Source organism: Miniopterus schreibersii (assembly GCF_964146895.1).
Source record: "Miniopterus schreibersii genome assembly, chromosome: 4".
NCBI classification, from domain to species: domain Eukaryota; kingdom Metazoa; phylum Chordata; class Mammalia; order Chiroptera; family Miniopteridae; genus Miniopterus; species Miniopterus schreibersii.
Genome location: NC_138105.1, coordinates 48,082,255 through 48,370,612, shown reverse-complemented (window position 1 = coordinate 48,370,612; position 288,358 = coordinate 48,082,255). Strand labels below are relative to the sequence as shown.

The 288,358-nt window shown below is 36.6% G+C and overlaps 1 protein-coding gene and 1 pseudogene across 2 annotated transcripts; both read left to right on the top strand.

The window, feature by feature from the left end:
- The first annotated feature begins 117,616 nt into the window (after positions 1–117,616).
- On the top strand, positions 117,617–272,236 carry TLL1 (tolloid like 1). The gene is made up of 21 exons (XM_081135385.1): positions 117,617–118,161; positions 182,969–183,079; positions 187,152–187,232; positions 188,720–188,872; positions 189,376–189,493; positions 194,882–195,060; positions 198,093–198,198; positions 205,502–205,626; positions 210,936–211,051; positions 216,959–217,061; positions 219,313–219,429; positions 220,630–220,775; positions 229,818–230,013; positions 231,757–231,882; positions 234,513–234,673; positions 238,095–238,275; positions 249,938–250,063; positions 252,705–252,832; positions 262,643–262,856; positions 267,815–268,065; positions 269,209–272,236. Exons 1-21 carry the CDS (start codon positions 117,993–117,995, stop codon positions 269,338–269,340), a joined length of 3,039 nt encoding a protein of 1,012 aa, XP_080991511.1. The 5' UTR covers positions 117,617–117,992; the 3' UTR covers positions 269,341–272,236.
- LOC308555593 (10 kDa heat shock protein, mitochondrial pseudogene) lies at positions 203,751–204,418 on the top strand (annotated as a pseudogene). Its single transcript has 2 exons — positions 203,751–203,837; positions 204,126–204,418. The product of its transcript is annotated as a 10 kDa heat shock protein, mitochondrial pseudogene (transcript).
- Positions 272,237–288,358: the final 16,122 nt, after the last annotated feature.

Here is a 288,358-nt window from a genome sequence, read left to right as displayed (position 1 = left end):
TACCTTCCATTTTATGTTTGGGATGGGGAAATATGGGAAAATTATGAACAAGACTAATAAGCCAAGAAAAGAAGACATTTAAAGAATTCTCATAACTCGATTATGTGTTCTTTCACTGTCTCTGAAGTTTTGATATAACTGAATGAATAATTGTTTCAAAATATCATTTTATAGTATTGGTGAGAACATATTTTATTGCTGAGTATTTCTTTAAAGGATGAAGCTTCAATACATGACAGAACTGAATTTATTAGGCAACTAAAAAACATAAAGATAACAGGAGGCTATTTTTAGAGAACTGGGTGACGGAGGTCTTGTGAAGGTTTTATTGGCGACTATCAGCTAGACAGGGCAAGTAATTTTGGTTAAGCATGAGAGGATCTGGTCTCTTTTAACACAGTTAAAATGCTTTCAATAAAAGTTAGTGTTAGGGTACAAACAAATACTATATACATACAACTGCTTTGCCTTGGGATAGGTCCAACTTTAGTACCACTAGTCTCATAAATTTCAATCCTTCAAAATAAGCTATATGAAGACAAAAGGTAAATAAAGAAATAGGGTTCCCAGTAAAACCTGGGATCCTGTGAAGTCCTTACCCTGAGGATTAAAGAAGCAGGTGTTAGGAAAATCAGACTTATTTTCTGTGGACCTGGTTTTCTCAGATTCAGTCTGTGCTTTATTAAATGTTTCTCCATTTCCTACACTTTTTCCAGATCTTGCTCTTTCCCTTTCACTTCAAAACCTTTCTTAGTTTCTCCCTTAAAATTAAAAAAATAATAATAAATAGTGTTAACGATGCAATAGATTCTTAGAGATATAACATAAAAGTTGTTGGGTATGCTAAATAAATTCCATTATTAAGATAGTATAATTATATTTTTCTTTTATTTTTACTCCTTGTTTTTCACCATATGAAGAGAGCATCATCTGAGAAAGCTATTCGGGAAATAATTGCAGATCAAACTTCCACGTGAAGGATGAGCATATATGCCAGCTAATCTATTCTCTTTATTTCAAAGGCAGTGCGTAATGGGCTATAAAATAAAATAAAACTTACTTTTAAGAACCATAACGGAATGAGGGACCTTAATTATTGGAATTGGAAATGATTTTAGAAATCATCTAACCTGTGCTCTTCATTTTATACATGAGGAAACTGAGGCCCAGAGAGGATTGATGACTTTTACAAGATTATATAGCAAGTTAATGGCAAAACTAAAATTGCTGCTGGGGACTCTGGTTCCCCATTCCCACCCTGTGTACATGACATCATGCTACCTCTTCTATAAAAATATAAATATCACTATGGAACAACATGTGGTTTTAAAAACCACTACCCAGTGCACATATACACCCTTAAATCAGAATCTATCTTAGAACACAACAATTAAATAATGTGTAGTTTTTTTCAGTTAACTCAGTTTTTTCTCTAGGTACTCTCCAGCTCCTCAGAAAAACATAACTGTTTTGATGAAAACCTTAAACTTTAAGGAAAAATGACTGGGTGGCTAATGTTAGATAAATTTTAAAAGGACAGCAAACTTTAGTCAGTAGGTAAGGCACAATATTATAGTAAGCTCTCAGAAGCCTAGACGGCTCAGTTCCCACCGCTCTCAGGGCCGGTCAGAGTGTGTAGAGGCTGCTCTTCACCCACAGGGGCATTAGAAGGTTGATTCTTTTTCTTGAGGTGAAACACATCAATAGAATGGTGTTCGGTGTTGGTTTGGATGTGAGAGACCATCTCAAAGCATGATCGTGTGCGACCTTGTTGCTCCCGTAGTCGGATGAACTCATCTCTCCTCTCTTCCAGCCTCCAGACCATTCTGAAAATCCCAGATGTTATCGCTTTGCAAAACTCAAATCCTGTATACTCGTCCTTGACTATGACAGTAATATATACCTTATTTTCCAGATGGAGAAAGTCTTTGTCATAAAAATAAATAACTTTAAAGCATATATTAGTTAACAGCAACTTGGAAATGATTCAAAGGAAAAATAAGCTATTTTCACCCATAGTAAATCCAAGTGAATCGTAAAACTTTCAGTGGTGTTTGGATCAAAATTTAGACTGCTCTCTCTTCAGTTAATTGAAGTCACATAGGAATGTAAGATAATCTTAATATATAAAAGTGCTTAAAATTGTTTATATTTTTGTTATGTATTGCCTTTAGTTTAAATTTTATATAGAACTAAAATGTCAAGGTATATTTTTTAATCTGACTACACAGAAAAACATTTCTTACCAAAATATCAAGAGCAAAATGTGTTCATTTCAGATATCCCAACTTCAAAATAATTTAAGGCATTTAGTTTTTCTATTTAACTTTCATGTGAAAGTTATTTATACTTAAAAGTGTTCTTATATTTTAGGTAACAATTTTGGCTTGTTAAAATATAAAAAGAAAAGCATTTTTAAAACCTAATAAAATGATTTCTGTGAAATAATTTCACTGGAAGTTAAAATATACTAAAATATACATTCAGGTATACAGAAAAAAAAATTCACTGGCTGGGTTAAATTGAGAATTGCCTTAAAAAATAAATATTTTAGTACATAAAATATATTTCAGAAGGTTATTAAGTTTGAGTACATGTTATAATAACATTGCTGTAAAAGTGAAACCAATTAATTTTATCATTATTCAAACTGAGCAAAATACTAAAGCAGTAAAAAAAAAAGTAATGAAATAAAATATGTAGGTGGTGGCTGATTTATGTCTTCTTCAGTCTTTTAGCTATTTCAGATGACTTGCAGTTTAATAATTTAGTTTAAAAGCAACAATTAAACTCTTTCTCTATGTATCCAATTTCTTTTTGACCATGCCACTTGCATGCGTTCTCTTAGTTATGGGTTAAAAGACAAATGAGGAACTATGAGTTTCCACCCCACAAAAGGGAAAATGCTCCTAGAAAACATCTGCTTTGGGTAAAGCAAATCAAGTGAAAAGCTATGGTAGTACCGTCAGGATGTATTTCAAGGGAAGAGCAAGAAGCAAAGAGGCAAAGAGGGCAGTAGGAACCCCTGACACCCTCCTTCTAGAGATTTCTTCTGTTCTTTCCTTTGTGACAGGTTTCTTTGCCTCCACATTTTAGCTGCTTCCTGGTGTTTGTTTCTATGTATTAGGTAGAGCTGCTATGTCTGCTGGAATTTGTAGAGTGGCTTTGTGTAGTAGGTGTCCTATAGGGTCCAGTGGCTCAGCCTCCCCAGTCACCTGAGCTGGGCCTTCTAGGTGCTCCCCTGTGTGGGCTGTGTGCACTGTCCTGTTGTAGTTGAGCCTTGGCTGCTGTTGGCATCACTGGGAGGAATTGACCCCCAGGCCAATCAGCTGTGAGGACCAGCTGCAGCTACAGCCAAAGAGCTGCTGTGCTGGAGACACCCCTGTGGAGCAGGATTTACTTCAGTGGAGCTTTGGTGTTCACCAAGTGCGCCCCTTGAGTGTGTCACTATGGGTGTGGTAGGGTTGTAATCCAGCATGGTCAAGTCTAACCACCAGGTGCACTGTCTCTGGGGCCTCCCTGGAGGTGCAAAGTCAGCCTGTGCCAGTGCCTTGCCCAGGGCCACCCAGCATGAGCTACACAGCAAACCATAGTTGGCTGCTGCTTGTGCTGGGCTTGGAGGTGTCCAGGAGAGGCCAAGCTATGAGCCAGTGCAGGCTGCCGCTAGTGCCAGGCCTGGGGCCACTTGTCAGGCCATATGTGGCTGCTGCTTGTTTCAGAGATTTTAGGAAAGTCCTAGGCATAGGGCTCGAGAGGCCACTTGCACAGAAAGGCCCCTGGAAATGGCCTGGCTGAGCTGCAGGTGGGGAGGGGCGGGGCCTCCGGGAATCACGGGGCGGGGCCAAAGGTGTGAGTCAGGTGCTGGCGATTCAAACATGGCGCTTTCCTGCCGGCTGTGTGCGAGCAAGGAGGACTCGCCAAAGGAGCCATGGCCTCTGCCAGCCCTTCTGCCTGGGAGGAAGCGGCCCCTCCAGCTCTCGCCCGGATTTCAGGCAGGTTAGTTCTTCCCCGAGTGTCCCAGGTCCTTTCAGGCTGCTGCCCAGTGCTGGGCTCAGAGGGAGCGCGTCCGAGTGAGTCCATGTGCGGGCCCTCTAAGAGGAAAGCCTGGGGCTCCCGAAGCCTCTGCCACCCTCAGAGACGGTCCCCGCTGGTTTCACAGTCCAAAGTTACAGGGACTTTTCTTTCTGGCCCTGGAGCCCTGGGCTGGGGGCCTGACGTGGGGCTGGGACCCCTCACTCCTCTGGGAAACCTCTGCCTCCGAGATTCCCTCCCGGGTTTCAACCATGGCACCGGGTGTGGGCCTGTGGCCGTGTCTCCTGAATTCAGCCCTGATCCGCCCGTGTCTCTGCCCCTCCTACCATCTTGATGCTTCTCCAGTTCCCTGGTTGTGGGGCTTCTGTGCAGCCAGATCTCAGGAGGCTCTGAGTGAGGGTGGTTCTGTATTGTAGTTGTAATTTTTATGTGGTTGCGGGAGGTGGCGGGTACAGCTGTTACCTATGCTGCCATCTTGTTTCTCTTCTCCTAGCTTATATTTTTAAAAAATTACAGAAGAAATCAGCTGTTATACCATCTATTTAGATACTCACTATCATTAAAACTATAAGGGAATGCTGTTTATTGTGTGGCTCATCAACATATTTCTTTGGCGATAGTGTTTGAAATAGTAAATCTTCACCCACTAGAACAGGCAGGCAGGAGCACACAGTAGTGCTGCAGCCTTCAGGAGTTTCATGAGAGTGCCCATGTGAGTTCTTCCCTTTCTCTTTGACTATCCCCATTGCCTCTCAGGTCCAGACATGAACCACATCATTTCTGGCCAGAGATAAAGAGAAAAAAGCCATTTTTAATAAAATGAAAAAATGTGGGCTGTATGACAAATCAAGCACATTCAAAACATGTAAAGTCAGATGTGGATGGGGGTGTCTCTCAACATGCACTTCAAGGTCCCCAGTGGGCTGTGGAAGCTCATCAGAAAGGGTTAAAATGTATTCAGACATTAAAGTTGTTTCTTTTGTTCTTAAAGGTAAGTGGTATGAAAGTCCTTGGACTTCTATTTACTTTTTTAATTTTTTGTATAATGGAAGATTATTTACTAAAACCAAAGTGCATTTTTGATAGTTACTAACATTTAGCATGTATAAACTACAGTTAGCAGGACACTAAAGTTTGCTGAAGACTTTAATTCCATAATCTTAATACAGTTGGTGATTTAACAATGTTAAAAAGCTCCTCCTGCATAATAGAGCTAATGAGTGGTAAACTTTTCTTCAACACTACCAGAGCACTCTTTATAGTTCGTTCAGTGAAGTAGGTGGATTACAGAGCCAGGGTTTTAAATACTTTCATGGTCTGAAATAGGATGTCAAATCAAAAAAGAAGAAATTTAATTAGAAGTGTTAGATGTCATTTTGAAATACCAGCTGCAAAATACAGAATTTGGTAGTCTTTGCTTTATATATACTCGTGATAAACAACATCAAACTATAGGAGAGACATCGATGAACTTGAGCTTGTGCAGGGAAGGGTGAATGGTCTGGGAAACATGTATAATAATAATAAAAACACACCTGGAAATATGCAACTTAGTGGAGACAGGATTTAGAGTAAATGAAACTGTCAGATGAAAGTGGGATTCTTGATTCTGTAGAGTCCTGTGGCTCCATTTGTGGAAACATAGAAATGTTAGACAGTAACATAAAAGCAGACATATTCTTCTGCATCTCAGTTTCCTATTCTGAAAGAGGATAACAATATTGATCCTTGTGCCAGGGACAATGAGGAAACATTTAATTAGCATCTGAAATCTTTGGAGCATGTAGTGAATGATGTGATATACTTCCCAGCTCCCCATTTTGAATGAAGGACTTTTCCAAGCTGCTGGGAATGCTGCTGATGGCAACTTTCAGCTGTTATAAGGTTGTAGAAGTGGTACATCTGAGATCAGGCACATGCAGGGCTGGGGGGCACAAGGAAGCTGCACAAGCAGAGTCCAGACCCTGGGAGCCCCATGTGATCTACTATTGATGCCCCAGTGTCTCTTCCTCCACTCACTCCTATGGCCATATTGCCGGACCCACTTACCAGCATAGCAAGTGAGGCAGTGGGCACATGGCCATGGAATCTAGTGATTGTATTCCATCTCATACATCCTAGAAGCTGTCACACTGAGTGATCAGACAACTTGATGAAGGCACAGCTGAGGCCAGCTCCAGGTTGGTGCTCCACTAACCTAATCATTTAGGATGCAGTACTTGCTCTAAATCAATGATTGTTATGTGGTGCCTGAGGTGGGTGTGTCCTCAGTGGATAGAATTCGGGAGTTGGGGAGCCAACACTTTTTGTTCTCTTCTTGGAGAACATTTGCTTCTATTTCCTGAATTTCTTGGGCTCTGTGGGTTTAGAGGCTTTGGTTCCCAGCAGAGGAATATTTCCATCAGGGGACATGGTGTGCATCCCACCCACTAAACTTAAAGCTACACCACTACCCTGGCACTTCAGGATCCTCAGGGCATGGGACCAGCAGGCAAGAAGAGGCATTAGCATCACACCAGAGATAACTGACTAGGGTCATCAGGGAGAAGAACAACTGTTCATACACAATGGGAGCAGGGAGAAATGTGGCACTCAGGTGATTGACTTGGGCATCCCTTGCCTAATTTTGATGGTTCACATGGCTGGTGGCTTCACTTCCTTCAGATCCCTAGACAAATAGTAAATGGGTATGTGCTGCAAGGCCAAGGAGCATGACAACTCAGGGCTCAGATAACTCAGGGATGTGGGCTGAGGTCATGCTAACAGGTCAGCTACCCAGGCCAGCAAAAGCGATAGCCAAGTGTGAGCTGTTTCTGGAAAGAACAGAAGAGGAAGGAGACAATGAGTGTCAGTGTGGCCTGAGCCCAGCTAAGGGGGCTATAGTTGGTTCTATTAACTGTCTGTGTTTAAGTATTTTCTGGGAAAGAGTTCCATCAGAATCATGGAGGAGCTGCTCTTGGAACTTCAGTCCCTCCTCACACTCCACTACTACCTCCTAGTCCAAGTCACATGTCTTTCTTCTAAAACAGTCTCTACCTTGTCTCTGCATCTATTCTTGGGTCCTACATAATCCACCACAGAGCAACTGATGTGAATTTTTGACAACAGAAATCAATCATATTATTTCTCTGCTGAGAGGCTCCAAATGTTTCTCTTTGTCCTAATAAGCTTCAAGTCCATGGCCCCAGGCTACACAGACCTCAGCTCCTCCTACTGCTCTCCCTCTTGCTTTCTCTGGCCAGCCACATTGGAGTCACTCTTTCTTGAGCATGTCAAACTCCTTCCCACATCAGGACCTTGCTTTACCTTCTTGTCTGCTTTACTTGGAGCATACTTTCTCCTGGTGTTCATATGGCGGGTAGCTTCATTTCCTTCAGATCCCTGGCCAGATGTCACTTCCTCAAAGAGGCCTTTCCAGCCTCTCTAAAAGACTCCTGCCTCACCTATCAAAAACTAGTTGCTTAGGTTGCTTTATTTTTTTTTCAATGCACACAAAACATTGTACATGTAACAATAACTCATGAGACAGTGATTTAAGTATTAACTTGTTATTTAGATATTAATTGCTATTTAGGTATTATTGTCAGAATCACCCCTCAGTGTAAGCTCCATGAGGGTGAGTCTTTTTCTTTTCTTGTTTATTTTTATATCTCTAGTACCTAGAATATGGCTTGGGATGTGTTAAGTACTTAGCAATTATTTGTTGAATTAATGAGTGATGCAGACATTTATTAAATGTTGACAAACTGATGGCTTCAGTGAATCTGTTGTCCTTTTTTGCAATGGATTTGGTTTCTTTTTCTACCTAAGAATAAATAAAAAATAGGACCATTCTTAAAGATATTGTGAATGAAAGATCATTATATTCATTATATTTTAAGGAAAAGGTGCTTTTGACAGACTAGGATATACAGTCTATTGCTCTAAAGAAAACTTCTGCTGTTGAGCTCACTTTGGTAAGAGTGTTTGATATGCCTGGCCCAGATTTTAATTATAAACTTCCAGATGAGTCATTCTTTGGGAACATTTATTCTACCTGTTTTCACAAGTTCCTCAGGGGAGGTCAGTCTAAATCCTGATAATACCAAGAAGGGCAGAACTTGAGTTTTGTTCTTCTTATTAACAAATTTCAATGAATTCTTTTGAAGATTTTCTTCTATTTGAAACACATTAATTGTGACTTTTTACACTGAAGTAAGATTTTAATACATAATTCAGAGCACTGACATTACTGTTCTCTTTCTCAATAGTACAGACAAAACATTTTGTAAAGTAAACCCTTGCCTATTGTTACAGCAAAGTTTGTGAGCATTCAAGCCTAATATTTCAAGATAACCTTTTACCTAACTGTAGACACCATCTTGACATTTGTATGCAGAAGAAATTGATTGACATTTTATTTAAACAAAAGGATTTGATGAAATGTCCAGTTAATAATCCTGAGGTTTCTTTTATTTTTGTTCTGTAAGAAGTCAGGACTGCTTTGTATTCAATTTAGATAATAAATGACATTTCTCAGGAACATTCAGAGTTAGAGAAAATTGCAAAAATAAAATTGGAAATTAGCCTGCAGATCTCTTGGTAAGATTTGGGCGTGATAGGTGAGATGAAGTAGTACTATCTTTAGGGGATTAAAGTGACCTGGGCCAAATCACCACATAAATTCTCTGCTTCCTTCCTCCCTCAAAAGCAAGATCCTCTCTCAGACACAGGAGGTGAGTCTTCACCTCAAGATAGCCTACAAAGGATAATATACCTGCACCTACTTTGGTAGGCAGCGTAGTAGCCCACAAAGATATCTATGTCTAATACCCTGGATCTGTGAACATGTTAACGTACATTGTAAAAGGTACTTTGCAGATGTGATTAAGAACTTTAAGATGGGGAAGTTGTCCTTAATTATCCAAGTAGGCTCAATGTAATCATAAGGGTCTTGATAAAAGGCTGCAGGAGTCAGTCAGAAGACAGGGCAATGTGACAACATGAGCAGAGGTTGGAGTGATGTGGTAATGAGCCAAGGGATGCCAGTGGCCTCTAGAAGCTGGAAAAGGAACACATAGTCATCTGAAGCCCCCCAAAGTAACCAGCCATGCAGACATTTTCACTTTAGCCCCATAAGACTCACTTGGGACTTTGGACCTCCAGAACTGTAAGAGAACACATTTGTATTGTTTAAAAACCACTAAGTTTGTGGTAATTTGTTATAGCAGCAATAGGAAACTACTATACCTACATTATCTTGAACAAAGCTAGGGTGAAATGTGTTTAATAGTCACCTAAAAACTGCTCTGCCTGTGCGGGTTGCCAGGAAAAGCTTCCCTGTTATAGTTAAATGTCAGGTTTACAAATAGAGATAATGTTAATTTATCTGTTCAATAGCAGATAGTTATTGAGTACCTAGCTTGCTTTAGGAAGCTTGGTAGGTATGGGGTTACTGCAGCAGAAAAACATTATAATGGCAGGGAGCCCTACTTGTTAAATATTTGCCTATAACCCATCCTCTGGGTTTTGGCATTAAAAAAAGTCCTTTGGACTGTGGTTTTGAGGCAAAGAGATGCAGGTGAATAGAGATCCACTTCTGCATGTACGTTTAGCTTAAGCCTAAGCATAGTCTATATCTTATTTCTTTTCTTTATCTATTAAAATCTACTCTGAATCTGCTGCAGTGGTTCTTGAGAAAAAAGCATAATCTTAAGGAAGGCATACCAAAATCTCAAGAAGTTGCCTATAATTTGAGTAAGGCAAGTTTAAAATTGCCTTTAATTTTTGTTATTTCATACTTCTGGAATTTTCAAAGTGAAATTAAATGAGAACATAAGATTTAGAGTTGAGAAACACTGACTTAGAGTCACTGAGATTTGTCAATTTTTCCTGGGAAATTCCTCTCATATCTTTTTCTTCCTCTTTGCTATTACCATGACAGCTTCCTATTATGCTATATTTAGTTCTTCAACTATGTCATTAATTCCTCCATGATTAGGATCATGCCACAGTTACTGATGTACTCCACAACTAGTACAATACTTACTTTAACTTGTAATGCTTTAGCATATGTTCGCAATATATACTAAATGAATTTGAATTACTTTTCTGAGATTTTTAAGATTGTTTCCCTAATATTTTATGTTTCCCAAAGTAGTTTTCACAATGCTGATGTTAGCAAAGACATTCAGAACTTCTGACCAACTAGTTAATTACTTGGCTAGATTATTGTTACACCCTTGTATCCCATGTCAGTCTTATCTTTAGATTATTTGATTAATTCTCATTGATTATTTTTATTAAATTTTTTCTGCAATGCTAATTCAGAGGTCTTTATAAATAATTAAATGACACATTTATAAAATCAATTAATATCTTACTGGCAGGCTAGTTAGGGCTCTTTGGCATTTTGTGCTTTATAAACCATTAAATTAACATGCAAGTATTTATTTCCTTGACTTTTGACTTCTTTGTTCTTTACTTTTTTCTTTCACTTCATCCAAGTGGTAATTATCCTTTTTTAGATGTTTTTGTTTTATAAATGACTTCTTGCCATAGTATATTTATATTTTATTTTTAAGTTATTATGTTATTTTGAAACCTAGACTCTTCCAGGAGACATCACTTACAATCTTATTAATATCTCTGTTATAAAATATTATACTGATGAGAAAATTTTAATATAATTCATCCTGGAACAGTAATTTTCTTTACATTGCTAACTGATCAACTACCCACACCCTCAATGCTCTAGGAAGCAAGGAAGAGCTCTTTATCTCTTCCTTATGTATCCAAATATGTGGAAATTAAACAGCACACTCCTAAACAACCAATGAGTCCAAGAAGAAATGAAGAGGAAAATATTTAAAAATCTTGAAATAATGAAAACACAGTAAACCAAAATTATGGGATGTATCAAAGGCAATACTAAGAGGGAAATTTATAGCAATAAATTCCTTAAAAAAGAAGAAAAATCTCAAATAAACAACCTCAAGGAACTAAAGAAAGAAGAACAGACTAAGCTTAAAGTTAGTGTACAGAAGAAAATAATAAAGATAAGAGTAGAAGTGAAACAGAGATTAGGAAAACAATAGAAAAATCAACAAAACTAAGACTTGGTTTTTGAAAGATAAAAAAAATTGACAAACCTTCAGCTAGACTAAGAAAAAAGAGAGAAGACTTAAATTAATAAAATCAGAAATGAAACAGGAGACATTGTAACTAATGCCACAGAAATAAAAAGGATCATAAAAGACTACAATTATAGGCCAAAAAATTGGATAATTTAGAAGATAGAGAAAAATTTCTAGATACATACAACTTATCAAGACTGAATCATGAAGAAATAGGAAATCTGAACAGACCAATCATGAGTAAGGAAATTGAGTCAGTAATCAAACAGCTCCCAACAAAGAAAAGCCCAGGACCAAATGGCTTTATAAATGAATTCTACCAATCATTTAAGGAAGAATTAATGCCAATTCTTCTCAAACTCTTAAAAATTGAAGAGGAGGGGAACATTTCCGAACTCATTCTTTGAATCTAGCATTACCAATCCAGACAGACACTACAAGAAAATTGTAAGTGAGTATCCCTGATAAATATAGATGAAAAAGTCCTTAACAAAATACTAGCAAACCAAATTCCACAGCACATACACTATGAGCAAGTGGGATATATTCCTGGGATGCAAAAATGGATCCACATATACAAATCAATATATATGACATATCACAAAAGAGAATGGTAGGGAAAAAAATCATAGAATCATCTCAGTAGATGTGGAAAAATGCATTTGACAAAATTTAATATTCTTGCATGATTAAACCTCATAACAAATTATGTCTAGAAGAAGTGTACCTCAATATAATAAAACGCCTATATTACAAGTTCACAGCTAACATCATACTCAACAGTGAAAAGTTGAAAGAAAACTTTTTCTCTAAGATCAGGGACAAGGTAAGAAGGCCCACCCATACCACTTTTTTTCACTATAGTACTAGAAGTCATAGCCAGAACAATTAGGCAAGAAAAAGCAATAAAAGGCATTCAAATCAGTAAGGCAGAAGTAATAATCTGTTTGCAGATGGCATGATTTCTATATAGAAAACTTAAAGATTACGTACACACAGGCAAAAAGTCCCAACAGCTGTTAGAATTAGTAAGAAATTTCAATAAAGTTGCAGGATACAAATAATCAACATGCAAAAATCAGTTGCATGTTCATACACTAACAATGCACTATCCAAAAAATAAATTAAGAAAGCAATCCTATTTACAATGACATCAAAAAAAAGATACTTAGGAAAAAACAACCAAGGAAATGAAAGACTTTGACACTGAAAACTATAAAACATCGATGACAGAAATTAATGGAAAGATATCCTGTATTTATAGATTGGGAGACATAATATTGTTATAATGTCTATAACCCAAAGCAATCTACAGATTCAATTCTATCTCCATCGAACTCCAAATTACAATTTTTTTTTTTTACAGAAATAGAAAAAAATATTTCTAAAATTCATATGGAACCACAAAACCTCAGAATCGCCAAAACAACCTTGAGAAAAAGAAAGCTGGAGTCCTCCTACTTCTTGATTTTGAAATATATTACAAAGCTACAGTTATTAAAACACTATGGTACTGGCATAAAGACATATATATATTGACGAATGGAACAGAATAGAAAGCCCAGAAATCAATCCATGCACGTAGAGTCCGCTGATCTTTGACAAGGGTGCCAAGAATACACAATGGGGAAAGGACAGTCTCTTCCACAAATAGTGTTTGGAAAACTAGATATCTTCTTGCAAAAGAATAAAATTTGATCATTTTCTTATACTATGTACAAAATCAACTCAAAATGGATTAAAGACTTAAATGTAAAATCTGAAACTATAAAGCTCCTAGAAGAAAACATAGGGGGAAAGCTTCTCGACATTAGTCTTGACAATGATTTCTTGACTATGACACCGAAAGCACAGGCAACAACAGCAGAAATAGACACATGGGACTACATCGAACGAAAAAGCTCATGTTGTAGCAAAGGAAACAGTCAACAGGGTGAAAGGGCAATCTGCAGAATGGGAAAAATGTTTTCAAACCATATATCTGATAAGGGGTTAATTTCCTAAATATATAAAAAATCTCCTACAGTTTAATAGCAAAAAGAAAATAGCCTTATTACAAAATAGGCAATGCACTTGAAGAGACATTTCTCCAAAGGAGATATATACAAGGTCAAAAGGTATAGGAATAGATGCTCAACATTACTCATGATTAGGGAAATGCAAATAAAAACTACAGAGTTACCTCTTTGCACCTGTTAAAATGGTTAGTATCATAAAAACAGAAGATAACAAGAGTTGGCAAGGATGTGGAGAAATCGGAACCCTTATACACTGTTCATGGGAATGGAAATAGTGAAGCAACGCTGGAAAACAGTATCTAGGCTCCTCAAAAAATTAAAATTAGAACTACCTAACGTAGTGGCAACCCCACTTAAATGAAATCAGGATCTTGAAAAGATATCTTTACTTCCATGTTTATTGCAGCATTATTTATAATAGCAAAGATATGGAAACCACCCAGGTGCCCATTGAAAGATGAATGGAGAAAGAAAATATGGCATATACATATGATGGAATATTATTCATCCTTAAAAAAGGAGGAAATTCTGCTCTTTGTGACAACATGGATGAACTTGGAGGACATTATGCGAAGTGAAATAAGCTGGCTATAGAAAGACATGATTCCACTTCATGATTCCACTTATACGAGGTGTTTAAAGTAGTCAAACTCATAGAAGTGGAAAATACAATAGTGGTTGGAAAGAGCTGTGGGTGGAAAATATGAGTAGTTGGTTCAATGGGCATAAAGTTTTAGTTATGGTAGATGAATAAATTCTCGAGACCTGCTGTACAGCGGCCTGGGGTTAACAATACAGTATCGTGCCCTCAAAATATGTTGAGGATAGAACTGAAGTGAAGTGTCCTTACCACTCAAAATAACACGAAACAAAAGCAAAGCAAAGGGGCACAAAGAAACTTTGAGGGGGTGTTCACTTCTATTCCCTTTATTGTTGCATATGTCCAAACTCATCAAATTGTACACAGTAACTATGTGTAGTTTTTTTGTATATCAATTATACCCCAGTAAAAATGTAAAAAGAAAAAAAAGAAATTTCATCTATAATAATGAAATACCTAACTGTGAAAATGTATTCAAAAGTAGCAGTAATGTCCCTTTAAATTTAATGCTGACCACGATGCTTTGTAATTTTCCTTTCAAAAACTGGATTTTCCCAGCATGACACCCAGTGCTGGCATCAGTAACAGACACTTAAAAACATTCATGCCAAGGAGTTAACAGGAAATATCTTGGCAAATTCAGAGTCAAAAGGAAAGCACAGAATTGTCAGAACACATATCGTGTTTCTCAGAATTATCTGTATCATGTTGGAAGTTTTTATACGGAAGTGTGTGTTGACACAAATGATTAAGGCCAGGATTCCTACAATTGACAGGAAAATGACCTATAAATAATGACCTGTGATGGACTTGTCATACAGTCATTAAGTGAAATATTCTAGTACCAGTTTCCTCCCTTTGGTATCCCAGTTTCCGGCTTCTGTGAAGTACTTTTCCTTTGTAAAGATCACTCATTTTATCTGAGACCATCAGTTTTCTTTGGGCTTTATCAAATGATAATTTCATTCTCTCTCTCAGTAGATAACAATATCAAATAGAGTTTCACAAGCCTTTTTGGAACACATTTTGCTTGCACAGAAATTTTCTCTGCAGAGCTTCTTATTTCCCTTTTTACATAAAAACAAAATAAAATGCTTGAAATGTTGAAAGTTTAGAATTTAAGTTTAAGATAAAAGTTAATTTTTAAATAATGTTATGCAACCAGTAGCCAATTATTTTATGCAAAACAGATTATATTTTTCTATAAAATTAATAAAGTTTGATATAACTCCTTAGGAAATGCTATTCAGAAACATGCAAATAAGTTAAATATTAAAATTCATTTTTAACTAGGTATGTAGAGAAAAATGTATATTTATAGATACATTATTTTATTAACTAAACAGTTGATCAAAGTTTCTCCAAACGAGGAATATAACTCTCAAAGTTTGTAGAAAAGTAATAGTGGGGACAGGGAATATAATTGTAGTTCTTTTTTAGTTCTTAGGGGCTCCATCAAGTTTCTCTCCTTTGTCATTTCTCCTTCTCAACCCAAAAAGCACTCTGGGGACTGGTGGTCTCCTTTTCCCCCTTCCTTTCTTTTCTTCCTTCCTTTACTTCATGTTGATGGTTAGGGGATTACCTTGGAAAAGCAGTGTATGCTAAACACTATCTTCTAAACCCACAAGCAAGATACACATATTTAGATACTTACAGGAAAAGAAAAATGGATAATTTGAAGCCATTTTACAATGACCATATTATATTAAATCAATTTTGATGTGATAAAAACTAATATGTAATGAAGGCTGAGAAATACTTACAGAGATCATTCCATCACCGGCAGAAGTGAGGGCTCTATCAGAAGCAAACTATTTTATGTAACACAGTCTCTACAAATAAAGTTTGGTATAACTCCTTGGGAAATGATTTTCGAGCAGAGAATCAATACCCTGTAAATTCTATATTCAGTAATTCACTATGTTGTTCACTATGTTGCTAATATTGGGATAACATTTTTTAGTATGCAAAGTGGCCACTTTTAAGACTCCTATATAAATCATCTCACATTAACTGATATCTAAGAAAGAAAAATATGTTGCTTTTGTACTGATGTTTAAAGGTTGAGAGAGAAATATCACCTTAGAATCATTTCATTTAAACCTCTCATTTTATAGATAATGAAAGTGAATTTGGGAGAGTTTAGGGCAAATGTGACTTTCCCATATTCACAAGGCCAAAAACAATACTGGTCTCTAAACGAGTGAGATTCTGATACAGCATGATGTATGTATGTCCTGTAAAGCAATTCTGATTAAGAGACTAGGATTAATACTTTCCTGGGTTGGTTAATGTGATTCTGTCTCTGCCCTTGTCTTATGCTTTCTTTGGGCTGTGTGTGTATCAATCAGCATTGTACACGGTTTACTCAGGGGCTGAAGAACACGAACCGAGGAAGGCACAGCCCGCCCTGCAACACCTCGGTCATGCTGCAGAGACAGGGTGAAAATGCATGAAAAAAGTAAAGGGGAAATGTACTGGGCAGTGAAGTCCAGGCTCTTCCAGCTGAGTCCTAATTGGCGTCTCTCTCCAAAATGTACCCCTTGAACCACTGTCATTAGGGCCGCATGAGAACCTTTCTAGAGCACCTCTTTGAGTTCTGCTCTCTCTGCTTGCAGTCATCAACGGGTGTCCCTTGAGAAAGAATCTAGAACTACTTAGTCAGGCAAGTAGCACTAAACACCTTATGTACCCACCCTCCAAATTTGTTTTCCAAAAATGAGCTTGGGCTCATTTTTCGCCTAAAATGGAGCTAATCTCCCACTAAACTGCATGGCCCACGATTGCCTGAATGAACACATCTACTTTTAAAAACTTGCCCCCATGCTCCTGTTTATGCTGTGCTATGTCAGATGCGCTCTCCTCACCCTGTCTATCAAAATTCTGCCTCCATCCACAACCCAAGTTGAGTGCTGCCTCTTTTATAAAGCTCTTCTCACTCAGTCAGGAGAGATCATCCAGTGCCTAGAACATCCTTGGAAATATGGTCATATTGTTCTTGAGGCATTTAACACATTTGCTTTTGAACTACACTTCTTTTCTTTCTCTTCATATAGTTTATGTTCACTGAGAACTAGAAATACCAACCTCTGATTCCCCCTGTATTATTTAGAAATATGCCCAGTACAGCTTTTGTACTAGACACTCTCAGGAACTAATTTAAAAAACACTAGTTAGGAAAGAATTTAACATTTATCTGGCCCAACTTCTCACTCAATAAAAGAGAAGCAAAAGGAGAGTTGGTCTGATTTTTGAGCAGTCATAATAAAAAAAAATCATTACAGCTTTAGGGTGAGCAAAGATTTCTGAGGACAAAAGCATGAACCATAGAGAAATTTTTTAAAATTGGGATTAATTAACAGTAAAAACATCTGCTCTGGAAAAGGCACTACTAAGAAAATGAAAAGTCAAACCACAGGCTTGAAGAAATATTCACAACACATATATCTGATGTAGGACTTCAATATAGAACACAGTAAGAACTCTCACAATTCAAAAATAAGATGGCCACAAAAAGCGGGGGTGGAGGGGGAGGTACTTGAACAAACTGAACAAACACCTCACAAAAAAGACATACAAATGGCTAATAAGCTCAAAACCAGATGCTGAACTTCATTAGTCATCAGGAAGATGCAAATTGAAACCACCATAAGACACGACTACATACCCATTAGACTAGCTAGAACTGTTTAAAATAAAACCAAACCCTGGCAAAGCCATCTGTATTGAGTAAATGTAGCAATCGAAACTCTCATATGCTGTTAGAGGGGGTGTAAAGTGGTGAACCACTTTGGAAAAGTGTTTGGCAATTTTTTATAGTTAAATGTACACTTTTAATATGGATTCATTTGCTTTACTGCTAGAAAATTCATTTAACTGAGAAAAAAACCAAAAATATATGCTCACCAAAAAACTTGTACATGAATGTTTATAACAAATTTACTCATAACAGCCCCAGTACAAAAACAACTCAAATGCCCATAAATAGGTAAAGAGATTAACAAATCATGAAATATTTGTACAATGAAATACTGCTTAACAGTAAGAAGAAACACACTATCGACAAAAAGAGAAGCTGGATAAATCCCCAAATCATCAATTTGATTGAAGGAAGCCAGGCAGAAAAGAATTCACTTCATATATTCCATATTCTAGTGGCAGAAGTGGTTGCCATGCTGAAGGTAAAAAAAGGAATTAGCTGCGAAAGAAACTTCTTGGAGATGGGAATGCCCTGTATCCTGATTGTTGAACTCCTAAGACTTTGCAGTGTAAAAGAAAAAGACCACATTTGCCTCCTCAAAGGGTGGATGCCCTCCCTTGGGAGTCTTTCTTATTATACATTAATAATTTAATTATGAAACATGTCTCATTCTTTCAGGTTAATTTTAAATATATTGAATTAGTGAGACTTTACTATATAAACTTAGGGTAGCTTTGGCGTTATTGTGGCAATGCTCAATTTAAAGGAGAAACATACAATTTTAGAGTTCATTTTCCAAAACTCTTAGGTCAGATGTGTTGGTATTCAGAATTGTTTGGATTTTAGAATAGCAATGTGGGCACACAATATATATTACACAGCAGCTGCAGCTTCCCTTAATGAAAATATTAATATATCCGTAGTGAAACACATGAAAATGTATACAAAGTAAGATAAAGACTATATATAGCCTCATGTCATCTCAGGGCATGTTTTTAAGCCAAATGAAATCTAGTATGACACTTAGCCCAGACTTTCAGTTTCTAAATGTTTTTGGATTTCAGAATTGTAGGTTAGGTATTATAGACCTGTAGTTCAATTTACCAATAATTATTAAAATGCCTCAACAAAGAACATGCCTGCTGTGTTTCAAGGTTATATAAGTAGTTGTGATGAACTGGTACTTCTGTCAAGTATGGGAATCTTAGCCAACATTAAATTCATGACACTGTTCTTTCAGTGAGGAAATATAGTCCCAGCCAAAGATAACTTTGGGGATGAAGTTCACTATTTCATTTTACTTGATTGAAAGAAACACTCTTCTACCTATTTATTTTCATTTAAAAATGTGTACCCACATCACAAAACTACAAGAAATGAAGAATCTTTCTCTAGGAAATAGTTTCCCCACTAAAATGAACAAAAACTCAACATGGAATTGAAGACATGAAATATATATGTTTATTACAGTCATTGCTTAGTTCTAATTTGGTTGGCCCTGATTTCTTCGATGACCTGGTCAGTGCTTGTGAGTGTGTGTGTATGTGTGTGTGTCCATACTTGCCTCCATTACGAAGGAAACACTGGTAAATATTGTATGGCATGGGGGTAATGTGATATAGTGCAAAGAGCATGGACCTGGGAGTTAGTAAACCTGGTCTTACTTCAATTCTCAGTCCTCTCTTAAAAACCTTGTGACTGCAGACATTTTAGCTTTTCTGAACCTAAGTTTTATCATCTTTAATTTAGAGTTGTAAATAAAACTTTTCCAGATTGTTTTTAGGCTAACACGAGATACTGTCAATCATCCAACACACAGGGAGGCACTTGATAAGTGGTAATTATACTGAGTTTATTGCAGTATTGTTCAAGCCTTAACAGAGAAATCTATGATTTATTGAAAAGGGAAGTTTGTGTTGAGATCAGCTTAAAACCTCACCTCGTGAAAATGTTGTTCTGCTTCTCCCTGTAAGACTATTAACCTTTTCACCACTGGAATTTAGCAAGAACTATATTTGATAAAATGTTTGATGAAACCACACATCATCTACTCTTTTACAACTTCCCCTACAAAGCCCGTGGTCAGAAATGATAATGCAGCTAGTGTAAAAAAAGTTTCAGAGTTCTAGGAGAACAGGAGCAAAACTTTACACTCAATAGGAAAGATGTAAATTGTAACCAGGGATCATTAAAAAATTAAGGTTCTGATTGAATTTTGACATAGTGAATGAAATTTAATTCCTTTTAAGAAAGTGTGGCCTTATTATCTGCTGATGCAAATGAGGAGGGTGTTGTAGGGTACAACATCAGCTACAAACAATCAGCTTGAGTCCATTAGCCACTTATTCTTGAAATAATCCTTTCAGATTGATTACTTAAGTAACAAATGCAGTTAAGCAACTGACTTATTCCTCTTTGATTTGTTTTTTACTACTTAGTTCTTATGGGAAATCCTATCCAGGTCATCATAATACAATTGAAAACAACTGATAATGAAAAGAATGCTAATCTGTTTCCTCTCTCTTATCACTGATCCCTACACAAACTAATGCATCCACATTCTTCCTCCTGTTCGTACCCAACCTCTCTATCTATCTATCTAGACTTGAAAATGTTTGCAAGTAATCATGAACTAACAAAGCTACGCACAGCTTTGATCAAGTATATTGAATAGTAGTACAGTGAACTTGGACTAGAAATAGTGTGCTTAAAGTCCTTGGATCCAATATTTACTGAACAAGCACTAAGCCCCGTGTTAAGGATAAAGAGACAAGACTCAAGTTTTTGCCCTTTGGGAACCCAGAGTTTAGTAGGGGAGATTTGTAGACAAAGGCGACATAGAGCAATGCATGCAATAACAGATTGTAGCCAAAGTAATAAACATTTAGACAAATAATAAACATGCTGGGCCAGCACAGATGGGGCCATTACACCACTCAACGCCTTGGGTTCTGCTCTGAGACTTACGTGGCCAAACCAATATCACCTCAAGTTGGGTGAGCCAAGAACTATCTATCATTCCCTCAATTCCACCTCCTTCAAGGAGACTGTCAGGACTAAATTCATGAATTCCCTAGGCTTTTAGTTCCTGTTTAATTCAGCCAATATCCAAAGTCCCGGTGACCCCTTTCAAAAATAGTATAAACTATTTCAAAGAAAATCTGTTTTCTACTGCATTATGCCGTTTACCCTCCTAGACAACTTTTCCAGCCCCTCCTCCTTCTCCTTCCTCCCACTTCATACAACAATGCTCCCTAAAAGATCTATTCCACAGTGTAAAAATTCCTCTATACCGTCAACATCTATTCAGAACATTCCTTCCTCTGCCTCTGCCTCTGGCTCTGCTGACCCCTGACTCTATCTTGAGAGCCCAGTTTCACTTGTAAGTCTCAAGAAGTAGCTTTTATTTTTCTGTCACTTCAATATATTAAGCTTCAAACAGTAAGGTTAGCAGATTTCAGACGATTTGCTTCCCTACTGTCCAGTGTGCACTCCCACTGCCATGAGGCTTGGCCCTCAGCCATAACACTCCTCCCGTCCCTTACAGGTGGCACCTACCAAGCACTCAATAGCTCCACCGTATTCATCGAAAACCTTGACACCTAAGTCACAGGCTTCCTCTTCATCCTAGATTCCTGCTATCATCCTGTAAGATTTCCAGGTCCATGGCCAACCTATTCAGAACTCTAACCACTTTTTTCCAATGTTCTCCTTTACTTCATTCTTATACCTCTTCTTAAGGCCATAATCTGGACCTGACCATAAACTGAAGCTAATAAAGTTCAAATTGTCATCTGCCCATAATAAATGTATTTTTTTCAGCTAATTCTATGATGATTCTTCTTTGACCTTCTCACGATTTTTAGTCCTTTGACACATCCAGGTTCTACCCTACCCTTACTCTAACTTTAACCGAACTCTAACCATAACCACGACCATAATCCTTCTTATCTTGATTTCCATCCTGATCAGCTTAGATTCTATGGTCCATTGTAAACTCAGTCCCTTCTGTTTTCTCCATTGCATCCATTTAACAAAAACTAAATTCTAAAGGAATCCATTTTCTGTCTTGGGCAGTGAATGATAAGGGAGGAAATAACAAAATTAACAAAGTAACACTATTTATCTTCGCCGATCTCTTCTATGTCATTAACAAATCTCTCATCTCCCTGGCCTTGAGTATTCACACATTCCATACTTTTGTCAACCTCTACACCATACCAGACTCATCATTTCTTAGGTCCAGGTGAATTTGCTTCCTAAAAGAAAAACAGAAGCTATCAGATAGATACAGCCTTAATTCCCAATCACTCAGCCTATAAACCTAATTGAATTTGCACCTATCCTGTTCTCTTTCCTTGTTTAAAAGGAAGCAGCATTGTCACTGGCCCAATTTAAGGTCAGTCCTTCCACCAGAACCCTAGATTCAATCCCCTCTCATCTTCCTAGGAAGCAGGCACTGTCTATTATTCCATTGCTCTTCTAAGTAATCAGCCTCCTTCTTTCTCAAATGGATCCTCTCCATAAGCATTTAAAGGGTTCTTTTAAATGAAACAACACAAAACACATAACAATAAAATTTTCCTTGACCCCAGCATTACTTTTGTCATCTTATCTCTCTTCCTCTCCTGACCTTGACAGTCAAATTTCCTGACAAAGTTGAGAATCCTCACTGCATCTTCTTATCTCTCCATTCTCTCAACATACTCTGAGAAGTCTCATGTAATATTGCTCCACTAAAACAGCTCTTACTACCATCAGCAATGGTACTAAACCCATAAACCAATTTTGTTCCAGGGTTGACTTTTCTCTGAGTAGTGCTGACCACTTTTGTTTAAAAATTAATGTAAAGAAGTTGTTAAAACTGTGGGCTCTGGAGTCAGACAGCCTGGGATAGATTCCTGGATCTGCCAATTACTAATTGGGACTTATAGCAATTAGTTTATGTTTTTTAAAAATATTTATGCCTCAGTTTCCTTCTCTGTAAAATAGAGATAAAAATAGTAATTGCTACATAGAAATTTTATAAGAATAAAGTAAATGAATATTTGTAAAGTTCTTAGAATGAGCCTGGCACCTAGTAAGTTCTCAATAAATGTTGTTATTAAACCAATTGACCCCTGTTTCCTTGTTGAATAACTCTATATATCTAAAAACAAACTCATAATTTATCTCCTAAAGATAGTTATACTACAGTGTTGCTCCTCTGTAAGTGGTTAGATTATTCACCCATTGAAACCTGGGATTGACTCTTGACACTTCCTTCACCTCTATTGCCAATCACCAAGTATTGTGTTTTTACCTGCTACATAGCTTTCTAAATCATTCACTATTCTTATCTTTATATTTTTCCATTCCTTGAAGATTTCAGCACCTTGTTCACTATTATGCTCTTCAACATTTCAATATCTGTGTAGATCATCTGTCAATATCATGGACTCTATATTTCTTGACAGTCTCTCTTCCAATGATCTTTTTTTTGCCCCCTATTTTAGATGCTAGCTTGTCTTTGTAAATAGCAACACTGTAATTCTTCCAAATTTTCCATTTCAAACATTGCATTCTCCAACTAATATTCTCCATTTTCTCTTTTCCTCAATTTCCAACTGGATGTCAATGTCTAGGATAACCTTGGAAAACACGCATTGAGCTTCTATCAGCCAGGATCACTGAGTGATGTAGTTGCACAACCTTGGATTTCACCTCCACTACCATGTCCCACAACCTATTATACTTTAGGTTATACTTGAGGTATAAATTTATATTGTGTTAGGCTATTAAAATTTTAAGGTTGATATGTCACAGCAGACAGCATTATCTTAACAAATAGAACCACTGTGGAAACATATCTGTAAAAAACTTACAACTGTGCCAGTTGGTCTCAGTTTTAAATTCATGATCTTTAATCTTAATTGTTGCCTAACATTAACACTAAATTTCTCTACTCTATTCAGTCTCCTATTCTCCTAGGTAATAACTCATACTATTCCTCTTTCCTCAAAATTCAGACCTGGTCTATCTACAAATCCCATTATCAATACTTTTGAAATTTACACAGAATTTAACCACCCCATTCACATCAGGTCCAAGTTCTTTTCATCTATTTCAACTAAAATAGTCTCCTAACTAGTCTCTGCTTTCAGTCTTTTCCAACAAAGCAGCCAGGATGATCCTATTAAAATGCAAGACAAATTATTCCAGATCTCTTCTTGGCTCTGTACCAGAGTATAGCAAAGAAAACAGAAAAGGACACTGGATATTTCAAACTGAGGGGCCTCTTACATAGATTTTGGATGACTTAAAGATCCAAAGGGCCATACAGAGATTAATAACTGTGGGCAACAATTGTTGTCACTGGACCCAGGCACAAAAGAGAAAAGGTAAGTTACCAGAATCTAAGAGCTTAAAAGAAAGGTTCTGCAGGGCTGGTCCTCATACTTCTAAGGGAGGAGTCACAGCCAGGGTGCTATTGATTCCTCTGAGAGTGTGCCCCAGGGCTGTGCTGGAAATGTCATAAAATGCTGGAGGCTGAATCCCACTGCTGCTTCTGGGCAATGATGGCAAAGGCAGAGAAACCAAGAAGGAAGTCCCTTCCTCTGTCTTATCTCTATGAATCCTGGAGTTAGACTCTAAAAGGAAGCCAGCTGGCAAATGTAAGTGGGAAATGTAATTTGCGAAGTCCCAGCCCCATAAAGCCACCCACTTTGACTACTCAGCACTCATAAAAACTCCTCTACACATATTGTAACTTCCATGCAACAACAACAACCCATGCTTCCACCAACAGGGTCCAACTCTCTTTTATCCAAATGAAGTCACTCTCACACTTCTCCCCATAAAGAAGAGACTCAGAGTCCCAACATTTATGATGTCTCAGCTCTGAAGAATGTTAAATCTTCTTGTTCAGTCACAATCTCACTAAAAATCCTTACACAAAGTAATAGGAGTAAAATGAAGAATTAAAAAAATGTGTTGATTTCTCTGGGCTCAGATGGACTCACTCATCTGTCTGTGGTCAGCTGCTGGATGACTGTGTTGGTCTTTGGGCTCCCTTGTGTGTCTAGAGTCTTGGCTGTCATGGTTTGTTTCTGATCCATGTGGTTTTTTATATTCCAGATGGCAAGGACAGACAGTTGCAGGTTTCCAACAGAGAGCAGAAGGATACAAAGTCTCTTAAGACCCAGGCTTAGAATTCACATAATCACTTCTGCCATATTCTATTGGCGAGAACAAGTCACAAGGGCAGACCATTTCAAGATGTGGAAAAAAGGATTCTAACTCTTGAAGGGAGGAGCTGTAAAAATTGCTAATTTGCAATATACTATGTGAGTAAGAAAGAAACCATACACAGCCCTTTGCCCCCCTCTATTTCCCCCCTCAATTGGCCCACTGTGAGATGGAATCTTTTACCCACTGCATGGGCACCCACTTTGACCAGTGGTCCAAAATAATTTTTGAATTTCTAGGGTTGGCATCAACTTAAGTCCAGTACCCAGATACCTATTAAATATGTGCAAGCAATTTTCAAGAAGGCTTAGAAAAGTTTTACAGTATATAATTGCGGCAATATTGCAGGGTCCTTTCTCAGAGGTATCCAGCTCCTTTCCTGTCCAAAAACTCCAGGTCACTGAATTGGCTTAGGTTTGGGGATTGTGTGAGAGACTGTAAATACTCAAGCCAGATTTCTGCCCATCAGACCCAGAGTTTTCCTATTACATATATTGACTAAGTAACACTAGAAATTTGCCCATATATTTTACTCCTAGGATATTTCAATCCTAGGAGAGAAGTAGCCATTGTCAAAAATCTTTGCAAAGCAAGATATTCTGATTACCAACCCTCCCTTGCTGCCCATTACAGTAATAGTATAAATCTTGGTTCTTGAAGTTAGTGTTGCTACTTAACTTCTGCTACTCTGTGATCCCATAATATCCATTGAAATTAGGAATCCATTTTCATTGATAGCATCTCCCATTGTCATCTTTAGCCTTCAGAGGATAGCTACTATCGAGCTTTACAAAAATACTGGTGCATGCTTTAATAAAAGGAACATCTCTGGGCCCTTCAAAGAGATGTAGTGAGTTGGTCTGTGTGCAAGTTTCACAGTTTAAGTCCAGTCTTGCATTCCTACAACCCTAAGGCTTTTCTTTATACAGTACTAGCTTAGGAAATTCTCATCCACCCTTATTGAAAGAGGGTCACCATTAAATCCCATAAAACAAAAAAACTGTTAGAACAACTTTCATCTGCTCAACCTACCATATTAAATATGGAATAAGAACACCTATGTTGATTACTTTGTCCTATCCAATGTCACATTTCATTTTTTTTTTTTTGTTCTAACACCTTTATAATGTATTCTCACATATATCCCCTAGGTTCATGCCAATATAATTTAGGAAACTATTTTAATTCTTTTGGAGTATAACCTGTTTCTTTCTGGGTTGAATTTTTCACTTCTCTCTATTAGAATGTACTCAAATTTCTCTACCTATAGGACTAGACACAATAAGAGTGGTAGGTCTAGAGGAAGATAAGGATCTCATTGAAAAGAAGGCTCATACTATGGAAAACAGTACGGAGGTTCCTCAGAAAATTAAAAATGGGACTGCCTTATGGCCTAGTGATTCCAATTTTGGGTATATATCTGAAGAAACCCAAAACACTAATTCAAAATAACTTATGCACCCCTATGGTCATTGCAGCGATACAATAACCAAGATACGGGAGCAACCCAAGTGCCCATCAGTGGATGAATGGATAAGAAGCACATATACAATGGTATATTACTTGGCCATAAAAAAGAATGAAATATTACCATTTGTGATAGCATGGATGAACCTACACCGTATTATGCTAAGTGAAATAAGTCAGATAGAAAAATACAAATACCATATAATTTCACTTATATGTGGAATCTAAAAAGCAAAATAAATGAACAAACAAAACAGGAATAGACTCACAGAGAACACACTGATGGTTGCCAGAGGAGAGGGAGAGGGGGGGATTGGGTGAAAAAGGAGAAGGTATTAAGAACTACAAATTGGTAGTCACAAAATAGTCCCTGGGGATGTAAAGTACAGCACAGATAATATGGTCAATAATATTGTAATAACTATGGACAGTGCCTGGTGGGTACTTGAAATATTGAGTACACCTGAGACTAATACAAAATAATACTGAATGTAAACTGTAACTGAAAGATGAAATTTAAAAAAGAAAGGAAGGCTCAGAACAGATTCAAGATTTTCAGTTTTATTTATGTCCACTCCTCAAACAATATCCTAATTTTCACTTAGGACATTTGGAAGGTCTGCAAAAGCACCTTCCATCGCAATTCTATATCTAACCCAAATACTTAAATGTTGAGTTTAATTTTCAGCCATATCTGCCCTGAAATATAAAAATTAAATATATTCATACAAAAAATAAGAGGTTCTTTTAGGACCACAAGAGAATCTTTGGGATTGTTAAACTCTGGAGCACGTCATTTCCTTTTGTATGCTCCCCAGTGCCATTAGAAATGTCCACTCTGTCCCACATTGTAGTTATCATTACCACCATATCAGTCAACTGCAGCAGCTACTTGGTCCCATAAGATATTTATTCCAATAAGCACTTTGTCTTAAGCAACTGCACATGGTAATTTAATTAATAGTACTTGCCATTGCTATATCAGCATCCCATTTCCTACTCACAAGGTACTTAGCATTAATTAGGTTCAAGCTCAAGGATATATTGGAAACAATTCCATAATTCCACCTTTGAGGGTTTCCTTGGATTATTCTTGGTACCTGACGCTGTAACCATCAAGAGAACAGAAACCACAGTAAGCATTTTGAACATGGCATTTAAACAGACAATTGGTAACATAGGTGTCTGAAGGTGAAGGACAAAAGGGAGCATTACAGTGACCCAGGATTAACAACTTAGAAGGGGGCTCCCACTCGGGTCTGAGGGACTGGGAGTAGGGGAGAAAATTGCCAGGACCTAGAAGGTTAAAGTAGGACCTCCACTGCACTGGCCCTCAGACCTCAGAGAAGGGGGTTCCAGGGGCTGCTGCTGGTCCTGGGAGTGCTCAAAGAAGGTGAAGGCTGAAGCTATCAGCTGTCGCCTTCTATTGGCAAAACTTAACAGGAAGCCAACTGACTCAATGGAATACGTAATTTACAGAGTCTCAGCCCCAGCATCATAGGTAAGAGTGTTGAAGGATGCATTTAGCATCAAGAGAAAATAGGTAAATAGCTGACCCAGGCTTCCCATCTCAGCCAGAGTAAATACTAAAGACCTACAGTGATCTATGGGTTCTGCATAAGCTAGTATCTTATTACCTCGTGATTTCATCTTACTCCTCTCCCCCTACTCCTTCTGCTTTTACCTTACATACTCCCTGTTCATCCTCGATCACACTGGGCCTGTTCCCATCCAACAGCCTTCACACTTACTGGTCATGCTTCATCAAATGCTTTCCCTGAGATCTTCATGTCTAGGTCCCTCATTTCCATCTACCCAAATGCTACTTTCTCAGGAGGTCTTCCCTAGGTATTCCATCTAAAATTTTAATCCACAATGGCATTTCAAATTTCTTGTACTTTATTTTTTTCCCTATGTAGTTACTATTCTATAAAGCTCTATTTTAATTTTATTAAATATTTTCCATATCTACCTTGAATATTTTCTCCAGTAGAATTTTAGTGCCATGGGGCAGAGACTTTTGTTTGTTTTGCTCATGGCTGAATCTTCAGTGAAAGGACAGTATCTGGCACATTCAACAAATTTTTTGAATTAATGGATATCCACTAACAGAACCCTAGTCCTAGTCAACTCTAACTTAGTAACATCCAATAATCTCATTGCTATCTTTTCACCCATTCTTACCTCTGTCAATCCATTTTCAACACTGCTGCTATAGTGATGTTTAAAATTAATTATGTATTAGACTATACTATAAGCAGCTGGAGGGTAAGAGTCCTGTATTATTTATAATTATATCCCTGCTTCATTGCTCCAATTATGGCCCTATATCTAAAATGGACTTAGGTAACCTTTACTCATTTAGAGTTCCTTTAATGACTTAGATCATGAAGATTCTACATATGGCAGCTTTATCAATTTTTTTTTCCACTTGACTTGTGGTTATAATTATCTTATTTGTAAATCTTTTCACACCATAGAAACCACATGGACCATTCTTAATCTAGTCTTTGTTATACAGACACAAGAAAGGGGATATGTACATGTTATGTAACACAAAATTTATGGTCTTGAAATTTTGCCTATGGACCAGCATCTATGTCAAATTCTAGGTTTTTATTTCAAAGACATTTATGATATATTGAATATTCATTCCTTTGGCAAATTTCTTGGGAGTGAGACATCATAAAATCTCACTTAGGATAACAGCACTCATGTAAAAGTAAAAAGTTCTCTAAGTCACAAAATATGAATGTGTGTTTTATATTTGGCATAGTTGTTTAAAGGCCAAAAGGGAATAATTGTTTAACAAAATTTCTATCAACTCTTCTCTTGTTTCTAAAATACAATAACACGTCCCCTTTTGCACTGTCCAAACTCCGTTTCTGTGCTCTCTGTAAAAGCTGCAAACTTTCAGAAATGAGCAGGCTGATACAGCCTTAGGGGAGGCTAAGATACAACGAGAGCCTGGGCAGCGACTCAGCATGCCTGCCTGGTCTGTTTCTCTTTTTTCTGCACTGCCAACCCTTTTAGCTTTGCTTATGCCAGGCTGTGTGCCTTATCTTAGTGGACCACAGTGACCTGCAGGTTAGGTTCTAGTCACTTCACGACCCACAAAGCTTTTTGCAGGGTGAGTACTGAAATTGGTTGATATCATTAATTTAAAAATTGGACACATAGAAAAGTAAATGAACCAAGTATACTAACATCAGTGGAACTTATGAAACATAACATGAGTCTTTAGATTCAATGTAAAGAATGAATGCTCAGATTGATCAGTTATGTAAAACTTGGTGTTCTACGCAATGAACTAGTCTCATATCACAATTTTTGTGAGTGTGTGTGTGTATGAGTGTGTGTTTAATGGTTCAAGCTAAACTGAAAAGAGAGGTTTTGATAATTCTCAAAACAATGCTAGGTTATTATTATTTTTTACAAAATATAAATTGCTGTCCAGCTTCACACATATAAATGCATGCACGATCACTTCCTACCTTTAGCTTCTCCCCTGCAGATCTTGGGTCTATGACTTTGCAGGGCTGTCTTTTCCTCTGGCTCACGCTTCCCTCCCTTACATCCTTCGGAGCATATGTTATGCAATGGATTGAAAAGCAAACTGCCTATTTTAAAAAAGGGTGATTTCTTTATTAGACCATCTTAATCTCCAAGGAAAATGCAGAGTCACAGAGAAATATGCACAAACAGCTGGAGTACAGGTTGACGTTAATGAAACCAAACCTTTTCTTTTTTTTATATTGGAAAATGTGAGTGAAGTTACTTTTTATAAAACTTCCCTGCTGTTTTCACAGCACAGCATGCAGCCCTATGAGACTGCATAAGCTGTAGTTTCACACAACTTTTCTTAATATGAGCCAGAGCTGATTGTCTAATCTTTACAAAATACACCTCTGATGAAAAAAAAAAAAAGAAATCCTGCACATGTAGGGCTGTAAAAATATATCATAAGGGAACTTGTTTGAAATACTGTGCTGCCAAAACATATGAGTATAAGAATATACTGACTTTTGATCTCAGAATTACTTTCACTAGTTTATCGTTAATGTAATTACTTTTTGCTATCATGATTTCACCTTGGCTTCACAGAATCTATCTGGCTGGAAACTAATAATATTTATCTGCTCCTTCCATATTTATTGAGTGCTTACATATATATTACCTTACAAAGTAGGTAGTCCTCTTATCCCCATTTCACAAATGTTTGGTGATTGCTTTTGCAGACATCCAGAGATGTTAAGGTGAAATCTAAAAATGCTAAAACCTTAGAATATCTGAATTATTTTTAATAAACTATCAGACACTTTCATAATAAAATAAATGTATTCAAATTTATTTTTATAAACCAATTACAGTAGGAGGAGAAAGAATAGTAAATCTAATTTATGTGTTCGCATGCAATGCCACTCTTTTCTCATTGAAGGTATGTTGTACATAATTATATTTGGCTACTGGTGACAATAGTGTAAATAAGAGACCTGGAGCTCTGTCTCAGTTAAAGGAATCTGAAGCTAGGAAGCTCAACATGGTTAAGGGAAATATGCTATATATATATATCATATAGTACATATGCTATATATCTGGAAGCCATGCTCTTTCTTTTTGCTCTGCTGTACTCAGCACATGGTTTCCATATCCAAGGGCAAAGGGTGGTGTCTGCAGTTCCAGCCATCAAATCTCCCTTTCTGTTGGGATACAGGAGAAAAAGAAAGAAAGGCCAAACAGTTTTTCCAGAAGTCCCACCCAATATATTCCACCTTTATTTCACAGGTTATCCTATTTGCCAGAGGGCCTGGGAAAGGTAGGCTCTTGGCCAGCTCATTGCTGCAGGGAGAAAGCTAGAGATTTGTTACTAAAGAAGAAAGAGAGAATGGATTGGGGCAGAAAATTTGCTATTTTTGTCACTCACCCAAAAAAGAACATAGGATTTTCCTACTTTTAAAGATCGAATCTGTTTAGTCCTCCGAACTATCAGCCCACGTGTAAAAAATGCCCAACTAACAGATTAAAAAAGGATTCTCGATTTATTGAATCCTCTAATTAAAAAGTAATCAGAGAAAGCAAATTGAGTTTAGTAAGTAAAGGTGACAGTTGAAAATGGAAAATCATCTACCCTGGTTCAAAAGACTATATGATGGCAGTAAAAAAAATGAACTAGAACTAGATCTGAAATTATTAATAGTCATTGAGTACATGGTGGTTTACTATGATGTCTGTGAAGAGCAGAGATTTTTGGTTAAATGCAATTTTCTCTCTTAAAAAGTTCACAGCACTATTTGTTATTCAATAAAAAGCTTACATTAATTATTTTTAGGATAAAATAAATAGCTATAATTTCTATCTCATTCAATAAATTATTTATTTAAAAAAATCTATGTTATACCTCTATGGGGATCACTTTCTGAAAGTATCTTGGGACCATTAAAGAGCTATGTTTAAATTATGACTATTCTTTGCTGGAATTCTGAGAGTGAGAAGGAATTAAATAATTTTCCAGAATTTTACTTATTCCTATCATGAGCATGATTTAAACTTTAAAATCCATTAGGTTATTGACATCAAACATTTAGAAAAGCAGTGAATTATTGAAAATAACATTAACTCACAATCTCAAAATTTATGTAAAATTTATGTAATACACATGAAAATGTGCTAGACCACACTAATAATACAGTGCAAATAAATTAATTAAAAACGAGGTAGAATTTAATATAGAATTTTATGGAGAATGGGTTAGGAAAAATGATATAAATATTCCCTTTCATTACTTGGAAAAGCATAATCAGCAGTGTCTTCTGGAAAATATCTATACACACATATATGCATAATTCACCATATGTGAGTATGTATAAATATATAGAGTATTAAAACACCATATTTTTTAACATGATAATTCCACTTCTGGAAATCTATCTTAAAGAAATAATGCTAGGTGCTGAAGAAAAAAAGGTTTAGGCACCATCTTCATGGCAGCAGTGTTTAAAAGTAAAAATTGGAACTATGGGATAATAACTGGGTAACTAATATGTTCAGTGAACTAGGTAACTGAAAAGGTAAGGAAAGGTAAAAAGAGAACGCCACTGTGTCGCACAGGGCCCAGCGGCTGGGGCTGGGGGAGCAGAGGGGAAGGTTGGGTTGCCTGAACTGAGTGCCTCCCGCCTCCCGACCTGAGGCCCAGGCCTCTGACAAGGCAGCCCAGCCAGTCGCTGCTCACATTTTGGAGGCAGAACTCAGGGAAGCTGCTTCTCTATTTGTTGAAACAGCTGAAAACTCCATTTCCCTGCTGCTGTGGGAAGGAGCTGCTACTTGCAGGGTGAAGAAGCGTCCTCCGAGCCAGGTTCCCAGCACCAGCCGCAGGTGGGGCGCCCGCAGGAAGAACGCTTCTTTCTCCTCCAGCTGCCGCTCTCCCTCTAGCGCCCCCTCTTGGCAGAGCTGAACGAGGAGCCAGCGCCCCCGGGCTCCTCCCCATCTCTGTGCTCACCCTCTTCCTCATCAGCTCCTGGGGCTTCTGGAAAGTGGAGAGTGAACAAGTGCCACCTCAGCTGATGTACTAGAAACAGGTCCCCGGGGGCTGGCTAGCCGGGGTGAGTGTGAGGCCCACCATGGCAAAGCTGAGTGGTGAGGGGCAATAGCTCTGTAACTGGCACCTCTTTACTTATTGCATGTTTCTCCGTCTAGACAATAAACTCTTAAAGGGCAGGGCAGCTCCAGTTTGTACAACAGTGCCTGGCTCATAGCAGTTGCTCCATAAATATTGTTGAATTGATGAAGAGGAGCTCTGTTATTGAAGGAAGGGAGAGCAATATGAACAAATTATGGCATCTTTAATTCTGCTTTTTAGGTTTTCTTGGCCCAGAAATTACTCCAACAAAGGAAAGGTATAAACCAAGGAACACCTCCCTTTCTGTCATCCCTGCCCCACCTCTTTTTAACTCTACGTGATTTCCGAAAGTTAGTTAATTTTAGGAACCTCAGTTTCATAGTCCTAAAAATAGGAACAATGCTTATTTTAAAGTGTTATCATAACTAAGAAGATGATATATGCAGAACATCTTTTATGATAACATTTGTTCAATAGATTGTGCTGTTGAAATCACAATATACATGTCCACACCCTTCAACCATTGTGTGTCTGACATCATTTCCAAGTAGATATAGTTTCTGTATAACAATATAAACGAACACTGATTGGGCATTTATATTTGTCCTTTCACAAGGGTTTCTGGATAAAGCTTCAATTTGTTCAACCTAATTATAAGTGTTTTGCCTATATTAACTTATTTTGTGCTTCCAACAAATGATGAGGTAGATGTTTTTATTTTTCCAGTTTTACTGAAGAGGAAATTAAGGCACAGAAAGTTAAGCGACTAATCTTAGGTTGCGTAACTGGAAAGTGGCAGAGCTAGGATTTGAATCCAGGTCATTGGCTCCAGAGTCTGTCCTCTTAGCCACTGTTACCTTGTTTCTTTAATAAGAATACTAATAATCTTATTCTTAATCTAATTCTTGGTATTTGCAGGACTGTCTTGTGTGGTTATTAATAAGCACTCTACCGAGTTCAGCCAAAATTCCTAGGGAGAATCATTGGCTTAGAAAAACCACATCGGACTGAGTTGAATACACCAAGAATGAGCAGAGGTGGTGTCTCCTTTCACAAGGGTGTCTGGATGAAGCTTAAATTCAGTTAACCTAATTATAAACTGTTATCCTCTATTACGGAAAAACTGTGTAATTGGATACAAGAAAATCTTCTGTGAAAGCTTGTCCCTCAGGAAAGGCTTAGCACTGGGCTCAGAAACCCAATTAAATATGATCAAAACTGCTTTTTTTTTTTTTAACCAGTTATACTTAAAAAAGATTGAAAGTATAACCAGTTATACTTAAAAAAAGATTGAAGGGAAATACTTTGCAACATAAATGCTGTTGTCTTTGGATGGCAACATACTGGGTAATTATTTTTGTTTTCCTTTTTTAAAACTTTTTTTCCTTAAATTTTTCTAAATGTGGAAGTATTATTTTAAAAAGAATGCTTATTCCTTAAGTATGAGAGAAAATTGCTCTTAAGCAGTTGTAAAAGGAATTATACATCATTATACTGTTGTGTATTAAAACTTTGCTACATTTCCCAGACTTTTTCCAATCTAAGGACACTCGTATATTGCATGTGTGTATGTGTGTGCAGAGGTTTTTACAAAAAAACAGGATTACTTTGTTCATACTGCTTCATACTGGTTTTTTTCCACTGATCAGAACACTGAATATTTTCCTCTATGAATAAATACACTTATATATCATACTTTACCATATATGGGATGGACAAAAGTAGGTTTGCCGTTGTGTGTACACGAAACACAAAGTTTATTCTTATATTATTTCTTATTAATTGTTATATTATTTTCCATACAAACAACTATAAACCTACTTTTGCCTACCCCTGTATTTATTTGTATTAACATATTATAATTTTTAACCATTCCTCTATTGTAAATATTTAGGTGGGTTCCATTTTATAACTATTAAGAGTCCAAACTTTATACATTTGTTTTAATCACTTGTTTAATTAGTTCCTCAGTATAAATTCCAAGAGTGGACATACTGGGTCAATGAGTATATACTCTCAGGCTTCCAGTACATATTGACTCGTTGTGCTCCAGAACAGTGGCTCTAAATGACTCTCTACCCAGTAGCTTCTAGCATACCTGTTTCCTTAGAGACACACCACGTCCTTTATCATCTTCCTCTGTAACAAACTAAACAAAATCCACATGCATTATTTTTTATTTCTTTGATAACTGCTGAGCTTCATGTACTTTTGTCCTCTGTGTTCCTTCTGTGAATTTCCTGTTTTTGTCCTTTTATTTGACTTTCTTTTTTTACTGATTTGTAAGAGTCTTTATCTTATATTATTTTTCATACGTTTTTACTAGTTGGTGAGTTAATTATACAGAAATTCCTGTTTACGTGTGTTTCAAATATTGCACTTTAAAGAAAAGGTAAAGTGCATATGCAAAGGCATCCTGGAGCACACAAAATGCCTGAGCAGAAACAAGAGCACGACCGTCTCTGAGGCAGAAGGGACTCTGCCAGCTTGGCACCTGAGTTGCAGGAAAAGCCAGTAGGAAGCTCACAAGAGCCTCTCAGGAAGAAAAGCCAAGGACTCAACCTGGGTGAGAGCTGTTCTCTTGGCCGCAGGGAAAAAGGTTTCTTCAGGAGACAAAACTAGAGCTTGATATCACCGCGGCAGTGCATCCTTCCCAGTTCCTCCCTGCCGCTCAGGGTTACTCATCCTTTAGATCTCAGCTCACGCACCGCTTCCTCCAGGAAGTTTTCCCTGACCTTGCCCTCTAGGTCAGAGCTCCTTTTTATGTTCATTAGAGAGTGTCCTCCTTTGCTGCATTTCTCACCATTGTGATTTTACATTTATTTACCTGATTATTTGATTCATATCTCTTTCTCACTAAAATGGATACCCCCCAAGGGCAGAAACTGTCTAATCGTTTTTTGCAACTCTTCCATCTCTCTGCACTTAGCCTGTCACATAGGAGATGTGACGAAGATTTGCTAGGAAAACAGATTGTAGAATAACATGCATTGTGATTTATAATTAACGTCCGCAGAGAGTGAGTTCAGCGATTCTCCATGAATACTTTTGACATCTTCATAAAAATGACGATTTTTAAGAGCCACTTCAGGTATTATTAAATAGAAACGTCTAAACTTGTGAGATCAGGATTTACCAGCAAAATGTACATTCTAGTGCCTCACATGAGCAAAACACATTCCTCCTCTCCCCCCAGAGTTCTAGGTAAGCAAGGACTGTTTAAATAGAATGATTTCCTATTAAATCCCTCATAACATTTTTTTTGTCATTTTTAATGCTATTTTAAAAAAATTTTAATCTTTAAATATTTTAAATTACAGTTTACGTTCAATATTATTTTGTATTAGTTTCAGGTGTACAGCATAGTGGCTAAACAATCATATATTTTACAAAGTGTTCCCCCTGATGTTTCCAGCACCCACCTGGCACCACACATAGTTATCACAATATTATTGACTATATATTCCCTATGCTTTATTTCACATCCCCATGACTATTTTGTAACTGCCAATCTGTACTCTAATAACTTTTTAAAAAGCTATTGATTAGACCCACAGAGACCTAAGGATTAGAGGGAAACACTCTTCTTTACCTCTGTAGCTCAATGTGATAGCCACCAGGCACATGTATGGAACAGTTGAAAGATGGTTAGTCAAAGCTGAGATATGCTGCATGTGTAAACTATGCATGGAATTTCAAAAACTCAATATGAAAAAAAGAAGAGTGAAAAAAATCTGAATAATTTTTATATGTTGAAATGATATATATTTTTTATTTATTTTATTTATTTTTTAAAATATGTCTTTATTGACTTCAGAGGGAGGAAGGGAGAGATAGAAACATCAATGATGAGAGAATCATTGATTGGCTGCCGCCTGCACACCCCTTACTGGGGATCTAGCCCACAACCCAGGCATGTGCCCTGACCTGGAATCGAACCTCAATCTCCTGAATCATAGGCCAATGCTCAACCTCTGAGCCATGCCGGCTTGGCAGATAAATGTATTTTCAGGTGATACTTTGGATATATTGGGTTAAATGAAATATATTATTAAAATGTATTTCACCTTTTCTTTATACTTTTTATTAGGTCTAGTAGAAAATTTACAATTAAATATGTGGCTCACAATATATTTCCATTGGATGGTGGAAATCCTTATTATAACTCACAGATACAAATCCTTCACCTAGCTAAAAATCAGCTTTATGCCTATTCACTACCTATTTAAAAGAACTGCAAACTCGGAATTCTGCAAAAGAGATGTTTGAGTAATAAAAATGTGTTATAAACATCTAAGTACTAAAGCTTATCCAACGGAAGTCTTTAAGTTGCCACTGAAAATGTATTATTTCTTATTTTACCCACAATTTAACACATTTACATATTGACTTTCTAACGTCTAAGAAATAAAAAGGTAACCATTAGTAAGCACACATTATCTGAGGATTCAAACTCATATTCCTTCACATCTTGTTTGGCTGACAACCTGGTAAAAGGAAGTAATAATAATAATAATGATAAAAATACTATGAAGGGAAGATAGAACAACAAATATAGTGTGCTTTGTGTAGGAACAAGAGTATTATAGCCTCTGTAGTCTCGGAGGACTTTCTCACATAGTTCAGTCCAGCCATTGATGTTAGAAAAAGCTAATTCATTGACCAGAGGGCGTTCTCCACTTATGGAAACATAGGATGAGTTCCATCTAAAACTATAAAAATGAAACACTGAATTTTGATGAGTTTTGTCTATTTAGGACAACTATTCTCCTGAGATCAATGGGAAAACAGTGACAGGTGGGGAGAGGGGTAGGAGATGAGAAAAATAGAGATGTGTTCTGGTTCATCAACATTTTATTATAAAGGAGCTTACTTTAAAAATTAGTTATTTTTATTGTATAAGATAAGAAATTTTAGGACAAATATAGATTAGATAAACAGAATGTTGTGAAATCTTACCTTAATATTGATACCAGTTATTACAACCCACTTATTTGTAGGACAATGTTCCGACCTGCCTCCCGTGTCAAATACCATCCTTTGTGTGATTTTATGACAAGATTTTAATGGAGCCTTTGGATTATTATACACTTTGGCCTAAGGGAGTGAATGACTGTCAGGGCCGTTCACTGACTTCAAATCACATGTTATCAGTGAAACCTTCACTGCTGAGTTTCCTTTCATTGTATCTCCAGGCTGACCATTTCCTGTCAATGTCCTTAGAACGGAGAATATACTGAAAACTGGGGTCAGCCACTATGCCGCTAACTCTACACTTCTGGTTTTGGAAGATAAAGCAGTTTTTATTTTGTTTTGTTTCAAAATATTATTATTTTTTTTAAAACCAATATTAAGTTTTTCTGTGACTTGTTTCTTGTTAAAACTCAGCAAGGTACATTTGAAACAGTATATGGTATTGTTCAAAGATTCACCCACTGCAAAATGAATTAATTTCTTATTGTACATGTTATGCTTTCTTCATTCAATAATTTGCAGGCTCTGTCCAGCACATGGTCTTTAGACAGCGCAGAGTTGGGGAGCAACTAAAATATGAATATGATCCTTATAATATGGGGACTCATGAAAACCTAGGAAGCAATGTATAATGCTTAGCTCATGAAAAATAACTAATCTTTTAAAAAGCCCACAGTGTATTAATTAGAACTATAAGGCAATATCTTCCAGATGTCCATCTACAAAATTGTGTTCACAAACTTGTGTTCTTTTAGAATAAATTTCACAGGTCGCTTTTCTTATTTCTTCATCAATTTATTTTAGAAAATATAACCGAGTCATGATTTTGACCATGTTGGGAAAAATAAGCATATCAATATATAAAACAAGGTAAACAAAACCCCAGATATAAATGTCAAAATAGGAAGACTGTGCCAGGTGACCAGAGGACAGTTAGCACAGCTGCTTGGGAGTGTGACAGTCATCCTTGCCCTTTGGATGTCTCACATTGTTATTAGACTGGCTAGTGACCAAGGTGTGAAGGATTAGGATTCTGAGCTCCCAGTAATTAGCAGGGTACAACCTGTTTTTATTGGAATGACAGAAGGAGATGGGAGCCGCTTTTATGTGTGTGGGGGTGGCGGAGATGGGATGGAGGAGTCTTTCTGAAAGGGTTTGTTGTATTGTCATTCCTACCACTTATGTGAGTTCCTTCCCCTTTGGCTTCAGATCCATTTCCTGCTCTGTGAGGAGCTATCTTTATGAGCAATGAAACCAACTGATAATGCATAAAGTGAAGCCCAAAAAATCACTTGAACCAAGAGGTAAATAACCCAATCATTCTGTACAGTCGCGTAGTGAAGAGTCCTTAATCAGTACTCCGATGTAATTATTTGGCAATAAGCAGAATCAGGACTGGATTCCCACGCAGATAGATTAACATAATTTTGACAGATACAAACAAGGGCTCTCCCCTGGAAAGAGAGTCTGGACAGAGGTCTCTGAGCAAGTCCAACTCGAGGAAACCGCGTACTGTAAGAAGAGAGAAGACAGTAAATAAGTGGAGGCCTGAAGAAAAAATGCCCTACGTTTTGTTTTAGTTCCAATTAAGCCCCTGAACAGAGCTGAGATAGGGGAGAAAATTTATCAATTGCATGGTTGTCTTCAAATTGGTTTTTATATTATTGTTGTCTTTTTGTTCACTGATGTTGATCGGCTGATGTATAAAACTCAGTCATTCACTGTTTCCTCACTGGTCAATGCCAGTGGATTCACTTTTGGCTTCTAAGTGGAAATTTCTGGTTCTCTTGAATGATCCACACTACTGTGATTTTTCTTTCATTTTGCAAGTTCCAGGGCCTCTGCTCTCCAGGGACAGATGGTGAAGGAAGACACCACCTGTCTAACAAAAGACACTACCTGGTTGGTGCTCTGAATGTCATGCTGAGAAGCAGTAGCTATCACCAAGGAAGCAGCAATTGTTATATAATTGTACATTTGAGCACTTGCTTGTATTCAGTTTTGCTGTTAATTATGCACTGCCTTATATTTTTAAATCTGATGTATACGTATCTACAAATTGTTAACTCCTAGAGGACAGAGACAGTGTAATGCTGCTTTTATAGCCTCCAAATAAAAAGGAACACAAGAGAATTAAACAATATTTGATAAATTATATTCGACACTGGGCTATGACTTCATGAGGGCAGGGCTGTGAACATTTCGTTCACCATTGCATCTCTAATGCTTAACACAGTTCCTGACATAGGTAAATGCATCATAAATATTTGTTTAATGGATGAATAAATGAATTTTTTAAAATCACAAATTAGATTGTCAGCTGAAGTTGAGGTGTCAGTGAAGGGCAAGAAGAATGGAGTGGAAAAACTTTATGCTCTTGAATAATATGTACTGCTAAAGGTCACCTGAAGACCATTCGTTTTTTCAATTTTTATTGAATTTATTGCGGTGACAAAGGTTAATAAAATTATATAGGTTTCAGGTGTATAATTCTATAATACATGATACATATATTGAATTGTGTGTTCACCACCCAAAGTCAAGTCTCCTTCCATCATCATATATCCCCCCTTTACCCTCTTCTACCTTCCCCAACCCTCCTTTCCCTCTTGTAATCACCATACTGTTGTCTATGAGGGTCTTAATTTATTTTATTTTATTGATTTTAGAGAGAGGAAGGGAGAGGGATAGAGAGATAGAAAAATCATTTCAACTGCCTCCCGCACGTCCCCTACTGGGGACCGAGCCCACAACCTGGTCATGTGCCCTGGACGGGAATCGAACCGGGACCTCCTGGTTCGTGGGTCGATGTTCAACCACTGAGCCACAGCGGCCAGGCGGGGCTCTTTTTTTGTGTTTTGTTTTTTTGCTTAGTTCCTTCACCTTTTTTTACCCAGCCCTCAGAAGACCATCTTTTTACAGTTGGTTTCCTCTACCTTACTGGCCTGTGGTAAAAAATAAGGGCAGAGTCAGGGAAACTTGGATGAGATCTAGTTGTGCTTCTAAATCTCTAGAGCCAGGATATATGCCACCACTCACTACCCCGCTCCCAACTCCCAATTCCCTCATCAAAGGCCGGACTTGGGCTGAACGCCTGACTTTGTTTTGGTTAAAAGGACCAGCTTATATTTTCTGGTCAAGTAATATTATCCTTTGTGAAATCCAAAGCATATGGTTTCGATCATTTTACACTTTATACTCAGAGGGGGGAAAAAATCTCTTGCCTCTAACATTTTTTGCCAGGCCAGTTAGAGCTCATGGTTACATGAGCACCTAGATTTATACAGAATGCTCACAGGTGTCACCCATGATTTGTTTCTTCTACTATTTCAATACATAGTCAATTCTATTCTTTTTTTACACACACTAGATTAGAAATTAGGAATTTTTGTATCTCCTGCTTGGCACATGACATGTGTTCATTAGTATTTGTTAAGTGAGTGGATGAATGAGTGACCATCCTATTTTCTCTTACTACTAACACCCTTTCTTTTTCTCTTTGAGAGGAATTGCTATTTTTTCAGAATATATTTATTTCTCCTCTGATTCATGTTCATGTCCTGTATTTTAAGACCTTGTGCTGGGAAATCCTAATTTCCTATGTCGTAAGGTTGATTTGACTAGTCAGAATCTCCTTAACCTTGGTTTGTTACAGCAAGTTCCCAGCATTCTGATTCACGATCGCCTCATTAAAATGAGAACAAAATATACAGAGGGAATATTTTCCATTCACTCCTCAGGATATTTTTTTTCCAGCTTTTCCTCTGTCCACTAAGTTGAAACTATAGCTAGAAACTTAAAAAAAAAAAAAAAAAAAAAAGCAGTTGAATGGGTATCTCAAATTACAAATTTGACTTACCTGGAGTTAAATATAAAAAGGAAATAAAAACAAATCTAACTATGATCATGTAATATAACCAGGAATATATTTAGGGATTTATTTAGGAAATGCAAATAAAAATAATATTGATGCATTTTAAAAAATAAATGCCCTTAGGATGTAACGAACAACATGATGACTGTAGCTAAACTGCTGTACAATATACATAGGAAAGTTATTAAGACAGTGGAGCCTAAGAGCTCTCATTATAAGGAGAAATTAGTACTTTTCTTTTTTTAAATCTATATGAGAGGATGAAAGTTAACTAAACCTATTGTGGCAATCATTTCACAGTATATGTAAATCAAACCCTCATGCCGTATACCTTAAACATACATATTGATGTATGTCGATAATTTCTTAATAAAATTGGACAAAAAATAAAGACCCTTAACATTTGAGTTTACAATTTAAGATTCCTATCGTAATTATTTTCCATTACAGGAAGCAGAATATTTAAAATGAATGTGCCCTTAAAAGTTTGTACTGTCTTCTCCATAGGCCATCAGATAAGGGAGCCTAGGGTTTTTCTCCTTAGGTTTAGAAGCAATTAGAACCAGTTAATTGATCTGATGAGCTCTCAAAAGGGTACTATTATGAAAATTTCTGATTCTGATACTATTCCCTCTAAGATTTCCAAGACCATTTTATGAAATACTTAGCATATTTTTCTTTTAGAAACACACTTTTCGTTCTAATCTACAAATTTGGTGTCCTGAAATAATTTTTTAATACACTCCCTCTTGTTTCCTGGTTATAATAAAAGATGGGATAATTTATCTTGAAATAACTTTGAGAACATTTACAAAATTATAATATAGGTAAAACTTGATCTTGGTCCCATCACTCTGTCTATCCCATCTGTTTGGCCCCAGCCCGCTAGGCCTATCTTGAGCCAAAGGATGTCACCCTGAGCTGGTTATTAAAGAAGCCTGGAAAAGGTGTTGGCTGGTAACTTAAATTGTATCATCCTTAGCAGTATATTTTATACAGGATTTTATAAACAGAATATCCTTGAAAACCGAGAAGAAATGATTGCAGGTTATAATATTTCTTGGGGCAAATATTTTAAAGTGTCCTATGATGGCAACCCGCTCCACTCAGACCCTGTAAACAGATACCTTAGGAAGCACTGAGCTGATGGAAGGGTTGGATAGATCTTGTAAAACAAAAACAAAAACAAAAACAATTTTTTACAACAGGAACAATGTGTGGCGATTAGAGAAGAGATATGTTCTCTGTTATTTCCCCAAAATAAAAACAAAAACACCCCCTATGATTGCCCACATATATGCTTCAAGGTCTTCAGTGGGTGGCTGCTTATATAGATAGGGTGGGTGGTTTATAAAAGAAGCAAGTATGATTAAGGGATTTGTTGTTTTATGTTCATCTATAGAGAGAACAAGAGAAAACCAGACTCTAGAAACCTGTTTTTTTCTATCACATTATCTGTCTTTGGTTGATTTATAGGAATTCCGTATATATTCCGCATACTAAATGTTTATTGGTTATGTGTTGCAAATACATTTTCTAGAGTGTGGCTTGTTTTTTCACTGTATTTATGGTGTCTTCTGATAAATATAAATTCTTAATTTTTAATCTAGTGTAAGTGACCAGTCTTTTTTTGTAGTGCTTTTCCCATCTTCTTTAAGAAAGTCTTCACTACTTTGAGGCGATTGGATTTTCCCATGATGATGCTTTCCTATTTTTTGCCCCAAAAGTGTTAAGTTTGTCTTTCATGGTTAAACCCTTAATCTATGTGATAATTATTTTCATACCTGGTGTGAGATTAGGATTCAATTTCATTTTTTTACAACTTTTATAAGAATTGTTCTTAGGTACACAATGTATTTTGTTCCTGCAGAAAATGCTAACAGTTTTAAGTACTGATTTTCTTAGTATTTGGTGATGATACACAGAACTACAATGGGTGTTTTACTTTCGATCGTATTACTAGCCAGCTTGCTATATTTGAGTTCTAACAGTCTGTAAACTTGTGGGCAAGTTTTGTTTTGTACAGTTATATCATTTGAGAGTAATGACAATTTTGTTTCTTTTCAGTTTGTATGACTTATTTTTTCTTCTTGTATTACTGTACTGGCTAAAACTTCCAGTACTATGTTTAATGGTGTGGTGGGATTTTATGTCCTTAACTTGTTCATGATTTTAAAAGGATTTCTCTTTGTGTTTTACTGTTAGCAACAGTACCTCCTTTAGCTTTTTAGTGGAAAACTCTTCTTAGGTTAAAAAGTTCCCTTCTATTTCTAATTCTCTAGAATTGTCTATCATTTGCCATGCTTCTACCAAATTTTTGTTTTGAATGTATTTAATCTTAATGAAGTGAATGAAAATTTTAGATTTTTAAATGTTAAACTACTCTTGGATTCCTGGGAAGAATACCACTTGCCCATTTGTGAATTATTTTTTATCTACTGCTGTATTTATTCATTTTGGGCCTATTGCATTTTTATTCGCACCTGAAACAGGCCTATGATTTTCCTCTCATATAATCCTTGAATGATTTTGGTCTCAACTTTGCATTGACTTCAAAGGAGGAGTTGGGGAGTATTTCTTCCTCTTCAACTATCTTTAGAAATGTACACAAGACCAAAACAACTGGTACCTTGAAAGGTTTATCAAATTTGTAAAACTGTTTGGGCCAGTGCTTATTATATGCATATTTTAACTACTGATTTAATTACTAGTATATAGTGAGGGTATTTCTTTTCTTTCTTTAAATCAGTATTATAAGTGCTATTTTTCTCAGAATGTTCTCATTCTATATATATTTTCAGTAATATAAAGTATTTCTTGGCATTTTCTTGCTCTCTTTTAATCTCCACTATAGATGTACTCTTGTTGTCTTTTTGATTTCTACGATTGGTTGGTTGGTTGTGTTTTTCCACCTTTTTCTGGAACAGTCTCCAGAGGTTTGTCTTTTGGCTCAGTTGATTCTCTTTAGGTCAATTATTTCTGCCTTTAAAAAAAAATACCTTGGTTTATTTTGTTGTTCCTTTGTTTTTACATATTGGATGATTAACCCATTAATTTTTGTTTTTCTTTGAATATATTTACAGCTATAAACAGCTATACTCAAAGTACTGCTTTCAAAGCAATTCACAGGGTTTGTTTGACATGTAATATTTGTAGAATTGTTCAGTTCTGAGTACCTTATAATTCCCATTATGGTCTCTTTTTAACCTGTAAAGTATTAAGAAATGTGTCTTTAGATTATAAATATATATAGTTTTTGTTGTTTTTTTATATTGCATCTTAATTGCACAGTCTCCAGAAAACATGGTCTAATAAACTGATTTTTAAAATTACCTCAGACCTGATTTTGGGCTTAAATTATGGTTAATGTTCATAAATGCTTTATGTTTGTATACATTAGATAATGTATATTTTTAATTGTTGCATATAGAAATCAAATTTGCTCATCTTGTTGTTCAGATCTTCTCTGTCTTTACTAATTCTTTTCCGCTTTAACTGTCAGTAATTGAGTGAAATGTGTTGCAGTTTCTCCCCTTGATGGTATATTAACAACTCTTCCCTTTGTTCAGTATACTCTTAACTCCTATATTTTAAGACTAATTTTTTCCACAGGGATCTGAATTTAGATTTACTAAATCTTCTTGACAAATTTAAACCTTTATCATTATTTAATGATATTTTCTAATCACTAACAATAATTTGATTTTTAAAGTCAATTTTGTCCTATACAAACCTAGCTACCCCATCTCTTTCTTTCATAGTATTATTTTGGTATATCTTTGTTGTAGCCAGTATTCAATATGGTTCACTGTAATCCCCCAGTTCTGGTAACATTTCCTTGAATAGTCCCTTCTCACAATGAATAGGGTTGACTTATATAATTACTAGGATGTTGCATAAACAGTAGTGTTGTATCTTCAGGCCCAAGTTACAAAAAATACCATGGCTTCTTGGATAATCTACTCTGAGAGACGCCATCCTGTGAAGATACCGGGCCTATAAGGCCCTTCACCCCCAGTCAGGCCTTGAGATAACTTTAGACTCAGCCTACATCTTGACTGCAATCTCTTGGTAGACCTAGAATTTGAATCATGCAATTAAACCACTTCTGAATTCCTGATCTATAAAAAATGTAAAATAAAGCATGTTTGTTTCAAGCCATTAAGTTTTGAGGTAATTTGTGACAATAAATATGTATTGATAAACAAATAGATAGAAGATACAATCTAATTGCATCCTTTTACTTTAGTCTTTCCATGTAGTTATATTAGGGGTAAATAACACATAGCTATATATATGTACATGTGTGCGTATGTCTGTGTATCTGTGTGTTTCTCTGTGTGTGTGTGTTTATTGATTCTTAGAGAGAGAGAGGAAGAGAGAGGGAGAGAGAGATAGAAACACTGATGAAATAGAACATCGATCAGTGCCTCCTGCACGCCCCCTACTGGGGATGGAGCCGAAAACCCAGGCATATTCCCTGACTGGGAAATTAAATAGGGCAACCTCTTGGTGCCGATGCTCAACCAACTGAGCCACACCAGCTGGGCACACATAGCTATATTTTAAAATCCAATTCAATAATCTTTTTTTACTGGAGACTTTTGGTTTACTATGTTTATTGATATAGTTTGACTTATTTCTACCATTCTATTTTTTAAAGTGTCCCACTTTTTTATGCTCCTTTTCTTTCTTCTTTTCCTTTCTAATTAATTGGTTGAGTTCTTATTTCATTTTTTCCCTCTATTATGTTAGCATTTATATTATATTACTTTTCACTTGGCGAGTATTATGGAAATTTTTGCCATGGATATTTAATTTATAGTGCCCAAAGATACCTCTACTACTGACAAAATATTGTCAAGCTGTAAGAATACAGCAACACTGATTGCTCTCCCTTCTGATTTACACTGTTGCCCAGTTTTTTAGAGTTGTCCTTTTAAATAAAACTACAAATACTTAAGCATTATTTTTATTATATTATGCAGACACTATTGTTTAGATTAAGATACAAATCACTTTTTTAAAAAAATATGTCTTTATTGATTTCAGCGAGAGGAAGGGAGAGGGAGAGAGAGAGAAACATCAATGATGAGAGGGTCATTGATCGGCTGCCTCCTGCACACCCCTTACTGGGGATCGATCCCGCAACCCAGGCATGTGCCCTGACTGGGAATCAAACCCCGATCGCCTGGATCCTAGGTTGATGCCCAACTGCTGAGCCACGCCCAGCTGGGCATCACTATTTTTATCACTACTTTTTTTCTTGCATCTGAAATTATCCCTCTGTGACAATTTTCTATTTTGTGGAACTACATCTTTTAGAAGTTTCTTGAGTAAAAAATTGTTAGTGGTAAACACTTTTTTGTATATCTGAAAAAGATTGTATTTCACTCTTATTTTTTAAAACAATTTTTCAGGATAAAAACATTATTGATTATAGTTATGATAGTTTAGCAATTACTAAAAAAAATACAGAAAATTCTTCTGTATGTTTAATTTTTTGTCTTTATTAGGTAATAGGTTTTTAGTCTCTTGGTGCTTTTAAGAGTATCTCTTTGATTTAGGTGTTCTGTAATTTTGCCAGAATACATCTATACGTGGATTTCTTTTATTTATACTCTTCGAGATTTCATTTATTTTTCAACTTTTCAGCCACTATATATTCACATATTTCCTCCCCATTGTTTCTATTCTCTCTTTTTTGGCTTCCAGCTACACATATCTTTGAACTTCTCATTCTGTCTTCTATATATTTTAACTTCTTTTTTATATTTCCTATTTCTTTTTTCCCCTCTCTTACTGCATGCTAAGTAATTTCATCAGATATATATTCAGTTCACTAATTATTTCTTTAGCTGTGTCTAGAAAGCTATTTAACTGATTTATGGGTTTTTTTATTTCAGAATTTTTTTATTTCAAGAAATTCCATCTTGTTTTTTTAAAAGTCTTTCTGACTATTATTGATAGTCTTGTATTGCTTACTCGTATTTGTGGTTCCATATTTTAGTTTTAAGCGTTTATGATATAGCATGTAGTAGGAGAATAGTGACCCACAAAGGTATCCCTGTGTTAATCACCAGAACCTGTGAATGTTAAGCAAATGGAATTAAGATGGACAATTAGCAGATAGGGAGATTATTCTGGATTATCTATGTGGTCCCAATATGATTATGTGGATCATTAAAATTAGGAAAGGGAAGCAGAAGAAGTGGGTTAGAGAAAAAGAAAAGATGTGACAATGAAAGCAGGATCAGAGAAATACATTACAAAGAGGGTCATGATCCAAGGAATGTAGGTTGTCTCTAGAAGCAGGAGAGGCAAAGAAATAGATTCACCTCTAGAAGTACTAGAAATGAACACAGCACTCTCAACACCCTAATTTTAGGACACCTGACCCCAGAACTACAATATAATAAATGTCGGTTGTTTCAAACTACTAATTTTGTAGTAATTTGTTAGAGAAGCAGTAGAAAACTAATACATAGCTAATATACATTCTGCTTCTGACTACAATAGCCCTTAAGACTGTTCAAGAGGGAGAGGAAGGGAAAGAGAGAGAGAGAAAGGGACACAGAAAGAGGAAGAGACACAGAAAGAGAGAGAAACATCAATTGATTGATTGCATCTGGTATGTGTATTGAAGTTCTTAAGAGTCAAAGACAATTGTTTTCCATATCTGCTGGCTATCAGTCTTATGGTTTACTTCTTTCTATTCTTGGTGATACTTCTATTTTCAACTTATATTTTATTGATCTTAATTTGTAGGAATTCTGTAGGCCTTATTGAGAATGTTCTTCTCTGACTCTACCAGAGGTCTAGGGGCAATAAAAACCTGGAAATTAATTTAATTCTCTGGATAATTAATTTTTAAAATGCAGATACAGTTATCAATTTTTCTTAATTTAAAGGTAAAATAATATGCATATATATCTTTTTTTAATCCTCACCAAAGGATATGTTTTTATTGATTTTAGAGGGAGAGGAAGGGAAGGAGAGAGAAAGAGACACAGAAAGAGGGAGAGACACAGAAAGAGAGAAACATCGATTGGTTGCCTCCGGTATGTGTCCCAAGTGAGGATAGAACCCAAAACCTAGGCATGTGCTCTGATCGGGAGTCGAACTGGAAACCTTTTGTTGTATGGGACAGTGTTCCAACCAACTGAGCTACCCTGCCAGGACAATACATATATCATTTAAAAAAATTATTCTTTAACTCCTTGCTCCTGTTTTCACATTATAATGGTCAGAATAAAAACAAAAACAAAAACAAAAAAATCCTTTTTCTCTGCAATTGAAATGTTACATTCACACAAGGTTATGGATTACAGTCTTTGTCTATTGCATGTTTACATATGCCAAAAGGAAGGCTTGGATGAATTGGAAAATCAGAAAAATTTGACCCTGTATAGAATTTATTGAGGGATCTTGTGTATGCTTGTGAATCTTTCTAGCTGAAATTTAATTCTGTAGGACTCAGTTGCCTAAATTTAGATACCTATTTATTCAACTTTAACCAGTTGTTTTTATTTATGTTTCCATGACATTTAGAGAAAGGAAAGCAAAAATGTGAAAGGCAATACAAGTCAATGAATTTTACAAATTTGGATGAGAGACTTGGAAGGATGGACTTTAAAGCCAATGATAGAAATCAGATTTTTATTACCAGTGACTTTCACCAATCCAAGTTCTTCATATATCTTTTATCCCAAATAAGGTAGAATTGCTTGTATTTCATATCAATTGACTGTATTACTAATTCTTAAGTGTAACTCTCTAGCTCTATTTAATTGGCCTGTGGGAAACACATTAAAGGAGTCAGCATCATCTTTTTTACTTAGGCTATGCTCTTTTGTGAATGCAAATTGTGGATATCTCTGAGACATAATTTACAAAGGTGAGAAATTGAATGTATATTATTTAAAGTATATGTATTATATTTTAAGAATGAAATAATTCTTTCCACTCCTCTTCATTTCAAAATTTAAATATTAAATGTAAGTTGCCCCCTATTTTATTAATCACAGCACATGTGAGCATGACATACAGCAACTGGGTCAAAGTCAGAGGCTGAACATATATATAGATTTGTGTTGTGTGCATATGTGTAAATATCAGACAGAATTATGTTTTAAAAATCCAATGATGAATTTGGCCTCTTTGTTTGACATGTTTGAACATACTCTTGCATCTCTGCCTGCCTTACTGGAATTCTTTCTCCTATAAGTATCCTGAAGTTCCACTTACATTAGCTAAACAATAAGAAAATGTACTAGCTTTTATATAACAGGACTTCAAAAGGTCAGGCAAATTTCCAGAATGGTTGATTCAGTGCTCACCAAGGTCATTAGAGACCCAAGTTCTTTCACTTCGTATGCATGACACCTTCACTTTTAGCTTTCTCCAAAAGAGCTGGGAAGCTGTCTACAGCTGTTCTAGGTATCTCTTTGGAACATAAAAATATTAGCAGAATTAAAAGGAATGACTTTTCATCTGGCATTCTCCTAGAAGAGAGAGAGGGAACATTTCTTAAAAGCAGATATCCTTCTTGTCTTACTGGCAGGATGGAGCAAACCGCCCATTTCTGAGTCAGTAAGTCATTGGCAAAGAGATCAAGGTTAACCTTAGATCAGTCAGGTTCACACTTAAAACAGAGGGTGGAGTTGGTCTCCACTGAAGCACTGTGGGAAGGTTCTGTAGGAAAAGAAAAAGGGAGAAATAAATTGTGAGTAGGCAAACAAGTTTCAACTACATCACTAAAATATTTTATTTATTTAGATTTGAGATTTTTATAAGAAACTAAACTCTAAATGAAAACTTCTAATTTATATATATTTTTAAAAATATGTCTTTATTGATTTTAGAGAGAGAAGAAGGACGAGGGTAGAGATAGAAGCATTGATGAGAAAGAGACATCGACCAACTGCCTCCTGTGAGCCCCCTACTGGGATGGAGCCTGCAACACAGGCATGTGCCCCGAACCAGTGACCTCTTGGTTCACAGGTCGATGTTCAACCACTGAGCCACACTGGCTGGGACTAATTTATATTCTTAATAAAGATTTTGAAATGGACAGTACCTGAACTGCTAACTCTCTCACTATATAATTGAAAAGGAACGGTTATGGCTAACAAAGAGGGTTAATGGGTCACCCAGACAAATTACACAATGAGTCAATCACGAGAGTAAAACAGGAAAAATTTTTCAGCACTCCTGAGCATTGCTTTCCTTTTTCAGGCAAGTGTTCAGACACAACTGAAACTAAGAACAACCTTATGCTCTAAATAGAGTATTAATTATTCTGAGGAGAGAATACAGTAGCCATTTTTAAAGGTGTAGTGGGATTTGTTTCAGGTCATTAACATGCCTCACAGCATGCACTAGAAAATAACTTTGAAAATGCCTTAAACTGCCTGGCTGGCCATGGCTCAACAGTTGAGCATCAACCTATGATCCAGGAGATCTCAGTTCAATTCCTGGTCAGGGCACACGCCCAGGTTGCAGGCTTGATCCCCAGCAAGGGGCATGGAGAGGCAGCCGATCAATGACTCTCTCATCATTGATGTTTCTATCTCTCTCTCTCCCTCTCCTTTCCTCTCTCTGAAATCAATAAAGACATATTTCAGGGGAGAAGAAAAAGTTACATTTTCAAGAATACCAGATTATGTAGAAGAAAATGTGTAATGTAATGTTAATTAAAAATTAGGATACAAAGTACATATATATTATGATTCTATCAGCAAACTAATTGGAAAGGTATATAAAATTTTATTTTTTTCTATGCATTTTATGCTTTGCAAAATTTAAGATGGTATTGTTACCAAGTGTTCTCTGCCCTCTCTGTCAAAGAATTATGATTTTGCACTCATCTCTTAGCCAGATGACTTGTTTTGAGCAATTAAATGTAAGTGGAGTGCTATCTGCCAGGTCCCAGCAGAAGCTTCAGAACCACTGTGAGCCTTTGTCACTGCTCCCCTCCTCCTACTATGAGCACAACATGTCCAGGTAGGGCCATTTGTCATTTTGCATTCATGAATTAAGAACACATGTGGAGTTTACATGTAATGTAGACAAGACATAAACCTCTGTTGTTAGAAACCATTGATATCTAGGGATGTTTATTGCCTCAGCACAACCTAGCAAAAGCTACCTAATGTAGAAGTTATGTGCTTTGTGTTTCAATTCAGAAAAATAATAAATAATCTAAAATTACACTATAAAGTATGAATATTATTTAAGATCACCCCATAAACACTTTCAGGGGAGGAACATGAATACACCACTGCACTCTGGAGATCTGGGAGAGGAAAAGAAAGAGGACTTGTTCTAGAATTTGCACACCCCTATTGGGCAGTGTTGGAGATTTCCCTTCTGCTTGGCCTGAGCATCCTTTAGTCTTCTGGTTCTACTCTTCTTTGTGAATACTTCTGGTGCCCACCATAAACTGTAAATGATCCAGCAAAATATCCAGATTACTGCTCTCTTTACTTTCTCACTTGGCGTCTCTCCCTCCTACCCATCAGTCTGATCAGGAAGGTCTCCGAGTATGTCTTCACTGTCCAGTCGAATGGCCTCATTAGCCCTCATTCTCTGGGTTTCTTTTTAGCCCTCGACTCAGATCTGAACCCCTGTCCTTACTGAAACTTTCCCTCACTTGGTTCACGGGGCACCATGATGTTGTTTCTCTCCTCACACTGCTGGAACCACTTTTGTTCAGTTAGCATTTCCTTGTTTTCCCTTCTCTTACACACATGTGTGCCTTAAACTCTGTCTTCATGCTTCTTTTCTCTATTTTTTGCAACAATATCTTCTTTGTCACACATATCCATATTTTTTTCAGAGATGTACAGAGGAATGAGCAGTGGATCTATGAGTTACTTTGATTTATTTAGTTGGGAAGCAGTGGCATGCATGGTTATTGGTACATAAATCCTTCAGATGACATTAGTGCATCCCTATGCATTAGTATAAAATTACACTATGGGAGTTAAATCTGTCTTCATTCATTAGAGAAAACTCTTCTCATTGGTGAAATTATTCTAAAAATTGTCCCATGATATTTTACTATCTAACCTCATTTTTCTGGGGCCTGTTCTGGTGTGATATATGATCACTATTTTTCATAAAGAAACCACACTCGACAACAAGAAATAGTATTGATCTTGGCAAGATTTAGTAAGTTATATAATTGCTTGGGCTTCCAAATATGAGTTCATGGACTGTTATGTTCATGAAGAGCCAAAATCTAAGCTAACAGTTTTATAGAGCCCACTGCAACAGCACATACACTGAGATGTTTATTTTCTGTGAAGCAATGAAAGCTTCTGTAAAATTTAGCTTGTTTTCCCAGTTACTCTATTGAAACCTAATTAATGGTTTTTCCCAACGTAAGTATTTCTGAAAAAAATAAAATCTGTAGTCAGAAAAATTTATATTCTCCCTGAAATTGTGTGTTATAATTACCCACCTTCACACACAAGGCTATCTTGAAGAGATAAAATGTGTCATGTTTTAAAGATCCTTAGAGAAAAAGATTTTAGAGTTTACTTTTGGTGACTTATTCCAGTGACTAAATCCCCTCAGGAAATTATTTCTCATCTAACTGGAATATTTCACAATATGCTTAAGTGTTTCCTTTTACAATGTCTACACTAAAAATGTCTGTAAAGAAATGTTTCTAAAGTGGAAAACCATTTTTTAAGTTACTCCTTGCCAACTTTCTTTAATATAACTCAAGTCTTAAAAACAAACAAACAAAAAACAAATTCTGAATCATTTCTGAGATAGCTGAATGCTTTCCAAATAAGGCTCCTATTTAATCTCCAATATTTAAAATTATGTAAATTCATTTTTCTTAACTTACAGTTCTATAATTAAGAATATCCTATATATGTCCATTTAAATATGTGTGATTATAAAACATATGGGTTTAGTTAGACTTACAAAAAATGGCTTTTAAATAACCCTTCCATAAGGTTTAGACCAATAACTGTCAAAACAAAAGGATGGGTCTATGAAAATCATTTTTGTTCATTCTTTTTAACTTCCTGACTTTTGTGGCCACTGTTACTCTTAGGCAGGATTATCACAGTGTAACATAAATAAGAGATTAACTTTACAGTCACTCTCCATTCACCATAAAACTCCTTGACCCACGCCAGTCCAGTAGGGTCAGCGTTTTCTTTGGCCAGCTTGAATCTTTGGCTGGGGCACTGTGGGACTCACGCCATGGAATACTGTCAGCACAAGGGATATCCTTTGGAAAACAACACAAACTCGCTCTCTTTTTTTTTTTGCATACAACGGTAGAGAAACTCTCATTCCTCAATTCATTAATGTCAAAGAGTCTAAAGAAGTTTGTAAGGACAAAGAAAAGCCCTGTTAATTAACCATTGTGTTATAATCATCATCAAGACTTACAAAGTACTTTTTGTGCCAGGTAGCACACAGATTGCACAAAAGACAGTTTCTGCTGACAAATTTTCTGCCAGCCTCGTGTCTCAGGTCTCAACAGTTGGACTTTTTGTTCCAAAGACTTCTGGTTAATTAGGAAAATTCAACAAGCAATTAAGAAAATAACTCCCCAAGTCATTTAAGCACAAGGTAGTGTTTTCCTGTTATATTTCAAGTAAACAAAAGGATATTAGTTGATTGTTGGAGGGGAGTTGATTGTAACCTTTGGCTCTAAATAATGAGCCTGTGTGCAATTCCATTTAATGGTTTGGAATTCCAAAGCTATGGAGTTCATTAGGGAAGCAGAGGAAGTAAACACATGAAAAACAGGGAAAGAGACCCATTGAATCCCAACTGGCTTCCTTTCCCCAACATTAATTTGCAGGTGGACTGAGTCCACAGCCACTTCTCATCACACACAAACAAACTAAATAACTTTTAGTTGTCCCCATGCTGTCTTTCAGCCCAGAAGTCGGCTGTACATGTGCTCAAATGAATCGATGAGAGGAGCCGGGCTGAGGGGGACTTTGAACTAGATATGAGGACAGTTACTGAGAAGTTGATAAAGATGGATGTTTTCAGCTACAATTTTAACTGGACATAATGGCTTCCCCGCAGGAAAGCTCATGGACCCATAAACCAGTCCCCCCGCCCTTACAGGAAAGGAGCTGTTTATGACTGCAGCTCATGCCACCTGCGTGCTCATCAAGTGTGCACTGGCTCTCTTGGCAACAACAGGGTGGGGTCGTTACTAGAAACAAGGCTGGGAGCCAGCAGTATTCCACTTCCAAATTCTGGCTGACTTCTCCAGTGACCTCTGTCTAGTCCCCTCAATAAAACTAACCACTGCTTATTTAAAACTGGAGCCAGATATGTAGTGCCTTGGGAAATATCCACACTTCACTGGGATTTCTCTGGCACAGAAAGCATTCAAAATTATCCTTGTCACCAACAAATATTTATTGAGAATTTTCTATGAACGCATGATAAGCGAGTCAAAAGGCATGTAGTATGCCTAGATTTTCAAGATTTGCTTCTAAATAGCAAGTTGTACATTGTGTTGTAAAGCATGAGATTTAAAAAACATTCTGTAATTTATATATTTTTCTGATATTTCTGTAAATCAAATTAATTCTGTAGTAGCTGATTGTTAGCTGTTGTCTATGCTACACAAAATTAAATTTAAATCGAAACATTAGTAACAGCCCAGCCGACATGGCTCAGCATTTGGGCATCGACCTATGATCCAGGAGATCGCAGCTCCATTCCCGGGTTGCGGGCTCCATCCTCTGTGGGCGGCGTGCAGGAGGCAGCCGATCAATGACTCTCTCATCATTGATGTTTCTCTCTCTCTCTTTCCCTCTCCCTTCTTCTCTCTGAAATCAATAAAGACATATTTAAAAAAATATATAAACTTCAGTAACAAAACAGAGCACAAAATTCCCCTCACAATGAATCAGAATGCTAACATATGAAATACATTTCTTTTCTATTGTTATTAGAACAGAGTAAGAAAACTGTCACTGACCTTGGAATCCTGTGTTTGCACAATTATAATCATGAGGGTGCATAATGACAAAATATTCTGTGCCCTCTGAAGTGGGTGACAGCTCCGGGGCACAGTGATCCTCCGTAAACAGCCCAGTGGCAGAACAACCCAAGCAGCAGAATTCACTGGCAGCTGACCAACTCTACTTTTTTTTGTACTATCCTTGACTTCTACAGTTGGCAGAGAGAGAAAAAAATGTTCCAGAAATTAGTGATGTTGAAAAGATAGATATCCAGAAATGGAAGGTGGGGGAAGCTAAATGCTTCTCACACACGTTATCAAGCATTGGAAGCAGTTAAGTGATCACTCCAGAGGTCCCACGTGTTTTAGAAATTCAAAAGCTAACAAAATCTCCTGGCATTGTAAAACTCAAATCACCCAGCTTAGTCTCATTTTAAGAATTTTAGTGTTACTGTACGGTATAAGAAAACAGATAGAGTAATAGAGTGAAACACATTTAGAGTTCCATTAGAGTTTGCACTCGTGAAAACTGTTCCTGTAGGAGGCTGAGGCCTGCTAAGGTGGCTTTGGACAGTAGCGCTCAGCCACCGCACTCCTCTAGGCCCACCTACTGCTGCAGGAGTCATGGTTTTTCCAAATTCTTAATGAGGTAATTAGCTGGAGTTGAACATGGGAGAGAAGCAAAAAACATGAAAGTATACCATTTCTCCGCCTTAGCAGCTAGTTTCTCTTTTTCTTTTTAAAATACTTTTTTTATTTTTCAATTACAGTTGATGTACAGTATTATATCAGGTGTACAACCTAAGTGTGATCACCCTGATAAATCTAGTACCCATCTGACATCATACTTAGCTATTACGATATTATTGACTATATTTCCTATGCTGTACTTTACATCCCCATGACTATTCTGATACCCATGCTTGATCTTAGCAAAAGGCTGAAAAACAATTCCATGACTATTCCGTAACTACCAAGTTGTACTTCTTATTTCCTTCACCTTTTTCACCCATCCCTGCAACCCCCATCCCATCTGGCAACTGTCAAAATGTTCTCTGTGTCTATGAGTCCGTTTCTGTTCTTTTTGTTCATTTATTTTGGTTTTTTAGGTCCCAGATATAAATGGAATCATACGGCATTTGTCTTTCTCTGTCTGACTTATTTCAGTCAGCACAATACCATCTATATCCATCCATGTTGCTGCAGATGGTAAGATTTCATTCTTTTTTATGGCTGAGTCATATTTCTTGTATATGTGCACCACTCCTTTACCCATTTATCTATTGGTGGACACTTAGGTTACTTGTGTGTCTAGGCTATTGTAAATAATGCTGCAATAAACACATGGATGCATATATCTTTTCAATTTAGTGTTTTGGGCTTTTTTGGATAAATACCCAGAAGTGGAATTGCTTGGTCCTTCTTTGCCTCTTGTTATAACCTTTGTTTTAAAGTCTGTTTTGTCTGGCATAAGTATTAGTAACCCTAGCTTTTCTTTGTTTCCATTTTTCTGAAATATCTTTTTCGATTCCTTTACTTTTAGTCTGTGTGTGTGTCTTTCAGTCCAAAGTGAGTCTTTTGTAGATAGCATATATAAGGGTCTTATTTTTTCTATTTAGCCACACTGTAATTGTTGATAGATATGTATTTGTTGCCATTTTATTATTCATATTTGTGATCTCTTTTCTTCTTCTTAAAGAAGACCCTTGACATTTCTTATAATACTGGGTTGGTGGTCATAAACTCCTTTAGCTTTTTCTTGTCTTCAAAGCTCTTTATCTGTCCTTCAATTTTAAATCATAGCTTTCCTGGGTAGAGTAATTTTGGTTGTAGGTCCATGCTTTTCATCACTTTGAATATTTCATGCCAATACCTTCTAGCCTGTAATGTTTCTGTTGAGAAATCAGCTGACAGTATCATGGGAGCTCCCTTGTAGGTAACTAACTGCTTTTCTTTCCTGTTCTTTCATTTGGGACATGTCTCCTCATTTTGACTGCCTCCCTGTGTTTGTTTCTGTGTATTATGTAGAGATGCTATGTCTCCCAGTCTTGGTAGGGTGGCCTTGTGTAGTAGATGTCCTGTAGGGCCCATAGCACAGCCTGTCTGGTCACCTGAGTCTAGTGCTTCAAGTGCACCCCTGCGTGGGCTGTGTGCACCCTCCTGTTGTAGTTGAGCCTTGATTGTTGTTGGCACAAGAATGGGATGGACTGATCCCCAGGTTGATCAGCTGGGAGGACAGGCCACAGCTGCAGTAGAGGAGCTTCTCTGCGGGATTTGACCCCACAGAGCAGGACTTGATTCAGCAGGTCTCTGGTGTCTGATGAGTCCAACCCTTGAGTGTGTCTCTCATGAAAGTGGCTGGATGGTGCTCCGGTGTGGTCTAAAGCTGTCCACTGGGTGTGCTGGCTCTGCAGTCTCCCAGGAGGTGCAGGTCAAGGTCAAACTTATGTGCCCTGCCCAAGGCTACCTGGCATGAGCACAGAGTGATCTGCAGGTGGCTGCTACTTGGGCTGGACTTGGAGGTGACCAGAAGATGCCAAGCAGCAAACTAAGGCTGGCTGCTGGTAATGCCAGACCTGGGGCCATTTAGCAAGAGATCCTTTGCCAAAGTCTGATTCTACTTATCTGTGGTTTGTGAACCTTTGAGAGATTTTAGGCAAGTCCACAGCATGAGCCAAGACAGTTGTTTGTATGGAAAAGCCACTGGAAACAGCTTGAGTGGGCCCGAAAGTTATGTGGGGCAGGGTTTCAGGGAATCACCAGGGCAGTATTTGTTTGTTGGAGACTCAGATATGGTGCCTGCCTGTGCCTGCAAGGGAAGGGTTCAGCAAAAGAACAATGGCTTCTGCCAGCACTTCAGCCTGGGTGAAAGCTGTTCCTCCAGCCCTTGACCCAAAGCCAGATAATTCAGTTCCCCTCTGTATGTCCCTGGTGCCTTTCAAGCTGCCACCCCAGTGCTGGAGCTCAAAGCAAATGACTCCGAGTAAGTCTGCGCAGGGCCCCTTTAGGAGAAATGCCTGGGACTCCAGTCGCCCTCTGGTCCCCACAGCCAGATGTTATGGGCACTTCTTTTCCCATCACTGGAACCCTGGGCTGGGGGTTCTGGTGTGAGGCTGGAACTCTTCGATCCTCACGGGGGACCTCTACAGCCAAGATATCCCTCCTGATTTTTAACCACCACATGTGGATCTGGGGCCTGTCCTTAGTCTCTGCCCCTCCTACCAGTCTCCACGTGTTTTTTCTGTATATCTTTGGTTAAAGGACTTCTGTTCAGCTGGACTTCAGGTGGTTCTCCATGATGGTTGTTCAGTAGTTAGTTGTAATTTTGATGTGGTCATGGGAGGCTCCGAATATCCCACTTACCTGCTTTGCCATCTTGACTGGAAACTGCCCCCCACAACTAATTTTCTGTGATTCAGTTCCCCCATTAAAAATGAGGCCACCAAAAATACTTTTTAAAAAAATTACAAATATCTTGGTTATTGACAGCCTCAAGACAAAGTAGCTAAGAGATGAGCCATAAAGAAGTATGGAAGTATGTCTAAATTGGTCAAAAAGGCATATCAGTCTTCTCCCATCATTTTTCAGGCATACAAATAATAGGTGTAGGTTATCTACACTTTTAGAAGAGAACTCTAAGTTCTGCCCTATAGATGCAAAGCTTTCTTTTCCCAATTTTGCACATGCGATATCATTGCCTTTGGATGTCATCAAATCCCCATCAAGAATGAGGTATTAGCTTGAACTGCTATAACAAAATGCCACAGACTGGATGTACAAGACCAAGGTGCCAGCAGGTTGGTGCCTGGTTCTCCTCTGGCTTGCAGATGGCCCCCTTCTCACTGTATCTTCACATGGCATTTCTCCATGCCCACTCTTGGAGAGAGAGGAGAGGAAGAGGGAGAGAGACCTGTGTCTTTTCCCCTTCTTATAAGGACATCAGCCTTATCAGATTGGGGACCCACCCTTATGACCTCATTTAACCTTAACTATCTTCTTAAAGGTCTTGTCTACAAATATAGTCCCATTGGGGGTTACAACATCAACATATGAACGTTGGGGTACACAATTCAGTCCATAACAAATGTTAAATATTGATTAGCAATTATTAATCAGGCATATGCACAGGGCACTGGTATTATGCATACTAGGTAATAATTGTGTGGACTAATTAATAACAAGCCAATTCAGGCCATTAGGCTAAGTGAAATAAGTCAGACAGAGAAAGACATACTGTATGATATCACTTATACGTGGAATGTAAAAAAACTGAAGTCACAGATGCAGAGAAGAGATTGGTGGTTGCTAGAGGAAGGGGGTGGAAAAATAGGTGAAGGTGGTCGATCGGTACAAACTTGCAGTTATAAAATAAATAAGTGCTGGTGATGTAATGTACAGTGTGGTGACTGTAGGAAATAATACTGCAGTGTAAAGTTCTCATCATGAAAGTTTGTAACTATGTGAGGTGATGGATGTTAACTAAACTATTGTTGCAATCATTCTGCAGTATATACATATATCAAATCATTATGTTGCATACCTTAAATTAATACAACATTGTATGTAAATTATATCTCAATAAAACTTGGTGGTGGGGGGGGAAGAAACTTAGCAGGTAAGATCTCACTTTATGCTATAGACAAATGTAGCAGAAGACCCTCCCAGTATTTACGGGAACCAGACTGATTTGGAATCACAATTTTATCACTCATGACTTATGGGAACTTGGGCAAGTAGTGCAACCTCTCTGAACCCCAGATCTTTAGTATGAAAGAGGATTATAAGGATTGAAATGAGGTACTTTATATTAAGTATTCAGCCCAATGCCTGGCATATAATATATACTCAGTAAATGGTAGTTAATATTATAAGCTATTATTTCTATTATGGTAATATAAATATCACAATTTAATTAATTTCATTAGCAAATGGACTTTTGCCAAAATTCTGTGGTAAGTTAAACCTTTTGTATTCTTCACACTTCCAAGTAGGGATTTTCCTGGTCTGTTTTAGGGTTGGAATTCAGAGCAATATTGTTCTCTCTGGTGATAACTAAAGTCCCCAAAGGGCTAAATAACTTGTTTTAGGCTGAAAAATGGGCACTAGGCACAACCCCCACAAGATGAAAAATACTCAGGTGCCCCCTTGAGGCTGTGCTGTGAGAGAAAAGTGCCAGTCCATGGGCAGCATAAAGCCAGTGACTGGTGGAGGGTTGACTGTGACATCTGACATCGCAGGACCAGGCTTAGCTTGAAACTCCAGCTCAGAACATAGACCATTATTTGCTTAAAAATATGAGTGAAGATGGATGTTTTGATTTTCAGCTATATACCTATTTCTTGGTCACATTGACTTCAGAGTATTTTAGATCTTTATGAGAAAAGCAGTAGATTTCTTGTGATTATTTTTTAATTACTGTTCCTCACACAGCTTTTGACATTTATAAGCAATTCAGTCCTCTCTCCTAAACATGATTTTATAGATTTTTCTAGGTTTGCATTGCCCTTGCTTCTTGGCACAGCATTATGTTACTATTTTTAAAAATAAGCGTGACGGTGTAGATACTGAAATGGAAACAGAGCCAAAACAGTTTGGAATTAATTAAAAGAACCAAGAACCTGACATTCAAATGTCAATGGATTCCCCTACTCCCTTTTTAAAAAATCACTGTAAGATTTACTTACAAGATTTACTTTAAACAATATCAATTTATTTCCCTCAGAGTGAATAATCATAAGTGCTTTAAATTTAGTTGCTTCCTAAGGACTTTATTTTTGAACATATTCTTTCAAATTATGCTATTTAAATAACTATCTCTACTCATCCTTTCTCTTCATAAAAATTTTAAGAGTGGGAGCGATTATAATACCGTGGGTTGGGTAAGGGTATAGTGGCTATCATTACATCAAATTATGATTTCTAAGTTGCCCTTATGACCTAGCTATATCCACGTTTGATTTTTCTCAAGCTAAACTTTCCAGGTGGCCTAATTATTTTACCATGTAACTGGGTAATATTCACACACCTATTTTTTTCCTCTCCTAAAACCTGATAAAGTCAAAGGTTATATCTGAGTTTGTTGGTTTTGTACTCAGGAGATTTACTTTCCAAAAAGAGGGAAATAAGTTATCAGGTCCTTTGGAAATGAGTGCAGTGAAATTTTGGCTGGTCATTTTTTGAACGACCAAGAAAAATGCTGTCAGCCATAACGCTAAATTTGGAAGTGCAATGTCGTGCCAACGGGTATTTTAGCAAGGCTGATGCTATACTTGGGAATTTGTCAAGTACATAAATAATATTTCATAGCACATTTGGCTGTGAGCAGAGTAGATACAGAATTTATTCTTCATCCTAACAAGGAGAAATGCCACACATTTTTAAATGTATCAGGGTGAGTTCCTCCATTCTCTTTTGTTTATTTGTATGGTGCTTATTAAGAAAGCACCTAAGCTGCTCTTAAAATGCCCTACTCTAGCTGACATCATGGGATTTAGCCACCAAATGAACTTCAGTTGTGTTTAGACAGCTCACGGAAAAATAAATAATTTAATCTGGACACTTGGGCAGCAAATCTTGCTGGTGAAACCAGCTACAGACTGGTGAAATGAAGACGTTTTCCAAATGGTTGTCCTTAAAAACGCAGTTGACTCTCCTGTCACCTGCTGTTGCTCTTCCAGAACCTTTGGTGAAGATAGTGAATAGCTGACACATGATTATGTCTATCATAAAAACACACCCTCTAAGAAATGACATTCTATTATTCCTAAAGACTCAAAATTTTGGAGCTCAGAAGTACCTTGGAAAAACAATTCTGACCAGACTTGCAGGAAAAGACAGGGACTCTTAGACAAGTTAAGTCAGATCCCAATTGCCTAGGGCCCCTTTTTTGACGTTTATATCTTTATTACAATTTCTTTCTTTTTTTTTTTGCAAAGAACTTTACATTTTATTTTTCAATTACACTTTACATTCAATATTATTTTGTATTAATTTCAGGTGTAGAGCATAGTGGTTAGACCATCATGTACTTTACAAAGTGATCCCCCTGATATTTCCAGTACCCACCTGGCACCATACATAGTTGTTACACTATTATTGACTATATTTCCTGTGCTGTACTTGATGTCCCATGACTATTTTGTAACTACCAATTTGTGCTTCTTAATTAGGGCCCTTCCAATTGCACCATAATACCACTTGCCCCAAAGCAGGTTATTTTAATTCCCATTTTGATAAAGATCTATGATAATTTATGAATATTTGTATTTGTTTGTTCATACCTAACCTTTTGTGTTTGGCATTAATGATTGAAAAGAGAGGAGGGCCATGTTGCCTCCCAGATATCCAGAAATTTCCATTTTTAAGAAAGGGTTACTTTTTCAGGGTAGGACATTCTATTCCCCTGAACACCTAGAAAGAGCTCTAGAATGGAAGTCTCAGGTGTCCCCCCCATGAAGGAACTGCAGCCCTTCACACTCACTGTGGGCACCAGGAAAGCGCAGCGGGGTCCCATTTGCCCCTAAGCATGGCAGGGGGGCCTGAGAGCAGCAGCTGCCGGCAGAGCCCAGGGGCCTCCCAAGGAACTTCTCAAAGACTGATGATTAACGTTTATTTATGCTTTACTTAAACAACGCAGCAACCCTATAACTATTACCCTTATTTCACAGAGAAACTGAGTAAATTGCCCAAAATCATACAGCAAGCAGACAGAGTCCGACATTGGCCCAGGAAGCCCAGTTCCTGAGCCCAGGCTTGTAAAGTAAAAGGGTAACTTTTAAACTCTAACCCTTGTCTCCTCCCTCCAGAATTGGTGGCGTCAGAGGCCATATTCTAAGCAACTTTGATTAATATCTTTTATGTTTCAACATCTCTTATGATGAGGAAAGGAGTTTTCCATATGTTTACTTCATAATTATGACAACAAAATTTTAACTAAAGAAACGGCCCCTTTTATAATTTTACAGAATTTAGGCAAATAAATTTTTAAAATTATTTTTGTTTAGTTCTTCAATTAGTTGACATATATTATATTAGCTTCAGGTGTACAACATAGTGATTAGACATTTATAAAACTTATAAAGTGATCACCCCTGTAAGTCTAGTACCCACCTGACACGATATGACAATATCATTGACTATATTTTCTATGATATATTTTACATCCCCCTGACTGTTTTTATAGCTGCCAATTTGTACTTCTTAATCCTATCACCTTTTTCATAAAGCCCCTCAACCCCCCTCCCACCTGGCGACCATCAGTTTGTTCTCTGTATCTATGAATTTGTTTCTGTTTAAGGTACACAAATGTATTCATTTTTAATATTATGTGCATTATTATGCACAGGGAAAGCAAACACTCAAAAAAGTGTTGAGATTTGACAGCTTATTACCATCCTAATAGAGGCAAGGGAAGAGGGGGAATGTAGGCAACTTAGGAGAGAGCCAATGATTTTTAGGAAAGAGGAACGATTCGGCTCTTAGAAGAAGAGATGGAAGGCGTGATAGTCTCCTCCCCAGTGATAAGATTTAATCTCTCTTGGTGGATGAAACTTGTGTAATCCTCAGTGATACATTACAATCATTGCTCTTTGTAGGGATCTAGTTTTTGCTTAATTAATTTAAAGTTTTATAATGATTACCTGGGGAATCACTGAACTTAGGAACCAGGATGCTAGCAGTAATTTATACCTACCTGGGCATTCTCCTTAGTGAGCCCTTCACCTCCCCTACTACCAGTCCTACTCCTGGAGTTACCTCTATCCTGAATTTCATATTTTTATGTCCCTTTATAAAAAGAGTTTTTCATACATATGAAAAAATATTTTTAAAAATATTTGCTTGTTTTTGAACTTTAGTATCATATTGTATATCATCTTCCAGTAATGGAAGTATGGATCTACCTATAGTTCATTAATTTTCACTTCTGTAAAATGTTTAATTCTAAATATACTAAGATTTATTTATCCACTCTTTTATTAATAGATATTTTAATTATTTCCATTTTTTAACTGAAATTATGGTACAAGTATTCTCACATGTCTTCTGGTACACATATGTTTTGTTAGTTATAAACCTAGGAGAGGAAATGCTGTGTTCTAGGATATGCAAATATCAACATTTATAAGACAATGCCCAATTGTTTTGCAAAGTGGTTGTACCAATTTACACTCCCATTAGTAATGTATAAGCAATATCATTGAATTATTTTTTCTCTAAAATTTTTTATTGTCATCCTTCTTAATTTATGAAAATCAAATGGTAACTCATTGTGGTCTTGATTTGAATTTTGCTAATTACGAAGAAGCTGAAAACTTTACATTTAAATTGGCTCTATTGTTTACTTTTAGGATAAATGTGCCTATCTTTCAACCTTCAACTAAGCTGTTTGCCTTTTTTATTCATTTGTTAGAATTCAGTATGTAGTCTATAATAATTATCCTATATTGGTTATTTGTGTTGAAAAATTATAGTTATTATATTTTTTCCTTTTAAATATTTCTTTTGATGAACAATTGTTAGTTTTTATGTAGTCTAATTTGTCATTACTTTTATGTTTAGCAATTTTTATAGCTTACATAAGGTTGGATACATAGTCTTCAAATTTTTTCAGATTTTGCTTTTGATATTTAAGTCTTTAATTTATCTGCAGTTAACATCTGTTAAGCTATGAGATAAGGACACCATGTATTTTTCACCCTCACTACTCACTATGTTTTCCAGCTCAGTTTTTCCAATAGTTTTGATGCCGTTGTAATAACCTGGTTATTATTTAACATGAAAGGAGTGAAAGGGAAGACCAGATAATATAGGCCTGCCATTGATACAGCTTTTTGAAAAAGCTGCATTTAGCACTTTCCAAGTCTGTTCCCCTCTGATTGATGGGGGAAGGGATTGGACAAAGGCAGTTTCTTAAAGCAGATGTCTTGGGGGCAAGTTCTTACAGTTTTTATTTAACTGCAAATGTCTTTATTTTGCCACCTAAGGGCTCTGTTGAGGATAGATTACACAGTATAAACCTGACAGCAGGAAATTAGTTAGAGGCAAGGGAGCGTGGTGGATTGGGTAAACTAGTAGCAATGGAGGTGGCAAGAAATGCATCCATTTTAGACAAGTTTTCAAGGTGTAGCCAACACTTCTTGATTGTATATAAAGTTTGATAGGAAGAGAGGGGTCCCATTTAAGAAGTCAAGGAGAACCTGAGAAACTGGAAAAACGGATCTATTGACTAAGATGTTGGGAACTGTGGGTGAATAACATTTTGCTGTGATCAGGATTTCAATCTGGGGCACGTTCATATCATGCCTATTAGATACTCAAGTGAAATTTTGGATACGTGAGGCTGGAGTTCAGGAGAGAGCTTTATAGTTGCCAATCATCTACATATAGATGATTTTTAAACAACAAAACTGGATGAGATCACCAATGAGTTAGTTATATAGAGATAAAAGGATAAAAACTGAGTCTTGGGAGGAAAGAAAAGAAAAGGAAAGAAGAAAGTAGAGGAATCAGCAAAGGAGCCAGAAAGGATGCATTCAGAGGCAGGACAGAAGCAAGGTGGCAGTGTCCTTAAATTCAAGTGAAGGCGGTGAGTAAGTGAGAAAGAGTTAATTGTGTTTCATGCTGCTGAGAAGATGGATATGTGTAGGACAGAAATGACCAGTGAATTAACAATATGGACCAAACTATCGGTGACTTTGACCCAGGCATCTTTGGTCGAACAATAAAAGACTAATTGGTTTAAGCGGTGGAGAGCAATTGAAGACAGCAACTTGCAAGAAAATTTTTGCAAATTGGAAACAAATTTGAGAGAAATTTTCTGTTTAAGGAATTTTTCTGCTAATGGTGAGAGAAATGTATCAGTGCCCGACAGTTAAGTGGGACAGAGACTTGAATCTTGCTCGGAGCTGACCAGTGCAGCACTCACTAGCCACTGAGTACTTGCAATGTGACTAGTCCAAGTTGAGATGTGCTTTTAGTACAAAATATACACCCAATTTCAAACAACCTCTCTATGCCTAAGGTGTGGCAGATACAAAAATAAGGGAACTCCGATCTTCCAGGAATGTAGACAATGATAAACAAACAGTTCTATCTAAAATCTTCTTTTCTGGGACTCTATAATATTAATTTATGGATAATTAAGGACACTAAAATGAAAACCAGAACAGAGAAGCTATTTGAGGCAAAGCTAATATCCCAAGAATATTAACAACAAATAGGTCTCATTCTATGCCCTTGAAATGTTTGCTTGGAAGTTATCAGCAGGATTGTGTGGACAGGAGGTTAAAGTGACTTTATTTTCTCAACTCTCTCACTGTTAGTTAGTAGAATTTAACAAAAGTGTTAATTGCTATAACATTTTATAAATGAGTCCATTTAAATATATGATTGCATAAATATGAAATACTTTAGCTAATAAGTTTCCTGAATATTTTGTGTCATTGATATGTTGAAATTAATTTGATTTCATGGTACTCCAAGCATGAAAATGACACAATTTTTTCTAAAAACCACTTAATCTAGTTATTATCTGACTATTTGTATTCTCACTGGATAGTTGATGAATGTTTGCCTAAAGATATGTCTTCATCTCATGCCCAGTAATTATATAATTTTAAGCATGGAGGAACCCAGCTGTGTTTTGGCTTCTTTGAACATCTTGAACTATTACTCAAACATTTTGAGTAAAATAAAATCTAAAATGCATTTTACAAAGGAATTTTTTCATTTAATTTTAAATTCTCATACATTTCAGAAGAAATTTAATCTATATGTTTTTGATTCACTTATAATGAACTCATCAAAGATTTTGCTAAGAAGTGTATTATGTTTAAGAAGCTGGATAAGTCATTTAATGAGGCTTATTTGTCCATTTGTTTTTTTCCCATTTCTAACAAAATGTCACCTTTGTGAAACAAACAAACATTTTAAATCATTTGTCATAAAACTCTAAATTTACAATGTTTTAGTTGTTTCTCATTGTGTCTAACATGAAGTCTTTGCTTATTGTAAAAACATTTTGGAAGGCTGAGTTATCATTAGTTTAGAAAAATTAAGAAGCCTAGCTATAAAACTTTCTAATTTTGTGTAACATTCCTTTTAATTGACAACATTAAACAGGTTAAATATTTGCCAAGGGACTATTTTGTATACTGCTTTCAAATTATCTAAACAGGCGACATCTATCACAAATAGAGTAAGTACTTAATAAATAATTTTCAAATGAATGAACAAATAATGAATGAGTGATTGGGTATATTGAACTCAACTAGAAAATACCCTGGACCTTTGCTGTATTGATTTTATTTTATTAATTTTATATTTGCTTAAAATATTACAGACGTCCCTTTTTCTCCCCAATGACCCATTCCACCCTGTCCCATCCCCCTCCCCAGTCCCTCTCCCCACCATTGTCCATGTTCTTGGGTTGTGCATATATGCATATGCTATATTGATTTTAGATTCTACTTAATAGGACTGCTATATAGAAAAGGCAATGCAATAATTCCTTGTTGATGATGTATTTAAAATAGCTCGTGTCTAAAACAAAATATATTTACATAAAATAAAAATATTAATTTATTTGCTCAATTATTAGCTTGAATGAGGCACACATTATATAATATGTATGATATACAGAGACATTATATATAATATTCATGTTACATATATTACATATATGCACATGACTATATATAACATGTGCATATATATGCACATATAGCATACAATATATACAGTATAAATATATATACTATATTTTATTGTATATTACATACTGTTATATAACTATATGTATACATATATTCTTATACCATCTCATTTTACCTTTACAGTGATATCATGAGGTATTAACCTGATTTTCTACAGAAAGGTACAGGAGAAAGAATGTTACCTTGTACTTGTAAATTCAGCTGACCCTTGAACAATGTGGGAAGGTTAGGAATGTGACACCCTCTCGCCCCATGTAGTCAAAATCTGCACGTAACTTTCGAACCCCCAAATTTACTAATAGTCTATTATTGACCATAAGCATAACATAAACAGTTGATCAACACATATTTTGTATTATATACTGTATCCTTACAATAAAGTAAACTAGGGAAGAGAAAATGTTAGTAAGAAAATAGTAAGGAAGAGAAAGTACATTTACAGCACTACACATATTTTTTTTTTTTCCAGTCCACATATATGTGGCCCTGTGCAGGTCAAACCTGTGTTGTTGGAGGGTCAATTGTAATTGAAATATACCTAAAAAATCTGGATTTCTTTTAAGCACTTTCAAAATGAGATATTAATGCACTGATTTTCTTGCTTTCCTTGACTGTATTAAAAATTTTCCTTTCTCTCGGTCTCTTCTAGATTTTACAACAGTATTATACAAAGTACTCCACATAAGGGATAGGATAATAGAGGTCATGTTAGACTCTTAAAATCTTACCAGGCCACATTCTGGAAACCACTAATCTAGGTTATTTTCCCCACCACTGAGCTATCTTAGATTTTCTTCATCCTTTCACATCTCTCCTTAATTTTTCTTCAATCACAAGAGACATAGTTGTATAACTGTTGGAATAGGTATATTTTCCTTCAGTTACTTTGCACTTAGAGTGAATAGTGTGATAGGAAGAAACTGTAAGTTTAGAGGTAAGCAAATCCCAGAACAAATGCATCTCATTTTACTTTGTCTGTGTCCAGATACAAGAAATAAGCAATTGTTAGTACTCCTTGCATCTTTGTACTCAGAGCCTAGCTGTCTTATGACTATCAATGAACTCTCCTAATAGTGAACATTTAGCAGAAATTTGTGTTTCCTGGTCTGTTTTATAAATGGAAGCACATGAAGGTTGTATATTCTTAGAAAAAGGTTTCCACGTTTTCCTTTATAATCTGTGAATTATGCACTTAAGGTGCATTGAAAGGCCCATTTACCTTAATCAAGTTTTCACATCAATACATCAAAAGCTCAGATCCTTCCTTAATTCATTATAATGCATTATTCTTTGTTGAAAATGCGCCCGGAGACATATGCATTGTATGCCTTTTCTTAAACTAAAAGATAAACAAATAAAGAATGAATTTTGTTAAGTGGACAGGTGCCATCCTTTCATATTCTGTATCTCTCACCAGGCTGTGAAATCCTCCTCTCTTTCCAAGTGCTTTTAGAGCTCCACCTCTGGCTTTACATGATGTTTTCACGGCAGGCTAGCCCATGCCATATGAATTTTATGCACACATGTGAAGCATGGCCTGTGGTTCTCCTGTCAAAAATAAACTGTTCAAGAATATGATCAATTTCTGATGCTGTCAGCATCCAGACCGGTTTTCTGCGAGCCCAGTAGAATGTGCAATGCTGTTCCACGTGACATCTCTCTTCAAGACTGAGATCCTGTAATTTACTCCAGACTCTATGCTCAACACAAATGGGCTGGCTCTTCCCAGTTACTTCAGTGGGTTCCAGCTGAAATGAACTTCCAAAGCAGGGGAAATGGCTCTTGGCTATTTTGTATTAAAAACTGTTCATAATTCCTTTGTCAACATTTGCTACAGGATAAGCCATGAATTGTTCCTTGCTGTGGGTCCCTCAATAGCCCCAATAGCCTCAATAGTCCCACTTTTCTCCCAGCCACAGAGCCCATCCATATGAAAAAATCCAGCACATGTTGGCCACACACACTAATTGTGCAGTTGTATTTTTTTCTCAATAAACATTTCATTGTGCTTTTTTAGTTGCCGGTTGGGAACTGCCTAACCACAAACAGAGCTAAGCTGAAACTAACCTTTCCACTCAACTCAACAGAAAGGGCACCTTTGCCTGGGCAGATGGTGATGTGCACTGCTGTGTGCAATCCATTTCCATGTCAGCGGGCATTCTGCACTTTTCAGAAGCAATTTAAAGCATATTTTAAAGTAAAATGCGATGTGATGCGTTGTGCTCTAAGTGCTTGCACTAGGCAGACAAGCCCTCTTTTATCCTGCTTTAAGACTAGTTAAAATTAGTTAAGAGAAATTAAGAAATAAAGTAGTATTTGTACTTTTTTGGGGGGGGAGAGTAGCTTAAATAACATGAGAGTTTTAATAAGCTTCCAGCTACACCATCAACAATAATATGTGAGATAGGAAAATGTGGTACTAAAACTGTCTCATAAGTAAAGATTAGTTTGCCATCATACTACATAAATTGTCAGAAAAGAAATTTAAAAAACCACTGGACAAAAACAAGATCTACAATTTCTAATTCTGTCTCTGCCATTACTCAGACACTTAATTCCTCTGGACTTTAGTTTTATCACATGAAATAAAGGGTTGCATTTATACTGGCACTTCTAACACAAAGTTCTTGGAACCTAGCTCTTCAAGATCCAGAGTAAAAAGAACTTCAAGATCAAAATAAGTTTAAGAAATTTAGATACTGTATTCTCTCCTTGTCACATTAAGAAATTCATTACAAAAATCTGCCTTTGAAAGACTTTAAGAAGTCCAACAGTAAAGAAACCATGTAACTTTGTTTGACTGTTTCTGAATTTTATTTGACTATAAAACAAACTATTATTAATATGCTAGGAGACATACTTTGGGAATCATTGCTTTACATAATTTATAAAATTCTGTTATGCTAAGTTTTATGCATATTTACATTTCATGGTTGAGTTGATTAATAGCATTATAAATTTAATATTTTAAATTAATATAGCACTTTTTTATATTTTACCATATTAACTTCTGTATTGAATACCTCATATCTCAGAAATATATGTAAATGGCACTGAGGTAATGAACCAACTCTGGTCTTCAAATTCCATGATCATATTCTTATCCTCGTAAAACTTGTTCTTAATCTCTTTGATTTTTCAAATAATTGATCATTTTCAACTCACATACCTCATAACCACTTTGTATGTTGTTTATTTTATCATTGTATCCTTGAGTGTCAAAAGAACTTGAAGTCCAATAAATATCTGTCAAAGTTAGAATTCAAAGTGTAAATTCTTTGCCCGGTGGCTTAACTTACTGGGCTCTGTACTATCTGAATGACTGTCGTGATCCAAACACTTTTTTTAAAAAGTAATAGATTGCTTCTATTTAGCATTCTAGATAAATCACTATGATGACTGGGTCATGGACAACGTTTGCAGTCAAAGTGATAAAGTTTTGGGGATATAAGGAATTGATGAGATATTAAGGGCTATAATTAGTTGCAGTTTAAGAACAGTAATCTCCATAATTACATGACAAGAGAAAGAAAAACATTTGGGAACACCCAAATTACACCAGATGCCATATAGCTGTGTCACCTTGAAATGATTCAGGCAATAATTTGGCATCTGCCACACTATGAGTGCCATATGTCTGGTGATCTCACAGAGCTGAGATGCTACCTTCTGAATCAGTTTCATAACTGTGGTTCATACCCTGCTGGCTAATCTCCCCCCCATTCTCTTACCTCTCATGCTATTTTAGCCTTATCCCCAGAATTAATCATCTAATTATTCCAGAATGAATAATGAATGGACAGAGAACACCTACAGTACTCTTCATACGTTTCAGAAAATGCCTATTGTTCATTTAAGAGACAAAGTTTGACTAATCTATCAGTGTTCTTCAAGCAATACTAATTCTAAACTGCCCCAGCATCCCAATAACACAACGTGCTAACTTTTGTTGGAAAGCACAGGCTTACTCTACCTGTGTATAAAGGCTAACTTAAATATATGCCAATGGTCAGGGGAAACAGAAATGAAAGAATTTTAGTTTAGGCTGTATAAGAAGCAACTTGAGCTTGATCCTGAAGAATAAATTGGTTCTCAGAGTCAAGGGAGGAAGGAAATGCTATTCCAGGAAATGGAAAAAAATAGCATGGCAAACTTCTTATATGGACAAATGGTAAATATTTTAGGCTTACAGGCTGTGCTGAGGCTGTTCCAACTACTCAACTGTGTCCTTCTAGCTCAAACACAGCCTAGACAATACATATATGAATGGGTGTTGTTCTGTTCCAATAAAGCTTAATTTATAAAAACAGCTGGTCAGTTTACTGGCTGTAGTTTGTTGAGCTCTGCTTGAAGTATTTAGCACCATAAATAATCAACGTTTGATCTATTGTTAGTAACCATATAGAATGGAAATTGACCTTAATAAAGGAATTAACCTAAGAAAATGAGGTCTAAGCTTTCCTGTAAGTTAAGTTCTCTGCGCCTTCTACCTCTCCCTAGATAGAGCCTAGGACCTGGCTGATTCAGGACGCCAGGTGGTTACTACTTAATGATAGGACACTTCCGTGTAATGGGCACTTTATACGTATCATTTCATTATGTCCTCACCTCACAGTGAGGAACTGAGTCGTAGTGACCTTGGGTTAGTAACATGCCCCAGATTGCAGCAGAGCTGGGATAACAACCCAAGTCGCCTGGTCCTGAAAGCCTAATTGTAACGGCCTTTCCTCCAGGTCTCTGCTGAGCTGGCCTTAAAGCTATCATTTATAAGTATTGAATTTAGACGCCACCAGAAAGCCTTCTAGACCAATATGTGACCAAATGAGAAATGCTCAGTCCTTAACGCCAAGCATTAAGATAGTTCACCGCCCAACCCTGTCTAGGACACTGATTTCAGGGTTACTAATTCCTGAATCAGAGTCTCCAGAAACCGCGCCATCCTCGGTGAGTGCAGGGCCCTGGTTAATCCTTGTCTGTGCTCTTCAGCAAGACTTGTTATGGCAACAGAAAATAATCGTAAAACTAAAACTGTCCAAATTCGATGTGGTTCCAAATGCAGCTTTCATTCTGTTTTGCCATTACTACCTATCAAACATTTTAAATCAGCCTTCTTCTACCCAACCATGGATTTTCTGCACAGTCCTGAAAGTCCAGGAATTTTCATATTGGAGCTATCTCATCTAGGACTTAAGTTGATAACACAAAAGAATATTTTTCCCACTTTTTTTTTGAAGAGTGTAAATACAAAATTCTAGCTATTTTATTTCTTTCCAGCTTAATATTCTTTTTCACTCTCCCTTAACTAGAAAGTGCCAAGGCAAGGTAGAGAAGCAAGAAAATCCCAAACCTCCTTGGTTTTCATGTGTCAAGTCTAGGGATAGGAAAATGCCTCTAAAAAATGATAAACCCTAGTGTTCCCATAAGACAGCGAAAGGGAAGGAGAACAGAGGATTCAGCAGGATCAAAGCACCCAAAGTAAAGGATTATGAACCCAGAGAAAAAGTCAGGCAGGCTGGATTCTAGTTCAGCCCTGCCATTCACAGTGAATCTGATCTCCATTTTAAAAAAATTTATCTTTATTGTTGAAAGTATCACAGATGTCCCCCCATCCCCAATGACCCACCCCAAAACCCCCAGGCCTTCACCACACTGTTCGTGTCCAATGTGTGTGCATATAGGCCTATAAGATCTCCATTGTCTTTTAAGTTAAAACGTTTTGGCTTTTAAAGTGTTACTTCAGAAGATCTACTTTCTTTCTATCTTGAGTGATTAAACCGGGATCCATGTCCAGCTTTCCTGTATCTCTTATTAGAGTTTTGTGAAGAGAAAACATACACAAAGGACAATGGTGTTGGCTATTGCAACAGTGGGCAATGTTTACAAGGTATGCAGACGCCTCCTTAAAACTGTGCTATCGAAGAGCGGGAGCTGTTTTGTTTTCATTTTGCTCAGATGTTCTGCTTTTCTTATTCCCTAATGTGATTTTTGTCAATTTTTATGGTGTTGTCTTTTTTTTTAAAATTGGGGGTTCTTTTTACAATCTGAATATCAATGCATCACCAATTATGTGTTGAAACTATCCCCTCCCAATTTGTGGGTTGCCTTTTCTTTAATTTTGTGTTAGTAGTTTTGTGTGTGTGTCTGTGTGTGTTAAAAAATCCTTCTCTATTCCAATGTTATAATGATATTCACCTGTATGACTTTGAAAATTTTCATAAATTTATCTTTTTGATTTAGGGCTTGAATGTGCTTGAGGTTGATTTTTGTGTATGATAAAAGCCAGTCAGCTGTTTTTTCTCCATTAGTATAACCAATCGTCCCACACCGATTATTAAAAAGTGAAAAAAACTGCAATGACAGCTTTTCTTATGTTAAATTTATTAGAGTTAACCTGGGTCAATACCACAAAATATTAATTAACTTAGCTTTATGATACATATATTATGTTTTGATACCTGTTAGGGTGAATTTCCTCACCTCGTTATTTGTATTTAAGAGTTTCTCCATTGAGCTTTTATTCTTCCATGAAATTTTACAATCAATTTTCAGAAATAACTTACTAGAAATCTGGTTATAATTACATTGAATCTATAGATCAATTTGGAGTTGAGACATTTGTGATATTGAATAAACTTATTCCCATTTATGATAAATATTTCTATTTATTTAGGTCTTTTCTTAAAGACTTTCAAGAAGTTTCATAATTCACTGCATAGTATCTTGTATTAAAATTATTAAATATTATGTGTTTTATACTATATATGTGTTTTTATAAATTATATTTGGAATATTTATTTATTGAAATGCAATTGACTTTTCTTGTTTTCTTTTTAAAATATATTTTTATTGATTTCAGAGAGAGGAAGGGAGAGAGAGAGATAGAAACATCAATGATGAGAGTCCTTGATCAGCTGCTTCCTGCATGCCTCCTGCTGGGGATCGAGACCACAAACCAGGCATGTCATCATTGATGTTTCTATCTCTCTCTCTCCCTTCCTCTCTCTGAAATCAATAAAAATATATTTTAAAAAGAAAACAAGAAAAGTCAATTGCATTTCAATAAATAAATATTCCAAATATAATTTACAAAAACACATAATATTTAATAATTTTAATACAAGATACTATGCAGTGAATTATGAAACTTCTTGAAAGTCTTTAAGAAAAGACCTAAATAAATAGAAATATTTATCATAAATGGGAATAAGTTTATTCAATATCACAATGCCTTTTATTGTAAATTCTCTAAAAGTGTTTTTTAAAATCATTAATAGATTTGGTTTTAATGAACACATTTTTTGAACTTTTGAAGTAATTATGAGGTCATAATCTTCCAATGTATTAGGTAGGTAATTAACTTATTATTTCTTAATTTCCTAACACTAAAACCAGCTTCATCCCTAGGAATGTCTTTAAATTGTCTACCTAGATTTTAATGCACTTGTCTGGGAGCCGTGACAAAGCCTGTGTCCCTGCTGGTCCCCACTTTTTTCTTCTGTCAGCCCTGTAGTGTTGGATCTGCCAAGATAGAGAAAGGATGGTGGGGAAAGGAGAGGAGGTACAGGTGCTAGTAGAGAGGAGAAAACAAGTCCTATGGAAGTTTTAAGATTTTGTACTATTTATTATTTAACCTTAATATTAGTCCCCAACTCCACTCACCCTGCCATCCCATATTCTCTCAGACTCTAGCTCCAGAAATTACTCTCTTGCCTAGTTTCAGTTTAAATCCATTTCAGCCGGAGAAACACATGCTACTTTAAAAAATGAACACAGTTTTTTTTCTATTTCCCATGATGTCCTATAACTTTTGTAGCTGCAATTATCTATGCTGAAATGGGAAAGGCATATAGAGGTATTTGTACCATTTAATTCCATTCCCACTTTCTTCCAATTTTCAGTTTTATCTATAGAGGATGTGTAATGTTTAGTAAAGAAGTGAACCATATTTATTAATAATTTTTTAAAAGCTCTAACTAGAAATTTTAAGTTTTTAGGTGACAAGGTTTTCAGGAACAAGTTCTCCCTATGACTAGTTTTGGAAGTCCCCAGTAAGTTGGTTTTTTAAAAAATGATCAAAACAGCAGTACTGGTCTCCCCAAATAATTGACTCCCCAAAATGTGGTTGTGATAAACATGTTGGCTTATATTTATAAGGAACCTAACAATGGGCAAATAATAGAGATACTGTTTCTGAAGACGCTGACTCAGAGAATTTAAACTGGGAGTTTTCCCAATTACTTGGCAATTCATCAAGACTTAGAAAGGCCCTTGATACATCCGGTCCAGTGGGAGCCTCAGTATATTGCTGAGGTTCCCATGAGAAAGAAGAATGCTCTGAAACCAATCAGGAGCTCCAAGGATGTAGGACTGTTTAGTGGGAAACACAGGGACTGGGAAGCAGAGATCTGACCCCAGTTGGGCCCTTTTGGAATGATCTCAGGAAAGATGAAATCAGTTTACCTTGATCTCTTCATTTGTAACTGAGCTGTTACAGGGAGCAAACAAAAGAATGGATTAAAATTATTTTGGAAAGGGAAAATGTGCCACAAACAAATAACACAAGGCTTGTCACAAGTGTAAATGGAGTCCCCTGAGACTATTTTTTTTTCTACTTATTGCCCTTGAGACTATTTAAACCAGTGCAGGTGCCTGTGAATTCAGCCTGGGCACCAGCCCCTCATCGGTAACCTGAAGAGCTTCCAAACGCCCTTGCTTTTTTGTTGCCCTTCCCAGTGAACTGGAGTGTTCAGCTAAATAAGTGTACAGGATATTTGAAAAGTGGTAAGAACAAAGTATGACTACCCTTTTTTCTCTCACACAGTGTAGTTTCACTCCAATGGCCTTTGTTCTCAAGCCTTTCCCATGATCATCCAAGATGGTCCTTGAACAAGCAGATGTATTTCCAGGGCACTTCCAGGGCACTTCCCAGAAGGTGCTCTTGTGTGACAATCGCCGCTCAAAGATTCTAGATTTTGGTTAAAAAAGAGTTCTGGCAAAAACGGTGGTTTGTGCAGCAGAAACATTCAACTTGCCAATAGCCTTGTTTTTTAGTTGCTGTGTATACAGATAGAGAGGGAGAAAGAACATGGTGCTGAGGAAGGGGATGCCTTCCCAATAGTGAGGAAATTGCCAATAATTCACAAAGGTGGAGCCTTAAAAAGTTGAAAAGGTCACTCTCCCAGCTGTGACAACAGCAGGCATTTGTTTTATACAGGAGTCACGCTCAGCGTTATCTGTTATATGCTCTCCGTATAAATCATTTTGACCTGTGTTACTTCTTAAACAAAATTATCTGCTTTACAGTCGCTTCCTATCCTGATGTCATCAATATTTATAGCTTTTTTCTTAAGTTAAAATTCCAGTACAATTTTAATATACTATTTTTGAAACTAGAATTTTTACTCGCAACATTCTCATGTGATATGTGAATTAATTGTAAGGCAAAGTTGAGAGTTTTGTGAAGCCAGATTTTAAGAGTAGGAGAATAAAATAGGAGTAGAAGTTTCCAAAGCTGCTGTAGTTATTAAGTTATTAAACTATTCATTCAATTGTGTTAATTTAAAATTCATAAAATTTATGAATTTAAAATTTAACACTTCAAAAGCCTTAAAAATAATTATTTCTGGTAAAAGTCATAGTAGTTTTCCATATGATGGCATCCATAAAGAGGTCTTCATTAATTTAGAAAAGTCTCTGTCTTGTTTGGTACAGGAGCTATTTGAACAAAAGTGTCTAATATGCACATTTGATTACCTTTTTTTTTTTAATCCTCGCTCGAGGACATTTTTTCCCATTGCTTTTCAGAGAGAGTGGAAGGGAGAGAGAGAGAGAGAGAGAGAGAGAGAGAGAGAGAGAGAGAGAGAGGGAGAGAAACATCCATGCGAGAGACACATCAATCGGTTGCCTCCCACACTCGCCCGGACCAGTGCCTGGAATCGAGCCTGCAACCGAGGTACATGCCCGTGGCTGGAATCGAACCCAGGACCCTTCAGTCCGCGGGGCAATGCCCTAACCACTGAACCAACCGGCCGGGGCCACATTTGATTCCCTTAACTACCCGAGCGGCACTGAACGGGCAGGAATCGCTCCCCCGCCGGGCGTTGCTGCTCACAGGCCGGGGCGCCACGGCGCGCGGTGCAGGCTGATGCCAAGGGCGTTTTTCTCTCTTGGAGTAGCCAGGTGTTGCCCACATTGCTTGCTGCTCTTAGGCACAGCTGGTGGAAACTGGGTACCCCCTTGAACGTGAAGAGGAGACACCAGAAGCCGCATTCCGTGACCGGCCCACCTGTGTGCTGCCCCCTGCGCCCCCCCTTTGCTTGTGTGTCACCCCGCTCTCCCCGGGCTCCCACCTGTGAATGTCCCTCCAGCACAGGGTTCTAGCCTGGGCCACAGTCTTGAGCAGGCTCCGACGCCTTTGAGAACACTTTCTGACCTATCAAGGATTACTGTTGAAATACTCACTTTTTATGTTTGTTTCCTATCTTTGGAGCAGCCGCAACATGGTACGCGTTACTCTATGAATGGACATAATGTGATTTCTGTTATGATTTATTTCTCACATACTATGTTCAATGTCCTTTCAAGAATATAAATCAAGTGGTATGCCCAAAGACTTCCTTTTATTTTTCTTTCTCATCTTTTTATATCTTAAGGCTTCCTCCCAAACATACTATAAATAGACTGAAAATTGAGCCAAATATTAATAATATCCAGCGATAAGGTAATATAATCATTGTTGTTATAGTTCTTGGTTTCCATTGTGTTCTCAGATCCCCTGCCTTTTGTAAGTAGTTTCTGTCACAAAGTTTAAAATTTGTACATGTGTATATGAATACAGATGTATGTGTTTGAGAAAGAAAGAAATGTTAGTACCATTTACATACCCATTCTTTAGCCTAAATCAGCATGAGACATCCTTATGTGTGTGAAAAAAGAAATGGGAAGAGAAAGTCCATTATAACATCTTATTAAGGTCATTATTTACCTGCTGGAAAGGAGAAATTATTTAGATCAAAGCTCCTTCTTGTCCTTCTCCATCTTCCTTCCTCAAAGGATTTATTCCATTTATTTTGACCCCAGCAAAACATATAAATGCAACTTGAAATAAGTCTGCGTGATAGAAACTGCAGAAGGAAGATACATGAATTACTGGCTACATAGTACCGGCCAGGCATACATCTAACAGAGGAGGTTATTTCTGTTGGTTTTGTTTGCTTCAGGTCAGTTTGTGAAGGCAGGCCAAATAGAAATAAAATATTTATTGTTGATAAAAAGAAAGTATTTATCTTAAAAACAGAGGCAAATGGAAACCTAAGAGCAGCATTATATTTCAAGTGACTGCATCATCAGACCAAGTTGCAGTGCCCCATACTGTGATCAGCAAGAAGATAAGGTCTTCACCATCTGTTCTCTGGAGGTCCTGAGTTTAAATCTCAATGGGAAACTGCTGCAGGATGCCAGGGGACAGGGAAAGGTAATTTGTAACTTGTGTTTTCTTTATGCTAAAGCAATAATGACTTTTGCATACATTTGTTTATAAGAAGGGATAGCACCCCAAACATACACTAATATTAAACAGACTAACATTTAATGGAAAATTGAGATCTATTTTAATTTACTTGATATGTTTCAATTTCAGCTGACAATGTTTGGGACATGCTACACACATAAAGGTGTCAACAATTATACCTACTCTGTTGTAGTTCGTCTAATCATTAATGCTGTTGGATTCTGACAACATTGTTTAAATTGGAGTTGGCTGATGATATTTAAAAGTTTTCAAATGTAATCCTATTTTTCCCTAATATCTGGCAATGGAGTAAATTAAGGGTTCACAATCAGGTTGAAGTTGCTTTAGTATTAAACCAAAACAAAATAAATATAATTCTAGATATATGTTTGAAATAACCAGGCAGATGTTGGCATCTGTTGCTATCTAGACTAGTCTATGACACAGCTGAAGGTGGGCAGAGGCAGTGGCTATTATAGGTACTCAAGGGAAGAGGGGTCACCATATATACATCAGGTTCTTTGCATCACATCTATTTTAATTTACTATAATTTCCTTTGGTCTCCCAGAGAGATTGAATTTATATATATAAAAAAAATCTCCAATACTAAAAGCATTTATAGAAAGTATAACAATTTTTCTCAAAACTGTAAATGTCCTCAAAATATAAAAGCTACTTCTCCATTTCTTCCCTTTCTCTGCTCACATCCACCCACACATCTCTCTCCTATCTCCAAGCTATAACTAGTCATTTTATAATGAATAAAATAATTATGCCCAGACAACACCTTTGGATTTCTTAAAGGAAACATTTCTTGTCTGCACAATCCAACATATAATTCCTATTCTTACACAGGATCCTAAAGGAAAAGTCTGATCTTTCCTTTCTTCTGGGAACTGCAAGACAAAACAGCCTTGATAGCTCTGTAGGATGTTATGCCCTTGGTCAGAGCCTTCCTTCCCATTGCCTACTGGATCAAGGGCAGACATTCAAAGCCCTTCACATCTGGCTGCTCGCTCTCTCTTCCAGGCTAATTTCTAAGTACTTCCATATTCTACACTCCTGCCAACCACCAAGTATTGCCATAACAGTGATGCCTTTTCCTGCTTTTGTGCTTTTGTCCAAATTTGTCATCCCTAGAACATTCTTGGGACCTTTCTAACAGTTCCGTTAATTGATTTTCTAACAATATTTCAAGGCCAAATACCACTTCATTTACGAAGACTTTCCAAATACCACCAGTGAAAAATATCTTCTTTCTTCTCAGTTCTTTGTAACTATCTTTTAGCAATTGCCTTATTGCAGTAATATTAGAGTAAACTATACCTAACCAATTACATTAAGGCAGGGGTTATGCCATTTATTTTAACAATTTGTTTTCTCCATAATATCTTACATCTCTTACAGGCAGACTTCTCAATAATTATTGAACTAAATTTGCTAAGGATCAAATAGATATTGTTTATGAAATTCTAAGTGCTAAAGGGATCTAGAGAGGTTCTGGCTTTCTTGTCTTGGTTTTATCTTGGTTTTCCCTCATGCATCCATCTAATAAAGATGTATCGAGTGCCTGACTGCCACTTTGTAAAGCACTGGGAATGTAAGAATTAACAAAACAGACTTGGAATTTCAATTTCCTTATCTGTGAAATGAAAGGTTTAGATTATATAATTTCATTGACTCTGACTTTAAAACTATAAAGTTTCATAAATGGAACATATTATGTAAGACTATATATGTACATTAGAGACATGAACTGATTTATACATTATATAATTTATAAATGTACATATATATGTTTATTTCATAAGTACTAATATAAAAAATCATGACAGTCATTATAAAAAGTTAAATTTTAGGGGGAAGAAATGAACTGTGACTTGTTAATTAGATATGATAGTCAAAAATGTTATTAGACATTTCCTCCATCTTTTTGAAAATTTGGACAAAAATAATGTCCTTCTTCCTTTTAAGAATCAAAGAGTAGGATGATGTTAGTACATATGGAAATTTGTATATCATATATATTTTTGTCATATGCTTGTAATCTTTCTAAGCATCCACATTACCATGATATTAAAGTTCCTTTTTTTCTAATATATAGTTTACAAATAGCACAGGGAATGTTTCCAATAGAAAATATGGTAGGGTCTGGTTGGATTAATTCTTTTATTTTTAATTTATTTTTTAAATTGCTTTTAGAGAAAAAGAGAGAAAGAGAGAGAGATTTGTTGTTCCACTTATTTATGCATCCATTGGTTGCTTCTTGTATGTGTCCTGACCAGAGATCGAACCTGCAACCTAGCTTATGGGGACGACACTCTAACCAACTGAACTACTGGGCCAGGGCTGGATTAGTTCTTAAATCACTTAATACTGGGAGGTTGGCAGTAAAATTGCATATGTCAGCAAGTCTTCAATCTGAGGCAACTTTGTAAATTTTCTTCAAACTCCCCTTTGTAGAAGATAGTGTCTACCATGAACCCATGAAAATGATTAGAAATAGCCCTGTAGCTATGAAATTTTCTTTTGACAATCTGGTTGTATAATATAATGGCAGTTAATCCTTTAAAATCTTTTAAAGCACTTTAAAATGAAAAGGCACAGTATGTTTCTAGCTATGTACTAATGCTGATTACCCCCGTTGCTCTAAAACCTTTAGATGACTCCCCTATATTAAAAATGAATAAAAATATTATTTTGCGAGCTCTGAATTCTTTGAGCTAGGCAATACAAACCAAGGTCCAGAAATGTGATATCCTGATTATTTGATCCCATATTGGAAGATGTCTTTGGGGAGAGCTGTGTTTGCTTTTGACTGGATAATCTGGACACAACATATTCTCTGTGGAAGTGAGCTCAAGTGGGTAGAGTAGAAAAGTGGAAAGGGTGAAGTGGAAGAGTTACTTAAAATCAAAATAAGATCAAGATAACTACATTGCTATTGTTTACATATAACTTATTCTATTATGAGAAATTATCAGATTGAGCATAGGAGGTGAATATATGTTTATACAGATGTGAAACTGCTGTCCAAACCACTATCCCATCATGATTCCATTAAATCATGCTCTCTAAGGAGAGTGTTTTGTTCTATTTGTGAACAGGTGGCAGCTTCATCTACTCAGAGGCCAATTATGTACAACAGCATGAAAATAGCCAGGGTGCCAATGTTAGGGGGGAGGGAGGGGGGAGAGCAGACAGTAAATCTGTCACATACTGCAAAAGCAATAGTGATTTGATTTTTGAACAAGGAAGATTTTTTTAAAAGTATCCAGTGAAATAAGTCCCTGCATAAGTGTCTATCGTGTGAAATTCATTTGAGTACCTGGTAGTGATTCTGTTAGTACAGGGAGTAGGAATAAAACTTAGCTCCATTATATTTCAATGGTATTTTGCCTTAGGACATGCTGCTGGAACTCATTTTAAAGAGTGGTGACCCTTACTTAATAGACAGACTAAATGTTCAAATTTGGAAAAAACTGACAGATCAGCTTGCAACCTCGAGTCCAGGCTGCACATACCATCCTTCTTTTGGGTTAAAACATTGCCAATTACTATTTACATGCAAATGTGTCTGTTTAGTACAGATTCACTGATTGAATTAACTAGTTATCTCCTGGAAATGGAGAGGGTCCCTAGAGAAATGAGGAGGCAGTTTGGTTTATTTTGAAGAGGGTGAACTGATCAGAAACTTGCTGGGAGATGGAAAGTTTCTAGGAACCAGGAGCTGCATGAATGAATGGGATGCTGAGCGAGCGAGGCCGCCCAGGGGAGAAATAGAAAGCCAGCTGCTTCTCCGAGTTACTGATAACTGCATATGCTGACAATTTAAAAAATGCCTTTCTTCAGTCTTTTTTGGTAAAGCCCTTTTATTCTAAAGTTTGTAAGTTTGGGTGGAGGGTCAATTTTTTTATAGCCTAATAAAAATTCCCACAAGTCCAAAGATAAGTTGAAGAAAAGCTATTATTCCTTAAGCCTGGAAATGACTTAGATGATGGTAAACAAGTTAGAAATGGAAAGGTGTTTATATCATTGAGCTTTGACACTACTTTTTGGTTTTTTACATAGCAAAGCTTGCTTTCAGGAAGTGAAAACATTGACAGTACTCAAAAACTCTGTATGTGTTGTTAGCATTGGGGGAAATAATGAAGTCTCTTTGTTTCAAAAGAAGTATTTTTTTCAGTATTTGTTTGGGATTCAAATTATCTGCTAAATATATTGATTTAGTAGAATCAGCATCACTAGATTTCGACCAATCAGGCACTGGCATGGAGGATATTTAAAATTTATTGTGAACCATTTTGACTGAGCTCATTCTGACTTTACAAAGACGCTGCCTGTGATCCTGAACTTCTTAGGGTTGGGGAAATTGAGTTTCTGTGAGCTGGTGGTTTCAAATCTCTCGGATGGCATGCAGTTCCTTTGGGTGTTGGGAATGTGACGCAGCTAAGAATGGGAATAAACATCCAGCCGCACCTATCCAAACACTTGATTAGTCTGCCAGAGAGGCCTTCTGTGTAACCTGCATTAACAGTGTTTTCCTGTTGTAGCCGATGTTGACTAGATGCTTAATGTCTTACGTGAATTTAAGCTTAGGCTAATAAGCAGCTAGTTAAAGTTCCTTTACTGTACAGACATTTACACATAATTCAGACTAGAGCCTACATTTTAGTTTACTTTGAATCTTTCTGAATGAATCAGAATTTTTGTCTATACTTGGTTTAGATTTAGATACGTTTTTGTAACTTCTGTGGTGTTAGATTTGTGTTGGCTTTGTCAGGGTACTCACCAGAATTCTTCTGGCTATTTCCACGTAATTTGGGGAAAATTTCCAAGATCTATTGGAGACCCAGCAGGGGAAATCTACAGAATTGGGAATGCCTGTGGGAATAAATTGTTTCTCAGTTTTCAGAGATTAAATTAGTCAGATATGAATTATTAAAATAGCCCTTTTAATCTGTCTGCAAAGTTGGTTTGAGAGGAAATGAAGCTACAAAGTTTTGGGGTTTTCAACACCTCTTAATTCAGTGTAATTTGTGAATATAATTAATATGCTGCCCACTTTTTCAGCTAGATTTAAATAAAATTAAGCTATTTTGATCTCTCCTGTAGCATCTAATCATCCTTTCATTTTTCATTACATACCCCTAAGTTCTTCCCTCTGGTTTTATCCCATCACTAATGATCAAATTTACCTTCATTTTTTTAAAAGTCTCTTTATCTTTTCATTAAGTTCTACTTCAAATATTTAATCTTTAGCTACATGATATTTGCCAATCTACAGTCAATCAGTTTGTGAATATGTGGACCGCTTATTTGAATTCTATCAACAGTAGGAAACTATTCTAAATGCAAAAAGGAGCCTAGTAACAAATAGTTGTTAGAAATATTGTGTATAACACCAGAGCAAGAGCCTTATGCTCCTGTAGAATATGTTTCAGAGTAAAGTGGTTGAGTGTTAAAGTATTTTTTAAAGTATTGTAAGTTTCTATAAACTGCTAATTTTCTTGTGCAGATTCCTTATGTGTGGGAATGGGCAAGGTACCCAAAGAAAAAAGCAGGAGAGGAAACATTTCAGGTAAAATTGTGCTTCTTGAATCTGCTTGTCTGATCCACTGAACTGTTTTAATATCCAGTGAAGTGTATTCAAGGCCGCTAGACAGCGTTGCTCAGGTTTTCTAGATGAATTCTGTGATGGGCATAAATTTTAGATTTAACACTTAAAATACAGAGAAAGGTAATGGGCAGGTTAATAAATGAAAGACTTTGTCTTGCTTTTCACACACTTTTTAGGATTGCTTGGGGCAGTATTTCATATGTAAATGCTTTTTTATCTCCTTGAGTAAATTTCACACATCCAAACGTGACATTTTCCTATCATTCCCTAAATGAAAAGGATTCCTTTTTAATATTATGGTTCTTTTCCCCTATAAAAATTACTGCATAGAGAGCCTGTGAGAGACTTGGTTACTTATTACACAAGAGTGAAATATAAAAATATATAAATTACAGGTTTTGTATCAGGATCAAAGGACAATTTCCACAAAGGAAAACAACAAATTGAAAAAGCTCAGCTATAAAAAACCCGTGTGTCTAATTAGCCATGAACTAAACATATCAATGTCTACAAATTCAGTAACTAAATCTGTCTGGAAAGCACGTAGCATTTAAAATAATGTTCTGAGATCATCCAGGGTCTTTCAGCACACCATGGCTTCAAAAAAATACGAACTACAGTTCACTTTCTTTATTCAGTCTCTGGAAGCTGCCTTCCAAGGAGAACAGGTTAACTGAGCTCCATTATCAGCTTATTTATCATAATAATTTCATCAGCAGAAATGGGAGACCATATATTCCCAATGTCCTAATTTCCACAATTTATTCTTAGCTTTCACCCTAACTTTCTATTTTTCTTTTCAAAAACAGCAAAAACAACTACTGTGATATGCATATGTGTATGTGTGGTTACACACACACACACACACACACACACACACACACAATGTTCTAAGATGTTTCTACCCAAAGTATTTTTGTATATATGTGTTTCTTGCCTATTTTTTTCAGTAAACTTCCAAAACTCTCAAGAAGACAAAATTTCATTTTACAACTTACTACTTACTGCACACTAGAGATCCATTTCATAGTGAAACTCACTTTCAGTTCATTTATATGAGACAATTTTCTCAGTCTGGAGAGGATGTGCTCTCATGGAAGGCAGCCAATTGATTTTGCCAGAGAATTCTATCTCCACTGTCATTGGAAATTTCTCACACAGAGGTACTAGTATCCCTGGTGAGAACAAAGATGACCTGGCTTAAAAAAATGCTATTTATGATTGGTCAGATTTGGAATATATCGAGCTGTTTACAAATTGTTCTACTAATATATCTTCCATGAGTATGATTGGGAAGGAAGTTACGCAGGCTAATAGAATTTTCCAGGATTTCCCTGTTCTCTTTGTTTGGCATTTACCTCCATATTTATTTTTCTAAAGTTGCTCTGACACCTGCTTAGATTTCTTTCAAAGTTTATTTGTAAGTCCTCAGTTTAAAAATATCAGGCTGTTAGATTTGCTTCAAATTCCCATTTTTTTTCACTTCTCTATGTCAAAAATGAGACAAAATTATACTTCACTATATTTATGAAGTCTTTTTATATTTCATTCTCAACCTAGGATTCATCCCCATGCTGTCTTCTATAATTTAAGATGATTATACTCCTTAATTTCCACATTCTGCCACTTTTTTTGGTCCCAAATAACTACATTTTCCCCTTAAATTGCTCATGAAACAATCACCCATCCTTTATTATTATCACATTAATAACAATAATTTACATTTCTAGAATACTTAAGTGTAATGCTAAATGCTTTGTATTACTTCGCTCAATCTTAGTTACAACCCTCTCCTGCAGGCCCCCTTTTTGAATCACATAGCATCGCTAAGCCACCCCACATCTTCAGTCCCTCTTCGGTCACCTTTCCATTGGCTCCCTTTCTGCCAAAGCTCTCTCGAAACAATGATTCTTCACCTCTGCAGCTGCCTGCAGCGCCTTTTCCTTTGCTGGCTCCCCTCTATCTTTCCTGCACCGACTTTTCCTGACATGATTCTGTAGCTAGGCTTAGTTCCTTCCCAATCTCCTGTGCCTTCCAACTGCGAGTCCCTTTCACCTCATAAATCCCTAGGCATCCTCTGAGAGGCGGCAGTAAATCGGGTCGCACCCAGGCCCTGGCTACAGGTGTGCAGCTAGATGGCAAGATAGCCGCGAGCCGGCCATCATCATGAGTGTCTCCGTCGGCAGAGGGCAGGGGAGCGACTCCCTCGTCCTGTGGGTTAGCATTGACCACAGCTGCCTGGGGCTCTTGCTGGGACACACGGCAAACACACACACACAACTGTTGATATCTGATTCATCTGCTTGGCAGACCAGAGGTTTCTGCCATTGACTACGTTGGTTACATATGAGCCGTCTGGGTTGTTTGGGAGAGGGTGGGAATGGGGGGAAGAGAGGGGGAGGACATTTACTTTGTTGTCTGTCCCTTCCTCCAAACCTGGTGTGAAATTCCACTTGGCATACTTTCTAAAATTTGGCCTGAAGAGCACACACAATGCTACACAGTGTATACAGGAAGCAAAATTCAACAGAGTGCCTTTGGCCAGCACCCCTGCTCCTGCAGGAGAGGAAATGGGCCGTTAGCCGCCGCCACTTGCTGAACCCTGGCTCCCAGTGCCGCGGGACGTCAGCATCTCCCTGCGGCCCAGCGGCCGCGGTTTCCAGGCACAGTGCGGGAAACGGGAGCAAACCCCAGCAGAACAAGGCCCTGCCCACCGCGGGACAAGCGATGAAGCCCCCCAAAACCGGGCGCCCTCGCACACTGTTGGTATTTGGCCACAAGAAGCCTTACAAGATAGGAGTGGGTAAACCAACACTTGTAATCTTGTGCTACTCTCTCGAGGGAGTTTAAAATTCCTTATGTCATAGAATTTTTAAAGCGGAAAGGACATTAGGGGTTGTCTAATTCATAGACATTTTATTGATTTTACAGATGTTCAGAATACAGATGTACAGAAGTTCAGAATCACAGGGAATAAATCCATTGCCCAATGTTATTAAGTAGCTAGTAAGGGACAGAACCAAGACCTGGACTAGGATCTCTGGATTCTCTAACATCCTTCAAGGCATTACATGCTTACATGTTGTTCTTTATGGTGGGTGAGATGAGGTCCGAGGAGCCAGGAGTTTGATTACAGTCGACTTTTGCTTAGCCACAATTAACATATTGAATTTGTAAATTTTCTACCACAGAATTGTAATCTTGTGCTACTTTTCTCTACGATGAGAGCACATATCATGCCTCCTCCAACTTCATTTATACTCATTATAATCGCTGTAACTAAATACTATCATTATTCTACTCCTCCAACAGGAGGAAGAAGGGATTGCTTCTGACCAGAGGCAACTGGGGAGGCCCTCACAGAGGGCTTTAGCTCAGGGTTCAGAGAGGAAGTTTACTAGAATTAAAAAGAGGAAAGTGCGAACTGAGTAGGTAGTTTGTGTGTTAATTGGAAAAAGGCAAGGTTGTAAAAACCTACCCCATCGGAGAAAGGGAGAGAGAAAAAGTGGAAAGGAGGGGAGTTAGAGATAAAGAAATAGAAATAGATGAGGGGGAGGAAGGAAGGAAGAGGAGGGTAGATAAGGGGTGGGGAGAAGAGGAAAGAGGAGGGGGGAAGAAAGGGAGGGAGAAAGGGAGAGGAGAGGAAGGGAGAGGAGGGGGAGGGGAGGGGAGAAGAGAGGAAGGGAGGGAGGGAAAAAATCCAGAATGTTGTGGCAGCAGGAAAAAGCAGTTATTTAAATAATTGGTGACAGAGTCAATATTAGTAAGAAAATTGTTTTGTTTGTTTGATAGTATATTTGTGTATTATGAAACATTTAATGGGTTATTTACATGAGACATCATAGATCCTTTGAGGTTAGAAGAAGCTGGCATAACAGTATATTGAAAGTAGGTGTAATTATGTTGCATTAAAAAAGAGAAAAAAATTGCAAAAAGTGTAAGCAAAAAGAATACCTTAGAGAAATCGATTGTTAATTTATATGATAAACTCAGTGTCAGAAATAAGCAATGACTGAAATAAGTGTTGCCATAACATTTCAGTTCTGCCTTTTAATCTAACAATATTATAAAATGCAAAAATAACTTATATTTACATTATTTAAATTCTCACTTAGTTGAAAAAAATGCATCATTTTAAGTCACAAATTAGGCTCACATTTAGGATTAGAATGCAGAAAACCTTATTCACATACTTACTGTTTGTTTTGTTGAGTCATAACTATAGCATCACACTTCATGGTGGTCCATGAACAGCAAACTATTGTTTCTATGTGTTTGTACAATATGACATAGTGGAAAGAATTTTTGAAATCCATCAGAATGGATTCTAATAGAAGCTGTTTCCATTTAAAAGAGTGTGACCCTGTACAAATAACTTAACATTCTCTATAAGCATTAGTTAAAATGGAGAATATAATGCTTATAACTTTTTTGAGGATAATTCAACTAAAATATGGAAAGCATCTAGCACAATGCCAGTTATACAAAGAATATACTCAAGTGTAGATTCTCTTTCCTCTTGCCTGCCTAATCTAAAAACTGATATTTACTTTTTATCCCTCAGGGAGAAAAACACAATTCAAAAGACAGAAAATTGAATTCCTAGGAAATCTGGGCTAGAGACGTATACTTCCATTTTTAAGGTAACTTAACTTTTCTACTACTAGAAAATCAATGCCTAATATCCAGTGAACTTTGTGCTGAATAAATCCTTAGATTATTTCCTTGGGCAGTTCTGAAATCACTGGACACTGATGCAACTTGCTTTGTGAATAAGAAATTTTGCCTAATTAATTAATCTAGAGTAATGCACCTAATCAGCATAAGCCACTAGAAGGGAGAGCGAAAGCAAATAAACATAGGAAGGCAAAGTAGGTGATAACTCCACTGTCCTATCTTACCTCTCTTTCTAAATAAAACAGACGCCAAATATATAGGCCTATGTTGACTACTTGCTCGTTCTTTCTAAAATTGTGATCACCAAGCACTAAAAATAGATTCAGATCCTATTTATGTAGTTTTCTTTTTAAATGGACATTTCAGAGTTTTGACTCCTCCCCCAAAATGTTGACTCCTCGGAAGAACAACAAAAGAAAAGGTCACCTCCTCTGCTAATATTTCCCTGTGATGTATTTTACTTCCATCTATTAACCCACCTTAGGTGAACTGAATGGATCATCAATAGGTTAATGTCACACATGGACACTGGATCTCTGAGTACTCTTCTGTCACTGTCAAGGAAGAATAAGTGTCCGCACAGAGAATGACATTTTAGCTGCCTCCAGTTGCTTTTATTCTAAATTCAATTCTCTCTAGGACAGAAAGAGGGTGTCAGATTTCTCACGACAGCAGACCATACAATGCTAGATGTTTTCTTGACAATCTTGTAGTGTTTCCTCTTAGTTACTATTTCAATAAAAACTAAACTCATAATATCATGTGTGCCCATAAGAGTTCCTTATGAAACTCAAATGTCTCCTTTTATTTGTGGAAAAGCTTATAATTAAAAATCAACTTGGTGGCAATATTTATATTGAAAATGCTATTAAACTAACTTAGAAGTTTTCCCCCCTGTATTTTTTCAAGAGTGACTTATAGTGGGTGAAACGATTCTTTTAAGAAAGAAAATGCTTTGATTTAGGCTCACTCAGCTTCATTTTAATAAACCAAGCCACAAGAAACATAAGTATATCAAGGTATTATTGAGGGGATAGAAAGAACTTGCAATATATCTTCTGAATCATGGCTTGACTTCTAATTCTTTCAAAGCTACTTAGATACACATACACACCCTCTTCTACATCTCATATACAACCAGCCTCCTCGTGAGCCAGAACCAAACACCTTCTCAGTTAGAATTAAGCAATTCAGACTCTGTGCCACTTTTTCTCATAGAAGCTACATGCCCTTTTATGGGCAAATGCCATTCCTGCGTTTGTGTCACTACCAGCATGCTTGCTATCCTCCAGACATTCTGCACCCTCGGAGTTCCCTTACCTGTAGCTGCCTTGCCCTGGATTACACAATAAACAGAGCATGCTGTGCTGGGAGCAATAGCAAGGCATCGGCACCATTTAAAAAATTTTTAATTTCATATTTGCGATTTCAAAAAAAAAATCAAATTTTACTCTTCAGAAAAATGAAAGTGTTGAGGCATGTATTTATAATTAGCTTCTGGCTTAGGACTCATATGTAGTATTCCCAGCCCTCTGTCTGCCCGGCTCTCACCCTTGAGTACCGAAGAAGCTTCTCCCTTGCTCAGCCTCAAGCTCGCGCCCGCTCGGAAAGGCCGCCCCCCTGCGTAGGCCCCGCTGGGCGCCCTCCCTGCACCTGCCTGCCTCCAGGTGGGGGCCTTTTTCATTTACAGTGGGTTTCAGCTAACTAAAATAGGAGTTATTTGTATTAGATGTTGGTATTATACAAATATTGTTTGAGTAACGCTTCCCTTCGTATATGGACAGTTTTTAAATATTTCTCGATAAACTTTAAACAATTGTCTATGCGTCAGATTTTAGCTTCTGTGCATTCTTTTTCTTTAATGAGAGAGACACCATGATGTTTTCTGACTTGTGTCTGGCTTTCTGAATAAAACCGTCTCTGGCTCTGTGCTCTAATTAATGGAGTCCCCTGTCCGGCCAGGCCTCTATTGGCAGCCCAGGGTGGGTGACAGCCACATTTCTGAGCCTGGTTGGTCACTGAGCAGCCTAAACACAGACACACGTGCTCGCTCTCGCAGCGTCAGCCAGTGGGGTTGAAGGTGGTCCTTCTGGAGCAGCTTCACTGCAAATGGAAATTTCTTCCTCCACTTTAAATTATATTTTGGCATGAGAACTTGCTTGATTTCTCCAGAGCTTCTATGCCTGGTCCCAAGAGATGCTGACAACACTGTGTATTTTCTCTCTCTCTCTCCCAGACATTTTAAAAAATAATTTGGGGCTGTAGATTAATTTAAAACCTTCTTACAATGAGGAACTTAGAAAGTATAAGGTGGCAGTAAAGAGTGCAGGCTCTGGAATAGATAAGATTTGATCATGACTCAACCATTTACAGCTATATGACCAGTGCTATTACTCAACCTCTGTACACTCCCATTTTCTTATGTAGAAAATGGGAAAATTTTAGTACCCACATAATGTTGATGTCATATAGGTTGAATGAGATTTAGCACAGTGTCCAAGCACTCAGTAAATGGTAACTGCTGTTATTGTTAATTATTATTAAAATTATGAAGGTTATTTCCGTAATGAGGATTAGGGCTATGATTGTGTGGTCTGTTTTAACTTGGCTAAAAATGATCAACAGTCTCATCTGACTTGGTGATATTTTAGCTCTCAGGATCTCTGAAATATTTATAGCAGTTAAAGGAAATTCTATCCAGGCTTTATAATAGATGGGAACACCACTCAATATCTCTCTGATAGATACCATAGGCTGGGATTCTATCTTTTTTTAAGCTTTAAAAAGCTATGTCCTTAGAATAAAAATATTTAAATTTTCTATTACCAGGTGATATGTTTTATCTCTTAGCAAAAAAAGTACTGGGAATATTACAACTAAGTGTAGGCCTTCAGTAGATGCATTATTTTGAATTATATTACATGTCCTTGAGGGGAAACATCTCATGTAACCTTATGGAACAGTGTTTCTGTAGCAACTTGGGCAAACATACAAGCAAACTTGCAGCTCTAAAAGCTGCCAAAGACACTGAATTAAGGCGACATGCTTTCAGATAAAATGGCAGAGAAAAAAGTGGCTTGCAAGAGTTTGATATAGTCTTGTGCATAAAACTTTGAAATTGAAACAATATACCAACAGTTAAAAGTATTAAATATATATGGAGAATTGTGAGATTTACCATTGTAATGATTTCCTTTTTCCAGGGACGCTCAAACAGGCTCAGATGGAACTGAATGCAGTGGAAATTGCTTCTTTAAGGTAAATGAGAATTATCCTTCCTCATTTATTCTCACTCTGTATACAGAAACACTTCTGTCTCTCGGGTGTCAAATTTGACATTTTGGAGTATCAAAACTATTATTATCACTTGATTATAAAATGGTAAAAATAACTTGTTCTATTTTAAGAACATGCAGTAGGACAAGATGAAAAGGACCTGACTGTAAGTTTATCTTAGATTTCAGTGTTTAGCCCTTTGGACGCATAACAAGAATTTAGTTAGAAGTCCCACGCAACAGAATTTTCTACTAGTATACTTCTTCCTCTGCTGCTTTCTTACCTGTCAGCCAGAGTTCTGGAACATAAGCACAATAAAGAGAAGAGGCATATTAAAATTACAGTCAAATTTGGGAACTATTAGGAACTCCAAATTCCATCTCCTACAATGACTTTAAATCAATGTGGTGTTTTTGTTTGAAATCCCAGATTATATACACATATAACCAAAATAGCACATCAATATATGAACTATTAACTTAGGGATGGTCATTTACAAAAAGCAATAACGAATAAATCTGCAATGATTTTATCTTCCAGCTTAAATCATTTGTGGGTTTTGACTACTTGAAGGAAAAAATAAAGACGTGAATTCAATATGCCTTGCAAAACATCTTTTAAAGGGATGTCCATTCACTTGCATCATGCTTTGTTATTTGATCTTTTGGGCCCAAAATGTAACCATTGATCTCAGAACAAAAATATCCTCTTGATAACTCTAGAGGCACATAGGGAAGTTAGTAAAAATTGCCTGAAGAATAACTGGCTGTCTTCTCTGTGTCAATCACACAACTCTTCCTGACAAGTCTTTTATGCAACTGACACACTCACGCACACATTTCTATACACACTAACATGAACACACGCACATGAGCACATACACTTTCAAATCTACAGAGATGCGTAGCCATGTGAATCTTCATGTTCTGTGTCCTGTAGACCATACAAAAACGTCTGTTTTCAACTGAACTCTGAAAAATCATGCAGGCCTCTAACTGAGCCTCCTGGGTTAGATTAACATGGTGCCACTCAAGTGAAATGTTTCAATCATGGATTTCCTTAAACAGTATGAAAACTTGCACTTAGATTCTTTTTTCTTTATCTAAGAATATATTATACCAGGAATGTTATTATACATTACTTTAACATTTTATCTGGATCTATTTTCTGTCATAAACTTTGTGTCTTCCAGTTCAGAGGGGAATTTTTTTCCCCCTCTTAAATCATTTCTTGCCCTGTGAGTTGCCATGGTGGTTAGGTTGGCAAAAGACATCAGAGATACGAATGTGATTAAAAGCTGGTGTTTCTTTCTCTCTGTTTCCCACATGCACACAGCCACACAGAGCCATAAACTGTACATACAGACCACACATCAAATACACACACACACATAGAAAAGCACTAGTAATCTGTAGCAGTCCAGGGGAATGCTAGGTGTAAAAGTCTTGAACTATAGGAAAATGAATTTTTTGTTCATGAACTGTTGTGGAAGGACTGCTGAGACTGCTAGGATGCATATCATGGTCACATAGGAAGAAAAAATGTCTCTTTGCCAGAGCTCAGCTAGAAAATTAGTATTATAATTATTATGAGCACTCATATAATATCCAGCAGCAATAGAGACATCACTTTTCTCTCCTATGTTACAAGTAAAACAGTGTGTAATTGCATATGGCTCTGTGAATTATTCTTTATTATCATCTTTGATCTCAAAACCACAAGTTAAATAATTCAAGATTAGAAGCTCAAGTAATATGAGATGTAAAAATTAATATATTCCTAATTTTTAAATATTCCCGACACAGAGACTGATGTAGACAAGCTATTTTTACTGTCCTTTCTGCCAACTGTACTGTCTGAAGACTCTGGCCAATGTTTGAAAGCTCTTTTAACTCAGAACTCCCTCAGATGTTCTTTTATGATAAGAAAAAAAGGAGAAAGCAGAAGAGCTTTGTGTTCTGAGGTAATGAAGGAAGGTCAGAAACCATAGCATATAGATTTTTGGAAAAGAGTCAGAAGTTTTTAGGGAGAAAAGATAAAGATTATTAGCAACATTGATCTTGCAACCCAATGTAAACATTCCTAAGGCTAAATTGAAGCCTTTGAGGAACAAATAATGTGTTAACCCTCAAAATAACCTCATTGTGACTATGAACAATAATGGAGACATTGGAGACATTAGGTAGAGTTGACAAGGGATTTAATTTTAAATTATAGCAGCAACATCAGACTCACACAGTAAACTCTAAGCAGTGTCCCCCCATACCTTAATTCTTTTTATTGGATAGTAGGACTGTAAATACTGATTTTTCTTGTTTGCATCATCACTATAGTAACTATATAAATGGTCCTGGCTGAGATACTTTTGAGAGTGACAGGAATATTATTATTATTCTGAAGCAACAGGAATGAGGTTGGACTGCCTGGGGGAAACATGCATGGTCACCCCAAGAATATACTTGTGGTAGAGAAAATATTTTCTCATATGGTATGCACTAGTATGCACCCTATGGAACCTCAATAGCAGCTTCCAATTATTTGAGACACAACCAGTTCGACCTGCAAAATTTGGTCAACATTGAGATTTGTTGCCAGGAGGAAAAGTGATTGAATTTCATCCAAGTTTCAATTATAGCACTTTAAAAGTTGTGTTTAATAGAGAATGGTGATATGGTCTAGTAAATATCAGAAACAAAGTCTCATGAATTACAAATATGATATAAAATGGTTGTCTAAATGTAGGTCTATCAATGGAATATTCCTAGGATGTAGTTCTTGTTTTAAGTACCTGCACAACATTGGGGAAATCCCAATAAAAATATACGTATAAATCATCACACAGAAATTCTGTAACGTTTCCATGTTGTAGAAGGATGTTATAATTAACATATAGTCTAAGACTAGAATTATCACAACTAATAATACTGAGAAATTTTTTAGGAAAAAAAAGAACTCTGTTGAAAATAGTACTACAGTCCACAGAAGCAAGAAGCATCAGGCTAAATTTAGTTATTTCCCCCAATTTTCCCCTTTAATTTTTAAAGCTGATTTTGTGTGAAATTGTGGTATTTTACTAAAATGTAAAAATTTCCAAAGTGAGCTTATTTGATCTGGGACATCTAGTAAATACGTACATTTACTTTGAGTTTCACTTGCGTAAGTTAAAAGCACTGAACCAGTTGTATGTAGTGGCACAAGACATTACAAGTCCAATATAAATCTATTGTGGGTGAATGGTTAAGCCTCTCTGGGCTTAAGTTTTCTTACCCATAAAAATGAAAAAACTGGATTAGATTGTACTGTAGGTCCTTTCCAGCTTTGACATTCTGCATTTCTGTTCCAGTGATTCAAAGCACGGAAACCATTTTGCTGTCATTTGGCCATTAATCTTTAGATGACCTTGTAAGTACTTATGAATCATAGAATGGCTTTCACTGAAATGTGTAAAAACTTAATTGTATTGAAAGGAATAATGGTAGAAGATGTTTGGTTTGGATTGTTGACCTGTAAGGACTGTACCATTCTCACAGTGTCCCTCTAAATGTTTTCATGTTGGTAGTTCACTGCACATAGTGACATTCTCTAAGTAGTGTCTTTCAGTTGCATTTTTATTTCACGGTTACATGAGAAAATAATCCCAGTTGGTTCATAAGGATTCACTTTCCGAAGAGGCATGGAATACATTTCTGATTTATATTTTTTCCTTCTCAAAGGTATCTCTGCCAGCTACAAGTGAGATTCCATATGTTGTATGGTATTTAAAGAGAAACTGCTCTTGATTTTTTTCACACCTGAACTACCCTATTTCAGATGTTCCAAAGGATATCTACTTAAAAGTGAGCTACAAAGTAGATTATAAAATAATTTTGGCACAATTTACTGAAAGAAAAACGGGTAGTATTTACTAACATATTATCACACCACATATAAAAAGGATGCTAGTAACTTTGCTAGTTACTAGAAGTGCCATTTAAAGCGATTGAATGAACAGGAAGGTTTGTTGTATCTCTTTGTCTTGCTTGGAATGACTCCCACACTGAGTAGATACACCTGGCTGTATGCTTTCCAAGACCCTGATTTTTCTCTGTAGCATTTACAATTATAATAGTAATTTCCAAGTTACGATATACAGTTGTTTACAATTATAAACACATGCAATCTTGGTTTTGTGATGACAAATTTGAACATAATTTAAGTGTTCTGAGTCTCTTATAAGTGTTGTCATCTCCATAATAATTCTGACATGCTCCTGTTATTCACAATGCTGCAGAGGATGAGAGCTGTGTAGGCACTAAGTGAGTCCCTGACGACAGAGGCCGCCCATAGCAGGCTGCTCGTGGGTGCAAGCGCAGGTGCATGGGACATTTATTAAATCAGATTCCACCACTTCAGTTTACTAATTGCTGACTCTCCAGAGCCTTGAATATAGTAAGTGTTAATAAAAATCTCTGAAACAGAGAAAATGATGAGTTGCCCTAAGAATAGAAATGCTCTTAGTGTGAATGTAAATTTTATATATGGCTCTCCTTTTAAAATAAGTGCTTTCTAGACTGAATTCTAATAATTTGATCCATTAAAAAATCTGTACCATTTCCTGCTCCACAATTTTATGCACCTTTAGTTTTTTCAGTTGTGGCTATTTTTACAATACTAATGGAAAGGGTTATATTCCTTTGGTTTAGCATCTTGTATATAATATTCTAAGACCTTTTTCCCCGGAGCCTTAGGAACAATGGTATGTCCATAGTAATGCTTCAGTGTCTGAGACTTACTGGTATTTCAGCAACAAATAATGGATATCATTTCTAAGTCTGTCAAATGGAATTAGTTCTAAGGATATTATAGCATATATTTTCAAAGTATCTTATTTTTAAACCCAGAGAATGCCATGCAAGCCTTGAGCTTACTTATCTATGTCTAAAAGCAGAAACATAAATATACATTTTTCATCAACTGAAATTTAATCATTCAGTCACAACTTGTGATGTCAAAAAAATAAAGAATAGTCCAGGAGATGTCTTAAAGCCTTAGATTTGCTCTTCCGATTTTTGAGTCTGAATTAAACATAAAGGTTATATCCTGTGACATGATGAAAACACAGTTCTGTGTATAGGATTATTACAAAGCAATGCTGACACCTACAGAGAGTGTATGCAAATATCCAAGTTTAATTTGTGTGTGTGTATATATATATATATATATATAAAATCATTGACTTGTATAAATACTTTAAACCCCAGCTGTCTTGATATACAAAAGCAAGACGAAAGTCTAATGTGCTGTATTTAAAAAGGATATTTAATGTATAAAGATTCCTTTATTGTCCTTTCAATAAACTTGATTGTTATAACATTATTATTAGTGTCAAATCAAAATGATTTGATTATCTTAATAGCCAAGGGTGGAGCCTATCCTACCAGCCCCATTGCTGTGAACCCATCTGCTGATGTCAACTGATGACATGTGTGAAAGATACTCACAGTGAAAAACAAACAAACATGTTTATTTTTCTCCTCCTGTATTTAAGTGGTATTTCTAGTGAGGAAGGAGAGCTATTTGCCTCTTTCTGGGAAAGCTAAGCTAGAGTGCTCCCAAATATATCACTAGAGGCCAGGGAGAAGCATGCCTTTGATAAGTATTTTCTCTATTGGCTCTTCAACTGCATATAGAGGAACTATTCCCCTCAAATTAAAGCCTGATGTGAACTTGGTCCAATTAATACTTTTTTAGCAAGCAAAACTCTCTAGCCTCTTTAATGAGTATTAGCCAAAGGAAGGTAAGAACCATATCCTTTCTTCAACAAGTATTTGAGTGCCTCGTGGGCAAGAGAAGAAATCAGGTTTCTACAATGATGAACAGAGTCCGCTGGTTCCAATTTAAAGCTCAAAATCCTACCAGCTATTGTGGTAGAAAACTTCCCATTTATTTGCAATAAAAAAATACCTAAGAATAACTTTAATAATGAAAGTTCAGTAGCTTTGTGAAGAAAAAGTATAAAGTTTACTGAAAGACAATATAGCTGACTTAAATGAATATAGGTAATATGTTCCTAAATAAAAGCATAGATTATTATAGAGATGTCCATTATCTCCCAATTAATTTGTAAAATTCACCTAATTCCAAAAAAATCTTCACTGGAGTTTTATTTTCTTAAACTTGTTAAAAGTTGTATTAGGGCTGTCCAGAGAAACAATCAATATATACTTGTTTTGGGTAAAGCAATCTACTTTACTCAGCCTACCACTTTAAATGGTAATTTCATTCAGAAATACCCTCACAAACAACCCGGAATAGTGTTTATCCCAATATCTTGGCACCCATGGCCCCATCCATAAAATTAATGATCACAGGTGCTAATGGGCAAAATTAGCTGAGAGCATTTTGAAAAAGACTACTAATAAGAGAATAGTGCTAGCAAATAATTATATGCCTAATAAGATGTATATTCCATAATATATACTATATGCCATATTAAATGTATACAATATAAAGCTAAAATAATTAGTACTATCTAGACAGATACTTCAAAAAAAGAATTTAAAATTTATGAGTAGACTATAATATTACAAATTATTGTGAAAGAGAGAATTAGTCAGTAAAATGCTATTAGGAAAACTGATTTTCCATTTTATTACATTTAAAAATTTTAGATAAAAATACAGAAAGTAAATTGCATATATCATCTGATCTTTACATATGAATGAAAAGAAAATAAACAAAAATAAAATCACAAAGTAAAGCATGGTTAAATTAAGTGGAAATTTCTATGTGTCACAAATATGTCACATGAATTAAAAAAGACAATGACAAGCTTGAGAAAAATATTTACAGTAATTATGAAAAAAAAGAAAAACCATAAGGAAAATCTAAAAATGTTCAACTGAAAACTAGGCAAGGATTATAAAAGGTTTATTCCCAAGAAAGCTAATATAAATGTTTAACAAATGTAAGAAAAAATTGTTCAACATCATTAGTACTTAATTAAATAAATTCTAGTTAATATGATTATACATTTTGCACATTAAAATTTTCAAAGATTAAAAGATTATACTCACTATTGGCAGGTATATACTCATTTACTGCTGATAGAATATTAACATGATAAAACCTTCTGAAAAAATCATATATAACATGAGTTTAAGAAATGGTCATACCTTTTTACATTAATTTTACTGTATGTATACTTTTATTCTTATTGAATTATGGTAAGGAATTTATTCTTATTGAATTGTGCTAAGGAATATATTCTAAGGCAATAATAACAAATGTACAAGCAAGAATGTTCATTGAAGCACCACAGAATTGGGAATAATCTAAATCTCCAACAATTGAAAAATGGCGAAAGTGATTTTGCTGCTTCTATGTGGTAGACTATTAAATGTTTTCAAAAAATTTTAATGCATAAGACAGAAAAATCATTGAGATGAGAAATGTGGCTACAATGTGGGGTAGAGTCAGCGTAGGAAGACCTGTTTGGGTTTAATAACTTAATTTGAACATGCTGACTTTGAGATGTGTAAGAAGTACCCCAATAGAGACTGGAAATTAAATATATGAGACTTGAACAGAGGAGATATAGTGAGGAGTTAACATTTCTTCTTGACCTTTCTATTTCTGTTTCTAGCATTCTGGTCATTCTGGTTAGAACTCTTTATGTAGTGGTTGACTCTTCTTTTTCCTTTGTTGACCCTTTCCACTGAAAAATAAAATTAATTTAGTTTATTAAAGTCTATGAATTAGCCCTAATATTAATTCATTTACTTAATGTAATATGTAGTGCTCCATTAAAGGGACTGACATTTTCCCAGGCAATCTGTATTACTAGATTTCACCAACATTCAGTGTGTTGTCACAAAACCAACCTTGAATTATTTGTTCCCATGGGCTGCAACATCTTCCTGTCTCCTGTAACTCCAAATCCTATTCATATCTTAAGAATCACATAAAATATCTTATCTTATATGGTGTCTTTCTCCAATTCCCACAGACAAAATGTATCCTCACACTGAACTTTTCATGGTTCCTATTTTCACCTTTTAGATGGCCCTCTCCCCGACCACTCTGTATTTTGCTCATTCATTAAACGTTTTACTGCATCTAATTTTGTTATTTTTAGCAAAGTGAGAGACTTCCAAAATCTCTATCTTGAGCAGATCTGTCAAGCCAAAAACAAAACAAAGTGAAACAACATTAACAAAAACAAAACAAAAAGGTAGTGACAGTTTGACAATAAAGTCACTAACAAATACAAATGGCTTCTTATGTTACTGCAGAGAACACCATGCCTGTGGGACTTTAGCAAAGTTTGTGACCACAAAAAATCTTAATACATTTCAACCAGCAAAGTTATGTGCAAAACCACTTTCTTTGATAACAATGTGAAAAATAAAATAAAATAAAAGTAATAACAGATTGGTTTAAAAAAAGAAAATTTAAAAATTCAGGTACTTAAAATTTTTTTAAAATCTTACTGTTTTTAGTAGAATTATAATAAAATTAGAATAAAACTACATACTATCAAAAATTATTACAATGAGAAAAAAGTTCTATATGTTATGACATATCACCTGAGCTTTTTACTAAAAAATACTTTATGTGGAAGATAGTAACTTAGCTTACTCAATATCCATTTCAGCTTGCAATTGGTGGTGGGGAGGAGGAGCTTTTTGAATGACAGGAATTAAAAAGCTAAAACCTACTTTTACCTGACTTTCTCACAACTAAATTTTGGGTGTGAAATTGGTTCTGCTAAGAGATGCACTCTTGTGAGTTCTAGAACAGCACCGTCCAATAGAAACTTAATGTGAACCACATATACAATTTTAGATCTTCTAGTAGCCACCTTACAAGAAGTAAAAACAGATGAAATTAATTTTTAATAATATATTTTATTTTACCTAATACATGCAAAATATTATCATTTCACCTTGTAATCAAAATTTAAAAATTAGAATTTTTATATTCTGTTTTCCCACTTAGTCTGTGAAATCTGGTATGTCTTTAAAATTAGCGTACACAAACACTTGGAATAACCACATTTCATACGCTCAGCGGCCACAGGGCTAATGGCCACCATGCTGGGCAGCAGAGCTCTAGGCGATAAAAATGGGGAGAAGCACCTGCCTGCTGCCAAGGCCGCTTCTCCTAACAGGCACTGCTGAAAGGTTGCTTTTTCCGTGGCGGTGCTTCAGTGTTAAATCATCAGAAATAGGTGTGGTGGTGACAGTGACTTCCTGCCTTCTGGATAAGAGCTAGAGGGGTGTGTTCTTGAAGTCAGCATTTCCAGCGGTGGCTTCCCTGTCCCTGCCTTTCTGATTGTATCAAGTGTGGTACCTCCCTTGGGGGTCACTCTGCCGCATCGGAATCATGCCTCCTCCTTCAGACCTCCCAGTATCTCTCTAAGCGTTCAATTCCACCAATTTTTTTCTGTTTTAAATAGAATGGCTTTCGCTCCAGCAACTGAACTCCAAGTGGTATGTACTATGACATCATAAATCATAGTTAAAGAAATAAAAATAAATGTATTGAAGATTTAAGAATATCCTTTTTTTTTTTTTTGTCCTCACTGAGGATATTTTTTCCATTGATTTCCTTTTTTTTCCTTAGAGAGAAGGGCAGAGAGAGAGAGAGAAACATCAATGTGAGAGATACATCGATTGGTTGCCTCCTGCACATGCCTGATTGGGATCAAGTCTACAACTGAGGTACGTGCCCTTGACTGGGAATCGTACCTGGGACCCTTTGGTCCTCAGGCCGATGCTCTAACCATTGAGCCAAACAGGCCGGGGTCATTTAAAAATATTCTTTAAAACAAACACAAAAACTAAAACAAAACCTACCTACCTTCAATGATATAAGCAGAAAATGAAGAAGAAATTAATAAAGAAAATATAAATTAACCTAAATAAAAAAATCTTTTTGACTAGTCTATTAGGTAAATAAAAATCATATTGGAAATGTATAACATTGGAAATTAAAAGAGCATGAGTCATACAATAACAAAATTTAAAATTGTAATAAACCCTGTTTAAATCAATGTTTATAAGTTTGAAAATCTTGATCAAACAAATAAAATAGAGACCATAATTTTCTAAAAAAATTATCAAATTTTATTCAAGATACAGTAAAAACCTGACTATCCAGAAAAGAATCAAGCATCTCAGAAGATAGACTATCTTCTTTCAACAAAGGAACTTCCACTGATGGAAGAATCACTCTTCTCCAATCCTTATACCAGGTGTACCAGATAGAAAAATCTGGAAAAATAAAAAAGGAGTTAGCTGAGCTAAAACTAGAGTCTTTAATTATTTAGGTTGCATACTGCTAGCCTCCAAAGCTTAGGGCATTCAATACTCAGAAATATTATTAAAATTTAGGAGAGAAAACATAATTTTCAGTAATGAAAATTATGATCTAGGCATCCAAAATGGTGTGAACATACGATTTTTCTTATAGCAAACTGGGTACACGATACAGAAAAATAGGTATTACTTATGGCTGGCTGGCCAAGTGAAGTGGACCTTTCAATTCTGCAAACCGATAAAGTAGATGATAAAATTGCTCAGGAGAGACAGGCCCTCTAGTATGTTATTTATGGATTGTAAATTAATGTTCACTCACTGTTCTTTTTTTTTTTTTAATATATCTTTGTTGCTTTCAGAGAGAGGAAGGGAGAGGGAGAGAGAGACAGGAACATCAATGATGAGAGAGTCACTGATGGGCTGCAGCCCGCAACCCAGGCATGTGCCCTGACCGGGAATCGAACCCCGATCGCCTGGATCCCAGGTCGACGCTCAACCGCTGGGCCACGCCCAGCCGGGCCAGTCACTGTTCTTTAGTTACTGAAGAAGTGGTGATACAGAGCCTATGCTATGCAGCACTGTATTCATGGGAGATGAATAAAACAGAGAGAAAATATACTGTATGATGTTCAAATGATTTATACTTATTTCTTCAGTCATCATTTAATGATGATGTAGCATTTTGAATTTCCATGGCAGCCAAATAATCACCTCCTGGGTAACTATCTTCACATTATTTGCTTCAGGTATGAAATCATGCCTTTTCCATTTTATTGCCTGGAGTACGTAACAGGATGCTGGTTGAATTGAGTTGGAAATCAAATAAAATTGAATTTACTTCCCTTCATTGGTTTACCAGTCACATTCTCCAGAAAAATAAAATGACACCACCACCACCAACAACAAATTCCACCACATAACCTTTTATTATCATTAAACCCATTACAAATTTATCTCTGACAGCTTCTGAGTGACCAAACCTTCTTATGGCATAAGCTAATGACCAAGTGAAAACTAGTAGAGTGACCTGGATATTGTTGGTCAGCTCCCTTCCACCCATTATTTACAAGGAAATGCCTTTAGCTACATCCTTGTGTATGGGGAGATGTAGCAAGGCAACACTGCTCCCAATGGCAATGCACCTCAAGTAGTTTCTCAAGTACTAACATTCACATACTCTGCAAAGAGCTTGTGACAGCTAAAGACTAGGTCATCTAGTTCAGATCTTGAATCAAACCGAAAAAGAAATTTCAGACTAAACCCAAAGAAAATGACTATGGCTAAGATTCTTACGGCTTGTAAAAGAGCGTGGATCTCCAATGTAGTAACAGTTGCAGTTATTTCAGAAGTTAAAGGTAGTTGGACATGGCCTGTGATCATTTCAATGGTTATGATTCTGATGACCATGCGAACAAAGTGTCATTAGAAGACTGAAATTGCTGATGTTTTAAAAATTAATATAAAATTTCTGACTATACGTCATCTCATTCCATAATTTTTTTAGTTGAATTATATTGGTTAATTCATTGAAATTGCTTTTTTAAAATTACTAATTACAAAATTAGAATCTAGTCCAGTATTGCCAAATATGATGGAGGAAAAGAAATCATGTAAATATTTTTTCTTATAATATTCTTTAGTTTAAAAAAATTTTATAAGAAATTTAGGATGCTAGATTAATGAGAATAGTTCTATGACTATGTAGAGTGAATTCCTTATCTAAAAGAGAGAAAAGATCATCAGAGCAAACAAGTTATAATATGACCAAATTTAATCAATTAATTTCGTGCCCTATTGATTAACCCAAAAAAATATTTTGTCATTATATAGAGTTTATCCAATGAAATATTTAGGACATAATGAGAATCACCCTTACACTCAAATCTCAGAAATATTATATTTGAAGTAATAACTATATATATATGCATAATTTAGTTAAAGTGATATAATCATAGTTCAACATTATATCTATTACATTATATGTGTGAGTATAGAATATTGCTATGCATAAGTATGTATAACAGGCATATTTCTCAAAAATGACCCTGGATAAAAATTTTAAGTGTGTCAAAAAATAGTTTGAGATTAAATTAAATTCAATACATTTATTTACTCTGGGATATATATATATATATATAAATGAATAAAATAAAAATATATTGTATATAAAATATATCTCCAAGAATATGTTTCATTGGTCAAGGAATCTTATCTTTTTTTTTTTTTTCAGGAAGAATTTTTGATTGAACGTATATTTCTTGGAACATCCTCAAATGTTATGGCACTGAGAAGGTATGGAATGTTCCAATTTCTCTAAGTGAATATGAATTTTATAATTCCTATAGAAACTGTAACTCTGAAACACTGAAAAACTATATATAGATGTTTATGTGTAAAACACATTTTAAATGTGTATTATTTATACCAAATGCCCTGATGTAAACAATGCATTAATGTATTATTTATACCAAATGCCCTGATGTAAACAATGCATTAATATGTTCACTGTTATTAACAACAGAAAGATTAAAATACAGAAAGTTATAAAATACATGTGAAATTTGGAAAGAAATATAAGACTATTACCCAAGGTAAGATCTAAAGAGAGAATATTTTCCGTTTTTGTATAACAGGTCAAGTAAAGGCTAAAATAAGGCCAAGAGGAACAGAATTGAAAGAGCACCAGAGGAAGCAGCAGGTGCTCGATTCCTTTCATTCTTGCCCGTATTCTCCATGAAGGACCAACACCCCTCTGAAAATGCTTTCCTTTTTCCTAAAGTGAAAATGGCAGCTTTTCATAGAACATCTGTAATTTTTCATTAGTTTGTCATGTACGTTATCACATTGTAGCAAGTTCTACCTGTCTCTTACCTTATTAAATTGTACAGTCAGGATGCTGACCCTGTGTCATTCATCTTGCTGTGCCTATATTATACTCTTAATAAAGATATATTGGCCTCAAACAATTAGGCATAATTATAGAAGTTATAGTTATTATGACTAACGTTTTCAGAATGAGCAGCATGACTGGAACTACGTTATATGCTTTGAGAATTAGGCCCATGATATTCTCAGACATAGCTTATGTATTTATTTACGCACTTATTTTTTGCATGGAAATGCACTTAATTATTTAATATCTTAATTTCAGGGAATAATATGTGTTATAGGATTAATCAAAATATAGTATAATTGTATTGTTCTAAAATTGAGGATATAATTGGCAAAAATGTTCGCTAAAAATCAATTGTCAAATAAATGCCTACTTTTCATTATTTGTAAAATATAGAAGAGGCACATTTACTTTCTTTTTTCCTTTGCTGTTCAGCTTATATTGTTATTGGACTTGTCACTGTTTTTCTTTTCATTTGTATGCATTTTTATTTTTTTAGTAACTGAAGGTACTCTGACTGTAACAAAATTTCTAGAAAGTTTGAGGAAAGGTTTCTAAGGTATTCAGGGGTGGGCAAAAGTAGGTTTACAGTTCACATGGAAAAAGACATGCAGGTTATGATTATCACAACAGACTTATTAACTCAAAAGCATGTCACAGTGGTATAGTAAGCCTACTTTTGCCCACCCATATATATTTTTAAATATTGTCACCCTCTCAAACCTGAATTAATGCTATGATCTGAATAAAGAAAAAGTACTCTACGAGCCTTGCTAAGGTTTATTTTTTTTATCTTCAGTTCCTATAGGGATTCACACAGGGCAAGAAAATTTATGTTGGCTGACACCTTCTGGTTCTCACTAGAGGTCGCAGGATGTCAAAAAAACTGACCAGCCAACGGGGATACAGTTGCCAAAGTTATCTGCAGAAAGCATCCTCCTTGCACAGTCGTGGTAATGCCTCAGATCACACTCCAACTGGAACCCCGGGCCCTGAAGCACAGTAAGGCCAATCAGTGCCCAACTCCTGCACTGTTCCTGTCTTTGAATCTGAGAGTTTCAACACTACTTGGCCTTTCAAGGCCTAGTAGAAAAACAGGATCTGAAGGTTGGTTTAACATTCTCCTGAGCAAATGCTTCAATACAATCAAGGGTATCTGATGACTTAGATTATTATTAGATTTTCTCTCTTTTATCACAATCAATGTCATAAATTCAACACTTATAAAATCAATATTTTTTTAAAGAGTTTTAATCATATTGCTAGAAAAGTACGTAATATTGTCCTGTCCTTTACTGAATACATTTTAGTAGTTTCCATATGCAAATGTTTCTTTGGTAACCTTAATTTTCAACTTTCCTCATATATAGTATTTTCAATATTCAAGCTCTGATGTTGAGTTCGTACTTTTGATTTTTTGCCCATCATGTTAACTACTAGAACATTAATAAAACAAAAATCTCTAACAATAGTGGTACAAAAGTACCAATTATAAATCTTAAGGAGAGCTTTTATTTTTATTCTTTTAGAATAATTTTTTTTACTTTTCAATTACAGTTGACATACAACATTATACTAGCTTCAGAGAACTCTTAAGTGGAGAAATCATTTTGAAACATACCCTGAAATGAGTGATATGGCCAAAGGATTAATGACAGGGAAAATACAACAGTTCGGGAAAAACAGGTTTCATCTTTGATAGAAATTCTAAAAGGCATAGGAAATCTTACAGATCAAGTAGGTAGTCATCACTTAAGCCTATAGTACTTGACATTTGAAAGAAGCAACAACTAATTTTGCAATAAAATAAGTTCTATTGAGCTAAAATAAAATTTATTATCACATTATTCACTTTGATGTTTATTATTCTGGGAAATTATTCATTAAAAATAATGATACTTAGGTCAGAGCAGTAAATATCAATCTGGTTAGGAGCCAGTTAATTTTTGGAGGTAGGAAACATACAAACTAGTAACTGGTCTACTATGACATTCTGCTTTTTGTATAGCTAAGATCATTTACTGGCACATACTCTATTTTATGAAGTAAAATCATGTTTCATAATTTTGTTTATCCTTTGAGATCGTGTCCTGTGAATGGAGGCATTTATATACTGGGTTATTAGAATAAAAATGGCTAATAAAATGTTCCACTACATATTGAATTAATTGCCCTACTAATTGCTTTCCTGTTTTACTAGTAATTAAGAGCAAACACTAGGTTCTCTGCATGTGGACTGATGACTCCAAAAGCATAAGCCATAAACTTTGTACTGAATTTAAAGCCAAAAATATGACGGCAATTTTAATTTCTCATACAATTGTTATTATAGAGCAAGAAAACAAAGGAGAACCAACTCTTTTTTACAGATCGTCTAGAGATGTTTAAATCTTGTTATTTCTGTTGGAAATTATTAAAGTGTTTTATCTTAAAAGGGAGCTGAACTTATAAATTGCTCTAGCAATAGGATTTAATTATTTTTATGTTGATGTTGGAACCCATATAAACGAGCAGACTTTTAAAACACCCTTCTGAAGAATAGTGAGAGAGAAAAGAATGGATAGCAAGCTTCTCCAGCCCTGTTACAGCCAGAACACTTACGGGCGAAGAATGGGATCCTGAGCACAGCCTTGCAATCACCGGCCTCAGCTCGTGGGCGGTGGTGGTTTGGGAGGGGTGCTAATACCTGGAAAGCACTGAGTGTGACCTCCTCTCAAGCACATGCCAGCTTATGTAGAAAACGGAGGAAACTGTCCAGAAATGACAACACTTTCCCACTAGCAAAAAATTAAAATACCACACCCATTTTCATGTGAAATAGCTAGATGATTGAGGATGGGGTGCTTTCAAAGCCTTGTCTGAATAATTAGCTTTTGATAACCCTGGCAGAAGCCATGTGCATATTCTAGTGCTCTACTGACTGTGACACAACCGAATCCACCTTTCAGACAGTTGATACCCCTGGGCCAACTGCGTTCTGCCCTGTTGACAAGTTTTTGTGGGTTTTTTTTGGTTGTCAGACACAGAGTAAATCTGAATGAACACTTTCCCCAGGGGGCGAGGAAGAGGAAAGACGTGAAGGAAATTGTCCCTCTGAGTTGAAGCCACTTCAGCATCTCAGAGTTTTAGAGTCTGTGTTGTTATCCTCAAACAAATCATGATCACCTATTTTAGGGACCATTAGTTAATGTTGTTAGAGTGCTTTGAAGATGAAAAGCAATATATATATATATATATATACATCAAATGCTTCATATTGATTGGAGTTTGGTTTTATAGTGCAAAACTATTGCTTTAGTGGCTGGAATGTGACCCAAAGTGAGTTATACATGAAGATCATCAAGGTCATTCATTATTGCCACCTGAACACCCAGTGCAGCTTACAAAATAAATGTGGCCTGGCCCCAGAACCAGAGTCAGAGCATAATGGAGAGTTTAGAAATACAGAAAAACTAGTGTTCAAGTGCAGCTGCACATTATGAATAGAGTTAAATAAGTTATAAAATAACTCGGTGATTTTACAATGCATCATAAAAACCGAAGTCACACAAGTTTTAAATATATACCAACTAATTACCCAACAACTTAATCAAGAAGTTAGTAGACAATGTTTCAGCTTTTCTAATTTAACTCATCTCAGCACATTGTGTTTTTATTTACTGATTACTGAAAGACATTTGCTTTGATAAGTACAGGCTGGCAGACATTTATTTATTTTATTTTTGCCATTCATTAATTCTTTTTCAATTAGAGTTTACATTCAATATATCTTGTATTAGTTTCAGGTGTTCAGACATTTATTTTGAGAAGGTAAATTAATAATATTAGCAATGGGGTATAACTACCATTTGGGCATTGAATTGTTTACAGGTAGAGAATGGAGAGATGAAACTGTGAAGTAGATGAGTTCTGTTACGGATACAAACATTCTCCTCTCCAGTCTTCTTTTATATTCTCTTTTTATCTGTGAAGGAATAATTTTGTGTTTCCAAACCATTTTATAAATACTTATACATTTATAAATTACAACCATTTATGAACTTTTCTTTCAGAGTCTCTGATTTGATTGTTGGTGTTGTCAGGACTGTTTGTATTTGTGGGCAGGAGAAGAGGCAAGGACTTCATAGCCTCTGAGCTCCTGTGAAGTCCCAGGCTCCATGCTAAGTGATTTATATAGCTGATGTGTTTGCATTGCAAAATAACTATATGAGGTAAGTATTTTATTTTAAAGGTGAGAAAAACTGAGCTAAGAAAGAATTAGTGTTCAAAGACATCTAATATGTAGAGCAGCAAGGATTCAAAGGCGTTGTCTGACTCAGATACAGAGAACATTCTGATGGTTGCCAGAGGGAAGGGGGGTTTTGGGTTGGGGGTTGGGTGCTGGGTGAAAAAGGTGAAGGTATTAAGAAGTACAGATTGGCAGTTAAAAAATAGTCATGGGAATGTAAAGTACAGGATAGGGAATATATAGTCAATAATATTGTGATAACTATGTATGGTGCCAGGTGGGTAGTGGAAATATCAGGGGCAACACTTTGTGAAGTATATGATTGTCTAACCGCTGTGCTATACACCTGAAACTAATACAAAATAATATTGAATGTAAACTGTGATTTTAAAAAACCCAAACAAGAAAAAAATAAAAAACAAAGACGTTGTTTGATTCCCAAACCCTGCTTTTATATTACATGTATAGCTTTTTAAAATTAATTGTCACTCTTATCCTTGTTAAATATTTCTAGTGATTAGAATATTACTTAGATTGGTGATTGATGAAATAGACTCAATTTCATTTTTGTCAGTTAAAAAAGTTATTTTGCGCTAATATGTGCAAAGTCTTTTGTGGGATTCATGCACAGAAAGGACCATCATGGAAAATATGTGCATGAAAAAGAAGTGGCCTTGATTAGATCAACGACTTGAATGCAAGGCAGAATAGAGGCACTTCTGTCTAGAATATAATTTGGGAGCCAAGAAGGATATAATGCAAAGTGAGGCTTGACCAGATGCTCAAACGTAGACTGGGCTTTAGCTGGGGCTGGAGGCTCTTGGCCACCATCAGACATGCAGTTCTCCATTGGGCGGTGCTTGTCAGAAAGATTAGCAGAACGGCAGGGCCCCAAAGAGTGGTCAGCTGAAGGAGCCAGTAGAGGGTCAAAGATTATGAGGTGACAGTAATATGTTCAGGAATGACTCACTCATTCCAACTCTTATTCCCTATCTGCAAAATAGCATAAGATCAGAAAAACCTTGGCGAGTGGTTGACCTGGATATTGGCCTTATGGAGTATGGGTTTTTCTTTTTTCACAAGAAACTGGTACTACTTCATTATTTTATTTTTTAAGTTGTTATTCTCATTGCATTGGAAGTATATAGTATGTTTATAGAAGGTTTCAGTGTCTATTTTTAATTTTTGTGAATTAAGTAGAATGAAATAATGTACAAATTTCATTTGATAGGGAAATTGCATAGGAAAAATTGGGAGGCCCACCTTATGCTCATAATATGAAAAAAAAAAATGAACACAGCACCAAATTAGCTAAATTAAGGGAACAAAAAATGACCAGATGAGAGAGATTCTAAATATCAGTCACAGAAGTATATTGTTGGGGAATTTATAAGCAACAACAGCAACATCACCTAAATCTTTATTTCAGTTTGGTAGGTTTTGTATTGGTGGGATTTTTCAACTAAAACTTCTCTAGCTTTATTTAATTTGTAACCAGGTATGTGTGTGTGCGTATGTGTGTGTGTAAGCTGAATTTCTTGCCTTACAGCTCACAATGAACAGGTTTTTCTCATAGATCACTATGAAGATGTCAATTAAGAATAATCACCTTTTTAATGTGCTTACACCTGCCAGGAAATACATTCTATGCATAATCTTACTTAATTCTCAATTCAACCCTATTTAGTATTTCAGTTGTTTCAAAAATCAAGAGTGAAGGGACATAGTTTGTCCAAGGCAAAATAACTACTAAATGGCAAAATCAGACTTAGAACTCTGTTTTCTGTTGGTGAAGCCTATATCCTTAACCAGTTTGTCTGCTTCCTCTCTCCAGTATACCGTTGAATGAGCTACTGTGTCTTAGAATTATCCATTTAGGTCAAACTGAAAGAGGGTTTTTTTCCAAATAATGTGTTTAGAGGGGCTAGAAATAGTTTGATTTTTTTTTTTAACTCACTGATGATGGTAATAATAGTTAACAGATACGAAAAGTTTACTATATCCTTGGTACTGAAAGTACATCCCATGTAGTAACTGAATCCTTTTAACAACTCAATAAGTAGTATTACTCTGAAGATTATCCCTGTTTTATGGAGGAGGAAACTGAGGCATGTGAGTTTAAAAAAGTGGGACCAAAGTGACCAAGCGAGTGAAGAGAGAGCTGGAATGCAGGCTGAGGGATATTCCCAAGCTCCATACTCTTGTGCCTCCACAGCTAGGTGTCCAGGGATAACTGAGGATTCGGCATAGGGGTAGAGGTTACACAACTGAATACTACCGGTGGGCCCAAACCTAGGAGTTCCACTAGGTGGGAAGTGATTCAGCCCCCTTCTTCCTCCACTCCTTTCCCTCTATTTCCCTTTGGCAAAGCTGATTCCTGAATGAAGCATACAACGGTTTACGGAAGTCATTTGGCAATAACCTGGTTTCTGAACAAACAAGTCAGTGGCTCTTCCTGAGACTTACGTAGTAAGTAATGCCCAAACAAGCAAACACACCAAGAGTGCTAAGAGTAAATACATGCATGCAAATTCTGTGTGCAAGCATGCCTTTCTGTACTGGGGGGCTGGGAATGAGAATTGGCGATCAGCAAGTAAGAGAAGGAATAGACTGCAGTTGAGGTGTGATGGAAGGCACAAAAAAGTTGTTTTTCACAGTGTGGGATAGGGGGACACAGGGATTGAATTAGATCAGCCATTACCAAGCATCAGTTAACTTTCATGTGCCACTATTATTGTTGACTTAATATCATAAGGCAATTAACTTGTTTAACCTAAGCATCATTATAAGAAATATAAACATATATGCAACTGCAAATTTGTTAGTAATTAATAACTTTTTCTAATACATATACATATATATGTAACAACATTTTTTAAAAGGTTATCATTATGTTATCTAATATCATTGCATGTACCATCAGTGGTTGAAGTATCATGCTTTGGAACACTGAACTAAAATTTGGAGATGCTAATCTTGCCCTGTCCATGAAAAAACATACATTTGTAAGAATTTGCAAGAAAATACAAAAAACAAGAATATGCATGTGAGAAGGGAGTAGAAATGCTCAGGGCTGAGAGAGAGCCTAAGAGGAAAGATGGCAAAATAAAGCATTATATATGTTGTGGAGGGTCACATCCTAATGGGGTGAAAGAGACAGTTAAAAGGTCTGGAGTTGTTGACTGCTATAAAAAACAAAGGGTGTCTCTGTTCCCCAGAGCCAGGGCCTGCTGCAGACAAGGGTCCTACAGCCAGCTACCAAGGACCACAGAACAACCAGACTCAGGTCATTACCCCTATTAAGACCAGAATCAACTGCAGAACTCAGGCTGTGTGTTTTTTTTTTTCTTTTTTCTTTTCCTGGTGAGGTATGTGTCTTCTTCTAAACAAACAAACAAATAAACACCTTCTTTAGCACTTTTGTTGTGAAGCAAGTACTGCTTTCTGTTCACTTTTTCATTCTCTGACACTATGTTTGTTACTTAGGAAACAGCAATAAGCCCAGATTTTTATTGAATGTAGTGTCCTAATTATCAAGGCTTGGGAACATACTGCAGTGGTTGACATATGAAATACTGTGATATAAAAATTATAGAATATAAGGTTTTAAGAAAAGAAAATATGGAAGTCAAAGGCCTCCTTACTTAAAAGTATTTTACTGAGATGCATATAGATTAACTGAAAAGAACAACAGTATTACTACAAAGCAGGATTTTTTTTTTTAAAAGCCTTAAAGTACTAGGTTGAATAATATAAAATTGTCAATATTTGCTGTTTTTGACCTATAGAGAAGACCGTTTCATTGGAATCCATCTACATACACTCTTTGGTTAACAGTATTTACTTCAGAGGAGGAGACCAAGATTAAGGGAGAGAGAGAAACATATTTTACTTCATACACATTTGAATTATTATTTTTAATAAGGGAATGAGAAAAATATATTCAGGCATTCCTTGGTTTCACAACAGAAAACAATCTAGCTTTTCACAAATTGACTAAATTAGAAAATAGACATTTCTTTTTTTTTTTTTGAAAATAGATATTTCTAAATGACATTATCTACAAGGCAAATTTACTTTAAATACTGTGATAGCAAACAGGGTATGCCAATTGGCATCGAAGGTGCCTCTTGCTTCGGCTATCTTGGGTGGCTTTACTCTGGAGGATTGCTGGGGACTGATAGGGTCCTGCTGCAGGTGGCAATGCTGGTCAAGGGCAGTTGCCAGCTAGAAGCCAAGGTGACTTCAGTGCATGTCTTACTAAAGGAATCTATCATTTTTATTTTCCTGAGGAGATTGGATTCACATGATGTACATGTATGTGGCTGCAAACACTCAGCTCCCTTCTCATGTGCATATTTTTTTTTTATATTTTCTTGCAAATTCATGTTTTTCCATGGACAGGGCAAAATCTATTTTTAGTTTACAATCATGGCAACTAAAGAAATAAATTAAGCTTAAAGGTAAGTATTTTTTAATTATAACACTTAGATTTAAGAAATATTTTAAAATAATATTCAAAAGTAAATCAGGGGTCGAGGCCTGTGATGTAAATATTCTCTGCAAGTATTTTAGGTGGAAAGAAACATTTCTATATTTTGAATTGAGTTAGTCATTCTAACTCTGGATTTCAAATTTATTACATTGTAAAACTAAGCAATAATAAATTCTTTAAGGAAAACATAATAGGCATCATTATGTAATGAGGCAAATGTCCCTATATGGTACCTTTTTTTCCCCTCCAGGACAAATGAATGAGACATATTTATTCCTTCAAGTAAGTGAAGTTTAGGTAAACTCCAGGTGCAAAGTCTTGCAAATTTACATATGATCAAATACTCTAATGAGATGTTTGCTGACATTTAGATTAACAAGGGACATTTTAAAAGTCTGGGGGTAGGGAGTTGGGACACTGTCAGCAGCTCAAGAGCAAGGATGTCTAAAGGAAAGTCCAATTTTCTAGGCTTTCAGATGGACTAAGCAGAATACATTGTTTAGCCCTGCACTAGAGCAACACCATTATTAATTATGCAAACATTTTTTTTTTTTGGATGGGTAAAAGAATTTGAGAATGACTCAGCAAGAGTTTTCAAAACCAAATACTTCTACCAGCTCACTGAATATGCTCTTTCCAAACCTCTTTGCTCTGTGACCTGGAAGTTAAAAGCTTGAGATCTACAGAAGGGAGGTGCATCTCCGAGAAAGCCCCAGTTTTGCCAGTCAGTTCTACCTAGTCCTCTCATCCTTTTTAGTTTAAGCTGGAAGCAACTGATACTTCTTCAAGATTAGCCTCTAACTTTTCTTCAACAAACATAAAACCTGGCCAAATCCCCTAACCAAAGACCTGGTCTACCTGTCCAAGGTGTGTACGTGTGTGTGTGTGGTTACCTTCATGTTTCCCTTTAGATGAGACTGCATGTTGATGGTAACTTGGGAAAGGAGTGGAATTTAAATGTTAAATAAACACTTGAAGGCAACGGAAGATTTTTTTTTTTTTTTAGAAGTCCCTACTAAACGTGACAGTTCAAGATTTAGTTGGAAAAGAGAAGGCTCCCAATCACCAGTCCCTTGGAAATTTGGGGGAGGCGTCCTCTCACCTATTTTGGAAACGACTTGCAGATGTGGGCAAACCTCTGAATTGCTCACACCAGGGGTTTTGCAGAGATTTCCTCTGATTTTTTTTTTTTTTTTTTCTCCTTCCCAATTTCCCACAGCCTGTGTTTGTCTTGCGTCTGCGAGGCTGACAGGCGGTTTACCTCGCCGATCCAGCTGCCAGGTTTTACACAGTCTCCTCTAAAGCGAAACGACTCACGCCCAAGGATCCCGAGCAACTCGGGCGCGGGCGCCAGAACTGTCAGAGAAAATCTGCTTCCCGAGACCCCTCCCGCTTCCCCTCCCGCGCCCACGTGAGCCGCGGCGCCGGCCCAGCGCGAGCGCCGAGCGTTTCCTGCGGCCGCGATCTGTAACTTGACTGGGGATTTTCAAACATTTGCATGGCAGTTTTTGAGGATCTCAGCTCTTAGCAAAAGTTTCGGGTTAGGGGAATTTTTAAAGGACTTTGAAACTGTTTCCTTAGCTAAGTCCCGGCGGCTCCGACACTTCTCCTCTCCAGTCCCGGGGCTGCGCTTAGGTTCAGCGGCGGCGACGGGAAGACACACACTCGCTGTTTATTTGGGGGGAGGGGAGGCAGAGATTTACAGCGAGGTTACCCCGAGCCCTCGCGCCACCCGGGGTCTGACACTCAAGACCGACGCGCACATCAGCTGCGAACGGCTGTCCGCGGACGCAGATACATAATATACTCATTGTTATCTTCGGGAAAATATAAGCGGGATCGTCAGCGCGCTCGTGTCTGTTTGTTTGTGTAAGGCTATCAAAAGAAGTCAGAGAGGAGGCTGTGGCCCGGATCCTGACCCTGATTGTATGAATAAGTAAGCAGGATGCAAGTGATTGGGTTAGATGCGGCGAAGATTTTTTTTTTTTTTTTTTCAAGTTAGGAAGACGGTAAAAAGACAGCCTGGGGTGGGGGGGACAGCATCCCCCAGTCCTCACACTTCTGCTCTCCGCGCAGTCAGTCGCTTTGCTGGCTTCAGCAGGCTGCTAAGGGCTCGCGGCGTGGACATGCCTGCCCCCCACCCCCTTGCTCGGTCTCCCCTTTCAGTTCAGATGTGCTGATGTGCAGACCGGATTCATCTTCCCGGAGCGGCGGCGGGCGCAGGCGGCGGCTCGCGCTCGGCCGCCGGGTCCTGGCAGCGGCGGGGGCGCGGCGCGGGAGCCCGAGCGCCGCTTGCAGCTGAGCCCGGGGCGCCGCTCGCCCGGCCGCGGCCGTGGGAAGTCCGGCCGCCAGCAGGACGGCCCGGCGGGTGCGAGCGCCCGCTCCGCCGCAGCCGAATTTCCCGCAGCTGTTCCTCCCCGCCTCCGGGAGCCGAGCTCCTCACCTGCCCTCCGCCCACCCGCGGGGCCCGCGCCAACTTCTCTCTGCAACTGGGGGTAACAGGCAGCGCTTGCTCCCCCCTCTCCTGTCCCAACGGCACCCGCATGTGTCCGGACACCTGAACTCCCCGGTGCCGCCGAGGAGCCTCCGGGCGGGGAGAGGAGCAGCGGTCCCCCTCGCCCCGCACGGCTGCGCGCACCGCGGACACCTCCCCTCCGGGTCCGGCCCCCTCCTTTTCCTCCAGGACAGGAGGATGGGGCTGGAGACGCTGTCCCCGAGGATGCTCTCGTGCCTGGTGGCCCTGGGGATTTTTTTCTACGGGGAACTGTGGGTCTGCGCTGGCCTCGACTATGATTACACTCTTGAGGGGAACGAAGGGGATAAGGCGGAGGTGATAGATTACAAGGACCCGTGCAAAGCCGGTAAGTGCCTCTCCGCGTCGGGGCGCTCGGCCGTCGGCGGGCGGCGGTGGGAGCTCACCTGCGTCCTGCCCCCGCCGCCCCTCCTCCTCTCCCCTCCCTGCTTCCCTGCCCACCCCGAGCCCAGCGGAGTTCTGTGCGGGTGGCATCGAGTGCCGAGCTGCGGGTTCTAGTTTGGGGAAAAACGCCCTGGAGTTCTGCCTCCCCGCCCCTCCCCCAGCGCGGCGGGACGAGCCATAAACACAGCTGGCCGCCGGGGTTTTAAATACCGACGCTCGGCCGCTTCACGCCCGCCGGGGACAACACCTCCTCTTTGTTCCCTGAAAGGTGGGTGGGGATGGAATTGCTACCTCGGGACACATTTGCTCCCTCTTTTGCCAGGGATTTCAAGTGTGGGTTCCAGGCGAGAAAGGGGTTGTGACGACCTTGGAAGCTCTCACGCTAGATGGAATTCAAATGCATTTGCCCATTTAAAATATATATATATATTTTTTAATCTAAGTTGCCACCCCATTCAAACTTGTGTCTTCCTTCCTGCGTGCGCCCCCGGGAACTGCAGTGGGACAGGCACCGCCTGCAGCCCGGCTTCTCCTTCGCGGGTCCCGTGCGCCCGGGACCTTCCCCTCCCCTCGGCTCCGCGCGCCCGGAGCCTCTGCGGGTCTCTCCTCCCGCGCGGGGCGGTGCTTCCCTCTCGCAGCCTCAGGTCGGAGCCGCACGTGCCGCGGCCGGAGACCACGTGAGCGCCGCGCCCGGGACGCCCGCGCCCGCCGCGCCTCCCGCGGGGCTCCCGGGGCCCCGCGGCGCCTGGGCCCTTGCTCCGCCGCTCCGAGGTCGAGGTGACCCGGCTTCATGCGGACTTGCTCCTGACTTCCGAAGCAAGGTTTCGGGGTTGTCGGGACGGCTTCGCGGGGAGCTGTTTGTAGGCTGGAGGCTTGTTCCGCCCCGTCTCCAGAGGGGTGCGCTTTGCGGGAGCCGAGGACGCGAGCGGGCCAGGTCCCAGAGCACCTCTGCCTCTCCGGATTGTGTGCGGGGCTCGCCTTTCCTACCGCAGCCACAAAGCCTCGGTCAGCCTCTCTTGGGGCCTGAAGGAGGGAGAGATGTGCACAGATGAAGGAAAATGATGGCCGATCCCTTGTTCATTTCTACCTTTGCTCACACCTTGTTCTGACCGGGAGGGTGCGTGTGCGTGTGCGTGTGCTCTGTTTGCGGTATCGGGTCTTTCCTGGTGAACTCTTACTGCAGATACCGAATCAAAACTCCCCGAAGTAACTTAGAGGACACTTGTCAGTCCGGTACAAAAAAAAAAAAAATCTGATTTAATTCATTTTGGCTTATACATTTTCAATGCTCTCACCTTTAACACTCAGTCTGTCCCACCAAAAGTTTCTTGGGCCTTCCCTGATGGTCTGGAGGACAGGAGGCGATTCTGCCAGGGGTAATTAACTAGTGGCTGGGCAACCAGAATTCCGTACAACTCCCTAAACATACTTTTTATTGAGAAATTTGTTTTGAATAATATCTGCAACTGGATGAAAATCATGCGCTTTATTATTTTAGGTAAGGTGGAAATGAAGTATGTTATTTCTAAAGATTGTCTAGGAAAACTATTCTGCCCTGTTGTGTGAAAGATTCACACAGCTATCAACCTGAGCAAAACAGAGCATATGTATACATCGGTCCAATTTCAGGAAAATAAATACAGTTTTCTACACAAATTAAAGTAAAAGTGTCTGCGTTTTAAACATCATTCATTTCAAATATAAATATATTAAAAGAACTGTCAAAAGTTAGCTAATACACTTTCAGCAGTAACACACAGAAGCAGTAATGTTGTTTCAAGCTTATCTTATATTAGAAATTGTCGAGAAGAAGATTTTGTGAACATAAGTGGTTTCTTTTCTATTTATGAATGTTTTCAATTTTAAAATTTCAGTTGTTGCACCATACAAATTGAAACACCTCAAGCATAAATGTTTATTTTCCTCACCAAGTAAACATCTAGGGCAAGGAAAAAGAACCTTTAAAAGTAGTTACCTTTGTTTTTCCTTTAATACAGGCTTATTTTTGAGCATAACTGTTGAAGTTAAAACAACAATAAAAACAACTTTGAATGGATTATTACTCTAATCCCATTTCTTCCCTATCTTTGAGTACCGGAAGCATACTTGTATGTGTGCGTGTGTAGTGAAAGTGAAATAAGAATGGCCCAAGTGGAAGGCTGAGAAGTTTGCCCAAAATCTGAGATCACTTTTTAAATTATCAACCCTGCTTTTTAATTTAGTGAAATGAAAGGCTTTAATTTACCATCTTGGCTAAAGAATGGCAAATCTTCCTGCCTCCCTTTTGGCACTGTATAAGACAAAAAGTTGTAATGACAGGAAAAAAATACATAGTACATTAAAATCCCAAAAGAGAGCCGAAAAAAGGTCACTAAGAAAGATCAAGACAGATATGTGAAAGATGGCCACGCAAAGGCAAAAAAGACGGTGCTCTCCAGGCTCCAGGGCACCTTTGATCTGCCTTTTCCAAAATGCTGAGTGGAGGGCATGGCCCTGGAGTAAAGCATTCTTTTTGAACTTTTCTAACAGGGGTCCTAATGTTCCTTAAACTACACAGGGGCTTGATGTCAAATAGCTTTATGATTTCAGAGCAGTTTTGAGTACATTATTTCAACTGAACACTACAGCCCAGTATGGTGGGATTTGTTAATCTTCCCATTATACAGATTGGAAAACAAATGATTGGTGAGGTGAAATGTGTTTGTTAAGATTACCCATTTTTTATTTCAAGTCTCATGGCTGCAAAGCCTGGCTGTATTAAATGATTGCTTCAGTCTTAGCTGGCCTTTTGGAGGCCTTCTTGAAATGCAAACAATAGAAATTCAGGTTTACCTGGAGTCTAGACTAAGAAAAATGCAGTTACTTTTATATCTGATATGAGTGGAATGGCGAAGAAAACAGTTTCATCTTTTCCAAGCTCAATTAGAATATAAAGCCCTTGAGGACAAAGGTCATACCTGATTTCTAGTGTTTATCACAGGGATGGATTAGCACTGTTAGGTATCTAGTTTGTTCTCAATACCTTCTCAGTACCTACAGATTACTCATAGTGATCTTCACCCCATACCTACAAACTTCTGTTCTAACCAAAATCAGAAGGACTATTCATAATGATAACTTATTAAACATTGTGCCATACTTAATATATTTGTATACCTATATCAGAACTCTGGTTTCAAATTCATGAAACTATAGGTCAAAAAAGAAGCCTTGTAACAATTTAATTGAATTTTTATTTCAAAAGGCATTTTTGGTATAAGTAAAAGCAGGAAATTAATGCGGCCCAGCTTCAGTTATATTTATATAGCCAAATCCATTAGGAAAGAATACAGATAATTAATCTCCATATAAATAGACACAAAGATGCAGATAACTTGAAGGAGTGCTTGCCTGTCTTTCTTTAGTGTGGTAGATGGTCACCTGAATTTGCAATCAGATTTCTCTAACTCTCTAGTTTAGAAGGGCCGGAGGGACATTGGGAAGCTGATGCTGTAGGAAGTCATTCCGGAACAGAGACTGAGGTGTCCTGTTTCACTGTTGGACTGTTCCAATAGGTGTAAATCTGAGTGTTAATATGTGAAGAGCCTGGGCGAATTCAGTGTGTAAATTAATCTCTCAGATTTGTCTAGAGATTACCTGGAAAATCAGGGACCCGATAAACCAAGTCAGTATTCGCAAATACCCTCCCTCTATCCCCCCCCACCTTCTTCCCCCTCATCTTACCCCCTTTTCCCCTCCCTTTCTTTCTTTTCTCTTTTTGTACTTAAGGGGCTATCAGGAAAGCTCAGGCAATTGAAAATATAATATCAAATAAAGGAGATGGAAGAAATTAGTATTTTGAATGATAAGCAGAAGCTGATTAGATTGATGAGGTAAAATATTTGTCCACAAGGTTAACCTTATCCTCTTACCCAAGTGTGAGCATTTTGAAAAAAAAGACTTTCTACCTAGAATCTTCTGAGTCAGTGACTCCTTTTCTTGGAAAAAATCCAAGCACGATTAAAGGTCAGTGACTTGCAAGGTTACATTTGCCTCAGAGTCACAAATGCAAACCTGTTTATATAGAAATAGGCTTTTGGCATCCTAAAGGAGTCTCCTTTCCACTTTGCTTTGTAACCAGTGCCCTAGTGTCCTAGTATGCTAATTCTTGGGATAATTTTCATAAGTTTATAATTCCTCAGTAAGATGTTATCATTCTTTCAGTCGTCAGTGTTGTACTTTGTAGTTTCATTGGCAGCCTCGTAGGTGTGGCATTTTAGAATTGATGTTCGACACCATGTCTACTTTATTCCATCACAATATTAAATCCCCAAATGTATATTCCTTGGTTGTCACCACTTTAGGCTGCTAAACCCTCATGTTAAATGTGCATTCTGTGGAGCCGCTTCTCTTAGCCGGTCACTTCTGTTTTAGTTTTCATTTCTCAAATCTTGAAATTTTTTTTTTTCTCCTTCTGCCTCTGCAGCTATTTCAGAAGTGGCCAAAATACAGTTTTTGCAAAAGTGGTGGCTAAGGCATTATATTTTACTATTTGAATTTTGTTCTTCATTTGCCAATAGTGATTACTTAGCCTTTGTCATTAGGGCCCACATCCTTTTTGGCCCACAAAGGGCAGTTACTGTTATTAGATATGAATAAGATTCTTTTTTTTAATTATTATATTATTGCATAAACTACCTCAGAGAAGGGATTCCAGGTAAGGGATTCCCATCCCTTCTCTGTTTAGGCTTCCTCAGTCCACTGTGAAACCGTTAAAAGTGTGTGAGAGCCTAGTGAAGGCCTTTTGAAAAGGTTTATTTATAATTCCACAGCTTTTCCTGTAGCCCTCATGGTGGCTCACTTTTCTACAGAAGTCTAAGATGTGCCATTGCAGGGTTTCTTCTATGGAAACCATATTGTCTTCCCCATTGTATATGTATGAGTCTTATTTTTTTTTAATATTTTTAATTGATTTTTAGAGAGAGGAAAGGAGAGGGATAGAAGAAACATCGACAACAGAGAAACACCATCGATCTGCTGCCTCCTGCATGCCCCCTGCTGGGGATCGAGCCTGCAACCTGGCATGTGCCCTGACCGGGAATCTAACTGGTGACCTCTTGGTTCATGGGTCAATGCTCAACCAACTGAGCCACACTGGCTGGGCTATGAGTCTTACTTTTGTACATCTTAGCAGCTTTCCCTGATTTAAAATTTAGGCTCACTTGCCTTGTGGTTGCCACCATATTCTTTATAAACCGTAAGAATATTAGTCACATTAATAATCCATTATGCCTCTCAATCACTGAGTTTAGTGGCAAGAAGTAAGCTTTTAGATTTTTCTAGAACTCAGGCAAAAAGTATTAAGTGCTAGCAATTTACCATCATTAATTTTTTTCTCTTTAGAATATTACCTATTATTTCTAGCAGTACCTTAGGCCCATCATTTAGAATATTTAAACCTGAGTCCCTCCCTAAGCTTTTCTAAGAATGCTTAGAAAAGATAGAGGCAAATAATCCATTTAACATGAGGCCTTGCACATCCTGCTGGGGCCATCTGGTGTCTGGGGAGGTGGGGGAAGGGGTACTGCTGCTCCCCTGAACTGTAGGAAAGCCCCCTGTAGCATCTTGAGCCCGCAGCTAGGCCTGGCCTAGTCCAGGGCTCAGGTGCCTGGCAAGATTCCTAGGGATGTAGGATTTCCTCTACTGGGGAATTTTTGGGGGCCTCTTACAGTTCTTTTCACATTCCAAGACCTAGAATTAATCATGGACTTATCCTTCCTAAATTAAAGCATGGCGAACTCTCTCCCCAACCCTGGATACAGTAGAATGATTTAGCAATATGGCTTTAGTGGCATACTTCTTCTAGTTATCTATTGAATAACAATGTTTGGGAAGAAAAAAATATATAGCCTCAAAGCTATGGAATGAATTCCGTAAAATGTGTTCTTCCAGAAAGCAGGAGGAGGGAATCCCTTGCTTATTTACTTAGTTCTTGCCATTGTCAGTACTGAAAATGGGATATTAACTATTAGATTTTGAGACACTTGGGGCTGTTAATGGAATGCTTGTTTTGTCAGCTTATAAAATGTGTGCTAATCCTGTCAAGATGCTCTGAAGAGCTCACCTATGTATTTGTATGAGGAAGAATTGTAAATTGGGTGTTAACTGAAATCCAGAAAGTGAGCATAGATGTTTGTCTTACTCAGCTCTCCTCCTGCAATTTACATTCATAGTTCAAGGTAAAATATTTGCTATAGACCATATGTGAAACAAACCGACTTCCTCAAATGATGACAGTTCTAAAAAGTGGAAACCATACATTAAGTAGGTCAGAAGTGCTTCCAAATACATTATTTTTCCCTAACAAAATCTAATGTTATGTATTAGTATCCTATTGAAAGCATTTAATCCAGTGTTTAAAAAAGGCATTTCAACTGTTTTTAATACACTATACTGTTTTACAGATTGTGGGAATCTTAACAGTGATGGAGACAAAACCCACATATTTATATGGGCATTTGGTGCCTTCTGTGTTGCTGAACTTCCTATCAATTACGTTTAATTTGCGTGATGGGAGAGGCAGAGGCGGAGGGGTGAGAGGGTGGAATAGTTTCTTCATTCCTCACATTTCTTATCTATGTTAACCTGTCAGCACATGGGTTGTGTACCACAGGGCGCCTCAACTGGCCTCTGGCCTGGTCGCTGATATCACTGTCTTTCAAGCTGGCTTCTTAGGTCCCGAGTGGACCTGAAGCGTCTATTAGGATAATCTCGGCTCTCATTCAGCATTGGGAACCACCTTGGCAGCAGTTCAGTGCATTGACTGTCCTGGAAGGAAGGAGCTCCATTTCTCTGCCTTGATTATTTTGAGCATAAATGCCTAGTAGTCCAGGATTGATGGTATTTGGTGTTTTGTACCCAGGTCATTGTGTTAAGTATGCCTCATTTCACAAAAGTTAAATCTTTAAAATACCCAGGAAGACACCCTCATGCATAACTAGAAAAAAGCCAAATGGAGAACTTTCAAGAGAATAAATTCTTGGACCCTGTATACCTCACATATCTAAGATTTGCTTTCATGACTCATGTCAAAATAAACTTAGTTCATAGTTTTACGTTAAACGTATTAAATGAACTCTTCCTATCAGTTATTATTGTTACCCTTTTTGGACAAAAGGGGACACTGAGACTCGGAAAGGTTCTTGACTGGGCTGTCATCACAGTAAGTGGTGAGAACTTGAATCCAGGTTCTATGTCCCAGAGGCCGTTCTTTTTCTGAACTCTCTGTGCTGACTGTCCAGCCGGTACAATGTATGAAGCCTGGCAATCGAAGTGATGGTATTTGTGCAGTGAACATCCATCCACTGTGATTTTCTTTACTGAAAATACATCTCGCCTTCAACATTTTTACATTTTGTAAACCATATACTGTATTGTCAGAGTGGAGAGAGCTGCCAATAAAATGCCCCAGTTAGCTATGAGACAAATGAAAATGCTAAATAGTGTTGGGGAGGCACTGCTGTGTGTTGCCCCAAGTATATAAATTGTGACAGCAGGCTTTGCATGTCGATTAAGGCAGGGGTTGGATTGAATTTGAGTAGAATTCAGTCATTAGTGTTCCTTCTTGGCAGAGGCTGTAGCATTTTGTGTGGTATATGTTAAATTGCTTCACACTTTCAATTTGCTCTCTGGGTACTCAGTGAATTCATTATTATGAGCCCATGGAGTGTGAAGAACATCCTTTCAAATGCAGGCGATTCAGGAAAGTGGTTTACAGTGTACATTATGTATGTAAATGACGTGTGAACGCCTTTGAGAAAACAAATATGCCGTGAGAAGGTACATAAATATCTTGATCTTTCTCAATCCCAGCTTGTCTAAAAGCCCTAAGGTCAGAAGCTTGAAAGCTTTTAGTGATCATAAGGTTAACTAAACTTCTTGGAACTCCAGTCTGGTTTCCTAAGAGTAGGAAGTCTGGTACATTCAAAATATAAACTATGTAATATTTATTATATTACAATTTCTTTGAAGAAAACATATTTTTAACAAAATATCGGGTTTTCTAGGAGGAAGAGTCCTGCTTATACTTTTTCTCAAATGGGTAAGAATAAAATCTGGTAAACAGGCTTCCTTTTTCTGTCTCCTTCTTTTGAAACCTAAGGACTAGAGAAATGTTTTCATATATATAGAGTCCCAGGAGAAGAAATAGTATCTATCCAGGCCTGGGTGGAGTGTAGACTGCAGGAAGTCATTCAGGGAGGAATAATTGGGATTTGCCATCTGGAATGGGTAATGGAAGTAATGACCTAAATCGGGGGCCTTCTGTTGCCTTATGTTTTATGGGGAAAGAGATTTGTGAGCAGTTTTCTGGGTGAACTAGTGACCGAGAGTTAAAATACCGAAGGAAGATAATGATTATAGGGTACACCTCCCTAGTGTCCCAGGATTAAAGTGTTTGCAGTAAGAACAGATCTCTAGTGCATATAATGGAGCTGAGCTGGAATGCAGCTTCATGCACAAAACTGTAGGCTTCATAAGCAAGTATCCTATAATATATCTTATTTCTGTATTGAATGGTACCTGTTGCTTAGTGTTTTAAGATAACTTGCCATGTCACCCAGTGATGGAATTAGATTGTGAATATGGAACTCTGGATACCATGTGTTGCTGTTGTTGCCATGATGTTTCTTCTTTTTTACTTTTAGGATCATTAACACAGTTTTTAAAATTGGGATTGGCTTCAAAAACTATGTTTTAAAACTTCAGGGAAATGGAATAGTGTATCTATTAAAAACTTGGGCTTTAGAGTTTGATGGACATGGATTCTAATACTAGAGTTACCATATAGTAACTGTGTGGCTTTTGACAAGATGGAATTTAACCCCTTTACACTTCAGTTTTCTGATCTATAAAATGGAGATGATGTTATGATGTTCCTTGTATTATTTCAAGAATTAAATGAATATAAAGTAAAATCACTTTATCTGGAACATAGTAGTGAACCAGTATATAATTTTTATTCATGGTAACATAAATATATAGGAGGTAGAAGATTTTTTTTAATTGCAACTACTTATTTGTGGGAAGATGATCTTTATAAAAAACATTTGTGGGATTAAGTACTTTTTTCTTGCTCCCATATATGCATATCTCAAGTCCCCTAAATGTTGCAACTGAGAGGTTAAGCCCCCAAATAGACCTTTTTGTTTGGAAAGATATCAGAGGCAACAATATAAACATGTCCATGTGTTGTTCTCTTAGCTACTTGCTCAAATGTCTGATATACTCAAAACATATTGACAATTTTCAATTCACATGGACTAATGTGTGAATAGAATCTTGGCCATCTAGTCTTTCAGTAATTTCTGGTTTAGATTTTATTTGCCATCTGGATTAACTTGAAGTGTTTACATACTCACAATCCTATGTTTACGCAGAGTACAATTTAAGCACATGACTCTGAGCTAGAAATATTCATAAATTCATCAAAGCTTTATTGAACACTTACTGGGAATGAAACATGGATTTATCCTTGAGGTTACAGACATATGAAATATGATACAGTGTCTGACCTGGTGTAGTCTTAACTTTACCATTTGCAGGTAGATGATAGTTTAAGTATAAATAGTTGCTTATATTCAAATCACATCATTGTATGCTGAAGTTGTTTCAATTTAATATTTGAAAATGGATACTATTATATATTATAATTAGAATACATATTCTTGTAATTTTTTTCTGGAATTTTCTTTTGTTTTTTTTTTTAATATCTTTATTGATTTCAGAGAGAGGAAAGGAGAGGGAGAGAGAGCAATAGAAACATCAATGATGAGAGAGTCATTGATCAGCTGCAGCCTGCAATCCGGGCATGTGCCCTGACCGGGAATTGAACCCTGATCGCCTGGATCCTAGGTTGACGCTTTAACCACTGAGCCACGCCCGGCCGGGCTTTCTGGAATTTTCTTTATGGTATACAATAGTCTCCTCTTACCTGTGGGGTATACATCCACCCCCAATGGATGCCTGAAACCATGGATAGTAGCCAAGAATATATACACACTATGTTTTTTTTCCTATTTATTCATACCTATGATAAAGTTTAATTAATAAGTTAGGCAATTTCATGGATAGAAGATTTGTGCTTACTGTAGATCATAGCAACCTCAGCATATAATTTCTTTCTTTTTTTAAAAAATATATCTTTATTGATTTCAGAGAGAGGAAAGGAGAGGGAGAGAGAGACAGAAACATCAATGATGAGAGAGTCATTGATTAAGCCCAAGACCCGGGCATGTGCCCTGACTGGGAATCGAACCCTGATCGCCTGGATCCTAGGTTGATGCTCAACAGCTGAGCCACGCCTGGCCAGGCTATAATTTCTTTAGTCAAAAGCTTTCAACTTTTCACTTAAAGGAAGCAAGTTATGGCTTCTCTTTGGCATATACAAATTGCCAGCCTCGCTATTTTTTATTTTTTTTTAATCCTCACCTGAGGATATTTTTTCCATTTCTTTTTAGAGAAAGTGGAAGGGAGAGCTAATGAGAGAAACAGTGATGTGAGAGAGAAACCTCGATTGGTTGCCTCCTGCATGCACCAGACCAGGGCCAGGGATTGAGTTTGCAGCCGAGATCCATACCCTTGGCTGGAATCGAACCAGGGTCCCTTCAGTCCAAGGGCGGATGCTCTCACCACTGAGCCAAACCGGCTAGGGCATTGCTACTCTTGAACTCTGGGCCATTCTTAAGTAAAATAAGGGTCTCTTGAACACAAGCATTGCTGTAGCGCCACAGTTGCTGGATAACCAAGAAGGCTGCTAAGTGACAAACGGTCAGAGAGCCGCTGCGTGGAGGCGCTGGGCAGGGGGAGGCAAGACACTGTGGGACCCCCAACATTTCATCATGACACTCAGAATGGCACAGGGTTTAAAACTTATGAATTGTTTATTTCTGGAATTTTTCTTTTAACGTTTTTGGACCACGGGTAACTGAAACCACAGAAAACAAAATCGCAGATAAAGGGGGACCACTGAGTGAAGAATAAAGCTTCTTGGAGAGCATAACAAAGTTTAAGTAGACACTTTGCAGACTTTGTTATTTGACAGTGGACGGGGATGGGTGTAATCAGTAATTACGTAAGTATTGCCAAGGAGTCTGTATTAGCAATCATGATTTCCATTTTTTTCTCTCAAATAGTTTGATTTTAAAATTTCAACTTCTCATTTGCCATATCACCCCGTTATAGCTGCTTCCGCCCTCCGCACAGCATCCGTATCTTTAAATACAGTCAGAGGTACTGGGTTGATTCTTTTTTTGGTTTTGTTTACAGGTCAGGAGAAGCAAAAACAAATGAGAAAATAAACAATGAATGTCTAGTCTTTTTACATGCACTATTCTGTGGTTTTGAAAAGCAAATAAATACAAGTTTTGGTTCTTTTAAAACTAATTCTACCTAGGTAGTTGCCTGGCAGTTGGAAAACAAATTGTGCTGGCAGTCAAGAAATGTAAATTCCAGCACTGGCTCTGCCCCTGTATTGGTGTGTAACTTTGGGGACATTCTTGAATTTCCTGAGTCTCAGTCTCTCATGCTTGGAAATCCCTAAAGCTGTTCAAGCCCTAAATCTCGTTTTGAATCCTGGTGTCTCTGAAGTGGTACCAGGAAGTCATAAGGCCAAGACGCACACTGTCCACTGAAAGAGAGGGAAGGTGTTTATGCCTCTCCACTGGTCACTGTTCCTAAGGTCTTACGTTTCTCGTGCTTCCAGCCAGACCATGGCCAGGCTGCAGCTGCAATAGGCTGCGCAGTTCCCTGACTTGCCTTTGCCAAAATTAGCCTTGAAAACTATTTATGCATAGTTTCCCATCTCTCTTTTCCCACCTCATTCCACCAGTAAAATTTCTGCCAAAATTGTGACCAGGTAGGTGGACATCACCTATGTGCTTATCAGAGCACGGCAGTCTCCTGTTAGCATCACAATCGAGTGTTGCTCAGTAGGGATGTTTCACAGAAGAGGCGATTTGCGTGTTGGATGAGCAGAAAGTGGCCAGTGGCCAGGGTTCAATTCTTTCAAATTTGGGGTCAGTATTCGTAATGGAGAGAACAAGAGCTACAGGCAAGGATATTGTAGGAAAGTTTTTCTGGTTTAAAACATTTTAGTAAATATATGACATATTCAAAGCTACATACTTATATCAACTAACCACTTGTACCTGTCCTTGAAAACATCCTTCCTCTTGGCACAAGTGTATATTGTTAATTATCTAGAATTGTCTAGTCAGGAATTACTCTTTTAGTCATGTTATGTTATGTAAAATATAGTTCTTTATTTTTTTTAAATGAAGAGTTTCAAATTATTGCCAAAGGAATTTTCATTCTTGAGTTTTTATGATACCAATAAAAGTTAATTGTATGAATCTAGGTAGTGTAGTTTATTTAAAGAACATTGGATTTTGTATCAGAATACTTGGGTGCCAGTCTTGGCTCTTCTATGTTTAATTATATCAACTTGGTCTACTTTAGGTTGCTGAACTTAAATTCCCCCATTTGTAACATGGAAGTAATGATATCTAGTGTATAAAACATGTAAGTGTTAAATTCACAAGGTCTTGATAAACTGACATACTGTACAGATGTAAATTAATACAACCAATATTTTGTACCTGATATGTTTCAGGAAGATGCTTGGGGAATAAAAATAAGATGTGTTTCCTTCCTATAAGGATTTCAGTATCTCCTAGGAAAAAATAACAAATGTTTCAGTTATCCATATGAAAGTGCAATAAACAAAATAGTGTGGTAACACAGAGGAAGAAATGTGTTATGTTTGGGATAGAGAAAATTTCTTAAGGAAGGTGGAATTTGAACTGTATCTTGAAGTGTTGTTTTTTTCTGGAGAAAAAATGGTACAAAACTTTAGAGTCAAATAACTAAGAAAAAAATGGAAACCATGAAGAGTTGTAGAATTTTATGAAAATATGGAAAGTGGTAAACAGTCTAATGTAGGCAGAGCAAAAGGCATGTAAGGGTTTGTGCTTTGGCAAGAAATGATTCTTAAAGGGGCAATGAAAAGGATCTTTAATTCTCAGCTAAGGGAAGTGAAGTTGATCCCCTTGGCACTGGAAGGGAGATTTACTGAAAATTTAGAGTAAATCATTGGCTTGATCACAGATATATTTTATAGATAGGTGAGGTTGTAAAGGATGGTCTCATGTAGTTGTTGTAGGAAGTAAAGAGCAAGTGGAAGCAGGGAGACAACTTGTTAGTTATAGTAGAGACTAGTGTTGATGAGTGCTTGCATTTGGACTGTATCAGTAGTTATAGAAAAGAGGGGTTGGATTTAAGAGACCAGTCACCAACTGCTTGGCCTTGAGATGAAGGTCAAGAGAGAAGAAACGGAGGAGTCAAAGATGATGTCTTCATGGCTGCATACTTGAGTGATTGGAAAGACAGTGATACAAGTGAGTAAGATAAGAAACAAAGACTAAAAACGCCAAGTTTGTGTTTTGTAAAGCAAATAAAGTTGGTTTTGAGATCCTTTGGCATTGTATACAATTCTTGATGTTTGTATTCTGAGTTCCCCTCACATTGTTGCTGTTCCTTAGGACTATGTTGGTTATATTTGGATTTTTGTGTTCTGTATTAAGTTTGAAATCAACTTGTCAAATCCCACTGTTTAGATCTAGATTGGACTTGCATTGATTCTATGAGTTAATTTTGAGAGAATTGTTTTTATGATATTGAACCTTCTAAGCCATGAACGTTGTGTGTATCTGCATTTGTTTAGTCTTTCCTTAGTACTGTTTAATAGATTTTTAATATTTTTATCTGTAAAAGTTTTTTGCTTGTTTTGAGAAATTTATTCATATATGTTTTCTATTTTTAAATAATATGAACATCTTTTAAATCTTTAAATAATATGAATATCTTTTTATAAAATTTCTCTGCTGTTGTTGTGTTGAAATGTATTTGATTTTTTATATACTTTTTATCCAGCATCCTTACAGTCTCTCACTAGTTTTAATAATTTATCTGTATATTCTTCAATAGGCAATCAAACCATCTGCAATACACATGTAATTTTGTTTCTTCCTTTACCGTCCTTATGCTTTTAATTTAATTTAATTTTTCTAGCCTTACTGTGCTGATAGTCTTCCAGTGTTGCATAGAAGTGATGACTGAGAGCTAGCTTACTCTGTTTCCAGTTTTTAAGAGCATGCTTTCAATTACTTATGAATTATGCTATTTAGTGTTTTCTGTAAAAAAGTAGATACCTTTTATCAGATTGGAATTCTGCATTTACTGAATTGATATAATTATCTTTATTTCACCTTTTAATGTGGTGAATTAGAATAATTGATTTAATCATATTAACTCACTTTGCATCCTAAAATGAACCCAATTTGAGCATAATCTATTACAGGCATACTTTGGGATGTATTATGGGTTTAGTCCCAGACCACTGCAATAAAGCAAATATCTCAATAAAGCGAGTCACAAATTTTTTGGTTTCCCTGTGTATATAAAAGTTATGTTTACACTATACTGTAGTACTTAAGTAGGCAATAGCATTATGTCTAATAAAAATGTGCATACCTTAATTAAAATTGCTTTATTGCTAAAAATGCTAACTATCATCTGAACCTTCCACAAGTTGTAATCTTTTTGCTGGTGGAAGGTCTGAGTCATGTTGATGAAAACATGGTATCTGAGAAGCACAACAGGAGAAATGCAATAAAATGAGGTATGCCTGTATTCTTTTGACATTCTTGGATTCAGTTTATTAACATTTAGTTTGTAATTTTTATTTTTCTGTTTCTTCGTTAAATTGGCCTGAAACTCTTCTTTTACTCTTCTTGTTGGCTTTTGGTGTCAAGATTACATTAGCTTCATCCATGCTCTGGAATAATTTGTGGAAGACTGGAGTTATTTGTTCCTTCAATGAACTTGAAAGGATGTTTCTTTGCTTCCGTTGGGTATCTGGGAATACTAACAGTTCATGACAAGTTTAAACTAAATTCTCTGCTTGATGTACTGAGCTACCACAGGAATATCAATTTAGAATGCCGATTTGCTTTGGAGATGACTTTAACTTATGAAATTTCAGAGGATATTCTTTTTTCCCCTACTTAGTGTCAGGTTTCAAGAAAATCAGTTATTGTGCTGTTACCTGGGGTGGTATAAGTTTAATTTTATTTTTCCTTATAACATAGGAGTCCCATATTTGAAAGTCTCAGGTTATTCTATTAGACTTTCCAGCATGGGTGGGCCTTGGATGGTATATTCCCTCCTATGAGCCCTGCTTGACAGCAAAAGCCAATAGTCATGTCAACCAAGTTTGGAAATGCCCTCAGTTGAAAGCAGGCTGTATGTAGTCTTATGCTTATCTTTCTGGATCCCCTCCTTCACTCAGCCATGAAAATCTTTTTACTCACCTTGTCATACATTCAGGGAGATTTTAAAATATACTTTATTTATCATTTTTAGTTATGCAGCAAGGTCAGCCCCAGTACTTAGTCTGACATATTGGCAGAAACAACATTCTCTAGAGGGGACTTCAAATGTTAAAAAGTTCTTTAAAATGTTAAACATTATCAGGCATTTTCTTATAGAATTTCAAAATTATGGCAATTAAATGGCTTTATTTGAAACTTATCATTATATATAAAATATAACCATAAAATCTATGAGAATGTACCATGTATCTAATTTTGTTAACATGGGAATTTCATAATGATTAAGCTACCATTGGTTTTAGCTGAATTTTGAGGCTATTTATGCAGCCCTAGTATGCACAAGACCTCCAGAAATGTCATGCATTATTTGTGAAGACTTCACTGTAAATGTAAACATTTTTATGCCCATCACTTGAAAGGATTCAGTTCCTTTCATGGGGGAAGAACATACATGTGTAACTCAAACCAGCCATTGTGAATTATAGGGAAGACGCTGCTTGAATAAAGCAGTACAAGTTGCTTGCACTGACCAGTGCTGCCCTTAGGCAAATTTGATTTCTTTTTAACCTTGTGTTAAGAGCTAATATTGTGTGTTGACTAAACTTCCCAGTGAGGTAGATTGGGAATGTGTTTCTTCATCTTTTGATATTTAATGCATTGGGTTTTATTGATTTGGAAAAAAAAAAAGAAGCAACTCACCATCATTTTATCTCCTCAGTTCTTAAAAAGCCATTAATAAGGTTTATCTTTTCTTTCTTAAATTTAAGATAAGCAGAATTTCTTTAACCTCTTCTCACATGATTGTTCAAAGAATTTCCCCAGACTTTATGTAATGTTGTATTGTCTTCATAATGAAAAGAAGCCCAAGAAGACTTGCAAAGAACCACAAAAGTATGATTCACAATGAGGAGGAAAATCAACCAAATAAAGCTTCCCAGAAATGATAGAGATGATAGAAATAGTAGACAAAGACATTAATTATAATGGTATTTCATATCTTCAAGAAGCTAGAAAAAAAATTAAGATGTTCTGTGGAAACATGAAGGATATAAAAAAAGACCCAAATCAAATTTCTAGAGATGAAATATCCAGTGTCTGAGATTAAAAATAGACTGGATGCTACTACCAACAGATTATACATTGCAGAAAAAAAGATTAGTAAACATGAACCCAATACAGGAAACTATGCAAAATGGAACACAAAGAGAAAAAGACTTTAAAAGCATGAACAGAGAATCAGTGAGCGGTGGGACAACATCAAGTGACTTAATATGCAAGTAATTGGAGTTCCTGAAGGAGAAGAGATGAATGGGGGTGGGGCATGGTGTGGTGGAACTATTTGAAGAAATCATGGCTGAATTTCTAAATCTGATGAAAACAACTCTGTAGATGCAATGATCTCAACAAATTCCAAGTACGAAACAAAACAAAAAAAATATGAAAACTGCACTATGTCACATCATAATCATATTTCTTAAATCCAGTGATAATGAGAAAATATTAAACCAGAGAAAAGAACACATTACAGAAATACATACTAAGGAATTATATATGTAGGAGTAAAGGTAAGCATGAGAGCGGATTTCTCATTGTAAGCAATGCAAACTAGTGGACAGTGGAGCAATATCTTCAAAGTACTGAAAGAAAAACATTGCCAACTTAGAATTCTTTATCCAATGAAAATATCTTTCAAAAAATGAAGGTAAAATACTTTTTTGAAGGTAAAGACATACAAAAGCTGAAAGAGTTAATCACTATCCAACTTACCCTACAAGAAATGTTAGAAGAAATCCTTTAAGTAAATGGCAACTGACAACAGATGAAACTGAATCTACTCAATGGAATGAAGAGTATGGGAAATGATGGCCACATTGCTAAACAAAGACTTTTCTTCATTGTTTAAATACCTGTCATTGTTTAAAACTTTTCTTCTGCCCTCTCTTTTATGTCTTATTTCACAAAGGATTTGTAGTGTACTAAACACTCCCTAATATTGTCACTCCATGTTCCCACTTAGTTATCTCCTGGGCCATACTTGCCTTGCCACCTTCCTCCCCCTGTTGTCTTCATGTTTACTGGCATACTCTGTTTGCACTCCCTGACTCCCTTGACTTAAAAACACACACACCTACTTTTATAAAGGTGAGGTTTGGTTAAAATTAGTATCAAATACAATATTAAAAAGAACGTAGAGTAATGAAGAGTGACAAATATTGGAAATGGTTTAGGATTAGGAGCTGAAGTAAAGAGATAGTACTCAAGTGTGTTAAAACCAAAGTTATGATTCTTAGTCTGTTTTCTAAAAGTATCATCAGTCACTTTTCTGATTCGTTCCCCAAACTCTCACTAATGAGAAACCCCACAGTGGTCCAGCAAGGCGAGTACCCTTGTTATATTCTAGGAATGACTCTGCTTGTCTTTTTAGAGTAATTCCACTACACATTTCTAGGATAGGAGCAGTTTTCTAAACATTATTTATAGTTCAGGGGTCGCCAAGCTGCTGACTTGTTTTTCCATGCCCATTCTTTCACGCATTGTCCATGGCTGTGTTCATGCTACGATAGCAGAGTTGAGTAGGTGCAACCACTAGGGTTAATATGGACTTCTTGCAAACCTAAATTATTTACTTTCTGGCCCCTTAAGAAAATGTTTGCTGATCCCTATAGTTAATTAAAATTAATAATAGAAAATATAGCATTAACTATGTGCCAAATTGTTTTACTATATTAAGTAAAACTATTAATTCTAATACTCATAAAAGCCATATGAAGTAACCACTGTTAAAATACCAGTTTAATTGAGGAAACTGAGAGTGGTTAAGTAATTTGTCCTGTCACAAAGCTAGTAAGTGGTAGGGCCAGGATTTGAACAAAGGTGGCTGGACTCCAAAGTCTGGGCTTTTAACAGCTGTCTCATACTGCTGCTCCAATTGAAGAAATAAAGGAAGTACAGAATTACAAGAAGAAAATCCAGCACATAGAATACACGGTGAATTTGTGGATATCCAACTAATTTAGATGAAGAGCAGGGAATCATTTAAATTACAGGAAAGAAGATAAGATACATTTAATTAGTTTTAGATTAATTATTGCAGTTTCTTCAGGCTTATCCATGAAAGAATGATTGTGTGACTAGCCAATTTTTTAAAAAAATTAGTTTTATTCACCCGTCATAAATTACTTCTTTCAATTAGGCCTGTATCTCAGTCTAGTAATTTTACAGGATAGAAGACTCAGGCTCCTTTTGTCAGCTTTACTGTTTCTCTGTTTTATCTTTTTTGTTTTTATTCAGTGTCATATCCATGGAACTGTTCCACCAAGGAATCAAAATCATTTCCAAAATTTTAGTTTTATAACTGTGAGTTTTCCTCAGACCTGTTTTATATTTTCTGCATCACTGTAGTAGAGAAATCAGTAAGCATTTATTTTGATAATTGTTTGCAACTGAAACATGTGGAACAAAACAGGCTCAAGAGATCCTGACAGCTTGCTTATTTTTTTAAAAACTGTTTAAGTTTGGGTTTTTGACACAGTGGTCTCAAAAAAGTTTAAAAATTATAAACATACAATTTGGTACTTTTCTCCTTATGGAAATTATACTTGTGACCAGTGTTTAGCATGAACTAATATTTAAGAATATGTCAGAATTATGCTTTTATAAAAGACCAGCATCATACCATAGCTTTATCCATCTTTGGGCTCCAGCCATAATGTCCTTTCCCGTTTAGGGCTGCAGTAGATACTTCTTTCAGTGTGGGAAGCATGAGTTTTGTTCATCACGAGATGTTAAAGCAATTTCTGTTCATTGCATCCAAACAGCCACCTCAGTAATAGAAATGTGTGCATTTGCTTTTACAAGGCACCTGGGGAATATGTGAGGAATTAAAGAGTATCTCGGAGAGAGTGTCTTGTCCTGCAAAGAGGATACTAATAGAATAAGTATGTAGATGATTGTAATAAAAATACAGAGTGAGATCAGTTTCATATAGGACACTTTATAAACTTGTGGTAAGGTAAACAGTATTACAATATTGAAATACCTGTTCAGGATAATAATATAAGTTAATGCAAAATACAATAAATCTTTGCAACCAACAGGTTATAGTAGTACAATTTTTGGCTGGGGGAGGGTATTAATGTCGTTAGTTAACAATGCTGCTATAGTCCCTGCTGGCAAAGGTTTTGCTAAATTTCTTGAGTGATATATTTTATAAGCAGGAACCAATTAGAAACCAGAACAAAATAGAGAAAAGTAATTGATGTTAAGGAAAATAACATTTCGAATACAAACAGTGTCATGTTCTATGAGGACATGAGGAATCATGGTGTGAAAAATGCACTAGGCTGAGAATCAGGAAATTTGGATACAAATCCTGGCTGTTTAACTTTCTGAAAGCCTTGAAACCAATTTCTCAGGGTTTAGTGTGTTGTCGAGATCATGACTTTCATATAGGAAAGGATTTGTAAGCACATTAAAAAGATCTGGGAGGACACATATATCAAGGAATTCCTTTGAGGAGCAGATTGGTCTTGCAGGGGCAACAAAGGGAGACTTTTACTTTCTTCTTTAGTATTGTTTGATTTATTTCTAATGACTAAGTGTTACTTTCTTTTGTTTCATCCAAGAAGAAAAGTGAATAAAAACTGTAAGGCAAAATTTAATTAAGCAGTTTCTAGACATTGATAAAATATGTCATTTATATGCATTTGATCTCTTAGTCTTAATCCCGCCAATAAAATTAGTGAGTTTGGTCAGAGTCTCTCAAACCAATTCCAAGTCTAGCATGCTGTGATTCTATAGAGAGCCACAAATTTTCAAATATGGGTGCTTTCCTCACTACTATATAAGAAGGAATCTTTGAACTAATGTGTTCAGGAAAATCATTTCATTAACTAAAATGCCCTTGTATACTATAGTGCTGAAATTGTAATTTGGATCAGTACTAAGTAATTGAGTAAAATAATGCATTATTTCATATAATCATACCAAACACTTGAAATAGTTACTGTGACTATCTCCCATCACCCAATTTCACATAGAAGGACATTGGGGCTTATCAGGATTAGCTAACATGCCCATGATCACACAGCTGCTAAGTGATAAAACCCAAGCCCGAGTCCTAAGCCTGAAATTTTAATTACTAAATATATCTGCTCTCAAGTCTTTTGGGGTGTACCTTCCTTGATGTGCAGAAGGAATGATTTATTTTAGTTTACAAAGTGAGAAAACCAGTTTGATTTTCATCACATGCTTAATATGTGAACCCCCCTTTCTCTTCTGTTAATTTTTCAATATAACCAAGAGAGCGGCCCCCACCTCTTTGCTGTGTGCCTCACGTGATTTGCCCGCCTTCCTGTTCTTCCATCATAAAGTGCATTACCCGTATTTTAATGTTTCTGAAACACAAATGGCTCTCAATTTATCGGTCTGTTTAATGTGACAATAATTCTTTTTTCTACAGAAAAATTAAAGTCGAAGATGTTCTTAAAAGTGATATTTCTCTGAATCCAGAAAGTAAGACAACAGGCTTTCTTGTGGCTGCACCGTTGCCTTTGTTAACAGTCTAGGGGCTGATCCATTCCCCTTCCTGACTGTCTTCCTGGTTCTAACACAGTCTTACTCGGACCTTCAGCTGGAGCCTCTGGTTTCCATTTCTCCCCGAATCGTCAGCCATGGAGTCCTCCTAGACCTGACTCACTCTTCTGTTGCCTCCTAATTCTCCTTCCAAAACTCGATTTGGTTTGTCTTCTGTTCTGGTTTCCTAATCAGTTTCTGTGACCCCTGTGAATAGCTCTCCAACCTGTCAGAGCATCAGAATCACCTAGAGAAAAATGTTAAACTTGGGATTCTACAGTACAGCTCAGAAGTGCAAAACCAGTCGCTTGAACTGGGACCTGGAAATCTATATTGGAAGAGTGCTTTCACGCATAACCAGCTGGGAACCCTCCTGTGATATCTTTACCTGGAGCAGGTGCCCATGTAGGTTTTCTCCTGGTTCAATGGTCTGGGCTCTTCACTAGCTTTTGGGGGCTCGGGGATTAGATAGCATTCCATCATGGCACTTTGAATAGAAACTTTACTATTGAGACTTTTCATAAGGCATTCAAATCTCCAGAAACGCGTCTGTTTATACTTGCAGTTATATAAGCACATCATAGTAAATTGCATTTAGAATTATATTCCCAGTAGAGGTGCTCATTTTACCATATAACTAAAAAAAGCCTTTAGGGCTGAGTTCTTTTCTCTCCTCTAATCAAATATAAAACACTTTATGCATTGGAGTTTCAAGGAGATATTTTTTTAAAAATCACGATCAGCATACCACTTGACTGTGAAGTAATTACGTGTTTATTCCAAACAGTTTTTCAAATAAGAGGTTTCAGCCGATTTCCCAATGGATACAGTTTGTATTTGATAACAAGTCCAGATCATTGATTTTTTTCCCAGTCCCCTTTAGTACTTGTGAGTTTGTTATGTTTAAAATATTCAATGAGAATAAAGTTTTTATTTATGTTAATTAACATAGTGAATATTTAACCACTGCCTGCTAAGTGCTAGAAATCTTATTAGATTCTAGAGAGGAACACAGTTTATGTCCCTGTGCTGCTGACTCTTCTCTATTTTTATTGTGTGAAAAAGAGCCTTTTCAGAGCCAAGTGTTCTTGTTCGGCACCTCATGCAACTTTTCCCCCTGAAACAGCACACGCAGATTACTTTTTGAACTATGGCTTAATTACAAAGAACTGTTTAAAGCAAATAAAATGATATGTAATTTATTCAGGGCAAAGCCGATCCTGCTTAGGTCTGAAAGTCAAGTTGAAAATATGTTAATACTGTGTTCCAAAACAGAATCCCATATTACTGGGCCTTCCTCCTGCATCTTACCCTTAATTTGCAGTTGTGCAAAATAGCAGCTGTCTCATAGGAGCCATTTAAACTGAGGTACCATGTAAAACACTTATATTGCAGTTTATAATTATTTACAGCACACACTAGGGCAGTTCCAAAACTTTAAGAAGTCAATGCAATTAATCTCTATAATCCTCTCATTCTTTACCTTCCTTAGTTGCTTATAGCACCAACCAGAAATGTTTAAAACTCTTTTCAAGAATGTTTAGTTTTCTATATTCATTACCTTCATTCGATAGTGTTTTCTGCTTAGCTTTCATCTTTTACCATGTGTAAAATGTTCGTAGGGTTTGTTTTTCCTTTGCTACCCCAGAGAACAACAGGCTCTGCTAAAACAGTTATATTTATGGGGATTTGGAGAAGTCTTGAACTTACTCGTGTTACTTTGCCTAGATTTTTTTTTCTAAGTGAACATTTATAATTTTTGGAGACTATAGAATGCAATTTGTACTGCTCTCCAAACCTATAGAGTATTCTGACTTCAGGAAAGGTGTCTGAAGGTTTGCTGGTCAAGCCAGTTCAGGGTCACCTGAGAGAGAGACAGGGCAATCCTCCATTGAGACAGTGGGACGCACCAGGGTAACAAGCATGGACAGTGACAATGTCCTGGTGAAGAGCGTGAACAGTGTGAGATTCCTGTAGATCATTCTTGCAGGCTATTGGGTTAGACGGCCTCATTTTCATAGATGCTGGCAGAAACTTTTGTTTTAGAGACAAAAACCTTTATTACACCCAGCACAGCAAGCAGTATGAACTTCAGGTTTGTGCGAGTTCTTCCTACACACCAGGTCCTCTGTGGGCACCGTGAAGTGAGCCAGGTGGATGGTGCTAATGCACAGGAGTCGTGTCACACAACGAGTTTCTGAGCTTAGGGAACTCCTTTATAATGGACTGCAAGCAAACTTGTCCAGACTTTGCCCACTGTCCCCTCTGCCTAGGCTGTTCTTTATACAGAAACCCTTGAACAGATAGTCTAGAACAAACTTCTGCTTGCAAGATGTGCTCCCATGAGACCCTTGGAGAATTGTCTCCTAATAGCCCTGAGCAATGAATATGCTCATGGTTTAAATTGTTCCTGCCAGAATTTTTTACCCTGTCTGCCAATTCTGGTTTACTGGAATTTATCTTAGAGTTTATCTTTTTATATCTTTATCATAGGCAATAGTGATGATTAATAGTCCAGATCAAACATAAATAACTAGACATACGGAGGAGTGGAGCAGCAGGTCATCACAGATCAGACCCTATTTCATACTACATGGCAAGTGGTAGTGGCCTTTTGAGGTTCTAGAAAACATGTTAAATAATAACCCAAACTGGAATTTCTTCTTAAAGAAGATGGTCTGAGAAAATAAAAAGGAACAAAGAAAAAGCGCCAGAGAAATAAGGTTCAGCTATTCAGGCAGGACTGCGTAACTACTGAGAACAAGATTAAGCCTCTTTCTGAGTTGGGGTGAAATCTTGTGGTGAGGGTTGAGTGATTAAGACGGAGTGATGTGATGAACCACAGGTTTACACCTTTCTCTGCCAGGTGCTGAATGGCCTGCAGGAAGACGGTGCTTTTGAAGTGAATTTTTTGTTCACTGTTCATATGATTGAGGTTATTAGTACCGATGATTATTTATTTACTCAGTATTACCAACTAGAAAGTCAAGGCCCAGAGAGTCCGAGAGACTTACCTAAAGTCACACAAGAGGAGGAGCAGAGCTAATCTCTTCCATCGCCCCTTAGGGCATGTGTTTACTTAAAAGGTACACAGTATTTTAAGGTCAAAATGAGAGAATGAGAGAGAGTTAAAGTGAGGGAAAGACAGAGAGAGAGAGGGAGAGGGAGAGAGAGACAGACACACAGAGAGAAACTCATCTCAGCAGAAATTGTAATCCTCTATGTGTAGAAAACTTTACTAGTCACTGTGAATACTTTCCCAAATCAGTGTTGGATTTGGGAACTTCTCAGAATGAATGAAAGTGCCTTTCAGTTTATGACTAGAGCTTGGCCCTAGTCTAGAAATATATTAATTGCCATTCAAAATCACGTTAAAAATGAATATCTGAGACACAAATACAAGACTGCCTTAAGCACAATAAGCAAATAATTAAACCAATTATAATTTACCGGGGAAACTTTCAAGCACTGAGAAACTGGCCCTGTTTCACGTTTGGTGGAAGGCAGAGAATGTCAGAGTGGTTTAACTACTTTCATCTGTGGGCAGAGGCTTTGACTGTATTCAGCTGGAAGAGATCTCAGCATCTGCTGGGATGATTTTCTCCCCTTTGAGGAGCCCCAGGTTCTTGGAACAACTCTGGCAGGGCAGAGGGACCCACTGAGATGAAGATCATTTGATCAGAGCCACCTATTTTTCCCACATCTTGGCTTTTGTTACTTAGAAAACAAACTCAAACTCTCATTGATATATCATATTTAATATCTTGATAGGAGTTCGGGTACATGAATTTATTAAAACTAAGTGAATATACACTTAAGATTGGTGTGTTTTATTATATTTGCATTTAATGTAAAAAAGTAAACAATTATTGAACTAATTGTAACTTGCTGAAGTACTTAGGGGGAGGTGTACTGATGTCTGATTTATTTGGAAATGCACCAAAAATAAGGGGGATTGATGGATGGATACAGGGTGAAGCAAGGATAGTAATATGTTAATGGTAGAATGTAGACAGAGGATATAAGCATGCTTACTGCATGATTCTTTCAACTTTGCTATATGTTTAAAATTTTTCTTAATAAATTATTTGGGGAAAAACTCACAAATATGGTTTACCCCTCCCATTTTTATGAATGAGGAAAGTGAGATTTGGACAAAGTAAGATTAAGTCATTGGCAGAGCAAGAACTAGAACCAAAATCTTCAAAGAACTGGTTGGGTCTGCTTCTTACCTTTACATTCAATTTGAGCATCTGCTGCAAAATTTTTTTATATAAATGTTAGAAGAATCATGAGTATTGTCAAAGATGAAAATAAAGGCCTTCTATCAGATGATCAAAACTTTTTCCCCCATCCTTTTTGTTTTATTTTCATGCTGGTAGCATTGAGGCAATTTTTGTGCTTCTTGTAGTTTAATGAGTTAGAACGAATTGTGAACATATATTTTATGGTATTTCTGAGCCAACTTTCCATTCTGTTTTCCACTCACATATTAAAAAAATGCATATGGTATTTCTTGATCAGTATATTTCTCTGAAAGTATGTAAGTGAAGGTAAAACTTTTAAGAAAAAAATCCATGAACTTTAAATAAATTCTCCTGATATCTTTTCAAGGAGGAGGGGAAACTGACTTTGCTTCTGTTGTTTGGCATGGCATAACGAAGGACTACCTAAAAATGACTTCTTAACTCTTATACCCTTCTAGAACATTTAGAAGGTAAGAATTTCTGGAGTCAAGATTGCCATAGGTTTCAATTCCCATTGTGATATTTCTAAGTGTGAAAACTTGGGGAAGTTACTCAAATTCTCTGAGACTTTTTCCTTGGGTATAAAATGGGGGTAATAGTATCCTACAGATAAAGTATTTAATAAAATCAGCTGTGACAACTTTTATTAGTGGTAACCTTAGAGTTTGCTAGTGAAGGACATTATCATTTTATATGTGTATTTTGTTTCATTTATTGTACTTTTTATTTATAGCTGACATTCACTTTCACAAGGGACTGTGCTCCTAGATATTTATAGGATTCACATCTTCACTTGTCCTGTCAATAAAGCATGCTCACTCTAATTCTTACAGTTTGCACAAAAGCATGAGTCATCTGGAAAGTACATTGTAGTTAAGATTGGGTTTATTTATTTCCTAACTCTGTTGTCTTTTAAAAGACTCTTGCTTTCTCAGATTTTAATGTTGATCACTGCTTTTTAGTTTCCTCCCTAGAATTCCAAAATGTAAGAATTGTAGAATCGTAGATTTGTACAACTCAAGAATAAGAAATGTAGAATTCTAAAAGAGTAAAAAATTCAAATTTTGGTTATTAGTGTAACTTTTCAAAATTATAATATAAAGATGCTACTTTTTTATATTAAGTGGATCAAGGTATTGGTGTTAATTGTAGGCACAATTTCAGACTAATGAAAACGTTAACTAGAAAGTTATTGGATAAGTATATTTTATCTACCTCAGCATACATATACATGTGAGATAATAGTATATCATTTGAAGGAGAAAGAATGTCTAGGTTATATTTACTAGAGCTCAGTAGTTGTGTAAAGCTTTCTTTGTCTATCATTTGTAATCTTTTTTTGAATAATGTGATATTTCCTAGTTTTCAAGAGTGACGAAATTATTTTATGGTACAGAATTATCAAATTTGGGGGCTCTGGGAGGAAGCTTTGAAGTCATCTGGAATTCTAGATTCCTGGTTTTTAATCGTTATTTCAGGAAATTAAAAAACACACTAAAGTTTAGTCATATTCCAGATGTATTAAATTAGAGTCTCTGTGAATAGGGCCTGAATAGTCTTAGTTTTCAAAATCTTCCATGATGTCATTATCGGAATCATCCACCTGTTTTTCTGTTTGTTTTCTTGGCTATCATTTGGAAAGGAAACAGAGAACTGCTCTAGATCTTGGTGAAGTCATAGAGCTATTTACCTTCAAAATTGAAACAGAATCTTGGTCTCCTCTTAAACCAGTGGTTTTCCCACTCCCACACTGCTTTCCTTTGATTAGTCCAGATTGTGTTTTTTATTGAGTTTATGTGACTTTCCAAATCCTTGGGGCAGACTGCTCATGTGTAGTGAGGCCTTGTTTGGGTGGATGAGCCTGAGGAATATCACATACTTGTATTTCCTGCAACACTGGGGAGTTAAGATGTTGGCACAGCCCCTATATCCCTGAACTGGACTGGTGGAGCTGCTCCATAAATAGTCTTCTGTGGCCAAGAGGAAGTACAGTGACACTTCTAGGTGGTTACTCTAAATTTTATGTACTATGTATTAATTAAATTATATTCCACATTATTCAGTAATAATAGAATATATGTATATTAGACTAGTTTTAGTTATGGGACATATACTAAGTTTATTTTAAAGCTGGTAGACTAAACAATAAATATTCTGTAATTAAAGCTCATTTAAAATTATTTTACCTATTTTATTATATTCTTACAATTTTGTTCTTATTTATATACAACAATATAATTCATATACTATCTACCACTAATTGGCTTCCTGTGTATGCCAGAATTTTTCAAAAATAGGGAGGTATAATATTATCATTCCATTAAAGTTAATGTCCAAATGAATGGCAATATGGACAAATGTGTTTATAACCCTTTTATGATACTGTATATTCTTTGGATAAACACAGTTTATTCTAGGTTTTCATCACCATTTCGTGCTGTGGTGGGATAATGTTATCGTCTCAAGTGGCATGTGGCCAAACATGGATGCAGTGTTAGTGCCTCTTGAAGGCCTTGTTTAAAACACTCACTCTGGGATACTACTGTGCTTCTTTACTTCCAGACTGACCACTGCTCTAAGCAGTGTTGGGGCAATGCCTGGGCTGCCCGAGCCCTTGACGTTCAAGAAGAAGCACCTGGACTTCTCATGATGGGAGGTCAGAGTCAATGTAAGTGACTTCCTAATTTGGGGGGCTGGATCCCTTCAGTGATTCCAATCTGTATGAAGTCAGCATATAAATGATTATTTCCAGTGTCTGTTTCATGTCATCGTCATACCCCAACATAATGCCATTGGCCTAAAATAAAACATTGGAAGTATTGCTCAAGTAATAAATTCTTATGCATCTCTGGTGAAAACAGTACAAAAATAAGATGCACTCAATTCTTTGGTTTCCTCAGGATTAGCCATAGATATTTTCAATTTTGTGAAAATATCACTTTGAGGAAATTGGAGTTACTTTGTAACTTTGCATCAAGTATAGTTCAGAGAAAACTTAGAAAGTTTAATTTAAAATTTTCTTGGACTTTAAAACTGAACATAAATGGGCTCATAAATGCGTAGGTGGTGGTGATGGAAGATGCTTTGACTTTGGGTGGCGGGCACACAGTGCAACATGCCGATCTTGTATCACAGAAATGTACACTTGAAACCTATATGATCTTATTAACCAATGTCATCCCAATAAATTTAATTAAAAAAGGAACTGTCAAAAAATGTGTAAGTGGGCAAAGCTGCAAAATTTATATCTTTGAGAATAGTTTTAATTTTGATATATTTGAGCATTGTTGTTGAGCATTGTTGCTCAGGACAGATTTCTTTCTTTTCAATGTTAGTTCCTGAATTCCCAATCATGTTGGAATTTCCAAAGGTAACAACTTAGTAAACTGTTACAGAAAATAACTTGATATATGTACAAATGGGTAATAGAAATAGTAGGAATAATGTTCGTTTGTGATAGATTACAGGAGACTAGGATTGGATTTTTGCTTTAGGGCAGAATAATGAAGTTATAACATACTGCTTGTATTAAGATGGAATTTTCATTATAAACAGAGATAAGAGGAGAAAATAGTGACAGAATAGAAAATATTAGAATAATATTGTTTTATTCTCGTCAAGTCCTGAGGATCTAAATCTCTTTTCAAATTGTTTTTTATATAGTTTATAGGTTATTAGGTAATGACATTTAAAGATCATGAGAATTTCTCTTGTACAGGTGAATTCTAGAACTCTTTCATAAAATTATAATACTATAAATTATAAAATTATAAATTATTCATTATTATTATATAGAAGGGAAAGCAAAGTTCTACAGTAAGCAAAGATTCAAATTAGTTTCTATTTTTCTACCTAATGGCTTGGATCTAACTCTAATAAACATATTTGAACTGATATCATAGAAATTAATGTTTTACATATTGCTAATTTCCTTAATTGAACTCATCCTGCAAAGTATTAAAATGGTGAGTCCTGGAGAGAGCATGGCCCATAGAGCACAAAGCCCCAGGTATATTTGAAGTTCCCATTCCCGGTTTACTCAGGTGTCATGGAAGTTCCCTGAGCACCAGCTCTGATTCCCTGTCCTGCCTACCCTCCTCGGTTGTTGTGAAGACCAAATGAGATTGTATATGTGAAAGTACTATGTTAACTATAACAAGCTATAGAGAAATTTGTTAATATTTTGGGTGCAACACTTGGAATAAAACATTTAAAATAATTTGGGTATTATATTCAGCAACTTAGAGAAGGTTATCTTCTTTATATAAGTTATATTTTTAAAAAGAGCAAGAAACACAGCAGTTAATATGTAGTGGGCAGTTAATATTCCGTGTACATGGAATAACCACCAAAATGTTTACAAAAAGCAGCTTTAGCTACCACGGCATATCAAGAGAAGTGAGTTAGCCCCCTGCCTCCCCTCCTCTGCCCTCTCTCTACCTTCCCCCACTTCTCACTCCCTCTTTCTCCATCCTGTCCCCCACCCACTTACTTTCCAAGGTTGGTAGGACTTTCTTGCCTGTTTTCTGACCTTGAGTTTTATACCCTGTGGACCCTCTTCTTTACTGGTGTTATATCACTTAGACATTTGGCAGGTTTTGTATGAAGTTTTTTGACATCTCTCCCTTGATGTTTTGTAGTAAGACAGGGCGAAACTCTAAGCCCTGGGCCAGAAAAAGGAGAGGAGTCTCTGGTCCCCAGTGAGTAATGAAACGTCAGGTAGTGTTGACAGGTGTGCATAGCTGCACTTCAGCTGAGACTATTCCTTGGTTTGAAACTCTATTTGGATCTGTCACTACCATTTTCAGTTAAAAACATTTTTTTTAAAACCACAAGACATGTTTAGAATGAAAACTCAGAGAAGAGCAGAAACAGAAAAGTAATGCATAAAAAGGAAAGTAAGCAGAGTTTGAGAAGGAATACATAGAACCCTGAATTTCCTAAAGACAACAGCAAAGGTAAATTTTTAGGTAGGAGATGAGAGGAAGTTGGGTGGGTGAGAAAGAACAAAGAAAACTTATTTTACCAGGGTTGCTCTGGCTTGTCAGGGCTGATTTCAGAAAAGCTTACTGGGGCTCTGGGACTCTGGGGAGCAGTGCACGCCAATTGACCTATGCCAACCAAGAACATTGGAAAGGGAGGAAAAAAGGCCAAAAACGAATGGGTAACAGGAGGTAAGGAACTCATTTATCTTGGCACTTATAGTTTAAACATAAACTTAAGAGGAGTATCTGTTTTGAAACTATTTAAGCTTATTAGCATGAAATATTTGATGTGATTCTTTTACTATTGATGGATTTTGTAACATGTAGTTGAAAGAGTGGTTAAGAAAGCTCACACTGTTTACCATTCTTAGTTATTTTAGGGCAGAAAATTGGGGTTGCTTTTTCTCCATTTTCCCTTTCCTTCATTTCTTTTTTATAACCATCCTTTCCCTTCCCTGCTTTTCTTTCCATGTCTCTTCCTTCTTCCTTTCCTTCCTTGTTTTCGATTCTCCCACCCCAAGATTTTAGAATGGCTTCCTTAGACTTACAAGCCCTAACTTCACAATAGGACATCTCAGCAGGATTCTCTGCCAACATATCAATCATGAGTTGTACCATTCAAGAGATTCATGTGCCCCCTTGAATGTTCAAATTTTCCCTATTGCCTAAAGAGGCTGATACTGATAAAGACATAAAAGTTAAAAAACAGAGTGTTACTTCAATAATTTAGGCTATGCACTAGCATTGTCTTATGATTTTCAGAATTTATATATGTGTAGAAGCTGGAAATGTTGGTATCTCCGAGGGTTCGGATCTGGTGGCCAGGCCAGGATTGGAGAGGGCTGGCCTCTGCTCACCGGCGGTGCCTTCCTTTACCTGGTCTGCCACGTGGGAGTGAGTGAGTGCGGAGCTGCTGTAGTGTGCCTCTGTCCCTCGGGCAGGAATGTCAGTAACTAGCTTTGGAAAATTGCAAAAAAGTGCCCCCACTGAACAGAAGAATTGCGACAAGGCACTTTCCTTTCAGATGTGGCTCCGCACTGAGCCCCGCCTGGGTTTGGGCCCTCGTCTGCCACCAGGAACTTGCAGCAGTACTGCCTCCAAGCCACGGGGCAATGGGAAATGGGAATTTCCCTAAAAATGGTGGTGCTGTGTATACTATGAAGTCCCCCAAATACAGCAAAAACCTTTCTTCACTCTGTCAGTAATCAGAAATCCCTGACTTTGGAAGTAGCAGGTTATCAACATTTTATCTGTCAGTTTTCAAAATTTTAAATAACTTATTATTTAAAGTATTATATAAAGTACTTATTTTTAATAGAGGCATATGATATGAATTCTTTGAAAAGTGAATATGAAATATAAGATTTGTCTCTGTGCTGTTTAATGAGGCTTTGGGGTAGGGAAGTAAGGCAATTTAAATGAAAGATTAAATTTTGACTACTCTCATGGGTCAAAGAGTTGGTGGCGGTAATTACGATCTTGCAAGCTGAGTGTCATTTCAGGTACTCAGATAACTTGGGGACTTTGGGAACCTATGGATTACAATAAAAGTAAAATATCAAACGTGTGTGTGTGTGTGTGTGTGTGTGTGTGTGTGTGTGTGTGTGTGTGGATAGAACTATTTATCTATCTATCATCTATTTTTTTAATATTAATTCATGTTATCAGTCCTTACTGAGGAGAGGACAAGCAGGATGGAAAACATTTCTGATTAAAAGCTTCATACTCAAAGCTGTGATATTCCTCTTACCTGCTTTTAAAAACATGAGCAACTATTTTAAAACCCCATAAGAAATGAAGTTTGTATATAATGTGATCGGTAATCTGCTTTTATACTCCAGCTAAAGTTCTTATCTTATGGGGACAGGAAGACCGTAGGGGAGGGTGACGTGGGGTGGGAAATGGGAGGTTGTGTCTCAGGAAACGGAAGGCGGAGGGGTGAATTTTGAGCCTCTTTGGGTCTATTTATACAACCTAGTGATGAAGTCACCTGAGTTTCAGGGACCCCGGCTGTTGTTCTGGACACGGCAGCTGGCATTAGTGCCATGTATTGTTTTCATTGGTATCAAGCCGGAGTGGACAGCGGCCACCCAGTGCTGCCAGGCCAAAGCCAGGCGCTGGAAGCCAGACCCCAGACCCCCCAGCCAGCTAGCTACACCGGCCAGCTCGGTGGTTGTTTTAACTTTGCCATAATGGAGCCTCATTGTTTATACACTGGAACAACTATAGTTTTGGACTCTACCTATTGAGTCATGATAAGGTTTTATTGCAGTAGAGATGAATAGAGTATGCTAGGTTTGTGTTATACATTTTTAAAACAAGCCCAGCTTCTTTATAAAAAATAAAAAGTAACATCTCTAGCCTTTGACTATTGATATTTGATATTACAATTTTGAAATGGTATTTTACTTATTTAGAAACTAGAACAAGAACTCTAAATACTGGAACTCACTTTAAGAATTAAAAAAAAAAAAAAGCAAGTATATAAAAATTTCAATTAGATTTGCATAACAAGAAAGAAGAAATGACTTTTGGAAGATACTCTAGATACTAAAATCAAGTGAAGGATATTTTCTCACTCTTTCACTAATTTTTACTTCCTTAGACTGTGTTTTGTAGGAATATTGAATTATGTTTGATATGGAGGAGGGGCTTTTAAGCAAGTTTAAAGTAAAACTAAAATAAAAACTATTAAGATTATCTCTACAATATGTTAAGTGTGTTTAATTAATTCCCTTTAGAACTGGAAGTTTTACTAGTTTGCTTGTTTTGTTTTTCCCCCCTGCTCTAGCTGCAGCCATAGACCAAGTGACAATGGCACTTTTTTTAATAAAAAGGATTTAAAAATGTAAGAGGATTAAGCATTTCAGGTTCTTGCTTCTATGCTTAATATGAAAGTGCTGGCTTGAAACCAGTCTACTATACATGCTAATTTATTGGTACTTTGCTTGAGTAATGTAGAAGATTACCCCCTCTGACATTGTTCACCTGGGGTAGCCATTCTCAACCAGGAGCAACTTTAGCTCTAGGGACATTTGGCAATGTCTGGAGACATTTTTGGTTGTCACATTTGGGGAGTGGGGTGCTACTGGCATCTAGTGAGTAGAGGCCAGAGATGCTGCTAAAACATCTTACAATGCAAAGGGAAGTCCCCACAACAAAGATTTATCCAGTCCCAAATGTCAACAGTGCCAAGGTTAAGAAACCCTAACTTAGGAGTATTTACAGTTTGGCTGCTTCTTTCTTTTTCCATTCCTCTTTCTTAAATAGGGGTGTGTAGCTTGGTATGGAGAAGAAGGAACAACTTTCTGTTTTGTGCTGTGTAATCTTTTCAAAGTCATTTCTCAAGATGTTGGGATTGTACAGAGTGAAAAGGAAGCTGGGAGACCTATGCTGTAGCTATATGACCTTGAACATGTCACTTCAACTCTTTTATTTCTTTATCTTTAAAAATCAGAACCGAATAGAATCTAAGGATTCTTCTAGATCAACAAGGTGAAAATAATTTGGCCAAGCCATTTATTCAACCTGACATGAACACCTCCTCTGTGTCAGACAACATGCTAGGTGCTAAGAGTGAAACAGTGCAGAAGACCAGATGATGTAGCTCCTGGTTGCTGAATGCCTGTGATTTCATTGCGGAGACAGACATGTAAACAGAAGTGACTGCACTGTGATAAGCGTTTTAATAAAAGTGTGATCAAAGTTCTACAGAACAGGAGAGGACAGCCACAACTGTGATAAGGAGAGTTGGATAAGTCATCAGGGAGAAGGTAGAATCTGGCATGACTATTGGAGGAAGGGAGGAATTTGCCAGAAGGCAAGGAAGGGCATTCCAGGCAAAAGGAATGGCATAAGCAAAGGCTTAGAATTCCAAAAGCCCTGGTGTGTTCGCTAATGTTGAAAAGCTTCAGTGTGGCTGGAACGCCATCACTGAATAAAAATGCTCCTCTTGCATCACCTTAAAATATCACAGAATTTCAAAAGAATCTTAAAGCTGTGAAAAGTCAGTATGTATGACCATTTCTTCCTTGCCCCCTTTCACTTGAGCCACCCAACGTGTGCATCACAGGCACAGACAGCCTCAATTACTGTCTGAGGATTCCTTCAGGCTCCTGTCTCTCCTACTTGACTTGTTTTAACTTGTTTCTGACCTGCCGCTTCACTGCTAATGCTGGGGCTCCTGAGGCAGAGCAGTCGGGAACAACAAATCCATATTTTTAAAAAGTGCCTGATTTTTTTCCTCCATCAACTTTCCCTGAAATAATTTTGAATTTTAATAATGCCCTTGGGGCAGTGGACTTGGGTAATTAAAACATCTGATTTAATTCACAAATGCAGGTGAACCAAGTGCAGTGCCATCCCTTTCGGCCCTCCTAAAACAAGTACAGAACCCGAGGGCAGAAACAGTGCCGAAGCTTCTGGCACAGTCGGAGGACACGCAGCAGGGATTTTTCACTTCGTGTGATCAAATGCTGCTCAGCATTGCTGAACAATTGGTTCTCAGCTTGGTCGAAGCCACCATCACACTCAGTTTTCTTTTGCAGCTGGGAAAACCAGTATCTTTTCTTAGAGAACATCATAAAAGGAAACAAGAGTATTCTGAGGGAGGTGAATCTTTCTATCATCTGTGAAAAAGTCCATGCATTTTGCATGAGTTTTCCCTCAGCAAGTCTGACTTTTCTCAGGAGAAGGGGATGTAAGAGGAATAACTCTTTCTGTGCTTTCCTTTGGAAATATCCAGATATAAGACGAAGTTATGTAGTAGATATCACAGTGACTCGAAGAGAGTTCAGGAAATCTGTCTTCTGTTTCCAGCCAAGTAGCTGACTCTCTGTGACACTTATTTCTTGGTGTCTGAACTGCTAGAAATAAATCTAAGATACCTGCTGTCCATTGCTTAGGACTTATGAAGTAATGTCTGTAGCATATTTGAGAAGAAAAAGGTTCTATAACACAAAGAAGTATTTTTCCACCCTTGATATCAGTTAGTTCCGTTTATATGATTAAATTCTAAGTAGTCTGACACTTGGCAACTTCTTCTTTACCCCACCAGAATATAAAATTCATGGTTAACTGCTCATTATGAATTTGTCCCAACCTCACTTAACCTAATAAATATCCCAGAAAGGAGCCGACTTGGCTGGAGTTGAGTTAGTACAGCTTTGCTAATTTGGTCACTGTTAAGCCAATGCTTTCTAACCTGGAATGAGCTAAGGGGGAATGTTCAGAAATCAAGGCCCGGGTGCGTTCTCCCAGAAATCACTGGAGTTCAGCGGCCTTTATCAGCATGGTAAGAGGAATAGGTACAAATAACTGTGTTCCAGGCCAACACGTCCCCTTTGGTATGTATAGACACTCAGTGGCAGTTGGGGAGGGACCATAATGCAGAATTAATACATAAGCAATCAAAATGTGATATGTGAGGATTTAAAATGTTTTGAGTTCTTAAAGACTGTTCATTATGCAATAGGTGCATATTCTTTTATTGCTTTTTAGGTTTTCTTTTCTATGCAAATAATAATTTACTGCGTGCTTTAGAGCAGGAGTAAAGTTTCAATGAAATAGTCACACTCATTCATTCATGTGGAGTCTGCGGCTGCTTTTGCATTACAATAGCGGGGTTTAGTAATTGCAACAGAGAATTTATGACCCACAAAGACTAAAATAAAAATACAAACTATCTGGCTTTTTACAGAAAAAGTTTGCTAACCCTTGCTTTAAAGAAAAAAATACCTTTGGTAAACAAAATCTAATTTCTGCAATTTAGAGAAATTTTCTCAGGGTGATCATTCACCTAGACAAATGAAATTCTTTTCTTTTGGAGATGTGATGACCCCAAATACTTTCTTTTCATCTTATTTGCTTTATAATACAGAGAAATTCTTTAAAAATAAAAATGGTGAAATAATATGCAAAAGGAAATATATTTCTTATGCTCTATAAGCACTCTGGGGGAAACTTGCATATGGCAATATAGTGATTATAAAGCAATATTGAATAGCATGTCACCACAGTTATTTAGGGAAATGAATAAATAACGATAACAAGAGCAAATGTTTATAAAATGCTTATTCTGTGTTAGACACTGTTCTAAATACTTTTAAATTTCTTTCATCAGCAACCCTTTGAAGCAGGGTAATTATTATCCTTATTTTATATAGGACATTTTTTAGTTGTGAATACAGTTGAGGGATTTAACTTGTAAGAAAAATATTCTAATAAAATGTTAAGTATAATTTATTTTCTGGGCTTATTAAGACAACTAAATAGTTGAATTTCTGGAGATTGTAAAGCCAAGGCACTGACTGTATCCCATGACGAAAGTATTGAGAATGATAGAGAATGGTTTTAATAACATAGGAGAGTTATCTTGAATTGTAATCTGGTAGTTTTCAGTTCTGAGCTTAATTTAATTTTTAAAGCTTTTTCTGGGCTTAATTTAAATTTTTTTTTATATGGTTAGGTTTCTACTGGGTTTGTTTTTCTCTTCCTTTAAAGTTGACACATTTAAATGTGCCCATATTGGAGATCGCAATGGCTGGCTTTATATTCTGCACAGGGTAGTTCTCCATTAAGGAGTTTATTCTGAGATACACTCACATAAAGATGAAGTGGCCTGAGGCAGAGATAGGTTTTCAGAAGGTGGCTGGATAATTGATAAGCAGAGGATGTAGTCCCCTGTATGGCTTTTAGTAGTAAAGCAGAAGCTATGCTAAGTTGATTAGTAAGAATGTCAGAGGAGGGACTGATGGAGTTTGACTGCAAGTAGAAGCACCAACTGAGACTTAGCTTTGCATGAAAGCCAGACGAGGGTTGGACAGTGTGGATTAGGTAGTAAGGTGTTTGCAGTTCAGTATTTAACACCACCTAGCTCTGCCTACTCTGGAACTTGTCTTGGGGAAGCACAAAGGAAACCATGGAAAAAGGTGAGAAACAAAGGCCAAGAGTGCCATCGGAGACATCTGAGATCAGAAGTTCCCCTACTTAGTCCACACTTATGACAATTCCTCACCCCGCCTCTTTTTCTGGAGCCCATAGTACTGCTGTTTCAGCTATTTGGCATGTTACCATGTGCTTGTAACTCTGAAATGTTATGTAACCTCTTGAACCATAGTCTCTTCCAGATTGTTTCTTTCTACTGGGAAATTCTCAGTTGAAATATTTTTTATGGGTAGAAAGTGAGTGCTCCTAACAAAAAGTACTACCCATTCCTGAGTCTCATCATTTTTATAAAGTTCTAACTATACATCTGTTTACATCAAGACAAAAAAGTCAGAATAATAAGTAAGGATAATTTATAAACCTTTCAGCATCTGTAGTAACCACACAAACTCAGAAGACAGCTCAGTCATAAGGCAAGAAATGAAGATTGAGAATGGGAAGTTAATACTGTGTTTGACTGAATGTCCTGACCTTCATATTTCAGATTTCCTCCTTTAGAATTTGTTTGTAAGCTGTTGTTATTCAAGAGGTTTAGAATTACTTGTCAGAAACCATCTTTTGAAATATTAATAATTTAACAATCAAATTAGTTTATATAATTATATAACTTAATTATAATTCTATAATACTTCTGTATTATTTATAAAATTATTAACATTAATAATTCATTTTAATACATTAAAATCAGTTATGAGTTCCCTTGTCTATGAAAAAAGTCTTCCATTTTATATGTATTCATTTGATAATTTTAACTTTCTCCAAAGATCTGTTACATATATAAACTATGGAATATTACTCAGCCATAAGAAAAGATGAAATACTGCCATTTGCAACAACATGGATGGACCTTGAGAATATTATGCTAAGCTAAATCAGTCAGTCAGAAAGCCATATGATTTCACTCATATGTGGGCTATAAAACTGAAACTCACAGACACAGGCAATAGTGTGGTGGTTACAGAGGGAAGGAGCTGGGGAAGGGGCCAAACAGATGGTGACGGAAGATGATTTGACTTTGGGTGGTGGGCACACAGTGCAGTATGCAGATCATGTATCACAGAAATGTACACTTGAAACCTATGTCATCTCAATAAATTTAAAAAACACACAAGTTAAAAAAGCACACAACATACTTTCTCTGACACAATAAGCTTTGTCGAATTGTAGAATAAATTGTGACATTGAATTGTTTGATGTATGAAAAAGCTGCGGAAGCTATAGTGTAAATGTTGGTCAGATATAATACTTCTACACTGTACAAGTAGGACACTTCTGTTATCCGGGCACATTTACCACTTCTGATTAGAAGGTTAAAGCAGCTTTAAGTATATGAAATTTCTGAAACAATTCTTGTACAAGACTTGGCAAGTTTATACTCTAGTACATGTGCCCCCTAAACTCAAAAACAAATGAAAACACACACACACCAAACCTAAAACAAAACCCTAGCTCTTTTCTGTTTTATGTTTTGAGCCTGCGTTGCATGCCAGCGGTTGTCCTCAGTCTCATTTTGCAAGATTGTGTGGCGGGTCCTCCTTCCTGCCCGCCCAGCTTTTCCTCCTCCCCTCCCGGGGATGCTATCTGGTGCCTGAGGCTGGGGAGGGAAGGGAAGCCTCAGATCTGAGTGTTGTCCCTCTGTCCTCACTAGCCTCTGCTGGGAGGTGACAATTCTGGTCTTGTGCCCACCGCTGTTTCCTTGGCTGGCGTTCAGGGTGGAAGTCAGGGATGATGGACTTGTGTCCCCGCTGACGCAAGCCCCATGGACTGTCACTATTGTTGGAAACCCTGAGGTCGGCAGTCCGTTCCATCCCGGCGTCTGTCCTGCAGCTTTTAATTCCAGGGCCGCTCTGACTGTTGCAGTAGCTCGGCGGGTGTCTCATCCAGCGCCACCAGCCGCCTTTGCCCCCTGCCCAGGGCGCAGAGACACGGCCCGCATGCCCCCTGCCCAGGGCGCAGAGACATGGCCCGCGTGCCCTCCTGCCTGGGGGGGCCGAGGGCTGGGGAGTGCTGGCTCGCACTGTCGTGCTCAGAAGCCCCACCTTGGAGGGGGCCCAGGGACGGGCACTTGGCTGGCAGGTTTCCAGGCGCCCTGACACACAGGCTCCCCCTCCCCGACACATGGTGCGGGAGCTGGGGCCTCCTGACCACCTTCCCGCTGGCTCCTTCCCGCACTTTCTATGCCCTTGTGCTTCTTGCTGTTTTGCTGGATCTTCTTCTAGGTCATTCCACCTCCTCCTCACGGTGGCATTCATTCATGCTATTTAAGTGCAGAATGCCTGCTGGGAAACACTTTTCATCAGAGAGGAAAATTTTTAAAAATACAATGATGATTTCAGGGTATCATCCCTATAATCTCTGATATATGACTTACACTGACTACACTAGTCCTGGCAACTAGAAGTTAGAGGTTGGAGCCTCCGTGTCAGGTAATGATTCAAATGTCTTTAAAAAGGTGCAGAGAGTGGTGCTCACAAATCAGACTCGGAGAACTCAGGCCCAGCTTCAGGAGAATATCCCTGGGAGCTGAAGGCCCTGAGGAAGAGCTTCCCTCAGAAAGAAAAGGCAAGAAAGAGAGGAGCAGGAGTCTGGTCTCTACCATGTGCTTTCTTTACACAGTTTTAAAGGCGATACTTTTATTTCCTGTCATCCTCTAGAAGTGACCAGTTAGTATTTTTAAATATCATTATGAACTGACTAATTTAAACATATTTGATTGATATGTTTCAGTCTACTGCAATTGAGACTAAGAAATATCGCTTTATTCCTATTGGTTCTGATTGTGTTTCACTGCTGATCTCACTCCAACAGACTCCAGGATCACCTCGAACCAGTCTCCTGGTGGCTTCATCCCCTCGTTAGTGACCTTCAGGAATCCAGTAGATTTTAATGTGTTTGTCACAATGGATATAGGAAACACTGCAGTGTTTCTTATTGGTTTAAAATATCTGGAAGCTAGTCATGGGAAATGAAATAAAAATGTTAAGATTAATGAATCGGAACCCAAATTGTGTGTTTCCCTTGTTGTGCAGCAGTCAGTATTGGGGGGGTTGTTATTTTGTTAAAGTGACTATTAGCATGAAAAATGGAAGCTCTATAATCAAAATAGCAGGTGATATGTGTTGAGTGCCTGAACTGTTTCTGGAAATTTATATATTAAAAAAATTTAACTCTAAAAACCAGTAGTTATTTTCATTTTGCAGATAAGGAAACTAAAAATCAGAAAGGCTTAATCACAAAACTGAAAAGAAGTGGGATTGGGATTAAATATTAGGCCTGTCTGAAGTCAACGTCCATGCCTTTTCACGTGATTAAGCTTCAGTAAATAGGTCATGTTACAAATACTTCTGTGACAAAAAAAATCTTGTGACAAATAATGTTTAATGCTTATTTTAGGAATATACTGAGAAGTTATGCTGAAAGAGTCAATATTACCTGACATCAGTCTCTTTTGCTCTACAAATATATAAATTGAATGTAGTACTAAGTTAATGCACTTGGTCTAGGTTTAACCCTTTTTAGACCTTAGTAATATAAAATAAAAAAAGATATTGGAACCAGACCAAACAAACACACAGCTGAGTGAATTATAAGGTGGATTGCCTTGTAACCACCACCCAAGTCAAGAAATAGAGCATTTCCACTGTCCCAGAAACGCTCCACGTGCCCTGCCCTCCTGATTTTTATAATAACCACTTTTCCCTATGGTTTTATCAGCCAAGAGTGCAATCCTAGACACTATAGTTTAGTCTGGCTCATTTAAAAATGTGATATATCTTTTAAGTCTCTTTTATTCTACACGTTCCCCTTCGGTCTCTTTCTTTTCCTTATAATATACCTGAGGACGAATGTGCACCCTTTAACTGGTATAGCTGACCATAATCTAGGTTTTGCTGATTCAGAGGCTCATGGTGCATTCAGCCTGCTCCTCTGCCTTCTGTATTTCCTGCAGTTGGCAGTTGGATCCAGACGTGTCATCAGACTCGAGTTAGATCTCTCTGGTGGTGGTACATTCTCTTATCAGGATATACATCATTCTCTGGTTTTAACTTTTAAAAAATATACTTGTAGCTGTTGATATTTAATGCTTCTAATGGCTGTTAATTCCTTGAAAGTGGCAAAATGATGCTGTTTTATTATTATTTTTCATTCATATAAATAATTTTATAAAAATACTTCCCCTCTTCTATTTTTTTTTGGTTACTCAGAGGTATAGTTCATATTGGAAAGACAGAATAAGTGCTAATTCTCTTTATTTACACAATTTTAAAGGCAATAATTTCATTTCCTCATTTCATTATCATCTTAAAGTGACCAGTTAGTATTTTTAAGTATCATCATGAACTGACTGATTTAAACATATATGATAGGATTCAGTCCACTGCAATTAAAATTAGGAAATCTTGCTTTATTTATAGTGGTTTTGATTGTGGGTTTTTTGGTATGGTTTTCGTAGTGGTTGCTCTGGGCATAACAATATACATTTGTGACGGTGTACTGGTGTCAACATTTTACTACTTTCAATGAAATATGGAAATCTTCCTTCCTCCTTTACCTTCCTCACATTTAAATATCATTGTCTTAAGTAGTGTATGATATCAGTTGTATGAGGAATCTAAAAAAGCCAAACTCATAGAAACAGAGACTAGAATGATGGTTATTAGGGGCTGGGGTGAGGAGGGGTGGGGAATGGGAAGATGTTGGTCAAATAGTACAAAGTTCCAGTTTTTAAATGAGTAAGTTCTGTCATAAAAGGTAAGATTTTCTTCTTTTTTATGGCTGAATAGTACTCCATTGTGTAAATGTACCACATCTTGTTTACCCACTCATCTACTTATGGGCTCTTAGGCTGCTTCCAAATCTTGGTTATTGTAAATAATGCTGCAATGAGAACATAGGGGTGCATATATCTTTTGGGTTTCTTTGGATATATTCCCAAAGTGGAATCTCTGGGTCATAGAGCAGTTCCATTTTCACTTTTTTGAGGAAACTCCATAGCGTTTTCCAAGGTGGCTGCACCAGCCTGCATCCCCACCAGCAGGGCCCGGGGGCTCCCTTTTCTCCACGCCCTTGCGAGCGCTTGTTGTTTGTTGACTTATTGATGGAGCCATTCTGACAGGCATGACATCTCATTGTGGTACAAAATAACCTAATAAACCAAATAGAAATAGATTCATAGATATAGAGAACAGACTGACAGCTGTCAGAGGGGAAGGGGGTTGGGGAGCTGGGGGAAAAAGCTAAAGGGATTAAACAAACAAACAAACAAAACTCTTAGACACAGACAACAGAATGGTGATTACCAGAGGCTAAGGGGGGTGGGTGGAGGTGGAAGAAGGTAAAAGGTGGATAAATGGTGATGGAAGGAGACTCTGGGTGGTGAACACACAATACAGTATACACAATTGTACACTTGAAATCTATATAATTTTATTAACCAATGTCACTCCAGTAAATTCAATAAAAATTTTAAAAAATGAGTTCTGGGGATCCAGTGTACAGCATTGTGATTGAAAGTTGCTCAGGTATGTACTTAAATGTTCTCACCACAAAAGAGAAATGGTAGTTATGTGACTTGTGGGAGGTGTTAGGCAATACAATATATAAGTATATCAAATCAACATGTTGTACACCATAAAGTTACACTGTGTTACATATCAATTATATCTCAATGAATCTGGGAAAAATAAATATCATTATCTTGAGCATCAGATGATGTTATAATTTTTGTTTCAATCATCAAATATGATTTATAAAACTCAGGAGGAGGATAGTCCATTGCATATGCCCCAATTTCTGCCCCTTCTGTTGTTCTTCATATTTTCTTCATGCTGCAAGATCCTTTCACCTATGATTTATCATTGTTTCTTGGCTTATTCCCTGGAAAACACTAGGAAATATTATATATTTTTAAAGATAAAATACCTGATGAATTCATTCAGATATGCCAATTCAAATTTTGGGTGCTGGGGTTTTATTCAATTCCTTCATTTCACTTTGGTTCTCAAAGACACTGGGACTATTAGACTATTCCATAATTCTGTCACACCAATGACACCCAACATTCTCTGAATTCCAATACTAGGACTATTATTACCAATTCTGATGACTGAAAACAATGAAACAAAATGTCTTTGCACAGGATACATCTATTAACACCCCCCCCCCCCCCCCGAGGTTATAGCCATAAGATACGATATTTGATCCCTTCTAACTTTCATTTCTCTTTGTTCTGCAGGTCAGCTACTCATTTAATGCTCCACACAAGCTGACCCTCTAGTCATTTTGGTTGTCTAAAATTAGTTCTCTAGTAGATTCCTCAGGAAGGGTTAATAGTAACCACATTCTTTGAGTTCTAAACTGTTGGTAACAGTTTGTATCCTTTATATGGGAAGTCAGTTTTGTTGGGTAAAATCTTTGGCTTGTATTTTCATTTTTTTGAGCATTTTATGTCTTTGGATATTAATTATAGTTTCCTGGAAGTTCTTTATTTCCTCAGTTTCCTTTCCCTGTTTGTTTTGCTTTTTTCATTTTTCAAGTTGGATACATTTCTCAGATGTCTGATGGTTCCTAACTGTCCCATTACATTCAATGTGAAGTGCTGGAAAGTTGATTGGAAGCTCTGTGTGCTTGCATGTGTCTTGCTGGTTTTTGAGCTTCACTATAGGGTGATTGTATGAGTAGCTAGTGATTCACTGTGTTTCCTGGTGTGATTTGCTACCTCCAAAGAAAGAACTGCCAGTGTTCTTCCTAATTATAGAAGCTTCTAGTCTTATAAATTTGGGGCAGAAAAAGGGGACTATGGATCTCATTGATGGCTATGCAGAATATCACTGAACACTTTTGCTTCGAATGTCACTCCTCATCCTAAGTTTACTCTGGTTACTGCCCCTAACCTGGCATCTTCTTGGTTTACTTTTCTCCAGAATCTATAAAACTTCTTTCTTCTTGGTAGCTTGACCAATCTCGATAGGGTAGAGTCTGGGGACCTAACTATACTTTAAACAGATTTTCAAATGACCCACCTGTTTTCAGCCTCAGCCTCATCTCAGTCTTCTACTCTATTTGCAGCTCTCCACACTGGACTCTTTCTAGGGTTCTACAGGGCAAGTTGACTTGTTTCTTCCATTATTTCTGTAACATTTATCTTTCTTCCATTCTGGTATGGCCTTACATGCTGGTGGTAGTCACCTTCTTCCATTCTGCTAAGTCACTTACTATCCCTTTATCTATTTCCTATTTGGATTACAGATTTTTCTAGTTTCCTTCAAAATTACATCTGGACTTTGCTTTCTTTCTTGTTTATTGTTTAGGAGAGGTTTTTTAGAGTACGAGAGCAAAGAAATATCTTTACACATTCATCTTGAAGTGAGTAGTATACAGCTATCTCCTCAAGTATCCCCATGGACTTCTCATACATAAACTGTAGCCTTTTGCAGCACTGGACACAATTAATATACTACTATTGCTAGAATTTCTTTTCCTTTGAATTCATGCTTTTCATGACTCTTATTCTCTTATAGCTTCCTTTCTCTTTCGTCTATCCTTATGGTGCCAATTTCATCCATAGTACCTCTTAAACATAGATATAATTCAGGCTTTTATAATTATCCCTCTCTGTCTTTCCATCAGTAATCACTTGAGATATCACTTCTAGCTTAAACCAAACTGCAGTCTATATAACCACCTTCTTATTGGGGGCATTTTCATTTACATGTTCTATCCATTTTAATAAAAGTCAAATAATAAATTAAAAAATATCTTTCTTATTGCCCGGCCTGTGTGGCTTAGTGGTCAAGCATCAACCCATGAAGCAGGAGGTCATGGTTCGATTCCCAATCTGGACACATGCCTGGATTGTGGGTTCCATCCCCAGTAGGAGGCATGCAGGAGGCAGCCAATAAATGATTCTCTCTCATCACTGATGTTTCTATTCTCTCCCTCTCTCTTCCTCCCTCTGAAGTCAATAAAAACATTTAAAAAATATCTTATTATATCAGCTTCTCCTCTTCACCTTTCTATTGAAGGATACTGTAATTTTTCTGTGCAATCAGGCTTGACATTTTAGGATTACCTTTAACTTCAGCTTACATATGTAATTGAAAAATCAGTCCCCCCATTTTTGGGGGGTTCTTACTTTAAAATTGTATGTATTGCATAAAATGTTTTCTTTCCTTTGCTGTTGTTTGAATCCAATTTGTGCTATTTTTTTTCTTTTATTTTAATAAGACATATACATCACACATTTGTATAACTAAAGAAATCTGAGTGTAAATTCCATCACACTGACATAAGAAAGTTGAAATTCTTAAGAATTGTACAAAATAACTGTCTCTCTCCACACACACAGCATGTCTATTTCTATGTGTGTATATACACACACTAAATATATATATATATTTGCATATATGTACACATACATATACATACTGGGCATAAAAATAATAAAAGATTGATAATTTTGTGATGGATAAATTTGTTGTGTGGATAAAAGTTTATTTCTTAATTTGTTCAAGAAAATAAGATTTCTCATTAATATGCACATGTACAAAGTAGAAATTGTTCCAAGGAAAATACCATGAGATTTTTACCTTCCTAGATATTCCTCTCTGTGTTATTGTTAGGAAAGACATGATGTGGATATGTGACCTGTTACTTATCTTATATCATCTATTTTATTACAGAGCAGAATGCACATGTCCAACCTTTGTTATCTAATTTCCCCACTGAGTACAGTATTGGATGGGGCCAGACTTGCTTACATTTTGTAAGTCTTCACCATCTATTGGATCATTCCTTCCTGGTATTTTATACCTTGCCACTTAACTGGGAATGTTACACATTTGCTTAATTCTGACCCTTAGAATTGCTTATTTTACTTATTCTACATACAGAATAACTCAGAATTTAACATGGTTTTGTTATGTCAGTGATTTCATGATTACTTTACATTATGTAGATCTGAGGACAGGATATGTATTTTCTGTTTCTTCAGAGCTTTGCTTTGTAATTAGGTTAGGGTTATATAAAATGGCTGTCTCAATATTTATTTTTTAACTGATTTTAAAGAGAGATGAAGGGAGAGAGAGAAGGGAGAGAGAAACATTTATGTGAGAGAGAAACATGATCAGTTGCCTCCCGTACGCACCCTGACCAGGGACTGAACCCGCAACTTTTTGGTGTACAGGATGGTGCTCCAACCAGCGGAGCCGCCAGGCCATGGCGAGCACCAATTTTCATGTCAGAAAGATATTTTCTCTGAAAGAGAATTTCATTAATGGTTGGAAGGAGCAGGAAAAATTTCTTCAATTACCAAAATGAATAGGACCTCAAGTTCCCTTATTCTTCTTTAAATTTGCAACATTTATCTGGGTACTTTAAACTAAAATAAATTGCCCTCCAAGATGAACTCCATTACTCAGCGTCTTAGAAAGGATTGCTTACTCATCCAAATAGAATAATTGCTTAAGTGGGATTTTCTGCTTTGCAACTTAATGACTTAGTAATTTAAAAACATTTTCAAAACAATAAATTTTAAGCATTCATGCAAAGAAGGAAAATGTTAACTTTCTTCAAAATCTTGATTGAAAAAGAACTGTCCTCGTTGTATACACTGTAATGTCAGTTTTATTTATACTTTTAGAAATCTTAGAGAGCTTTGGAAGTTCCAAATTTTAAAAGAGCATAAGCTCTTCTCTCTTGGTAGTATTTTACATTTTCTGTTTCTTTTGGATATTCCTAATATATATATTTTTTAAAGAATAGATTAAGTGCATGCAATAGAGAAAGCTTTCTTTAAAAGGAAACTGCATATCTCCTTAAAATTGAACCTTTAAAATACTCATGCCAGGAAGTATTAAGCAAACCGTGAATCTGAGCTCTAGTTGTGGTTATTTGGAAATTGTTTCCTATAGTCTTCCTAAGCCACATGTACTCTTTGGAAAATGTGAAGCAAAATACTTATTACTGACTTCATCATTTAAAGCCATAGTAAAGCAAAGTCATGAAAAAGAAAATGCATGCACTGTATAAATAAACCTGCTAAAGTAGATTGGAATCATTTTTTATTTCTGACTTTTTGCTGTGTGTTTTATTTGAAACAAACATTTACAGTTATTTCTTTTAGTGCTGCTGCACATACAAAATGTATATTGGCTTCTGCCCATCATAATATTATTGAGTTTAGCAATTCTACCTTCCTTTGGGGGATTGACTTCTTTATGCCAGTGTGTATATATTTTTAGTGGTTTCAAATGAATTCTTATTTCAAGTTTTATGAACTCAGCTATTTGAGAATAAGCTGTCTTTGATATAACTTCATAATAAAAGGGTAAAATTCCCCTTTGGAGGATGTTCAGTATCTGGAGATGCTCTTATTATTGGTGATCTCAACAGTTGATTTTAGGCTATATTTTATGGAGATATGTTTTTTAAACTTTATTTTTATTGTTGATACTATTACAGGTGTCCCCATTTCCAGCCCCTCCAACCCACCCACCTGCACCCAGCCCCTTCTCCGCCTTTCATCTGGCCATCACCACACTGTTGTGTGTGTCTGTCTGTGGGTTATGCATATATGTTTTTTGGCTAACCCCTTCACCTACTTCCATCCAGCCCCCTCTCCCCCCTGACAGCTGTCAGTCTGTTCCATGTATCCATGCCTCTGTTTCTATTTAGTTCATTACTTTATTTTGTTCATTAGATTTCACATATAAGTGAGATCATATGGTATTTGTCTTCTTCTGACTGGCTTATTTCACTTAGCATAATAATCTCCAGGTCCTTCCATGCTGTCACAGAAAGTAAGAGTTCTGAACTACATTCAAATTATTTTTGCACATCAAATTGTGTCATTTATTGCTTAAACAGCTCCAAAAGCTGTCCAAAGTACTTATAAAAGCCAAATTCCTCATCTGGTCTCTCAAGACCCTGTCTGAATGGGCCTTTATCTGCTCTCCAACTTTACTGCAGGCCCTTCTCTTCTGTTCAAAATGCTTAAGTCTCCATGGCCATATTTTAGTTCTTCTAACACAGGACAGTTTCTGGACTTCAGAGCCTTAACACATGCTCTTCTCTTTGCTTTGAAATCTCTTGCTCATTTACTTAGTTGACTCATTCTCAGGCCTTCTTCATCGACCCAGAATTATTCCTTCCCCCATGTTATCTGTCATAATATTATTTACTTGATTATACACATTTTATATTTTGTTTCCTTTTTTATTGTTTATCTACTCTACCATAAGGTAGACCCTGAAGACCTGGGATTTATATATATTGTTTAACAAGAGTCCTTGCATCTAACACTCAACAATGTAAGACAGAATAAGAATGAATAATTAAGAATATCTTTATTTACACAAAGAGAACAGAGCATGCAAAGTTCCTGAGGCAGGAAGGAGCTTGATGTGTTTCTGGAACTGAAGGAAGATCAGCGTGGCTGGAGCTTAATGGATGGCAAGAGGAAAAGGTCTGAATGTAAAGTTCAGATTCACTACTCTCGGAGGCTGGCTAGGATGTGGGAAAGAGTAAACTGGGAAAACGCATTAGGAGGCTTGGGCAGCATCTAGAGGAGAAGACAGTGATTTGGACTCCAGTGGTGGTGGTAGAGTGGGAAAAAAAATAAGATAGGGATTGAGAGAAGGTAATGTCGATGCAGTTCTGCAGATGTGTAATTTTAGTATTGGTGTTTACAAGTTTGGCGGGGAGGGGGAATCCAAAAATTGGGGGCATGCTACGTTAAAGGGATCTGAGATCCCAGTAAAGGCGTCAACTCCCCGGTGGATATGTGAGTTTCAAACTCAGGAAAGAGGTTTTAACAGCTAAAAAAAAAGGATTTAGCAATCTTTGATATGTAAGTATTATTCAAATACACAGAACTGGATATAACTAATTGGCAGGCACTGTTGAGAAGGAAGCAAGTCCAGGGAAGAAGCTTGAGGAATCTTAACATTTAAGGAGCAGAATTTTGCAGAGTTGGAAAATAGGCTCAGGAGGACCAGCAGAGGCTGTAGGAGGAAAGCTAGGATTGTGAGGAGTGGTCTGCCTTGCCTGATCCTACCAATAGATGGACTAAACCACCTGAAATATTACTAATGTTGGCAAGAGAAGTTTTAGTGTTGTTGCAGGGTAAAAGTTTGGTAGGAAGTGGTTAAAGAGGTGAGGAGGAGCTTAAGGCAGCATGTATAGACAACTTTAAAAAATTGCTCCAAATAGTAAGCAGAGGATGGTATAATTGCATGAGGGAATTGGAGTCAAGGGAGGTCTTTAAAAAGAATGATAGGTTTGGAGCAGGTTTGTATGTGGATGGGAGTCATTTAGTAGAGGGAATGGTTGCTGATTTAGAAGAACAGAGAAATTGTCTAATAAGGCTCAATATGCTCCACATGACATCATAAAGGGGGACGGTGAAGGACCTGAATAGTTGTAAACTTTATTTCTTTTTGCTGAAGTGGTAAAATTATTCATTCTAAGTTGATGGTTTTCAGTGTGAAGTGTATATTGTAAAGATTTGAACAATGGAAAAGATTATATAAAGTCTACATAAAAGACTGTATAAGAGATTATAGTCAAAAAGCCAAGAAAAAATTTGAATGGAATTCTAAAAAAATATTCAAATATCTGAAAGGAAGTCAGGGAAGGAAAATCGGAGGAACACAAATGTGGTGGACAGATTCTAAAGCTGGCCCCACAGGATTCCTGTCCATGGATTATTCAGTCAGACACTAATCCAAGTACTGCTGTGAGGGGGATTTGCATATGGAATTTGGGTTACTAGACAGTAGACCTTAAAATAAGATTATCCTAGATGGTTCAGGTGAGCCCACCTTAATCACCTTAATCAGCTCACGAAAGCAGAAGGCAGAAGAGTCCATCAGGGATATAGCAGAAAAAGTCAGAGGGATATGAAGTGGTAGAAGAATGTGTGAGAACACAACCTATTATTGGGGAGGTACAAGGTGGAGAAGAAAGCATGTGACGTCAAGGGGCATAAAGAGGCTCCCAAGGAAAAAGGGGCCTCTGGGACCTCTGCTGTATGGCCTCAAGGAAATGAATTTCGCCAGCAACTTGAATCAGCTTGGATGCTGATTCTTCCCAATACCCTCCAGAAAGGAATGCAGCCCTACTGACATCTCAGTTGCAGCCCTGTGACACTCCAAGCCGAGCAGCCAGCTGAGCCACACTGTGCCTGGACTTCTGACCTGCAGCAACCATGACATAAACTGTGTTGTGTTAAGCCACAGAATTTTTCGTAATTCTTTATGGCAGCAATGAAAATTAATACAGATTTTGGTATCTGGAAGTAGAGTGCTTCTCCAATAAATACTTAAATTGGTAGAAATGGCTTTGGAATCAGGCTGTGGGCAGAGGCTGGAAGAATTCTGAGGAACATAATAGAAAAAGCCTAGAACATGATACTAGTAGCAGATAGACTGTAAGGTTGCTCTGGTGACGACTGAGAAGGGAATGAGGGGCATGGAATTGGAAACTGGAGGAATGGAGATCATTGCTATACAGTGGAGAGTGCTTAGCAAAATTGCATCCGGCGTTTATGTTGCAAGCAGAAATTGTAAGTGATGGACTTGGATATTTACTGAGATTTCCAAGCAAAATGCATAATATTATTGGATGACTGGAAGGATCACGGTTGTCTACAATTTATCACAACCTGTGAGGAGTAAGGGTCTCTTTAAAACAGATTCAACATGCCTAATGAGGTAAAGTAAAGCTGAAGGTCAGAATGAGATGTTAAAAGCAGTCATTGTCTTGTCAAGGCATAGTGCCGTAAGTATTAGGTTTGACATCATGATTACCAGAGTGTCGTGCCGAAAGGATGGGTGACTTCTACATGTTGACACTTAACCATGGCTTTGGGTAATAGAAGAATACGTGTGGGAGGCAGGTCCCAGTGAGTGTGTATAGTATTCGTCCTTTGCTATTTATTGTCATTGCTCAGGTTCTCGCCCAACCTGCAGTTTTTAAGGAAGCGTTAGGTGCGCCAGATGGAGAGCCTGTGCTTCTCACATCTTTGGCTCCCCCAGGCTTCCCTTCTCCATCTGGAGTCTGGCGAGCTGTGCCAGCGCCGCGGCACCGGGAGCTCACTTCTACCTGCCTCTCCACGGCTGCGTTCTCCCCGTGGAGCATCTATTTATATATCACATCCCGCTGCAGCACCCGGCTGGTTTTGTTGTTGTTGTTGCTTTCCATTTGCAGAGATGTTAACTGCAGTGATATTTATTCATCATAAAAAAAGACACCTTTGAGTTGGGTCATCCATCTTTGTCTTTGTGTGTGTGTGTGTGGTATAAATGAAGAAAACCAATTGCATTCAGTTTAGTCAAGGACACAGTGCCATTTATACACTTATGTTTATTTAACAGTAGACCATAATTTCCCTAAATCTCTTTTTGTAGTGTTATTAGGGAGAAGTGTTTCTGAACTGAAATGTGAACACAAGCCTTTTGTAATTGAAATAAATTCCATTGGAGAATCCTTGTGAAGACCTAAGAAGGGATCCTGTGGCAGAATGTCTTGTAATGAAGAATTAGAATATTTCCTTGCATTTTTCCTTTTTTTTTTTTTTTTTTTTTTTTTTATGTGCGGTGATCTTTGTTATCAAACACGGATGCTCACCTAATGTATCTATTTTAAAGCTTTACTCTGGTGGCTAGAATTTTTAATTTGGTTACATTATGGTTTTTACTTTTAAACTCAAAATTTATTTAGCTTATATCTTATTTGGATCTTTATTACTTTAACTCCTCACATAATTACTGGCTTCTGTCCGGTGTTCACTAATTGGATTTGTATCAGACCGCTGCAAAGGGCCACACATTACCCAATGACAATGGGGAATGCCAGAGGATATGAGAGAGGAGGATTCTGAAGATGTCTTTGAGTGAGATTGACTATAACTGTCTGTGTGAAATCATCAGAATACCTATACATTTGAGGGAAGCAGTAAATCCACTTAGAGGGAACACGTAGGTTTCCCAAAGGAAGATTTTATAAGGATCTGGAAAATATCGGTGGATTAATAAAAAGATAAATGTAACAAATTATGAATATAAGCTTAATAATAGTACTGAGAATGGGGGCACACAGTCAAGAACAGTATTGTGTGATAACAGAAGAAGTCTGAGACTGTAGGTTTTTAAGATGCAATATTACAAAGACTGTTAAATGAGCACATATTTGGATTGGTTTCTTCTCATGATGGTCTTATCGCTATTTTATGTTTGTCATAGATTGAATTTTCTGTTTTGGTCAGGGTAAATGGGAAAAGTATATTCTCTTTACAGCTCAGGGAAGTTGCATTTTGATTCTCTAATTTTAAGAAGTTTATAGTGAAGAGTGAAGGGTAATAAACAAGAAAAGACAATCTAGGCGAAGGAAAAACGCAAAATATTATTGGACGACTGGAAGGACTGCAATTGCCTACAGTCGGTCGTATGCTGCGAGGGGAGGAGTAAGGGTGGAATCTCAACGCATAAGTCTCTGTCTACACCCGGTGGGAGAGTTTAGTCTCCGTGGGGATCGCTCCGAGGTTTACAGATTCACTGCAGCTGTGCATTCGTCCTGAAAACAGATGAAGTGAAAAAGTGTGCTTGGGAGAAATGGGAGGAGACACCAGTCCAGCAGAACAGTATTAAAATATCACCGATTACTGAAATACATGTGTTAAGTGACATCTTTGTCGAATTGTATTGTCATTAACACCTAATAAGAAACAGCTCTACGCCGGACAGTGTGCCAGAATCACAAGATTTTAAGCTAAATATGGCAGAGCCCCATTAAGATTTTACAGCCCAGTGGGGAGACATGTTAGAATATACATTAAAATTAATTAAGTGCTATAAAAGGAAGATATTAGAAAAGTAATTGTAGTTAAATATTACAATCTAATCTGACTGTCTGAGTTTGAATCTGTTTGGTGATTTGCTGGCCGAATTTCTCTAAAGCTCAATTTCTTCATCAGTTTTTGTAAATCGGAGACAAATAACTGGACCTCCTCATGAGTTGTGTGTCGATACCTCTACCATAGTAACTTTAGTGCTTGTTACCCACAGTAAGTTATGAGAATAATTATGAATAAAATGTTATGAGAGCAACATTGTAATATATAGGGTATAGGACATCAAAAATCTCTGTGTCTGAGCGTGTCTGTCTGTGTGTGTCACTTGGCCACAATGCACCCAAGAGCCCTGACTTGAACGTTGTCGCACAGATATAGGCCCTAGTTCTGGCCTCGATGCTGGTTAGTTTTGACGATTCACTAAGTCTGTCTTGTTTTTAGACTCCTCATATGTTGTAATTTGTACCTCAAATGGTTGTGGTGTGGGTATTAAGAGACTCTCTAAATCAAATATAAATAAACCCATTTATCTCAATTACCCCAGCATAATTTGGGGCATATATATTTTTCATTTTGAATATGTGAAAACCATGTTGATCAATGTTGCCTAGTTGTTTCTGTTCAGATCACTGAGATTTCTAAAATTGCATTTGTACTTTGTCCATGACTTAGTTTCTATGTTAGGTTAAAACAATCAAAATAGTATAAACGTAGCTGTCTCATGTTGGTATCATATATATACTCAGAAACAACTTAATATGTTTCCTGATAGGAATGTTTGGATTATTTTGATGAGGTTAGATTTACCTTTAAGGAACTCTACATATTACAGCCTTTTACAAAACCATTTACTCTGAAGTCCTATTTAGAGCTTTTTAACCCTGGAGAGGGAGCTTTGAATCTTGCGGTAAATGAAGGACTCCAACATGCAATGCATCTACCCCTGCATCCCCAACCCTGTGTTACTTTGGGCACTTTATTTCTTGGAATTTCAACCAGAACCTTACTGATGCTTAGCGTAGGATTTTTAAGAAGTTTACTTGTCTGCTTTACTCATCCACATCATGTTGAACCTGAGAACCAGGAGAGGACTGAGCAAAGCTGTTGGAAGTAAATATACCGAAAGTTGGAGAAGTGACCCCACGCACAACCAGAGGAGTACACAGTGACCTTAATGTCAACGTGGCTGTTTATTCTTACAGATTCCAATAGTCTTTGTTCATAGTGCCTACTATGAGTCACTGAGAAAGAATGTCAGCTATCCACGTTCTGTGAAGGTATCTGTGTATTACTGCATTATGTTGCCACCTAAGAATTTGATGTGGAATGTTAACTTGCCCGGAATACGAAGAATCGTTACAATATTTTAGAGTACAGCATGAAGGTGGATCTTAGAAAGGACAAGAATGAAAGGAGAGGGAACAACAGCAAAGAGCTTGAATGAAGCAAAGAGGTAGGAAAAACAAAGCCTGTGGTCATGAGACAATGACAAGCCTGGACAAAGGGATGAAGCCACACTCTGAGGTCCAGCGGCTCTCAACGTTAAGGCTTATGAACATCACCCAGGCGGCTAATTAAAATACAGATTTATGGGCCCTGTCTTCAGAGAACATATTCCAATTCTAAGCGGTATAACCCATGGCTCACACTTTGAGAAATAGTACCAGGGAAGATGGGACCATGCGTTGAAGGTTTTGTGCGAAAGAGCAATGTTAAAAGTGTTCCAGAAAGATTAGTCTGGTGGAGTGGCATGTCAGAGGCCAATATGAAAACTACTAATTAGTTCAGCTAGAAGGTGATGAGAGCCTGGCATGCTGACAGAAATATTAGAAAAAACAGAAAAGTTCCTGGGGTGTAGAGGGCAGAGTCAACAGGATGTGATGATTCATGCTCAATATGGGGCAGACTAGAGGGAGAGGAAAATGACAAAGCTCAGGTACAAAGGTATCACTGGAAAGGAAAACAATTTTAAAGTTTAAAGACAATAGAATTTATGTTGGGTTTTTCCTTTATTTGATTTTAATTGGCCTGGTTTCTGTTTAAAGTTCATTCATGAATTAATATACCAATGATAAAATGCTTGGGTTTGAATTTCACCCCTTACCAAAACTTAGACAAGTTTGTTTCCCTCACTGAATGTCAGTTTTTCAGTCTATAGAAAGGTGACAGATCTGCGTCATGGAGTTACAAGAAGCAAGTGGAGGCAGAGCACCTTCCTGCTTCCCATCCCTAAGTCGTATACATCAGAGAAAAGCTTTCCATGAGGGCTTTACTTGTCTCTGGTCTCAGAATTCTGGTTGCAAAACAAGAATTTTAATTTATTTGTACATGTTGACTTTTCTTTCACAACATGGAATTTGTAAACAAGAAGCATGAATTTAAATTTCTGAGGTTGACTGTGTTTGAAGAAATATTACATTACTAACCATCATATACGATATGTAAGAACTAACTGCTTCTAGGCCAGAGGATTTCAAAGTGTACTTTTTCTGTGCCCAGTTTCAATCCTGAATTCTTTTTTTTAATTGAAAATTTTTAATGTTGACACTATTGCAGATGTGTCCCCCATCACCCCGCCTTTGCGCACCTCCCCCCACCTTCTCCTCCCCCTCCCTTGACCTTCACCGCACCACTGTCCCCGGCGCTGGGGTTGCCAATTCATCAGTTTTTGGCTTCAGAACACAGGCCAAGCAAGTGAATGGTGAAAAACACTACTTTTTCACTGCTCTTTAGGGAAGTGGTAACGAATTTCAGGCTCAGAACATACTCTTTTGGGCTATTGTGAGAGGACCATTATTTGCCAAAATAGTCTGTATTAAATATATGATGATTCAAATGATCGTGGATGGATTTCTCCCCCAGAGAAAATCTAAGCCAATTTACCACATCGATGCCTTAAAAGGGGAAGATAATGAGTGATGTTTTGATAATATTTTTTAAGAAAAAGATTCAAACTGTAATTTTTTCAACCAAAATGTCATTTTTTCTGACCATGAGATGGGAAATGCTATAGTTCATCTCTTAAAAGTCAACTTTTCTCTCCATCTGACCGTAGCAGTCGTATGATGAGCTACGTAGGGAGCGGTGATACCTTGGGGCTGAGAAATGTGGAGTGTGGTTTTGGAAAGCCTCTTTCATTGCTGCCTGGGTGGTGAAAAGAAGAATATACATGCATATGCGTTAAGCCTGGGAGAACCTGGAAGTGTTTTGAGCTTGGCAAAATTAAATTTCACATTGAGATGTTTTATGCTTAGCAAAACTCAAAACATATTTTGAGAATCGCTTTCTCCCTTAAGTTTATACCTCTGGGTATTTTAAGCAATATTTTTATTTCTGGTTCACTTCCAATATTTTATGAGAGATTGCTGATAACCATGGGACCTTCTTCTTTGAACTTGGAAATTTTGTTTTGCCAATATTAAATTGTATTCCAGTCCAGAAAGCCTGAGTTCAGCTTAAAATTGTAATGTGTGCCTTGATGATTGGTCAAATAGCTTCGGTCACTCCCAATATGTTTATGTTTAAATATATTGAAATGCTTAATTAGCCTACCTTATATTGGATCTGTAGTTTTACCTTTATTATCATGTTTCAGTGGACATTTATTTAGAAAGATATCAGGACCCTAAGCCATTTAGCATCAAGATTGCCTATAACTTTATTTGGTAGAGCTGGAGTGCATAACATGTAAGTATTTATATATATACACATTTTTTAAAATTTTGCGTATGTTGAATATATTCAAACAAGCTCCAAATTCAGCAATTCTATCTGTAAGCCAAGTTCTGAGAAAAATATGTGGAACATCCCCTTGAATGATTAAAAGTTATGATAGCAGAGAGTGTCATCATTTTTTTTTTTTTTTAAGAAATGACCTAACAGAAATGACTCAGGGTCTGCCTTTCCCTTCCTATCATAGAGGTGTGGCATCCTTGAGGTCATGAAAATAAACTATAGAGCACAAGTTCAGAATTATTAATCACTGTACTTACAAGGACTTTTTCATATTAAAATGTTGAAAACATTAACTGATCTTTGAAGTATCTTGTTTTGTATATTTAATTATCACTAGGGCATATTTTTATCATATAAAGATTATGAGCAGTTGTTATTCCTAGCTAGCGTTTTACTCTATGCAATGTTCTATGTGTAATTTTACAGGGATCTACAGTTCCCACACAGATTTTCATTCTGCGTAACTTTAAGGGAATTCATTAACATGAAATACACCAGCTAAGAAAGATTCTGAATGTCTCATTACTTTATAAGATGTAAACACTGAACTATTAATGAGTATTCTAAAGGCATAGAAGACAATTTTTTTGAATAAATTACATTAAACAAAATTGGTCTCTGCTTTTGCCTATGAATATTTATAATTAGCCAGGTAATTTAAATATTTATTCACTACTTTTGTGCTTAGAGATGCTCTATTCCAGAAATGCCATATTTAAAAATACTGTAAACATTGCTGTTTCTTTAAGAAACCCTCCTTTCTTTGATTTCTAAATCGACACTTGGGTTGCTTCCATATCTTTGTTATTATAATTAATGAACACAGAGGTGCATATATCTTTTCAGATTAGTGCATATATTGGGTTTCTTCAGATATATACCCAGAAGTGGAATTGTACGGTCATAAGGTAGCTCAGTGTTTAATTTTTTGAGGAAACTCTTACTGCTTTCCACAGTGGCTGCCCCAGTCTGCATTCCCACCAACGGTGCACCAGGGATCCCCTTTCTCCACACCCTCGCCAGCACTTATTGTTTGTTGATTTGTTGATGGTGCCATTCTGACAGGTGTGAGGTGATATCTCATTGTGGTTTTAATTTGCATTTCTCTGATGATTAGTGACGCTGAGCATCTTTTTATATGTCTATTGGCCATCTGCATGTCCTCTTTGGAGAAGTGCCTATTCAGGTCCTCTGCACATTTTTTTTAAATTAGACATTTCCATTTTTCAATAAAGTCTATTATGTCTATATACCAGTACAGGTAACATTCTTGTTTCTGCAAATCTAAAAAGAAAGGAAAGGAACCACCTATTCCTTCACATCCCATATGCCACCTTCTTGTGGTTGAGTCACCAGCATCAACTCAAATTGACATTTTTAGCCAGGCAGTGCTCCCGACTTAGTATCTAACTTTAATGAATGACCTAAAGTCAGTGATAATAAACTGCTATATCAAGTAAGGACTAGATATTATAATACAATAAGCAGTAAGGAATAGTTAGCTTTGACAAAATAATTTCTACCAGCAGGTTAGTAGCATGAATCAATATCCTAGAATTTCCTAAGGCTTGAAGGGGACAATGGTGATGTGGGTACTTTCTTAATATTAAGCACCACACGTGCATTAGTATAACTTACAGACACTTTATGGAACTTTAAAAGTAAAAGTTTAAAATGTTGAAAATAATTTTGGCTAGGGATATGTCACAGACCTTTCCATTGTTTGCTTGTTTTGGTGTGAATAAAGTTCCCTTAAATTATCCTCTCAATTGTTTAAGGTCTCCGAGACCAGGAAAAGAAGAGATTGAAATCACTATGTGGAGTCAAGTTTATAGAATGTCTGTGGATTTTTAAATTTTGTAAAGTTTATTTCGCTGAGCACATGCTGTTTTGCGGGTTGTAGAGTGGGAGATATTAACCAAAGTGAAAGGACTCCAGCCTTTGACTTGGGCCCAAGAGGAAATGTTTTACAATGATGAATAATAACCAGAAAGGTTGGAATGCAACATTTTCTCTCTTAACCTATCATAACAGTAGACCAAAGGAAAATGGGAAAGATATTCTTCTGTTTGTATGAGGAGGAGACCAGCCAGTGGGCAAAACATAGAGTATTGAAAATAGTAAAGATGTACAGTTTTACTTCCAGGAAGACATCAAGATTTACTCTAAGAGTTAGTGTCAAATACTTAGAAAATAAACAAACTTAATGTGAAAAGAAGTATCATGGTTGATTCCTACACTGGCCACAAATGTAAATAATAATGGGCCTAAGGGAATTAAAAAACAAGTGTTTGCTCTGTCATTACAAAATGTGTGATGTGAGAAATATAAATAAAGCAAATTTGCTAGTGGTTGATTATAGTATGTTCATTATTTGTGCAGTATAAGAAAGGCAGTTTTGAAAAACTTATGAACTATAATATTTCATTTAATTAAAGCTTGTGACAGAAAATATTAGGCTGAATCAAAAAATGTTCAATATTTATTTATTCAATTCTTGATCAAAGTTCTTTTCTGCCAGTGTTTTCTCTTTTGAGACAAAGAGTTCAAAAAGAATATTTGTGGTATGGGTGATATTTTAAAAATGTCCTGAGAAATCCTATCCACGGGCATTGTGGGCTATAAATGCAGATTGATATGGTATTTCAATGGATCTTTTGTTATGGGAAAAATTTTGTTTTCTGACTTAAAAAGAAAGATAAGTTTATTTGAAATTTTAACATTTAATCTTATTCATAATGTAAAATTGCTTTAGAAACAGAAAAAAGATTTAAAAGGACAACTTGCTGCTTGTGTTCTGTGTTCAGAATCTACTGATCAATCTAGGTTCATCTTGACACTCATTAATATCATGAAAAATGACTTTATTATCAAATGTCTCTATATTCTGGAGGAATATTCCTTGCTCTAGCATGGTGTATATGTATATGCATGTTTATTTGTTTTGTATTTCAGATTGAATATTTGTTTTTGTGTTGAGATTATATTTTATTGTGTGTTCAGGAAATAATTGAAGAAGACTGTGTTTAACTCTCGCAACAGTTCCATGTTCTTTGAAGGGACCTCTAAATTTGGAGTATGTTTGGACAGTTTACTTATTTATTTATTTTAATAACCAATGATCCAAACGGTACCTACTTTTTTATATTGCACCACACCCCATTGCTCCAAAAAATCTGCTTTGGTAGATAAGGGTATCTTGTTTTAATGTGGCCAGATAAGAGTCATGTTACTGAGAAGCACCTTTTAATTCAGTTTATGAGGGAAATTGAGTAACACATTTTATTGAACTCATCATTTGTAGTTAACTGCATGCACACTTTTTAATTGTAGTTTAGGTGACAGTATATAGTAAAAGTGAAAATATAGGTCTTGGGAAAAAAAACAACCCTAGCCTGGCCAGGCGTGGCTCAGCTGTTGAGCATCGACCTAGGATCCAGGAGATCACGGTCCAGGCACATGACCAAGTTTTGGGCTCAGTCCCCAGTAGGGGGCGTGCAGGAGTCAGCCGATCAATGACACTCTCATCATTGATGTTTCTCTCTCTCCCTCTCCCTTCCTCCCTGAAATCAATAAAGATATATTAAAAAGAAAGCAACCTCTAAAAATTATTTAAATAAAACATTGCATGGGATGCTTCCTTGAGGAACAACCACTAAAATAATTGGACTGCAAATACTTTTTTATTATTGGAAATTTAAGAAAGAAATGTGCGAGATGAAAAACATTCTTATCTTTATTTTTTGGAAGAGTGTTTCTGAGAGTCTATATAAAAATATATCTTTATTTATTTTTGTATTGTATCAAGAGCTTTTAATATTTTAGATAATTGTTTCCTGGACCTTAAGTTAACTTTAATATGTCATCTTGGGAGAAAAAATTATTCTGTGCATATGAAATACTACCAGAAAATTATTTTCTTTTTTAAGTAATGTAACATTGTCTCCAAAATGTATATATTAGAGATTTTGCCAAATCTAACTTTTCCTTGGGAATTTGCTTAGAGGTTGTCAATCATGTAAAAATAGTTGACTTTTGAGCCTTCATTGTTGCTCTTGTCTGAGGAAATTTTTACTAGGCCTTTATTGGAGACTAGAGCAGGTCTTCACATGACATCATTCTTCCCCCTAAATCCAATATCAATAAAGGCAGAAAGTTTAAGCTCTATATGGAAAAAGGGTAATAAGAAAGTGCTCTTGGCTATTGTTGAATCTTTGAGCTCTCTCTCCAAATCCCATAAATCTCAAAATAACTGATCTGTTAGTTCAGCCATGCATGTTCTGAGCATATCAGTGTGGGGTTTAGAGAAAAGGGGACACATTTATTTCCCATAACTACACTTAATATTTACTACTACTACTAAAATAAAAATAAAGGCAACTGCCTTTTAGTTGGTTTTATTAAAAAGTATACAGCAGCAATCCACTCTAGAGTGAAAGAATTTGAAACACCCCTTCTTTGGAACTGGTGAATATCTAGTATTTTGTGCCATAACAAATTTGTGAAGTATGTAGCATGCCTAGCCTCCTTTCTGCTATACACAACTTATACCTTATACCCCATTCCGTGGTATTTTTCTCATTTACATTTTCTTTGTGCCTCAGAACATACATGATGCCCTACTTTCTGTCAGGCCTTCTGGCAGCGAGGGTTAAATGCTGCGCCTCACATGCTTCCTGTGGTCAGTATTTTTAAATTTAGGCTGAGGAATCAGATGATTGAAAACATATTAGGAAATTTTGTGTGTTGCCTTATTACTGAAAGGACAGGGAAGCAAATGGGACACCTAATGGTTAGTTGGGAACACAGGGCTGCTGGGAGGGCTTTCTGTATATAGGTGCTGCCCGGGGAGTCTTTTATCCACTTGTCTATTGGGATGTGCTCTCAAGTAGTAACCAGCTATCAGATCTCTTAGCATTATTTCAAGTAAATATATTCATCTTCTTGAGGGTATTTAGATTGCAAGTATTTTCTCCTGAGTCGACTGAAAGACTTTGCTTTTGGGCACAGTAGTGGTTCTTTACTTTGTGTGATCTACTGGTGACCTTTCCCCTGCAAAACATGTGGTTACTGTGTTTATAAACTCATGCATATTTTTTTGCATACAGCTTGTAGGAAATCACAGACTTGAAGCCCCTCGTGAAGCCCCCCTCCCCCCCCAACTTCAAAACTGAAGGGCTAAAGATCACTGGGGAATCTGGAAGTGAGTGGAACAGACATGATTTAAAGTTAGGGGTAGGGAATCACAATCTTGGACTGCTTATTTTCACCGCACACTCTTTTATAAAATGTGTTTACTCTGTCTCCTATAATAAAAGAACTCTTTCTTGGTCTCTGATTAAAACTTTTTTTTTGGTAGTACAATGAATTCAGATAGCCTTCAGGAGAAAAACAAAACCTGTGGTTTTCCTTGTAGTTTAAAAAATCGTTCTTCTTGACATTTTATTTTGAACTATTGGTTAGCTCCCAACCCATTTTTGACCATAGGAATCCAAGCAGAATTCCAGATAGGAAATATTCTAATTGCACTTTAGCATTTCCCTAGTATTTCTATCTATAACCAGTTTCCTATATTGTGGTGCTTTTTCGGGGTTTTTTTTGTTTTGTTTTTTTATGCAAAATAAATAGAAAATACCATATAGAAAGAAAAACAGAAAACTCCAAAAGTGCACTTGAGAATTACAAATATTTCAGAGCCTAAATAACAAATATATGTTAGATTATAATGCAAATTCTAAATCCATATTAATGTAAATTGTCATGATCCAGTGTGCTATACCAATGCCTAAGTAAAATATTTTAACATGCAGAAATATGACACCTTGATTTAACTAGAGAGATGAATTAAGGAAACCTTCAAATGTGTGAAATATGAAGAAAGAAATTGTACATTTTAATCTGTGAAAGCTGCCCTGGCCCTGGCTTGGTTAGTGTGGTGCCAATATGACAAGGTTGTGGATTCAATCCCTGGTCAGGGCACATATAAGAATCAAACAACAAATGCAAATAAGTGGAACAACAGATCAGTGTTTCTCTCTCTCTCCCTCCCATTCTCTCTCTAAAATCAATAAATGAAAATTTAAAAGAAACTATGTAATAGGTTGAAAATTCTAAGATGCCTTTTATTTTTCTATTGATAATATCAAGATTTAAAGATATGTAAGACTTACAGTCTATCAAGTTTGCACATAAGTGAATTCACTTAGTCACTCACTACTACTTATTCTCAAATATTTGGTTTTCTCTTGGAGCAATTCAGGCATATTCAGAACCGCCTAGCTGTCCTGAAGCTATTAGTTTAGAAAAAAAGTCAATAAATAAAAAGTGGGCCTGTGTACTCCAGAATAGTTTTGTCTCCTCTTAAGAATTCTCTGGCCTCTTGCCTTTTCTTCTCCCCAGAAGTAATGTTTTTGCTTCTGTGAAGTGTTGTATCCTTGGATTGCTGATCTGTGTTTGATATAATCCATCAAGACATGAATCCTATTGCATGTGAAAAGTCATTACAAGAAAATAAAAATCTAAAACACATTTGAGTTTTATTTTACCATACTACTTTTATTATATAAATGTAGTACTGACAAGTTGTGTTTTGTTTGGTTTCAAGTCAACCAGCTGGTTCAGAAGGAAGTAAAAGTTTGTTCTTGCAGAAAAAAAATACTACTAATAAAGATGCTGACAAGGATAATTATTTGTAGTAATGGGAGTTGTTAAAAATGTAGGGTTTGAGACCTCTCTCCAGACCTACTAAATCAGAGCCTGCATTTTAACCAGACCCACTGTGATTCCTATGCAAATTAACGCTAGAGAAGTATTGTCCTAGTGTCTCTAGTTACCCCCTGCACCAAGGAAGGAAGAGCCAGGCTGAGACTCACTGCCGGTCAGTGCCCGCAACTATTTGTATAGTAAATACACATAAGGGAAGATTTAAATAATTAGTAAACTTGGATTTACCTTAAAGTATAGTAAAATCTTGAAGAGAAAAAAAAAGACAATGCAAAATTTATTTTTATGAAAACTAACAAGCCTTTTATATAATTGCAAAATATTTTATTTAGGCCGGCCATCTATTCCCTGGGATGTCTGGCTTTAGGGGAAGTGGAGCATCAGAGCTTTCCGTTGTGTGTGTGTGAAGCTGATTAGAATCTGGATTCAATTTTAGGTATCGAGACCAGCCTCTTAGCCAGTGCTATAAACTGTTTTATAGACTTTTCATTACTTCGTTTCTATGATAGTAAAAGATAGGAAACATCTCTTTACTTCCACAGACTGCCATTCCATTGACATTAGGGCAGAAGAGAGGGGTTAATGAGAGAATTCTAATTCTAATAAAAATTTTTCTGTATGTTGAACCGATAACCTACATTGAACTAGTTTTTATTTTCTTCCTTTCTGGATTTATACATAAACCTAATCCCCTATCTCATATCAATGTTTTATGAGGGAACTAAACTGGGTAGATAATTTTATATGATAAACCTTTGATCAAAGCCTAAAGCATTGTATAACTTTCAGGACTAAAGTTTAAATTTCATAAATTAACTAATTTTATTAACTAGCTTTTTATAGCTAAAATTCATAAGTATTAAAGTATGAATCCAGTAAAGGACAGTGATTTGAAAAACATGGGTTTTGTCATTTTCTAAATTTTCATGTATTTTCCTATTTTTGGTTTTGCAGAAAAAAAATCTAAAGCAAATTTTTAAAAAGAAAATTTGTAAATCTGTATAAAAAAACAAATACCCCAGAATTTTCAAGGCGTTTGTCAGTATTTTACTACCTCATGATTAATTTATTCTTTCTCTTAAGTTTGCAGTTTCCTAAAGTTATTATATTTTGATGTCTGGTAGTACTAAGGAATTGATTAATTTTGGACTAAAATAAATAAGGAGGCTACTTTTTCTTGTTTTGCTAGTTTTCTAATGAGGCTTGTTTGCACTGATTTTGCTTTTAAATATTTTACATTTTAATTGAACTTTTCTTTTTTTAGCTGTGTTTTGGGGTGATATTGCCTTAGATGATGAAGACTTAAGTATCTTTCAAATTGATAGGACAATTGACCTTACACAGAACCCCTTTGGAAAACTTGGACATACCACAGGTACAGTTGACTATTTGTTTCAATTTGCATTCCTTTGGAAGAAAATATACTTTTGAAATGCTATCACTTTTAATGTCTCTCTGATCAACTTTGATTTCCTACACACAAATGACCGTTTTTAGAAATTCAAGATTTGTACATAGTTTTTATTTCATTAATTAATTTATTTAACCAACAGGTTATCGTGTTTACTATGTACCAGGCCTGGTTTAAGTGCTTTGGAGATATTAACTCTTTAATCCTTATGAAAACCCCAAGAGGGTGGGTACAAAGATAATTGTGATTTACAAGCGAGGAGATTGAGGTTTAGAAGGTTATAGAGTTTGCTTATTGTCACATAGCCAGGAAGTGTCTGAGGTCAGGACCAAAATTCAGTTCCAAGGAAGGCCATATTTCACTCGTTAGCATTATATTAGCTGCCTCCCATTCCCAATTGCAAATATTGAGTTGCAAAATGTAGAAGTATTCATAAAATATTCATAAAGTAATGTAAAGTATTCATAAGGTAATTATACACAAACTTATTTTGGAAAAATTCATCTACCTTTTACGTGATTTTTATGAAAACACAGAAAACAATTTTAATTATAGTTGTTTGACATGTTTGAATTTTGCCTATATGAGACTTGTAGTATTTAAAAGGTTGTTGCGTTCTCATTTAAGATATTTTTACTAAAACTTAAAAATCTTTATATTATCTTGATATGATTTTTATTCTGTATTATATTTTGGAGAAAATAGCAACATTAAAATTTCTTTTTGTAGCTATAACTAAAAAAATTATTTCAATGTCATGCTTTTTGAGTTCATTGAATCTCCCCTCAAACCCAATGCTATTTTTATTTTCTTCTTTCTGTGAAAAATAAGATACATAGTTTATTTGTGGTATCTAGCAGACAAAAACTAGGCTTAAGGCTTTTTACTGTGAATTAATCTCTCTGTCCAATTTGCTTTTTTTTGCAACTTTTTATTATGACACATTTCAAACATACAGAAAAGTTGATAGGATAGTGTAGGAGGCAAGAGTACAATGGTATTCCTACTTACAGATTCAGTAATTGTTAAACTTATCGTATTTGCTCTGTGTGTGTGCATGCATACATGCATAAGTTTGCATAAAACATTTTGTAACTAACTGCGGACAACATAGCATTTTGATATTAAGTAGGTTAGCATGCACTTCTTAAAAATAAGGACATTACCCTCTATAATCAAAATACAACTATCACATATAAGGAATGTATATTAGATAATAAAACTTAAAGATTTATGTAAAATGGTAACACACACTACTTTAAAAGTTGTGTGCTCTAGCCTTTGTTATATGTAGTGACAGCCTTTTCTGAAACATATCCCAAATATAGGAGGAACACTGCCTTGCAGTGTAATCACATATAGTACATTCCTGTAGGACACGTGTATTGACAGCTCTCCAGTTGCGATCTCACAGTTGACATGGCCACAGAGACAATGGATTTGGGCAAGAGAGCAATGAAACAACTCAGCAAATCCTAGATTTACTGGGCTCTATTTCATTTTTTACTTAAATTTTTGTTAGCTTCAAGCTTTATTCAGGTCATTTCTTTAACCCATTGTCTCCTTTCATATAGGGAGCATTCCTTTTCTGTGATTTAAAAAATTGTAACACTGCCCTAGCCAGGTTGCTCAGTGGTTAGAGCGTCAGCCCCTGGACGGAAGGGTGGCACGTTTAATTCTGGCCAAGGGCGGGTACCTCAGTTGCAGACTCGATCCCCGAGTGCAGGAGGCAACCAATCGATGTGTCTCTCTCCTGTCGATGTTTCTCTCTCTCTCCCTTCCACTCTGTCTCAAGAGCAGTGGAAAAAATATATGTCCTCAGGTGGAGATTAAAAAAAATTGTAACACTACTTAATTTTGTCATTTTATTTATAGTTAAGCTCTGAAATAGTAATAGTTGGAAGAAAGATACTATTATTTTAGATAAGTAGCATAAAACATTATATTGTCAATCATAAAAAACATATATTCTAAACGTATGCGTGAAAGGTGCATGTTTGAAAGTAACTTGCATTGTTCAGTTGAATTTCAATGTAAAAGTGTCCTGTTTTATATTTTTCCTCTATTTTTTCCCTTTCTTTTTAGTTTGTGCTGAATTGATTGTATTTCCTCATTTCGAAATATATGGTCTTTCCCATAAATATTTTTTCAGTTTGAATATTTTCATTTTGTTTTTAGTATATGTGAGAAATAACCACCTATTTAATTTATTTTCTTTTTTCTATTTCTTTTTTGTTTGTGTTTTTTAATATATCTTTATTGATTTCAGAGAGAGGAAAGGAGAGGGAGAGAGAGAGACAGAAACATCAATGATGAGAGAGTCATTGATCGAGCCCGCAACCCAGCCATGTGCCCTGACCGGGAATCGAACCCCAATCACCTGGATCCTAGGTCAATGTTCAACTGCTGAGCCACCCTGGGCAGGCTCTTGTTTCTATTTCAGTGAACTATCTAGACAGAATTTTATTTCAGTGGCTATAAAAATTATTCAAAATTCCTAAATATAAAAATATTATTCACTTTGATAGTCTTGAAACATTGTTTTTGTAAGTCTATAATTACTCTAATCCTGATTACCTTAATACTAAGACTATTTTTCTCACAATCTGTTTCAGTTCTATGGAATATGAAGTATAATTGTTACATAATGGTCACTTTAAACATATAGATGCCATCTTTTAAGAATGTTTCTTGTAACTGCTTAGGAATGAATATATTTAAGTATTACCTCATCTCTCCAATATGTTCAATGAAAAAAATTTCAAAAATTTTTCTCAAGGGGCACAGCAAAAATGTGACCATGTAATGCAGATAATTAAACAGAATCTTAGTGAAAAAGCACTCTATCTTACTTACCTTATAAGGACTTAATTGATTTTCATAAGGGGCTTATATGGTAATAATTTTCATCATTTTTTTATTAGCTTCAATCTACGTCATTAAGTTCTAGTATTCATTTCAAAGAGGGGAAAAACAGATATTGAGAGGCAGTAGTTCAAAGTCCAAGAACAGTTTGTTGTTGTTCATGAATTTCTGGCCTTCTTTCACTGTTTTAGCCCAAAGAGACTCATGAGCCACACTCTTAGTAGTATGAATTCATTTGCACTTGTCCCGATATCATTGGTGGTCATATTGGTTGTTTGCTCAATAGTACCTCTTTGTTATTTGTCAGTTAAAAATTCAAGAAAAAGGGAAAATAGGAAATAAAATTGAGAGAGCATTTTTTAAAAGCCCTAGAATAAGAGGACTTGATTTTCGTATAATGATCTGTTTCCTGGCTTTTGACAGAAATCTACCTATTCTAGTTTTTGTTGTTAAAATTGCAAGAAGACATGTTTCCTTATTTTGACCCTCTCCTCTACCTTTTAACTTATACAATTATTTATATCTATTTTGGTAAGTTTTGCAAATTACATAGCATAAAGCAGTGCATTTGCTGATGAATATCCTTTTGGATTCTTACCTTATGATTTTTTTCTAATTTTGTGTTATTAGTATTTTATAAATTATAGAAGCTAATTTTCAAAATTTATTTGAATATATTATAAGATATGATATGCTTTTAGAAATATTTCAAAATTGATCATAGCTTTGGAGCAAAACACACGCTATAATTTGCTCTTCTGTTTTTATTTCCATCTGCTGATTTGACGTCTGAAACGATTCTGTTTACATTGGGGAAATAGCTAGAATGTAGTCAACAGCGCAGAACAACTTGCTGTCATCCTGTGTGATGTCACGGTCATAGCAAAGAAAAATGTTTCAAATTATCAATAGATGACTCAATTTCCACAATGTCCAAATAAAGTCATTTAGCTTGCTCTGTGGATCTCCCTCACTGCCTTAGTTTTAGTTACCAAAATTTGTTAATGTATAATTTTTCTCCTCTCTTAAGATTTATGGATATTCATGACTCTGACTCTCTAAGACCATATAAAAAAAGATGTCCAAAGAGAAATTAATATAGCCTATTACTATTGTTTATTTATAAGCACTTTAAAATGCAGTGTTTAATTTAACTTTTTTTTTTTTTAAGGTGGATATGGAGACCATGGTATGTCAAAGAAACGAGGGGCCCTCTACCAACTTATAGACAGGATAAGAAGAATTGGCTCTGGTATATCAATGTTTAAAGTTGCAGACGCTTGACTTGATGTACAGTAAATATTATACTCATAGCAGTTCAGTTTGCCATTATGATGCAAAGTATGTGAAGGATATATGCTAAGAAAGAATCCTTTATTTTTATTTTGTTAGTTAACTTAATTGGGGACAATTATAATGTTCTGTTAACTTATTTTTAGCTTCTCCTTATTTAAATATGCATTAGGTATTTATATTATTATTAATGTTTATTTCTAGTAAATGGGGTATCACACTAAGGTGTTTTATCAAGCATGGAACTACATCAGTTTTAATCAACTGAAAAAGATCATATCTGCTTGAAATAAAATTCACTTAAACTGACAAACTGATTTATCAGATTAAAGAGTAGCTGAAATTTTTTTGACCCTTCCAAAAACATATAGAAAAACATTCAGAAAAACTGCCCCCTGTTTTCATAATTAGTTAATATTTATAGTATTGAATTTATTAACCCCTATTTATAGATTTGAGTTATTTTTTAAAAGTATGTTCAAATTTCACATTTTTAACCTATTTAATTATTATTGAATATTTGAAAGTATTTACTTTCAAGTATTAATTTTCCCAAGCAAAGATGCTTTGCTCCACGGTATTAAAAAGACATGCTATACACCTGAAACTAAAAATAATATTGAATGTAAACTGTAATAGAAAAATAAAAATGAAAAAAACCACATTAAGGTCATGGGTGTAGGGGGCATATATTCAATATTTGTTGCGTCTGAAGGGTATACTAGTGCGAGGACATTTGTGTTGGCAGTGATAGATGAATAAGAAAAAATAATTATGCAAACTTAGTAACAAAAATTTATGGAAGGCCACCAAGAAAAGTTAATGACTGCAGGTTTGAAAGATTCTCCAGAATAGACTGCATTTTATGTCGACCTGTTCACTGTGTGTACTGATTATGCGGAATGGAGCTAGCCCGTTGTCCCAGAAGGCTGAGCCCTCATCTGTCTTAATGTTATTCCATTCACTTTCTCTATAATGTAATATTCATAATTTTCATCTGTACTACTACAGAATATCAATCCTGAAAAAGGGATTAAACAGGAGTAGGAAGAGATTTGAATATCGTAGGACTTCTTTTAAACATTGTGTTTCATTCTGGTGGTGAATTTCTTAGTGGTCTAGTACAGCAGGATACTTACATAAAATAATTTTTCTGTGACCTACAAAGTTTGCCTGACTTCTACCCACTCTAGGCTGTTGCATAAAAATTCATTAGAATTTGCTCATAGAACATTAAGAAAGAGTATTTTCACATGATACTCTTAAATCTTTTTAATACTTTCTTCAAGTATGTCATATACATGAAGCTTGTCTTTAACGCATTTTGACTTCAGGCACACTTACACAAATATGTAAATAAGACATTTTCACTTTTGTCCTTTAAGACGTAAGTGACTCCCTGCCCAAGGACTTCTGTTTCACGGAATCTTTTAAATGTCACTGCAGGCTTGGAGCAAAACAGCACAGTTAAGGGAAAAGTACCTCTAAAATTCTCAGGGCAAAGTGAGAAAAATCGAGTTCCTAGAGCCGCTACATCAAGAACGGACAGAATATGGCCCGGAGGTGTTATTCCCTACGTTATAGGAGGCAACTTCACTGGTAAGATATCCCCCAAGCGCCTATTGTGATAAAGAAGTAATAATTATCTTACAGATAAAGTGCACATTTTTATAGAATATTAATCTATAAAATATAGTGTTAAATGAAACTTGAGAACTACTCCCCTTCCCTCAGTTGTTAGTTTAGGTTGTCTTGTAACTGAAACCTTTCTTTAGCCTTGAGTTCTAAGAGTCTGGTTTTTAACTGAGTTTCAAATGTGTCCATTAAACCTGGAAGCTGGTTTCTCTTCAGCTGACTGGAAGAATGCATGTCCCGCCTCCAGGGCCCTGTGCACACGTATTTGCAGAGAGAGTAAGCTTGAACCTTCTGATTATGAAGTGAGTGTCCGTTCTTAGCCATGGCTCCCTTGTGGAGCTCCAGGCTGCTATGTGGTTGGTGATAGTGGCGGTGTCTGAACTGCCCAGCCAGACTCAGGACAGGGGAGTCCCACGCAACACCCCTTTCCGGGCAGACAGTTTATTAATGTCACGCCATTCTTCCAGGCAGCCAGCGAGCCATGTTCAAGCAGGCCATGAGGCACTGGGAAAAGCACACGTGCGTGACTTTCATTGAAAGAAGTGATGAAGAGAGTTACATTGTGTTCACATACAGGCCTTGTGGGTGAGTAGAACCAGGGAATGGCTTAAGTAAATTAAGAAGGGGGAAAAAAATCCGAAGGTAGGATTCATTTCCTAATATATGCTTAGTGTTTTGCCCATGAGAAAGTGAATTTTACATAAGAAAATATTCTATTCGAAGTAAATATATTCTTTGATCACAGCCCTTTGTGCATGTATCTCAAGTGCATTCATTCCTCCACTCCCTCAGCTGCATTTCCTTGTGTTCTAAGTATAAAGTGGCATTGCCTATGTCCCACGCACCTGAGTTAGAAACTTCAGGATCATCGTCTAGTGATTCTATTGTGCTTCCTCTAAAACCTATTCAGTATGTTTCCATTGATATTCACTGTGTCTCTTGGTTCCCACTTCTGTGCCACGTCAGTGCCCTGGTCCGTTCATGTCTGTCATCTCACACCTGGTCTATTCCGATTGCTCTTCTGTGTTGCCTTACCAGCGCACTGCCACTAGAATTATCTTCCCAAAGTACCAGCCACGGCAAAATACCGCCCTTTTTGAGATTCGTGTTTCTTCCTATAGTGGTGTTTCCTAGATTTGCTTCTTACAGGATGATAACAAAACTTCCCAAAACAACTATTCTGTAATTTGTGAATATGCTGTATGAAATTTTGATAGCTATTTCTGTAGCAGTGTGCTGATGAACATTGTTAATATTATTAATATTCAACCAATGGAAAGGAATAGAGAATAACAGCGTTCTCTAAACTTACTTTAAAAAAGGAATTTCCACCCGGCCGGCATGACTCAATGGTTGAGCATCGACCCATGAACCTGGAGGTCAGGGTTAGATTCCTGGTCAGGGCACATGCTCGGGTTGCAGGCTCGATCCCCAGTAGGGGGTGTGCACTCAGTGACTCTCTCTCATCATTGTTGTTTCTATCTCTCTCTCCCCCTCTCCCTTCTTCTCTCTGAAATCAATAAAAACATATTTATAAAAAAAAAAAGGAACACCCATCTCACCCTTTTAAAAGTGCTCAGTATCCTGGAGCACATTTTGGGAAGTGCTAGCCTGAGAAGAAATCTAAATTCCTTGATATAACATTTAAGGAATGCCATGAACTTACCACAACTTCCGTCTGTAGCTTCTTCTGCCACCACATCTCTCCACAAATCCCATAATCTAGCCAAGTTACAGCAATAGCAGTTCTTCAAGCAATGCTGTCTGTATACTGTAAAAGGCTTTCTATTGTGAAAGTCCTCAAACTCTCCTTCCCTGTATTTCCAGTTCATTGGAACTTATATTTAAATATTTAAATTCAGCTTGAATTTTTGTTTGCTTGTTTGCTAAGAATACTTGACAGGGTGCTGTCTGCACTGCATCGCATCAAGAGGCACAGGAGCCTGGACCTGCCACTTTAGTGATTACGATGGGTCAGTAGATTCAAGTGGCGACAGCCACATCCTGCCATCGTAAAAGTTCACATCATTGCAAAATAGCAATTTTCTAATGGTGTTCTTTTCTTGTATTCCTCCTACATTGATTTGCTGAAATTCTTCTATAAAGAGGAAATTTTTCTATCACTTATAGCTATTTGAATATACTACCCTCTAGTGTCGTTTATATAGTGAAATAAAAATAAATGCTGCCCAGCTGGCGTGGCTCGGTGGTTGAGCATCACCCTATGATCCAGGAGATAGAGGTTTAATTCCCGGTCAGGGCACATGCCCGGGATGCGGGCTCGAACCCCAGCAGGGGGCATGCAGGAGGCAGCTGATCAATGACTCTCATCTTTGATGTTTCTCTCTCTCTCTCTCCCTCTCCCTTCCTCTCTCTGAAATCAACAAAGACATATTTAAAAATAAATAAATAAAAAATAAATAAATAAATAAATGCTTAATTTCTTTAGAGGAAATTGTTCCACCCCTAATGACATATTTTTGGGCGGGGGGGATATATTTTATTAGGTATGGTGGGGGAGGGTTATCATTTGGCTTTGTGCTATCATATTTTCCTAGATCATTTAACTTAACTTAAAAGTGATAGATTTTATTTTGGCCCCGACTGACATTAAGAAAGACGATACATTATTGTTTCCCTATATATTTTTGGATAGTGCCCTAATTTTTTAGTTATGACTTATTCAAGTGATGTTTTCTTCTAAGTTACTCTAATTTTTGCTTGATAAGTTTTGGTTACTTTTGAAATGCCTCCTAGTTCTTTATATCTATTTAATATTTTAAAGGTCCAAATCTGCACTGTCCTCCCTTCTGATTGTTTAATAGAAAAGAATATAGCTCAGCTTACACGTTTCTAAGTACATAATCTATTCAGATCAGTACAGCTTTCTTCTTTCCCATCCTTCACTTTTGTAAGACAAATACATCCAAAACACTGATCACTTGTTATTTTATTGCTTAATTTCTGTTTGGAACAAATTCATATTTATACTCATTTTCTTTTGATTCACTTGCCTCTTTTCAGTGCTTCCCATTTCACTTCTTTGATCCGGCTAAACCATTTTTCCCTCTTCGCTATCATTTATTCATGTTTTTGCCTGTGATATTTCAGTTGCTTGGAATGCCTTCCCTTTCACTTGTCGTCGGTGGGTGTCTTTCACCTACTTCATTCTCAGCCATCTCTGCGCTGCCCCGGGGGACTTGGCTCTGCACGGCTACAGCGGTTACTTTCCGCTGCTGGGTCAGGTGTCGCCCGTCACCAGCGAGGGCAGGGAGCTTACCTCCAGGTCCCTCGACACCCGGCACACTGCTTTACAGCTAGGAACCAAGAAAATACCGACAATTTACGTATTAGCTAAAGCACATGGTGTGTAACTCAAAAGAAAAGAAGGTAAGAATTTAAAGAGGTTTTGAAGAAAATGCACTGTACAGCCTCAGAACTTATTACTAAAAGCCTGAACCTTTCGGCCCTCTGCACCATTCCTCCCACCCCAGTCCCTGCCTCTGGTGACCGCCAGCCTGCCCTCTGCGTCTGTTGAGCTGTGTGCCAGGCTGTTTTCTAGGGGCTGTAGATACAGCAGTGAGCAGAGCAGTTAAACTGTGGGCCCACGAAGAGCACTTACATTGTAGGCTGGGGAAGCAGAAAGAAAGGTGAAACTAAATGAAATATAAAATGTGTTAATAAACCCTAAATTCTAGGACAAAAAGGAGAGCGGGGTGAGATAGAAGGGCATTTGTGTAGAGGCTTGAAAAGCATGAGGAAATGGGACATATGGATACCTGGGAGAAGAGCTCCTGGCAGGGGGAAGGCCGCACAGCCTGTGTGGAGTGAGTGAGGGGCCAGTAGGAAGAGATGAGATCTCTGTGGTAAGACGTGTGTGAAGAACATGCAGGGTCTTAGGGTTTTCTGTAGGTACTTTAGGCTTTCCTCTAAGGAAAAGGGAGAGCTTGCATTAGGTAGCTGAGGCCGTTTATAAATTTATAATAGATATGTCAGGGATCAAACCACCACCGTTTTTCTTCTTTCCCAGGACCACTGTAAAAGTCAGCATGGAATGCATTCTTCCTTTCCGCATGAACCCCATCTTATTTATTGGAAAGGGCTATGGGTGAAATTATGCTAAAAAAGGTATTTGACATGAAGTAAATTGACCCCATTTCTTGACTGTCTCCCAGATTTTTGATTTGCAAAGTACTCTCTTCTCTGAATAGAACGAGCAAGAATGGCTCAGGCTCAGGGTGGGTAATTTAGTTACGACATAGTCATCAGGTATTTCAGTTTTGTTGCTATTGCTACATGGCGGCAAATGTTTCAGTTTAAGTCTCTTCAAAATCCATAAATTTTCTGGTTTTTTACATCTAATACTTTACTATTGGGTATATAATAATATAAATAACTACCTTTGTATGGATTACAACTATTTTTAAAAAAACTACCTGGGGGCAAAAGCACAATTTCCTGATTTTTTTCTCTCTACCAGATTCCTCTTTTTTTTCTATCATTGCTTTATTAAGCTTAATTAACTGTTATAATAGATTCATAAATAATAAGTCAAATTAGTTCATCTAACTGGCATGGTGTAGGGTAAAATATTTAGACATTTAAAAGCCCACAGAAACAATTCGAATGACAAATGTTTGTATTTGTGCAACCAAAAGAGCTGCCAAATGTACTTACTCTGGAAGTTGAAATTAGTGAAATTCCTCTCAATCATTTGGGCAATTAAGTTTTGACAATTTCCCCTTCTAATTTAATAAATTAGAACAAGTGTTTGATGTCTAATGCATCATGATTCCCAACTATTCAACACCAATTATTTACTGCCCTCTATTACTATTTAGAGGGGTGGTCCTAGAGATAAGCTATTTTGATGTAAACCCTAATTATCAAAAGTTTAAATATTATTTTATTTACATATGTAATTGGAGTTGCTATATTATAATACCATTTAAAATTTATTTAAAAATGGATATTCCTGTGTGCCCACCCTTACATGTGTGTGTGCACTCATGCACTCTCACACACATGCATGTGTATACACATAGACACATACACAAAGTGAATGAATGGAGCTTCTGTATATAAAGTAAGAAAACATCACTGAATGTATATAAATATCAATACATCGAGGAAAATTTGGAAAAAGATGCTCTGGATGTTGCACATTCTGAGAATCCAGGAGATTCTTTCAGAAGGTGGAATAGAATGTCATACTTAAACATCAGCTGACCTTTTGACACAATCTTATAAATCTCTTATTTCTACCAGTTGTCAGTTTTTTCTCCACCAGTTGACCATTAACCTTAGATAATTCACCTTTTGAAACTCATTTTCTTCAACTGACTTCTTCTTTTAAATTTTCTTCTTAAAAATGTTCTCATTGCTTTTTAGCCTTTTGGCTAAGATCGAGTGTTAAAAATGTTCCCCCATGAGTAGGAAAAATAATTTCTTTTTTGATTAGTCAACATCTTTCATAAATAAATTTTTAATTCTGTTTTTCTTAAAGAGGAAAAATAAACTTTGTTTTGATATTTAATTCTGAAATAATAGCTTATTGCCAGATAAAAATACTGAACATTAATATAACAACTTAAAAGATTGTGAGAATAAAAAATTATATTAAAAATAAACATGAGTTGATAAGTCTTGAGTTTAACTATATGTATAACAGCACATTAATCAACATTGTATTTTATTTTCTAATTTATCTTCTACTCCTAAAAATGATTTAAGGCATACATCTAATATATAAATTAGTAGTACAAGAGCACTTCAAGTGATTCTTTAGAGACCTTTGTATATAAATTAACCATGATACTAGAAATTAGCCATATTTATTAATGAAAGACTGTTCTATCTCTGAATGTGTTGGACTTTACATTTCATCAGAATCTTTTACGGAAGGTGCACCACATTGTAATTCATCCAGCATTGCCCGTTCCATCACCATCTCCTCTTTCTGCTTCCCTCTAGATGCTGCTCCTATGTAGGACGGCGGGGTAATGGACCTCAGGCAATCTCTATTGGCAAGAACTGCGATAAATTTGGGATTGTTGTTCACGAACTGGGCCATGTGATAGGCTTTTGGCATGAACACACGCGGCCAGATCGAGATAACCATGTAACCATCATAAGAGAAAACATCCAGCCAGGTGAGAACTGGGTTTAGGGTTGAACGAATACATTTTGATTGTGTTTGTACTATTTATCATTTAACTTCTTAAAAATGTGAACTGAATTTTTTGATATGATAGAATCAACATTTTGCTTAATTAAAAAATACCCATGCTGCTGTTCTATTTTTAGTTTTCTTTTTTCTCAAATGAATGATCTTATGTGTTTTTTTAGGCTCGGTTTTTTTTCTTAAGATTTAGCTCTTTTATTTCTAAAATTCTATGTTTTCCAAGAATGAGTGTAGGCTATTGATCTATTTATTTACTTATCACATATTTGGTGACAGTTATTTCTTGAGGTACTATGAGATGCTGGAAATGCTGAGATGAAAAATACAAAGCTTAGTACACATATACAGATGATTGCAAGTGAGTGAGAAAAATAACAATAATCATGTTGAGAATACCATAGAGGCCAAGTAGGATGTGATAAAGTGTACCTTGAGAGCCAAGGGTTCTGTCAAAAAGAAACTGAAATTTAGAAGTAAAGTAGAAGTGTTCTAAGTGCACAGAAGAATGATGGCATTTCTAAGATGAAAAAACATCATGATCAAAGATGCAAATACAGAAAATGGAATCATTTTTATTTGCCTATTGTCGCTGCATGGTAAATTACATGTGGGAGATTAGTTGGTAATTACCCAGGGAAGTTAGATCATAGGGGATGGTCTGTATGAGGCTAGGGAATGTAGATTTTATACTTAAGCAACTGGAGGATGATTGGAGGATTGGAAGCTGATCAAGTTCAGATTTAAAAAAAGAAAAATAATTATTTTAAGGATCATTAACCGAGAATGGGAAAATGGGGGTGAAATCAGGGAAACTCATTAAAAACTTAAATAAGAAGTTTATGAGATGACTAAGTCCTCAGTTAAGGTAGCACAGGTCAAGAGAAAAAAAGAGGGAATAATCTTTCACAAATATTTTAAGAGAAACATGATCATGTGAGGGGACATCTTCAAGGTTTTATTTTTAGGCAGCAGGATGAATGGTGGCACCGTGAAATGAAGTAAGAAATATGATTCAATGACTTGGAAGCATGGATCAGATTGACGAATGTCAGAGGGAGGGAGGAGGATGGATGGGTGGAGGGGAGAGATTAACCAAAGAATTGACATGCATATAAGCACAACCCAAGGACACGGACAGTGGTGGGGAGAGGGACTGGGGAGGGGGATGGGTGGGGTGGAACGGGTCATTGGGGAGAAAAAGGGACATCTGTAAGATTTTGAACAAAAATTTTTAAAAATTAAATAAAAAAGAAATATGGATAAGGCAACATTTTTGAGAGGGAGAAAGACAAATAATGATTTCGTTTAGCATATCTCTGAGTTTGAGAAACCTTTGGGTGATACAAGCTGAGATGTTTAGTAGACAAAGGGAAGGTGAATCTAAACTAGGATATATCTAGGATAGAAATTTGACAGTGAATTTGACTGTGTAGGGAAATGCTGGAGGGAGAAGAAAATGATTGAGGATAGAGAATGGCGAACACCAATATTTAAAGCAACATTTTTTGTACACGTGAAACCTAGATGATCCTATTAACTGTCACCCCAATAAAGTAAAATAAATAAATGAATAAAAGAAAGAAAGACAAAAGGAAAGAAAGAAAGAGAGAAAGAATAAAGTAATATTTTGTGGGAAATCCTCCGTAAGACTAAGAAGGTTTGGTCTGAAGGGCAGAAAATGAATGAATGTGATGCCTCAGAGAAGAGATCATTTCGAGAACGATGAAGTACTCTGTAATCAAAGAGAAATAAAGAAAATGTATGCTCCCAAAACAGAAGACTGATGCCTGAGCCAGCCATCAAGGTCATTTTATACTTTATATGATTAGGAGAGAAATAAAGAGGAAATAATATTTCTGAAAATTATTTCAATTGCTAATTAACTCAGAAGTTATTTGTTAACCATAGTTATTAAGTTTCCTCTATTATGTAGACCAAACTTATAAGGAAATAACTTTCAAGAATGGTGTTTACTCTTAAAATCGGACTCTAGTTCAACATAAATATGTAGCTGAAACAAGCAAGAAATTTATAAATAGCATATAAATATATAATACTTTACACAGTGCTAAGCAAATTATGGATGTTCATACTTCTGTTGACTCTACACTGAGGCCAAGAGAAAACACAATTTATTGCATGAGATTTCCTGAGTATTCGGAATTACGATAGCAGTGCAATTCTAGTATGTAAGAAGTCACATTGGAGATTAATCTTCAACAAATTTATGACTTGCTTTGACTCAGAAACTTAAAATCAAGTGTTTTTCAAGGGCAGTGTCTAATAAGTGCAGACTTTAGCTTTGAATTTATATGCAAAGTTAGTGACTATGAAAGGGGCAAAACTGGTACAAAGATTGGATTCCTTTATCCATTTTAGGATCTGCCTTCAAGGAGGCTTGTTCTTCTGAAGCATCTTCTTAATCAAAATGCTCTCCGATTAGAGCTTAGAGTGGGCTCATCAAAGAGATTCTTGTTTAAATTTTGAATGAAATTTGTTGCTGTTGTTTTACCTTTAGTGACAAAATCACATAACTAAAGTCTGCCATGTTGAATGTACTGACAAATATTGTTTTTATATTTCTCTCAGTGTTTCATAGAAAGAATATAAAGCAAATAGGAAGATAATTTTTGTTGGTCTTGGCAACTATAGTCATAAGAAAAAGGTGGAAAACTCATAAAGTAAAATGTAACTTTTTATAATCATTTCCACAGCACTAAAAAAACAACAACCATGTAATATTTTAAAGAAACAAATATGAGAACATAAAAGATATACATAGAAAACAGACCCAAAGTATGCTTTTGGTAATCCACTCTTTTGTCAAAATTAGCTTATTAGTGAAATTCAGTATTACACTTTCAATGTGATATTAACACAGTGGCACTGGATGGATACTTTTGCGCGACGTGGATGTTAATATATAATTACAGTGTGCATGAAAATCAGCCATTTAGTAAAGAGAAGGCTTCTGAAATGTTATTTGTGCCTGCTTCTTAGGTCAAGAGTACAATTTTCTGAAGATGGAGCCTGGAGAAGTGAACTCACTGGGAGAAAGATACGATTTTGACAGTATCATGCACTATGCCAGGAACACCTTCTCAAGGTTGGAGTCTCAGGTTATACCTTTTGACTTTTAATTCCAAATACTTATTGTTTCTGGAATTGAATTTAGGTTTTGGTAGAAATAAACCAATAAGTTTGGCCTGAAGTTACTCTTAAAGAGTTATAAAACTTTATTTCTAGGTCAGTGCTTGAAATTGAATTTTTTCATAGAAACATGCAACAAATGGAGATTTGAGTCCCAGTTCAGCAAGGGGCACACCTAAAATGCTGCTGAAGTATATTCATTAGAACTAAACTGAGTTTTAATTCTTTGAAACACATGAGGTACTAGAGTAGAGAAAAATATTTTTTCTATCCTTGAAAGATGATGAATCTATACCAAATTTTAAAATATATATTTTTCTCCTTTTTCTGTATTCCTCTTACATGCTTAAATTGTTGCTTTTTTAAATAATAAACAATTCTGCTCCTGCTGCCTGCAGGCCATTGCCCGAGCACCCCCCCCCCCCCCCCGCCCAACTTGGTTGTTGCACGCTAACCAGCCTTGACCTCTTATTTTGTCTAATTATCCTATTCAGTTTTCCTAATAAATTTGTATTTCTGTAGCAAAAGTAGCCATATCTACCTGTTAAAATAATTGATCCAGTTAACAATATTTTATTTTGATCTATAAAGACAATATTTATTAATTCATACATAGATTTAAACCACTGAATTTGAGGAGATGAAATATTTGGCAAAGTTCTCAGTACCACCTCCCAAGTATTTGAATTCTCTCTCTCACTCTGGTAAAAAACACGCAACATAATATTTACCATCTTAACCATTTTTATGTGTATAATTCAGTACATTCACATTGTTGTGAAACAGATCTCCAGAACTTTTTCATCTTGCACAACTGAAACCCAATGCCCATTAAACAACAACTCCTCACTCCCCTCTCCCCATACCTCCTGGTAACCATTATTCCATTTTCTGTTTCTATGAATTGGACTACTTTAGACACCTCATTAAGTGAAATCATACAGCATTTGTCCTTTTATAACTGGCTATTTCACTTAGTACAATGTCCTTAAGGCCTATCCATGCAGTAGCATGGGAAGGATTTTCTTCCTTTTTAAGACTGAATAATGTTTCATTGTATGTATATACCACTTTTTATTTATCTTTTTTTTTTTTTTCTTTTTGAAGTCCTGTGAGAGTGCATATGTATTTTAGGACTGTATTTTTCTATTTCTGCAATAAGTGCCATTGGAATTTTGGTTGGGATTGTCTTGAATCTGTAGATCATTTTGAGTAGTGTGGACATCTTAACAAATTATCATCCTGTCCATAAACATGGGATGTCTTTCGATTATTTGTGTCTTCTTTAATTTCTTTCAGCAATGTTTTATAGTTTTTAGTATAAAACTCCTTGGTTAGGCTTATTCCTAAGTATTTCATTCTTTCTGATGTTATTTTAAATGTAATTTTTTCTTAATTTCCTTTTCAGATTTACTGTTACTAAATAGAAATTCAACTGATTTTTGCATGTTGATTTTGAATCCTGAAATTTTGCTTGCATTGTTTATCAGGTCCGACATTTTTTTTGTGGGCTCTGTAGGGTTTTCTACATATAAAATCAGATCAGTAAACAGAGATGATTTTACTTCTTTGTGGTTTGGATCCCTTTCCCTTCTTTTTCTTGCCTAATTTCTCTGGCTAGGACTTCCAATACTGTGTTGAATAGAAGTGATGAGAGCAAGCAGCCTTGTCTTATTCCTGATCTTAACCGAAAAGCTTTGCATTTTTCACCATGAAATATGATGTTAGCTGTAGGTTTCATATATGGTCTCTATGATGATGAGGTAGTTTCCTTCTGTTCCTAGTTTGCTGAATGGTTTTATCATGAAAGCGTGTTGAATTTTGTCAAATGCTATTTCTGCATCAATTAGATGAACATGTGTTTTTTGTCGTTCATTCTATTACTGTAAGTATTTGAAGTTTTATAGTTTCTTCTATTCTGGACCCACAGAGTCTATAAAAGTTTTAGTTGTTTTCGTGAATATAACCCATCAGCAGATTTAGGTAGTTACGGGAAGAATAGGGCTGGATATAAGGGGCCTTTCTATGCGTGCATACTTTGTAATGTATATTTTTGCTTTGCAGGGACTGCCCATTTCTCATTAGCAAAAGAATTATAAAATTTTATGAAGTTTCTTTAAAAGCATAGCTAATTTACTCTTGTAATGTAGATAAAACAAATGAAGATTGGTAATTGAAGCCCTCAATGATCAGTCTCTAGGCTATTGATATTGCCTTACTGAGAGTGTTCAGGAAGAGTCTGCATTGCTTAATGGCCTAGATGTCAAGGGAGAGAATTGTTAACTTCCTGACCACAAAGAAAGAACAAAAGGATGTGTGACTGACCCCCCCAAATGAAAGGGACAGAATGAGTCAAAGTTCATCATTCTATTCTCTGAGTTTGAATACATTTTCAAATAATTTAAGATGTCCTTGTACTTTTAAAATGGAATCTCCTTTGAAAACAGGAAAAAAAACTTTTCAAAGACTACAAATCTGTTTTTAAAAACAGAAAATAGTATTTTATTAGTACTGAATACCGCAGAAAATGTAACATTTCATTAATTTGGACTGACTTAGTTAATAATGTGTTGATTTATGCAGCATAGTTGAATAATGGCTTTTCAATGCTGTCCTGTGCCTCAACTCTTCCTTCAAATGCACTGGCCTAGTTGAGTTGCATCCTGTTAAGTATGTGTAAGCTCTCACGATTGATGGTCAATTACCAAAAATGATTAGTGTCCCCTCCCTACCTTCATCTCAGATATTTACACATGGAGGTTTTAGATACTTAGATTTGGTTTTAGTTGTGACTTCTCCTCTTTCATTTCTGATTTTATTTGGGTCCTCTCTCTTTTTTTCTTGATGGGTCTGGTTAAAAGTTTGTCTATCTTGTTTATATTTTTAAAGAACCAGCTCTTGGTTTTATTAACCTTTTGTATTGCGCTTTTTTTTTCTAAATATATCTTTATTGATTTCAGAGATAAAGGAAGAGGGAGGGAGAGAGACAGAAACATCAGTGATGAGAGAGTCATTGATCCGCTGCAGCCCACAACCTGAGCATGTGCCCTGACCGGGAATCGAACCCCGATCTCCTGGATCCTAGGTCGACACTCAGCTGTTGAGCCATGCCCTACTGGGCTGTATTGCTTTTTCTTACACTCTATTTTGTTTAATTCTGCTCTAATCTTTATTATTTCCTTTCTTATACTCACTTTCAGGCTTTGTTTGTTGTTCTTTTTCTAGTGTATTTAAGTGTAAAATTAGATTGTTTATTTGGAATTTTTTTTATTTCTTGAGGTAGGCCTGTAATGCTGTGAATTTCCCTCTTAGGGCTGCTTTAGCTGTGTCCCATAAATTTGGAGTTGTTGTGTTCTCATTTTCATCTATTTCAAGGTATCTTTTGATTTTTCCCCCTTGTTCTGATTGGTAACCCATTCATTGTTTAGTAACATGTTATTTATCTTATACGTCCTTCTATATTTTTAAGATTTTTCTTGTTACTGATTTCTAATTTTATACTTTTATGATCAGAGAAGATGCTTGACATGATATCAGTCTTCTAAAATTTATTGAGACTTGTTCTGTGTCCTAACATGTGTTCTATCCTAGAAAATGTTTTTTTGTGTGCTTGAAAAGAATGTACATTCTGCTGCTTTGGGGTCGAATGCTCTGAAGATATTGATCAAATCCATCTGGTCCAGTGTGTCATTTAAGGCTGCTGTTTCCTTGTTAATTTTCTGTCTGGAAGATCTATCCATTGATTTAAATGGGGTATTAAAATCCCCTACTATGACTATTACTGTCAATCTCTCCCTTTATGTCCATCAAGATTTGCTTTACATATTTAAGTGCTCTTACGTGGAGTGCATAAATATTTACAAGGGTTGTATCCTCTTGTTGGATTGCCCCCTTTATCATTATGTAGTGTCCTTCTTTCTTTGTCTCTTACTATAACCTTGGTTTTAAAGCCTGTTTTGCCAGCTTTTTTTCCTTTCCATTTGCATGAAATATCTTTTTCCATCCCTTTACCTTTAGCCTGTATGTATCTTTCATTATGAAGTGGGTGTCTTGTAGAGAGCATATATATGGGTCTTGTTTGCTTATCCATTCAGCTACCCTATGTCTTTTGATTGGAGCATTTAAGCCTTTTACATTTAAAGTGATTATTTATAGGTATGTATTTATTGCCATTTTATTCTTTTAACTATCCCTGTTTCTCCTCCTCCTTCTTTTACTTCTTTAAGAAGGCCCTTTAACATTTGTTGGAATACTGATTTGGTGGTAACAATCTCCTTTAGCTTTTTATTACCTGAGAAGTTCTTTATTTTTCCTTCAATTTTAAATGATAGCCTTGCTGGGTAAAATAGTTTTGGCCATAGGTCCCTGCTTTTCATCACTTTGAATATTTCATACAAATCCCTTCTGGCCTGAAATGTTTCTGTTGAGAAATGAGCTGACAGTCTTTGGGAGCTCCCTTGTAGATAACTGTCTTTCTCTTGCTGCTTTTAAGATTCTCTCTCTGTCTTTAACCTTTGCCATTTTAAAACGATGTGTCTTGGTGTGGGCTTCTTTGGGTTCATCTTGTTTGGGACTCTCTGTGCTTCCCGGACTTGTGTGTCTTTTTCCTTCACCAGGTTAGGGAAGTTTTCAGACATTATCTCTTCAAATACAGTTTCTATCCTTTGCTCTCTCTCTTCTCCTTCTGTGACCCCTATTGGATGTTGTTATGCTTAATGTTGTCCCTAAGATCCCTTAAACTATCCTCATTTTTTTTAATTCTTTTTTTTTTTTCCCCTGCTCTGATTGGGTGTGTTTTTTCTACCTTGTCTTGCAAATTGTATATTCGATCCTCTCCTTCATCCCACTACTGTTTATTCCTTTCCAGTGTATTCTTCATTTCAGATACTGTATTCTTAATGTCTGACTAGTCTTTTTTTATGGTTTCTATATTCTTTTTCATGCTATTGAGAATTATTATAACCATTACTTTGAACTCTATATATAATAAATTGCTTGCCTTCATTTCATTTAGATCTTTTTCTGGAGATTTCTTCTGTTCTTTCATTTGAGGCCTGTTTCTTTGTCTCCCCATTTTGGCTGCTTCTTTGTGTTTGTTTCTATGTATTAGATAGATCCTCTATGACTCCCAGTCTGTGTGGGGTTGCCTTATGTAGTAGGTGTCCTATAGGGTCCGATGGTGCAGTCTCCTCGATCACTTGAGTTGGATGCTCCAGGAATGACCCTTGTGCATGTTATGTGGGTCCTCCTGTAGTAACTGTATCTTGATTGCTATTGGCCTGTTCATGCATGGAATGGAACCTCAGCCTGATGACCGTGAGGCTCAACCCTGACCATGGAGTGGGAGCTGCTATGCAGGTGCTGACCATATGAAGCAGAATTTGCTTCAGCAGGGTCTGGTGCCTGCCTAGATCTCCCTTTGGTTATGCCACTTGTAAAGCTTATTGGATTTTATTCTGTTGCTCTCTGAAGCTGGCCACTGGGTGTGTTGGTTATGGGGCTCTTGCGATGGACTCTGGTGTAGCCCAAAGTCAGACGTTGCCTGTGGCTGGCCCTAAGCAACCTATTTGGAGCATTCTCAATGTGGCTGCTTCTGTAAATCCTTGGTAATAAGAATTCTCTTCAGCTAGTATTTAATTGGTTATTCAGGACAATTTTTCTATAATTTAGTTGTAATCCCAGTTTGGTCTTGGGAGGAGGTGAGTGTAGTTTTTCCCTGTCCTGCCACCATCTTGTGAAAATGTTTTTCTTTTAACCTGAAGGTTAAATGTAATTTATTTATTTAAAAATATTTTTGCAATTGTATCTTTTTAATTTAAAATACTTTTGCAATGCTTGGCTGCTGATCTGCTTTCCCCTGCTGGGCCATTGTAGGCAGGCTAGGCATTTAGAAAATTTCTTCCCCTGTTTAACCAAGTATTAGTAGAAAGGAGTGCTATGGAAACTATAATCAAAGGAGGCATTATGCCTCCAGAAAAATCTCAAGGAAAAGTATTGCAAACAACAGTATAGCTGTTGGATCGGGCTCCAAAGAAATGGGTGGAAAGATTCAACCAGTTAGCAAGAAAGTTGGAGATAAAGTTCTTCCAGAATATGGAGGCACCAAAGTCGTTCTAGATGACAAGGATTATTTCATATTTAGAGATGGTGACATTCTTGGAAAATATGTAGACTGAAATAAATCACTATTGAGATGGCATCATGTGAAGCTGCCCATTCCACTGACATTCTGAAATCTTTCATCATGTAAATAATTTTCATGTCTCTTTTATAATAAACTAATGATATCCAAACTAAAAGTAAAATAAAAATACTTTTATGGAAAGTTTCTCTTTTTTGAAAATCCTTAAATACACACTCTATTCTTCTTGCCACTTAGAATGCTCTCCCAGTCCATTTAACCTTCTTTAGAGCCATAAATATTGGTATTTATTGCAAAATTAGACTGTATTTTTAGTGCACTATATTCAGAATTTTTAGTTATGCATATTAAAAAAAATAGTGAGTTTCTATTACAAACTTGGGTACAAACAACTCAGTACCTGTATCTTATCATTGATATTAAGGCATTGTTTAGTTATTTGATTATTAATTTTACCATGAAAATTGTATACTATATTTATGTGTATGTATGTGTGTATATCATTAATCTATTTTGCTTTAAACTCTCCTATCTAAAATTTGACACTCTGTTTTTCTTTGTTCTTTAATATATATTGTAATACTTGGAAGAAGTATTCTTTGAAGAATACTAAGATTAAATTAGTAGTTTAACTTAAAAAACCATGAACTGATATACACATTTACATGTGTATTTTGATTCACTTTTACAACTTTAGTAACTTCAAAAATATTTATTGTAGGTTGTCCTTAAGAAAATATATCTCTATGAGGAAGAATTGTTTTACAACTTGCTAATCTAAGGGGTTCTTAGATCTGCTTGAGAGACCAAAACAAAAGCCATGTGTATTTTGTGTGGGACTACTTAGAATTCTAGATTTCGAAAATCATGTAATACACATTTCTAAGGAAAAAGTGAATGTCATCGCTGACTTTATGCTAGGCATATTTAGCACACATTTATTTCTACTTTGATGAAAGTGTTTTGAAAGTCTGACACACTGTTTAAAGCCCAACACTGATGTACTTCCCCTTTGATTGACTTGAGTTTAAAAAATCACAAAACCCTAATACTTGTAAAGGATTATATATGTCTTAATTGGGTGACTTATGTGTGGCTTGCTTCTGATTTTTTTCAGGGGGATGTTTCTGGACACTATTCTCCCTTCTCGTGATGATAATGGCATACGTCCCGCAATCGGTCAGCGAACACGTTTAAGCAAAGGAGATATTGCACAGGCAAGAAAGCTGTATAGATGTCCAGGTATTGCACCATACAAACACAGAAGCGTAATTGTGCCAGAGTGTGCTCTTCCAGATGAGTAAGCCATGATTTACTCAACTGTTTACATGTATCTTTCCATGCTGGCAAGTGACGTATTCAGTTCAAAGTCAGTAATCAGAAAATGAAATAGAAGAGAACTCTGGAACACCCACTGATATAATTAAAAACAAATTGCTAGAAATCAAATTTGAAGCACAAGGATAGTATGTTTAATTTCTTTTAATTTAAGGAGTAAAAGAGCAAAAAGCATGTTTGTCTGGTAGTTGTTATTAAATAGTTGCATGACTTCATAGTCAAATGCTTAGTTTCCTTGCCAATATAAAAAGAATATCCTTTATTTCAACTTCTGAATTGAGTCCTAAATGATCTTTTCTTGCATATACCATCATTAATGGTATATGAATTAAAATTTTACTTTACTTTTCCCAATTTTTTGGTCCATGTATTTATGTAAAATACACATGTATGTGTGGTATTTATTTTTTTTAATCTAAATTTTCACAGGAAAGGTGAATTTATAAACAGATGGCTCCACTATGACAAAAGACATGGGTGATTCTTGGCTAATTTCTGGCAGTATTGGATGAACTATGTTTTTTAAATTTCAAAACAGAAAATTTGGGGAAAAATTATGTAATTAATAGCAACTAAATAAATGGACAGTTCCCATATAAAATCATGTTATAAAACTGCATGTTGATTGTCTCTCTGAATATATACGTATGTACATTATTCTTTAAAAGCACGTTAGAGATGCATTTACACACTGAACTGTAGGAAAGTCAGTCAGTAGGAATCAGAAAGTTATCACAGGTATGGCACTAATTTAATTTTCAACCTATGGCTTTTGAACATTTTAGCTAGTAACAGGAAAATAATTAGTAAGCATAGTATTCACTTGAGACTTAAATCATGTAAGCAGATAAATGGGCTGTTTCCTTACTTGAAATATAATAATATGTACATTCTTATATAATATGGCAAAACCACATTCATGCACGCACCATCATTAATGAGAAAGATATCTTGTGTTTCTAAAGCAGTATAAAGAACAAGTGGCTGTACTGCAGTTTATAAATTGCATGGAGTAAGGGAGAGCTAAAAGATATAAGTATATATATTTTTAAAAGATACATTAACTTTTAGTTCCCAAAGTCTTTGAGAATGTCTTAGAATTCATTTTTTTGTTGTTTTTATTTATTTATTTATTTGATTTAAGTATAGTTGGTGCTCAATCTTATATTGGTTATATTAGTTTCAGGTGTACAATATAGTGATTCGACATTTTTATACCTTACAGTGTGATCACCCCACTAACTCTAGTAATCATCTGTCCTTCATGTTCACCAGTCAACACCCTCTCTTTCTCTCTTTTTCTGACTCTCCCTCTTTCTGTTCTTTCTCTGTCGCTCTCAGCAGCTGTAGCCCCTTCCCCCCCTCCCCCCCAGACTGTTAGTTCTGAGCCCTTTTTATGGCTATGTATTTAAGGTTCTTCATTTCCTCACAATGGAGCTCTAATGATATTCTTAAAAATGTACTTGCCATTGGCAAAATATAGTTCAGCTATACTGATGCGGCAGGTTTCACAGTAACTCCAAGAGCGTCAGTGGAATAGTGATAGGATGACTTATCTAAGAATCACCTAAGAAAGTAAGAACTTATAAAACAACATCTGGTTGTGTCTTGGTTTTACTACAGAGAGGAGGGGTTATAAAACTGCATATTTCTTTGGAGTTTGTCTTGCTGTTTTGTTAGAAATTGCTGGTGAATAAGAGCTATAAGTCAGTAAGAGCTATTTGGCAACATTTAACTCCAACTTTTTTACTCTGTATCAGTTTATACTCAAAGCTCTATTACAATTTTTGCATTTTATAGAGCTGTCCCTTAGAGTTTAATCTTGAAAGGAGTGCCCACCTGGTTCACACATAGATATCCGAGGCTGTGGCTTTTATAGTCTATGATAAGTGGGGTCCTGAGTCCAAAAGGGAAAGTTTCTAATAGGCTGGTCACAGTAGGTAGGCTGCAAATACTGTTGCTCCTTCTTTACTAATAAAAAAAAAAAGTGTTTTTATCTCTCAGAAGATGAACAGCATTAAAAATGCATATATTTTTAATTCCCGTAGAGGAGTGGGAACCTTTTTTCTGCCAAGGGCCATTTGGATATTTATAACATCATTCTCGAGCCATACAAAATTATCTACTTAAAATTAGCCTGCTATATTAGCTCAGACATTTAATTAACTCACCCCTAATGTGATGGCTGGACCTGCTTCTCTTTGGTGAGGCCTTGGCAGGGCCAGGCCAAATGATTTTGAGGGCCTTATACTGCCCGAGGCCCAGACGTTCCCCATCCCTGCCTTAAAACAATATAAACTGTTATTTTTGTGGGACTTCTTAACTTATAAATAATTTGAAATCCATTATTATATTTGCCTATTTATATATGTCAAAAATTTAAGTTAGATTTATATCTGGAACCTCAATTACTTGTTCTACAGCCAGTGCATACTTGTCATGAAAAAGCTCCATACAGGAATGTAGTGATGTTTTTAAGGGGACGCAATGAAGATGTTTCTTTTAGTTTAGAATTGGTTTCATTGCCATTGCTCGCTCTTCCTTTTAGAAACAGGCAGGAAAAGTCTCCGTGCATTGCTATGTGAAGAAAGATTGCGATCCTCTACAGCCTTGGCACTCTCCTGGTGGAAGGCATAGTCGCCCACTGCCGGACCACACAGGCCCAGGAAAGGGAAAGGAAGGGAAAGGAAGAACCCTGGGGCGGAATAGGTTTCTGGACACCACTGCCCGAAGGCCAATCCCGTGTCCTTCTGGCATATTCCAAGCCTGTCTAGAGTTAAGGCATTTTAATGGACACCAGCTAATGCTACTTGCCTATCATTAGTTCTAACAGTTTTCATGTGCATGTGCGGCATCTTTATGCTTTTATACGTATAAGATCATGTCATCTGCATAGAGAGATAGAAGTTTAACTTCTGAATTATATTTTGTTTTAGAGTATTTTCAATTAGGACAGTGATAATCATTTCCTTTGTATATTTCTTAAAGCCTTTTTTCCCCTGAATATGACTGTGTTTGTAATTCAAAGACACATTCTAACAATTAAGACCCCGGTCTTCCTATCTTTGGAAAAGGTATGTAAGAAGAAGACTTAAGGAATCATGATGTTGGACCCCTACAAAGCTACTTTATGAAGTTCATATCAACAAGATAGTTGCTTTACAGAGGAGAAAACTGAGGTTGAAGCTTGTGAGACTTACTTGTTTGACATAATGAGTAATGCCATGACAGTTTCTCATCCACACACCTTGCAAAGTAAATGAACAGACAATGCCTTTTAGCTCAGTACTGCCATGTTTTCCTAGCTCATTTATCTTTCATTCTTTTAATAATAAAGTTTGCTTTTTATATCTGAACACTAATCTACAAATGGCTGGGGAAATTGATGAAAATCTTCTGTAGTAGGAATTAGGTAGCCTGGGACAACCACACTTACAGAGGAAAATGGACAAATAATTACCACAAATTGATTATTGTTGTGGGTACTTCTTGCATTATAAGCAGGTGCTATATCTTTATTAAATTTGTGAATTATATGCTATATTCATTTTTCATTTATAGAATCTTTTATTTTTATAATATCATTACTGTTACATTTGTGGATTAAATAGATTCCTTTTTTTAGTTCCACTTTAGGAAATACAATACCAGCATTCTATGTGGCTTAGTGGAGTTTTCAGTCATTACAGTATTTATTTTTAAACTGCTGTGAATTATAGCTCTTTTTGTTGGAACACACTCAACTCCAAAACGACTGTCTAGCATCTAACCTGACTTTAGTAAGAAGCGCATTGTTTGCATTAATAAATCTTAACAAATTTTAATTTTTCTAAGGGTTCTTGTAATGTTATATTTATTAAGTGCCCTTAACAATTCATGAAAAGTGCTGAATTATGTATTTTTTACCATGAGAATTTTGTTTTGTTCCAAAGTTCCTTTTATCAGAATAAACATTGCTTACTCTTACTTTAAATTTATTTTGTTGTGCAAACATAATATCTGGATTTCTAAATAAATATTTATATTGTATCAGACTGTTTTTACAGCTCTATTTTGTGTTTTCAAAGTCATCATGGTTCCTCATTTAAGATACGCAGAAGCATTTATAACTTATTGAGGGTTTGATGAGACGAGAGTTCACTTGCTGGCTCTATAATATGGGGATATCTCAGCTTTTAGTTCAGTCTTCTTTAGAGGGAAGGAACTATTCTTTCAAATTGTTGCTGAGTAGAAGTTTAGAGATGACTGGCTGCAGCAGAGGAATTATTTTTGAATTAAAGATACTTAAAGCATCCTAAGTTCATGTAGCTCATTCCATGTCTTACAAAACAACAGGAAAACCTGTTATAGAATGATTCTGATCACTAACCTTGGCCGAGCCAATGAACTAATTGCACTCTGCTTTTGCCTTTGTTGAAATGGCCCTAGAGATATCAATCACACAGATCCAAAGGCTGTGGAGCTGATAATTTGCTATTGCAGATGACTGATAATTACTTCCAAGAAATTAGGCAGGCTTAGTAAGAGAAAAATGTAATTGCTTTTCCAGCAATTTGTACTTATGATCAACAGAAAAGAGAGAGTAAATAAACATCTACATCCTGTTGGAAAATTTGAGTTTTCCATGATGTTTTTTATCTTTTCATTTGGGGGGACTTATTCTGAGAAAAATTTTCATTGTAATTACATTTTAGTACCACTCTTATTGATTATTTGTTCTTATTTAAGTTTTTTTCAACTTTCATATGGAATTTACTAGTGAATTTGCCTCAATTTACATCGACTATGTTGATGAAATGTTTCATGTTGTCCCAGAGCCACATCAACAAGGTAGCAACTGACCTGAATCAAAATATGGGTCATGTACAAGTTGGCTAAGGTCTCCTTGGGAATGAATGGCAGACTTTCTAAGAGGAAGAACTTTATGCAGGCCAGATTATTTACCTCCTAATCTTGTTATATGGTTAACCCTAGTTATCCCATTAAGTACAGTGAAATTCTGGTAAGAGAGATATAAAAAGAAATTCCTTAGAAAGGGAAAGTCTTTTATAAAATACAAACACATACTCTTGTCTAACACCAAAAGACTCAAGGCTTTAATTATGATGCCTATACCTTCCATAAAAATTAAAGAATGATCTTATCTTTTTAAGTAAATATAAATGTCATCTTTTAAAAAAATCAAATGTATGTATCTTTTATTTTTCTTTCAGCATGTGGAGAAACCCTACAAGAGTCCAACGGCAACCTTTCCTCTCCAGGATTTCCAAATGGCTACCCTTCCTATACACACTGCATCTGGAGAGTTTCGGTGACCCCGGGGGAGAAGGTAGTGAAAAACATCAAGAGTTCTCTTTCACTCTTGTATAAACACAAAGGGTCATTTTTCAAATATAATTTGCTTTATTTTTTTTATCCTCATTTGACTCATCAAATAAAAGACTATATAGTTCAGAAAATTTATAATGGATTTTAAAAGATTAAATATTCTATTGTACAAAAATATACAGAATGGCCAATGTAAAAGTGAAAGGCTTATTTGATAATTTTGTTATCAAATTATGCTCATTAAGAAGGAATAAAACATGGAATAAAATGTCACCAAATTTATCTTCCGGAAGATAATCACATGAGTTATTATCTAAAAACATCCTGGCACCCTTGTTACAAATACCACTTTTTTATAAGACTGTGTTTGCTGGAATTAGAGGACTATGTTTTTAATATATTGGGAAATTTAATAAGTAGGTTAAAAGTCAAAGCATGAAAAAATCTCACTTTTAAAGTACATATGTTAGAGACAAAACTGTAGAAGGATATATACCAAGACAATGCTTATTACTCCCTGTTGGATTTATATGTAGGTTTCATTTCTTCTTCCTTTTATTTTCTACAATAAGCATATCTTATTTTATGCAGGAAAAATATTATTTATTTATTATTTATTTATTTTGGTTAATCCTCATTAGAGGATATTTTTGACATTGATTTTTAGAGAGAGTGGGAGGGAGGGAGGGAGAGAGAGGGAGAGGAACATTGATGTGAGAGAGACACATCAATTGGTTGCCTCCCACAAGCACCCAACTGGGCCAGTAGGTCAAACCTTGACTGGGAATCAAGCCCACAGCCCTTTGGTGTGAGGGGCAACACTCTGACCACTTAGCCACACCAGCCAGGGTGGAAAAATACCATTTGAAAAATATGAATGTACTTAATGCCACAGAACTATACACTTAAAATAGTTAAAATGGTAAGTTTTATGTTATGTATAGTTTACCACAATAAAAATTAAAAAAAAAAGAGCTTGTCAGTGCATGTGTATGTCTTTGTAGGACTGAGCCTGCCAAGGTAAGGACAAATTTCTGTCCAATTTGAGGCTGTTTTTGATGTTGCACAGTACATGCTGGTAACAGTCCAGGATGTGCAGCTGAGAATGTAGCTGTGTTGATCTGATAAAAGCATACAATATTGATTCTTCCATCTCTGAGAACTGATTGATCTTTTAACGAGGGTAGACTTATATATTGAAGAGAGCTAACATTTTTTCTTTTCATATGTAGCCCATTTGAAAGTTATCATTTGACTACTTTCATTTTGCAAAAAATGTCTTGTTAACCACTCATCTATCTAATGGTTTACACATATGGGGTCCATTTACAATATAGTGTTTATATTGCCAAGGCACTGCTTAAATCTAGCAATTACTGTATAGATAAATTGTTGATTCTATTAAAATGTGTCTTCTGGTGTGTGAAAGAAATTTTTGCTATCAAGAATCTTATGCACTTATATCAAGGACAAGGCCTAGTGATATCATAGGCAAGCTCTGAAAAATAATTGAAGAAAGCAGAATACAACTTGTCGCTGATTTTCAGACATAAGAGAGCTCAGATCTTGGAGTTCGTGAAGTTAATTCAAAGAAGCATGGATAGCACTGACTGAAAAAGGAAGGAGAACATTTTTAGCAGCATTGCAGAGTATCATCTATAGAAGTTGAAGCTGATTAGATATCAAGTTGGAGTGGGATTAAGGAAAGGGGGGTAGAACATATATGCATAGCCCATGCGTACAGACAAAACTGTGGTGAAGGCAGGGGAGAGGTGGGCAAAGGGGGTGAAAGTGGGGACATCTGTAATAGTGTCAGCAATAATAAAATATGCATACTAAATAGAACCAAATATAATAATAAATTAATTCATACCAAAGGGGATTTTTGTAAACTGTTTGCAGCAGAGAATATAATCACTGATTGAAACCTCTACTAATTATGTAATGAATATATATGACTTCAGAAGTAATAAAACCTATTAATTTTTTATAAAGATCCTGTGAGTAGTTGGTGATAACAAATCAAAATTTCAAACTTCAGATGTTATCATTTACATTTAAGCAGAAAAATAATTTTCACAGCATAATTCAACTCATTTTTCACCTTTCATAATTAATCCCTGATGGAATTGAGGATTTACCTGAGTCATATAATCAGTCTATTGCAAGGCAGGGCCTTGAACCAAGGCCATGAGCTGTCTTGTCCATTCTTTATATTTTAAAGTAAGAATACTTTACTTTGATTCGTTGATTTAATTCTGCTGAGATCAGCTTGATATGATGACCTCCATTTTACAGTGAGAAAATTCATTCAAACTCAAATTTTAAGTAAACTAACAAACTGAGAAGCTAGAACTTTAACCCAGGCTTTCTAACTCCCAATCACAAACGGCTTCTAGTTGTAGGAAAGGAGGCAGTTTTTCCCCGTTAGCATGATATAGTTCAGAGCTGAACAAAACTTTAATGATCAATTATCCCAGGAGTTGGCACAATTTTCTGGAAAGGATATATAGTAAATATTGTTAGCTTCACAGGCTATGCAGTCTGTTTCGAATACTCAATTCTACTATTGTTTAGTCCTAGACAATATGTAAAGGCATATTTCCAACAAAACTTTCTTGACAAAAACTGGCTGCAGGCTGGATTTGGCCCAGCGGGTATAGTTTACTGATCCCTGTCCTCCTGCTCCTAGACTTGTTTCTGAGAAGAAAACTGTAGTTTCCCTGCAAGTTTATAAGACTTTTCTAAGCTGCTTCTGACAGGAGCCCAGAAATCTATTTAATTCACTGCTTTTGATCCTAATCTCTCTTTCTAAAGAACCACTTAATAATATCAGTATAATCGACAGCATTTATAACATCTTCCCCACCCTCAGCACTATAAGGTATAAATGTTCTGGCTGATCTTCTGTGGTGCTCACGGAATTAGTTTAGCTAGTCAATAACGTCTTCATTGTGCTGACAAAAGTTCATTGGTTATATCTTTCTCTGAGACTTGCAGACATCCAGCCCCTAGACTAATGATCTGTCTTTCTTCAATATTCTTCACTCTCTCTGCATCATTGTAAAACAAAGTCTTTAATAAGCAAACTCCACCACAAATGTATCAATTTAACTTCACAGAAAAGCAAATAAGACTCTTGACTGATAATAGGAAATCTTAGAAATGTTCCTTGTATCTCCTTCAGTCACATATTCCAAGGGAACTGTGGTTAATTTTAAATTGATAGATGGTACTACTTAAGAAATGGTAATCATAAGAAATAAGACATTTATATAATTGTGCTCAGCAGTTTTTATTTTGCCATTCTCTGAAAAAAGATGCAACATATTGACATAAAATAGCATACTATAAAACAACCAAGTATTTCCCAGTGCTTATGATTTGTAATTCAAGTACGGATTCTGCGAGCAACCTTAGTAAAGGGCCAGCGTTTTTCTTCTACATCAGAGCCCTTAGAATCGATTTTTAGAAAAAACCTATCTTTATTACATTTTCTGCTTCTAAAGGACTCTGTGTTTTATATTAAAGTAGGCCAGTTTTGTTTCTCCATGGTGCTTGGCATTTAAAATAGAAGATTAAAAACAAGATAGGAAACTTTTCTGTTTAGAGTTAGTCTCCTTCCAAATGTGTGTGTGTGCATGTGTGCATGTGTGTGTTCCAGACCAAATATTAACCATTTGTTAGCAATCCAAACACATTGTTTAAATTTGGAATAAAATTTGATGATATACATACTTCCAATTTAGCTGACTTTTTTCCTCATCAAGGAGGAAGTTGAAATTATTTTCACACTATTATAAAACTCCCCTTTAAATCCAAGAGGGAAACCACAGGATAAGCCTTGGGCTCTCCTGTTTGTGCCTGTATTCTGGTTGTGCCGTCTCTGCTGTTATAAATGAATTCTTGTGTGTTCATACAGAGTTGAAACTCTGGTGATTGCTATAGGGGAAAATACAAATGCAAATGAAACAATATCAAGCACTGGTAGTATTCACTGTTTGTAAAAGACTTAAAATAAATACAAAGTTAAAGAGAGAAACCAGAAATTATTTCCCAATTATGTCCTAAGAATAACTTAATGTTGCATTGGGATTCAGAGATGGAGGAGAAAACGTATTGGGATCTTCAGAAAAATAGTTCAGAAGTTATGCATTTTGATGATCAACTGTTGAGGATTATTGACAAAGAAAGAAAGGACATGATAAATCCTTTGTCCTTGGCTATTTTGGAAATTTTTGTAAACATTTTTGAGAATATCTGGAATGATAAAATTAGGTGAAGGAGAAGAAAAACAAAGGAAAAAAAAAAGCTATAAATAAGGTAGATAAAAATAAATGAAACATTTTATTAAAACCAAATTATGCCACATCTACTGTATTACATTTTTAAAAGTTGTGTCTCTATTTCTACACCCTTGGTAGAATTTCTCTGTGTAATCTAGAAAGTACATTTAAAGAAATTGAAATACATTGAATTTAATGGTGAAATGTTAATGCCATTATAAGGTACAATTGACTTTCATTATAGTTAGATAAATTTTTAGTTTCTATCTCCATGAAATGATTATTTACATATGAAATTATAACCAACTTTGCTGTACAATTTTATGGATGATCATTGTGATGCTGAGATATAGGATGCTATGAAAAATATGTGTTGTTACGCTGTATCTTCATTCAGCATAGGAAGAAATAAGCTAGTTAAGGATTGATTTGCCTTAATTAATACTTAATTTTCTGTTAAATATCAAGAAAGGGGAGAATTATGTTCTCTAACACAAAAATGGTGGTAATTTCTGGAATATGGGTTCAGGATTGATTGATACATTTTTTTCTTTCTCTTTTTTGTCATTCCTGAAGAGTTTTCTTACATCTAGGTTTTTATGTCATCTCAAAAAAGATTCTTTAAGTATTACTACAAGCCATAGTTCTAATTAGAAGCATTTCAAATACTTATAATTTGTTGTTTTTAGCCAAAGCCTTTTTCAGTTTCTGGAATAAAGAACAGGTTCACTAAATGCCTTAATTATCTTAGCTATTTTAAGCAGAACAGAGTTAGAATGAATGAGTTTTTTAACGTAAAAACTTGGTCCTTGGCTATTTTGCAAATGTATTTTTTTTGTCATGTAGGTGAATTTCTCATTAATTTGGTTCTCCCTTTGGTGTAATGAAGTAAAAAAAAGAGAGAGAGAGAGAGTTATTTATTTGAGAAGTAAAGTCTTTTTTTAAAGCAGCATGAAAATTGTCTTTCCAAGAGCTGTTCTTAAATTATCTTCACAAAATGCAGCAGCATTTCAAACGAAGTACAGAATAAAGGGTCATGTGCAAGATCTAACTTGAAAGGTCTTTGAATATATAGTCTTGGACCTAGAGAAGCACAGTGACATCTGCCTTTGATTATAGTTACATGGACAAATTCAAATTCTAGAGCTGTTCTTGAACATTTCAACATGCACGATAATATTATGTTCTTGGAATATGGCACATGGTGGTTATTTTTAACATGATTATATATGTCTTACTGGTCATCTTTGAAATAAATTATTAAAAAGAAGACATTTATGGCAAAATCAGAATTTTTCATGGTTTAAGTCATGTTTATCTTAGAAAATTCAAAATAAACTATATGAATAAAGGTTTCCGTTTGTTTACAGTCGGTCAAATTTACAGAAACTTTGGTTTAGTTGCTAAAATGTTTGTGCTTTTATATTGTTAAACAGTGAGAATGAGAAAATTAGGGTTTTTTACGGTATTTGTGAAGAAAAAAAATTAGGAGAACACTAACATAGCAAAAAACACTAGCATCTGTTTTCACAGTAGCCCTGGCTCCCTAACCCCCCAGGAATCAAATCACCATGTGCAGTTACAATCATTGTTACTCTGTGTTGTTTCGCTCTGTTTTGCAGATTGTTTTAAATTTTACCACAATGGACTTATACAAAAGTAGTTTGTGCTGGTACGACTACATTGAAGTAAGAGATGGGTACTGGAGGAAGTCAGCTCTCCTTGGTAAGAGATTATGTACCTGCTATGGGTCTATGCACAGTCTGTCCTGACGAAAGACTGTTGATTCAAGAGTCATCTTAGAGTTAAAATTGTATGTGACCAACATTTTAACTTTATTATACTTTTCTAAACCACAGCAAAAATACAGACAGATAGATAAATAAGTAGATTGATTGATTGATTTAAACTAGCTTCAAATATGAGGTAGTACTCGGATCTGATTTAGAATAATGATTTAGAATAGCTTTCACAGGTATTATGCTTATAACGACTACTCATCACAGTGTTTCTGTATTTTTAATTTTAGAACCATAGTTTTAATGAGAAAATCAGATAACTTGTGTGTGTGTGTGTTGCTCTGTTTGCTCAGGCAGTCCGATGGAAGCTGTTAGCTTACAGCAGCTGGCAGCTGGCTTCCTATGCCAAGCATATTAGCTCAAACTGTAGACGACACAGTTTTGCTTCTCAGAGAGTTTTTTTGTGGCTGAGAAGAGACATTTGTAGTTTGTGTCATGAATCGTAGCTCAGATTTGATGCTCAGGAAAGTCCGCTGCCAACATTAAACCACAGACCGCACCATTAGCTTGCATGAGGCGCTCTCCTGTTGCCCCTTTGACAGGAAGGTGAGAGCTGTTGTGAGCATGTCAGCATCGATTGATTTTTTTCAGACTCTGACTTTTCCTTCATTCTCAGAAGTAGCTTTGCTCAGTTGTGTTTCTGTACCATACAGATCTTTTTTCTTACCATCTAAAACCTGTTGAATGGACACTCTTGTATTAAAAGTGACAGCAGCCTCCAGTAAGTCCAAGAGACCTATGGAAATGTTTAAAAAGTAAGGAAAAATAAAGATCTGAACAAATTGGATAAGTCAGGCTGAGGAAAACATTGTCTTGAACATTTGGCTTCTTAGCCTAGAGGAAGCAATTTGTGATATATCTGTGTGGGTTCCAAAGAAAACAGTTCATTAAGCTCATATTAGAGAATGCAATGTGGAGGACTGGAGGACACCTCCTTTCAGAGCGCCAGCAGCAGGCCGGGTCTCGGCATCGGGGGCCCTCCCTGCTCCCGTCGGATCAGTGTGTTCACAGGGAAAGCTCTCCCCGCTTTTTCCTCCAAAACCTTGCCGCTCCTAGTTGTCAGCAGACTGGCAATATCAGAATCACTCGGGAGGCTGTTAAAAATGTAGGCATTTATGTCCATGCCATCCCTTCTGAATTAGAGGCTGCATTTCCGCAGATGCCCTGGCAGCTCATATGCACATCACAGGTGAAGGAACATTGCTCTCTTTACGTGCCCGTAATAAGCTGTGCCAGTTAGTGAGCCAGCCCTTCACCTGCTCGCTGTTGCCACGGATTTGTTTCACACTGACTGCCATTTTTAATATACTAAAACCACGTAGGACATCATTGCCAGGGGCGCCAAAAAGGGGTGACCGTGTATTTTTGCCTGTAGAATGGTTCCATGTGCATTGTCATATTTAACCAGTTTGTCATCTCATGGAAGCTCAGAGGACAGTGGCAGACATACCGTAAGTAATCGATATTTGTGGAGGGTTGAGGGGAAAAGGAGACAGGATAGGAATTGTTATACTCATTAGGTATTATACTTGCCTATGGATACAGTTAAAAAATGTGTATCATCAGAACTTAGATTCCATTTTTCTGATGCTATTTGCCATTCTGCCTCCTATTCTACACTACAGGTTATAACTTTATAGATGAGATGGGATGTAGGCAATAATGTGAGATTTTGGAGTAGCCTGTGGGCTTCCCTGATGAGTCATCAATGAGCCTGGCTAGACAATGAACTCCATCCACTTTGAGCTGAGACCTATCCTTAACCAAGTTACTGCCCTACTAATAACAGACTGACAACTTAAACTGGTTTCTCAGGATCACTTGTACTTTTTTCAGTTTTTCGTAGAATAATATTCTCCACCTTGATGTATCGCATGACTTTTTACAAGTATGTCTTTTGGAGCTGGAGCTGGCTGTTTCCTCATTCTAGATAAAGATACTGACATCAGTTGGTTAATCTGAGGATATAGTCTAATATTTTATAAATAGGCACAAAGGAATTGTTTTATGTATCTACCTTTATTAAGTAAATATTAAGTTACAGTTATGGCTCTAGTTACTAAGGATACACATAGGAACCAAGTAAGGTTTTATATATATAATGTATAGCTAATGTGGAAAGCAATTAGAATATACAGTCATATTTAGGAGTCTCTTTATTCTTTTATTTCTTTTAGGTAGATTCTGTGGGGACAAATTGCCTGAAGTTCTTACCTCTACAGACAGCAGAATGTGGATTGAGTTTCGTAGCAGCAGTAACTGGGTAGGAAAAGGCTTTGCAGCTCTCTACGAAGGCAAGTCACATTGAGTTTTACAGGTTACTTCCTCTAAGAGCTCCTCTCAGAAATATCCTTCTCTCAAAAATATGAGAGATTAAAAACAAAAATATATGTACAAATTCAGTAGAGTGATATTGTAGCTATATTTTAATTTTGAAGTTTTTGAAACTTGTGTTATAATATTCACAAGGGTGATTTTTAATAAAAATACTCGGTGAGTGTCAACTGCAGGGACAACCTGTTTTCTCGTACCGGTGATAGAGGAACATATCAGTGTACTCGGGGATGTGTCGGGGGGTAAAAGGGCACAGGAGTTCTTAAACTGCAAATGGCTTTTTCATGATAATATTAGAATACTATGAAGAAATGATCATTTTCCTTCATACTGAATTTGGATCCATTTGGTGCCTGTGCTACTGATATGCCCTGTCATAGGAAACTGCACAGACAGTAATTGTGCACATTTCTGGAGCTCGCTCTGTCTGCAGCGGAGGGTCAGCATTCAAGGGAGCCTTTACTAGGCTCTTTGTTCTATATTTCTCTAAAACAATGCATCAGCATTGTGCTTCCTGGCTTGCTCCGTTCTTGCCAGGTTGTGGGTGGAGGAGGCCCTTCTTGCTCCTGCCTCTGCTAGGACAGGAGTTCAGGAAATGTAGAGGACAGATTTCTGCTTCCCTTAAACTTTTAAGCAAGAGGAGGCATTTTGTTTCCAAGATTCACTGCATGGCAGTGAAAAGAATTATTTGGATGGAGCCACAGATGTTGAGCACATGACACCAGCCCACTGCCAGGGGCCCAGAGACTTCTGTGCAGCTTCTCTGCTGATCAGCTATTTTACCTGAGGTCAAAACACCAAGGGAAGCAGCTCAGGGGATCACAGAGCAGACTCGCACTAAATTTAAAAAATCTCTAAAGGTTTTTTAAGTGTTAAAAATAGATTTTTTGAGTGAAGATATAAATTAACAGTGATTTAAAAATCATATATTCCTGTGCTGACTATTATCTAATATTTATAGTTAGTGGCTAGGTTTGGGGGGGTTGCCTTTTTTTCTCTAACCGTCTAAATTTTTACAACAGGACAACCAGCCAATTTTGATTTTTATAACCTGGTCTTTATGGACTCAGCTACAAGCACTGAACTACAATGTTATCTTAGGAGAAAATGAAAACGAAATGGCGTGTCTAGATTTATTTATTTGTTTTTGCTTTCCTCAGCAATCTGTGGAGGTGAGATACGTAAAAATGAAGGACAGATTCAGTCTCCTAATTATCCCGATGACTACAGACCGATGAAAGAATGTGTGTGGAAAATAGCAGTGTCAGGAGACTACTATGTCGGATTGACCTTTCAGGCCTTTGAGGTAAAGTCTTTCAGGCCACCTTCTCAGAGCGGATGCTCTATAAATGACAGTGACATTTAAGGGGATCCTCATTAAATAAGCAGAAAACCAGAGAATCAGCTTTTTAATCAGCCAAGAAGCAAAGGATTGCCTATAAAATGTAACATCAAGAGCCAGTGTGTTTTTTCCCTCCCATCTTTTCTCTTGCTGCAGACATTTTCAAGAAGATTAAAGTGCGTTTACATTATCTGTGCTATTTGAATTAGAATGTTTGAAGTACTGACAATAGTTTCTTTTGACAAATGCACAGGCTTGTTTCACAAGACTGTTTGAAAGGTCCATTAAATGATAGAACTTTTATTTCTCTTCTAAACTAAGAGGTTGAAAGGTAGACCATCTTTTTTGTTGTTGTTGGGGGAAAATCCATTTTTGCCATTATACAGAAAATTGTTTATATCAGAAATAGGGATTTAAGTGTTCTCCGGAGCGTTTGCCTTCATGAAAGTTTTTTATAGAGGAGTAGGTCAGCACCGGCGTCGTGTTGTTAGCTGAGGGCAGCCTGAACCAAAGGCCAGTCAGAATTCTGGAGAAAGTCTGGGCCCAGATTGCCAAGCTGGCTACTGAGTCATTTTTGTGAGGTCAAAGGAACCGAGCTAGGGATTGGAAGCCAAGAGATGGCGGGAGTTATCAGGAACTCCAGGGTATGTTGAAGGCGGAAAACCAGCTTAGAAATTGAGAGCCCAGTGAAGTGGGAGGGAATGATGAGATGTGGCGGTAGGTCCAGGCAGGGGGTACCCGGTGCCACCACTGGCATTACTACTTCACGGAGTAGAGGCTGGTTCGCGTCCAAGCAATTGGAGGGCTGTGGAGAACCCCGTCCGCCGCCGGGGTGTACTGAGTGCAGTGGCCGTGGTGGCGTCTGTCCCCACGGCAGCAGCCCCCAGGGCGTCCAGGCATTTCTTGCTCATGAACCCAGAGAGTGCTGCAACCCCACCTGCAAGCTGTGTGATATGTTTTTTGAAACGCATCTCTGCCTCTTTGCTTGTACCATTTAATTTCCAAGACACATTTTTTTATCATGAAAAAGTCATCTTTTCTGCTGTGATCATGATGTTTATGCTTTCAACCATTTTGCATTTTTGGAAACGTTGGTTCTGAGATTATTTGGTTCACATTTGAATTTTATTATTTTCATGGATCAGTAAGATTACAAACGTTATTCAGATAAGGCCACTTTATTGTTAACAGTAAACTAAAATTGGGTAGGTTTCACCTGCTATTTAGAAAACAAAGCAACTGGTTCACTGAAAAATTACCTACTTGATAACCTTGCTCCTTTTATGTTGTGATACTACAAAAATTAAGCCATGAACTCCTCTCAATGATTTATGGAATTCTGTTACAGAAGTGGTGTCAGAAAATGCATGTATCCCATGCATCTAAACACTAGGATAGTACAAAGGACAAATAGGAAAGATTTACATCTCAGGCGCTTAGAACCATGCTACCGCAGAGTAGGTGCCATAAATACTTGTTGACTGAGTGAATGAATAAATTATTACTAAGCTTTGGGATTTGGAAAAAGTTATGTCATAGCTTGGCTCACAGTTCATTTTACTTATTATCTCTAGTTTCCTGTTCTTTCTTAATTTTGATTTATTTCCTTATGGGGGTTTTTCTCCTTCATTTATATACTGGACATATTTGAATGTCTAATAGGCCTCTCATCTTTAAATGATTAGAACCAAATCCTTGACTGTGTTGTCTTACTCACCAAGCCATTCTTCTTCAGTCTTCCTTATTTCAGTATTATGTCTCTATTTACTCAGAGAATATTATTATTATTTTTTAATCCTTACCCAAGGATATTTTCTCCATTGTTTTTCAGAGATAGTGGCAAAGGGAGAGAGAAATCAATCTAAGAGAGACATGTTGACTGGTCGCCTCCCAGGAGCCCTGACCAGGGCCAGGGATCAAGCCTGCAACCAAGGGACATGCCCTTGGCTGGAATCGAACCCGGGACCCTTCAGTCCGAGGGCTGGTGCTCTAGCCACTGAGCAAAACCAGCCAGGGCTCAAAGAGTATCCTTAATTCTACTTTTTCTCTTTAATCCCGAGGCCAATCCATCAGCATATTCCATTTATTTTTTCTTCAAAACGTGTCCCGTGAATGAGCACTTTTTACCTACCTTCTGGCCATCACTCTGTTCCCACCACCACCCCTTCTCTTGAAACTTGGTGTTGGCTTTCACCTCTACCCGGGCCCCACATATCCTGATCTCCACAAGCCAGAATGATACTTTTATACTGTAAGTTAGATCATAACACTACTCCGCTTGAATTCTCTCAGGGGTTTCCCACTACACCTAAAATAAAACACAGATTTACTTACCATGGACCAAGGCAAGCCACAGCTTAGCCCCAAGCCCCTCCTCCCTCTCCGCGCCAGCCCCTCTGGGCCCTCCTTCTCTTCCTCAGAAACACCACGTTTACTCCCACGTCACAGCATTTGCCACTGAGGTTCTTCCACTTCTAGATCTTGACACTTTTTCTCCTCTCTAACTTAATTCAGATTTCTTCTTTATCATCACCTCTTTAAAAAGTCCTTGCCTGGTAACTCTATTTAAAATATTTTCTTACCTACAATTGTCTATAAACCATTATTCTGTTTTACTTTAGTTCATTGCACTTACGTCTTTTGGAATTTGTTATGGATTTGCTTACATGGTATTGTCTGTCTCTCACTAGATATGATCATCAGAGGGTAGGAATCTTACCTGTCTTGTTGATCACTACGTCTTCAGCATCACTAGATGCATGATTAATATTTGATAATGGGAGGGAGGGATGGATGGCTGAAGTATATGTGAGTGTGTGAGCACATGATGATTGGTGGGTGGAAATTAATATATCCTTCCTTTATTAGAGGTATGTAAGTTTCCATACAAAAGGAAATATGCCCAGATAGGTTATTGAGGACCTAGTATGCAGTGTGGCTGAATTTAACTAGAGATCCTGGGTTCTATGAAATTCAGAGTGACAAGGAATTTAGAGATGTTCTAATATGCCGTCTAAATCTTTTTAGATTAGGGAATTGAATTTATGCCATTAACCTAGTATCACATAAATGAGCCCTAAACCAGCATTAAAACCCAGGTTTGGTATATCTTCATTACTCACAGATTCTGTATTTATAAATTTGCCTACTCACTAAAGCTTATTTGTAATCCTCGAATCAATACTCACGGTATTTCTGGGTTATTCATGGATATGCACAGAGAAGCAAAATATTTGAGTCATCTGACATGCACATTCCCAGCTCTGCTGTGCCTTATGGAGAAAATATGTGTTAGATAAGCATTGTTCAGGCATGAGTTATAGTGCTTTTGGCCATGAGTTCAGTGTTAACGAATTGGCGATATAAATTAAGATGCCTTTAAACAGAAACACACATAAAGCAAGGTTATGTATTGATTGCTTGACAAACATTTTGTGACCAGAAGTTTGCAGTAACCTCACCAGTGTTTCTGCAGGAGAAATGTGTCCACTAATTCAGTGTTTTCAGCGACTTTATAGAACTTAACTACCATGAATTCCAAGAATTAACTGTATATATATATATTTATTATGTCTTTATTGACTTCAGAGAAAGGAAGGGAGAGGGGGAAAGAGAGATAGAAACATCAGTGACGAGAGAGTCATTGATCGCCTGCCTCCTGCACTCCCTGCCTCGGGGTTTGAGCCCACAACCCGGGCATGTGCCCTGACCAGGAATCGAACCGCGATCTCCTGAATCACAGGTCTATGCTCAACCGCTGAACCACGCTGGCCAGACTGTATATATTTTTTAACTTGTTCTAGTGGTCACTAGGTGGTTTATTTCATTTAGTCAGTTATCTGCTTATATCAATTTATTTTGTTTACATAATATATTTCCAATATACAGCTTATACATTTTATGTTGCAAATGTATACTTTTTAGAAAGTCCTCACCAATCTTCAGTGTTTTGTGGTTTTGTCATTATTATTCTCTGGTATCAGTCTTTGCCATTTTTCAAAAACTGTTTCTATTTTTGTAACTTTTTCATTTTTTTGTTACTCTCTCCCCTTTCGGATAAAAGGGTCCTTACGATAAACTTTTCATCATCCTGTTGAAATATCCTAAAAAGAATTTACTAGCTGTCCATTATTTATACCTTTCTGTGAATTTATGTCACCACTTTACTTCTCCTAATGCCATTTAGATTTTAATGTAAGTATAGAAAGAAAATCTGAACAAGTGCTTTGGTTAATGAATCTCCAGTGTTTTTGAGCGGGAAAGGACATTATTTGGGGCTTATAGACTCCTGGTACTTCTATAATCATACTCTTTTCAAAGCTTTTTCTTTTCTAGTAGTTACTAGTGCATTGGGTCTTAAGACCAGTACTGAAGTGAATTGTGCATGCATGGAGATATTGTCTGAAATCATTTTGGAGAGCTTGTCTTCTATTTGTCAGCAGTGTTATTTATAAAGAAACCTCTATGGTACTATTTTACTTGAGCACTTTCAGTGTGCAGACATACAGAAGAGAAAAAGCTTAGAAGACTGGAATGTTTATAGTAACGACTTTCAAGAAATGTTAATAAAGCAGAAAAGAAGTGAAATAAACTGAGAGCTGACTTATATTTACATTAAATTCTCCACATACATTAATTTAAGTGGGATTAAGTTTGAGGTACTTGTCCACATTTCTACACGCTTATTTGGTTGTACCTCCCTATGAACTATTTACAGAAGTTTCTGTCTCGGTACTTTGTGGATTGCCTAACTAAATGTAACCCTTTGATTCTTTTAAGTATTTTATATTAGTTTAAATTAATTAGACTAGTCTTTGTTAATAAACTAAGAAGCCCAGACTAGGGAGATCTTAATTAGTTAAAATTTTATGCTCACGATATACTATTTTGGGGAGTTTGGCTAAGAATATATATTGGTGGCCCTGGCCAGGTAGCTCAGTCTGTTAGAGCATCATCCCAATACCCCAAGGTTGTGGGTTCAGTCCTGGTCGGGGCATATATAAGACTCAACCAATGAATGTATAACTAAGTGGAACAACAAATTGATCTCTCTCTTTCTCTGTCTCTCTCAAATCAATCAATAAAATTTTTTAAAAGAATATGTATCGGTTAATGACTATTAAAGAGAATTAAGTAGCTCTTCAGAATTATGGTTTAGGCTATAATTCTATTCTGAAAGATTAGCACGTGTTTGTTTAAATAATCTTGGACGAGGTCATACAATTCAAAATTGAACTGAAACCAATTTTGATTGAAACCAAAATGGAATTGAAACCAGTTGTGATTGAAACCAATTCCATGTCTTGTGCAGTCTTGCGCCTTGTCTCAAAAAGAGATATCCATATTCTCTCATAGCATTACTTTCTTTCCCTTTATAACATTCTTCATTTACATATTTGCACTGTTTAACCAACATGTGTCTGTCAGTCAGGGGCATGTCTGTTTTATTCACCACTCTTTATACATTATCAAGTGTATATTATCTGGCCATAGCAGATTTTCAATGAATACTTACTAAATTTATGAGTATTTAAAAATAATTGTGTCATGAAGGAAAAAAATAAAGTGGCAGCATTTAAAAACTCAAGTCACATAAAAATTGACATAACCTAGACTTTTGATTTTGATTTTCACATGTTGAGAATTTGTTTTTTCTTCTTTTTTTGAGCTTTAATTATCTGTGTATTAATTTTACTTAAAATTAAATAGTAATAATAAAATAATAGTATTAAATAATAAAATATTAAGTATGATAGTAGGAAATTTAAAAACAATGACCTATTATGAAGCTTTTCTTTTTTTATTCAAAATTCCTTTTGTTGGTAGAATTATTTATTAGGCTTTACTGGATTTTTCTCATTATTGAAATTAATTTATTTTTAGTGACTAACGCTAATTTACATTGTTTTTGTTAATCATACTTTAACATTTTCTTCCAAAGCAAAAACTAATTACTTTAGCATTGTTCCAAATGTATATAATTTCACAGGATATTATCTATACAAATTTAGTCATTTATGGAGCTGATTGCATTAATTACATTTTGAAACTACACACTAACAGTCATGGGAGAGGGTTTCTTTTTAATAATAAGATAGACATAACAAAATTTACCATATTCACCCTTTCTAAAAAAAAAAAGTTTTATTGATTTCAGGGAGAGGAAGGGAGAGAGATAGAAACATCAGTGATGAGAGAGTCATTGATCGGCTGCCTCCTGCACGCCCCCAACTGGGGATCGAGCCCGCAACCCGGGCATGTGCCCTGACCCGGAGCCGAACCAAGATCTCCTGGATCCTAGGCCGATGCTCAACCGCTGAGCCACGCCCAGCCGGGCCTGGCCATTTTTTAAGTGTATCGTTCAGTAGTGTAAAGTACATGCGCATTGTTGCACAACCATCACCACCATCCCTCTCCAGAACTCTTGCAAAACTGAAACTCTACACCCAGTAAACAACAGCTCCCCTTTCTCTCCTACCCCCGGCCCTTGGCAACCACCCTTCTAGTTTCTGTATCTATGAATTTTTCTGCTCTAGGGACTTCATTTAAGTAGAATCATACAATATTTGCCTTTTTGTGACTGGCTTATTTTACTAGTGTAATATCCTTGAGGTTCATCCATGTTGCAGCCCATGAAAGGACTTCCTCTCTTTTTAAGGCTGAATAATATTCCATTGTATGAATATACCACCTTCCTTCACTGATAAACATTTGGATTGCTTCCACCTTTTGACTGCTGTGAATGAGACTACAATAAGCATGGATCTACAAATACCTCTTTGAGACACTGCTTTCAATTTTGGGGGTATATAACTAGAAGTGGGGTTGCTGAATCACATGGGAATTCTAGTTTTAATTTTTCAGGGGGCATGGGAGAGCTTTTATTGAAACTATTGTCTGGATATTTTGGAGTTTTCAGAACTTTTTACAGAATAGGTACTGCATGCAGTAGATGTTTTTGCAGTGTTATGTTTATTTGGAAATTTGGTTATAAACTGGAGGCAAAATGTATGAATGAGCCCTGTGCCTGGGCATGGTCCTTCCTCCGGGGCTGGCTCTCCTTCAGTGTCAGCGCTCACTCACACGCTCTGACCACACAGCTCTGCACCAGTTGGCAGTTTTAGAATGACAGGCTGACCATGTTAAGTTACCTGTAATTGATTTTCATTCTTGCTAATTAGGAATCACTCAGCTTTTTCATGCTTCCTCTCTAACCTGCCAGTAAAGGCATGTGCCCCCACTGAGTAATGAAATGTAATATTAATCCCTTCTGGCTAATCTGTGTATTTGTTCTTCCTTCTTTGTGTATTTGTATCTACTTCCAATATCACTTAAATATCGGTTTTCTAAAAGTGTTCAAAGCTTACTATCATTTTCATTGTATTTTCTATATACATGTTAGGTCTGTTTACATTGAAATAAACTTGCCCACATTCATATATGGTTTATGCTCTGGTTACCTTAAAGTCTGTAATAAATTAACATCATCATTATCCAAACAGATTTATTATATATGCAATTGTGCATGACATTGCATTCAGGTCACATATCTGTGACCTGTATCCAGGCTATAACTCAAGAAGAAACTGCTTTTCCTTCTTTTATTGTTTTTATAAATCATTGAATTTGGTGTTCTTTTTCTCGTGGAACTTAAGATTACTGGCATAACGTCAATGGACTTGTTCACATTTTAGCTTCAACCATATTATCTCTATCCATTATTTGATTAAGTAATTGATATAGGTGGAGAAAATGTTACACAAATGACATAATAAAATAAGTGAAACTTTCATTTGTGCTCACCATCATTACTTCTTTGGAGATATAGTTGAAGAGGTATAATTATAACTAACACCAATACAACAGATTCATTTTGCTGGCATTGCAATTAGGATTAATTCAGTTAAACTGGAAAAATATGTAAACAAAGATCATTGAGGTCATTGATAAGACATCTAGAATGGTTGTGTGGATGGGTAATGCATTTCTGAATATCATAAATTCGTCTGTATGAGGCACATTTTATTTCCTAAGCAATTCAGCAACTGTGGCCTTTACTATATGAGAATATAGTGCATATTTCTATTGCGTTACCCCTAACACCAGGTGCATAATATATAATATGTAAGTAATATGTATTCATAAACAGGTACTGGTGGAATCAAGTCTAAAGTTGGTCATTGTTATGCATTTTACCCATGAAATATTTATCCATGTGTATTATATGAAATATTTAAACTCACAATTTTTACGAAGTAACCAGTGAATATACTTTAAATTAAAATTTAAAGTGATCTATTCTGTATCTGTTAAAAGAACAGACTGAGTTTTATTTACAGGGAAATATCTATTGTCTTATTTGTTTTTAATCACTGAAGAAATATAAATTTTTGTTTCATTTTCTATGAAAAAATAAAAAGCAAGAATTTTATTTAGAAATTGTCTCATAGCTTTTATTTTTATTTTTTAAATTTATCTTTATTGTTTAAAGTATTACAGATGTCCTCTTTTTTTCCCCATTGAGCTCCCCACTCCTCCCCCCCCTTCACCACACTATTGTCTGTGTCCATGGATTATGTATATATGCATATAAATTCTTTGTCTCATAGTATTTAAAATAATTTGTAAATTTTGACTCTGTTGCTTTTAGAAGTAGTTCAGGGCAAAAACATGGGTCCAGAAACTTACAGTTCTCCATAAGTTTCATAGACCAATAGTTTGATCTAACATTTGCATTTAGTTGTTTAAGGAGAGAAAGTGATGCAGATGTATTGTTCTGTAGATTTGTTTTTTTATCTCTCCGTGTCTGCCAAAATAATATGTCCTTTATCCATGGGCAGTATAGATATTACCATGCATACTTGCAAGAAATGTTCTCATTGGATATAAGTAATCTGTTAATATGACCATATCAGTATTATGGCACTGAGAATACATAATAATTTTTCTATAGTAATTGTTTTATCTGTTAATGAGATATATGTTCACATGTGTTTACTCTTTAAGATTGAAAGACATGACAACTGTGCCTATGACTACCTAGAAGTTCGAGATGGGACCAATGAAAACAGCCCTTTGATAGGACGTTTCTGTGGTTATGATAAACCTGAAGATATCAGATCTACCTCCAACACCTTGTGGATGAAGTTTGTTTCTGATGGGACTGTGAACAAGGCAGGGTTTGCTGCCAATTTTTTTAAAGGTAATTTGAAATGTGAGATTTCCCTTGTCAACGATAAATGTGATATTCAGCTTTGAGGTAGGGGACAACTGGAATAAAGTTTTATTGAAAGTTGAAGTATGCACTGTTCATAAGGATTTTGATGGAAAAGGTTATTGGTAAAATACCGGAATTTTGGACTTTGTAGCACAGGATAGGAGTTCCATGAGGATATTCTACCAGTTTTAAAAATGAAATAGACAAAACAAAATCCAGAAAGAGATATATATACTGGAGGAAATATTTGCAATATAGTCAACAAAGGATTCATACCCAGAAAGGGGTTTACTGACTTGTAGTTTATCAATTTATTTCTGGGTGGCAGCATTTCCAAATCACCCATTACAGAATGGCTTTCACTACATTGGCAATAATTTATGGCCTCCTTAGTGGAATACCTAAAATGTCTTTAAAGAAAAACAAAAAACATTATTACTGATCTGATATTTAAATTTCACTTTTATAAGAGTTATTACTGATAAGCTTTAATTTTGAGTTATATAACTAAATTTTAGTTTATTTTCATGTCCTGTATTTGGTGTATATTACTAAAGCAAAAAGAAAATGATTTTAGTGCAAATAGTAACATCAAATATGCATTTATAAAATGCAGAGGTGCTTATGTTAGGTGTATCATTGTATAATAAATTCTTCTATGGGAAGAGAAAAAAAGTTTTTCTACCAATTTTTATAGGATAAGTGATGGTTTCAATTGTATATGTAAAAATTTAGTGAGGTAAATATCTACCATTTTCATTGTTTAGAGAACAACAATATAATGGATTTTCCTAAGAGTTACTTAGGTATTCATCATATGAATTGAAAGGCAGAGAACCTGGGCACTTTTACTACATGTATTCAAAGTATTTATTAAAATATATACACTTAATGCTTTAAATCTTCTCTGTGTTACATTTTATGGTAGAAGAAACATACTATCAATATTTTCTCATGTGATATTTATATATTTGGTTATCAAAAATGCTTTGCTGATGCATAATTTTTCCAAAGTATGTTTGCTAATTTCTTAACTCACAGTAGGTTATACCTGAAGAGTGAGATTATAGAGTAGCTTGTCATATGCATTTTTAAAAGTAGTATATATTTTTCATATATACATTTCATAGAGTATATTTTTGTTTCCATATATAATTAAAACAGTATATTTATTTACAAAAATATGGAATTATTATATTTTCTGGATTAATATGTCTATTCTATATAAAAACAATGAATGCTTTAAATTTAAAGGGGTTCAGTAAGTTTCTGAGTTTTTCTTTTTAACTTATATTCACCATAATCTATTTCTATAAAAGCTTTTTTTAGGGTATCTAGGAAACTATACTATGAAATCAACAGGTGAAGCTGTTTTTTCAGTAAGTTTTCTGTTTCATTCTGAAATATGTCTAAGTTTTAATAATCTCCTTTGACCTTAAATCTAGAAAAAATACATACTGTGTCTGAGATAAGGTGATGTTCAGCTGGACCTGATGGATGTTTCTAGTACTTCTCTTGGTTCTTATACATTCTTAGGATGCAGTGACATGAATTCTTGTTTTTCATCTATCAAGGGCTTGCAAATTGTTCCTGCTCCTTTGTTGAAGCAACTAATTGTCTCAGTTTCATCCTGAACTATTAAGCATATCATATTTTCAAAAAATCTTGTACCTTAGTATATAAAAACAAAATACTCCAGTTGTTCTATAACTCTCGCCATCTTTATAGAGGAAGACGAGTGTGCCAAGCCTGACCGTGGGGGCTGTGAGCAGCGGTGCCTGAACACGCTGGGCAGTTACCAGTGTGCGTGTGAGCCTGGCTACGAGCTGGGACCCGACAAAAAGAGCTGTGAAGGTATGACTGGATTTGCACTTGGTGTTCCCTGCTGAACCCCTCTGCCCGGTTCCTTTCTTTCATTAAAGGCTCCTTCTCTTTCTCTCTTTCTGCCTCCCTCTTCCCTTCCCTTCCCTTCCCTTCCCTTCCCTTCCCTTCCCTTCCCTTCCCTTCCCTTCCCTTCCCTTCCCTTCCCTTCCCTTCCCTTCCCTTCCCTTCCCTTCCCTTCCCTTCCCTTCCCTTCCCTCCCCTCCCCTCCCCTCCCCTCCCCTCCCCTCCCCTCCCCTCCCCTCCCCTTCCCTCCCCTTCCCTTCCCTTCCCTTCCCTCCCCTTCCCTCCCCTCCCCTTCCCTCCCCTTCCCTTCCCTTCCCTTCCCTTCCCTCCCCTTCCCTCCCCTCCCCTCCCCTCCCCTCCCCTCCCCTCCCCTCCCCTCCCCTCCCCTTCCCTTCCCTCCTTTCTAGTAACTTCTTTCCTCAACTAGTAGGACTCAATGTATAGTCACAGTGAATGTGAAATTGCCTGGGTTCTCATTATAACATCAGTTATTTCCACCTTTGGTTACCAACCAGGCCACCTGTTTATCTATCTACCATCTAACTATCTATCATCTATCTATCATCTATCATCTATCTATCTATCTATCTATCTATCTATCTATCTATCTATCTATCTATCTATCTATCTATCTACTATCTATCATCTATCTATCTATCTATCTATCATCTACTATCTATCATCTATCTATCTATCATCTATCTATCTATCTATCTATCTATCTATCTATCTATCTATTATCTATCATCTATCTATATCTATCTATCTATCTATCTATCTATCATCTACTATCTATATCTATCTATCATCTATCTATCTATCATCTATCTATCTATTATCTATCATCTATCTATCTATATCTATCTATCTATCTATCTATCTATCTATCTATCTATCTATCTATCATCAATCATCTACCTATCTATCTACCTACCTACCTATTAATCTATATATATTTCTATTTTTATCTCTCTCTGGACCTAGATTTTTATCCACCTGTCCGTTCATCTATCACTTCCTTTTATCTTTTCTTAACATAATTTATGGGTGCCTCTCCCTTATTAAATTCCAGAGTCCTGACTCTGAATCATCTTTGTATTTCCAGCATCTAGCATAGTCAAATGTAAAGCAGGAACTAAGTGCACATTATTAATAAAAGATTCATAAACATAGACATTTTGTCATGGTTTCTGCATTTCCTCTGTAATTCTAGGATGAGATTTCTTGTACAGTGTTTTCTTACGATATCCTGTGATCCCTTCCCTCAGAATATAAAGCTGACTCTTTTCCATTTCCCCTGATCCACACTGCAGGCCTCATACTCAAACAATAGACAAAATATGTACACTGATCTGCCTTCCTCCATCCTGTTCCTCATTTATTCCCCTCTGAATATTTCTGCCAACATCATTTTCATAAAACTCATAGCACTGTAACATTATTCATATTAATGTATTTATTAAGGTTACGTTTAGTGTTTCCCACAAAAGTGTAAGCTCCCTACACATGAGCACCTTGTCCTCTACTGTTTTTGCCACAATAAGTGGCAAAGGTGGTGGAATTATTTGCTTAATGAATAAATGCCACACCATAGTTGACCTATTTATAAAATCAGGGACTCCCTGTTTCTTCTTAAAAGTTTAAACTTAAGAGATATAAATAAAGATTTATATATATATATATATATATATATATATATATATATATATATATATAACAGGGTGGGACAAAAGTGGGTTTGCCATTGTTCCTATGAAAAATAATAAAATAATTAATAAACAATAATACAAGAATAAATTCCATTTCATGTATTCATAACTGTAAGCCTACTTTTGCCCCACCTATATACATATACAAAGAAAAGCAATTACATAAATTAGAGAACCGTTACTTTAGGTAACTCTTAACTCCCTAGCAATTAATTGTAAACCATATACAATATATATTCTTTTCACTCAGCTTGCTCTTGGATGCCCTGATTTTGCTGAACTCCCTTTCAATAAGGAAGAAAGGTAACATAAACAGTACCTCTTTTAAATAGTTCATCCAAAACGGGAAGAAAAACAGTTGTTAAACAGAGTTTTGGAATAACAGCTATGTTCTATTTACTATAGTTTATCTTGCCTGCTAGTCAGGCAACTCTCTCTAAGAACTGCTTGTGCTGGGAAAAAATAGTTTGAAGAAATAAACAACTGATTTTGGTCTTACTGCATCAGACCATATTGTGCTTTACATGTATCTTTTCATTCATCTCACAATAACCATATGTTGTGGATATAATTATACCCATTTAAGAGACAAGGTTGCCAACACCCAGTTCTCTATATTGGTCACCCAACTTGAAAGTGATCTAAAATGTTGTAGTACAGCTATACTTTGCTTGGCTCCAATACTATAAAATAGCAGTTTATAAGTGGGAATAGATGATCAAAATAGTTGTACTAAAGTCTAAGGAACAGAGATTGCAATGCTCTAGATCTTGAAAAATCTGGAAGATGGTTGAAATTTAATGCTGAGATGCTGGGTTATCAATGGGAAGGCTCTAAGACAGGGATGACTTTGTTGAGGAAAAACTTTTTCTTTTTCTTTTCTTCTAGCGGCTTGTGGCGGACTTCTCACCAAGCTTAATGGCACCATAACCACTCCAGGCTGGCCCAAGGAGTACCCTCCTAATAAAAACTGCGTGTGGCAAGTGGTGGCACCAACCCAGTACAGAATTTCTGTGAAGTTTGAGTTTTTTGAACTGGAGGGCAATGAAGTAAGTGAATAACAAATATAATTTTTTTCCTATCGTGTTTTTAGGATTTCCTGAAGGACAACTGATAATCTAAAAATAGAAAGAAAAAGCCCAACTGAGTGTGGCTCAGCGGTTGAGCGTCGACTTAGGATCCAGGCGATCGGGGTTCGATTCCCGGTCAGGGCACAGGCCCGGGTTGCGGGCTGCAGCCGATCAATGGCTCTCTCATCATTGATGTTTCTATCTCTTTCTCTCCCTCTCCTTTCCTCTCTCTGTAATCAATTAAGATATATTTAAAAAAAAAAATAGAAAGAAAAAATGTATCTTAGTGGTGCAATAGTGTAGATGCTGTATTCTTTCTTTGCTCTACTGCTCATTTCTGCAACTGCTTATAATTCCTTTTGGCATTGGATAATATTTTAGACTGTTTCTGGGAGACTGAAAATTACTCTGAGGGAGTTTTTATTTAGTGTATTAATATACAGCATTTTTTGATTTATTAAAGAATTCTGAGAAAATTTGGGTCAGCTTCATGTCACACAGAGTTTTCTAAAAAGAAAATAAACCAAAATCCACTGGTTGAGTCATAACAAAAATATTCTTTTGAGAGAGCCCGGTATATTTGACTTGTGGAAATGGATATATTTTCATTACATAACTAGTTTTTTATTATGAATGTGCTCCCAGTTCACAAATAAGGGAAGATTAATACTTTACCCTCAATAAAAGGTGCATTTAGCTGATACTGTCTTTGATTTACAAAATTACTATTTTTAATCTCAATAAAAAGTGCATCTAATTGATGCTATCTTTTCTTTACAAAAGTTTACTGTAGTGAAGGTACAGTTTTCTGTCAGGTGACCACATTTAAACAAGTGAAATAATTTATTTGAAAGGCACTTCTGTGTGGTTTTACATCTCTTTTACTATGGCTTCGAGGTAGAAAGAAGTTGCTGACTTTTGTGTTTCCTTAAAGGAAATTAAAGTCTAAAATGTGATTAACTTCTACATTTCAGAGAATTGTGAAGTTTTAGGGCTCAATGGACATTTTGAGATCTCCTTTACATCATGTATAATTTTTATGATGGGAAAGACCACAATTTATATTCATAACATACTTTATCCACATGGAACAGTCTTTTCCTTTAGTATTATCTGAAATTTGGAGGGACTTTGAAATGAAGAAAATAATTTTAATAGTATTTTTAGAAAAGCTTTCATATGAGTGACACTTTTTGAAAATGAGAATCTCCCTACCAGCTCTGTGGTTTGATATGAGTTCTGTGTTGAATGACTTCTGTTCTCTCAGTTTTCCCTAAAGCTATTAGTTGTGGCAGATAGGACATTTTGATTCATGAATTGATAAATGTTTCTAAGAAGGCTAGAAGTTTATATTCAAGAGGAAAGAGGGTGGATGGCTTTAAATAAATGGAGCATTGTGTTCCAGAAGCACTTTACTCAGGGTAGTGGTCTTTATTCATGGAAACCCTGTACAAACTCTGTAACAGATCTCAGAATTCTTGAACTTATAATGATGTTACTGTGTGAAAGGCTGTTACAGAATTCTGTGTATTTTCATAGTTGGATGTCTTAGCTATTTAAAATAAAGGCATGTCCCCGGCTAGGTGTGACTCAGTGGTTGAGGATCGACCTAGGACCCAGGAGATCAGGGTTCCATTCCCGGTCAGGGCACATGCCCAGGTTTCAGGCTCGATCCCTAGTTGGGGGTGTGCAGGAGGCAGCCAATCAATGATTCTCTCATCATTGATGTTTCTATCTCTCACTCTCTCACCCTCCCTTCCTCTCTGTGAAATCAATAAAGATATATTTAAAAAATAAATAATAAATAAATAAAATAAAATGAAGGCATGAGCAAAAACCTGACCTATAGAATACTGAGTTAAATTATAACTTGGTTATTTTTATTTATTAAATGGATATACAAAAGGAAAGTCAATGTCAAAAAACTTTAGCCTTGGTTACATTCTCCTATCCTATGCCAGAGCCCTCTCTAAACAAAAGTTGCAGCTGTAACAAAGTAGATAGAAAACGTATTTCATTTTATCTAGCAATATTTTGCTAACTTATCACCTAATTAATACCACAAGAACCAGTAATTTGAGTTGACATATTGCACAGTACAGATCATGCCCCGGGGTTCAATCATATGCATTGTTAAACTTGCTAATTACACATTTATGTAATAAGGTCATTCATGCAAGATGTGCTCTTTAGAATGTGCCCTGTCAAAACTTTAAAATTGTATTATGAAAACATCTGTTAGTGGCCATAAAATTGCTTAAGAATACCTGGCATTCACTTACCTTCTTCCATTTTGGTGGTGTTTGTACATTACATATAAATCCAATCTTATTTTAGTATAAATTTCTGCCTCCATCCCACTGTATAGAATTCCTGTTTGTTTACAATGCTGCAGAGCAACTCAAAGAAATTAAGAAATGTCAGTTTGTTTGATAAGTTTGAAAGGCAAAGGATCCTTTTTATTATATACCAAGTGTCTGTCTCACTTTGAAATTTTCTAATGGTGGTGTTATAATTAGAAAGAAGTTTCTGGAAGGCAGCTCCAGACCAAGCCAAACTCCATGTTATTAATCACCACACTGCTGTGTATGATATGTATAATTTGGGGCAATTATATAAAATTTCTGAGCCTCAGTTTTCTCATCTTTATAATTGAAAGGATCATGTCTATTGCTAATAGTTGTTTCATAGACTAAATGTACCAATTTCATGTAATTGTTGTCAGTATCAAATAAGATAGTACATGGCAAGTTTTTTCACAGTTTCTAGTGAAAATTTAAATGTTTAAAAATTTAAAAAGATATAAGATGTATGCTATAAATATATATAAACAAGTACACATTTCTGCCCCACATTTGGACCCTTTCCTTGATATTTTAGTTTACCTATTCCAATTTGATGGGGATGTAAAGTACAGCATAAGGAATATGGTCAATAATATTGTAATAACTATGTACGGTGCCTGGTGGGTACTTGAAATATCAGGGGGATCATTTGGTAAAGTATATGATTGTCTAACCACCATGCTCTACACCTGGAACTAATATAAAATACAGTGGTACCTCGATTTTCAAACGTCTCTATTGACAAACATTTCTGGTTACAAGCCCCGTAAACTCGGAAGGAAATGCTTGGGTTTTCGAGCCCGCCCCGGAAGTGGAACCCGCCCCACGGCTTCTGCTCAGGGCAGGGTCCTGAGGCCCAGCTGTGGGCTGGGGGTCCCTCGGTTTTCCAACGTTTCAGAGCTCGAACGGCTCCCGGAGCGGATCACATTCGGAAATGGAGGTACCACTGTAATACTGAATGTCAGCTGAGATTGAAAAATAAAATTAAAAAATAAATGTCAATTATCTGTTACTTTCAAATCTGGTGACTACAATAACCATGTTTTTTCTTCTAGGTTTGCAAATACGATTATGTGGAGATTTGGAGTGGCCTTTCGTCTGAGTCTAAATTGCATGGCAAATTTTGCGGTGCTGAGGTGCCTGAAGTGATCACATCCCAGTTCAACAACATGAGAATTGAATTCAAATCTGACAATACTGTATCCAAGAAGGGCTTCAAAGCACACTTTTTCTCAGGTATCAGTATTCACAAGCTGTGTATATCACGAATTTTACAGGTTTATTGGCTTAAATCAAATGTTATCTGTTCTATAAATGTAACTTGGAGGTACATAGAATGCATAAACAATTATCCTAGGCCAAACAATTTTTTTGCTTAAAATTAGGATGTTAATAATAGGGGCCCTGTTGAAATGTAGCTGTCAAACACTTAGATCTTATGTAAACTAATCAAATATCATAAAGGCTCATACAAGTAACACAAAATTATTATCATAATATTTTCATACAGTGACTTCACTCTTTACAAATGGATGGGGAAAATGATACCAAACTTTCAAAAACTGGCAGACTTTTTCCAAATAATTTAACTTTATTTTTGGAATATGTAGTCTCATTTTTTATTCTTACTATTTAGCAACATATTTCTCTTATTATATGTTTATTCTTATTATTAGTGGATATTAAGATCACACTTTGCCTCATCACCATAGAAGTGATTGCAGAAAGAGCCCTAGAACTATGGAAATTAGCATTTTACTAAAAACAATGTATTAGTATATATATATATAGCATTTGACACTTCTGTGTTTGGAATTTAATGTTTAGTTTAATGAACTCAGAGTCAAATTTCTCTTTTAAAGAACTTACATTGATAAAAGGTCCCCCAGTTTTAAGAAAATATATAGAAACATCCACAAAATTCCCTTTTTCTCCCAATTTCATACCTTATAAAAATATTATTGTGAAATTAAAAAATAGATAAAATTGTAATAAACCTTAGTTTAGCAATCTAGTCTGCCTTTCAGACTGGCAAGCAATTTAAAGCAGCTGAATTCCAATTATGTTTTAATATTAGGTAATTTGGATTGAGTTAATTCAAAGTCCATTTATTCCAGTCCCCATGTGTTTAAAATTAATGAGATTTACAATAGCCAGGGTTTGTTTGGGATTTTCAGTGTAATTGAAGTTAATGGTTCACAAGCTCCATTGAGGTCCAAGTCATACACAAAAGTACATTCAAAATGCAGTGGATGTCAGCTCTCTTGTTCTCATTCCCTTCCTTCCCCCAGACTTAATTGCCTTTTAAAATTTTTTTCTCAGGCATTCATTTAAGATTTATATTATTCAAAGTAGACTTTTAATATCCTATTTCAATGAAAGAAAGACTTCCTTAGTCTTCACTATTTTAAATATATCATGTATGCTGCAAATTTTAGATTTCCAGTCATTAGAGATAAGGATTTTTATCTTAGAGCCGTCTAAATATTTATTTTAAAAATTGAAATTTGAAAGTAAATACATTTTATCATAATATTAATAATATTCAGAATCCTTCTCACTTTAAGTTATTCATTTTATTTAATAATACTTTTTTAAAAGGTATATGCTATGTACAATGGTGGCAAAGTATGATTAAATTTAAAGTTACCAGAATATTTAAAATTCACTCTCTGACATTTTTTGTCAGGCAGAACTTCCCACATCATAAAGACAGGGTATTTGTTTGTGTCTTTATAACAGTACTATTGAAATACAAGGCATGCTACTTTAATTCTTATAGTATCGATACAAAGGCACATGCAGAAGATGCTGTTCTCAGCACATAGTGGGACACAGTCTTTATTCTTATCTCTATGTAGCTGTATAATTTTAAAGTTATCTCAGTACCTTGGTAGTGCTAAAGTTCATAATAGTTACTTTGCTATAAGTCACATGTATGTGGATTGTTTTAGGAAATTGTCTCTGTCTTTAGTATTTATCAGTGCTGTATTTAAAAATTATAAATCAACTAGGTGCCAGAACTTCATTTTGATAGAGTCTAGCCTAAGTTGTTTGATGGCGTGTAAGGTGATTGAGTCCCCTGAGCAGTGAAGTTCAAGGGGAAATTAAACCCCAAACCGCCACACAGCTGCCATCTTGAGAACTTACTGTGCAGATACGCATTATGTCTTTAATAATCACAATAGGCTGCAACACTCTCATTGTTATATCCATTTGACAGTTGAAGCAGCTGAGATGTTAAGTAGACTGCTTAGTGTCACAAAGCATTTAAACACCCATTTGTCCTGGTTTTTCTCAACTGTAAGAGCTGATCATGTCTTTTGCAAATGGCCTTAGTTACATATTTATGGCCTGAAAAGCAACAGATATACTTTTACGTCTTTATTAGATTATTATTTTGTGAAGTCCAAGAAAATTATCATTAAGTATAAACTTTCAGTGTTGTTGTTTGTTTTAAATTTTTCTTTATTATTGAAAGTATTGCAGATATCCACCCTTTTTTCCCCCATTGATCCCCTCCACCCCTCATCCGCTCTCCCTCCTCAACCCCCAGGCCTTCACCACACTATCGTCTGTGTCCATGGGTTATGCATTTATGCATATCAGTTCTTTGATTAATCTCTCCCCACCCACTCCCCCACCCCCACCTTCCCTCTGAGATTCATCAGTCTGTTCCATGCCTCTGTGTTTCTGTATCTATTTTGTTCCTCAGTTTTTTTTGTTAATTAGATTCCATGTATGAGTGAGATCATGGAAAACTGAATCAGGAAGAATCAGAAAACCTGAATAGGCTAATAACTGATGAAATCAAAGCAGTAATTAAAAAAAACTCTCAGCAAACAAAAGCCCTGGTCCAGACAGCTTCACAGGGCAGCTTTCTAATTCTTTAAGTTGTAGGGTTAGTTTACTAAAAATGTTTCTTGCTTTTTGAGGTAGGCCTGTGGCTCTATGAACTACCCTCTTAGGACTGCTTTAGCTGTGTCCCGTAGATTTTGGGTTGTTGTGTGTTCATTTTCATTTGTTTCCAGGAAGTTTTTTATTTCATTCTTGATCTTGTTGGTAACCCATTCATTGTTTAAGAGCATGCTATTTAGCCTCCATGTGTTTGAATGTTTTTGAGTGTTTTTACTGTAGTTGATTTCTAATTTCATGTCATTGTGATCCAAGATGCTTGATATGATTTCAGTCCTCTTGAACTTGTAGAGACTTGTTTTGTGTCCGAACATGTGGTCTATCTTTGAGAATGACCCATGTGCCTTGAGAGGAATGTATATTCTGCAGCTTTGGGGTGACATGTTCTGTAAATATCCATTAAATCCATCTGATCTAGTGTGCCACTTAGAGTCACTGTTTCTGTGTTGTCTTTTTGTCTGGAAGATCTATCCAGTGAAGTCAGTGGGGTGATAAAGTATACGACTATGACTGTATTGCTGTTGATCTCTCCCTTAAAGTCCTTAAGGTTATTATTGATAGGCCCTTAATTATTGCCATTTTAATTCTTTATGCCTATGTTTCTCTCTCTACTTATTATTATTATTACAGCAGTCCCTTTAACATTTCCTGCAATGCTGGTTTGGTGATGATAAACTCCTTTAGCCTTTTTTGTCTAGGAATCTCTTTATTTCACCATCTATTTTTAATGCTAGCCTTGCTGGATAGAGTAGTCTTTGTTTCACATCCTTGTTTTGCATTACCTTGAATACTTCATACCATTCCCTTCTGGCCTGTAGAGTTTCTGATGAGAAGTCAGCTGACAGCTTTATGGGAGCTCCTTTGTAGGTAACAGCTTGCTTTTCTCTTGCTACCTTTAAGATTTTCTCTTTGTCTTGAATTTTTAGCATTTTAATTATGATGTGTCTGGGCGTGGGCCTCTTTGAATTCTTCTTGCTTGGGACTCTGTGCCTCCTGAACTTGTGTGACTTTTTCCTTCACCAGGTTAGGGAAGTTTTCTGCCATTATTACTTCCAACAGATTCTCTAACCCTTGCTTACTTCCATCCTTTTCTGCCATTCCTATGATGCGAATATTGTTATGTTTTATGTTGTCCCACAGCTCCCTTGTTTTTTAATTGTTTTTTCTTTTTGGATCTCTGATTGAGTGATTTTTTTCTACCCTGTCTTCTAATTTGCTGATCTGATCCTCAGTTTCCTTTAATATGCTGTTTATTCCTTCCAATGTATTCTTTATTTCTGCTACATCATTCTTCATTTCTGACTGGCCATTTTTCATAGTTTCCCTATATTTTTTCATGCTGTTGAGCATCCTTACAATTAGTATTCTGAACTCTCTGATAGATCGCTTATCTCCATCTCATTTAGCTCTGTTTCTAGAGACTTCTCTTGTTCTTTCATTTGGGGCGTATTTTTTGTCTCCCCATTTTGGCTTCCTATTTGGGTTTGTTTCTATGTACTGTATTAAATAGGCCTGCTAGGACTCTCAGTCTTTTTGGAAAGTCTCTGGTGCAGGCAATGTCAGATGCTGTTTGTGACTGGCCTTGAGTAACCTGTGGAGTTATCAACAACCCACAGCTTGAGGTCTTCTCTGTTGGGACTGGGTGTGTTTGGACAGGACCAAGATGTAAATCCAAAGTCTGCTTTTCCAAGGCCCAGGTCCAGAAGCAGATCAGGCAAAGACTCAAGGCACTCTGAAGTCTGCCTCTGCCTGCAGGCTGATTAATCTGATTTTCTTAATGAGCCTCAGGCTGTAGGAACTCCTCTGGGTAGAATGAGACTTTTTCCTGCAAGGTGGGGCAATTGCTTCCCCCTCAGGCAAAAGCTACTTGGAAGGTAAATGTCTGCCTCTGCAGTATGGGAGAATGACTTGGTACAGAAATCCAGATGGGAGCCTTCTGATCTCACCCTCCAGAGCCCACAACCCTCGGTTCTCCTCACACAGCTCCAGTCCACTCTGCTCTCCCTTTGCTGGAGCCCAAGGTGAGTGGACGCACACAAGCTTTGTGCATTGGCTCTTTAAGAGGGTGCCTACATTTCCAGACATTTCTCCCTGGCAGACAGAAACCCGGTTGCTTTTCACAGCCAGATGTTATGTGGGCACCTTTCTCAGTTTTGGTGCTCTGGGCTGGGAATCCCAGCCTGGGATTTAGGCCGCAGAGTCCTCAGTGGGAACCCCCCACAGCTGTGATATCCCTCTGGACCTTCAGCTGCTGCCTGTGGGAGCCCAGCCAGCCTTCTCACACCTCCACACTTCCTACCAGTCTCTATGTAGCCTCCACTTTTCCTCCTTGGTTATGAGGGTGCTCTTCAGCTCGTCTTCAGTTGCAGTTGATTATTCAGGATGTTTTTTCTATATTTTAGTTGTAATTCCAGTTTGGTCACCGGAGATTGTCAGTGTAGCTTCCACTCAGTCCGCCACCATCTTTAATCTCTCCAGTGTTGTTTTTTCATGTGTTGAAAAGTCTTGGCAGTTTGTGAGATTCATATTAAAGTACTGTAGTTCTGGATGAGTAATTAGATCTATTTCACATTTAAGTTCCTGGGAATATGTTTGCTCAGGGAAAGGGAAGATAAAAACATTATATTTGTGGTAAAGAGCTGGTGTGGTGCTATCAAGAAATGGCAACCTTAATGTCCTAATTGTGATCATCTCACAAAATCGTAATTTACAAAAGATCACCCATTTGAATAGATAGGTGCTACTCATATTGAAAGTATTATTTGAGTTCTAATAATGCTTTAAGTATATAATAGATAGCCATGTATTAATTTAATGATAAAGATAACTTAATGATTCCATGGCATAAATAGTTATCTATGATAAAATATGAATGGAAGTCTCAGTAGAAAGCTGTGTACTGTGCTTACAGCTAACCATGTGGGTGGGAACAAACCTGAAAGCTGCTATACAAAAATACCGGGAATGTTTGTATTAAGGTAGAGAGTTGGTGCATTATAGCTCTTCCCCAATTTCAGTTTTCATCTGATTTAAATATAAAAATAACTTTCAGGTGAAAAACAGATATTTCCACCTATTACCTCAAATATTTCTAGATTTGCAAACATTACCTAATATACTTTGATCTTTGAGAGTTAAGGAAATTTTAAATACATCTATTTATTGATCAGTTAATAAATAGTAATATAAGTTAATATTAATATGTATTTTAGTTAAATTTCATAGTTTTAATTTTATAGTTTGTAATATTATCTTATTATAAACAATTGTGTAAGTGTTACTATGTTGTATCTGTTAATCAAGAGATATTTTATGAAGACTTAGTCTTAAATGGTTCTGTTTGTAATGAGTGTTCTAAAAATTTCAGAAGTGGCTATGCATTTATGAAAATAGAATGAGTAATATAACATGTTCAACTCTTTTTCCACATTCTTTTTCTAAGAACAATTATCAAAGAATTCAATAACAAAAAGAAGCAATATTTGACAGTAGGTGATTCCATGTTATTTGGAGAGGAAAGCTATTTAGAAGTGAATTCTAGCTTTCTTTCTGCTGTGATGCATCAAGGAAAAAGACAAGGAAATATATTTAGGTTTTTAATGTACAGTATACTGTGAAAATATTTATAATCATTTAGGGAAGTTAGTTATTTTTGCACATAGCCTTTCATTTTAAATAAGCACTTTATAGGCCTAGGAAATGGAATTGGAAGAATAACTCTAAGAACTTATTAGCAGAGTAATTAATATCAATTTTCTGTCACTTACATGTTCATAAATGTAAGAAACCATCACATATGAATTCTGATTTAATATCTTAAACTAGTCATGAAAAATTCTATAGCTTGAAGTTTTGGAAATTATTGTATCACATGACTTAAAATCTACAAGCTCCTCTACAAAAATCAAAGTGTAATATACTGTACTGATTCCAGGATATATTTAAAAAGCAGTATAATGAAGTAATACCAAAGCAAGTAAGGATATTGGAACTGTCAAACTAAGGTTATTTGGACATGATACAGAATTATGTGTCTATTGAATTTTTAACTAATTCAGAATATAGTGGCAGGAATTTTATAGAATAACCATACATTATGTTATTTTCTTGGACTGAATGAGGTTTGTTTCTAGGTTAACAATAATTACTTACTTTATATGATAGTAAAACCAAACTTAATTTTATGTGATGTTGTATTTGAACCTAAATATACAAATCTGCACAGGTATACATGATACAGTTTACTTTATGTGGTTAAGCAAAGTTAAGTGTATTCTACTCAGAACAAGTTAATTTTCTTTATATGGGTTAAACTTAAAGGGAATATTAGTAGGATTTTATGCATATAAAAACAGCAAGCTTTGGGAAATTGACATGTTTTAAAAATTTTATTGTAGCATTCGTTTTTTGGTAATAATATAACATGACTTTTGGCAGTGACATGAGCATAGACATTGTACCTTCTTACGCAGCCCTGTATTAGTGTGAAGACTCAGTTATGACCTCTGCAATACTGAGAACTCAGAATTTGAAGAATACACCTCATTTAAAAACAGTCTTCCTCATGGATAACTTTAATGGGAATGTACCCTGTTACTGATGGATCTAGTAACTTGGTTCACAGAAGAAATGGAATAAAACCCAGATTTCCTGACTCCCAATTTATTTAGGTCTGTAATAAATACAGGAGTCAGGTGAAGTGATTTGTTCAATTTTTCTATCTCTAAATTCAAGAGATTTCAACTGATATGCTCCTAACCTTACTCACCTTTCACCACATACAGATATTTCTTTACATTGTTCGTACCACACACCATTTCTTTCATGGATTGGTCCCTGATATTTTAGAAGATATTCAAGCTGATTTTGTTATAAAAAAAACTTTAAATATTGGTGTGATTAATTTCAAATGGGAACACAATTAAACTTTCCTATGATTTTGAATCCTGTTCCAAGTCTTCATTATTAAAGATATTTAAATATTTGCATGTTTTAGAAAGACTAAATTGTCTCTGTCATAGCTCAGAGTTTATTAGTGCTTTTCTGAAGCTGATTATTTATTTAATAGTTTTGTGCTTAAACTTGTGTATGTCATGTATGTGTGTGCACATGCATGGGAGTGCATGTTTATATGTGTGTGTACACAAGTGTTCATGGGTCTGTTTTATTTTATATTTGAGCATTTATTGGGAGTGTATCTGCTCATGTATGTTTCTGTTCTCGTGCATGGACCCTTCTTTTTCCTACAGACAAGGAAGCTTTCTGCAAAGAGAAAATTTTTATTTTTGAATCTTGCAAGGACTTGATACAGGCTGCCACTTCCGTTCCGTCCAGTATGTATTACTCATAGACTGATGGCCTCTGATAGTCTCAGAGATACTCTGCAGGCCTCTGATGGGAAAATGCCACCTCCTTTGTCCCTTATAATGGACCATCCTTCACCTAACCTGACGGAATGGAAAGTAGATATGTCTCCATTCCAATGAAGGAGGCTAGTTCCATCTGCAGAAAATAAATGTTTTTATTTATACTCAACAAAACATTTATTTCTCTCACTAATAAAAACAATTTTGAAAATGTTGTGCCTACAGTATGAAAATGCTAGAAAATTTCAAACGAATCACTGATTGAATTCTCAATGATTATGTTTATTATACAGACATTCTGAGAAATATTTAAAGTGCTGGTCCTTTCTGGCTCTTTCCTTTGGATTTTCATTGTTCAAAATATTTGTGTAATTTGTGTCCTAAGAGAAGAAAGAGGGCAGAAGTGAGAACATAATTGTGTTTGCTAGTAGCTTTTTCCCCTGGTTGGGTGACTTATCAGGCATAAGAAGTCCAGAATATATTTGCGGCAGTAGGTCTTTTATGATGTTGCTATTTCTCATCAACACAGATATTCTGAAATTACAGTCACTTTAATTAGAATAGTTTATTCACTTCTGTTCAAACAAATGTGTGTGTGTGTTTTTTAAATAACCTCGCCATGTTCACGACTTTTTAGACAACTTAAAATGTTGAGTTAAATACCTTCTTTATCTGAATAATGTAAAACATCTGGCTAATTTTAAGTATCCCAATGTTTACTGAAATTTTCTCTTTTCGTATGACTGATTCATGGAGGCACAGTTTTATACGCTACTTTGCTGGGCATGATGACTTTCTTCTGCTGCTTTTAGTAACTGTTTTGCTTAGTCCAGTTTTGAATTTTAGTTAGACTTTAGGTTAATCTGCGCCTATATTCTAGCATATATCTTTAGTTTTCATGTAATGTTGATTATATTGATCAACATTAGATGTAGGGACAAAGGCAGGAAACACCAATCAACTGGGAAACTGGAAAATAAAATGTACTTAGACAATAATAAATATAATTTTTTTTTCTCCTCCTTCCTCTAAAACTTACTTTAAAATTATCATTTTTCCAGCACAAAAGAAATATGAATAATTGGCTATGAAAAACTACTATTCTAATATGATTGGTTTTACTTTCAACACTATTTCTCTTTAGTTACAATTAACATGGATCAGATTATGTTCTATCAAATCTTAAGAGAGAGAAAATATCCTTAGAAATATAACCTAGTGACTTAGATTTCCACTAAAATGAAGCTTCAATGTTAGAGATATTTTCTGTATTAGAATTGTTTTCATTATGAAATGACTATTTTAAAAACTCAGCAATAATAACTTGTGTTCATTCATGTTTTCATTTGAACAGTTTTTATATCCTTGATGTATGGCAACCCAAACAGACCCAGATCCAGGAGGATTCGGTTGATCCCTGCTGCTATAGGGTTTGCCACTTAGCAACTACTCTGCCTACAGCTGTTAGATTTTCAAACAGCTCTCAGAAGTCTGGTTGACCTATAGTAAAACTGAAGTTCACTCTGTCCACTTTATTTTAAGTAAAACAAGCAATCATTATATAAACATTTTCATAGGAAATATGTGACTATTTCAGAGTAAGGAATTCTGGCAACAGAAAATTTTAAATTGGCTCTTTCCATTTAACAAAGATGAAGTGTATTTCTATATCCACTCATGAGAGTGTTTTATGAAGCATCTTAAGAGACTTTGGAAAGGTGCATTAAAATAAATTTAGATCATTTATTGCTTGACTATCTGAATTAGAAAATGTAGGTAGCTGCCACCATGGGGGAAGGAAGTCTGGTTTACTGTGCCCCCCCCCCCATCTGCATAAAGCATTAATAACTCAAACTATATAATTTTCATGGTTGATGCAAATAAAAACAGGGATTCCAAATTATTATAAATTCCTCTAAAACTAACTTTACAAGGCTAATTTTCTATTAACTTCCAATTTCTATACATTTTGGTATTTGATGTTTGATGTTTTTATTCTCCATTTTTGTGGTTTTTTAGCCTCCGTACTAAGTATTAAAAGTGTAAGGAACAGTTAAGGATAGGAAGAGTACACATAAATCACAAATATATTGATTCTGATATATTCTTTGCAACTACCTATATATATTTGGAATATTTTGATATTGCCAATGCATGAATATATCCCAGGAGCATGTGTGGGCTATATTATTAATCAGTCTCCATTAAGGGAGAAATAGATGTATTCTTAAAAATTGCCCAGGCGGCATGGCTCAGTGGTTGAAGCATCGACCTATGAACCAGGAGGCCATGGTTCGATTCTCGGTCAGGGCACATGCCTGGGTTTTGAACTTCAATCCCCAGTAGGGGGCATGCAGGAGGCATCAAATCAATGACTCTCATCATTGATGTTTCTCTGTCTCTCTCCCTCTCCCTTCCTCTCTCTGAAAACAATAAAAAAATTTAAAAAAAAATTATTCTCAGCTACTTTGATAAAAAGATCTTTCCTAAACCTATCTTCATAGAATGAATATTGATTTGATAAAAAGGTAAATATAGCATTTGCTATTTGTGAGCCACCATGAGCTCACAAATTCCCTTTAGAGAAATCAGTTGACAGTGTAAATTATGAATTCAGCCCAACCTCTGATACGACTGTTGTGTGTCCCTTTTGTTCTCTGTGCTGTGGGAGTGATGACAGTCTGAGTGACAGGTCATCATATATGTGTGTCATGAGTGGTCTGCCAGTTCTGACTTTAATGGACAAGCCAGCCATGGACTGAACGCTGAGAGACATGGCATGGTGCTGATGGTGCCTCTCACTGGATTGACTGCCTGCTGCTCTAGTTTGGCTTTTGTTCCTGTTGTGCATTTGTTGGCGATTTCTTAAAGCTCACATTTCCTATTCTAACCTTTGCTTCTAGTGCAATAAAAGCCCTTTTAAGGAATTACTTATTAATAAGCTGGGCTGCTGGAGTAGATTTTTAAAATATATAAATTAGCTTTCTTCTTTAGGATAATCTAATGATGCCTTTTTCTGTCTTGGAATATTATGAAATGTCCAGATTCATCAATGCTTAGCCTAACTGCAAAGTTAATGGGGGGAAAAATCAGCTAAAGTAGTTGCACTAACTGACTTTTTCAAGTGATTATACACAAATCTTGGAACCTTGTTTAGCCTCTGTCTAAACACAATGGTTAATACATTGAAGGATTTCCCTCTACTTTAATGCCATTTCGTGCACTTATTCAAACTACTCACAATTTTAAATTTATTTTTTAAAATTGGCAATAAATGTTCAGGATTCGTTGCAAAAAGATTTGTTCTTTCTCTGTCTCCTACTCAAAACTTTTGTTCCAGGATTGAAAGAGGACTGCAAGGTCTAATCCTGGCACAAATGATCTTGGAAACCCAAATCATGGTACAAGGCACCAAGCTAAACAAGGACTGGGTAGAACCAAGACACTATCAGTTTTTGTTTTTGGGGGGGGGGGCAACTTTTTGTTTTATGTTGGGAACAAAGAAAGCTGTAGCTTAGTTCACCCTTTGCCAGTGTTAACCACAACTAAATGATTCTCCCTTGGTGTTCTTTGTTTTTAAAGCTACTTACTAAACTATGGGGTTATCTCTTTGCTAGACAAAGACGAATGCTCAAAGGATAACGGTGGGTGTCAACATGAATGTGTCAACACAATGGGAAGCTACGTGTGTCAGTGCCGGAATGGATTTGTGCTGCATGAAAACAAACATGACTGCAAGGAAGGTATGAAGGGAGTGTTCTTTTCTTCACAGCAGCTAGAATTTCATGCCGTTTGGATAAAACACTGCTTCCAGGTAGAGTTAAATGTATCAATGAGTGTTACCACTTTTGAGTGATATCAAAATATATGCAGTGCTCAAAGATCCAAGGCAAATTATTGGAAACCTCATATTACCTAAAGGGCATTCACTTCATACATGGGTGGCATTAGAACAACTTTGTATAACAGACATAGATGCGGCTGTGATGCCACCTGGCAGCCAGAAAAGCACCACTTTATCCCCAGGTCTTCATGGAACAGACCTTAAAACAGGCTTCATATTTAAGCTGAACTTCTGCTAAAGGCTTTGCATTTGGTATAGTTTCCCTCCCCAAAATATCTCATATATATGCTACATGAGTAATGCCACTTTAAATACCAGAGAGTCAAACTCAGATGCCTACCAGAGGAAAGGCATTTGAAAATGGTAGATACTGAGCCATTTAAAGTTTTAAGTCTTGGTTTTGGAAGGAGGGGACGAAGGGAGGGAGGGAGGGAGGGAGGGAGGGAGGGAGGGAGGGAGGGAGGGAGGGAGGGAGGGAGGGAGGGAGGGAGGGAGGAAGTATACTAGTAGCACAGCAGTAGCCTACTAGTCTTTTGCCCCCAGGCCTTACAATATTCCTAGATTTTATAAAAACAATGATCGCCAATATGAGCTAGATGGGCACAGGAAATAGTTAACCAGTTTTTATTTCTTCCTTTGAGGGTCTGCTTCCTTTGAATTTTCTATTTAACTTGGATTTATGCCTATTTTGAAAGAATTACAAAAGCAGATTTTATAACTTGTGTCATTAGCACATGTAGATAGGTAGGACCTGACTAGACAGTTAGATAGCAGCTATTTGTATGCACATTTGAAGAGTATCCCAAATTGGCTCTTGTTCCATTCAGTTCCATTCAAATATGTTCATGGGTCAAGGGTTTGTTTGTTTTTCCTGTTTTCATTGAGCTATTGACATTGCCCAGAATCATATGCAAGTAGGATTTTGGCCTCTTTTTACTTTTCATGTATGAGTAGAGACCCAAGGGGATTCTGATATTTGTAACTTGGTAAAGTATTCTATGAAATCAGCAGGCTGGGGAAGATGCCCAGTTATTTTGCAGATATGGAAGGTAATCCAGAGCAAGAAAGAGTGAGCTTTTGTAGAGTATGCATGTGGGTCATGGTCCACAGGCAGCAAATAAATGTGGATATCCTAAGTCTCTGTTCATTACAGTAAATATTTTCAAGAAAGGATTTTATAGGGAACTCCCTTTTAAATAGAACTATCCAGGTACCCCCAGGAAAGTTCATTTTTACTGCAAGCCAAGGGTTCAGGTTTTCTTTTTCCACTGCTATAGCATGGGCACTGTCCGCAGTTCATCAGCGAGCCTCTTGGCTTTGTCTCATAGGCTGTTTGCCAAATTCTGGAGACTCCACATTTCATCTGGCAAGGCAAAGACGAGGAGCATGGAATTTAGTAAACCCTAGTCAAGTCAGGGTCCAGACTTTAAGGCTATTTTCTTGCCACATGATCCTGTATTGTCAGAAAGGAGCTGAATTTCACCTCCTGTTTGTATCCCCACAAACCCAGACCTCCCTATGGACACCTAGCACCGTTCAGATCAAAGTCTAGCAATAAGGACTGTGACAACGGCACATTCATGTTGGCATCTTACACTTACCCTGCAGCCTGCAGTGGAACAGGTGTTTTGTCCATTTAGTAAAACATTTCCCCGAAAGTGTTTCTTGGAAAATTTCAGAGAATTTCATTGTATTTGAGAATGGGATAATGGGATACACAATACATAACAACTAATTCACAGTCTAAATCAGGATGTGTAGGGTGCTGCTTCGTATATTACACAGAATGAACAGAGCCTGAGAATATTAGGCGTTTTTGAAGTTTAATATTAACAAGTGGTCCCCTTTAAGATGAAGTTATTTTAATTCTGAAAAACCTAAAAGAAATTTCATGTTAATTGAATATTCTTGGAAATTAGTTTAGAAGCTATCACCATGGCTTGTACCTGTTCACTCATTTTCCCCGCTTACTGTTTCATTGAACTTTGATGAAATTAGGGTTAATTTACTTTAGCAACTAAAATTTTAATTTCTGTATTCAAGTGTGTATTTTAACTAAAGGAGAGAGAAAATTATAAACACATAACTCATAACTGGCTTCATGATGTTAATTAGCTATAAATGATGTTTCTGCTAATAGAAAAAAAATGAATTAAAATAGCATAACCCATTGATTTTTGTTTCTGACATTGCATTAAATATTTTGCACATCCCAAGTGTGGATATCCTTGATTACCAATATATGTTGCTCTCTGTTAAAGTCTGAGCTTACAGATCCAGCAGTTTAAAATAGTTTATTTTCTTTTAGGCATTTATAAAATTCATTGTAAACACTTAATTTCATGAAAGCAAGAAAACAAACATTGCTTGATTGTGCTCAGCAACATGTGTGCCAGAGCAGATGAGTATGATAACAGAGTGGAGTGATAATTAGTTAGTATTCAGAAAAATCTTTCAGCAGGGTAGTGGGTAAATAGGCTGCTTTCTTTTTGGTCCAATACTGATTTCTACACCAATTGATATTATCGTTATTGGCACAGCTGAATGTGAACAGAAGATCCACAGTCCGAGTGGCTTTATCACCAGTCCCAACTGGCCAGACAAGTACCCAAGCAGGAAGGAATGCACGTGGGAAATCAGCGCCACTCCAGGCCATCGAGTCAAATTAGTAAGTGAGCACGTCACCCATCTTTTATTAAGCTGCCTGCCCAAGTCTTTCATGGCTAGCACACAAAAGTAAAGTGAATGTTTATTTAATTGAATTGAGTTAGTCGGCAGATGGAAAAGATTTTCTTTTTTATGCTTTCCTACTAACAAGAAACAAATCCCTGATTTCCTACATCAAGGTGGTGGTAATGGTAGCCATCAACTTCTCGTATAGTGATCTTATCCTGATTGCTTTAAAAGGTGATGTTTCCAAATGGAGAAAATAAAAAAAGGAACCAAAAAATCAGCAAGTCAGCAACAGCAATAAAATAAGTATTCACTTAAACACAGCATAGTAAATTCTACTGACTGTGTCCATTCTATATGCCTCATATACAGAGCATATGTATCTTTTAGAATAAAACTAATTTTGTTTTGTGGTTTGTGAAATATTATTTTTGCATAATATAGTTGCCCTCTTTAGATAGATACTGATATCCTTAGACTTCTCCCAAATCCAAATATGAAAGTAATATTTGTCCTCTCTACTATACTCTTTGAGCCTCGAATTCTGTCCTGGTCATCTGATAGTATATATTAAATTTCATTTAATACTGAATATTTGAAGAGTATAATTTTAAAAAATAAAATTATAGGAATATAGAAATTTTAACAATTTTCTGCAATATGCTGTTGTCAAAAGCCTGAGGGAATGCCATCTAGCAAGGCTCAGGATAATCTGTTAGTCACAGTAATAAAGGACAAGGTCCTCAGTCCTGTCCAAGGTCCTGATTGAAAGGATCCCTCTCTGAAGCTATGGGGTGAGATAAGAGGCTGCATTTTTTTCAGCAGTGCAGTAAGCTAAGGGAATTGACAACATAGATTTTTCCCGAAGAATTTTTTCTTTGTGTAGATCCAGATTTTGTCTGGTATTAAAGTCCTCTCTGAAGAATTTCCTTTTCTATTTTGTGTAGATTATGTCTGTGTAGTGTCACTATTTAAAGACATTTTCATTGGGTATAGAATTCTAAGATGACAGTTTTATTTTTCTGTCTGCACTTTAAACCCTTGACTCCATTATTTTCTGACTTTCATTGTTTCTAATAAGTCTGTTATAAATTTTCATTTTATTCCCATGAAAGTAATGATTCCTTTTTCCTATGGCTGCATTCAACATACATTTTTTATCAGCAGTTTGAATTCAGTGTAGCTAGGGGTGTGTGTGTGTGTGTGTGTGTGTGTGTGTGTGTGTACGTGTGCGTTAATTTATTATTCTCAGAATTCTATGAATTTCTTGCATCTGTATTGTGGTATCTGTCATGAACTTTTGAAAATTTTCAACCATTTTTTCACAAAATTCTTCTGCAGTATTGTCTCTCTTCACCATCTTGGGCTTCAATTGCATGTAAGCTAGGTTGTTCCATGTTATCCCATAACTCTTGGATGCTCTCTTATTTTTTAGTATAAGTTTTCAGTAATTTCTATGAACCTATCTTCAAGTTCCTCGATTGTTTCTTCAGCTGTCTTGAGTCTACTGATAAACTTTTTAAAGGAATTCTTTATCTCTCTTATTATGTTTTCTATCTCTAACATTTCCATATGACCCATTACTGTAGTTCTTATGTGTATTATTCTACTCAGGCTGCCATGACAAAATACCATAGAGTGTCTAAGACAACAAAAATTTATTTTCTGGAAGCTAGAAGTTCAAGGTCAGGTACTGTCACTGTTGACATTTGGGGAGGCCTCTTTTCCTGGCTTGTAGATGGTGCTTCATTACTCTGTCCTCACATGACCTTTCCTCTGTGTGTGCATGGAGGGAGAGAGAGAGAGAGAGCTCTGGTGCCTCTTCATCTTCTTATAAGGACACTAATGGGATTAGGGCCTCACCCTTATGACCTCATATAACCTTAATTACCTTCCTAAAGGACCGCCCTCCAAGTGAAGTCACATTGGGGTTTAGAGCTTTTACATATGAATTGAGGGGAAGACAATTTATTCCAAAACACAATCTCTCAGCTGAAATTTCCCATCTATTTTTGCATGTTGTCTACATTTTTATTAGAATCTTTAGCAAATTAATCATAGTTACTTTAAATTCTGTTTGATAGTTTAAACATAGGGGTCATGTTTGAATCTGTTCTGTTATTTTATCTCTTAACACTGATATTTTTTTCTTGTCTTTCTATGTGTCATGTAACTTTTTATTAAACACCAGACATTATGTGTATAATAGTAGAGACCTTATTTCTGGAAGTAGACACAGCTCTTCTGTTAGGCTATTAGTGTACATGGGAGGGAGTGTTGTCGATCGAATCTAGTCAGTAATTGAGCTGAGTTTGGGTTTTCTTTTTCCCATGATTACCTTCACTGTACCACTGGCATCAAATTCCTTTTTCAGAGATGGAAGCCTGAGATTTCAGAGGCACTTTGTCAGTGTTTGGCCTTTGTCTTTAGCTTCCCCAATTATATCCACCATGAACTGTGTCCCTCTCCACACTTTCTCCCTTTCCCAGTGGTAGACTGCAGTTTCCCATTACTTGATGTTGCTAGTCTGGTGGTTAGCGCAAGGGGTTCTCTATCGTTTTAGCACAGCCTCCTCTTTAGATAGGCTCTGTGGTTTTAGGTCTTTGGGCTTGCCTTTCTCAGTGGTCCTGTTGTTGTCTTTGTGGCAACCAAACTCCACCTTATAGCTCTCGTTGGTCTTCCATGGGAGAATTTCTTTGCCCTCTCGCAGTTATAGTAGACCCCCAATGTTATTGGTATAGGAACTTGTGCCCAGGACTTCCCCAGACGCAGAAGTGTTTTTTGTTTTGTTTTGTTTTTTTTATACCTTTCCCCTGGCTACACTAGGTCTATACCTTTGCCCTGGTGGTGATAGGTTTTTCTGCTCTACCCCCAGAGGCTTAAGGCTTTGTTTCTCAGAAAAAGTTGCAACAGGGCTTTATGATTTTCTCACAGCAGTGACCTGTTCCCTTTTCCAAGCCTGTAACACCAAGGAAGTCACTTGGCCATCTACTGCTCTTCCCACAATCTTCCTCATGAACAGAAGATTGAGGTCATAGAGAAGAGCCTGTGAGTGGTTGCAAACTCCCTGTGTCTGCAGCTCCTAGGGGTTTTATACGCTTACCCTTGTTCACACCTGATCTTTACCAACCCTTTAAGAATTGTAGCTGAATGTTCCTTACCTAGTTGTATGGCACCCAGGATCTCTTCCTTCTGTAGTCTGTTCCTTTGAACAGGTGCTTATGTCTCATCTATCCTTGGAGGGGCCTGAGATTCAGTGGATTTGATACTACTTGGTTGACTGGTGACTTCAGTTCTTGGATGTGTTCAGCAAAGTTGTGATTTTTTTTTTTTCAGTTTACATGGGTTTTTCCTATTTGAGTAAAAGTAACACTATTTTCAGCTTTTTATATCCAAGGGGAAATAGAACTGATATGCCTCAATTTGACAGTATTATATCCATTCTCAAGTATATGCCTTCCAGCTTATTGAACATCCCTTTCAACTCTAAGTCTGTTCTTTTATAAATTACAGGCTTTATTTTTCATGCAAATATTTTCTTGAGGATCAGGCCATAAAGCACGTCTGTTCAACAATGGTCATACTTGCCATTATCCCAAGAAGGTAATTTTTGGAAGGAAAAGGAGAGCTTTAATGCAAATTTGGATCTTTGTTTTAAGTATTTAACTTCTTGATCTTAGTAGTAGTTACAGTCTAAGCCAAGTTTTCTCAAATATTGGCATGCATCAGAACAACCTGGAAGACTTGTTAAAGCACTCACTTTTGCCACTCCAAGTTTTTTTAATAAGAGCATAATATTCATTCCACTCCTTTTTTCCATTAATCATGTTTATATGAAACGTGACTCTAAATGTCACTCTAAGAATCTGGATCAGTAGATGAGAGAGCAGTCTCAGGCAGTTTAGGTGACTTGGCAAGTTTATAAAACTAGTCTGCCTATAATACCTTCAAGCCCAGGCATTCTGTCTCTGTTTAACCTATTTTTAATTATAGCATTCTGCATCAGAGAAAAAAGAAATACATAATTGCTGTGTATGTGCATATATATAATAATTTAATAAATCATGTCAGTAAGACCAGCTCACAATGATTGACTAAAACAAATCTACAGGAGAAACATGGAGGGATTAGGAACATGTATTTGGAACTCAAAGAGACTTGGGTCTAGATAGTAGCACTTCTACTTACTAGCCATGTTACCTTGGGAAGATACTTAACCTTTAGCCTTGATTTCTTCATCTGCAAAATGGAGCTAATATTCATGAATTTCATGTGTATTAAATTAACTTGTATATAAAGTGTTTGGCATAGTGCTTTATTGAATGACAATGAACATTGATGTATGATATCCAAATACGAATCATAATTATGATAATGATTAATAATTAAAATTTTATACCATTTTATTATGTAATTCAACCATGATCAAGTTTTTGTGTAGCCTTATGAATTTGAAATTAAATTCTAACAATTAAAAATGTAGCTGATGATTACTTGTCAGAAAACTTTTTCTTTAAAGGGCCAGATAGTAAATAGTATTGACTTTGTAGACTGTGTTGCAACAATTTAATTCTGTTGTTTTATTGTGAAAGCAGCCATAGTCAATCCACAAATGAATGCACATGGTTATGTTCTAATAAAAGTTTAATTACAAAAACAGGCCACAGGCCATATTTGCCCTGTGGGATTTAGTTCATTGACTCAAGCTAAGAAGGTTGGAGCGAAACAGTTTGAAATCATGGTGTCATAGTTGTTTGTGCTCATTTTCCTGAAAAGCACAGAGTGAAAACATTTGGATTTACTTTCTATGGTAGGTAGAATAATTCTCCCCCAACTCCCCAAAATTCCCGTCCTAATTCCCAGACCTGTACATATGTTACCTTACATGGCAAAAGGAACTATAGTTAAATTAAGGATCTTGAAATGGAGAGATTATGCTGGGATATCTGGGCGGGCTCCATGGAACCCTCAGGGTCCTTCTGAGAGGGCGGCAGGAGGTCAGAGAGGAGAGAGGATGTTCCACGGTTGGTTTTGAAGATGGAGGCAGTGGACATGGGCCAAGGAGTAATGGCAGCCTTTAAAAGCTGGAAAAATGCAAGGAAACAGATTCTCACCTGGGACCTCTAGAAGTAACACGTCCTGCCCCCCCATTTTCATAGACTACTGACCTCCACAGCCCTAGGACAGTACATCTGTGTTGTTTTAAGCCACTAAGTTTATGGTCCTTTGCTACAACAGCAATAGGACATTTGCCTTGTTTTTAGTGTGTGTGTAGGTGTGGATTTAATCATGAGATACTTACTGCATGATAAAGCTACAAAGTAAAAGAAACCTTGGTTGAAAGATACTTGGAAAACTCTTCTTACTAAAAAAGGGATAAAGTTCTGAATGAATAAAATAAGGATCTATTATTTCTGACTTCGCCCTATTTAGGGTTTAAGAGACTAAACTGATTATCAAATTTTGGGGACCTTTTTTATTATTTTGAATGATTCTTTATTAAAAACAAAACAGAACTGAAACAAAATTCCAGGCAAAGAAGCCTACAGCAATAGGTTTTATTTGATGTATCATAGCCTAGGGTTTTGCTAAGGTACATAGCTTCTATTTATAGCTTCATATATGGGATATTTTTAGAACATAAAACACAAATGTTATATAATTCTCTACCATAAATCCATAAAGAGTGTATTTGATCACAGTTAGAGAGGGTTCATGGAAAAAAGACCTTTTTATACTAGAAGACTGGGGTTTGTATTCCACTGTGCCATTTTTTCCAGTGGCCTCTAATTCTTCCAATATCTTATAGGAAACCAAAGGACAGTTCTTACCCAAAACAGGAAAAGGCAAAAGATGGCTTGGGACTAAGGAGCTCTGAATCTTATTTCACAGCTGCTCAAATTGCATCTGCCTCTTTAATTCTCTCAAATGGTCACGTGGCTAAATTTTATTTCCGCATTAAGCACTATCATTTTATTATCTTGTCCTTTGTGAATAGCTGTAGTGACTCTGAATGGCCTTATCCTTTAGCAAGTGCCTGCATTTTCAATAAAGGCACCCCCACAGATGTTCATACGAGGGGCCTGCTATGCAAGCCTGGCTGGTGGCCAGCTAGGTAGATTAGGCTTGCTCGGGTGTTCCAGAAACACACAGTTATTCTTTCCACAGCCTAAAATGAGAGTTCAACTTTATTTCTTTTGAAGGGTCTCCTTAATCTCTTGGTTTGTCTTGTGGGAAATATATTAAGATTCCTGACTGAAGCTCACAGTTATTCACTCTTTCTTGGTCTTTCTAAAACCTAGATCAGTGAGCTTAAAATCATAGAACTATAACCATGGAATGAGTAAGGTTTAAGTTTGACTACCAAAATGTCTGTGAAATATTAGTGTAAATGTTTAATAAAAATACTTTAAAATCCCCCCAAAGAGGTTAGTGTTTCAGCAGAAATCAGAGTTCCTTACAGCTCCATACATCAGCCATCCTGCCCTTTGGGAAGCTGAAGGACCTTTGGGGTATCTAAGTGTCTTTGTGGGACATTGCGGCAGCCTTGGTTCCTGGTGGCTGGAAATGTTCACATTCTGCATTACTTAGACATAGGAATTCGGTACTCAGTGTGTGTCACAGAACAAAGTAATAAATTGTGTATTTCAGTTTATCTTTGGAAACTCTAAAAAGCATTTTTAAAGATTTCTAATTTCTCCTCAGCTCCCATAATACTATTCTGTGGCCTAGAAATATTTTGTATTGAGGCAAAGTCTCTATGCATGGAGGTCCCTCTATGTGGATGTCTCGATGATATTAAGGGCCAGATTAATGAGATCTCAGCATGTGAGTCAGTCGGGCTTTTGCTTGTGTGTGGTAGGCTATTTGGGTTAGGCTGACTGCTGGAAAAGACCACCCAATCGCTGCAGTTTACCTAACAAGCTGCTACCAATTCCAAGAGGAAAATGTATTAATACCTTAATGAATGAGAGTTGTTTGCATTGCTTGAAAATATGTCAGCTACACAACCTTTGCCTAATTTGATTCTTATAGAGTCAGTCTGATTCCATTAGTAATTGATAAAAAGCCGGAGCCAGTTGGCTCCAAACCAGGTGTCAGTGTGCCCCCCAGCCCACCGGCTCAGTGCCACTTTGAGTAGAGTTGCTGTTCTGTAAAACAGATGTTGTGATTTACTCCAGACATCCTGCGTTTCATTAGGGAGTAAAGTAGTCACTTAGTTATCTCATTCACTTAGTTTTCAATGAACCAATCAATGGACTGAACATGTGTGGTCTGTAAATTGTGGTCCCATGTTTAACTTTTACATAGAGTATGTGCTTTAGAATGTCAGTACCATCATGCTTACAGTTTTCTCTTTTATACTGTATATTTCTCTGTTCTTATGTTTATAGATGAATTATTCTAAATCACATTCAAAAGAGACAATTACTTGGCATGATTTTCAGATACTGTTATTTTCCTCTTGAAATAATATTGATCTTCTAATTCAAAAGCTTGACAGTATATTTAATAACTTTCTCTGGGTGCAGTTAAGCCAATTTTCTCTTATTGATTTTTTAACAGTTACAAACTGATATTAGGATGGAGCCCAGCCAGCATGGCTCAGTGGTTGAGTGTTGACCTACCAACCAGGAGGTCGAGGTTCAATTCCTGGTCAGGGCACATGCCCAGTAGGGGGCGTGCAATAGGCAGCCGATCAATGACTGATCACTGATGTTTCTTTCTCTCCCTCTCCCTTCCTCTCTTAAACATCAATAAAAAAAAATTTTTTTTAATTAAAAAGATTGGAGATGTGTACACAGGACAATAAGAGAAGCTGAGTACTATCTCGTGAGAGAGAAAATCTGCCTTTTTGGTCAGCCGCTTCCAAGGCATTTCCACTCATGGATTTGGACATAAACATGGGATAGGTGGGTAGGCAAATGAATGGACTTATTCAGACTTATCTAGATACTCAGCCAATCATCCATTTAGGTTCTTCTATATCCCATGTCTACTCTACTCCATTCTCTGCCACTGGATTACAGAAAGCAATAAGTGGCAAACTCCTTCCGTGACTACATACTTTGAATATTGTGTTTCAGGATAATTAAACTGTTCACTATATTTTCCTGCTCTGTTTTTTTGTTTCCAGTGCAATTCTTCATGCTATAGTCTTTTTTTCACTACCCAGTGCCTTTGGTCAAATGCAGTGAACATTCCTTTTTACCCATAATGATTATAACAAATAATGATTCTCTAATGTTTATTTGTTATAACATTTTTATTTACACTTTTTAGAAATTAGAGTTCAGTGGAATGAGACATGAAAGATTAGTCCTTTCTTTTATTTTATTTCTTTTAAAAGTACCTTTCATTCCTTTCTCCTCCACCCTAGTTAATATAAATTGCTTCTTTTATTTATTCTCTTACTCCCCCAAAGTCAGAAGTGCTAGTAAACAGTGGTGTGGTATGGAATAGGTAAGTGTGGCCAACACTGAGGGAGAACTCTTCTTTCTTTTTCTTTGAAAATTCCAAAATGCATGTCAATTAAACAGAATTATGATGACTTCACAAAATTACATTAAAGAAAACATGTATATAAAAAGTTAATGTGCAAATATTATGTGCTTCAGGGATTATAGCAAAATTAACAAATTTTCAAATATATTTTAATTTCTTTAGGTTTCTTTTCTTTTAGCTTTCCTCTATAGACTTAAATAGTGATGGCTTATTTTTGAGTGTATGATGGTTTTTTTTCTGGAGGGAGGAAAAAACCTTAATTGATAATAACCTGGAATTCCTGGAATTATTAATAGTTTGGACAATGTTATTTTCAGTCCATCTCAATTAAACTTTTCTTTGTGATATTTAATGTGTTATATAGTTAATGCATTTTGATTTTAAGAATTTGTGAAGACCTACACATAAAAATTACTACACAGGTAAATTATAATGATTTTTAAATAGCAAAGACTCCAAATATTAAAATAAGTGTCCCATCTGTCTGAAAAGTAAATTTTTAAAAAACTAGCCTAAAGTCATCTTAATATTTTCTAATAATGTGGGTTGTAAAAGCTAAATAAAGAAACATATAGTGAAAATACCCTTTGTTTTAATTAATCTATTAAGATTTACTGCATTTAATTTTTGTCAAAATATGATAATTACTTTATGGATTTTTCTTCTTAGTTTAGGCACCTAAAGGCAGGATGATATTCAATAGTTTATTGAAACCAGAAGGAATCCATTTTTTAATATAATAGTTTAAAATATTCTGATGCACTCATAAAAAATTCAGAATTAAATTTGAAATGAAATGTGTTATTCTAATTTGTCTAAACACTGGTGTAGATTTCATTGCAATAGTATAATTAGTTATAATAGTCAAATAGTAGACTTTCACATGGAGTTATTACATTTTTTCCTCATTTTGTTTTCCTATACCTTTTGCATTCTGTTGATTTTACAGCCCTTTCAATAGATGTGTTATGTATTAAATCATTTGCATGGCCTGAACATATTTAAATGATCTGTATTTCTGCTTCAAAAACCAGAACCCACTTTTAATAAGTGATTTATTCCTTCCTTCCCTCCTTCCCCCCTTCCCCCTTCCCCCTTCCCCCCTTCCCCCCTTCCCCCTTCCCCCCTTCCCCCTTCCCCCCTTCCCCCTTCCCTCCTTCCTTCCTTCCTTCCTTCCTTCCTTCCTTCCTTCCTTCCTTCCTTCCTTCCTTCCTTCCTTCCTTCCCTCCCTCCCTCCCTCCCTCCCTCCCTCCTTCCTTCCTTCCTTCCTTCTTTCCTTCCTTCCTTCCTTCCAAAACAGGCCTTTAGTGAGTTTGAGATAGAGCAGCATCAAGAATGTGCTTACGATCACTTGGAAGTATTTGATGGAGAAACGGAAAAATCACCGATTCTTGGACGACTGTGTGGCAACAAGATCCCAGAGCCCCTAGTGGCGACCGGAAATAAAATGTTTGTTCGGTTTGTTTCTGATGCATCTGTTCAGAGAAAAGGCTTTCAAGCTGCCCATTCTACAGGTAGGCAATTTAGGGCCCTGCTTCTCTTTTCTGACTAAGATCCAGGGTTTTCTTCCTGTGAGTGCAGTGGATCCCCGGCACAGCAGAAGAAATCTCACTGAAGCATGTGGGAAATACTGAGAACCACATAGCATCCCACCTAAATAGCTTTGTAGTCAATGAACATTTAGGAAGGAACCCAATAGTTTGGTCTGATTCATGTAAATGTATTCAGATGTCTAAAGATTTCTATAATGTATTTCATATTAACTGTAACAGTTTGATTTATATGTCGTATTTAACAGAAATCTGTAGCTTGGTGTTCAAAAATTATTCTTTAAGCGCTACCTGGTTAGTTTTTGTATTAATGCAATTTTGTAAATCAAATTTGGGATTCATCTCTTTGTTTTACAGAGCCTTATTTGTTTCCCCTTTTACTTGGAATGCAACACAGTAGTCCTGTAAACCTAATCCCTAACACGACTCACAGATTACAGCTGTTCTACAAGTCTTTAAGAAATAAAATATAATTTAGAAAAATATAGAAAATTTTAGGCAAAGGTGTACAATAATATTTTTATAACTTGGATCCAACTTAATAATATATTCCAAAAGTGTTTAGGAAATGTCCTTTTTTTCAGTTTTTTTTTTTTAAATCAGTGAATTGCAGATGTTTACTAAAGTCACTTAGCTTATAGTGACACCTAGTGGTGTTACCTATGTATAAACTATTGAGACACTAAGAAATCTCGGTGTAGAAGAGTACAAAAATAAACTATATCAGTGATTTTCAACCTTTTTCATTTCACAGCACACATAAATTAACTACTAAAATTCTGCAGCACAGCAAAAAATATATATATTTTTTACCAATCTGACAAAAAATAGGTACAATTTTGATTTATTCACACCAGACGGCTGTGTTGGCTGCTGTCATTTATTTATTTGGCAATCTAAGGGAAAAGAGGTCAGTGCCCCTGACTAAATAGTCAGGTACTGCATGTTTAAAAAATTCTCGTGGCACTCTAGTGTGCCATGGCACACCAGTTGAAAATCACTGGTCTATATATTCATCCATAAAACAGTCTTAGTGCCGTCATTTTTGTCACAGATACATGCCGATTGCTTTTGCTTTCTTTTTGTTTCATTTTGTTTTAGAAATCAGAATTTTAATTATTTTCTTGTCCAAAATTATTTTTCACTCCAGTATATTTTATTATGAGCATTAGATTTACATTGAAGTCTGTCAGAATAATGATATTGTCAGGATATTTATCTGATTTATACTAGTAATGACTGGACTCAATAATTTTTTGTGGTTAATGTAAATATTTTGATTTGAGAAAAATCATTCATAGATCATAAATTTCATACTAATGAAGAATTTTCCATACATTTGACATTTACTTTTAAATATTTTTCTGATAACTTGTCATGTGTTGAAGGGGTGGAAAAACTGGAATCCCATTATTCCATCAGCATTCTTCTGATAGTACAGAGTTCATAATATATATAAATATATATATGTTTAATATTTCTGGCTATCACAAGTTCCAAGAATGCAGTGTGAAAACATGTTGTCAAAACTTTCAAAATAGCTGATGATATAATATTTTTAAATTCTCTAAGTATAAATTACCCTCTTTTAGCTTGATAAAAATTTTCATTACTAGGGAAAACTTCTCTTTTTATTCTTTGTGAATGGAAGGTAAAGAATATATTATGTTCTGTTGTGTCAGTACTATGCCATTACCTACCCGAGAACTTGGGAAAATATAATTTCTTTGGATCTCAGTTTCTTCATCTGTAAAATAATAATTTCAAGGTTCTTACAGCTATAAAATTCCATGACTCCTTAATTTGCCTGGCATCTCCTCATGGAGCCTATTTGCAGTGTTTGTATTACCATTAAGAATCCATTGGTAGGATCTAATTCTGTATATATTTTTATCTTTTTGAAATTTTTAAAATTTAAAAATTTTCTAATATAATATTAAAGTTGATATTCAATATCATATAATTTTATGTGTATAGCATAATTGTTAGACCTTTATATAACTTATAAAGTGATACCTCCCAAAAGTCTAGTACCCACCATTTTAGGCATATATATATATATATATATATATACACTTTACAAACATTGAATGCTCAAAAGAGCTATATGATGTAGATATTTGTATTTTTCAGATAAAGAAATTGAAAATCTAGAGAACTTATTAATTTGCAAAGATTTCTAAAATTACTTCAAAGCCTGGATTTTATCCTAATTCTGTCTCCAAAGTTTATGTACTTTTACAATAGTGTATTTTCTCCTAATGCACAAGTTTTGGATTAGGAAAAAAACTGATACAAAATGGACCACTATTATTTGAAGCAATGGGTAGACAGTAAATGCTTCCTTATGTAAGTTTTAAACAAATCCTCTGTTCAAAGAGTCTAACTGATTAGTCTCATTTTAATTCTCTATGCAGTTCACATCCATTCAAATACCCATGTGAACAACCTTAATCTCACTTTGTTAAGCAAAATGTGCCTTGGATATTGCCCAATCCAGCACTGTCATCTCAGAAATGAGGATTCTGAGACTAAAACTTAAGTGACAACCACATAACACGGAAAATAACTGCTGGAATTAGAGTCCTGGCTTTCCAACTTTTTCTCATTTGCTCTTGTCAAAATTTTGTTTGTGGTTTTTTCCTTCATGTATGAATTTCTGCCCTTACTTAACCAGCTTTCTTGGAATTTTCTGGGTAGATTTATTTTATACTGCTGCTTCCTAATAGCCATATCTTGTGAAATATTCTTATGTACTACCTACTATGTATTTCTCCCCAAAGCTGTCTTTTTAACAAGTTTATTTTATTCTGTAGTTTTTCATTGAATATTTATTTAGCACAAGTTTTAGATAGATACTGTAAGGTATTGGTAATTTATAAGGGAAAATTAGGAATTTGGGGAGATAGGAAAAAAGAAGGAATTATTTCCTGTGGACAGCTTATAGTATGATAAGTTAAACTGATTTTCAGACATTTCTGAACTTCTGCTTGTCACTCAGTTTCTACTAACAAGACAGGCAAGTCTAATATTACATCTCTCTACTTTTTTGCTATATATATAAAGCGCTTATGCATTATTTACTGCCTCCTAGAATACATGTGGCTATTATCAATGGTTCCTAAAGTATGCATTTTAATTTGCTTCTCTAAATTACATTTCTATATACAATTTTAATTTTATCCATAAGAAAAGCTTCTAAAATTATAAATTTTGAAGCCAGGTGATTGGAAATATGCTTTATATAGCTTTCTGGCTACTTTTTCTCAAGCAATACTGTCCAAATCTGCAGGAAATGGACTTTATTGGAGAATCTTGTTTTCCTCTTACAGTAAGTCTTATTTCTTATAGGTCCAAATTTATTTTAATCAGGGAGAAAATGGTATCATTACAGTTTAAAATAAACTAAGTGTAGAAAACAGATCTTCCCAATAACAAAATCCTGTGTATTCGCTCAGTGGATACAGCTATAATACCAAAACTGGGGGTGGGGGGGGCAGAATGTGGAGAGGAAATATTTTAAAACATGGTATGGTGGTTTGGTAGCCTTTTCTGTAGCACAAATCATCACACTATTTGTCAATGCCATTTAAAAATCAAGTGATACATCATTATGCTCCTTGGAAAGGAAATTATTTTGATCTAACTCAAATTAGACTGCCCACCACTAAAAGCATTTATAGGTCAAATTACAGGACCTCTCCTGTAATTTAATATTTTACCAGGAAAGAAACAAACTTGTCTTTCCAAATTAAAATGAAGACCACCCCTGGGCTTCTCATCGCTTCTTTTTAAGTTTCTTATTGAGCTTCGTTTTCCATTTCCCAGAATTCTATAGAAGATGCTCTAGAAGCTTACAAAGTGTTTCAAACAGTCGATTTTAAAATGGTATTGCTGACATGCTAAACTACTCTGTTTATAGTTTTCTGACTTGGTAAGTGAATAGGGGTATTTGCAGGAAATGTGTATACTCTATTTTAAAATCTTCTTTTAAAGCAACCGTGTTAAATGACATATTGAACATATTTCAAAAGCCTTCATAAGGCCCTGGCCAATTCGCTCAGTGGTTAGAGTGTCAGCCTGCAGACCGAAGGGTCGAGGGTTCAATTCCTGGTCAAGGACATGTACCTGGGTTGCGAGATCCATCCCCAGTTCAAGTTGGGGCAGAGGCAACCAATCGATGTGTTTCTCTCATACTGATGTTTTTCTCTCCCCCTCCCTCCCTTCCATTCCCTCTAAAAAAATCAGTGGAAAAAGTATCTTCAGGTGAAGATTAACAACAAAGAAAGAAGCACTCATAAGCCACTGCCATCATGCTGCCTATTATTTTCTGCTCATGGAATTTCCCTCAGGGCATATAAAAATGATACCTCTTGCACATAATTGCCAAATGTTCATACTTAAAAAATGTATCCTGCGTGCCTGGCCAACGTGGCTCGGCAGCTGAGCGTGGACCTAGGATCCAGGAGGTGGCGACTCGGTTCCCGGCCGGGGCACATGCCCGGGCTGCCGGCTCCATCCCCAGTCGGGCGGGCAGGAGGCAGCCGAAGAGTGACTCTCATCACTGATGTTTCTCTCTCTCCCTCCCCTTCCTCTTTCTGAAATCAATGAAGATATATTTTTTTAAAAAACTTATCCTGTAGACTAAATTCTCCCTTTTTTTTCTCGGTTGGAAAATTCATTCCGGATTTTTTATTGTGAGCCATCCACAGGAACCCACAGGACTCACAGGATCCACAGGATTATTTGAGTGGCTCATAGGAATGCAGATGTGCACTGAAGCAAATAAACAAAACAGGAACTTTTTGATTTTCAGATAGAAGTAAATTTAGAAGTTAGAGAGTGGTTAAACTCCACTGAAACGGAAATCGGACCTGTTAAACTCACTGAGCTTACTTGTTTCATTTTTTCTCCCCGGGCAGAGTGCGGTGGCCGACTGAAAGCAGAACCCAAACCCAGAGACCTGTACTCGCATGCTCAGTTTGGCGACAACAACTACCCGGCACAGGCCGACTGTGAATGGCTGTTAGTGTCAGAGCGGGGCTCGCGACTCGAGTTATCCTTCCCGATTTTTGAAGTGGAAGAAGAAGCTGACTGTGGCTATGACTATGTTGAGCTCTTTGGTGGTCTCGATTCAACAGCACTGGGGCTTGGTCGATTCTGTGGATCAGGGGTAAATACAGTACCGACAGGATACCATAGCCGTGATAAAAAATACCTTATGATTCATGATTGACATGTGGAACATACACAAAACAGCAGTGTTTTTCCAAAAATAGTTATATCAAATTAATGGCTTGACACATTGTAACATGCCTCACCACTTCTTACCACTTCCCTTCTCCGGTAATTTGCTTGATAACATCAAATGAGACAGATCAGTTTGGTAGTTATAATTTCTTCTTCCTGTCCACATTCTAAATTTTATAATATTGGTTTTATAGTGCCATAAATATTTAAATTTTTAATAATATAAAAGGAATATACTTAAACACACATTTGACAATGTTGTCACCTTCCTAAATTAAAGCATAAAAGAAAAAAGAGCATGTCCATCATTCAGACTGACATTCTCTTTTCAACAAATACATTTGGTGGGAGTAGATGGGCCACCACTGGTGTTTGGACTCAGCCAGATGTTGTTCAACTGCAGGGTGTCACTTGTGCGCAGGACAGAATGCCAGGAAAAGATCAGAGTGTGTCACCATGAGAAATAAAAAGAAAAGCTTAAGGTTTTCTCAATGCTTTTTTTCCCAGAACTCACTGCATCAATATCAAATGGTCTTCTGAATATATATTTTGTTTCGAAGACATTAGTCCCATTTTTTTGATTGTCTGTCAGTATCAATTGTTTAAATAATACCATCAAACTCCTGTCCAAATAGCACCTGAAATGAAACCAAAAACCTTCTTGGACTTAGATTATTAAAACAAGAAGGAATGGACAGTTTGGATTCTGGAAGTGACTCTGCCTGAACAAGTTTAATGTCTCTTCACCCTCTAATTTATTTGTAAATCAAAGGAACTTGGCTTTAAAATGTGAGAAAAACACCAAGTTCCAGAACTTGGAAACAGACTTCAGTGTGTTCAAAGCCCAGCTGCAATACTGACTAGCCCTGTGATCTTGAGCATGTCATGTGCTTCCCTGAGACTCAAGTTTTCTCATCTGTAAAATGAAGGGATCACCCATCTCCACTTTTCAGGATTTTAGGGGGATTAAATTATATACCAAAAAAAATTCCCAAGCATAAATTACATGAAAGAAAAGGTGACTCATTCTGTTGTTTGCTTATTTGTTTGTTTGTTTTTTCTTCAGCCACCAGAAGAGATCTATTCAGTTGGGGATGCGGTTTTAATTCATTTTCACACTGATGACACAATCAACAAGAAGGGATTTCATATAAGATACAAAAGCATTAGATATCCAGATACCATGCATACCAAATAATAACTAATACCAAAACCTCCTTCAGAAAATAAAGGAATGTGCGTATTGGAGAGAAGACATCATTTTTAAAAAAAATTAAAAATGAAGAGATTAGCACAAATGTTTTATATAATGAATTTGAACAGAAGATAACTATATGACCAGAATTATCTCTGTACTGAAAGAGAAGTTTCCAGCAAACCCTGATCAGCATTACCAGGATTGTTGAACTCCAGGCTTGGCAGTATAAATAAAGCTGGTGGAAGGGCATCGCTTGCTTCAAGGGCACCCCACAAGCTTCTGTTCGCAGCTTGACACAGATGCCTCACAGTTCGGACAATTGGGCTCAGGGTCTGTGGCCCTGCAGAGTGTTCTTTTTGACAACTTTGCAAGATTCGGGACAAATAAAATGATCTTGCAGGTCATAAACTGGAAAACCCTCTCCTTGTTTGTTAGGATAATTGCTTTCACTTTGTATCTTGGACACAGTGTAAACCAGATCCATGTAAGATGTTGTGGAATGGGAGTCTTTAGAGGGTGATTTGTTCTTTAAATGTAGGTGTGTCCAGTGTTTGGGAACTGGAATATTTCAGCTTCATTATTTTCACTTGCAGGCCAGATAAACCTCTTTGAAACACACAGCATCTTGAGACCACTTTATTTTACTGATATTTTGACAAGTTGGAAATGTCAGTAGTTTCTATTATTGCAATTAAACTCTAGACATCATTTATTTAAGTCCTGGAAAATGCCCAGTTGATTGGTAGACTCAGTTCTTTCGGCGAAAGTGCTGCCTTTTCACACCAAACCCAAGAAGCCTTGTGATGTCTTATGAACTTTATGAGAAAACTCCCAACAGGTGTGAACAGGATTCTTCAAAATGACTGCCTGGATGGTTCATACTCAAGTTACCACTGCTGCTATTGTCTTTCTTTTGTTGTTGATCTGTTGTAGTTGTTATTGTTGATGTTAATGGTTAATGTTGTATTTAAAAAATGAAATGAAGTGGAAGTAGGCCTTGTAAGAACTGAAAGATCTCTCTCTCTTTTTTCTTCTTCCTGGAATTCACTTTTAAAAAAATGCCATGTTGGAGAAAGGATTTGTTTCTGAAAGACTTTCTATGGTGCTATTCCACAAACATTTTTTTAAACAAAGTTTTTGACCTTTGAGCCAACCACCTGTAGACTGAATGTCTCCCTATGTTTGGCTGGTGGCATTTGGAGACTAAAGACTTGTTAAACGCATCAAGAGCATAGCATGGCAAGGGCAGCACTTGTCCTGTGGAACAACTGCTCATAATGCCTTAGAATTCTTGCACATGATCAAACAGATCCTTCTAGAAACACATCTTTTGAAATATTGAACATAATAGTGTATGTTAATTAGCAGCTCTATGAGGAAAATCCATTTCTGTGACAGAACATTGGGTATAAATATGTTGACCTGCTTTTGTTGTAGAGAATGATTTTCTGCTTTAAAGCCATGTGTGTTTTTAATATTAATGTATGTATATGTGAGCTTGTCTGAGTGAGTGAAGCTGTAAGAAGATGAAAAGTAGTGGGTGGTTGGAGAAGTTAAAATTTATGTGCCAAGTTCTACTAGAATCCTGTTTGCAGTAGCACCTTTCTTAGGAGGTTTCATGGACAAATAATGGGAACTTATAATTATTATCAACCTGTTAAAAAAATAGCTCTTTTCTTCAGAGAAACTCTATTTTGATATTTTTTTATGTTGATGTAGATTGCTCTACGAAGTAGCTTTGTTTCTGTTAGCTGTCCATGAACTTCAACATTTAATAAAATTGAGTATTTTTCATTTTCACAAATTAAACCATACACACAGATGTAGTTTGTTTTTGTTATTGCTGCCCTAAAGAATCTTTTCTTGCATATGAGTTATAATATGTAAATACATTTTTAAAACCAATCTTTTGATCTTATTGAATATTACTTTGGAAATGTATAACTATTGCCTGCAATATAATGAGATTTTAGTGGAGCTGATTTATTCCAGTAACTCCTTCTATATTTTTTCACTAATTTCTGATTAGCCAGAACTTATCAGGAATGGGAAAGGAAAAGGAAAAAAACATGAGCCCCTAGTGTACAACACTATGGCTAGCCTGGGACTGTGCACACCCCCAGCTCTTTTTAACCTTGACGCTACCCTTTGACAACTGTGGTGATGTTCTCATTTTGGTTCAGGAACTAGGCTCAAAGAACCTACATAACATTCCCAGGGTCTCAGTGTAAAGTCAGATGTTGAAACTCAGCTTGTCTGATTTAAAAATCTGTGCTTGTCCTACAAAATGTAGTAGAATCAACCTTGACATATATATTTAGTAGACTTTATTATGATGAAACTTTTCCACATTGAGTAAATTTTAGGGGTGAATTATAGTAAAACTTTCAGGTTAAACCTATTTCTCCTTTTGGAAACAGCATGACAATTCGAATATCAATGGTAGATAGCTTTAAGGACCACAGTTAGTACTAGAAATTAAAACAACAACAAAACTGTAGTTTGAAGTTAGTAATCATGGGCTTTTTGTTAAAATAAGTACATTAAGTTATTCTATCTGCTGTGGTAGGGAAATGTAGTGTTCTACTCTAAGAAATAATATGGATATTCCAGTTGACATTAGGCTACAATGTGCTGCTTCAACACAACTGAGAAGTTAAAGTAAGAAGGTATTGGGAAAGCATATGGAGATGTTGTCATAACTTAGGTCTTCAGTGTGGACATTAATTTTTATTGTATCTTACGTCAGATACCAGTTCACTGCATATTATGTTTATATTAATTCAACTTTGGCTGAAATGTGTTGTCAGATGCAAATACAGATAGCTTCATTGTTTTGTTAATAATTGTTAGTTTCTGTTCGATACATTTTATTAAATTAATTTTGTAAATTATTTCCAACCCCTACATTAGTATATTGGTTGGTCTCTCTATTGCCACAGATCTTACTCCTGTATGTCCTGTACACAGAAAAAACTCTTCCCACTTCATATGATTTTATTCAGTTATTTTAAAAAGTCATTAGTTTATTACCATGCCTTAACGTACCCAAATAAAACAACGCTTTTAAAGAAATTAATGAAAAACAGCAATTATATTTTCAAGTCCCCAAGTGTCCCCTGCCTATATTGGCTGGAATTTTGCTATCTAAGACTAATTTTAATATATCACAGTATCAGACTCAAATTCTGTCCAATTTTGTTTTTAAATATCTCAGTCTCTTATTTGGTTTATATTACTAGTGTATTTTTTATAGTAAGCTTTAAGTAGGAAATTTTGTTCTTTCATATAGAAAATCTATAAAAGCATCTAATGACTAATTATTCAGGAGAATCAAAGTTATTTTTAAAAGAAACATTAAATTACATACTTGCTTAGACTTAGTAAACTATAGGCATGTGTGACATTAAAAGTGACTTTTACTTAGCAATTATCAAAATGTTTGGAAACTTTGTTCAGTGATAATGAGAATAACACTTCTTTTTTGGAAAACCTTTAATACCATTTGTTACATCTATCGTGGGAGGAGAAAAACAGGAAAAATAATTACCTCCGAAAGTTTTATAACTTGAACTGCAGTAATCCCTTCTACTTTATAAGAAAAATGTGTAATATGAGCTTATCAAAAAGAAAAAAAACCTGGTCTGTGAATGAATTGAAGCATTTTATGGTTCAATGCACAGTAAATGGCTGCTGACGAATACTCAGATTTCAGTCCTTCAGTGTTGTTATAAAATTGAGGGATTTTGTCATTAGCCTGGGAGACAACTGTTGGCAAGGCTGGCTCTGATACATGCTGAGATATTATTAGTCACTAATAATCTTGACATCTACTCTTTTTCACTGTCTAGCTTTCAGCCCACCCGTCTTTCACTATCCACCATGGGATTCAGCCTGAATCCAGGCTCACATGTGATTCTAGTCGGCACCACGACACCTAATTCCCGCAGAGACCGATGCAGGATGATTCCAAAGAGATTATAGGCCCTGCGCCCTGTATTTATATGGTCCCTCTCGTACAATATCTTAAATAACAGTTAATGCAATAGATATCAGCTTCTAATTTTAGAAGACTTGGAAGCGGAAATATATTTGGGTTAAACCTTATGAGAATAGAAGACCTAAGAGGCTAATGTGCAGCTTAAAATGTGTAGATAGCAGGTCCTGGCAGCGGAGTCTTTGTTGCCAGGGCGAAGGTGTTGAGTAAATAATGAAATTACTTGTGTTGTTATGTGTTATTTCTGTATGAATACAAGCTAATAGCTTCACCAATCCCACTGCCCTTACTCTGCTCTGTCTACCTATATTTTTAGTGTAACTGGAGAATTAGTTATACAGCATTTTCTTTTTGCTCAATTATCAAACTTTTAGAGCATACTTGCCTCTGAAATAAAAATAGCAACTAAGGATATATAATAGTTTTAACATGTGCTCAATGCATCAGTGTATTCTGCAAATTACATTTTAAAAGACAGATCCAATGGTGCTTCTATTCAATAACATTATAGGACAATTATATTAGTTATAATATTTAAATCTCCAACAAATTTAAGGACTAACAAACTTCATATTCATCAAAAGCTCTATTAGGAATTTTTTACAAGAGTAACTATAGAAACTAAGTTAAAAACAATAATTTTCAATCATGATTCCCTCATAATATTTTTAAGGGAGAGTATCGGAATCGGTGGCTCACAGGCATTTAAAATTTAATATCTGTCAGGGATTTTTTGTTTATATCTGACATATTAAGTCATTTAATCCTCACAATAACTGTGAGTTATATTTTATTGCCTCTATTTTATGAGGGAGGAAATAAATATACTGGTAATCAAAATAGATATAAATCACAATAAAAATTCACACTACAATTTCTAATTTAAGGAAAGACATACTCAGATAGGATTACAAGTTTATTTATAAGCTTTTAGAAAGGATGCTTGTGAAACATAGGGCCAGGAAAGGTGGAGGGGAAAACGCCAAATCTGATACTTCTGCACTAACAATAGCTGGCGTTTCTATGGGAATATTAAATAAAATAAATCTTGAGGCATAAAAGATCATATGGTAGTGACTCCACAATGATAAAAATGAATAATACATTAAGATTTTTAAAACTTAAATTTTAAAAACTTGGATGAATTTAAAAACAGACCCTCAAAATATATAAAATTTTCAAAATCATTAAAAACATCTAATACGTGATGATAGGTGAGACTAAAGTCTCAGTAAGAGAGACATTAAGATATAAAGCATTTGCAATCTATATACCTGATGAAAGATTTGAATCCAGATTACATAAAGAAATCCTAAAATTCAATAAGATATAAACCACCCAATAAATTAAGGGTTGGCAAACTATATGCTGTGAACCAGATGCAGCTCCTGCCTCTTCGTGTACAGCCCACGAGCTAAGAATACGTAAAAAGACTATTAGCCTTTTGGCAAGAACGGCTACAAAGTTGAAGATTCCATGTTCTTTGTTTTCATGAATGACATACTTTCTCCGCCAGTTGTATAACCCCCAAATCAGATGTACTATCGGAGATCTTTCTTCCACTCTACATTCCGTATTCAACTCAGCGCCGATCTTGTCGACAGGCCTCCTAATTCTCTGGCTCTACTGCCGCTCGCCTGGTGTGAGCTCTTGCCAGGCTTCCCTGCCCTGTTGTAATAACTCGCTAGCTGCCAGGCAGTTAAGCTCTCTACATACTTCAACTTTTTAAACTCTTATCCTATGAAGCCCATGCTAGGATGATCCTGATTTCACCTGGGGGGCGATCTGTTTAATATCACACAACCAGTAAGCGAAAGGCCTGGGGTTTGAATGTGGCCTCTCAGGCGCCTGCATGGGACCTTCCACAATATTACAGAACCCGATGTAGAGAGGAAAAAATATTTTCTTTGCCTCAAATTCTAAGAAAATGGGTAGTGAATATTTTGATTGATGTTATCTTGAGTTCTTAATACAGCCTTATAACATGGAAGAGCATAGTTTTCATATTGGAGTTTCTTAAATTATGACTGAGCAAAATGGGGAATATAACATTGAAACCTTAGCTCGCTAAAATTCTTTCCACAGGGAATTAAGATAATGTGATCCAGACCCTTTTCTTTTTAAAACCTGACATTTGGCTTAACACAGGGATAGAGTTGGGAGGAACTTGACTAGTAAAGATTTCACGTGTTCTTAGACGGTGCCGGTGCTATATCAGCGCCCTCAAGTCAGCCTCGGGCAAGTGCTGCTCGCAGTCCATTTAGCATGGAACCCGGGCCCGGGGCCTGAAGGCAGCTCCTCTGTTCCCGTGGATGACAGAGTACCCATGGGATTCAAATTCCAGGTGGACAGGAGGCAGACTTGAAAACTGAGGAGACTGACCTGCGTTACCTTCCAAAGTCCATCTCCAATTGACACAGAGAGACTCCAATACAGCCTGCAGATTTATTTAATTAGACTCTTATTTTAAAGAGTCCAAGTTCAGATATGATGGATGAGTTCAAAACCAAAATCTCCGTAATTGGGTTGACACCATCCCTGGACTTACAAAGCTTTGAAATCAATTAAATTTCCTGGAGAAAACATTTTCTCTCCAGAGCAAGGGGTATTTTGTGAAAAACAATAATTTTTACTCTCTCCCCTGATGTTCAGTCAGGCGATTCTGATGTCTAACATCTTTGAGAGCTCCTAGCTGGGATAGTGTGTGTGTGTGTGTGTGTGTGTGTGTGTGTGTGTGTGTGTGTGTGTGTGAGAGAGAGAGAGACAGAGACAGAGACAGAGACAGAGACAGACAGAGAGAGAGAGAGAGGACGGGGGGGCCATCTTTTAACAACTGTTTCAAATTTTGGCTGTTGGCTTTTCCCTCAGCTCCAACATCTGTTGGATTATGCAGCTGCTCTCAGGAGCTTGTCTGTTGTGACAGCTCCAGTGGCCACTTGCCAATAAGTTGGTCTTCCTGGTGTCTCACATTGTCTAGCTGTTTCTAGATTCCTAAGGCACTCTCTAGTTCACTGCTTCTATGTAACTCCAAGTACATGGGGCACACTTGGCCAGCTCCCCAGTGACATTCCTGCAAAGGCCATGTAAAACTTGAGGGGCATCTGATTCCATCTCTTTTGAGCTTAGCTCTTATTGTTGACTTCAGATACCCTGACTTTCAGCTCGGAATGAAGTCTCATCTTCAATGAACTTACCATATCCATCCACAGAGGCACAATTTAGCAAGTTGGGATAGCTTGTAGGTAAGCCTAAGGTTATCTCTAACTCATTTTTTGAGCTTAGGCTTTTCTATTTTTATGATTCAGGGTCCCCACCTGGATAAAGGTATTAATCCGTGACCTATGGTATTTAGGGGTGGAGAAAGTTACCAAAAATTGGAATGTTTTCTCACCTCATTTCTGCTCTTGCCCAGGCAGTTGTGATGACTTGATATGGAATTTTCTATAATGTCTCCAGATTTGGAAAGAGGCAGGCTTGAGGTTTACACTTATTCAATTCCTCTTCTGTTTGTTGCTATAAATGTTAGTTTTGTAAAGACAGGCGAAAAGTATATATGTAATAGTAGGCTGACTTTCTATATAGAGGAAGAGCTGTCTTTTCATATAGATATGGTAGCTTTGGACAATCAAAGAGCACCAGCTCTGCTCCCTGTGTTTTCTCCCAGTGAATTTAATGTGATGGCCCTCAAACTGCTGCACCCAGAGAACACCAACCATTCTCTGATAATCTGGAAATGGAGTCACGCCACATTTAAAATCCTGGCGCACTCTATAAGAATAATTAGAGATTCTGGACAGAGCCGCTCAAGCTAAGCATGAGCAATATAACAAGAAATTATCCGGCAAAACACCATACTACCAAAATAGTATTCTGGAGAACACATGAAACTTCAATGAGGAGAATAGGCCCAGCTGAACATTAAATTCCTAAAATAGAAGGAAATGTTCAGACAATCACAGTAAAGACAGAAAGGAAAAGCATCAAAGCATAAAGAGACCATAATAAGACAGATGAATGAGATAGTCCGACACGAACAAGTGTCTCTGAAACAGATGACCCACGTAGAAGGGACAATACTAAACAATATGGCACAGACGACTCTCCCTGAAATAAAGAAATGATCGAGCCTGCAGGTTGGAAGGGCACACACTGAATCTTATCTCAGGACAGCTAGGAAATATCACAGGAATGAAAATATCATTATCCAGGCATTCTATCTGAATAAAGCAAGAAACTTAAAAAATGGAAAATCAATTCTGCCTCAAACATCTTCACAAGAACCATTAATGCAAAAGGAAATGCAGATGCGTCTGTATAGGTGATCTAGGTAAAGATCCACGGAGCGGGGACCAGGTCTCACTCACTCCTATGCCCACAGCAACTGCAGCCGTTTATGGCACATAGTATGTGCTCAATGAGCACTTCTTGAATAAATAAATATAAATTCCTGAGAAAAGGTGGGTAATTATTAAATATTAAAGTCCGTTAACTTATTACTCAAATATAAAGGAACAGTCTGAAATATAAAACAACTCAGGAAATGTATTCCTTAGTAAATATTCTTTTAAAAACTTCAGGCAAGCAATAGATGAATCAAAATAAGAAGCTTGAGAATGAAAAATATGTGATAATGTATAACTTTTATGAAAACAGTACATTCCTTATTTTAAAAGAAGAGCTAGAAGAAAGGGTTGATAGGGAGAGAAAGAAAAAATTCACCTGTTGGGAAATGGAATAAGCTGGAACATAGAACCAAGAGTGAAAGGTTTATAAACTGAGAGATTAGAAGAGTGTTGATGTTTGAGGGGACTGGAAAGGAGAAAGGGGTTTTTTTGAAGGTTTATGGGAGATCTGAAAGTACAGATCAGTGTCGTTTATTTTTTGTAGTGTTGTTGGATTGTCTTTCTTGGATGCAGTATCTTTCTGAAACTTAGTCATATTGTACCCTGCATGTATGTGTTTGTATAAAGTTAGAATTTGAGATTCATGAGGCCATGGGTTTTTATCTTTTCACTGCTTTATTCACAGCACCTATAACAACGGCCTAGGTACTTTGGGATAAAGTAGGTGTTTGATAAATATTTGTTGAATGAATAATATTTTAGTTACTTCACTATTATGTTGTATATTTTTTCTTATTATGAGCATTACAAAACTGGCGAGAAGGTTTATTACTAACCTTCAAGAAGTCAGCTTTCATTTTGGTTATTTCTATTTACTATGTTCCTCATATTCAAATAACTATTTCCCCCATTCATTGCTTTATTTCTCTATTATTTCTGTCTCCTCTTAGAATTTATAAGATAAAGCTTTTTTCTGCAAATGTGTTTATATCAGAAACCATTTTTCAGAAGTGCATTAGTGCTTCTTCGTAGAATTATGTCATTTTAGAGGTTTAACACTTCACAGATAATTCAGTTTGGCCATTTCATTCTAGAGAAACGAAAAGCCAGTCCATGTTTCTAAGGCCCCACAGCTACAATTTTTGTTTTTGTTTTTGTTTTGTTAACCCTCACCAAGGATTTTTTTCCATTGATTTTCAGAGAGAGTGGAAGGGAGAGAGGGAAGTGGAGAGAGAGAGAAAGAGAGAGAGACACATCGATTGGTTGCCTCCCGCCCAGACCGGGGCCAGGGATCAAACCTACATGCCCTTGGCTGGGAATCGAACCCACGACCTTTCAGTGCCCGGGCCAATGCTCTAACCACTGAGACTCACCAGCCAGGGCCTCACAGCTCCAATTTAAAGTTCTTTCCACTCAGCTAAATATTAAGGTATTACAGTGTATAATATTTCACTCATTTCAAAATATTTTCAAATGAGATCATTCTATTTGAGTATTTACTTTTAATATTAAAGCATAAAGGGTTGTCAATTCTCTAAGCATCAGCTTCTCACTTTCTTCTCTAATGTTTGGGTATGCGTGTCACAATTATGTATCTGATAAATAAATTTATTACTCACTTGAAGTCTTCTGAACATTCTGCCAATTTTCAGGGCCTATTATCAAGGCCCTGTTTGCACAATCAGTTTCCTGGGATCTGTCTCAATTCTGCGCGCACATTTCCTTTCCCACTCACTTAAGATCCATAGAAGGTAGGAGAGGAAAGAAAAGAAGATGTGAGCTCTGCTTACACAGTTCTGCCTGATATTAATATTGTGGTAAGAACACTTCTTTGACATTGGACCACTTTTCCCAAATGTAAGCTTCTTGGCCTATTCTACATGTAAAGAGAAATAGGAGACCAAGACAAGGAGAATTATGATTTCGCAAATGTAAGACCAATGTATTATTTTGATTTTGGAAGAAATTTAGCTCTAAACTTTCTCTTGTTGGATCTGAAGTTTATAAGATCTGTCATATAAACAAGAGAAGTCCAATCAAATGTAATGATTGTTATTGTTACAACTGTTACTTATAAAATTAAACTTGAATAGATTTCAACATCTTTCTTTCTTTTATTAAAAAGTGAGTTCCTTAAACTTTAAGTAAGAAAGCTCAACATCACATTTCTCTATTTCTGTTCCAGATCGGGAAAGAGTGACAATTGCTAAGGATTTTCACTCAATGAAGAAAACACTGTGCATCTTGCATAGAGCTTAATGAGTGGGTACAAGTGTTTTAGAGTCAGACAGCCTGCAATGTAATCCAGTCCCACTAATTAGGTCTCAGCTTGATTATTTATAGAATGGAACTAAAGGTTGCAACTTATTTTTTTTCAGAATTTAGGAAGAATAAAATGAGAAAATCTGTGTGACATAAGAAGCAAAGTATTTGGAACATACTAAAATTTTAATAAATGTTAAGTATTGACATTATTAATAACTAAAACATTTATTTGACTTAATATCTTAGTTATTTATATATAAATATAAAACATATTTGCCACTATATAGACAGTAGAACAAAAGATTTTCTGTACGGTTGATGCCATCTCAAAACTGTCGTGTAGGTGAGTTGTGTACTTGCTTGTCCTTGCCCATTAAGAACACTTTGAAGCTCTTAAAATCTGGCTGTGGCACATTGTACTATCTTCCCCAGATAGATCTTGGCTACTAATGTTTGTTACTATCAATCTTTAAGAACATTTGCTATAATCATAGTAGAGTCTGGCAAAAATTAGTTTCTTTAGAGACTTTTTCTTTTAACTGTGTGGCTGCCGATGTGTGAGTTCTAGTATTATAGCTCTATTCTTACTTAACCCATTTGGATGTGTGCACCCAAGTTCCATCTCCCAAAATTACTTCCCTACAGTAAGGCATAGATAAGACATAATACGTCAAACAAATTATTATTGTGTGAACCTGACATATTATTTGGCCAGCCTCACAGGAGCAATGATGTATTATCAGAAAATATCATATTTGTTAACATTTTGGTCAAAGTAATGGCTTTGTAATAGTATTTTCAGAGGAAAAATGCCAGGCTCAAAATTTCAGTAGAAATATGCTGTCATTCAAACCAAAGCAAGAGATATTTAATCTTAAATTAACATCTTCAAGTCTCTCTGCAACATGGTACAGAGGACTGAAAGACATTAAAGACACAAGATTCTGCTCAGGGAGCTTATGAAATGGGATAAATAGATTAAAAATAAAAAAGAGAGAACTGATTATATACAACAAAGGGGAAATAAACAACAGGTAGTATAGGATTGCTGTCTCTATCTGGTACATGGAAAATAAATGAGATAAAAATGAAGCGAAAATAACATTTTTTTTCAGACTTGGGTGGACATGGAGTTTGAGCAAGTGTTTAAATCATAAAAAGAAACTGAATACGTTTCTAAGTAGAAGAGAGGAATTTTAAAAGGATGAAACCATTATGATCCAAAGTGCTGAGGTTAGATACTGGGCTATAATTCAGAAGAAGGTAGTAAAGAATGACATTAAGGAAAATTGGGAATTGTGTGGGCTGGAAGGTTTCTCAGACAGGGATGGCAGGCAGGGCCAGACTGGGTATTCTCTCTAACTCCGCTTGAGAATATTAAATTGGAACAGAGCTACACATAGTTTTTAAAAGGTGCATGTTAACATTAATACTGTTCAGGGTTCAAATTTTTAAAAACTATTTTGAGGTCGCTGCTTCACAAAGCATGATGCATTTTACATAGACCTTTGCTACTGTATTCATGTGTGAAACAGCCAAAGTAAAATATTTCACATATTACTCCCATCTGTTAGCAGCTCATAAGTCTATGTAAAAAATTACTACAAACACAGTTCAGTATTATACAGCATATATTTTTTAAAATGAGTTTGGTATATATTTCTTCCCTAGGAGATAGAGATGTAGTTTTACATAGCTGATCCAAACAAAACAAAACTAATGCACAAGTAAGAAATCAAATTTATATTTTATTTGGGGATTTTTGGTGATAATTGGCAATTAGAAGCTCAAGGAGTAAATAAAATACCACCTTCTCCACATTAAGAATATATCTCACTGAAATTCTTTTGTTGGAACTTGTGTTTGAGGGCAGAATCTCCTCTAAGAAATAGAGATTTGTGAGTGTCACATCAGGGATCCTGGATGCCCTCATCAGTGGAATCTCATAGCTTACATTCTAGGGAAAAGGGAGTGAACATCATTTTAGTTTGTAAGAACACTCTGCACTATTTTCTCATCAAAATGGATGAAAGTAAAAAAAATAATTTAAAGATTGATAAATGTTTTTGGAGAAAATATTAAAAGTCACAAAGATTAATTTCTAAGAATTGATAAAATGTTACACTTGATTTGAACAACCAAATTTGAAGTACACTGTACTTCTTTATAAGGAAAATAAGGATGTTTATTTAAACATTATTGGTTGTTGACTTTGCAGGCTTGAATTAAAATAGAGAAAAAAATCATAAAGCTATCCCAGCGTACGCTCAGTGGCATAACAATGGAGCGTTTGTTTGTTCTGAAGAACACAGGAAACGGGCCCTCGGGGCTTTATGATATTAACATCACCCGTAAGGTCAGAAGCAGATAGAATGAATCAGAAGCAGATAGAATGAATGGCCTTTCCCTGAAGCAACTCTTAATATCTGGTGGTGCATTGTTTTTGGACATTTTGTAAAATATTTGAACAAATAGTAGAAGGCTATGCAAACAATGTGGGAACAAGGACACTACTGCATGAAATACTTTAGATCGGCATCATCTGTGCCCATCTGTTCCTATTACTTAGAAGAAATGAGACGTTCTCAAGCTCTTTAAAGTTAAATAAGATCGGGAAAATCTTACATTATGTTAGAGTTATTGGTTACTGGAGGCGATATTCACATTTTTCCCCCTATCTCCTTCTTGGGTTTGCTGCCTCCTCCCATTTCGTTCTGGTGCTACCATAGTGCCTGAGGGCTTGAGGCCACCAGATCATCCCTGGGAAAAGTGATGAGATACAAATTAGATTTACAGCTACCCACTGGCTTTCTTGACATGCTAACAATCATTTACTAATAGAAGGATTCTTTCAACCCATAAAAACCTAAGTTATAACATCTGTTATACACAAAACTAGTTTTAAGACCTGACCTTTATTGAAAAGGAAACATGGAATTGTATTTGCTTGAGATTTGACTTGGTTACATCCCTTATACTCACCAAAATCCTCACTGAAATATAAAACAAATTGTTTGCTTATATTATGATTCAATTTAAGAACTACTTTGAGTTAGGGTGGGTGGTTTGCTGGGCTCCTTTCCTGTTTCTCTGAACAGCTCTAGTGTCGAATGTGATTGCTTGTGGCCAGTTTTGGTATGAGCAGGACGTCAGTTAAATAAAAATACTTTGTAGGGGACATACATACATGAGAAGGACTTAAGGATAAACTGAATATTAGGTGAAGGACCTAACATTCAATACATATCACTGTCAAAGACAAGAAAGAAAGCACAGAGTGTAAAAAGCTTATAGAAAAATTTTGAAAATGAGAAAAAGAAGTTATCAGCATTTATTTCAAATAAAAGTTCTTTGAAATAAACTACACGTTAGTGGAAATGCAGAGAATTTGGTTCTTTCTTTCCTACTTCTAATGCTTCTACAGGGCAGAACCTAGTGAAGTATTGAAAATGCTACTTTGAATGAATTATAGCTTGATTTGGAATTTTAATAAAGAAGGTAGATCACTTACGGCAATTACAGTTTTTAATTTGAATTGCTAAAGTTATTATTTTTAATAGAAGACCATTTATTATAGGCTTGCTGTGCCCTGGCCCATTGGAGGTTTGCTTGACGCTCCACAAGGGCACAGGAGGCCTTCTTTCCCGTCTCCTTCCTCTACCTCTTCTGTCCAGTGAGCTCGGGGGAGCGGCCTCTCGTTTTTTTCCAGCCTATTTTCATTCCCGTCTACCTGGTCCATGGAAATGGAATAGCCTACTGTGATCGATTTGCTTTGACAAGGGGACTATGTGATGTGATAGAAGAAACCAGGATGCGATTAGGAATCAAAGTGCTGGAATTCCAGCTCTGCCCCTGCCATCAAGATGCCCTGTGTCCTGTGAGGAGAGCATGGCTTTGGGCTCTCAGCCACTGTATCTGGAAGAGGGAGACAGGACCAAGTCCCTCTGCAATCCGTTCTGCCTGCAGCACAGCCGGGTTCCCGGAACGTGTCTCCTGGACGCAGTTCTTGTCGTTCATCTCCATGCGGTAGTTTTAGAAACCTGGGTAGGACTTCCCACATTCCTGTAGCCCGAGGTCATCTATTAAAGTTCCCGCATTAGCGCGGGGGGGGGGGGGGGGGGGGGGGGGGGGGGGGGGGGCATCCCAGAGATGCCTCGGGTCGGAGGGAGGCGCCCGGCCCCCACATCCCGCTCTGCGCGGTCTCACCCCCACCCCCAAACCTCCCCATTCTCCCTCTCTGGCCTCTGAGAGGTTGGGAGGGGACAAAATGGGAGCTTAAATGTCCTCTTAAATCACAGTTCTTTCAAGAGCAATCTTTCAATTCAATTAAACAGTCATCACAAAACTCAATATTCGATTCTACACTAGATCCTAAGGAGACAAAGACATTATTGCTTAGCCTCATCTTCGAGAAGTGCACATTTTAACAGATATAATTCAGAAACACTTATGTATATTTTATTATTCTCAGCTAGAACTCTACTACTTTTTTTAGTGTGAATGTCCTTTAGGCAGCACAGGCATACTTTGGGATAATTCATCTTACACCTATGCACTCCCCCCGTTGTAGCTCATCTGGCCCTGCTTACTTATTTATGCCCCTTTGTGACCCCTGAAGTAAATAGAATTTGTGACCCTGGTGGAGTCTAATGTAAACAAGTAATGCCATTCGGTTATTCGCCACAGCTGTGTGATGGTGTGGCAGCCCGGGGACGACAGGGCACGTGTCAGAGATCTTCCTATTCTCCTTTGGGACCATACATATGTCCCGAGAGACTGCCAGGCCACCTGGGTTATTCTTGAGACACTGATACCGACCCGGAAAAATATAATCTTCAAAACTATTAATTCTTAATGTTACTGAAAAAAAGAACCTGAATTTGTGAGAACCTTCTATTTTAAATTACATTTTAGTATGCACATTGTCATCTCAGTAATTTTTCGATTCACTCTTTTATATTTAAGTTTTCATCCTCATGTCAGGAAATATTTGGCATCAGGCAACATGATAGAGTTAAAACAAGGCAGAGACTGTAAATTCTATGCCCCAGGTTAATGCTTTGCAAAAGATGGTTTAAAATAGAAACTGCTTCCAGAATTAAAGCATATGTTAATCCTAAAGCTGCCGGATTTCTAACTGAGGTTACAGCTGTGTAATCTCAATTCTTTTGATACTTGGCTTAAAAGCATCACTCCCAGGCAGGGCTCTGTATTCCAGATTCCAGCCTGGAGCATAGCTTATGGCTAATGTGATTTAGAGTCTGGAGAAACGCGTTTCACAGCAGAAGTGATGGTAACACAGCCATGGTGACAGTGGCGCAGAGGGCACCTACTGTGCTGGTCATCACTGCGGCTCCCACAGGATGTGCTCCAGGTTTCCCAGGGGAGTGGGCCCCCCGCACAGCGCCTGGGGGAGGAATCGCTACGGGGCATCTGCTGCGGGATCTGCGGTAGGAAACCTCCCTTCAGAACCTTCTCCTCTAATAGCCATTCTTGCTTTCAAAGGACCAGAAATGCTCATCTGAAAGGGCACCATGATTTTTTGCTTTACAGGAAGATGTTTCTGATGAGTGGGGGAAAAATTAAAATCATGTAGAGAAAGTCGATAGTTTGTACATTTTGTGTTTAGAGGTCACTCAAGCCAATGAAAATTAGACTGTGGAAACTCTTCCTACTTCCTCTTAGCAGGGAGCGTAAAACCAGGGCAGCCAACAGGGAGCCCTCACTTTGAAGTGAGTTCACGAGGTCCGCTCAATAGTGCCATTTTGCACATGGTTCATGGATTTATTTCCTGGACTCTGAGTCTAATGTATTGATTTAAATCATTGTTTACTCACTTCCTTGGCTCATTTGCCAAATTTGGACATGTTCCCCCAAATATGCATTTGTATTACTTGTGTATGTTTTTAAAGTATTGGTGGAACTCTGCTGACTTTAAGCTTTGTATAAAAAATGATACTCATGGGAAGGTTTAAAAAATAACCCAGAAGCTATGCTTAGGTGATGCAGTATCACTATCTCCACTTTTACACCCGGCATAGGTACATTTAAATGTGTATGTCTTTCTTTTTAGCTTGAAAGAGATTTGGTTAGTGTAAATAAAAGACTCAAACGGGATGGTGGGTCACTGATTTAACTAATAATTTTTACAGGGAGGGTCATTCTCCAAAAATATTGAAATTATAATTAAGATCAGAAAGCCTGATAGAAAATATTTGTAACATATACTAATAAAAGTTATGCATAGTGCATGATGGACTCCTCTAAATCAATGATAAAAATTAAAAAGTGCTTAATTTAAAAAAACAACCACCACACAGTAGAAAGATCACAAGAGAGAAAGACAACTACAACCACAAGGAGACACCATTTTCACACATTACATTAGTAACAGTAAGGCAGTGACTTCCACTCACCCAGGACCACTGCTCCCCCCCCCCCTTGGCATATGAAAGAATTACATCTTCCAACCCCTTTACAATTAGAAGGGGCTGGTGATGAGGGCCAGTGGGTGGCAAGAGGAAGTACTAGTGTCACTATGGGGTCTAGATGCTGAAAAATAATCTCTCTTCTTCTGCAACAACCTTTGGGAACATTGGTTCCACATGGTTTAGTTACAAGGTTAGAAGAGAGAATTTTGGTGATAGACAAATAGAGCTTTGGTTGTAGTAAACCACTGGGATTAAAGAGTTATTGATTATTTAATTTTTGTGACACCGTAACACTATTGTGATACGAAAAGCAAAACAAATAGGTTGATGACATCCAATGGAAATGGCTGTGAGGAGAAACGGGCACCAACTGTTGATGGGAGTGTAACTTGTACATTCTTTTGGAGAATAATTTAGCAATTTGTATAAAAATCTCAAATTTCATGCCAATTGACCAACAGTTTCACCTCTATGATTCCATCTGACAAAGATACTCTCACAAAGGTGAAAAAAGATGCTCCTTGCAGAAAATTTTAAAACAAACTATTGAAAATGAGCTAAATTCCATAAGTAGGCAATACGGTTTATGCAGAAACTCTATGCAACAGTCTAAATAATAAAGAATGTTTACATTTATTGCTATAATAAAACACCCTTGAATATTAGAGTGGACAGCATGCTATAAAACAATAGCACAATTTTTATAGTTTACTGCATTACACCTAGTTATAGGTAGAAGACAATGCAATTTAAAAAAATTAAAATGCCGTGAGAAATGGATATGAGATACAGAAAAAAAAACTTGAATGATACTCACTGAACTGTTGAACTGTACTGTTTATCATGAATGGACCAGGGAAGGTAAATAACTTTGGGATTTATTTTACATATTTCTAAGTTATTCAGACTTGTTAGGACTATCATATGTTTTTGTAACCCATCCATGATAAAATATTTATAATTTTTAGGATTTTTTGAGGTGATTCATACTTTAGCTTTTAATATTCATAGTAGGAATGTGACTATAGCCTTCGATTTCATTGCTAACAGATGCAAGGTATTTGGTAGCTGTGACTAGTCTTACTTCCTGGGAATGAACAAAGCTAAATCATTCATTTGTAAAACCAAAATAAATAAAAACAGCTATTAAATGTACCATATTTGTAGCTCAAATGTTATGGGCATATGGGCTTATATCTTGTCCACTTCCAAACTCCAGTGAAATGACTCAAAGGATAAAAGAAAAGTAAAACACAATTTGGTATTAGAGTTAAAATAGGATTGGTTTCCTAGTATAAGCCAGAAGTAATAAGTGATTCTATCAGGGGGAAAATATTCCAAAAAGGGTGTAAGAGGAAAGAGCCTTCAGAGGCACCGCAATAAAGCTCGTCGGGGCTGGGGGAGAAGAGGAGTGAGATGTATGCAAAGCACGAATCTTGATCTGACCAGTATCTGCAAAACATACAAATTTCTCGGTAGACCTCACTCACATCTAGGTATAAAGAGGGGTGCCAAGGGAGGGCTGGAGGCTGCTTGGGCTGCTCGCCCCTAGAAAGGGGAGCTCTGATTATTAGAGAGGGATGGTCATTGCCAACTTGTAGGATTCCAGCCTGAGCGTCCCATGATGACAGGCCTTTGACAACACCTGACTCCTGGAAAGCAAATCTTGTTTTTAATGAAAATCACTGTAATGGCTTTATGGCCAGTGGATTTTACTAAACGCTCGGTCATGCTGCTGCCAGGCAGATACACTATCAGTCAGACAGGGTCGTGTAGACAACACGTCCGTCATCGCAGCCGAATGCAGCACTTGCCTCTAGTTTTTAGGTTCTAAGCAAAAATGGAAAGCACCGTGGCCTTGAACCAGCTCATGCAAGAGAATCTGAGTCGGCATATTTCTGATCTGAATGGTTGGACAACTCTTTGTGTAATTTAAAAAGCAATTAGCATCACAGTGAAATTTTCCCAGAACACAGAAAACA

Coding starts and splice junctions, on each gene's coding strand:
- TLL1 (XM_081135385.1), top strand. CDS start 117,993: ATGGGGCTGGAGACGCTGTCCCCGAGGATGCTCTCGTGCCTGGTGGCC. Junction 198,199..205,501: donor GCCAGGAACACCTTCTCAAG/GTTGGAGTCTCA, acceptor GATTTTTTTCAG/GGGGATGTTTCTGGACACTA. Junction 220,776..229,817: donor TGACCTTTCAGGCCTTTGAG/GTAAAGTCTTTC, acceptor TTACTCTTTAAG/ATTGAAAGACATGACAACTG.